At 39.0% G+C, this 283,142-nt stretch overlaps 26 protein-coding genes, 2 long non-coding RNA genes and 2 pseudogenes across 59 annotated transcripts; 22 read left to right on the top strand and 8 right to left on the bottom strand.

Moving 5' to 3' along the window:
- Positions 1–3,340: 3,340 nt before the first annotated feature.
- LOC116197412 lies at positions 3,341–5,872 on the top strand. Its single transcript, XM_031527557.1, has 4 exons — positions 3,341–3,893; positions 4,951–5,061; positions 5,186–5,266; positions 5,372–5,872. Exons 1-4 carry the CDS (start codon positions 3,621–3,623, stop codon positions 5,444–5,446), a joined length of 540 nt encoding a protein of 179 aa, XP_031383417.1. The 5' UTR covers positions 3,341–3,620; the 3' UTR covers positions 5,447–5,872.
- Positions 5,873–18,075: 12,203 nt separating this feature from the next.
- Positions 18,076–21,872, top strand: LOC116197115. Its single transcript, XM_031527143.1, has 3 exons — positions 18,076–19,289; positions 20,056–20,233; positions 20,995–21,872. The coding sequence occupies exons 1-3, from the start codon at positions 18,492–18,494 to the stop codon at positions 21,525–21,527; spliced, it is 1,509 nt and encodes a 502-aa protein (XP_031383003.1). The 5' UTR covers positions 18,076–18,491; the 3' UTR covers positions 21,528–21,872.
- A 12,792-nt stretch (positions 21,873–34,664) lies between these two features.
- On the top strand, positions 34,665–35,596 carry LOC116193975 (ethylene-responsive transcription factor ERF024-like). The gene has a single exon (XM_031522713.1). It carries the CDS (start codon positions 34,677–34,679, stop codon positions 35,385–35,387), a length of 711 nt encoding a protein of 236 aa, XP_031378573.1. The 5' UTR covers positions 34,665–34,676; the 3' UTR covers positions 35,388–35,596.
- A 3,675-nt stretch (positions 35,597–39,271) lies between these two features.
- Positions 39,272–41,073, top strand: LOC116197224 (UPF0481 protein At3g47200). Its single transcript, XM_031527297.1, has 2 exons — positions 39,272–40,051; positions 40,139–41,073. Exons 1-2 carry the CDS (start codon positions 39,434–39,436, stop codon positions 40,889–40,891), a joined length of 1,371 nt encoding a protein of 456 aa, XP_031383157.1. The 5' UTR covers positions 39,272–39,433; the 3' UTR covers positions 40,892–41,073.
- Positions 41,074–49,450: 8,377 nt separating this feature from the next.
- Positions 49,451–51,024, bottom strand: LOC116197118 (ethylene-responsive transcription factor ERF024-like). The gene has a single exon (XM_031527144.1). It carries the CDS (start codon positions 50,530–50,532, stop codon positions 49,870–49,872), a length of 663 nt encoding a protein of 220 aa, XP_031383004.1. The 5' UTR covers positions 50,533–51,024; the 3' UTR covers positions 49,451–49,869.
- A 10,895-nt stretch (positions 51,025–61,919) lies between these two features.
- LOC116196583 (disease resistance protein RPP4-like) lies at positions 61,920–70,261 on the top strand. 5 transcript variants are annotated; one of them, XR_004154855.1, is made up of 6 exons: positions 61,920–62,152; positions 62,287–63,382; positions 64,854–65,141; positions 65,237–69,147; positions 69,239–69,384; positions 69,900–70,261. XR_004154855.1 is itself a non-coding variant. In XM_031526377.1 (4 exons), exons 1-4 carry the CDS (start codon positions 62,058–62,060, stop codon positions 67,883–67,885), a joined length of 4,128 nt encoding a protein of 1,375 aa, XP_031382237.1. In that variant the 5' UTR covers positions 61,920–62,057; the 3' UTR covers positions 67,886–70,261. The 5 variants fall into 5 exon arrangements, 1 of the variants encoding a protein (XP_031382237.1); XR_004154853.1 differs by having other exon boundaries at positions 69,889–70,261; XR_004154854.1 differs by having other exon boundaries at positions 69,239–69,451; positions 69,889–70,261.
- Positions 70,262–72,463: 2,202 nt separating this feature from the next.
- On the top strand, positions 72,464–79,083 carry LOC116193974 (TMV resistance protein N-like). The gene is made up of 5 exons (XM_031522712.1): positions 72,464–72,978; positions 73,527–73,598; positions 75,189–76,284; positions 76,411–76,698; positions 76,813–79,083. Exons 1-5 carry the CDS (start codon positions 72,464–72,466, stop codon positions 79,069–79,071), a joined length of 4,230 nt encoding a protein of 1,409 aa, XP_031378572.1. The 3' UTR covers positions 79,072–79,083.
- A 2,872-nt stretch (positions 79,084–81,955) lies between these two features.
- LOC116194378 (pathogenesis-related protein 1-like) lies at positions 81,956–82,728 on the top strand. The gene has a single exon (XM_031523191.1). The coding sequence runs from the start codon at positions 82,036–82,038 to the stop codon at positions 82,522–82,524; it is 489 nt and encodes a 162-aa protein (XP_031379051.1). The 5' UTR covers positions 81,956–82,035; the 3' UTR covers positions 82,525–82,728.
- A 3,968-nt stretch (positions 82,729–86,696) lies between these two features.
- Positions 86,697–87,507, top strand: LOC116194983 (annotated as a pseudogene).
- A 1,981-nt stretch (positions 87,508–89,488) lies between these two features.
- LOC116197315 (pathogenesis-related protein 1-like) lies at positions 89,489–90,181 on the top strand. Its single transcript, XM_031527411.1, has one exon. The coding sequence runs from the start codon at positions 89,549–89,551 to the stop codon at positions 90,035–90,037; it is 489 nt and encodes a 162-aa protein (XP_031383271.1). The 5' UTR covers positions 89,489–89,548; the 3' UTR covers positions 90,038–90,181.
- A 1,835-nt stretch (positions 90,182–92,016) lies between these two features.
- LOC116194172 lies at positions 92,017–94,360 on the bottom strand. The gene is made up of 6 exons (XM_031522924.1): positions 94,119–94,360; positions 93,433–93,555; positions 93,228–93,329; positions 92,900–92,970; positions 92,696–92,758; positions 92,017–92,577 (listed from the first exon to the last, which is right to left on the bottom strand). Exons 2-6 carry the CDS (start codon positions 93,491–93,493, stop codon positions 92,281–92,283), a joined length of 594 nt encoding a protein of 197 aa, XP_031378784.1. The 5' UTR covers positions 93,494–93,555; positions 94,119–94,360; the 3' UTR covers positions 92,017–92,280.
- Positions 94,361–95,194: 834 nt separating this feature from the next.
- Positions 95,195–97,809, top strand: LOC116193973 (annotated as a pseudogene).
- Positions 97,810–101,055: 3,246 nt separating this feature from the next.
- Positions 101,056–103,575, bottom strand: LOC116197141. The gene is made up of 2 exons (XM_031527179.1): positions 102,714–103,575; positions 101,056–102,183 (listed from the first exon to the last, which is right to left on the bottom strand). Exons 1-2 carry the CDS (start codon positions 103,400–103,402, stop codon positions 101,442–101,444), a joined length of 1,431 nt encoding a protein of 476 aa, XP_031383039.1. The 5' UTR covers positions 103,403–103,575; the 3' UTR covers positions 101,056–101,441.
- Positions 103,576–118,754: 15,179 nt separating this feature from the next.
- On the top strand, positions 118,755–122,853 carry LOC116197620. The gene is made up of 3 exons (XR_004155068.1): positions 118,755–118,850; positions 122,248–122,304; positions 122,555–122,853. It is a non-coding gene; the product is annotated as an uncharacterized LOC116197620 (long non-coding RNA).
- A 2,069-nt stretch (positions 122,854–124,922) lies between these two features.
- On the bottom strand, positions 124,923–126,122 carry LOC116197104. Its single transcript, XR_004154990.1, has 3 exons — positions 125,807–126,122; positions 125,560–125,616; positions 124,923–125,299 (listed from the first exon to the last, which is right to left on the bottom strand). It is a non-coding gene; the product is annotated as an uncharacterized LOC116197104 (long non-coding RNA).
- A 4,997-nt stretch (positions 126,123–131,119) lies between these two features.
- Positions 131,120–132,145, bottom strand: LOC116197442 (agamous-like MADS-box protein AGL62). The gene has a single exon (XM_031527594.1). It carries the CDS (start codon positions 132,072–132,074, stop codon positions 131,346–131,348), a length of 729 nt encoding a protein of 242 aa, XP_031383454.1. The 5' UTR covers positions 132,075–132,145; the 3' UTR covers positions 131,120–131,345.
- A 7,221-nt stretch (positions 132,146–139,366) lies between these two features.
- LOC116198090 lies at positions 139,367–143,230 on the top strand. Its single transcript, XM_031528423.1, has 3 exons — positions 139,367–139,803; positions 140,601–142,789; positions 142,885–143,230. The coding sequence occupies exons 1-3, from the start codon at positions 139,596–139,598 to the stop codon at positions 142,960–142,962; spliced, it is 2,475 nt and encodes an 824-aa protein (XP_031384283.1). The 5' UTR covers positions 139,367–139,595; the 3' UTR covers positions 142,963–143,230.
- Positions 143,231–144,347: 1,117 nt separating this feature from the next.
- LOC116197715 (serine/threonine-protein kinase TOR) lies at positions 144,348–165,906 on the top strand. 3 transcript variants are annotated; one of them, XM_031527944.1, is made up of 57 exons: positions 144,348–144,704; positions 145,746–146,084; positions 146,158–146,232; positions 146,452–146,624; positions 147,051–147,149; positions 147,325–147,484; positions 147,579–147,722; positions 148,382–148,551; positions 148,643–148,847; positions 148,968–149,162; positions 149,246–149,398; positions 149,967–150,088; positions 150,310–150,412; positions 150,508–150,603; positions 150,974–151,104; positions 151,704–151,806; positions 151,917–152,099; positions 152,692–152,784; positions 152,884–152,919; positions 153,547–153,645; positions 153,761–153,859; positions 153,938–154,100; positions 154,633–154,757; positions 154,919–154,971; positions 155,204–155,327; positions 155,417–155,602; positions 155,695–155,847; positions 155,919–156,071; positions 156,335–156,406; positions 156,711–156,845; positions 157,008–157,069; positions 157,180–157,277; positions 157,831–157,940; positions 158,064–158,237; positions 158,318–158,383; positions 158,597–158,665; positions 158,757–158,867; positions 159,307–159,447; positions 159,543–159,671; positions 160,072–160,234; positions 160,650–160,864; positions 161,415–161,621; positions 162,229–162,342; positions 162,421–162,624; positions 162,712–162,792; positions 162,926–163,000; positions 163,088–163,154; positions 163,267–163,427; positions 163,523–163,696; positions 163,827–163,955; positions 164,032–164,115; positions 164,243–164,304; positions 164,383–164,455; positions 164,574–164,708; positions 164,852–165,025; positions 165,229–165,491; positions 165,712–165,730. In XM_031527944.1, the coding sequence occupies exons 1-57, from the start codon at positions 144,588–144,590 to the stop codon at positions 165,728–165,730; spliced, it is 7,419 nt and encodes a 2,472-aa protein (XP_031383804.1). In that variant the 5' UTR covers positions 144,348–144,587. The 3 variants fall into 3 exon arrangements, with proteins under 3 accessions (XP_031383804.1, XP_031383803.1, XP_031383805.1); XM_031527943.1 differs by having other exon boundaries at positions 144,349–144,704; positions 163,803–163,955; positions 165,712–165,906; XM_031527945.1 differs by having other exon boundaries at positions 144,588–144,704; positions 150,313–150,412.
- LOC116197717 (inositol-tetrakisphosphate 1-kinase 3-like) lies at positions 165,856–170,738 on the bottom strand. Of its 2 annotated transcripts, none has more exons than XM_031527947.1 (11): positions 170,193–170,738; positions 169,300–169,381; positions 169,126–169,158; positions 168,514–168,634; positions 168,063–168,155; positions 167,365–167,484; positions 167,076–167,252; positions 166,804–166,859; positions 166,624–166,708; positions 166,337–166,511; positions 165,856–166,253 (listed from the first exon to the last, which is right to left on the bottom strand). In XM_031527947.1, the coding sequence occupies exons 1-10, from the start codon at positions 170,345–170,347 to the stop codon at positions 166,426–166,428; spliced, it is 1,008 nt and encodes a 335-aa protein (XP_031383807.1). In that variant the 5' UTR covers positions 170,348–170,738; the 3' UTR covers positions 165,856–166,253; positions 166,337–166,425. The 2 variants fall into 2 exon arrangements, with proteins under 2 accessions (XP_031383807.1, XP_031383806.1); XM_031527946.1 differs by having other exon boundaries at positions 166,358–166,511; positions 170,193–170,737.
- A 5,159-nt stretch (positions 170,739–175,897) lies between these two features.
- LOC116197793 (pyruvate kinase isozyme A, chloroplastic-like) lies at positions 175,898–179,338 on the top strand. Its single transcript, XM_031528044.1, has 7 exons — positions 175,898–176,803; positions 177,207–177,294; positions 177,403–177,593; positions 177,722–177,840; positions 177,943–178,186; positions 178,421–178,655; positions 178,742–179,338. Exons 1-7 carry the CDS (start codon positions 176,273–176,275, stop codon positions 179,071–179,073), a joined length of 1,740 nt encoding a protein of 579 aa, XP_031383904.1. The 5' UTR covers positions 175,898–176,272; the 3' UTR covers positions 179,074–179,338.
- Positions 179,339–180,176: 838 nt separating this feature from the next.
- LOC116198095 lies at positions 180,177–182,907 on the top strand. Of its 2 annotated transcripts, XM_031528432.1 has the most exons (4): positions 180,186–180,524; positions 181,228–181,448; positions 181,668–181,775; positions 182,480–182,907. In XM_031528432.1, exons 1-4 carry the CDS (start codon positions 180,326–180,328, stop codon positions 182,600–182,602), a joined length of 651 nt encoding a protein of 216 aa, XP_031384292.1. In that variant the 5' UTR covers positions 180,186–180,325; the 3' UTR covers positions 182,603–182,907. The 2 variants fall into 2 exon arrangements, with proteins under 2 accessions (XP_031384293.1, XP_031384292.1); XM_031528433.1 differs by lacking the exon at positions 181,668–181,775 and having other exon boundaries at positions 180,177–180,524.
- Positions 182,908–183,266: 359 nt separating this feature from the next.
- On the top strand, positions 183,267–190,801 carry LOC116198093. 6 transcript variants are annotated; one of them, XM_031528426.1, is made up of 10 exons: positions 183,268–183,452; positions 183,703–183,853; positions 184,717–184,776; positions 185,230–185,699; positions 185,852–186,962; positions 187,153–187,446; positions 187,568–188,256; positions 188,409–189,507; positions 189,698–189,991; positions 190,106–190,801. In XM_031528426.1, the coding sequence occupies exons 1-10, from the start codon at positions 183,439–183,441 to the stop codon at positions 190,424–190,426; spliced, it is 4,503 nt and encodes a 1,500-aa protein (XP_031384286.1). In that variant the 5' UTR covers positions 183,268–183,438; the 3' UTR covers positions 190,427–190,801. The 6 variants fall into 6 exon arrangements, with proteins under 6 accessions (XP_031384287.1, XP_031384286.1, XP_031384291.1 ...); XM_031528427.1 differs by lacking the exon at positions 183,703–183,853 and having other exon boundaries at positions 183,267–183,452; XM_031528431.1 differs by lacking the exon at positions 183,703–183,853 and having other exon boundaries at positions 183,269–183,452; positions 185,336–185,699.
- A 4,028-nt stretch (positions 190,802–194,829) lies between these two features.
- On the top strand, positions 194,830–203,138 carry LOC116194298 (TMV resistance protein N-like). Of its 8 annotated transcripts, XR_004154398.1 has the most exons (7): positions 194,830–194,978; positions 198,254–198,723; positions 198,868–199,981; positions 200,186–200,431; positions 200,551–202,566; positions 202,654–202,720; positions 202,863–203,138. XR_004154398.1 is itself a non-coding variant. In XM_031523078.1 (6 exons), exons 2-6 carry the CDS (start codon positions 195,482–195,484, stop codon positions 201,922–201,924), a joined length of 3,237 nt encoding a protein of 1,078 aa, XP_031378938.1. In that variant the 5' UTR covers positions 194,850–194,978; positions 195,275–195,481; the 3' UTR covers positions 201,925–203,138. The 8 variants fall into 8 exon arrangements, 5 of the variants coding, with proteins under 5 accessions (XP_031378939.1, XP_031378936.1, XP_031378938.1 ...); XR_004154397.1 differs by lacking the exon at positions 202,654–202,720; XR_004154396.1 differs by having other exon boundaries at positions 202,654–203,138.
- Positions 203,139–211,708: 8,570 nt separating this feature from the next.
- LOC116195718 (TMV resistance protein N-like) lies at positions 211,709–222,224 on the top strand. 5 transcript variants are annotated; one of them, XM_031525032.1, is made up of 10 exons: positions 211,709–211,851; positions 214,580–214,784; positions 215,934–216,005; positions 216,454–216,923; positions 217,076–218,183; positions 218,388–218,681; positions 218,812–219,494; positions 219,647–220,757; positions 220,956–221,249; positions 221,371–222,224. In XM_031525032.1, the coding sequence occupies exons 2-8, from the start codon at positions 214,662–214,664 to the stop codon at positions 220,464–220,466; spliced, it is 3,570 nt and encodes a 1,189-aa protein (XP_031380892.1). In that variant the 5' UTR covers positions 211,709–211,851; positions 214,580–214,661; the 3' UTR covers positions 220,467–220,757; positions 220,956–221,249; positions 221,371–222,224. The 5 variants fall into 5 exon arrangements, with proteins under 5 accessions (XP_031380892.1, XP_031380891.1, XP_031380890.1 ...); XM_031525031.1 differs by lacking the exon at positions 211,709–211,851 and adding an exon at positions 215,377–215,595 and having other exon boundaries at positions 214,646–214,784; XM_031525030.1 differs by lacking the exon at positions 211,709–211,851 and adding an exon at positions 214,959–215,595 and having other exon boundaries at positions 214,646–214,784.
- Positions 222,225–234,587: 12,363 nt separating this feature from the next.
- LOC116193970 (TMV resistance protein N-like) lies at positions 234,588–243,557 on the top strand. Its single transcript, XM_031522709.1, has 6 exons — positions 234,588–234,710; positions 240,018–240,089; positions 240,548–241,017; positions 241,166–242,276; positions 242,467–242,760; positions 242,882–243,557. Exons 1-4 carry the CDS (start codon positions 234,588–234,590, stop codon positions 241,695–241,697), a joined length of 1,197 nt encoding a protein of 398 aa, XP_031378569.1. The 3' UTR covers positions 241,698–242,276; positions 242,467–242,760; positions 242,882–243,557.
- A 5,668-nt stretch (positions 243,558–249,225) lies between these two features.
- LOC116195198 lies at positions 249,226–250,675 on the top strand. The gene is made up of 2 exons (XM_031524196.1): positions 249,226–249,674; positions 249,796–250,675. Exons 1-2 carry the CDS (start codon positions 249,258–249,260, stop codon positions 249,922–249,924), a joined length of 546 nt encoding a protein of 181 aa, XP_031380056.1. The 5' UTR covers positions 249,226–249,257; the 3' UTR covers positions 249,925–250,675.
- A 3,897-nt stretch (positions 250,676–254,572) lies between these two features.
- On the top strand, positions 254,573–263,717 carry LOC116195197 (TMV resistance protein N-like). 6 transcript variants are annotated; one of them, XM_031524192.1, is made up of 7 exons: positions 254,573–254,730; positions 257,818–258,287; positions 258,432–259,545; positions 259,750–260,043; positions 260,162–262,682; positions 262,981–263,052; positions 263,318–263,717. In XM_031524192.1, exons 1-5 carry the CDS (start codon positions 254,662–254,664, stop codon positions 261,542–261,544), a joined length of 3,330 nt encoding a protein of 1,109 aa, XP_031380052.1. In that variant the 5' UTR covers positions 254,573–254,661; the 3' UTR covers positions 261,545–262,682; positions 262,981–263,052; positions 263,318–263,717. The 6 variants fall into 6 exon arrangements, with proteins under 6 accessions (XP_031380052.1, XP_031380053.1, XP_031380051.1 ...); XM_031524193.1 differs by lacking the exon at positions 262,981–263,052; XM_031524191.1 differs by having other exon boundaries at positions 262,981–263,717.
- A 2,445-nt stretch (positions 263,718–266,162) lies between these two features.
- Positions 266,163–274,807, top strand: LOC116195196 (TMV resistance protein N-like). 2 transcript variants are annotated; one of them, XM_031524187.1, is made up of 5 exons: positions 266,163–266,310; positions 270,513–270,982; positions 271,127–272,240; positions 272,445–272,738; positions 272,857–274,807. In XM_031524187.1, exons 1-5 carry the CDS (start codon positions 266,242–266,244, stop codon positions 274,234–274,236), a joined length of 3,327 nt encoding a protein of 1,108 aa, XP_031380047.1. In that variant the 5' UTR covers positions 266,163–266,241; the 3' UTR covers positions 274,237–274,807. The 2 variants fall into 2 exon arrangements, with proteins under 2 accessions (XP_031380047.1, XP_031380049.1); XM_031524189.1 differs by having other exon boundaries at positions 266,203–266,363.
- Positions 274,808–277,186: 2,379 nt separating this feature from the next.
- On the bottom strand, positions 277,187–279,068 carry LOC116196968 (F-box protein SKIP22-like). Its single transcript, XM_031526942.1, has one exon. The coding sequence runs from the start codon at positions 278,997–278,999 to the stop codon at positions 277,443–277,445; it is 1,557 nt and encodes a 518-aa protein (XP_031382802.1). The 5' UTR covers positions 279,000–279,068; the 3' UTR covers positions 277,187–277,442.
- A 983-nt stretch (positions 279,069–280,051) lies between these two features.
- Positions 280,052–282,872, bottom strand: LOC116197976 (protein YIF1B-like). Of its 2 annotated transcripts, none has more exons than XM_031528266.1 (5): positions 282,657–282,872; positions 282,014–282,186; positions 281,084–281,182; positions 280,843–280,994; positions 280,052–280,729 (listed from the first exon to the last, which is right to left on the bottom strand). In XM_031528266.1, the coding sequence occupies exons 2-5, from the start codon at positions 282,182–282,184 to the stop codon at positions 280,342–280,344; spliced, it is 810 nt and encodes a 269-aa protein (XP_031384126.1). In that variant the 5' UTR covers positions 282,185–282,186; positions 282,657–282,872; the 3' UTR covers positions 280,052–280,341. The 2 variants fall into 2 exon arrangements, with proteins under 2 accessions (XP_031384126.1, XP_031384124.1); XM_031528264.1 differs by having other exon boundaries at positions 282,630–282,871.
- Positions 282,873–283,142: the final 270 nt, after the last annotated feature.

The raw sequence follows: 283,142 nt of genomic DNA, 5'->3' as shown, positions 1-283,142 counted from the left end.
CACGCCAGAGATGCTATTGCGTGCTGTGAATATTTTTCCACCTGGGTAGGGGCCCAACCACCGTGATTCCTGGGGCCCCTGATCAATTCCACCCTCCCGATCACAGCCGTTGATGAGGCAAAGTCCGTCGTCTTCCGATTCAACCTTGAACGTGTCAATGGTGATTGGAAAGAGAGAGAAAGGGGGGGAAAAGGGCATGAGATGAGAACCCCATCGCGTTGGCGATGCGAGAGAGGGGTAATTAATTATGGCCTTGTTGGAATTATATTAATCACACCCTTGACCCAATCATGCCCATCGATCTTTTCCCCTTCCTTTTATTTTCTTTAATTCTTTAAACTTTCATAGAATGAAAAATGAAAAGATAAAATAATAAATCATTAAGAAGAATATATATTTATAAAAATTGGTGGAAAATGGGAAAATTTTTGTATTAAAGTATGAAAGCTTGCAAATTATCATAAAGAGGAGATTCCTGCATGGAGCATGAGCAAGCAGGTGGTGTTCATAATATGTATTTCGTCAATCAAACAAATGAGTTTTTTTTTTTTTTTTTTTTGTGAATTTGTTGATAAAAAGGGTATGATTAGATGAGCTGCCGCCTCTGTCCATTCCCCTAACTTTATTTTCTTTCTTTATAGAAAAAAAAGAAGCTGAATATATATGTTCACATATACATACGTTATATTTCATGAGAACATGCACAGTATGTCTACCTGCATTGTAAATTCTGTGCAGTTGACCTTTCTGTCCACTCTTCACCAAACCTAAGCTAACTACGACATCGTAACTTAATTAATTAGTGACATTATGGAAAGCTGTATCGAGTTTACTTACCCAACTCCTCTTTAGTTAAGAAGTTTGCTAACGTTAAGACCGAATCTTTTTTGGTAAGTAATTAATCGAGTTTATAACCTGTGTCGACATGGAATCGTTGGGATGGTTGAAATGCATGTGGCTACGATGCCAGAACTGGAATTAATTATAAACTACATATACACATATCCAATCGTCGTGAGTTCGAGTTTCTTACTGATTACTCCATCAGAATCTACACACAGCAATTAGCAAAGCCAGATTTATGTCCTGTTATGAAGAAAGAGGGGAAGGGCTGCTGTTGTATCGTATAGATGGTGGTTGGAAATTCAAGTCCCACAGGAAATCTCGACCGTACCGATTTCCATGTCGTTTTGAATATATAGTTTGTTAATGTGCTGCTAATTAAAAGTAATTAAGGACAAAAATTAATTAAGGGAAAACAAATAAACAGTGTGTTGTGATTTTCAGGTGTGACAGCCTACCAACCATGCATCCCACCCCGATTACATGCATAAAGATTAGCATAAAAGAAGAGCCCACATGAATCAGAGCATCAACATCATATGCTTTAATTTCTTCATCCGCGGTTGTACACAATAGTCCGAACATGGCGTAGGGGGCGACAAGATTGTCATCACTGTTGTACGCCATTTTTATTCAACGAAAAAAATATAGGCTTAATTTCTTGTTTGTATGTTATAGTGCTAGCTAACCTGTGAACTTTTCCAACGACCCCTTGAATTAGTCCATTCAGCTCGATTCCATCTCGGATTGATATAGAATAATATGTATCACAGATTTTCTTATCAAGATTTCAACAGCATTTAATATATCTTACAGAGTAAACTGCACTCAGTCTGATCAAAATTCATGGTAAAACTAACTTTCAACTCGTAATATACCGCTTAAGAGCAAAAATTAGTAGTTGCATGCATGTAAAGGGACAATTACATACCATGTAGAAAATCTTTTACGTGTAACACGACCGTCCCTCATTCCGATGACGTTTCTCGTGAATAGATCACAACGCCTTACCGTTTCTCGAATGTGCATTTGCTTGGACAGTCCTAAATATCATATGCGGAGAAAGCATTATTATCATGACTTACGCATCACAGCATATGCGTGCTCCGATTTAGTTAGCTTTGTTCACAGCCTACTTATGATGATTTTTCGAAGTTTCTTTTGCTCACTTTCAAACTCCTCGTACATGTTTTAGTAGTATTCATTCACTGAGACCATAAAGTTAAATTTTGAAAAAAGAAACTGATAATTATGTAGATAATCCAAGATTTTGTACTGTTAATTGGAATGTTTAGAAGAACGGGCCTTCTATGCAACTTCCACACAACTGACCAAGTTCAAAAGTTTCCAACTAACGACAACCCACTCGCTTTCCTTTCTCAGTCTGCCCAAGTTCTTACTTATTGTAAAAATTGCTTTTCAGCCCCTAAAGTATGAGCGTCAGACAATTTAGCTCGTAAGCTTTTCGTGATGACAATGTACATCCTAATAGTTAATCTTTAGCTAGCTGAGGGGTAATCCCGCCCCCTACACTATCCAATTCCTATAGAAACTAATAATATATAGAATGTAAAACGAAATATCACAGCGAAGTTCCCCAATCTCCTTAACTATATAATCTTCACAATACATCCACGTATGTATACGTTCCTTTACCTTGAACTAATAATCCATCGCCCCACATTTGCTAAACTATGGCATTTGAGCCCAACTCATGGAAGAGGCTTAGCGTCGAAATACATCATTGAGTCCATAACGGTATTGTACAAACTTGATGAAGACGACTGTTGGCCACGTATTTACACCGATGAAAGGCCTCAATAGAGACATATTTGACTGCCCGGTCAGATGGAGTTGACCAAGCCTCGTCCCTATTCAAAATTTTTTATCAGATGATGGTGAAGGTTAGCCCCGGATGGAAATTTAACTTGATAAACTGTCCAAAGATATTGTTTCGGAGTAGATCGCTCTGCTCTCAAGAGTTTAGGGGGCAGTTACGTGAGTCCACCAATGGCAAGTCTAGCAAAGAAAAAGAAAAGAAATGAGAAAGATTTTTTTTTTTTTTTTGTAATGGAAGGGAAGGAGTTTGTGTTGGGGCAGCTAATCGCCGCTGCCCCTTTCTTTCTTACAATTTCTTTTCTTCTTATCCCTTTCCGTTCCAATTCTTTCTTCTTCTTTTTTTTGGGGGGGGGTTTATCACCCATTCCAATTCATTTTACTTTTTCTTTAATAGGAAGATTCATGAGTCCAATTAAATGAAATATAAATTATAATAATTAATAAAAAAATATAGTAATCTCATCATGAGTATTAAATTCAAAACCAATCGAACGAGATTACTCACCACTAGCTTATTATTATTTACTCGGAAAATAAGCTTAATTATCACTTTAATAATTAAAAGAAAAAAAGTGAAGGAAGAAAAGAGAGGAAAGATATTATGTTTGGGGTTGGGTTTCTCACACCTTTATTTAATTAAAATTCAAAACTCCACTTTAAAGCCACTGCCTTTACGCCTTCTCTCTCTCTCTCTCTCTCTCTCTCTATAAGCAGCAACAGCACAGCACGGCACAGCACGGCACTTGCCATAGTTCTCTACAGGCAGGACTCAACAACACCCCCAACCCCTTCGTCTCATCATTCCTAAAGCAAAAAGGAAAAACAGAGCAAAAGAGTAAAAGAACAGAGCAGTTTCTTCGACCCAGATAGCGAAAATTCGAGGACTCCGGTTGAGGTTGAGGTGGAGGAAGAAGAAGAACAACAAGAAGGAGAAGGAGATGAGTACGTGCGAGCAGTCTCCTCCTCCACCTTCTCAGCCTCAGGCACAGCCACAGCAGCAGCAGCAGCTGATGTTGCAACAGAGCTCTGGGAGCCTGAGCTTCAACAGCAACATGTCGAGGGAGGACGAGGAGATGTCGAGGTCTGCCCTGTCCACCTTCAGGGCAAAGGAGGAGGAGATCGAGAAGAGGAAGATGGAGGTCAGGGACAGAGTCCTTTCCCATCTCGGCCGCGTCGAGGAGGAGACCAAGCGTTTAGCCACCATCCGTGAGGTAACGTACGACATCCGGCGACAATTAAAGAAAAAAAATGATCTTTTTTTTCTTTTTCTTACCCAATTTTTCCTTACAGCCAACCAGGAAACTTGTAACATGAGATCTGCTGGTTTGAGCTCTAATTCATTTACTGCAAAGGACGAATTTCTCTTTTTATCCAGAGAAATGTAAATTTTTTTTAAAATAAATAAATAAATAAAAAAAATATATATATATATATATATAAAGAAATTCAAGAAGATATTGAAGAAAATTTTCAATTTTTTCCCTCATTAATTTTGGGCCTCCGGGTTTTTGCAAAATAAAACTGATAGCAGGAAAAAAGAAAAAAGCCAAATTCTTGCATGCCTTATTGCCCATGTTAATCCTTATCTTTATTTTTCTTCATTTTTTCTATTTTATTATACACAAAATTAGTTCATGCATCATAATCGTAGGAAACAGGATGTAGTTTATATATACATATATTCTTGCTTCTCCTAACACATCTTCTTTTGGGTGAAAACCTCTTTCCTACACTCTCCCCAACTTGTCTGATTTTTTGTTCTTTATTTTCCAATCAGATCAGTAATTTCCTTCACCCTTTCCAACAATAATTTGGTCATTAATAAGCCCCTCTGACATGAGAAGATCGGGAAATAAAAATATATACATGAATAGCAGCCAAAGAAAAGACATACAGTGGTTTACTGCATGAAGATCCAAGATTGCAGGATTAATTCTGTCATGGCATGTGTTATAAGAGACTGAATATCTGTTTGATTCCTAATCACAGCTGCAAATGTTGGGGTTCAGCCTTTGCTGTCATTGTCTTAATGACTGTAATGTCAATTGCGGTACTAAAACAAAATAATCGAGTTCGCTGTACATCTAATATGCTCGCAATAATTTATATCCTGTGAATCAGTGGATATTATTAGTTGTCATATCCAACTGCTCATAACATCACTTTCCAATATTGTCAGTTTTCAGCCGAAATTCTTCATTCGTTTTTTTTGATAAGCCAACAAGTATCTTCTAATTTAGACGTTGAAAAATGTATATGAACAATTAGGAGCTGGAAGCATTGGGAGATCCAATGAGGAAGGACGTTTCAAGCGTTAGAAAGAAAATCGATACCGTGAACAAGGATTTGAAGTCATTAGGCCACACCTGCCAGAAGAAGGTGATCATCCCCTCTACCAACTTGAATTCTGTTGCTCGAAATTTGAGTTCATCCTCTATTGATTTGTCGCTGTCATCGTAATTCCGTTGGGTCCAATTAATTTGAACCCGTGAACACATTGCAGGAGAGAGAGTACAAGGAAGCGCTCGAGGCATTCAATGAGAAGAACAAGGAGAAAGTACAGCTCATTAGCAAGCTGATGGAGGTAAAATTACTTCGGCCTTCCAATCTGGCTCTCAGCTAATTCCCAATTCCGGTCATTTCTTAGGAGCCGGTTATCATTTGCTCTGCCCATCCCTTCCTTTGACAGTTGGTCAGCGAAAGCGAGAAGATGAGGCTGAAGAAGCTCGAGGAGCTGAGCAAGAACATCGAGTTGATGCACTGAGAAACCTTCAAAGCCTCCACCTGGTCCCGCCAACTGATTGTGTTCCCGTGAAGATCGTGTATGTAGTAGTAACATCAAACATGACATACAATATTAAATATTCATAGTGTGTTCATTTTCCTTGGGTATGCTGTAGTTTTTTATGGGCATCTGCATTCTCGTTTCATCGTCATTAGCATAATTCTATGGGTAAGCTTGGAGACACTTTAGCCGGTTTTAGGAAAGGAATCTGCACTGAGAAAAACTTGGTTCTGTAGAAGTGAAATGCATAAATTCCTCCTCATTTAATTTGTTTGGGATGTCGAACTCGATTCGGTTTGAAGGTCCTGTATATTTTTTTTCGGTGTGGTTTGAAGAGTAGTTCGATTTTTTCCCGCCTTCGACTTGTAATGTCCATGATTTATTGATTATTCAATGTTTTGTGAATCTTATGCCGAGTCAGTTCCATGTAGTCTCTTCATCTCGTCCAGGAATCGTACAACAAGAAGTTTCTTCTGTATTAAGGCATTCTGATTGACGAGCTTCCATTGACGTTCAATTGCTTTGCGTTTGAACATTTGAAATTACCAGGGGTTCCCCATCCGACATCATAGTAGGCCAGAGCTTGTCTCCGTGATTTGTAACTTTGGGACCAAAGCATCATTCTGTTGTTCTCGAAAGAAACCAAAAGTATTACTGCTTTTACTTTGCACATTATTTACACATTATCATCGAAGTACCATCAGCCATGGATGACACCTTTAAATTGCAGTCGGCATATAACCGAAAGAGAGACTGCAGTCGGCAAAATTGTGTACGTAGATGTGACTGTCGAGTTTGGTCAAAAAAATGCTACCGTCGAGGTGTAAATGGATGAAAAAGCTTCCCACCTATTGTTGACAACACATGCTTATAGTTAGAGGTTGTAGCCTGTGTTGTCGACAACAGGTTTTAGTTGTAAATAACAGTTGAGTGCTGCATTCAACGACTAAGATGCCGAACTGCAGAGAATCTGAATCTCGATGAAATCGGCAGTGTTGTTCATTGACCATATAAGGAAAATAGACTGCCACAACCCAAATTAGATGCAATGAGATCACCAGGTGCTTTCAGCTTATTGACTGAAAATAATTCATACTCTAGAGTCGGCTTGAGACTGTAGGTAAAGTCCGCCCGCGCGGAATCTCTGAGTGGTCGTTGTTGTTCACTCTCATGGAACGAGTATTGGACCAAACGATTCACAAATTGAGCCCAGAAGGTTCTTGGGCCTTGGGCGTGGGCCCCTTCCATTCGGCCCAGCGTCGTCTATAGTACTGTAATCTTCAATAATCTTAGCTGGCGGCCACTTATAAAGATCAATCGGTCCATGAAGTTGGCTCCATGCAACATGTAAGGTTTGGGGCGCATGTTCTCCGAAGCCTCGAACCTTTCGATATTTTCATGTGTTCCGAGCATCAGATAGTAACTACCCAGTAAGCACGTTAACAACGAAAATGAAGAAGGTTCACCTTAAGAAGTGGATAAGATTGAAGAAATATAATCATCGCTATCAAGGTTAGAGATAATAGTCAAAAAGTTAAATTAGGACGGTGAAAATGGAAAAGACTAACCAACATCTAGGAAATGGTACTTTATCAAGAGGGGACCTCTAACATAATTAGTACACAGAGGTCAATCTTTGGCTGCTTAATTTGTAAAATTGTATTAACCGATCCGAACTCTATCCGAAGTTTGTGACACTTGTTTAATTTTTTGTGAGCATGAATTAAACATGCATGTATGTTCATGGACATATATATATATATATATATATATATATATATATAACAAATAAATGTCCAGAAGTGGACAAGCACCGAATTTCATTTTATAAACATATGCAGAGAAGACATATATATACATAATCGGAAAGTGTATAAATTTTGACCAGAGTTGAAACATTAATCCGCCGACATGCTAATTAGCAACATTGTCCCTTCACTAAAGAACATGTACGTGTCTTCCTCCACATCTTCGTCAAGATATGATGTCTAACATATAATTACTAACTAAGGTTATTCCAATTTTTATTGCTTTTATAAATATGACTAGATGAAGCGAATCGTCCCTGCGTATGTATATATATGAAACAGGGAGACATACATGTCTCTTTCACATACATAAAAACAAAAAAAATTTATAGGTTTATGTTTTTATATATAGGTACGGATGCTTATACACCTGCGTGGTATGAGATTATTATATAACATACAAACCTTACAGAAATTATATATATGTCCACGCAATATACGTAATGTATTTATGTTTATGGCACATGCAAGAAGACGTGGGTCGACCTGCTCCCTGTCGCAAGATGTATTGATCGGATTCAACCAGTTTCATCGGATGCCATTGCCTTCCTCTTGGAAGAGATGGAATCCTATGCCTCGTCGACATATATTTATGTTTATATATAGCTTCATTTATATAGACTCGTCTCTGTTAATCTTTTTATTTCTTTAATTAACTGACTCCTGATTTTTAATATACATTTCGTGCATGTTGTGATATATGTTTGCAGCAAAGTGCAAAGATATAATTAATTTCCGTGTTTTGGATTATCCCATCTAGAGATGATAGACATGAACCAACAAAGAAGGTACCAACATAGAGTCAACTTATTATATATGAACTTCAGATCTATGCATAGCTCATACACTAATTAATTAATGATACTATAGTCATATTATATGTACTTACTAACATGTTATTCAGCAAAACACCTAAATTACTATGAGTATAGTAGATTGTAAATTCATTGTTCTCGTATTTTCTACGAAGAGCACTCAAGAAGTCTTGAAAAACCTTAAGGAGCTTTATGGGGAGAATATCAGGACCGCACGATATGAGATATCGAAGGAATGGTTCTGTGCGAAAATGCAGGAAGGGGCTGATGTTGGAGCTCATGTGCAAAGGATGATCAAGCTGATACAACAGCTTGAGAAACTCGAGTTCCAAATGGATAATGAACTTCATGTAGATTTAATCCTTTAGTCTCTCCCGGATTCTTTCTCGGGATTCATTGTGAATTTTCACATGAACAAGTTATCATGTTCGCTGTCTGAGCTACTAAATATGTTGGTCACTGCTTAGAACACTATGATCAACAAGAGGAAGGATAAGGAAGTCGTACTTGTGGTTGTTGCTTCTACTAATAAGACTGGTAAGAAGAAGTCTAAGAAGGGCTATATCCCTCCGCCGTCAGCAGGGGTCGCCAAGAACAAGGGCAAGAACAAGGTTGCTATGGATAACGAAACTTGTTTCCATTGTGACAAAAATGGGCATTGGAAGAGGAATTGTCCTCAGTATCTCGCCTCGCTGAAGGCAAATAAGGAAAAGAAACCTTTAGAAGGTATGTCTATCTCTTGTTATGTAAGTTCCAATTGTTCATTTGGCTCATCTATCGCTCGGGTTCGTGATATTGGTGCGAGCTCTCATGCTTGTACATTTATGCAAGAACTAGCAAGTAGTAGGGTTCTCGAAAGGAATAAGATCTGCCTGAAGATCGACAATGGAGCAAATGTTGTGGCCAAAGTTGTGGGGTCATTATTTAACTATTTTTATTATGATTCAAAATATTGATGTATAATTATTGAGACGAGATAATTAAATTAAACACCCACACGGGCATTTTCTCAGCGTGCGCAAGGTTTCTCTTCTCGAATATCGAAGTAGCATGACACAATCGTTTTTGCAAAGAGGATAAATTGATATGAAATATATTACTTATATGTATACAAAAATAGAGACGTCTATAATAGCTGCTAAATGAATCATTAAAACTAGACATCGCACCAATAAAAGGAAAATTTGGGGAAAAATATTGTCTTTGAGTGGCAAGAGGAGAAAGAAATAAAGGGAAGGATCGGCAGAGATGAACCAGTAAGTGAGCTGAATGCTTGATTGCGAATAATGCTGCCGTGTATATATGACATCTTAGGATTAATCCGTCAAATTAGTCATATAGTTAAATAACTTTAGAGCACTCAATACAATGAACTCAAACTGTCATTCGCTTTGAACTAATTAACAATCGAAAGAAATGACCAGGGCAAGACGATCGAATTAATTAATTGACATTGGCCATGTTTGACATTCTAAATGTATATCCTAATTGCCGGTTTGGATAAAGAATAGTGAAAAGGATTATTTTGTTAGACACCATTAAAACTAATTCATCGGAATATGCATGATGAATATTGTCCCACAAAGGTTCAATAAAATTAAATTACATGACATTAACCTCCTTTCTTCCTAGCGAAATGTACACATAAATCATAAATTATCACTACTTTTAATAAAGGGAACGAATAAGTCATGTATGTCTAGCTGGATTAGTAATCATTGATGAAGAGGGCATCTTGTCCATCGAATATAAATTTTTTGAGTTATCCCTAACTTAATTATGCATAATTGCCCATTCTCAAGTGAGATATCAGTTAAATCATGATATAAAGTTTCGGCAAGGACAATGATGGAATTTCAAAAGAATGATGGTCCAATAATATTTATAACAAGAGATGTCATGTCTAGTATATAGTAAGAGCAAATACATTGAATGATTGACCCCTTTTAAATCTAATTCTTGATGACAAAAACGTATAATATGTGGATTTGTCGATAATGATATGTAATTTATGCCGTTTCGGACACAAAAAAGGAGATTTATACGTAAACAAATGGATAAAACATTCGATTGTCAATTATTAGAGCCACTACCTTATCTTGCAACTTTTCATAATTTCATTTAAAAGAAGTATATTAATTATTATAACTAATAAACTTGAAAACAAAAAAGATTTCCATTTGAAAAAAAAGGAGAGGCACGTCGTCACCAACCCCACAAAAGGACGAACAGAAGGAAATGGCAAAAAAGTGCATATGCCTTTTTTCTCAGTGGCTTCTGGGGCAGGAGGACGGGAGGCTCGAAGCTTAAATTGTGAAAAATTTTAGTGGGCAATTTTATTTTTTATATAATTTTTGCAATCAATATATTAGCTATCGAAAATTCAAATTCAAAAGATATTAAATAATACTCATATATGTATTTTCTTTGAAGTTTGAATGTTCAAGTTAACCTAACTTATGGTGATCCACTTGATGAATTTGTCCAAGCATATTAATTCCTCCTCACCATAAAGATAGCTAAATTTAAAAATGTTCGGGTAGCATAGATAATATAAGTCCCTTATAACTCAGAAACTTTTAGCACGAAAGCTAAAGCGAACATGACGGTAATAAAACCGACTATAAATTTTGCATGCGTGTACTTGCTGAGGATTATTTTATGAGTTATTTGTCTGTATATATGGTATTCGGACAACGATGCACGTATACATGGAGAAGATTCTCAGAATAGTTTAACAATATCAGGCAGATTAATTATTATAGTAAATTTGATTTGGTTGTTCTTGTAATTATGTGAAGTGCATGGACGGTTGGGCTCGTGCCGCTTGTAGAACACATGGATAATTAACTAAAGTGTAGATATAAATAATAAAATGCATAAGGACATTTACCTACACATCTACATACATATATACATATCATATATTTTACATATATAATTTGCAACTAATACATACTTACAAAAAAAAAATTGTAAATAATATAAGGACAAACGCAGAAGACGAAAACAACATTGTCCTCTTACGCTAGCTAAGATCTGCGTTTTTTTTGTTTACATGGGGAAGACATCACTATTCATATACTGCATCGGTACTTCTTTTTTTTCGGTTACAAAAAAACAAGAAGATTCAAGGCTTAAACAATGAAAGAAAAATCATCAATAACTAATAAAAGAGCATGGATAGTCCCACTAAATATCGAATATGTGACCTTTATGTCAACACGCGAAAGCGTGCTTATTGCATTGGTACTTGCTAAGTAGCCTTAATATTTGGCACGTCAAATTGGATCTTTTATTGGCTTTTTATTGAATTTTCTTCATTAATGTAGGTTTTGCGTTGGGGAAGAACCATAATCCAATTTTTTTCCTTTTATTTCTTCTGTTTTTGTACATACAATTGTCATAAAAATATATGTTTCTTTTATATATTGCATATATGATCGATTGGTAGTGAGTATTAGTAATAATCTATTTCATATTACCTGAAATAATATTAAAAATATGTTGCATAAAATTTTATCTTAAATAATTTTTTCTCGATGTGAATTATAATCTCCGAAAATCTAATGAACCCCTATTAATTCAATTCAAATCAGGTCGATAAATTAATTTTTTTCATAGGCTTGGTCAAGTTAATTCCTTTGTCAGTAATGCCCACATGTACATACCCACCAAAAAAAAAATGCCCACATGTACACGAAACACGAACAGTTCAACGTTATTAACTTTTTAACCCAATATATAAAGCTCGGCCTCGATCAATTTCAGGGGCTTAATTACCTTTTATTGACTGTCTTTTTATCTAACGACTCTTTTTAATGTAACTTTCTCATATTCTTTTCTGCTTCTCCAGATAAAAACGGGGAGAAAATCGCCGCATGCGGGGAATTATGTCTTTATATATCAGCTTTCTGAGGGACGGAAAAAAAAAAAACAGAATCTGTCTAATTTTACTTTTTGGCTGCTAATTAGTGCAGAATTAAATGTTAAACTAATTATACACCTCGTGACGGCAATATTTGTGCTCAAAACATGTACACTACCTTCAACCCCGAGTCGCTAGCTAACGAACTAAGCATCTCTTTGGCAAACATATTGCGTGTGATTGTTAAATGGCACGACTAATTAAGAATCTGTGATATCATGACTTTGCTTGTACTTATGGTTCGAGTCTCATTTTGAACCAAAACTAAGAGATACTTCATGCGAAAAAAAGGAAACAATAGCACAAGAATACATGTATATTCAAAAATCTATTCTTGGTCGAACATCCACTATACGTGCAATAGAACCAGAAACTAGAATTTTGTCATATGTCTACATGGGAGCGAAGTGATGTCCAAGAGATATTCCATCGAAAATTATAACGATTTTATGTTTTCAAGTTGACAAGAACATCATAAGATTAGTTATAAAAAGAGAGAGAGAGAGAGAGAGAGAGAGAGAGAGAGAGAGAATATCATAAGATAATAGCTAGAGATATCTAGCTAGGACCAAGACAAAGGTTTGAGAATAGCTATAATAGCTGCCACACAATTAATACATTAATTCAAAAAGATCAGTTATCTCTCAGTTCAAGCTAGCTTCAATAACTTCTAGCTGACTCTAATTTGAAATAGACATATATGATATACGGAAATAAGAAAATTAAGAAAAAAGGGGGATGATAATATGAAAAAGACATTGACAAGCATGCATGCGATGCCTACGAAGAAGTGGGAAGAGGACATTGCTGTCAAACACAAAATCATTCATCCTCCTCTCTGTCAGTGTGTTCAATTTCAGTGAAAGAAAAGTGACCACTGGCCAATCAATACACGGCTACATATATATAGCTCTTAGTGGTCACGCCTTGCCCTTTCTGCGTTAGCACTTAGCAAATAGCGTGGAACGAAAATGCATGAAATTACTTAAAAAAGAAAAAGAGATTGTATGGTTTTTTTCTGCTCTGGTTTAAATTAAAGTTGATTCATGAAATGGACTGCACCACCGCAGCACAGTCAGTGCACGCAAATACAACAGGACGCTCCGCTCCGCTCATCTATTTGTGCATATTTTACGATCACGTGAAGTTAGCTTTTCTTTTTTCCTATCTATCTCAGAGATTTTTCGGAAAACCAAAAGTCAATATTAATCAAGGAATTATTTATATAAAATATGCTATCTCTATATCGGTTTTCAAAGCATGCGATAATATAAGTAAATTATAGGCATTCACGAGCTGTGATATTTTAAGTTGACGTAAGGAGGAGACTTTGATCGGTTGTGTAGATATGGAGAATGAACCACATAAACCTTTCGATCACCAATATCCTTATGCACGAATGGCACGTAGGTCCTGACATTGTATTATATTCCACATATGTTATGAAATGTATTAATTTAAATTATTATAGTTGATGATATATACCAAAAATAAGTTTGGCAAATGATGCAGGGGAATATGACTTATTTGATATCCGAGGTTCACGATCCATGTCAATTCTTCAGTTTTGTGGTGTCTCATATATCATGTGTTTATTAGCAATCACTCAACTAGTTATATAGCTAGAAACTAGGATTGATTAACATGGACATAAATAAAAGTGATGAAAAGCAATATATATGTGGCCCATTCAAGTGTAGCAACAAAGCTGTGGATGGAGTTTTTGTTTTTGTTTTAAGAACTAAGAAAGGAGTTTTAATATAGTGACACAAGACGTCAATTCCGAATTAAAAGATATTGAGTTCGATCTTCATCAGTAGAATTTATATATGTGCTCCTTTTAAGAGTGTAAATGAGACGAGACTATTTATGAATAGTTTGAGTTTGGCTTGACGAAAGTTCGAATTCGTCTCGCTTTTGTTAAATTCAAGCTCGGCTCAAAGCTCGAACTCGCCAGTTAAACGAGCCGAGCCGAGTTTAGTGGTATTCGGCTCGCGAAGTTCGCAAGTCTAAATGAGTTTTTGTATTATTATTATTATTATTATTATTATATGTTTTTTATTTGAATTTGAGTACTATCAAGTTGTACTCGGTATTTTTGGATTTTATATTTTGTATGGTATTGTTATTTTATAATTTATTTTATAGTCTTTTTTTCTTTTGAACCTAAAAGAGCTCGAACTCAAGCCTAAGTCGGAGCCAAGCCTGAGCCCGAGCTCGATTTTTCTACTCGATTTGGCCCGTTGACCAAACCTTACACAAGCTGAGCCTTACACAAGTCGAGACCAAGCCTTTGATTTGTCTGATGAGCCGAACTCAAGCTCGAACTTTCAGGCTCGATCAAGCTCAAATTCAAGCTTGAGCTTAAAAAAAGTTTAACGAGTCCAAATTTGAACCTTATATATTCGGGCTCGGCTCAACTCGTTGACACTCTTAACTCCTTTATTTCGATTTATTTTCTATCTTTATACTAATTCCACGCATGAACCTCCTTAGGATAAAAAAAAAAGTGTAGCAACAAAGCTTCAAGAGTAATTAATTATTCAAACTAACCCAGCTAATTTCTATCGGCCAAATATTATACTAAAAGACAAAATTGTCACTATTCCGATGCTCCTCCCAATGATATTTGTCAAATGTGGACTTCACCTAAGCATATGAGAGTCATCTACTTTATGATAAAATGAAACAATTATAGTGAAAATTTGCTCGTAAAATTTCAGGAAGGCCTCTTCGTGCCTTTTCAATTTATTCGATTTAGCTGAGAAGGGTCAGCAATGAGATTTAATTTTATTTTTTTTACTAGATGATCATGATATATATATATTCTGAATATATATATACATTCATTCATTGGATTAAACTTCACATGGATGTTGACTCATCCAAATTACAAAGTACTCTGCCACTGAATTTTAAAATCTAGCACGATGGATAAAATTTACCCGTTGATAACATATAATTTGTCAAAATGAGATAACCCAGCATCAAGAGGCAATTATCTTGCATAACCTCCGATGATAACATACCTTATTATCTGTCGATACCATACCTTATTTAATCAACTAGGGTAGGGTAGGGTAGGGTAGGGGGAGGGTCAATGTGATGAAGTTAGATCAGACGGCGGGGAAGCGCTGACCGACGTTGGGGATGATTGCAGATGAAAACAGAGAGAACGAAAGGGTGAAGCCTATGGAAAAAGGCTGTCAAACTCAATATTTCCTCGAAAGATAGGGTCAAGATTCGGCCCGCCCATTATGTCGGAACCCTGTACTCCCCCCAGTCGGCATGCTCGATCCCACCCCTCTCTCTCCTCTCTCTCTCTCTCTCTCTCGGACTCTTCCTCCTCCCCCCATTTTTTGTCGTTTTCCTCCCTCGCCCAACCCCCCCTCGTGTCGTCTCCTCTCCTGCGCCGAAAATATCGCCCCCACCCATCCCTGATACGAATGCACGTAAATTAATTCGAATTATTCAACACTTAATTCTCAAGTTAAAGTTTGAATTTATTGTACATAAAAAATCGACGTTGAAAGAGTTTTATCTCTAAAAGATCGATCTGGCACGAATTAAATTAGTTGAAGCTCATTAAGCTTTTAAATATTATGACTCATAAAAAATCACGGGATAGAACTGGGGAGCAAGTATCAGCATGCGAGATTTTTTGACTTGTAATGTAATGGTTTGAATTGAAACTCATCAGTAGCAGGCAATCACCATGCCAACGGACGGTTAAACAAAAATTAACATCGATCGATCAAATGAAACATTACGTGCTTTGAAAAAACATAATAATTTGTATATGCCGCGGTATTTTTGGGCGCTGCTCCCGAGGAATCGTCAACGCTTTTCCGGGGAACGGCGTGTGCGTATCTCTACTCGCCCTCAAACCGAGACACGTGTCAGGGGCTGAGCCATATGCTGTCGGAGCACTGTTCTCTGGTTCTTTTTTTTCTTTTTTGGAGGACACTAACAACTCATCAGGTGAGTGCTGAGTGGAACTGGAAAAAAGGTAGGAGTGGAATTGTTTTTGTTTTGTTGGGCAGGTAAATACTTTGGCAGTCAAAATTCCCATTATTGGTCGAAGATTAAGTCATAAGTGGAGACCAGACCTTTGGATTTGGTTTTAAGCCAGGCTTGTTTAGGTCAATTAGCTGGGCTCAGCTCAACCTGGTTGTTTTTCTCCTTCCTTTTTTTTTTTTTTTAATAATCATGCAAGTATTTTTTTTGGTTTTTTTTCCCTAGAAAGAACTGTAAAAAATTCGCAAGTAGAGGACAATATGTCAGAGAAACAACATTATTTTTTTACCAGAAAGTCCAGCTGTAAAGTTGGCCCTTCGGTAAATAACATAACAGGACAGAAGAGCATCCCACCTTACCTCTGTTTTGGTTATAGATAGCCCAATAGAATGGAACTACTAGTTTTAACCCTTTCCATAACATGTCTGTTTATGCCTACAGGGCTACAATAACCTTAAACAAATTCGGATGAGAAGACGAGTGCGAGAACATGCGCCCATTACGATCTTTGTTCTAGTGCATGGGGCATGCCGCATGACGATTCAGTCTTCAATCACAGATCGCAGCAGAATCTCAATAAATCGGTTGATTATTCTCAGAAAGAGCGATCGCGTTCCTTGTTTACAGTGAAGTTATTTTTCCGATATGCGGCTTGCTCGCCCAAGCAGCCTCGCATAGGATTCTCGACACAACTTCAAGAAAAAGCGCAGTTGGTGTTTTTTCTTCCTTTTTTTAAAGGAACCGGCGTGTTGGTGTTGGGCATCTGAGTTATAGTAGCCCTTAAAAAAATAAATTAGAATTAATGAACAAGCAAAAGCTGAAGCATGCAATAATAATCAAAATAGTAGGCGTACGAAGACGATGGACTCGGGTCAAAGGTTGACCCTCATGGGTGAATGCACCAATCGGAACCGTCGATTGAAATCGAAGCCCACTGTGCACCGTCCGATTGCCCCTGTACCCTCTGGGAAAATCCCCTTCACCATTGCACCCCACCAGTGACTTTCCTGTTCCTTTTTTTCTTTTTTCTTTTTTCTTTTTTTTTTAACCATCTGACATGAAAATTACTCGAAGGAACAGACAAAGAGCACTCCCTATATTAAGAAAGAACATCAAAACTGTCTAATTGATTAATTAATGAATAGGGACATATACGGACGAGATAGAGAAGGGGACGAACGACGGTGAGACAGCACTTTCACTATAAGTAGCCAAGATCACTCGTCCTATTAATTGTTTGTCGCAGGGCTGCTACATTTTTTACATTATTACCACACTTATGCAAACCACATCATTTGTTTAATCATGTAATTTCTGACTAGATCATTTCTTGCAAGGACATTTATCGGGCTGGATAAAATTATAAGCAGCATACGATGTATCGGCCATCGAGTTGCTTCAGTGACTCGCTGTAATGATTGAACTTTTTGTGTTAAGTGATTTCCACCAAAGTAAATTGAACCCAATTGTACAGTAGTACTCATGAGTTGACAAGTATGTGGACCCAATGGATATATGTAAGAAAGAAAATGAGGGAAGTGAGATCATGAGTCCCGTGTGCACACATTTATGGATTCCTAAGATAGTTCGACTTTTACTCTATATGCCAACTGCTTCATACGCGTATAAATTCAATCATATGATATGAAAAGATGTCAAATCATATATATACATGTGTCAATTATTGAATAGATAGTGCCTTGCTCATTTTACAGTCGATTTCAAACGCGGATGCACCATCTATCAGTTGCAACCCTTTGGAATGGACTCCTCGCGACATCTTCTAACCTAAACTGCTTTTATCCAAATAAAAAGACAATGCGAGCAGATCCATTCGCTGATACGGTGAACTTAAACAGTAACTGATTGAACTCAAAGTCAATGTCTTCAGAACAATTATTGATTTACCTGAATGATCACAAGTATAACACATTTCTAGTCTACCAAAATTCACCTAAAGGTTCACCGTCATTCAATTGGAAGGTCAGGCTGTCGATCCTAAATATAGACTCAGTCTATTGCATGCGATGACATTTCTAGGAGTGCCCATGTCATTAAACAATAATAATTCGCTTGTTTACCACCTTGCCTCGATTTTCTCAACCCCCCAAGATTTGAATCAGGAAGCCTCCTACCTCATTCCTGCTCCTCCTCTCTCTCTATATCCATACATATTTCTGCCCGGTTTTCACCTCTCCACTTCCTTCCCCCTTTCGACCCCCACAACCCAACCTTTTCCAGCAGAGTTATATGGACCTCCTTTCCTCATCCAGCCATCCTCCATTCCCATGGCTCTGAATCCCACACCTCCCTCTCCCTCTCCACTTCAAATTTGAAACCTCTGCAAAATTAATCCTCCATCAACCAAGACGACAGACATTTTCTTCACTTCACCCCAGCAGTGACTGGCTGACTGACTGACTGATCATCACCATCACCATCGTCATCATCATACAATGGCACAGAAGCACCTGAGAGACCTGCTCTGCGAAGACCAAGAGCCCTTTCTCCTCACCAGCTACGTCGCCGACCTGAAGTCCCAGCTCACCAGCCCCACCAAAAGCAGGAAGCTCATAAAGCCGGCTGCCCCCACCAAGACACCCGCCAGCTTCGCCGGAACCTTCTGCAAGAACGTCTGCCTCTTCTCCGTCCTCCCCGACTCTCCCGACCCCAGGAAATCCCCGCTCTTCGACTTCGCCGCCTCCCCCCACAAGAGCCCCAACAGGATTTTCCTCCACGTCCCGGCCAAAACCGCCGCCATGCTTCTCGAAGCGGCGGTAAGGATACAGCAGAAGAGCGCCTCCTCCGTTAAGCCGAAGCCCGTGAAGAAGGGGCTTTTCGGGTCGTTACTGAAGCGGCTGACCCATCGGAACCGGGCGGGCCCGGCCAGGGAAATCGAGAGCCACCGGAGGAGATCCTTCGGGGCGAGCAGAGGTGATGCTGCGAAGAACATGGAGATGAAATGTGCGGCGGAGAAGAGCGCGTCCCCGTGCGGCTGCAGAGGCCACAGCAGGCGGAGCAGCGGGCTGTGGTCCGAGAGCAACGGCGAGAGGTCTCTCGACTTGGAGACCTCGACTAGTGGCAGCGACTCGGTGGAATTGGCTGCGGAGGAGGAAGAAGTGTATGCAGCTTTCGATGAGAGCTTCTGCGAGAGTCCTTTCAGATTCGTGCTCCGGAGGAGCCCGTCGTCCTCCGGCGAACGGACGCCGGACTTCGCATCTCCGGCGGCGTCCCCGGCTCGCCACGGCAAACAGGTTTGTCCTTGCAAATTCTCTTATTCAGATTACATATTAAAGGGATAAAAAGATCATTTTCACTTTTATTTTTCCATCTCCATGCAACCGTGAATTGTCGGCAGCTCCTCGCTCTGCAATTTTTGTCGGATTACCGGCCACATATATATAATATTCTTTTCAATCTCTTATGGTCAAAATTATCATAAATTGATAACGATATGGTAAACAGAATCGATCCTTTTATTGAATCCATGGCATCAATCGAATTTCTTATTAAAGGTAATTTGGCGATTCATTTGATTTAAGCCATGTACGAATGAGTCTACTCATGCCTGGCATGAAGATGGCCGGCGTAGATACATTATTAGATGAGATCAACGTATAAGACGGTCGAGTTTGTATGTCATCTTTTTGCACGACCAACACTATACAGCTCCATGACCCGCTTACGAATTGTCACAATCCGACGTTTCCGGGTTGTCATTTCTCGGTCACGTATCATAGTCTCAATTATCAATCAATCAGGTTGACATATTTTCCGAAATAATTTGATCGATTAGGTGCAATTATTTCTTAAGGCAAACCTTTGTACCTGAAGCGTTGTGTGTCAGAAACAGAATTACTTTGGGGCCGAAGGACAAGATTTGTCTCTATCTTCAATCGGATCCGACGAACTATACTTTACATCCGTTTTAGTTAATTTTCCAGATCGATTTGTCCAGTATTAAAATTCCTCCGCAAGAAGAACTGTCAACATCGACCCGGTCGCTTAATTTGTTTGCAGGAAATCAACCGCTACGATCTAGAGAGCTCAAACAAATTGAACACGGAAGAAGAAGAGGAAGAGAAAGAACAGTGCAGCCCTGTATCGGTGCTGGAACCTCCGTTTGAGGATGGCCAAGACCAGGAAGAGGAGGACGATGACGCGCTCGACTACGAATGCGGTTTCGCCAACGTACAGAGTATGTATCACGTTGGACCAATATTTATTTTTACCTTCTTAATTCTCCATATATGTTTGTATGATGTCCTGTGATTGTTAGTGTGAGGTCCTTTTTCAAACGGCCAACTATATTACAAATACATCATACAACATGTTTGTTTTGTTTTATGGTACGTTGTTTTGTCACTATACATCCAACTGATGGCTCAAGTAAGCACCCGTTCGTATCGATACATGGTATCTGCATGGCCCCGCATCGAGATTTCTCTGCTCGTGAAACTTTGTGTGAAGTCGTCATAAATCATTGGCATGTATAGTGAATATAGGGCGTATATCAGGTCTTTCTTTTGATAATACAACAAACATCTCCATTTCGGTCATAAATTCATGTGAGTCCCACGGTTTTTTGCTGCATTATTCGACGCAGTCCTCTTCAGTCTGCTAACAAGTCTTCATTTAGTGTTCTGTCTGGGGATGTTGACGTTGTGTTCGTTCGATCTTGTGGATGCACTAATTTTGGTGGAACCCAGAGGAAAATGCATTCATTGTGACGTAATTTGTTGCGCCTCGAAAGCAAATAATAAAAGTTGCCATATTGCATTCGTCATGATCATAAGTTTCATTAGAACTTCTTCCAGTAACTTACCCTATGTGGATACTGAAAACTGGACATATTGTGTCATTTAACATTGCTCTTCTCATTTAACATAACGAATAATAAAACAAAGATATGTGTTAGATATTATTATTCAAAAGATTGCCTTAATTGTGTATTTTCAGGAGCAAAGCAGCAACTCTTGGAGAAGCTTCATAGATTTGAGAAACTTGCAGAACTGGATCCTGTTGAGCTAGAGAAGAGAATGCTAGACGATGACAATGATGATGAAGAGGAAGAAGGAGATTATGACTATATCTCGAGGGCGGAGGGAAGTGAGGATGGTCAAGAACCAGAACCATCGGATGATGAGCTCAGAACTGACCGTTGTATCACAGAAATCCTTAAATCAAGGTTCGACAACGTGAAGAAAATTCCTAATGATATGAAAAGGTTGGTTTCGGACTTAGTTGCTGAAGAATGGGGTAGGGAAAACGAGCTGGGAGCAACGGTTACGAGAAGGGTTTGTGAGCGGTTCGAGTCGTGGAAGAGGGTGGACTTGAACACCATTGACATGATGGTGGAGAAGGACTTTAGAAGAGAACTTGACGGATGGTGCTGGAAGGAAAATCAAGACCAGGCTGCAGAGATCGTGTCCGGGATAGAAGTCACTATATTCCGGTCACTGGTGGAAGAATTGCTAGAAGATCTATACTAACCAGCCGGGACCCCGGAATGGGAAGTCTTATGATGAGAAAGCTTGAGCGTACATAAAAGCAACCCGGTTTAGTGTAAGATCACTGCTATCTCGAAGGACAACGTTGTTCCTGACAACGATTCGAGAGTGATATGCAGTTCGGTCTGACAGGGGGCACACTGTGCCCGGCACAGTAGAGCACATTGTTCATCTTTCATCGTGGATGTTACCGTTTTTAGGCGACAAAACGCCTCCGCCGTCCAAAAAGAGATTGTAGAATGTAAAATTCCAGCTCCGTAATCAATTTCTCATCTAAACTAGTTGTTCTTTTTCTTTTTCCCCCCTTGAAATAATTGTTTCTCATTCCACGTGTTTTATTTTACCTATTTAATTGATAACGAGATTAACTTAAAATTATCCGTCTTTATCTAATCCATTACTAAGAGATTGAGAATCGAGTAACCATCGAAGACTATAGTTCTATTTAAGGAGATGTCATGTCTTGTGTCCATAGGATTCTTCTTTATCTCCTTTTTTGTGCGATCAACACAGGGTTTAATGGTTAATACTATACGCAAACGGCATTGGCCATCGATCCTTTTTTCGACTTTTGTCGAGGAGCCCGATGGCCAAAATTCCTTTTGCATATGCCTTGCTTGCTAACTAAGGTGTCCTTTTTCTAATGATGACATAAAAGAGAGACAGTATTGAAGGGGAGAGCTTTTTAGTGACAATCCATCAGTTTGCAGGACAGCATTGGGCACGGCCAATGCCATGATGGGACTACCCATCTAACGCTTACATTATTATGGGTATAGATGAAATCCAATTCTCGGGGTTCACATTTCATTCTCTTTATAAGAATTTCCCAATAATAGTGCCCAATGTATATTATTCTATGGGTTTAATTTAATTCTACAACTTGAAAATTGAAAAAAGAAAAAAAACCTAATTTACTTCCTCTATTACAATATTGACAGAGAACTCTAATATCTTGCATTTATCATTTGCTTCAAGCATATATTCGGATGGCATGCTAGATTTTTCCAAAATTTTCTTTCTTACCTGAAATTTCTGAATAATTCAATCTCAAGAGATGTGAATTTCAGTGATTTGTTCGGTATGGCGAGGGATTTTATAGTTTGTGTAGTGTAAAAGCATACCAATAAGAATATATTTTGTAAACGAGTAAATGCATGTAAAGTGTGTGGGATAATGTATAATATGTGTTGGAAAAATACTAGTTTTTCCTTTGTAGAGTTTTTTTTTTTTGAATAGCTTACTAGCTTCATTAGAAAGACCAGATAAAAAAAAAGGAATTAAGTCTATGAAAGGGGAAAATATTAGATGATCCTATCTCATAATGATGTTGTGAAAAAAAATCAAAAAATTTATATTAGTTAATTAAGAATATTTATCACAATTAATCGAGTGATTAGTACTCATTATTCTATTTATTACAGTTTAATTAGTGTTTCCTTACATCACGTGGCGAGCTAGGATCACCGAAAAATCTGTCTTATGTAAGTTACTTTACACCCCATATCCAACGTGCATTAAAAAACAGTTAGATGTGATATTTTATCGGATGAGGAAACAAATATGGAACATATTATATACCATATGTGTTTCATGACCCACAATTAATTAGACGGCCCAGGCCCACCTCTAGAATGGAACTCGTAGATTGTGATTTATTTCATTATTTTCCTTTAGTTTCTGCCAAATTATTTCTTCACTCGTTGATGCAACATATGCATAGCCAATGTCGTCTCCGAACTCCAACTTATCAGAGTTCTGAGAGTCTGAGACAATAAGTAAACTGAAAGTACTTCACTAATAAGTATAATTTTAGAATACGACTCAAATAAGGGGTTAAGATTTCCAGTACCTTTGGTTCGCGCCATCGACGAGGGAAAGGCCATTATGAGGTTTCCGGGGTAGGAAATACTTTTCAAGCTGAACATCGATTATCTATTGTGGAGAGGTCCTCATGGTGATGGCCCCAAAGGGGATTTGTATTGTTACTCAGGTCATCATCTGTCCTCTTTATGTTTCAATCAGAGAGCGAAAAGGGTGGAAGGCAGCTTTCTTCAGCCAATAAAATTGGCGTCTCTCTGGTTTAATTTGGAGTTAGTGAAGGTAAAATCATTATTATTCTTGGTGGGACAAGAAGAGGGCAAAGATGATGATGAAAAGTAAGAAAAAACAGGTAACCAGAGAGATGCCTGTGTCTCGAACAAAAATGTTCTCTAGTTCAAATAAGCATCAACAAGTCCATGCATGACAATATCTCTAGAATGGAACTTATTGAATCTAAACTGAAAGTATTTTGTGGATAAGTTTAATTTTAAAATATAAAGCATAAATGAGGATTTAGGATTCTAGCTTCTTCTTCTTTTTTCCCTGAAGAATGAGGGTGTTAATTGTTCTTGAGAATGAAGTTAAAGTGTCACTTGAGAAAATTTGAAGGGGGGAGTGTCAATTTTTCATAAGAATAAAGTTAAGTGTCATTTGAGAAAATTTTAAGGGTTAATATAATTTACCCCACGAGATTTACTAAAGATAGAGAGGAGAGCAAAACGGGGTACAAAATTAGTTCCACAACAGAAAGATAGTAAGACAATATAATGCAGTAGTACATGTTCTTGCCAGATGATGATGTTGCTAATAATATAGACGAAAAGCGACCAGGGTTTTTGTAGGTGCTAGAGAAGAGAAGCGAGCCATTAGAGAGCCATGGCGTTCATCCCTGATTGTGAAACTCTTTGGTAAGGCTTTCAGACTCTAGTTTTTCACCCAAAGGTTGCACGCTATATGGCGCCTCCAAGGGGATATGGATGTAATTGATCTCGGCAATGGTTTCTTCTTAGTATCCTTCAAACTCAGACAGGATTTTACAAAGATCATAAGGGATGACCTTTAGTTCATAGGTCGACAATTCCTCACGATGCGCCTTTAGGAGCCATGTTTCTACCCATCAAAAGCGATCTTCTCTTTTGTTGCCTTGTGGGTCAGATTCCCCAAACTCCCCATGGAATTATACTCTGAGAGAATACTAAGGAAAGTCGTCGCTCAGATAAGTCCCTCGTCAAGGATCGACACCGAGACATCCTCGGAGTTCAGGGCAAATATGCCAGAATATGTGTCCCAGTAGATCTCACAAAGCCTCTGCCACATGAGGTCTGGATTGGAGATTACGAACAGTTGATTTAGTCTGAAGGCATCCACACTCTGTGTTTCCATTGTGGGAGGATTGATCACCAACAGGCTGACAGTCCTGAACTTCAGCCTGACACACAGTATGAACAGAAGGATAAGAATATATATCTCGGCCTCGGAGAAATCTAAGGATCGCAATCTTGGACCTGGGATGATCGTGGAGGGAAGAAGAAGGAACCCCCAAGCTAGAAGAGGGTAGCAAAACAACAGCAGGGGGGAGAGGGACGCCAAATGACAACCTCTGTAGCTCTTACTCGAAATAGAGGAGTAGCGAACACCGAAAAAGCACCAATGCGTCGGGTCTGGCAGAACCATCCACACCCGAACAGACCTAAGCAAATGTTGGGGTTAGGGATGTACTCAACCAAACAATAACGCAGCGATTAATCTTCCTCCCCTTCTAGTGTAATCGAGATAGGAACTAATCAAATCAACCAACAAGCAGTAAAGTAAAACAACACCAAGAATTTTACGTGGAAAACCCCAATGTGGGGAAAAACCACGGGACCAACTCCGAATCAACGATCCACTATGAAGATTATACAATGTCTTTCATCAAGGGTAAACCCTTGGATCACCAAACTCAAGAGAAACACTCTCTTGGATCACCCAAATACTAAATTCGTCACCCACACCGGGTGGTTCACAAAATCAGCTGAAACAGCACCTACAGAGCTCGAATAGAAATTCTGACCGTTCAGAAGTTAGCCCCACGTGTTGTGAAGCTGCTGTCAAAATTTCGTCCCAATCGGAGTTCGTTTGATGTCCCGATCGAGGTTTGATCTCCAGCTGCGCGCTGCCCCTGTTGAGCAGAATTCGGCTCTGCTCTTCCTTTGTTCTTTGTGCTGTTTTGCTGCTTGCAGCTCCTCTGCCGCTGCTGTCTACACTCTGCTGCTACTGCAGTCTGCTGCTGCTTTTATACCTCAGCTGATTTGCTGAAGAATAAACCCTAACAAAAATGGGTTCTTGGGCCTATTAAAGCCCGATAAAAGTCCAATACAATTTGAGCCCAACTTCCTCCAAATTGGAGGGATACCCAACAAACTCCCCCTCCCGACTATTTGGAGGCTTCAAGCATACCGGCTATACTTCGGCAAACATGAAGTTTCTCCCTAGCGAGAGGTTTTGTCATCATATCAGCTCCATTCTCATCGGTGTGCACTTTGTCTAGCTTCACCAGCTTGGACTCCAACACATCTCTAATCCAATGAAACTTGATATCGATATGTTTCGACCTCGAATGGAAAGTGGGATTCTTGCAAAGATGAATGGCGCTTTGACTATCACAGTGTAGAACATACCTTTCTTGCTTCAAGCTCAACTCCTGCAAAAACTTTTGCAACCACAACATCTCCTTGCAACCTTCGGTCACCGCAATGTATTCGGCTTCCGTTGTAGACAAAGCGATGCACTTTTGAAGCCTTGATTGCCATGAGATAGCTCCCCCTGCAAAAGTCATCAAGTATCCCGAAGTGGATTTCCGGGAATCGATATCTCCTGCCATATCTGCATCCGTGTAGCCCTCTAACTCCGGCTTACCAGTGCCAAAGTGTAAACACACCTTGGATGTTCCTCTGAGATACCTCAGGATCCATTTAACCGCATTCCAATGCTCTTTCCCCGGATTGGAGAGAAAACGACTTACCACACCAACAGAATGAGCAATATCTGGCCTTGTACAGACCATGGCATACATTAAACTTCCTACAGCTGATGAGTAAGGAACTTTCTTCATCTCTTCTTTCTCCTTCTCACTTGTAGGACATTGCTTCGAGCTAAGTTTGAAATGAGAAGCAAGTGGTGATGAAACTGGTTTAGCATTACCCATGTTGAACCGATCCAAAATCTTCTCGATGTACTTCTCTTGAGAAAGCCAAAGTTTTCCACTTGATCTGTCACGAGAAATATGCATCCCAAGGATCTGCTTTGCCGGTCCCAAATCCTTCATGGCAAAGGACTTGTTGAGCTCCTTCTTCAACTCTGTAATCTTGCTCATATCATGACCAACAAGTAGCATATCATCCACATATAACAGTAAAATGATAAAATCACCATTCGAGAATTGTTTCACGAACACACAATGATCTGAAGTTGTCCGTGTGTAGCCATGGCTCAACATGAAAGAGTCAAACTTTTTATACCACTGCCGAGGTGCTTGCTTAAGTCCATACAAGCTCTTTCTCAGCCTGCACACCAAATGCTCCTTACCTTTAACTCGGAATCCTTCAGGCTGCTCCATATATATTTCTTCCTCCAAGTCACCATGTAGGAAAGCTGTTTTTACATCGAGCTGCTCGATCTCCAAATTTAGACTAGCTGCCAGTGCGAGAACAACTCGGATCAATGACATCTTGACAACGGGCGAGAAGATCTCCTCGAAGTCAACTCCTTTCTTCTGGTTGAAACCTTTCACTACCAGCCGAGCTTTGTATCGAGGTCGCGAGTTCTCTGTCTTCAACCTGTAGACCCATTTGTTCTTCAATGCTCTCTTACCTTGCGGTAGCTTCACTAGGTCATACGTGTGATTTTCAGACAAGGAGTTCATCTCCTCATTCATCGCCTTCAACCAGTGCTCCTTGTGCTCATGTGCCACAACTTCATCATAGCACTCAGGTTCTCCCCCGTCAGTCAGTAGCACATACTCATGAGGCGGATATCTTGTAGATGGTCGTCTTATTCTATCAGATTGTCTAGGTAGATCTGCAGGCTCTAACTGTAACCGCGAGCCTGTATCATCCGTAGTCACATCATCATCTACCTGAGGAATCTCACCCCCAGTCGTGGTTTCTTCATACTCACCAGGTACCTCTTCCACTGGATGCTCTACATCAACCGGTACAGGAATAGAGATCTCGTGAGGATTGCCTACTTTGGCCTTCTCTAACTTTTGCAAATCCTCGATTGTCTGGTCCTCAAAGAAGACAACATCCCTGCTCCTGATGATCTTCTTGCTATCAGGGTCCCAAAGCCTGTACCCGAACTCTTCATGTGCATAACCCAAGAAGATGCACTGTTTTGCCTTGGCATCAAGTTTTGATCTTTCATCTCGAGGAATGTGAACAGATGCCCTGCACCCGAAGACTCTGAGATGCTTGTATGATACTTTCTTGCCGGTCCACACCTGCTGGGGTACATCTCCATCAAGTGCAACTGACGGTGTAAGATTAATAAGATCAACCGCTGACCTCATTGCCTCGCCCCAGAAAAGCTTAGACAGTTTCGCCTGAGAAAGCATACAACGAACTCTCTCAACAATTGTGCGGTTCATTCTCTCTGCAAGCCCGTTCTGCTGTGGTGTCTTCGGTACCGTCTTCTCAAGTTTGATACCGTGAGTCCTGCAATAGTTCTCGAAAGGACCCCTATACTCACCACCATTATCAGCTCTGACACATTTCAGTTTCATGCCCGTTTCTCTTTCCACTGCTACATGGAAGTTCTTGAAAATCTCAGTCACCTGATCTTTAGTTTTCATAGGGTAAGCCCAAACCTTCCTGGTGTGATCATCTATAAAGGTCACAAAATAGAGAGCACCACCAAGAGATCTATCCGACATGAAACAAACATCAGTATGCACAAGGTCAAGTATATGATCGCATCTAGAGGGACGACTTCTAACAAAAGAAACTCTCCTCTGCTTACCAGCTAAACAGTGATCACAAGTGCTCAAGTGCATACCTTTAACGGGCAAAGACTGCTTTCTAGCAAGAATTTGAATACCTTTCTCACTGATATGCCCAAGTCTCCTATGCCATAGCTCGATAGGATAATCCTCAACAACATTAACCTGACCGGAGTTGTGTCTGGCACGCAGCCTGTAGAGAGTGTCGGTCTTCTGACCCCGTGCCACAATCAACGAACCCTTGGAGAGCTTCCATCTCCCATTGCTGAATTCATTACTGTAGCCTTCATCATCAAGTTGACCCGTCGAGATTAGGTTAAGGCGAATTTCTGGAACATGCCTCACCTTCTTCAAAAACAACTTGCAGCCAAGCTCGGTCTCTAGACAGACATCACCAATACCGACAATCTTGCATGATTGTCCATTCCCCATTCTCACATAACCATAGTCCCCGGTAGTGTAAGATGAAAAGAAATCCCGATGAGGAGTGACATGAAACGAGGCACCTGTATCTGCAACCCAGGTAGAGTCCTGACATGTGAAATTCACATAAGCTTCATCGCAAATGATGTAGGTCTCTCCATCAGATGCCACTGCTGTAGTGCCTTCTTCCTTCTTGCTCTCACCGTTGCCATTCTGATTTTTCTTCAGAGCTCTACACTCCCTTTTGTAGTGTCCCTCTTTTCCACAGTAATAGCAAGTGACCACTTTCCTCGTCTTCGACTTTGATCTGCCCCTCGATTTGCCACGTGAGTTACTATGCTTGGAAGAGAAATTTCTGCTTTGACTTCTCCCCCGTTGTTCAGTAACCAAAGCTTCAGACTGAATGGAAATTCCCGTGCCTTTCCTTCTAGTCTCCTCATTAAATAAACTGTCTGTCACCGTAGCCAACGATAGCTTCCCGTTTGGCGCAGAATTGCTTAATGCAACCACAAGTGTGTCCCAATTATCCGGTAGAGTCCCTAAAAGTAGACAGGCCTGCAACTCATCGGGTAATATTATCTCCAGGTTCGTCAACTGGTTAATAATATCCTGGAAATTACTCATGTGCGCAGCCATATCACCTCCATCCTGGAAACGAAGATGAACCAGCTTCTTCACGAGGAATGCCTTATTTTGTGGTGTCTTCCTCGCATAGAGATTTGTCAATTTATCCCACAAAGCTTTCGCATTTGTCTCCTGAGCAACATGATGATAAATACTATTGTCTATCCACTGCCGAATCAAACCAATAGTCTTCCGATTTGTGCGTTCCCAAGCCTTGTCATCCTTATCTTTGGGTTTCGCGGAATCCCCTTCAATAGGATCGTACAAATCCCTGCAAAATAGAAGATCCTCCATCCGAGACTTCCATATAGAGTAGTTGGTTGCATTCAACTTGAACATAGATCCTGTAGACTCTTCCATCTCGAAAACACCGAAAAAAACTCAAACTTCTCTAACCCGAAGCTCTGATACCACTTGTTGGGGTTAGGGATGTACTCAACCAAACAATAACGCAGCGATTAATCTTCCTCCCCTTCTAGTGTAATCGAGATAGGAACTAATCAAATCAACCAACAAGCAGTAAAGTAAAACAACACCAAGAATTTTACGTGGAAAACCCCAATGTGGGGAAAAACCACGGGACCAACTCCGAATCAACGATCCACTATGAAGATTATACAATGTCTTTCATCAAGGGTAAACCCTTGGATCACCAAACTCAAGAGAAACACTCTCTTGGATCACCCAAATACTAAATTCGTCACCCACGCCGGGTGGTTCACAAAATCAGCTGAAACAGCACCTACAGAGCTCTAATAGAAATTCTGACCGTTCAGAAGTTAGCCCCACGTGTTGTGAAGCTGCTGTCAAAATTTCGTCCCAATCGGAGTTCGTTTGATGTCCCGATCTAGGTTTGATCTCCAGCTGCGCGCTGCCCCTGTTGAGCAGAATTCGGCTCTGCTCTTCCTTTGTTCTTTGTGCTGTTTTGCTGCTTGCAGCTCCTCTGCCGCTGCTGTCTACACTCTGCTGCTACTGCAGTCTGCTGCTGCTTTTATACCTCAGCTGATTTGCTGAAGAATAAACCCTAACAAAAATGGGTTCTTGGGCCTATTAAAGCCCGATAAAAGCCCAATACAATTTGAGCCCAACTTCCTCCAAATTGGAGGGATACCCAACAGCAAACGATAAGTGCTGACCTCACCAACAAATTTGTCGGGCTGGGATGGAATGGCTCCCTCTCCAAGGATGAATCGTCTTCATCAAGGAATATTCCACCAATGGCCATGGCAAATGGGAGTGGCCAGTATCGAAATCACCTGGAAAAATAATCCTTGACTTGCACTTCCGGGTCTAAAATCCATTTGTCATTTCCGAATAACACTAAAGGCACCAAATTTGGGTCTAGTTGTCCCTCCCCAAAAGACACAGATTTTTGTGCCAATACCCAATAGTACATTACCGGCCGATATGAACGCCGATGCCTGCCCCGCATAATTAAAAATTTCCCCAAAAGAACAAAACTGTACGGACACAGTACCATTACCTTTGTCGTCTCCCTCCCTAAAAGAAAAATTACAGATTAAGAACAACACATTAATACCCCCTCCGCTGAAGCTTCTACTGTTATCACTTCTATTACCTCCACTTCGGCAAACACTAATGAAGAGGTGAACAACACCATGGAGAAGCTACCTAGAGAGGATTCTTCGCAGTCAGACACACATATGGTAAACTGGAGGCCGAGGGGAAGGACTCCTGGTCGAAGAGTTTCTGATTGGGGCAAAGGAATAGAACCCACGCAAGAACGTCAGTGTAACCCCACAAGCCCAAGGCAATGCTTGGATTGTAGTCCACCATCTTGTTCTTGCCGTAGCAGAGGTCGATCAGCCACGATTGTTATAAGAATATCTGGTCTAAGTGACGGCTCTGGTGAGAGGCTTCCTACTCGAAAATGCTCCCAATATGTGTAGGCCACCTTTGAGAGACATGCTTCACTTAACAACCTCCCCCTAGGGGCTCAAAACGTCCAAGGACCTTCCTCCAATCACAGAGGCAGTTAATAAATCAGAAGTTAGTCCCGACAAATGGAGACTAGTAACAGAGGCATTCACTAGTTCCACCATGATATTGGACCCTATTTTAGCTTTGATTCTCCCAACCACTCCGGTTTTAAGGTTGAACATCCTAACAACAACACTATCGCGTGGGCATGGTTTTAGGCCCTCCCCTCCCCCCCTCCCCGCACTAACTTCGGGGTGTTCTATGAGTACATGTGGTTTGGGACCCAATTCAGAATTACTTTGACCGGTAAGTCACCTAAAGTCACCTACGAGGTCATCATACTAACCATCTAAGGATCCTAAGTTTGACTTGGTCTTTCTAAAGGAAAAAATGAGTCCGGTGACTTTGTTACGAGATTAGAGGCCCACAAGAAAATAACTCGCCATTTTGGTGCCTTCCTAGGCTCCTAATAGTTCTTAGACTTTTTAAAACCTAGAAAGTTAATGTGGGGGTCGTTCGCCATTAAAACACGTAACGCAAAGCGGGGGAGGGGGGATTAGTATTAGGGAATTTTGTGCTCTCACACGGACAGGTAGCTTTTCGTGGCGAGATAACCCGAGTTATTTAATCATAGGGTTCAGGCTATATTCGCGAATGTACAAGGAAATTAAATAATGAATTACAAACTTCGCATGGTATATATGCTTGTACAATTATACAGTCCGACTCAAAATAGATTAAACATTCGGGACAAGAAAAAATAAAAAGAGCCATACATTCAAGTTGATCATACATGGGCCAACACCTCACACGAGGGGTTGAGGGTCAGCGAGGGAACTCCCAACATGGTCGGCTCTCCTCTTCCCTAATTTGGAGATTGAAAAGCATGCGAAAAAGGGAGGGGAGCCGACGCAGCTAGGGGCTCCCCCTCCGGCCCTCAACCCCTTAGACGAGGTGGCTGGACTCAAGCCAACTCACCTCAAGGGTGGAGGGTTGACAGGGGAGCCCCCAATTAGTTCGGGGTCCCCATCCCCTCTTCCCATGTTTTCTAAATAGAAAAACGGGGAAAAAAAAGGAAGGGGCCCTTGACCTTGCTGGGGGCTTCCCCTGGCAGCCCTCGACCCCTCGAGAGGTGGCTGGACTCGAGCCACCTCACTCAAGGGGTTGGGCTGGTTGGGGAGCCCCCAGCTGGGTAGGGCCCCTCCATCCATCTTTCCCTATTTTCTATTCGAAAAACGGGGGAAGCGGGGAGGGGAGCCTCGACTCCGATGGGGCTCCCCCGCCTTGCTGCTCTTCAGCTCAGTCTAAAGGCATTTCCCTTGCCCTTCACACCTTCTCGATCACCACTGGCGACCTCCGATTAAAGCTCTCAGCCATCGCGAGTCCTTTTCCTATTGTACGGTAAGACACTCACTCTCTTCTCATCTCCTAGCCTTGACCTCAAGGAGCAAGAGACAAAAATATGGGACCAAATTTGAAAAATGAGAGATATTAGGGTCTTCTTAGAAAATGAGTGTGACCATAAATTCAAGTGTCGTTGTTTTATTGAAGCTTAAAAATTGTTGTGCCACGTCGATAGCCATTAGTTGCCATGTTAAGAACCGTGATGAAATTGGAGATGGATGATGTATTTGATCTAACGTGGGTAACGTGCTACTAGATTTGGGAAATTTGAGAGTTTATGCTAGATTTAGGAATTGAGTGGAAGTTCATGATTTTTTACGTGATTAACCATTATTATTATTATTATTATCATTATTATTTTCCCATGTTCTTGCCCTTTTTTTTTTAATTGAGAGGAGCTCCCAGTAGGTGCCAATGGTACACTTCGATCGATTACAATAGACATTTTCAAACCTATCAATCGATAATAACATCTAATTGTTGATCTTGTGCGTCCAGTCCACCTTATGATGAATTATTTGTAGCCACTTATTATTATTTTGGGAGAGGAGAGAGAGATACCATCATGCATTTTTCACGACGCCTTGGGTGGGAGATTGAGATTCCTCAGTCAAAGAATCAATGTCTGTCGGGACCGCCCTTAAAATTGTCTTTTGGCCTGTGCGACTTATAAGGTAAGAGGTCCCGTCATTTCTTTTCAGCGTTTTGTCCGCAGCAACTATAGTAGGTTTGGGACTGCCATTTTGCGGTTTCTTTGTCCATGGGCGGTTGCCAATTAAGTTTTCAGATAACAGGGCGCACACCGGAAGAATCTAAATAAATAGATAAATGAATAAAATCTAATTAGCTAGGTTGTATCTCTTTGAATGAAAAATGCGGCAAGATTTTGGGGCGTCAAAGTTAATTTCGTTGGATACGTAGTGATTTAGTTATATTATACAACACCCCTTCACATGTCGGTTAGATCAATTTTGAAAGCCCATCGCATGAAATTAATTAAATGGAGGCCAAACACGTGCACAGTGTATTGAGCATGCACTCCCATACCATTTGGGATGATCATAACCATCTAATCTAGGCGGTGCGTTCTAAAATTTAAAAAATACATTCGACTAGCCGGCCTTCTTGTGACTGCTCCATCCGACTTGCGATCAATGTGTATCTCTGGCGTACATCTACTTCCTAAAAGTTGTACCCGGCATCTGAGCATGCACGGAAAAGTTTGGTATGAATTTGCCAGTGTGAATATATGTTTCATTGAAAGGGGTTGTCTTGTTATTACCATACCAAATTTGATGATCAGTTTATTATATAGGGTTAGCAAGAAAGCTTTTCTCTGGAATGGTGATATATATAACTAATCTGCTTTACTTAAATTGTATGTGTAATTTGTGCGCGTGCGGTTTTGTTTGGCTTTCATCATACAGAAAGTTAATGAGTATTTTTTTTTTCAAAAATAGCCAGCGGAAGAAATTTTAATTAAATCTTAGTCATGTGTTCGTTCTCATGCATCTAACATTATCTTTACCCTAAAAAAATGATAATTTTGAAAAATGTCTGCGGAGGGTCGAGAATTTAGTTCTGACAATTATCGCTCTTTTTTTTAATTTTATTTTTAAATTTTGGGTAGAATATTCATCGCTCTGAAGAAGTAAATGCAGGAGAAAAGTATATACATTAATCATTCCGCATCTAAGAATGTAAGACATAGAAATGTATACAATTAAATTTCCACGTGGGGTTTTCCTATGGAACCAATATCTTCCACGTGCGAAATAGAGGAATTTTGGTTTTAAAAAATCAACCACAAGCGAAACACCTCCCTTTGAAATATTCCTAACGGCGCCATGTGCATGAATTCTCTCTCCCATATATATACCTACGTCCCAAATAATTAATCCTCACTACCACTTTTCCATCGGAAAATATCCACACTCATGAAATCAAGAACAGCAAACTCACCGTCGTCGTCCTCATCGTCGTCTTCAAGCTCAAAGGACTTTCAGATCAAGAACTCCCAGCATGATATTGGTAATTTGTCCGACTACTCGGGCATCGATAGCCGAAAGAGGAAGTCGGGCAGGAAGAAATTCCACGAGACACGGCACCCTGTCTACAGAGGGGTCAGGGAGAGGAATGGGAAATGGGTCTGCGAGATGAGAGATCCACACAAGAAGTCCCGAATATGGCTCGGGACGTTCACCTGCCCCGACATGGCTGCTAGGGCTTATGACGTTGCGGCCTTGGCCCTGAAAGGAGACTCAGCAAATCTTAATTTTCCTCAGCCATCGGTCCCATCTCCTAATCTATTCAAACCTAGAGACATGTACTCAACTCATGGAGCATTAGTAGAGGCTCCTGTCAGCGGAGATGATGATCCGGTAAGGATATTGCCGTCTCCTTCATCTTCTTCTCCTTCTCTGTCATCGTTTTCGACATTGAATATTGATGGTGAGATAATGAGTGGTGAAAGGGTTCAACAGAAGAGTGCGAGGGCGTATTATGATGAGGAGGAGATCTTTAATATGCCGGGTTTGATTGTTAGCTTGGCTGAAGGATTGATGATTAGTCCACCGGGAATGGACTATGGATTCAGTTGGCCTGATGATCAAGCGGACATCGAATATTTGAGTCTATGGAGCGACTAAACCCTAACATGATGTTTTACACGACGAAGGAAATCATGTCCTAAAGCTAAATCAAATGTTACCACTTCGTGAGGCAATCCCGTTCCATCTCCGATCTATTCCTCCATGCAAATTAGTGAGGCCTTAGGTCAGGTTGAACTTGTCATGCTATCCAAGACAGGAGTTACTAGAGGCTAGAGCACACTTGTTATTCGGTAAAGTTGCATGAATCTTGAATGCTGAAGTTTTTTTTTTTTTGTTTTTTTTGACAGATTGTCGTGTATGTAGCCTTGTTATCTATTAGTTTTTACTGTGTAATATTTCCATGACTTTGTGAGATCCGATCTCAGCCGTAGGCTGGGCTATGACACATTAAAAAAATTTCATGGTCAGAACTAAAACGACACTTGAACAATTAATCTTTGCCGGCCAAAGGGGATTGCGACAAGGTGACCCCCTATCACCCTATTTGTTTGTTATTGCCATGGAGGTCTTCTCAAAGCTTTTGGACACTGCTGCAGACGAAGGCAGAATCGGCTTCCATCCTAGATGTAAGTCTATCAAGCTCACCCATCTCTGCTTTGCTGATGATCTATTCTTGTTCACAAACGGGTCCAAAGAGTCTCTTGTTGCCATTCTGGAAGTGTTGAACACCTTTTACAACTGGTCTGGGCTCAAGCTGAACCCTGAGAAATCTGAAATCTTCACGGGAGGCATCACTGAGGAAGGCATCTCTATATTGGTGAATAGCTCGGGTTTTAAGAAAGGTACTCTTCCTGTGAGATACTTGGGGCTCCCTCTTGTCTCGGGCAAGCTTTCCACGAAGAACTGCGAGGCTCTTACTGAGAGAATCCTAAAGCGTATAAGGAGTTGGTCTGTGAAACACTTGTCTTACGCGGGACGAGTACAGTTGATCAATTCAGTACTTTTCAGCATGGCCAGCTACTGGTGTATCCACTTCATTCTTCCCAAGAAAGTCATAAAGTTGGTGCAGCAGAAGTGCAGATCCTTCCTCTGGAAAGGCCTTGAGCAGCATATAGGAGGAGGAAAGCTCGGCTGGGAAACTCTATGTCTTCCAAAGTCTGATGGAGGACTCGGTATCAAGGACCTAACCCTGTGGAATAAGGTATGCGTACTCAAAAACCTTTGGTCTCTCCTCGTGCGTTCAGGGTCTCTTTGGGTGGCCTGGGTTGCTAAATATTTAATCAAAGACCGAAGTATTTGGTCTTTAAGGATACCTGGTGATTGTTCTTGGAACTGGAGAAAACTTTTGCAGCTGAGGACTTTGATGTCTCCCTATATCCGCTATTGTGTTGGCCCTGGTACGAATGTATCTTTCTGGTATGACAAGTGGTTACCGGTCGGTTCTTTAATAAACTATTGCACCAGGGGGCTCCAGTGCTTTCCGTCGATTAGGGAGCACGCAACAGTTAGTTCGATTCTGGTTGATGGATGCTGGCATTGGCCTAGAAGCTCGGATCTGCAAGCTGGCCTGCTCCGTGATCTCGCTAATGCAATTCAACTCTCTGATCGTGATAGGGTCACATGGACGGCTCACAAATCCGAGACATTTTCTGTTGCTAGTGCGTGGAAATGCTTTAGTCCCAGAAGCCAGAAGATGGAATGGAGGAACGCAATCTGGTTTGAGGGGCAGTTTCCTCGATCCTCTTTCATTAGCTGGCTTTGTATTCATAATAGATTGAGTACAAAAGATAGGCTTATGAGTTGGAGAATCTCGATTACTGCACCCGAATGCGAATTCTGTAGTTTGGAATTGGAGACCCGAAATCACCTCTTTTTTGAATGCCCTATCACCCAAGGGATTTGGAGAAGTTTATTAGACCGTGTTGGAATGAACAAACACAATGTCGACTGGAATACGGAACTTTGCTGGGTCTCCTCTCTCCGTGGAAAGAAGCTGGATATTATTTGTCTTAAACTTCTCTGGACTCACTACATTTACTGCATCTGGAAGGAGAGGAACGCCAGGCTCTACCGGAATCAAGTCTCGCCTCCAACAATTATAATACGAAGGATCTTCTCGGATGTGAAAGCAAAGTTGTCTGTTCTCCCTCGATTCTCATGCAAAATTGCACACTCTATCATTGCGAGGCATATGTTTCACCATTTTGATACTGCAACTAGTTGACTTGGGAGTAGCTCTTGGGTATTTTTTATTTTACTCCGTATAGAGGAAAATGGTATTGGTTTCTGATGTAAATTCATCTGTTATCAATGAAGTTTCATCATTTATCCAAAAAAAAAAAAAAAAATCTTAGCTAATTGAGAATACTTGTAGGTTCTCACCGAAAAAAAAAATGGTAAGTGAGTTAAGACTCGATTCAAATTCTCAATGCTAATCAATTCTCTCTTGGTACCGGGCTTAGTCCTAGCTCGAGGCTTTGGCCATTAGGGGAGGGTTCCAGTGTTCAATCCTCGAACATGCCCTTCTTTGATACAGTTCTAGCAGTTGACTCTTGTTGAGAGTTGTTGTCCATAAGAGATTGGGCAAACAATTTATTAGCTCGAATTTTCAGAATGGAAATGAATCTAATCACTTATCGTCCTATCAAAATTTTATATGTTATTACAATACATGTTCAGTGCACCACGCATGTGTTTGCTCCTTATTTAATTAATTTCAATCGATAAAATTTAGTATTAAGTAATAAGTACGAGATTGGTTCCGTTCATGGCTTCTCAAATTTGGCATGTCATGCCAGCAGGAAATTGTATCAAATTAAACCAGCGCATAATATAAAAAAGTAAGCTTCAGAACGACCGAGGTCACTATTAAAACTTGTACAAAGTGATACCACAAGGAAGGGAAACTATCAATTTTGGTCCTCAACCCATTTTCTTTTTTTTTTTGGTTTTAATTCTAAACCGATTTTCGAATTGATTTTAACCCTCAACTTTCTATTCATGGTTCAGTTTTTGTCTTATTATTATTTCAGTTGATTAAAAATACTGGCGCGACATATTATTTGATAAAAATGATCAATTAAAAGATAAAAACATCCGATCAGCATTTTTAATGAAATAATAATAATGAAACCAAAAGTGAACCAACTTGGAGAAGGACTATAATAAAAAATAAATAAATAAATTGAGGACCAAAATTGACCTTCACCTTACAAAGAATATTACAACGATGATGCGGGTTCAAATTGTCGGTGAAGAGATATAGTACATTCGTTTATATACGTATACAGAAATTCGATGCCACAGGCAATAAAATTCGATGAAGAAATGGATAGCCGTTGGGATGCATACATTGTCACTGAATTTGGGGTAATGGATCTGCCATTGAGTATGAGCCCAGCCTGCAGGCCGGCTAGAAGTTGGGCCTCGTCTATTTGCACTTACATATAAGCCCCAAATTTAAATTGGTTTGGGTCGGGAGTCGGGACATGTATGACGTAGATATCCAAATTACTTTCCTTTGCTTTTGTTGAAGATGTATAAAGTAAAATTAATCGGCGAAAAAGATGTGTCGATTGATACACGCAACCTTTTCGCCATACCATATTCCACGGCTCGGACTCGGCAATTCATTAGGGTGAGCTGATATTTCAACTATCATTTTGCAGTCCTATGGATCGATTACATGACCATTACCCTTTATCTCATGAATGGGTTCTTCCACGTTCCCTTTTATTGGAGGGTTTTTTTTTTTTTTTTTTTTTTTGCTTTGTCTCGCCCTTTTGTCTCTCTAAAACAGGTGGATCCACTAGCTTTGATTTGGAAGGAAAATAAAAATAAAATAATAATAATAAAAAGATTGACATATCAAAACATGCAACCGCACAAGGCTGAGTGATGAGTTGGAAGACATGTGATGTAGACCCTAATCATAATCATAATCTAATGCATGGGACATACATTTACTTCATTTCGTCCCCACATCTTTACTTCCTTCCCATCCGATCATCTACCATTCTTCTTTGATCTTTCCCAATCTCCCCCACATCATAGAAAAAAAAATCCATTAATTACAAACGGAAAGCAACAACAAGCAATTCTCAAATCAGTTCCAATTCCAAACATAAGATCACTCCTTCCCAATGGATAGCAACTCAATTGAAGGAGGAGATATAGATGAAGAAGCCCAAACACAACACGGCCCGAAGCCATGGGAACCAAAGAGGGAGAGACTGGCCTCCATTCACGAGAAGATCTCCAAGGACCCAAAGCTCCTGAGCCGTGACGCCGGCAAGACATCCTGCTGCATCTTCCGGGTTCCTGCGAGCCTGATCAAGGTCAATGGCAGGTCCTATCAGCCCCACATCGTCTCGATCGGCCCCTACCACTGGGGCAACCCGAACCTTGAGATGATCCAGGAGCACAAATGGAGGTATCTAGGATCGCTCCTCTCTAGAACGGAGACCATAGGAATCTGCTTGGAAGATTACATGAAGGCGATCGAGCCTTTGGTGCCGAGCGCACGGGAATGTTACTCGGAAGTTATCCACCTCGACACCGATGAGTTGATCGAGATGATGATCCTTGACGGGTGTTTCATGATTGAGCTGTTTCGCAAGAACAAGAAGTTAGCCCTCTTTGAGGCCAATGACCCTCTAGTAACCATGGCTTGGATCTTCCCTTTCTTCTATCGGGATTTCCTCCAGCTCGAGAACCAAATCCCATACTTCATCCTCGAGCGCTTGTTCGAGCTGACAAAGGTAATCTGAAATTCCTGACCACACTGTTGTTATGAATTTGATCATGTCAGGTGCTCGAACCGTAATATCTTTATCATTTGATGACAGGTAAGTCCGAAGGAATCGGACCATTCCCTGGCCGAAATCGCGCTCGAGTTCTTCAACAATGCGATGCAAAGGTCTGACAAGGACATAGCCAACTACCATAACATCGGAGGAAGGCATCTTCTGGACCTGGTCCGATCGAGCTTCATGCCACAGGCCACCCCACTGCCAGAGCCGCCACGCAGGTCCGTCCCTACCGACGTGATCCACTGTGTATCCAAGCTGCGGCGGGCAGGAATCAAGCTCCAACGAGCCAAAGACCAACGGAGCTTCCTGGTCGTGAGTTTCCAAAAGGGGGTGCTTGAGATGCCCACGATCACGATCGACGACTTCATGAGCTCTTTCCTCCTCAACTGCGTGGCCTACGAGCAATGTCACCACAGCAGCTCCAAGCACATCACTACCTATGCGACCCTCCTGGACTGCCTGGTGAACACGTACAAAGATGTCGAGTACTTGTGCGACCGGAACATCATCGAGAACTACTTTGGGACAGACACCGATGTCGCCAAGTTCATTAACAACCTAGGGAAGGACGTGGCTTTCGATATAGACCGGTGTTACCTGGCCAAGGTTTTTGATGAAGTGCACTTGTACTACAACAACAGTTGGCACGTCTACTGGGCAAGCTTTAAGTACACTTATTTCGACACGCCGTGGTCATTTATTTCCGCATTGGCTGCCCTCATCTTGCTGCTCTTAACTGTGACTCAGACATTTTATACGGTCTATCAGTTCTATAATCACAAGGAATGAAATAGCCAGGGATGTACACGCATTTTTTGCATTTAGTGTCACGATGAGAAGCCCCTCCCCTGTTTTTCATGTCCCGGTTTCACGACCAAAAAGGGGTTCGATGTTTTGCCTGCTCGAGAAAGAATCAAGCAAAGAGGATAAATTATAGACTGCCTCGTAAGCGACCACTCTTTTCTCTTTTACCATCATCTGTTGGTCCGGTTGGTACACGGCTATGGATTAAAACAGAACGAGAATTCTATCCTTTCACTCCATTTGCTTATATGGTGGCACTTCTGATCATTCCATTTGGAAGACAATTTCCCTTCAACCAGATGGAAGGATGATCAATCTTTCAAAAAAAAAACAATAGTATGCTTATATTTGCTTGTAGTAATATGTATCTAAACATATATCATATAGAATGATATCTTATAAAATAAGTTCATCCAAATAAATACATTCATTTATATTCTTTACTTCAACTTAGAAATCACTCATTTTCTCTTGATATAATCACATTCTTTTACATTCCATTCCCGTTTACCAATTCGGTTGGGTCCGATACAAGAAAGGGTCTTCGATCGGAGTGAATACATATACATATGACGAAAAAGATTCGGCCCTGCTGTAGGAAGGAAGCAAAGTCGGTTCTCCGGCAAATAAATGATAATCAAATCAAAGCTCAATTATTTTAGCACGTACGTTGAGATAGGATTAGTAAGACCAACTGACCAAGTCTGGGCCATTGTTCAAAATAACATGTCACCCATGAACAAACAGTTTGGAGAATCAAATACCAAACGTTCAACTCTGGTAGGGTAGAGCAATCTCTTTGACTGCCGTGGTGCCTCGATTCTATAATCTACAATTCTTTCCTGAAATGGATGCTTGTGTTGTGTCGATGTTCGGTCTCGTTTATTGAAGAGTTGATAAAGGTCACAATTGATCCTACAATTTCATTCGTAAGGCCAGCTACTTCGTTTCAAAGAATTGTTGTTAGTTCATTGGGCTTCTGAGTCTTTATATATATATATATATATATACGCCTTTTTGGTCTTGATGGATTGACTTGCGGCTATACATCCACATCACAGAGCAAGAAAGCAAGCAGCCAAAGGGAAACGGTCATCGGCCCACTTTCCTGGTCAAGTCTCGAACCAAAGCCATTGTAATAATTTTCCTTTTTTTTCCCCCTAAATTTATCTATCACGCGTTAATTGATAAATAAAAGGAAAATCACGATAACGCATGCAGGTGAAGGATAAGAATCTCTTTATTCTGCAGATGAAAACAGCGTGAATTTGATTAAAATTCTTTTGTCATATTAATTTCATGCAGCAGCATGGCCTCCCGTTACGGGTCTTTTATGTAAGGATAAGTGCATATAACTAGCTAATGACCTGCAGTGCAGCTCATGTAATATCATAATAAATCCTAGATGATTGCTTATCTTCCTGCTAATAACCGATATCGGAAATTGCATGGAAAGAGTTCAACAGAGAAATTCCACTTCAAGCATATGCCTTCATCAATTCCAGCTTTTCCAATACCATTGCTCGCGGTTGAGTGCAATACAATTAATCCTGCCCTGACAAGCAAGCCGAACGATGAGATATATATTAATATGCAATGTAATATCCACAAAAAGATTGAACAAGGATATGTTGATTCAACTCTTCAATTTCATAGAATGATTTATTAAGGAAAGTCAGAATAGCAGAGCAAGGGATTTTGGTACAGTGATATCATTCTCGATTGGGACCACAAGATCCTAAGTTTGATTCTCACCAATGAACTCTTCATATCCTTTTATTTCCCCCTCTCCTATCCGTCTCTTTCAGGTTCATGGACCTTTTTCCATATATATATATATATATATATATATATAAAGCCGGAGGAATAGCAAACACTTCGTGCGCCCATCAACCTGGATTCACTTCCAGACAACTTCAAGACTGCGATTTTGAATAGAAATACTCTGGAAGAACAGACTTAGATTAGTCGTTGGGGATCCTATATACCGTCTGTATGTGTCAATATGCTCGTGTCTTGTTATGGCTGCACAATATTTTTCTTCTGAAAGTCTATGACAACCATACCTAACTGAGCCGATGATCTACAATTTTCACGAAATGACCAAATCATATATTTTACGGAACCGTGGAATGTAGTGCGAATGGTTGCGTATTTGATATGATTTTCTCTCATCTCATATCCCGGTGTTGAAAGATACAAATCCCCCAGAAATTTCTGAACAAACAGCATGCCGACCCAGTTGTGCTGTTAGAGCTAGCCTTATGTTCCCAGCTAGCTAGCTATGAGGTCAATGCGCTAAAATTAACGGCAGTATGACATCGCCAGGAACACCTCTTTCCGAATCCTTTGTTAGCGTAAACACTGAGTTAAGCACATACCAAGCATTTTCCATCAGATTATATAGAAGAATATGCAAACCTGGAGCTGAGTGAAGATCGGTCATACTTTATGAAATCGACAGAAGTATAAAGTTACAAATATGAAATGCAACATTTGAATCGTATAACAGTTTATCGATCAGTTCATCATATTGGTCTTCGTTACTGATCCGCTCATATAATCCCAAAAAAAAAAGTGCAAATCCAAAAGTATATTATAAGCACACATGGAGAAATCGTCCGCATTCAATATTTGTTTTCTGGTAGTAATATATTGACGCTTCTTATCGCATATGAAAGAAATAAAAATTCAATTTCGACCGACTAATATTGATCAGCTCCCAAGACTAAGGGAAGAAAAGATAGTTCTCAACATATATAATCGTTCGTCAAAATTCTTGGATGAAAAATGGTTTTGTACAGTCTTTTCCCCTTAATGCATAAGCTTATAAAGAATTTCAGAATGTGCTTGGTTTTAAAGTTGAGTTGAGTTTTGATTTGAATTGGTTTGTAATGATTATATTGTTAAATTATGAGAAAAATATAAAAAAGTAATAGATAGTTGAGAGAAAATAATGATTGTGTTGTTAAATTGTGGAAAAAGTAATGAATAGTTGAGATAATTTAGTATAAAAAATTAAATTGAATAGTTAAAAAAATTGAAGAATAAGAAAAAAGTAATAATTGTTTTGTTGAATTGAAAATAAGTTGAGTTGAGTTAAAAAAAAAATTGAATCCAAACAAGGCCTCAAATTTCAAATTCCCAGTTCCTATCCTGATTTTTCCCCATTTATTGAGCTTTTGAGGAACATGTGCTGTGGTCGATACAAATTCATTTTCAATTATAAAGGAGATTATAAGTGTACTATAAAGAGAAATATACTGTTATATAAAAAAATGTGAGAAGTCACACGATGATAAAAATCGAATACAGAACCTATTGAGTTTTGGAGAAAACATATGTTATTGCACTATAATCCCTTTTTCGCTATTAATATGGATTAGATTAGCTCAACAATGTCGCATAACCTAACAAGTTTGATGTCTCGACTAGCAAAATAGAAAATTAGTATTTTAATTCCAGAAAATCTACTATTCTAGCTATATGACAGATCATAAGATAAATTAGAAATCGGAAAATAGGTAGAAACAGCGGCACGCAGTCAGCGTATACGGGGAAGACTCTAGCACAACGTGCCATCCTAGAATTACAGCTCAATGATTGATTTTCTGCTAATCTCCCCGTGTCCGTGACCCCTCAACCAAAACACACACGTGATTAGAAATTAAAAACGGAAAGCTTCCCAAAAAAAGAAAAACAAAACACACACAAACTAGTGATAATACATAGGAAATCACAATAATATATATATTTTTTGGGCTACAAAGGAAGCCCAACGCTTGGTCAACAGGTGAGGGTATGCGCTATTACACTACACTCTCTTTTGATTAATAATGTATATTTTAATTAGGGTTAACAATTAAAACAGTTGGTAATTATAAAAAAAAGGATATAGTGCAGTAGCGTACATCCTCACCTGTTGACTCAGAGATTGCAGATTCGATACCTGGTAGGACTACCCGTGTCCCTTTATTAGTTATTTATGATTTCTCTATACTAGATCTTAGGCTTTCCTTATAATTTAAAAAAAATGGTAATTACTTATGAATTTGGTCAAATATTAAGATCCCCCCTCCGTACTTTGATTTTGAACCATTTTATAGTCAACGCGCCGCCTTTGTCTCTCCTTCCTATATATATAAACATGCCCTAATCAACTCAAGTTCATCCGTCTATAACAATACATTCTTGCAAATCATTATAATTGAGTTTTCTCTTCTTCAACCTAACTTGATTGCATTTTCTCAATCAAGAACCGAACCATAGCGAAAAACATTTCACGCCCAATAGACAACAATGTGGAATAACTGCACCCATTACTTTCATCAAATCTCTCAGCCCTCAACTCCCAAGTCGCCTTCGCCTTCGTCCTTGTCCCATGAAAACAAAACCCTAAGCCCACGAGTTAGGTTCCCGCACCTCTACCAGAACAACATCAACCTTGACCCCTCCCCTCAGTTCCCCCAGCCGGCGAGCCCTCGGTATGGATACTATGCAAACCACGTCTGTGGCTCGCCTGTCTACGCTTTCCCCCACCGGATGGTCAGCCCGTCGCCCCTCGGCAACAGTTCTTCTCCCAAGTTTCAGCCATCTCCGCGTGGAATGTATCCATGGCCCCTCAACAACAGCCCTTCTCCCAAGCCTCAATTTTCGCCTGGCAGAGCGTACCCTTTCCATCTGAACATCGGCAGACGTTTTGGGCTGGTCCCAGGAACACCGCCAGGGGCAGCGGCAAAGGATCAGGAAGAGGGGCAGCGATGGCAGCCGTCGACGGTGGAGTTAGTTGGGGATTTGAGTGGTAGTTGTAGCAGAGCTGATAGCTCCAACACACGTGGCATTGGACCTGGACCTGCGGATGAGGTAAAGATGGAGCGCTTCAAGATCCGGACCGTTGATATTGGAGGGGTGGTCGTCCAGGAAGATGAACATAAATAAAAGAGATGATTTCATCCGCCAAATTAAACTAATATAAACTGCCGCTTTCGAAGATTATTTATCCGACCCATCGAACCTAAGGTTCAGGTTTCTTTTAACAATATTTTCCAAAAGGGATTCTTTAATTTGTTCATTTGTGTAATGTACATTCTCTTTTATCTTCTGGATGGAATGTTTTGTACATGTTCTGATTCTCCTTGACAATTGTTCATATCAATCGTCTATAAATACTCTTTTTTTTTGGTGAATCGTCTATATATCCTTTTGTTCTCAATATTTGGTCGAGTTTTCTATGATTAACTCGTACTTGAAAAAAAAAAAAACAGAGAGAGAGAGAGATATAGATGATTTGTCCAAATGATGGTCTCATATATATGCACTATGCCCTAGAGTTTTCGCCAAGATTATTCATCGATCATATATATAATGCATATTTATGTATCAACACTTACGCCCGGAAAGGAATCCAGGAGAGATATCTTGACCTAGTTAGTTCACTACTTTTGGTATGGTCGGGCATAGTTGTAATAACTAATAAGGGCACTTATAACAGATGAGGAGCTGAAAAATCAATATGTGATTGAGTAGAGGAAAAGCAAATAATCAAAATGAGAGGGTTATCATAAAATTAGGAGCAGACACTCCATTAAGGTGATGATTAAGTCCCTCTGAAGCACTTAAATCCATTGCTTAATGCATAATTAATTATCATATTCCTTGACTCTGCCCATTAATGCAGCGCCCCCATCCCCACTATAACACCGTACTGTAACTACCAACATGGTTTGGTTCAAGTGATTCGACGCTTATTTTCTCGAGTAAAGTTTGGGGTTTGAGTCTTGTATATGGAGAAAATACATGTTAGGAAAGGTTTACCTCATTAGTGGGCCGACTCGGCTTGAACTGAATTAGTCAGGATCTGTTTGATTTCTGGATACTAGAGTACACACCGAAAAACACCGTTGTGTAGCTTCGCTTTTTTTTTTTTTCAGTAGTAATGAGGATTTCATAGCTTTGATTCTATACTTGATTGGGACCTCCATCGCACAAGTAGATGACGGTCAACTTATAAATATCTATACACATACATAATATATTTGATAAAAATTTCCATAGATTTTGTATATATGTTTTCGGTATGAATTCTGATATTCAGAAACCAAATTGGATCCCGACTAGTCCAGTCGAGCCAAATCGGCCCAATAAGGGGTAAAACTTTCATAGCGTGAATTTTATTCATTCAGAAGACTTAAACTAGAAACCTTATTTAAGGGGAATATAAGTACTAAACCACTTAAACCAATCCATGTTGATATTTTTGTATATATCTTTGGTTCTATATATAATGCCCGAGGGAACGATGAATCGATGATGATGTTGTGATTTATGTTATTTATTAATCGATATATGGAACCTACATATACAGGAGACTTTTTATTGCTAATATATTTTTTTTTTTGGCTAAAGCTTTTATTTCTAATAATTGGTGATTAGAATTCATGTATGAATGAATAAAAAAAAAGTACGTAAGGAGATTTATAACTCACCGGAACGGAAATGAACCAAGAGAGAGAAACATGAGAATGTGTGAAAATATGGGCAACGAGAGTCATGCACTGAGGTAGAAAATCACATAAACTTAAGCCGTGAAATCTTTATGAATATCAAAGTATAAGAAAATTTCAGTCGATCAAGTTGGATTTAGAGTTGGACTCATAACCAAGGATATAACAAAGTTGGATTTCTCGAGATCAATATAAAACCGCGTAAATAAGTGAGTGCGTGCAAAGAAAAAGAGTACGCGAGGTGCTGTTGATGTTAAACTTGGAGATGAGAATAAGGTGCGGAGAGCTTGGTGAGACATACCATGTCGACAGTTCAACTGAATTAACGGAAGATTGAGGAAGCGATCCTTCGAGTTTGGACTTTGGGGCTATACCATCCATCATATATATTATTGCTTACACACGCAAGACCTAGAAGGAACTCTAGCTAAGACATATATATAGTGGGTGAAATGTCAACGTCCTAGTCGACATTACACAGCAAAGATTGCACTTATAATCAAAGATGTAGCACGCGTTAGGATTGATACTCATTGTAAGATTATTTATACCCTTTATTAGTAAATATGATTTTTATTTTATTGTATTAGGTTATGGTCATCCATAGTAATCGGAAAAAAAAAAAGAAGAAAAAAGTTGAACCACTATAGTGATGCACGTGTCTGTTGCTCAACTAATTGATGCTGACACGTCAGCAGAAGAGAGTTACACAGGGTGGCCGTACATTTCCAAGCATGCTCTGAATTAATAATTAGTGACGATATAAGAATAAGCTTTCGAGCCCTAGCAGCCAAGCCATTAGTTCAGCTAATAAGTTCGCTTAATCCTCTAGAGAATGGAGATGGATTTCTTGGATTAGGCCTCCTCATGAATGGCCCAAGCTCAACACTGATGGTGCATCTAAGGGGAGTCCGGGATTTGCAGGTGCGGGAGGTGTGCTTCGAGACTATAATGGCAGATGAATGAATATTTTTGCTCATAACATAGGAGTATCCTCGGCCATGGTGTTCTGAACTATGGGGTGCCCTCATAGGCTTGAAATATGTTTGGGATCTCCAGCATATAAAAACAATTTTGGAAGTTGATTCGGAGACGGTATGCGATCCTTTTAAGTTCAGAGGATAGGTGTGCCCCACACATTGCTCATCTTGTTCAAGCTATTAGAGGCCTAATTAAATAGACCTGATCTGTGGAGATTCAACAAACTTTTAGAGGGGAGAATACATGAGCTGATTGGATGGCTCGTTTGGCAACTCAACTACCCTTAGTTCACACTTCTTCCCTAGCCCACCGGCTGGCATCATGATCCTACTCTTTGGCGACAGTTGCTTTACCCCGCTCTTGCTTGATAAAATTATTTCTTTTCTTATTTTGTTGTAATCCTTTCTGAGCCTTGGCTCCGAGTAGTTTACCCAAAAAAAAAAAAGGCTTCATCATTAGAAAACCATCAAACCCAATTCTCAGTCAACCCTTTAATAATTCCCATAGACTAATTGATTTCCTTCCCCTCAACTTGCTTTACACAAGAAAATCACTTTCAATATTTTCCTAATCAAAATTCTAATACGAAATATATTACCTCCGATCAATTTCTTCAGCGAATTTCACAGTCTATATTTCTCGTTCAACACTTTACTTTGAGGGGAAGGGAAGCATCACCAAGATATGGTTAAGACCGAGTTATATAAGTTTCCGGCGAAGTCATCAATAGTTTCCTATTGTTTCCATGACTTGGCTGCAGATTTTTAAAGCAATGCTGAAACCACGCAATCAAGAAGTCTACTGCTATAAAGATAAATACAATGAACAAAACAGATACCATCCCATGGCAGTTTTGCACTATGGGTCATCATGCATATTTAATTATATAAGGCAAGGCCAAGAGAATGATGCTCCGTTTAGTTTTATAGTAGGATTTTAAAATCAGATTTTGATTTTGAAAAAGAGTGATATAAATTAGACCTACCATTTGACTTTGTATGAATTATTTTGTTTTGTTGTGGAAAAAAGTAGTATAAATGGGATTCACTCTTTGAATTTGTATGAGTTATTTTGTTTTGTTGTGGGTAGAATTAAATTAGAATTGTTATTCTAAAATTTCATCAACAAACCAAACAAGCCCTGAACAACACTATACGTATATATATAGGTATGTCTGTATTGTATGCCTATTGCAATTACAAATTAACTTTGAGCAAGAAAAATAAAACACAACAAACTTTAACTACGAAACATTCTCTTCTAAGCTTCCAAGGTAGACTTCATAGGGTTAACATGGAAGCACAAACTGCAATAAAACCAATGGCCCCTGGACAGAAAAACCCCTGCAAACATAATTAGCTAACACCATATATATATATATATTCTGTATTATACAGACCAGGTTTACAATGATTTATACTTGTATTATATACTTGTATACATATAGCAGCACTTCTATATGATATTTGTATATATGAATCAAGGGAATTTCCAAAGTTCGTCAGTGCTTTCAGCAGCAGAATCATCACCGCCCACATCAAGCCGAGGAGGGCTAAGAAGCATCCCTTCTGCCATATTCATCAAAATATTTGGCATGTCAAATATCAATTCCTCATCGAAAAACTCATTCGCTACTGCATTACTATGTCCCTCAGATGCCACTGGAGCCGGACTAGTCGTACTCTCAGCAGGCAGTTGCACGTCCCGCTCCCCACGTCTAATCAATGCATCTCTGGCAGCCCCAGCAGCAGCCGCTGCACTGGCAGCCGCTGCCTGGATGTCTCTCGGGGAGGTGGAGGCTGGCATCGGCAGGGAAGAGGCTGACCCGGGGAAGTTCAACTCAGCCTCCTTGCCCTTCAGAGCAAGGGCAGCCACGTCATAGGCAGCCGCTGCCATCTCAGCAGTGTTGAACGTCCCAAGCCATATCCTAGTCGGCTTCTTTGGCTCACGGATCTCAGAGACCCACTTACCACTGCTCCTGCGCCTCACTCCTTTGTAAGTAGGGTGGCGGCCAGTCGCCGGTAGCGAGGAGGCATTACTAGTAGTACTACTGCCGCCGCCGCCACTGCAACCACTGCTGCTGTCACCACTGCCACCCTCTGTGTTCGGAGGCGCACTCGAGCTAGGGTTTGAGCTATGCATCGAACGAGAGGATAGATCAGTTCCAACTTAATTAGGATGATTATTAGATGATGATGCAGATGACGATGATGAACCATCGAAGCCATAGTTAAATAATATATGTGTGGAGGTAGAGCTGATTATTGAGAGAAAATCCAGGGAAAGAAGTGCAAACCAGTTGGGATGGAAGAGATGAGCTCTGGGGTGTGGGAAGGAATTGGGTTGTCAGGCAGCTTCGTCGGTAAGTATGAATGGGTTGGACGGCTCTTACATATATTATCTCTCTGGGGGCTGAGAGAAAAAGAGAAAACTGCAGGCAGTGCTCAGTGCCTTGACGTCAAGAACAGTAACTTTGTGGATTAAATCATCAGAAATTTTGCGGATTCTTTTTTTTTTTTTTTCAGTTGAAAGCCACGGGTGTCCTTGACCTATAGTTGTATGCTGAGATTAGTCCCATTCTAATGTCGGCTCGATCCTGGTCACGAGATGCATGTTTTCGGTATGTTTCAGACTTCTGCATACAGATAAAGTTCATATACTATAGAGACTGTGAATCTTTCATCGTGCCGCGTCATCTAGTTAAATTTTCGTGGATTTGGCTAGGCTGTCCTTCGATATCTATATTATAAAGTAGATTTGGTTATAATTAGGAGGGTTACATATGTAATGTCTCTTGATTAGAATGAACGTACGGAGACATCGACATATATGTACCATAGGTCTTTCTAAGATGACATTGTGTCATCATAACTCGTTTCTGTCCTTATCCTATAAAAAACGAATTAAAAAAAAAAACACGTAGAACGATCAAGCAAAGGCGAGGCAGAGGCAGAGGCAGAGTGGGTGGGGCTATCGCCAGTGGCTGGAACTAAACCAGCCGAGGTCCCCGCGGCATGGCACTCCGGCGACTTCGGACAGGTGGTAGTGGCAGCCCTACACCCTAAATGGGTTGGGATCTCAAAGTTTTCAGATCCCCGACCCGGGGTGGGGGTAACGTGTGGCTGGCATCTAGCGAGCCCTGAGGCAGCCGACGACCATGGCTCGACCATCCTGGTTTACCGATCTGGCGATCTCTCCACTTTTTTATTTTTTTATTGATCTGGTGATTTTTTATTTATTTTTTATTATTTTGATCTGTTGAGGGAAGACTGCCCGACCCTCTTGGTGTTACAAGGAGGTTGGCCTTTTTATGTCCAGTGAATTTAATCAACTAAAGCAGAAAAGGTGTGCTTTGAGCTCTAAGAATGTTAACAGGAGTCTGCCTACTACTGATGTGCTGTTAAAGGGAAGGGTCCTTTTGCCTGGGGGGGTGAAAGGGAATTTGAATTATGATGGGACTGGCTCCGTGCAAAGGAAAGAAGTAGAGATCGGTTTGATTTTTGCAGCTACGCCAGAAGTCGGCATACGCCTTGGCAGTTGACAAAGGCTTGAAGCTGATTAAGCATAAGAGGTGGTCCTCTGCTCCTCTGTCACTTTGGAATTGGATTCAAGTGTTGTTTATGATGGAAGAATTGAAGGCTGCCCATAGAGAATTCAAACACTGATCACCAAGTTGAGGAGGGAGCATAGTCTGATGGGTCATATAAAGATAAATTTGATTAGGAGAACAACAAATAGTTGTACTGATTGTAAGTAATTAATTTTCAAGTATTTACTTCTCCTAATTCACGGGCTTAGTTATTTTGCAAATATGCTCGAATACTAACCACCTAGCTGAAAGCACTAAAATTTGAATTATTACTATTTGAAGTACTGCAATTTTCTTGTATTTAGTATTTTCGCTTAATCATTTAATACTTTAAAAGCATATCTGAATACTAACATTCATAACTATAAATACTAAAATCAGATTAACTTTAGTACATTGCTAGTAACTGAACTACCAAAGTTTTCAAATATTTAGTATTTTAGTTACACTTTTAGTATTGTAAACAGAGCATGTAAATATAAAATAATCTTCACAACAAGAATTACTAAAGCAAACCTAATTTCGGCACTTCATTCATTCATGAAGTGCTACAATTTTTAAATATTTAATTTTTTAGCTCAAATATTTATGCTGCGTTTGAATTCAAAATAACATTTTAAAATCAGATTTTAATTTTGAAAAAGAGTGGTACAAATTGTTATGTATGAGATCCACCATTTGATTTTGTATGAGTTATTTTGTTTTGTTGTGGAAAAAAAAAGTGGTATAAATGGGACTCACCTTTTAACTTTGTATGAGTTATTTTTGTTTTGTTGTGAGTAGAATTAAGTTAAAGTTAGATTTTAAAGTCACACTGGAAAACCAAACAAGCTATTAGTATTTCTTAATTTCAAATAACCAAAATTACTAAAGTTAAGTACAGTACATTCTAACATGGCACAATATTATGGTGACATATCTATATTTTAGTTCAATTGTTTAGTATTTTTATCAACGATGTCGTATTTTAGTTCAAGTGTTTAGTATTGAACTAAAATATCAAATATTTCAAAAAATATTAAATATTTGAACTAAAATGCTGAATATGTCACAATGACACCCTACTAAAATCAATCTTATTTTTGTACTTCAATAGTACTTGAAATATTGTAATTTCCAAATATTTAATACTTTAATTTAAACGTTTAATATTTTTAAATACAACTAAATATTAACCTTCATAACTAGAAGTACTACAGTAGATCTAATTTCAACACTTTATTTATACTTGAAGTACTGTAATTTAGAATGTTTATTATTTCGGTTCAAATATATAGTATTTTACAAGTACATGTAAATACCAATCTACATAACTTAAAATACTAAAATCGGTCTAATTTCAATATTTTAGTACTCATGGTACTAAAAATACTAAAATTTTCGAACATTCAATATTATAGTTTGAATGTTTAGAATTTTTATCCAGAAACTTGATGTAATTGCAATAATACTTATGTTGGTATTTAATGGTACTTGAGTATGTAGCGCAATTTTCAAATATTTAATATTTTAGTTTAAAATGTTGAAAATTTTGGATGTACTCATAAGTACTGACATCAATAACTAACAGTAGTTAGATCGGAGAAAATTCTAACATGACATCGAGTCATGATGACATGTTTGATATTTCAATTTAAGTGTTTAATAACTTTGCTATTGTGATGGAGAATTCAAAATATTAATTATTTGAATGGAAAGTAGAAGTAAAGAGCAATTGTACTAATCATGACTACCGGAAATACTAAACATTTGAATTGAAATACTAAACATATAAATTGAAAGTATCACGTGAATTAAACATTTTTTCGCTTTTGTATTTCAGTTTGTTGAATGACTCTTTGTTAATGAAAAGGAAATTCATGTGCCGCAGCGCCATGCACACGTCTCCTTTTTTTTTTGGATGGAAAAGATATATTTTATTAATCAACATACATAATATACATTAAACGACCACATGATACTGCCGGCACCTAACCCAGCCACCATACTGTCAAAATCTATCTCGGCCATGACACTGCCAGTGTTTATCCCGGCCATAGATCTACTGGGTAACAACATATCCTTTACTACAAAATCAACATGGAAACCAAAGCGCACATCGTACAGAAACCGATCATAATCATATAATGCCGGGCAGATCAGACTCGATAACAAATCTTCCAAGACTAACCAATCACATACACAAGTTAAACAAATCAAAAGCTCCTCTAAACAGACACCAAGGAAAAACAGAATCAAACACGACATCGGCATCGGATTATGCCAGTAAATCATCGATGGTACGTCCAAGAGGCCAAAGTTTTTAACTTGGGGCGGAGAACAAAAAGAAGTGACCATGAAGGGCTCCAAAAGAGTCGCGCTTGAACATGCCTGGTCCATCAAGGCGTAAACTGAATTGATGCTAAGCTGCGGGTGAATCAAATGGCAGAAGATCGGGGTGGCCTGCACCATTGCGCGGTGGTAGATCGATGGTGGGTTGGTGAGATGATCGGGATTGGGTCAATGGGATGCGACAATCGCAAAGAGAGAAGAAAGAAAAGAGTCTTTAGTGGTATGAAAAAGATGTTGTTAGCCGTCGGGCTGGGCACGGCAGCGGCAGCGAAATAGGGGAGTGGGTTACTAGTTCTAGAGTTTAGGGGGAGAGAGCAGAGAAGAATAGAGAGAACAGTGCCATACACGTCTCATTTGATAGGAAAATCACCATAGAATAGTAGATATTTATTTTGGAAGGAGGTTGGGGGCCTGACGCTTATTTTATGTAATTCTCATTTGTTGTATTTTTAAATATTTATTTTGTAATTTTTGTTTGTTTAAAGTTTTTCTTATTTTGTTATAAATTCAGACAAAATTAAAATGAATATATTTTTTTAACATCCATGAAATTTATTTTTTAAAATTTTTATTTGCTAGTTTTCTAATTCTCTTAAGATTAAGATAAATGTAAACATTATGTAATTTTTATACATTTATAAACAGAATAAAAGTTCAAATTAAAACTAAAAGTAATCTTCTTCTTTTTTTTATATTAAAGATAATAAGAAAGGGTCCGGCATGGAAATGAAATGGGAAAGAAGGGGTTGGGGTGGGCCCAACCCCTTTGCTACTGAGACCCCCTTTCGCCCGAAGATTTAAAAAATAAATAAAAAGGGTAGACGCTTTTACGGCCGGTCTCCATTGTGAGCTGTTGGATCTCTTGGTGAGGAGATCCAATGGCTAGAGACTCTGTGTCAGCATGATATAAAGTCATTTTAAAAATTTTTATGTATCATATATATGTGGCTGGTGAACCACGATCCATCATATACATTTCTTCTTTCCACTGGGGATGTCAAATCATGCGCCACCAATTCCCATATGGTTTCTCTTCTTCCCTTTCTATATATATATATATATATATATATATCCAATCCATATCTATGTACGGAATGTTTGATCAATTTTGATGGAATTTATTAATGTACGGACATCTGACGTACTATTGAGAACATCCATAGACGGAGAAGTAAACAACTCGTGTAGGGTTATATAAACCTGTAAGATTTGTATTCTTTATGAAATTTGGGTTGGATTAGTTCACTTGATATTTATGGGCGAAAGGCACAGTTCAAAAGTTTTTCTTATGGGTTAAAAAAAAACCTTTATCGTGCTATATGTGCCCGTTAACGTATTGTAACAATTCATATGGCAACTCCAAATATGAGTAGTCGACTATTAATGATTTGTGATTGATTGTTCCCTTGTACTTCGGAAAACGGCTTTCACTTCTAGAATACCCAGCAGTTCCATCTCTTTTCCTATCTCAATCATCCACCATCTATGATCCCCGCTCATATCGATAAAGTCCTGCATGCACTAGTTATCACCTGATAATTATTAGTACAATTGAATTAAACCTAGTAAACTAATGGAAGAGAGACGGACATCAAAATCCAGCACACCACGCGAGTATATAGGATTCATGAAGTGAAGGCACAGGGCCAATCTTCATTGTCTAATTGTACGCATTATGTGAATTATATATATATATATATGTATATGTATGTATTCGCGAATTCTCTCACATCTTTTTGGTTCATAGCTGGAATTACTATATACTTTCTCCAAGACTTGCCATGACATGAATGAATTTATTTGAATAACGCTTTTTCTGAACTTTAATTTGTCATGTATGACAAAGTACAGAGAAACATGAGATCTTGTCTCAAAAAAAAAAAATCATACATTACATGCCATATTAATTCGGCCAGAGACGTGTTCACAAGCTAAGGGTTCTTACCGAGTTCAATCCGTGTCGATAATTTTGCTGTTGAACTGTTGTGATATATAAAGGGGATTGATGATTGCTTCTTGGAATGGAATTATGAATCAATGGGTCATGTCCCAATCTTCCACCTACTCACACAGCTTCAGATACGTCTATAGTACAAGAGGGAGCTTTGTTTGCTGGGTCGAGTGCATGAATTCACCATGATCAAGCCCTTGACCCGATGGGCATTGCCAAGTGATTAACCAACTAGCAAGCAAAACCAAACCAATTCCTCTTCTTAATTAGCCAATTTCATAATAAACTAATGAATTGTAAGGCATCAAGGTGGGCACTGTTTGGTTTATCTCTTTCCCTTTTTGCCATAACTGAGGCAGACAAACAAAGATCGATTTCTAAAGCATGGTCGGCTCCCCATTATCATGTTAACATTAATATAAAGTTTTCTACTAATAAATAATGACTATCCCAGCTGAGCTTGGAATAGTGAAAAGATGTTTCTCCTAATTATACTTGAGCCTTTTAAGATAATTAATCGATGGACTTACGATACATATGCTTTTGGCGATATCTTTTTTTTTTTTTCCGATGCAAAAGGGGCTAAACGCCCGGTACAAAGAAAGAAATTAAATTATATAAAGGTGGGGTAAGGAGACCCAAGATAGATCTCATAATAGGAGTAAATGAATTCCTGGCGACGGGACGGCATGAAGATGAGAGATCAAGGGATTGTGTAAACTCCACCGGACCATCTAGTCTGCGCACATGTTGCCTTCCCTGTAGGTGTGACTGACCTTAACTTACCATTCTCGCAAGAGAAACTCCCGAATTCCTCGATGAGCGGGTCAAACTGTAAGTTTGCCGTGGTCGGGCTCTGAATGAATCGCACGACAACCTCCGAGTCAAGTTCCAAGATGATCCTTTGTAATCTGAGATCCCAAACGTATTGCAGCCCTTCCAGCACACCCCAAAGCTCCACTACTATGGACGATGCATAGTCGATATTCCGCACGTAACCGCCCAGCCAAAATCCATCTGCATCACGAACAATTCCTCCGGCACCAGACAGTCCTGGATTTCCCCTTGAAGCGCCATCAGTATTTAATTTGGCCCACCCAGAAGGAGGACGGTGCTACCCAATACACTTTCAGCATTTTCGCAGCTTTGCAAACCCCCGTTCATTGTCGCCCGTCGCCTTCTAACTCTCTACCACCCTTGATATGGCTTGGCATTCGTCAGACGGTCGCACAAAGCCTTCCTTGAATAAATTCTTGTTCTGTCAATTCCATAGGAACCAACAGGCTATTCCGAATGTCGCAGCCCAATGATCATCACTACTTGACAGATTGCATTCGAGCCATCGTTGCAGCGGCATGACGAAAAAATCATGTTGGTTGCTTTGCGGGACAATTCTCCACCAAACCGCCTGCGCCCTCGAGCAATCTCGGAGTGCGTGTAAGGTCGTCTCTTGTCCACGGGAGCATCCCTCACAGAGGGCTGAGCTAGTCAGGTGGCGACGTGCCCGATGCTCGTTAGTTAGAAGGCGCGCATGGGCAACTAACCGTAGGAAGGTTCGTACCCCGCTGCGGTCCCCTCCAACTCCAAATTGATTTCCACACATGATCTTCCTCAGCCCAACCAGCCTGTGCGAGAAAGCAATACGCTGTCTTGACAGAGAAATTGTCGGTGGGTTCAAATGTCCAATAAAGGGAGTCTTCACCCTGATCCCTTGCTGGAGGTCGGTGCGATGCAATGCAAAGCAGCTTTGTGTGACTGTGGTAGCCCTCCATCAAACTATAGTACCAAGTCCCCGCGTCTGTCACAAATTCACATATCATACGTCCCCGGACAGTCGATTCTACTGCTCGGGCTGCATCATCTATCAAGGGCCCGCATCCTCGAACCCATCTATCCTCCAAGAATCGAACCTTTGTCCCATCACGGATGGCCCAAGCTGCCTCACTTGCCACACGATTCCAGGCTCGAGCTATTCCTTTTCCACTGCCAAGAATCGATCGTCGAAACTCTAAGTTGCAAGGAGGCATCGAGTATATCCATGTAATTGCTTGCGAATACCCTCACCCATAAAGAGCCTTGATTCGTAATTACACTCCATCCCTTCTTAGCAAGTATGGCGTCATTGAACAAAGACAAATCCCGCAAGCCTAGTCCCCCTCGAGCAAGCGATTGCGTTACTATCTACCAGTTCACAAGTACTCATATTTTATTAAGACAACTTATCGCTTAGTTTAGGCATTCCTAAAAGGGAACTTGCTAGGCTTTGCTAGACATATTGCATTCTAAGTGCATCAAATTTATAATTGAATTCAAGTGCACATATAATCGATTTTAGAAATTGAATTCACCCGTTTCTTCGACATTGTTGTGTCGGCCTAGAGGCATCTCAATTTCAGTCGGGGTTACTTCATGGTGACTCGCAAATTGCTATCTTAGGAGTTGGCTCAATTTCATGATTTGTTTGAATAGAGGTAAGCAAAAAGAGAAGGAGAAGATGAGAAACATGGTATGAGGTCTGAATCTTATTATGGGATTATGCGTGCTCATTTATTAGTTATTAAAACTTTTTATCTCATGAGAAAGAGGGTGTAGTGCAGTGACTAACACCCTCACCTAATAATCTAGAGGTTCCAGGTTCGATTTTCATCGGTGGGGCTACCTGTGCTCCTTTATTTAGATTTCCTTTTCCATTTCCTTGTATTCGGCCATGAGTCTCCTATTGCAATCAAAATTTTTATTTCATTTTATTAGGTTCATAAATGTGACCAACAAAATAAAAGGAAAGGATTTACATGGGAACATGCATGGGAAATTTTTTTAATATGATAATGGGATTTTTGTTTTTTTTGGGTAATTTTTTAGGAGGGGTACAACATAAGAACTTCTCAGGATTTTCGTTTTTTTGCATTTGGACATTCCATATATGATCGAAGGTTTTCTTAATGAATAATGTTCTTCCTCCAAATTTTATTCTTCCATTTGAACATTTCCATTCAACTCTCAATCTCTCGGAAGGTCTATTGTTGAATCAATTGTACCATACAATCTAGGGGTGTGCACGGATACCGAGTATATTCGAAACCGGTCGGAACCTACCTGTTAAGGTGGGGGTCCGGTAGCTCGTATTGAAAATAGAGTAGGGTCCATGTATTAAAATAAGGAATCGGTGAAAATCGATTTTAATTCTTGCATATACGGTACCCAAAATCGGAATTGAAATCGGAATCGATACCTCGACCTGGATAATAATTTCTCTCATTATATATATAGTTATATTTAGATATTCTTATATTTTATTTAGATTTCCTTTTCCATTTCCTTGTATTGGGCCATGAGCGTCCTATTGTAACCAAAATTTTTATTTCATTGTATTAGGTTCATAAATGTAACCAACAAAATAGAAGGAAAGGATTTACATGGGAACATGCATGGGAAATTTTGTTAATATGATAATGGGATTTTTGTTTTTTTGGGTAATTTTTTAAGGAGGGGTACAACGTAAGGACTTCTCAGGATTTTCGTTTTTTTGCATTTGGACATTCCATATATGATCGAAGGTTTTCTTAATGAATAATGTTCTTCCTCCAAATTTTATTCTTCCATTTGAACATTTCCATTCAACTCTCATTCTCTCGGAAGGTCTATTGTTGAATCAATTGTACCATACAATCTAAGGGTGTGCACGGATACTGAGTATATTCGAAACCGGTCGGAACCTACCTGTTAAGGTGAGGTTCGGTAGCTCGTATTGAAAATAAAGTAGGGTCCGGGTATTAAAATAAGGAATTGGTAAAAATCGATTCTAGTTCTTGCATATAGGGTATCCAAAATCGGAATTGGAATCGGAATCGGAACCGATATCCGGACCTGGAGAATAATTTCTCTCATTATATATATATATATATATATAGTTATATTTAGATATTCTTATATTTAAAAAATATAATCACTAATTTTAAAAAAATATATAAATTTATGTCGACATTCTATTTTGTGTGATCACTGATTATGGATGAGATATTTTCAGTTTTATTTAGCAAGACAAAAAAATTTACAGATTTCAACATGGTACCAATAACCTATGGTATAATATAGGTTTCGGTTCCAAGACTCAACATGGTAAGGTCCAATTTCAAATCTTAGAACCTGTCCCTTATAGGATAGGGTCCGGATATCGTGAAAGTGAAGGGGTACTCGGACCCCCACACTCCTAATACAATCAAAATAAATTACCCCAATTTGTAGTAAGTTACTTGAATTTCTAGTAAATGAAGTAAATTACTACCAAAAGAAATAAATTTACTCAGATTCCAAAGTAAATTACACATCTTGAAATAAATTATAAATGAATGTGAAATAAAATACACGGATTTCGGAAACTTTACTTAACTTTTTAGTAAAATACTTAACTTTTACTCATATATTTAGTAATTTAAGTAATTGTATGGTGCAACCAATTTTATCGATTACATCATAAAATTTCCCCATTCTCTAATGTATTAATTGAACTATACCCACGCTAAGCATGAAGTTACACAAACATTTATGATATTCATTTTTTTTTAAAGTATCTAGTAAAGCCCAAACCCGTCGTTAATTAATTACCAATTAGTGAAATTGAAAAAAAGAAAAATAGAAGGGGAATGATGTGAATTGGCGAGAGAGGAGGCGGAGAGAGAGAGAACGAGAGGAGTTGTGAACTGTGAATTAACAAAATATTTAAAAATTATCAATTTATCTTTAACTTCCTTATAATCTTATCATTGTTAAGGTTTTTCACCGAAAAATGATTGTTGATAAACTTTATGTTTTTTTAACAATTGTTATTTTTGACAGAATGAAAGTTAACCAGCTACTTACTTTTTTTCAATTTGTAATATAGATATAGAGGTAAATATAAATAATCAAGTGGATTGGTTGATTTGTTAATTCTAAAGACAGCAAAAGGTAGCCCTTGGGTTGGGAAGATAAGAGCTTACACCTGAATATTAACAAAATAGGCCCAACTTCTCGGTCTCAGCAATTCGGCCCAATGGGCTTCATCCGTAAACAGCTTCATTTTCGTGTCTGAGCCCAACGGGCATGAGATTGCACCAACTCGCTCGACTTTCTCTGTCCTCTTTCCATTTTTTAGTTCTGGTCAAGCAGTTCTGAAAGACTTTTGATTTATTCTCAGCATGATTTTTTTTTTTTTTTAATTCTCCGCATGATGACATTGACCACGACTTTATGCACTAACCATGGAAGGACTTTATGCAAGAACCAGAAAGCCCATCATCAGTGGTTCAATAATCCTGGTGACTGGTGAGAAGCCATAGGATATCTTTCTGCTGCCTTTCGTGATTCCCTGCTTCATCTACAAGAGAATACAATGGCCGATCGTCGCGCTCCTAGCAGCTCCTCATCCTCTTCCTCCATCCCAGTTCCGGCAGGATACGAATACGAAGTTTTCTTGAGCTTCAGGGGACCGGATACACGCACGACATTCACCGATCACTTGTACCATGCTCTCAACACTGCAGGCGTCCGTGTCTTCAGGGACGATGAAGAGCTCCGCAAAGGTGAGGAGATTGGCCCCGAGCTTCTCAAAGCTATCACACAGTCGAAAATCTCCATTCCCATCTTCTCCAGAGGTTATGCTCGGAGCAAGTGGTGCCTCAAGGAGGCTGCACAGATGATCAAATGCATGGAAGCAACAAAGCAAACGGTACTGCCAGTTTTCCATGATGTCACGCCGAATGAAGTTCGGCACCAGACGGGAGATGTAATGATTACGCTCTGGCCTTCACTGACCATATGAAGAATCATTCCTCGGATACCGTGGAAGAGTGGAGGACTGCTCTTTCGGTGCTCGGGAATTTGAAGGGATGGGATCTAACAGTTCCCAACAGGTAATCCTTTATATCGGGACTTCTCTAGCATACCTCTTTCTATGGGCTAGTTTTATCAAAACTTGACAACATTTTGCCGTTAATTCTTTACTCGAGGAGAGTCTCTGACAAGAAAATGGCTCCGTGTTTTCCAGATATCAAGGGCAGTCAGTACAAGAGAGAGTTTCAGAAGTCTGGAAACAATTGAATAAACCCCGTCTTGGTGTGTCTGACCATTTGGTTGGAGTCGATGATCACGTGGACGAAGTTATGGACTTGCTAAACATGGGAACAGAAGATGTAAGAATTGTCGGGATTTGTGGAATGGGTGGTGTTGGGAAGACCACAATTGCGAAGTTGGTCTATAACCAACTCATGGATCAATTTGAACATTGTAGCTTCCTTGGTAATATCAGAGAGAAATCATTGCCACCCAATGGCATGGAGTCCTTGCAAAGACAGCTTGTCCTAGACATACTAAGGCATAAGCATGAAGAAATTGCCAATGTCGATAGAGGAAAAGGCGTGCTCAAAGACAGGCTTCGCTACAGAAAGGTGCTCATTGTTTATGACGATGTCGATCGGAGCGAACAACTCAGCAACCTCTTACCAGATCTTCATTTCTGTGCTCCGGGAAGTTGGATCCTTGTTACAACCAGAAACATAAGTGTTCTGGACGAATCTCGAGGAGATCAAATCTATAGAGTCACAGAACTGAATCAGGAGGATGCTTTCCTACTATTTTGCAAGCATGCATTCAGGCAGAATTTTCCAATTGCTGAGTTTGCTGATCTGTCTTGGCAAATTGCAAAGGCAACTGGAGGACTTCCTCTAGCTATTGAGGTCTTAGGTTCTTATCTATCTTCCAAATTACAGGAAGATATTTGGCGAGAGGCATTAGACCGGTTGAGAAAAGAACAAAGCGTCCAAGATAGATTGAGGATCAGCTTTGATGCATTAAATCACGACGAACGGGAAATATTTCTGGACATTGCATGTCTTTACGCTGGTATGGATAACAGGGTTCTCATTCACATGTTTAAAGCTTGTGGATTTTCACCAGAAAGTGCACTTCAGGACTTATGTCTGAGGTCACTGATTAAAATTGGAGATGATAAGGAGGTGTGGATGCATGATCAAGTTAAGGATCTTGGTAGGGAAATCGTCCGTCAAGAAAACTATGGTGAACCAGAAGAGCGGAGCAGGCTATGGCGCTATGAAGATGCAATCGAAGTACTGGAATGCGGAGAGGTAAAGCTTAACTAAGCATATCTTGCTCACCAATAAGTATTATATTCAGCAAGAAGGACTGCGCTTCTTAGTTTTTTTCCCCCTTATTTTTTTTGGGAACCATGTTGAAACCTTACATTGCTCAACTCAAAAAATATGTAAAAAAGATGTTTACCAAATACACCACAGAACCAGAGCTCAACAACTGAGCAAACAACAAAATAACAACTATAAAAACTCAAAATTGTAACATAGAAGCTTCAATTCCTAGATTTCCAGCCAAGGATGACCTCAAAAGCTTAAACTGAGGCTTTGGTAGTCTCATGATCTTCATCTTGACAGCAAAAACAACTTGATTAACCATCTCTGCTACTGTCTTGGATTTATTTTGAAAGATCCGGTTATTCCTCTCTAGCCACAGATAATAGACATAGTAACTCCAACGCAACTTTTTAATAATAACATCAAGAGTCCTACCCTTTTGAGAGATGATCCATGTTGATTCCGAGGCCCAGTCAACTACATTCCTATGAATACCAGCTCTGCCAAGCACACTCCTCGATATTCCTTTAGTGACATCTCAGGAAAAGAAAAGGTGCTCTCGCGTCTCCAGCTGTCACTTACAAAATTCGCAATGACTTGCTTGGACTGAAGTATTCCATTTGAGTAACCAATCCCTTGTGACAAGTTTGTTCATCCAAGCTAGCCCACAAATAAAAGACACCCGAGGTACATGACCTGTGAACCATACCACTCAACACTACAGCTTCTCTCACGAGTGTGCTCCCAGGCACTTTTAGAGGTGAAGCTTCCCTTTTATCCGGTCTCCATATGACTGCATCCCTGTGAGAGGTGGATATTCTTGCTGCCATGTCCATAATATAAGCTCTTTGAGAGTTCGAAGTCCTAGGCCAATGCCATTGCCCCCTTCTATACACTGCAACTACCTTAGAATCCCGAGGAATTGAGGGGAAACAAGCAAAGATCATTCGTACAATATCTAATCGGAGGGCCAACGGGAAGCCATGCATCATGCCAAAAGAATACATTACTACCTGCCCCAAGCTTGTAACTGATCAAAGGCCTCATGTGATCCCTGAGCTGAAGTATCTTCCTCCAACTCCAAGAGCAGTCACTAGGGACCTTAACTGTCCAAAAATATTGACCTCTCAAAAGGTAACAGTGCACCCAGGCCACCCATAAGTATCCTGCACAAGTAAGAATAAGCCATATATTCCTCATTATACCCACCTTATTCCATTGTGAGAGGGGGACTCTTTCCCCCCGAACTTCCTTCTATTTTTCCTCGACTTCCTATTCCCTGAACCATTTGAACAGCTCTTTGAACCCCTAAAGCTGAAGCTCTCACATGCCTTGGTTCATGGAAAACTTCCACTTTGTCATCTTTGTCAGCTATGCGGACATTTTTTTTTTTTTACTTCAATTATCATGATTATTTCTCTTTGTTTCATTGCAATTGCTTATTGAGCAGGGAACATCAAAGGTGAAAGCCATCTGCGTACATCACGGGTTGAAGGAGGCAGAGACACGTTTCAGGGGTGAGGCATTTGAGAAGTTAACGAGGCTTCTTTTCCTTGAACTAGGCAACTCTAATTTCCAGGAACACTTTCAAGGGCGCCTACAGAGATTAAAATGGCTAAGTTGGCACGGGCATACGCTGTTGAATATACCCTCTGATTTACATTTAAAGAACTTGGTTGTCCTTGACCTGTCGAAAAGCGCCATTAGAAGGGACTGGATTGGATGGAGCTCAGTTCAGGTCTCACAAATTGTATTGACCATTTCTTTTCTTACTTCACGTACTGGACTGCAAGTTTTTATTGCTTCATCCATTCATGGTCTCTTTTGCATCAGGTTCTCAAGAAGCTGGAAGTTGTTAATCTCACGGGTTGCCAAGAATTAACAGGAACTCCTCATTTTTTCTCATTTCCACCTATCAGAAAATTAATACTTGACGGTTGCCATGCATTAGTTGCGGTTCACCAATCAATTGGGCATCTTACCAGTCTTGAGTCCCTGAGTCTGAAGAACTGCTGCAGCCTCGAGCAGCTGCCTGAAGAGTTGGGTTCTCTGTCATCATTGGCTGAGCTTGTCGTTGATGGAACACTAGTACAAGAAATACCTATGTCAGCAGGTATGGCATCTCTTAAAATTCTCAGTGCCAAATGGTGCAGGTCACTTACTTTGATCCCTGCTTCGATAGAATGCTTGAAGGAATTGCAGCACTTGTTTTTGAATCATTGTGGGTCACTAAGAGAAATCCCATCGTCCATTGGAGAGTTGCAGTCGCTAGAAGAGCTGAACTTATCACACACAAGTGTTCGGCACTTGCCTGATTCTGTTGGATACTTGAGCAAGTTGCGAGTGCTCGATATAAGTCACAGTTCAGTGAGGAGTTTCCCTCATTCTCTCTGGAAGTTACAAAAGCTAGAAGTACTAAATGCCTCCCACTGCCGAAGGTTGGCTGGAGCAGTTCCGTTCGAACTCAAATGCCCAACCTTTCTAAGAGTCTTGGGGTTAGGCTATACGAATGTAGATGAACTCCCGTTGAGTATCCATGGGCTCTCTCATCTCCAAACTCTTGATTTCAAGAGGTGCACCAAACTGCGGACTCTCCCTGAGCTTCCTTTCAGCCTGGTCAATCTCAAAGTCACATGTCCAACTCCAGTGACTGTACTCGCGAATTTAGCAGGTTTGGTTAACCTAAATCAGTTGGAGATTGTTCAATGTTATAATGTCACCCAAATTCCACAAGAGATTGGTGCCCTTTCTCAGCTTAAAGGACTTTCAATTGGAGATTATCCAGGACTTAAATTACTCCCTCAACTTCCATCAAGTCTCCGTGGTTTGCAGCTCTCACACCTTTCTTCGCTTGTAAGATTACCGAATTTATCAAAGTTGAAAAAGCTGTCCACATTCTTACTATGGGATTGCCGCAGGATTGTAAAAATTCCAGGGTTGAAAAAAATGATATCACTGAAAAAGTTAACGGTCAAGAGTCCTTTAGCTAATTTGGATGGCCTTGGGAGTCTATCGGCTTTATCTTACTTGTGGGTGGAAGGCTGGGAGTGCAAAAGATTGCCAAATTTGTCGGAATTGAAGTGGATTCGAGACATAACAGTGAGAAGCTGTGATAATCTGGTAGAAATTCAGGCCCTGAGTAGCTTGCACACATTGAGAACTTTATCGATCAGGGACTGCAAATTGTTAAAAGAACTTCTGCTGGCTCGCTGCGGACGACTTGGCCAGGGACATATCTTCGAGATACTTGAACTTACGGGATTGACATCATTGGAGACGCTTGAGGTTCATGGTTGCGACACGATAGAGATGTTACGAGAACTATCATCGCTGCAAAAGTTAAAAAAACTTGTGCTGGCTCGCTGCGAACGACTTCAGATATCTGAACTTACGGGATTGACATCATTGGAGACGCTTAAGGTTCATTGTTGCGACGCGATAGAGATGTTACCAGAACTATCATCGTTGCAAAAGTTAAAAGAACTTGCGCTGGCTGGCTGCGGACGACTTGGCCAGATACCTGAACTTACGGGATTAACATCGTTGGAGACGCTTAAGGTTCGTGGTTGCGGTGCGATAGAGATGTTACCAGAACTATCATCGTGTCAAAAGTTAAAAGAACTTGTGCTGGTTTACTGCAGAGGACTTGGCCGGATACCTGAACTTACGAGATTGACATCATTGGAGACGCTTAGGGTTCAGAGTTGCAATGCGATAGAGATGTTACCAAAACTATCATCGTTGCAAAAGTTAAAAAACCTTGAGCTGGCTTGCTGCGGACAACTTGGCCAGATACTTGAACTTACGGGATTGACATCATTGGAGACGCTTGTGGTTCAGGATTGCTACGCGATAGAGATGTTACCAGAACTATCATCCTTGCAAAAGTTAAAAAAACTTGCGCTGGCCGGCTGCGAACGACTTGGCCAGATACCTGAACTGACGGGATTGACGTCATTGGAGATGCTTGAGGTTCATGGTTGCAACGCGATAGAGATGTTACCAGAACTATCATCGTTGCAAAAGTTAAAAAAACTTGCTCTGGCTAGCTGCGGACGACTTGGCCAGATACCTGAACTCACTGGATTGAGATCATTGGAGATACTAGAGATTCGTAAGTGTGTAGGGATAGAGATGTTGCCGGATCTATCCTCATTGCGTAAGTTAGAACAACTAAGTCTGGCTAACAACGAACGACTTGGACGAATACCTGAGCTCACAGGATTGGCATCATTGAAGATACTTGACATTTCCGGATGTGGGGCCATAGAGATGTTACCAGATATATCATCGTTGTGTAAGTTAGACAAACTGAATCTGGCTTGCTGCAAGCGACTTCGACAAATCCCTGAACTCACAGGATTGGCATTGTTGAAGTTATTAATCATTCATGGGTGTGAGGCGATAGAGATTTTACCAGAAGTATCATCTAGATGTGAGGTCATTGGGGGGGCCGACCGGGGCAGACTACAGACCTATTAGTATTGGAACCAAGGGATATACTAGGCGTGCAATGGACAATTTTGGTTCACAGGCTTCTGTGAAACCAAACTGTGGATGGCCAATAGAAGAGTGTTGGTCCCTCCAAAAAGCTTGTGCCCAAAAGTAGGGGAAGTGGCACGGCATGTCAATTTGGGAACAATGACATGGCGTGAGAGGGTCAGAGGACAATCGGCATATTACTTTCAGAGGGAGGGAAAAGTACATATCCAATGGAAGTACTCCATGTCCTGTGGTGCGGAGCAATGAAAGAGCTGGCATTTTTGCCAAATCTGCAGAAGTTAAGAGAATCAAGACAGCATGGTTGCCAAAGTCCTGTAGAGATTTCAGGACCCGTGAAGCTGGCTGCGAAGAAAGTAATCAATGGCTCCCCAGTGTGAAGCAATAGAGGAGCTATCAGATCTTTCTACACTAACAGAAGCTAAGAAACTGCAACTCTCAATTGCCAACGTCTTGCTTGAGTTCAAAGACTAGGGGAGTTGGTTTCTTGGACGTATTCTATCTTTCCTGGTCTGAAGCAATAATGGGGCCACCAAAATCTGTGATGCTGCAGAGATTTAAGAGAACTGAGATTGTGTAACTGTCAACTTCTTTTAGACTCCTGCAATTGGCAACATCGGAATCACTCGGCGTTGCTTGGTGTGCTGCAATGAAAATACATGCCTGACAGTGGGTAGGCATTACTCTCCACCATTGTCAGCTCTTCTTATCACACAGCTGAAAATTCACCCTTCTTGCTATGAGTACACGAGTTCAAATTGTTCTTGCCCACCCTAAATTTGTTAGTTTTTCCCGTATAAATAAATAAGGCTCCTTTCATGAGTGAGTTATTTAGGCAGGAGCAATATGATTGATTTTATTTAGACAAAGATTGTGTTAACTTCACGTTGCAGGGCTATATATAGATACTCAATTTTCAGCAACAATCTCTATAAGTAAAACGAAAAAGTCACACGTGATTATGAGGGGATGTTTTTTCTACATTATGTGGAAATTCAAATTCTATTGCATCTGCTCAGATGTCTAGCCAGATCATTTTCTACAAGAAGCGTTGAGATAATTATTTCTGATTAAGTAGATAAGATTAGCGAGATCAATCAAAGATAAATATTGTATGTAATTCCTTGGGTTATGGGCTGGCCTCAGAAGGGGCGAGGCATCCTGTGTCTATTGATGAGGGCACTTCTCTTTATCATCCATTTTCAGATCTCACGATGAGTTGTGTATGATCGCCATTATCACAGGTTAGTATTACCTTAACGAAAACGACAGTCTGATCTGGAAAGAAGTTTTTGATATTTTTCACTGTTTAGTAAATAACCATGTCTCTTACAGAAACTATGTTGTCCCCTGCCAAATGGATGCCAGTATATTGTGAGGTCTCAACTCTCGACTTTATAACATAGCAAGGCCTAAGCAGAAACAGAATGGCGTCTGAGTGAAGCAGGAGCTGAAACGAGGCATCCCGTGTCTATTGATGAGTTCAGTTCTCTCTTTCATCCATTTTCACATCTCACGATAAGTTGTACATTATCACCATTCTCACAGGTTAGTCTTAGCATAAAGAAAAAAGCAACCTGATCTGGAAAGAAGTTTTTGATAGCTTCATTGTTTAGTATCTGACTATGTTACAGTCACCACAGGAAATGTGTTGTTCACTGCCTAATGGAAGTTTGATGAAGGAACAAATTTAGAAAATTTAGGTTACACGTAAGAGAACGCAAATACCGTTTTTCATTATTGCAGCATAGTTCAGGTCCTCAGCAGTCCTGAATACATGTATCATTTTCGTGAATGGTTCTCACCACCACTCTGAAAATCAAATCTGAGTGAAAGCTGTTTTAGGTATCAGCTGCTAGCCTACTTCTACCAAAAGCACTGCTTGATGTAAATTCACGTCCGTTGCTTGTTAGCAAGCCTTAGGTCTAGCTAGCTCTTTTGGTCGACTGGCTTCTTATTTGCATAGTTGTTCTAAATCGATGCAGGGAATTTGCAGATAGCCAGCAGATGTTGATGCTGGCCAAAACAGGCCAGTCAGAGTTATAATTGCTCGTGCTAAAACTGGCAATCTGCCGGAGAGGAAGCAGGGATCGCTTTGGTGCTGCTCTGATAACAGTCAGAGTCGTGAAGCGTATTCTATGTAAGCAATTGTGAAATAGCAGGACAGTGGAATCAACATATTCTTTATCCTAGCAAATGTAAAAGCCAAATGAACCAGAATTCACAAAGGCAACTGGAAATAAACAGGACAACTTGTACCTGTATCTGGTTTGTTCCAGACACCTCTCGTCAACAACAGGTCCTAAAATCATCCATACGCTTATACTACACTATAGAAGATCCGTATTTTCTGTTCAAGATCAATCTTACTTGTCTGCTATCTATCCTGCTTGCATTCTTAAGGCTTCCTCCGTAACTCCTTATCTGAGACCTTTGTCTTTCGAATCCACCTTGATGACACTAGTCCAGCACGGGGCCATGGCATCTCAGTGAAGACCATTCTCCATGTCTTCAACTATAGAAAGCACAGCTTTCTCTCAAAATCCGAGTTACTGCCCTCTTGAAGCAAATCTCTCACCATCAAGAAATATAACTTCGTCGGCTGCAGATTATGTATGACTTTTCACCAATTTGAAATTCTGCTCCATGGTGAATTCTCCAAATTATGTTCGTCGGTTTTAATAGAGACTGCATTCTACTGTTCATTAATTTGACATTCAAGTGTTGTATTCACATACAACAGCTTTCATATCTATATTTTTGCCTTACAGATTACGGAGTGGAAGTGGCAAAGCACATTGTGGAAATTGACCTATCGGTTGCTCTCCGAGGCGTTCAAATGATATTGCCTAAGAGTCCCAAGCTGAGGACATGTCTATTCCCCGGAAGAAAGGAATTACAAGAATGTGATCTACAGAAGGTCCTGCACCCGGGCAAACTGTTTTTCGTGAAAAGCTTTTTTTTTTTTTCTCCTCTCAAATTTTGCCTGATCTGACGAGAATTCTCTTCTGTGGAAGGTTGGAGAGCGGATAGCATCGCAGTCACAGGCTCACAGCAAAGGAAGGAGTGCAAGTAGTGCTGATTGCTTCCTCCTTGTGCTCGTGCTAATGACTTGTTTGTTCAGCAGATAGATACCACAGCCACGGCGGTTTCTTGTGGACATGGACATACCAGAGGAATATGCTCATCGTACTGGGGATAGGTCTTTAAATCTCCTGGAGGGCAACAGATTTACCTTGCAGCCAAAGAAACCCGACAAATTATGTTTTATTATTGCATTAAGCCACTGGACCTACAATGCCAAGACCTCAACCCGTTCAACCTGAAGAGCTAGCAGTAAATGGCACGGCGAGGAATAATGACCGTCTTATTTTTCTCTTTTGCTGAGAGGAAATGGAGAGCATATTGGCTCGGCTATTGACGGTCGGGTTGTAAGTGACATATCTGATTATACTCCCATGATGATTCGATCCATATAATACCTGCCCGTGGTTGTTTCCCTCTGTTCTAGAGGGTTTTTCCACGTAAATCCATGTGTTCACTTTTACTTCCGCTATTTATTTCTTGTTCAATCAGCGTCTTGTCGCAGCATATTAAAATTAGCCCGTCAAATCTAAAGATACAATAATGACAAAACGCACCAACATTATTAGGAGATCAAAAAAATCTGTTTCTGCCAATAGTTTCTTGATGGGGGACCTTTCTTCTCCGATTATTCAACAATCTCATCCTTCAAGATAACACCTTTAATTCCTTGATCAATATTTTCATGAATTTCAAAGTTCCATTCAATCTTTTTTTTTTTTTTTTATGCAGAGACCACGCGTGCCGTATCAACGGCGGTGTGTATGAATTTTGGAAAAACTTTAAGGCACTAGCGGAATTACGATGAAATTGATGAAGTAAATTAATCAATTTGCTTATAGAGAGATAAAGGTGGGCCGGGGAGAACTGAGTTTGCACGTGAACAAGTTCCATTATAGGCACACACAGCTTCTCAGCTTTCGCAGTTAGGCCCAATGGGCTTTAGCCAATACAGCTGTATTTTCGTGTCTAAGCCCAATGGGCTTCCCAGCCTTGCACGAACCGGCTCGACTTTCTCTCTCCTCCTCTTTCCATTTGCTATTTCTGGTCGAGCAGCTTCGTGTCATCGTCCAGCATAATGAATTGGAATTCTATTCAATTGACATTTTTGCCAAATGAAGTCAACAAGGCCGCCGGTAATTCCCGGATGCGCGGCCCGACGTGCTTCAACCGGCAGATTGACTGGTTCAACCGGGAAAAGTAGAAAGCGACTGACAAGTTCCTAGGATTCTAAACCCGAGCGGCAACCACTTTATGATTGACTCCAAAAGTAAGCAGGTAAAATTTATTGACATTGGAATGCTTTATCTGATATCGCTTTCGTCTATTGGCGTATTTGATTTCACTTGATTGTCTACGGCTCCATTGCGTGTGCTTGGGGTTGTAGAACTCAAAAAGTTTTATAGAAATTTTATGGTCATGCTATTATTAAGTATTTTGATTTGAGTTTCCCTGCTTCATCCACGAGAGGATACAATGGCCTATTATCGCGCTCCCAGTAGCTCCTCATCCTCTGCCTCCATCCCAGTTCCTACAGGATACGACTACGAAGTATTCTTAAGCTTCAGGGGACCGGATACGCGAGCAACATTCACTGATCACCTGTACAATGTTCTCAAAAATGCAGGCATCCGTGTCTTCAGGGACGATGAAGAGCTCCGCAAAGGGGAAGCGATTGGCTCCAAGCTCCTCAAAGCAATGACGCAGTCGAAAATCTCCATTCCTATCTTCTCTAGAGGTTATGCTCGTAGCAAATGGTGCCTTGAGGAGGCCGTGCAGATGGTCAAGTGCATGGAAGCAACAGAGCAGGTGATACTGCCGGTTTTCTACGATGTCACGCCGAATCAAGTGCAGTACCAGACGGGAGATGATTATGGTCTGGCCTTCTCGGACCATACGAAGAATTATTCCTCAGATACCGTGAAAGAGTGGAGAAGCGCTCTTTCGGCTCTCGGGAAGTTGAAGGGATGGGATCTAACAGTTCCCAACTGGTAATCCTTCTTATCTGGACTTTCCTTCCCATGCTTCTTTTCTTTCTGCGGACTACTTTTTATATCAACTTGGTCTTAAATTTTTGGGGCGGCTAAACATTTTGGTCCCAGATGTTTAAAAGCCGATAAGTCAATCCTCGTACTTCAATTCCGTTACTCAAATCAGTCCAAACGATAAAACTCGGAGATTCTAAAGAGACTTAAAATATCCTTATAATTCAATAAATCCATAAAATATACAAATAATACAATAAGACACGATTTTTTACAGGACATCAATGATAAAACAGAAGAAATCAGCTGCGCACTGAGATCTTCAATACTAGCCCCCGAAGAGAACTTAACTTGAAAAATATGAAATTTGGAATGGATTGAGCTCGACTGTCCAGTGACTAATATACGCCTAAACTAGCTGAGTCCACACATGTTTTTAATCTCTCAAAGAAACAATAAACATATATACATTTGGATCTTAGATCCTGCCTAACCCCTTCTCAACTTCCTAATAACAATAACGGCTCCACACCTGGCGACCTCTTTTGACCCAGTGTAGTCCTTTCCCCTTACAGATCAATACTGACTAAGGGCGTCATATGGTTCATTATTCTCCCGAAAACTCGGTCAATACATTCACATATCATAATCATAATATCCAAAATCAACTCATATCATATCAAAACTGCATTGCTTGACTCGAAAATTGACATGGCCATGACAATTGATTTTATAAAATATCAGATATAAGCATTACAAAAATACTAGATTAGGATAGAATACTCATCTTGCAAGAATTGCCTGAATATCCCGTGCTTAAACAAATCAAACAGACTCGACCGAAGCTTTCTTAAACATCCTCTCAAACTCTCTCTCTCTCTCTCTCTCTCTCTCTGTTTTCTATGGAAGAATAAAGAAGAAGACCAGATAATGAAATGGATTAAATGAGACGCTCCGGTGTAAGAGGAAAACGCATTAATAGGAATAGATTTTCTTACCCAAATCAGATAAATTGAAATGGATTAATTGTTCGGTAATTAATGAGAGAGATAATTGGAGGAACTTAGGATATTTATTTTATTCTAATCTCCTTTGACCGAAGCAATAGTAAGCAGAATCCATTTAAAAGAGACTAATTGCAATTGGCAGTTACAAGGAGAATTATATTAGGAGAAAAACAAATCTCAATTGAGATTTTTATGGAAATTAATGACTTGATAATTATGCAACAAGTTTATTCCAATTTCAGTAAATCCCAAATATATGCACGGGAAGTTTTCCAAACATTTATGACCATTTATGATACTTAAAACAAAATGAGAAACAATAAATCAATTAGGAATAAATTTTGACAGTAAATGTCCTCTTAATAACCCAAAATATTAAATGGCAATAAATACTTTTAAAATCTGAAAACATATTCTTATTTCATTTACCGTCCAAAATAGAAATTCGGGGCATTACATGACTGCTTAGATGGACTATCACCATTACTGAAAAAGTTGAAAAAAAAAAATTGAAAACGAGCGTCCGTTTGTTTTCAAATTAGGGAAAAAGTTAAAATTCATTTTTTTGGAACAGAAAGAGATGGAAGACCATATTGAAGGCTAGCAAGCCCTCCCAGCAAGGCTGTCGGAGGCCCTTCGTAGCCTCCGGCAACCTATCCTGGGAGGGCAGTGGTCCGAGTGGAACCCTCGATCTAAACTCCGCTCTCTCCTTCTCGTTCTGTTTTTTTAGAACGAGACGGGGAGAGGGGACCAGATTGAGGGGTCTATTTCAGTATGTCTTCATTCCTTAGAAAAATTGTGCCGGGCCATGTTGCCCGACGAGGTAATTCTCTCGATTACGGAGGGAGCTTTGTCGAGTCCCCTGAAATCAAGATGGGAGCTCGCCGCAGCTGTGGGGAGGAATTCTCAGCTGTTTCCTGCCCGTGGCATCGTTTTTATTTTTTTTTAATGCTTTTCATTAATGGGGTTTGTCGACGTAAGTAGCCACATCAGGCTACCGTCACGAAGTGCTGACGTCTAGACTATATTGAGTAAGGAAAGTACCAGGATTGACTTGTTGGTTTTGAAACATTGAGGATCAAATTGTCGGCCACCCTAAATATTTGGGATCAAATTGACAGTTTTCTCTTTATTTAAACTTGAAAACACTCTGCCATTACTTCTTGAACTCGAGCAATCTCCGACAAGAACATCATCCTTGTTTTCCAGATCTCAAGGGGAGTTAGTACAAGAGATAGTTTCAGAGGTCTGGAAACAATTGAATAAACCCCGTCTTGATGTGGCTGACCATTTAGTTGGACTCGATGATCACGTGGACGAAGTTATGGACTTGTTAGACATGGGAATAGAAGATGTAAGAATTGTCGGGATTTGCGGAATGGGTGGAGTTGGGAAGACAGCAGTTGCAAAGTTTGTTTGTAACCAACTCATGGATCAATTTGAACATTGTAGCTTCCTCAGTGATATCAGAGAAAAATCATTGCAACCGAATGGCACGGAGTCCTTGCAGAGACAGTTAGTCTTTGATATATTAAGGCAAAAACACAAAGAAATTCCCAATGTCGATAGAGGAAAAAGCATGCTCAAAGGCAGGCTTCACAACAAAAAGGTGCTCATTCTTCTAGACGATGTCGATCGGAGCGAACAACTCAGCAACCTGTTATCAGATCTTTATTACTACGCTCCAGGAAGTAGGATCATTGTTACAACCAGAAATTTAAATGTTCTGGACGAATCTCGAGGAGATCGAATCTATAGAGTCACAGAACTGAATCAGGACGATGCTTTCCTACTATTTTGCAAGCATGCATTCAGGCAGAATTTTCCAATTTCTGAGTTTGCTGATCTGTCTTGGCAAATTGCAAAGGCAACTGGAGGACTTCCTCTAGCTATTGAGGTCATAGGTTCTTATCTATCTGCCAAATTACAGGAAGATGTTTGGCGAGAGGCATTAGACCGGTTGAGAAAAGAACCAAGCGTCCAAGATAGATTGAGGATCAGCTTTGACGCATTAAATCACGATGAACGGGAAATATTTCTTGACATTGCATGTCTTTATGCTGGAACGGATTATAGGGTACTTGTTCTCATGTGGAAAGCGTGTGGATTTTCACCAGCAAGTACACTTCAAGACTTATGTCAGAAGTCCATGGTTAAAATTGGAGATGATAAGGAGGTGTGGATGCATGATCAAATTAAGGATCTCGGCAGGGAAATTGTCCATCAGGAAAACTATGGCGAACCAGGAGAGCGGAGCAGGCTATGGCGCCATGAAGATGCTATCGAAGTACTGGAATATGAAGAGGTAAGATATAACTTCGGCTCACCAATAAATATTATATTCAGCAAGAAGGACTGCGCTTCTTGGTTTCTTTGACTTCAATACTCATATTCGTTTCTCTTTGTTTCATTCCAATTGCTTATTGAGCAGGGAACATCAAAGGTGAAAGCCATCCGCATAGATCATGGGTTGGAGGAGGCAGAGACACGTTTCAGGGGTCAGACGTTTGAGAAGTTAACAAAGCTTCTTTGCCTTGAGCTAGGTGACTGTAATCTCGAGGGGAACTTTCAAAGACGCTTACATCGATTAAAATGGCTAAGTTGGCACGGGCATACCCCGTTAAATATACCCTCTGATTTACATCTAAGGAACTTGGTTGTCCTCAACCTGTCAAAAAGCGTCGTTACTACTGACTGGAGTGGATGGAGCTCAGTTCAGGTCTCAGAAATTGCGCTTTCCTCTTTTGTTCCTTTTTTTTTTTTTTAGCGTTACTTCATTTACTGGACTGCAAGTTCAACATGTTCGTCCCATTCCTGCTTTCTTTTTCATTAGGTTCTCAAGAAGCTGGAAGTTGTTAATCTCACGGGTTGCCGTCAACTAACAGGAACTCCTCAGTTTTCCTCATTCCCACCTATCAAGAGATTAATACTTGACGATTGCTATGCATTAGCTGTGGTTCACCACTCAGTCGGGTATCTTACAACTCTTGAGTCCCTAAGTCTGAAGAATTGCTGCAGCCTTGAGAGGTTGCCTGAAGAATTGGGTTCTTTGACATCATTGACCGAGCTTGTCGTCGATGGAACACTTATCCAAGAAATACCAGCATCTACAGGTATGGCATGTCTTAAAACTCTCAGTGCCAAATGGTGCAAATCGCTTACTCGAATTCCTGAGTCAATAGAATGCTTGAAGAAACTGCAGCGGTTGTTGCTGAATCATTGTCGGTCATTGAGAGATATTCCATCATCCATTGGAGAGTTGCAGTCACTGGAAGAGCTGAACTTATCACATACAAGTGTTTGGCACTTACCTTATTCCGTTGGAAACTTGATCAATTTGCGAATGCTTGATATAAGTCACAGTCCAGTGAGGACTCTCCCTTGTTTTCTCGGGAAGTTACATAAGCTAGAAGTACTAAATGCCTCTCATTGTCAAAGCTTGGCTGGATCAATTCCATTCGAACTCGATAGCCTGCCTTCTCTAAGAATTTTAAGGCTAGACCACACTGGTGTTACTGAAATCCCATCAAGCATCCATGGGCTCTTTCATCTCCAAACACTTGATTTGAGAAGTTGCGTGCTCCTAAGGACTCTCCCTGAGCTTCCTTTCAGCTTAGTCAATCTCAAAGTCACTTGCCGATCTCCTGGGAGTGCATTCCTGACTTTATCAAGCTTCATTAATTTGAAGCAATTGGAGATTTTAGGATGTATTAGGCTCACCGAAATTCCTGAGAATATTGGTGGCCTTTCTCGGCTTAAAGAACTTTCTATTGGAGACTGTCCAGGTATTCAGTCCCATCCTCTACTCCCATCAAGCCTTCGTTGCTTGCGACTTTCAGGCCTTTCTTCACTTGAAAGTCTACCAAATCTATCAAACTTGGGAAAGTTGTCGAGCTTATCTCTAACGAACTGCCCCAGGATCGTGGAAATTCCAGGACTGAAGGATATAGTATCTCTGAGAACATTGCGGGTAAGCGGTCCATTAGCTAACCTGAATGCCCTCAAGAATCTAACATCTTTATCTTACTTGTCGGTGGATGGGTGTAAGTTCAAAAGACTGCCAGATTTGTCAGAGTTGAAGGGGATTCTACACATAACAGTTAGGCAATGTAGAAATCTGATTGAAATTCAAGGCTTCAGTAGCTTGCGTATGCTGAGAAGTTTATCGATCAGTGATTGTACATCGTTGCCAATGTTAACTGATCTCTCAGGCCTAAAATTGTTGGAGATGTTGAACATTTCAGGGTACAAAGGAATGGAGACATTACCAGATTTGTCTTCACTCAGGAAGTTAAAGTCACTAAAGCTGGGGGGAATGGAACCTACTGCATTTATTCATGCAATAAGGGAATTGGCATCGCTAGAGATAATAGACATTTCTAGCTCCAGAATACAGATGTTGCCGGATCTATCACCATTGCTCGAGTTAAAACAACTAAAGTTGCATGAATGCCAGCAACTTAAACAGATTCCTGAACTCACAGGATTGTCATCAATGGAGATACTAGACATTTATAAGTGCGAGGCAGTAGTGATGTTACCGAATCTATCATCGTTGAGTAAGTTGGAACAATTGAAGCTGCACTGTTGCAAGAAAATTCTACAGATCCCTCGACTTATTGGACTGGCATCGCTGCAGATACTGCATATTCAAGGGTGTGGGAAAATAAAGTTGTTACCAAATTTGTCCTCATTGAGTAAGTTAGAACAACTGAAGGTGCGAGACTGCAAACAACTTAAAAAGATCCCTCCATTGACGGGAATGGCATCGTTGGAATTACTAGACATTTATCGATGTGGGGCAATAGAAGTGCTACCTGATCTATCGTCGTTGCGTAAGTTACAACAACTGAAGTTGCGCTATTGTGAACAACTTCAACATATTCCTGGTCTCACAGGATTGACATCACTAGAGATACTTGAAGTTTCTATGTGCCAGGCGCTAGTGATGCCTGAGTGGACAAATCGTGGACGGGAAGAAAATATTCCGGGACTCTCTGAATTGGCATCATTGAAGGTTCTAATCATATCTTTTTGCCCAGGAATTGTGCAGTTGCCTAATCTGTCATCACTATGCAACTTAATGAGTTAAAAGTAGCAGGTTGCAAAGACCTTTTGGAGATTCAAGGACTTGGTAACTTGTCATCTCTGGAGGTACTCAACATCTCCCGATGCAAAGCAATGAAAGAGGTAGCAGGTCTGTCAAATCTGCAGAAGTTAAGAGAATTAAGACTGCGTGGTTGCCAACATCTTGTAGAGATTCCAGGACTTACAAAGTTGGTATTGTTGGAAGTACTTGATGCTTCCTGGTGTGGAGCAATGAAGGAGCCAGATCTTTCTAAGCTGCAGAATTTAAGAGAATTGAAACTCTCTGGTTGCCGATGCCTTGTAGGAATTCCGGGACTCGGGGAGCTGGTATGTTTGGAGGCACTCGACCTTTCTTTGTGTGAAGCACTGGAGGAGCTGCCAGATCTGTCAAAGTTACAGAGATTAAGAGAACTAAACTTATCTGGTTGTCAGCTACTTGTAGAGATTCCAGGGCTCATAAGATTGGCATCATTGGAATCACTTAGTATTGTTCGGTGTGCAGCAATGACAGAGTTGCCGGATTTATCGAATCTACATTATTTGGAAGAACTTCAAATGCACGACAGTTATTTCCTAGAACTATAGGTGGACGATTAGTTCTAGTGTGTCCGCACAGACATCCAGTCAGATTGTTCTCACGGGGAAGCATTAACAGAGTTATTTAGATCCAAGAAAGGTAATGCTTCATGTAAGGCACTATCTTGCTGTGACAGAACTTTTCTGTTTTTCCTCTGTTGTCGTTCTCATAACTTCTTTTTTAAAACAGATCTTCTTGGAAATGCATTTCCCTCATGGACATATAACACGAAGCATGTGCGGATTGCACAAGGATAAATTGGCAGGAACATATTGAATGTTCAAGAAGGTATTCAATTATACCGCCATTCAAAATTTCATCTTCATCACTGTATTAATTTCCTTTATCTGCAATCAACAGGAAATCTATTATTGGCTCTAGTGATGATCAGCTGAGTCGCCTGCTGAGTCTCCTCTGCTACAAGTGATACGGTAAGACTTGAATTATAAGTATTTTACTCGCAGTTCACAGCTTTCAGATCTTGATCAGCATGACAGCTAAGGGAAGTGGAAGCACCGCTTTTGCATTGTAGGATATAATCTTCCGGTTTTGCTTTCTCCCTGATGCCTTAAAATGGTATTACTGCAGTAGTTGTTGGCATAATGATGGAACTGTGAGCATGTCTATTTCCCGGAGAAAAAAAAATCGAGGATTTAATCTTCCGGTTTTGCATTGTAGGATATAATCTTCTGGTTTTGCTTTCTCTCTGATGCCTTAAAATGGTATTACGTCAGTAGTTGTTGGCATAATGATGAAACTGTGAGCATGTCTATTTCCCGGGGAACTATAAAATTCGAGGATTTAATACCCAGGAGGGTTTTGCACACTGACAAGTTTTTTGAGAGAAATTTTTTTCCCTCAAGTTCCTGGTCTGATTGAAATTCTTCTCCAGAAGGTGGGAGAGAAGATAGAATCAAGTTCGCAGCAAAGCAAGGAGTTAAATTAGCAAGACACCGGTTTTCTCAGGAAATTTCCTCTTATCTGTAAGGAATCTGGATCCTTTCACTCAGAAGCATTATTTGACAGCAGAATTCACTAGCAAATGATCTTGTGAATTTTCTCTTGGGTCATGACATCTTTGTTCGACAGATGCCACAACTTCCATATCGAAGTGTAAATGGCAGTTCTCCTTGTGGACATGACATAAAAGAGGAATCTTCTCACCATACAGCAAGAGATAGGCCTTCAAGTCTCCTGAGCTGCTGCAGATTTGCCTTGGAGCAAAGGCAACCCAATTAATCATGTCTCAAACGTTTTGCACTAGGCCTGCTGACCAATATACCCAAGAACTTGACCCACTGATTACGGCATATATTTTCTATGTCTGAGAGCAAACGAAAAGCGCATTGGCTTGTCTAATCTTGGGGTCATGTCTATGAGTAACATTTTTAGGTTATACTCTCACGGTTTAACTCATATAGTGAATTCTCAGCTGCCCTGCCGGCCGTTGTTTCCCTCTGTTCCTGAGTGTCCATGTAAATTTACGTATACATTTTTACTTTTGCCAGTCATTCCACGTTAGTTCAGCGTCTTGTCACAGCATTTTATAGTTAATCAGCTCATCAATCAAGATCAAAGCACGAACAACGCCCTGACATTATTATCCGGAAGCTCTGGAAGGCCAAAAATTTTGTTCCCTAGTAACATGGGAATATCATCTATGGACAAGGTTACACGATGGTAGAACTTTCTTCTCTGATTTTTCAACAATCTTATCCTTTTAGATAACACAATTAGCTCCTCAATCAACGTTTGATGAATTCAAATTTCCAGTCAATCATATAACCGAAAAAAAAATTCCAGTCAATCATATCGTCTATGGTGGTGGCTATGGAATTTGGAACAGTTTCAAGCCACTAGCCATCTAGCGGAACTAGGATGAATGTAGCATGGAAATTCTACTTGTACGTCCATTAGATTTCAAAATCCATACACTGCAAGAAAATCTCTCGGTTTTTTTTCCCTTTTATATTTCTCTTGCAAAAAGACATTCCTTATCATATAATAATCTTGTTTAGGAACGAGCCTTGGACGAAATTAAATTTAAATCCTGATTCAAAAAAGTTTACTAAAAAGATATTGAAAAAATATCTACTTTCTCACACGAGTTGAAACCACATACAAAAGATTGTTTCAAAGGATTTCATGTGATTTTGAGCCGTTAAAGCCTCACCACATTGTTTTAGAATAGTCTTTTTCTAAATGTCAATTTCACTATCATTATAATCCTTGGAAAATCAATAGCTTATGCCTCCTCAGACCAAAGAAAATTCAACCCCTCAAACCCTATATGAATACCCCATTGAGCATCAACCTTACTTGCATCAAAATCAAATTCCATACTTCATCTTATCCTTTGCATTCGTAGAAGAAAAAGAGAAGACAACAACAATGGGAGTCTCTCACTTCCTTTGTTTTGCCATTGCTTCTTTGCTATGTTTGGCCCTGGTCTGCCCCTCCCACGCCCAGAACTCACCACAGGACTATCTCAATGCCCACAACGCGGCACGGAGGCAGGTCGGGGTCAGGCCGATGGCGTGGGACGACAAGCTCGCCACCTACGCCCGTAACTACGCCAACAAGCACATTGGGGACTGCAAGATGGTCCACTCTGGTGGGCCCTATGGCGAGAATCTGGCCTGGAGCAGCGGCGACATGTCGGGCACGGCTGCAGTGAAAATGTGGGTGGACGAGAAGGCCAACTACAACTACAACTCCAACACCTGCGCTCCGGGCAAGGTCTGCGGGCACTACACCCAGGTGGTTTGGGGCAAGTCTGTCCGGCTGGGCTGTGCCAAGGTCAGGTGCAACAGCGGAGGAACGTTCATCGTCTGCAGTTATGACCCTCGTGGAAACATCGTCGGGCAGAAACCTTACTAAGAATGCTCGGCGCCATTTGTCGTGGCCTTTTGATACTAAATAACGTCGCACGTACATTCATATTACATATACGATGTAACTATATGTATGTGCAATGTAATAAGTTCTATGAAACAATAGAATTGTCTTAAGCAAGAGAAATTCCGCCATACAGCAGAATTTGTCAGATTCCTATAATTTCAAGTAGAAATTAATGCCGGGGAAGGGAACTTGAGTCGGAACTAGCATTGATTTGCCCAAGTTCAAGTCATGGATTAATGAAATCGGAAATGAGAGAACTTAAGGGCATGTTTACTTTAAAAAAAAAATCTTCTTTTGTTTTTGTTTTTCATTTTTCTTCTCCTTTTCTAAATTTATTTCTTTAAAGAAAATTGAGAACCAATATAAGTTAGTTCAAATGGTTTGGTGCTTGTTCTCCTTAAGCAATGTCTCGAGTTCGAGTCTTGTGAATGAAAAAAATCCACGCTATGAGAGCCTTACTACTTACTGGGCCGACTCGGCTCTACTGGATTAATCAGGATCCAATTGGGCTTGCAAACACCAAGGTTAATACTAAAAAAAAAATAGAAGAATCATGTCGAATTTGAAGGTAAATTTGGATGGCCTTGAGCATCTACTATCTTTATCTTACTTGTCAGTGGAAGGTAAGTTCAAAACACTGCCCATGTCGAATTTGAAGGGGATTCTACACATAAACAGTGAAAGATTGTACATCTCTGATTGAGATTCAAGGCTTGAGTAGCTTGCGTACATTGAGAAGTTAATCAATCAATGGTTGCATGTCGTTGGCAATGCTATGTGATCTCTCGGGCCTAAAATTGATGAGAAGGCTTTCCATTGAGGTGGACCCACGAAACATTACCGGGATTGACAAATTGGTATTGTTGGAAATGTTGAACTTTTCATGGTCCAGAGGAATATAGGCATTGCCAGATTTATCTTCACTCCGGGATTTAAAGTCACTAAAGCTGGAAACAAGGGGACCTATTGCAGATATTCATGCAATTAGTAAATTAGCATTGCTAGAGATGCTAGACATTTACAGCCCCTGAATACAGATGTTGCCAGATCTATTGCCATTGCTTGAGTTACAGCAACTAAAGTTGCACAACTGCGATCTCCTTGAACAGATTCCCGAACTCACATGATTGTCATCACTAAAGATACTTGACATTCGTTGCTGTGAGGCAATCGCGATGTTACCAGATCTATCATCATTGATTAAGTTGGAACAGCTGAAGCTGCTTATTGCAAATGACTTCGAGAGATTCGTGCACTCACAGGATTGGCATTGTTGGAGATACTAGACATTTCCAACTGCGGGGCAGTAAGCAAGTTGCCGGCACTATCTTCATTGTGTATTTTAAAACAACTGAAGTTAGCATATTGCCAACAACTTCGGAGATTCCTGCACTCATGGGATTGGCATCTGTAGAGATGATACACATTTATCAATGTGGGGCGGTAGAGGTCTTACCGGATCTATCATCATTGCTTAAGTTACAACAACGGAAGCTGTGGTATTGTGAACAACTTCAAGAGATTCCTGCCCTCTCGGGATTGGAATCACTAAACATACCAGAAATTTCTGGGTGCAAGGCACTAGTGATGCCTACATTGGCGAATTGTGAATGGCCAGAAAATATTCCTGGACTCTCTGGATTGGCATTATTGAAGGTTCTGGTCTTATCGCTTTGCCCAGGTATAGCAGAATTACCTTATCTGTCATCGCTATACAACTTAATGGAATTACACGTAGCAGGTCGCAAAGACCTTTTGGAGATTCGAGGACTTGTAACTTGGCATCTTTTGAGATACTAAACTGTCTCCCAGTGCAAGGACCTGTCTGGTCTGTCGAATCTGCAGAAGTTGAGAGAGTTAAGACTGGATGGTTGCCAGGCCTTATGGACTTGAGTTCATTGGAAGTACTTGATGCTTCCTGGTGGGAAGCAATGAAGGAACCAGATCTTTCTATGCTGCAGAAATTAAGAGAGTTGGTACTCTCTGGTTGCCGACGTCTTGTAGGAATTCCAGGACTCGGGGCCTGCTGTCTTTGGAGGTACTCAACCTTTTCTGGTGTGAAAAACTGAAGGAGCTGCGTGATCTGTCAAAGCTACAGAGATTAAGAGAATTGAACCTATCTGGTTGTCGGCTACTTGTAGAGATTCCAGGACTCACAAGATTGGTATCATTGGAAATCCTTAGTACTGTTCAGTGTCCAGCAATGAAGGAGTTGCCTCATCTATCCAATCTACATTATTTGAAACAACTGAACTGAAGAGGCTTTAAAGAACTACTGATGGATGATTAGTACTAGCGCCTCTGCTCTGACATCCGGTCAGATTGTTTTCACAATGAAGCAATAAAAGAATCATTTAGATCAAACAAAGGTAACGCTTCATGCAAAGCACTAGCTTGCTGCGATGGACCTTTTTTGGTTTCCCTCGAGTCTTTCTCATTACTTCTTTTATCGAACAGATTCTCTTGGAAATGCGTTTACCTCAAGGACATATGACATGAAGCACATGCAGGTTACAAAATATAAATTGGCCGGATCACATAGGATGTTCGTGAAGGTATTCAGTTGTACTGCCATTCACAATTCGTGTTCATCATTATATATTCATTTCCTCGGCTCGGTCTTAAGGCTTGTATCCACAATCAACAGGATAGGACGAAAAGGATATTCCAAGTAAGGAGTTAAATCCCTGTAGAAGGTGGGAGAGAAGATAGCATCAAATTCGCTGCAAAGCAAGGAGTTAAATCAGCAAGATACCGGTTTTGTTAGGAAATTTCCTCCTATGATCCTATCTGTAAGTGATCTGGATCTTTTCACTCAAAAGCATTATTTGACAGATTTGAACAAACTTGACAGCAGAATTCACTGGCAAATGATCTTGTGAATTTTCTCTTGGGTCATGACATCTCTGTTCAACAGATGCCACAACTTCCACATGGAAATGTAAATGGCGGTTCTCCTCGGGGACATGACATGGAAGAGAAATCTTCTCACCTTACAGCAAGAGATAGACCTTCAAGTCTCCTGAGCTGCTGCAGATTTTCAGTGGAGCAAAGGCAACCCATTAATCATGTCTCAACCGTTTTGCACTAGGCCTGCTGACCCATATACCCAAGAACGTGACCCCCTGATTACGGCGTATTTTTTCTATTGCTGAGAGCAAACGAAAAGCGCATTGGCTTGTCTAATCTTGGGGTCGTGTCTATGAGTAACATTTTTAGGTTATACTCTCACGGTTTAACTCATATAGTGAATTCTCAGCTGCCCTGCCGGCCGTTGTTTCCCTCTGTTCCTGAGTGTCCATGTAAATTTACGTATACATTTTTACTTTTGCCAGTCATTCCTCGTTAGTTCAGCGTCCTGTCACAGCATTTTATAGTTAATCAGCTCATCAATCAAGATCAAAGCACGAACAACGCCCTGACATTATTATCCGGAAGCTCTGGAAGGCCAAAAATTTTGTTCCCTAGTAACATGGGAATATCATCTATGGACAAGGTTACACGATGGTAGAACTTTCTTCTCTGATTTTTCAACAATCTCATCCTTTTAGATAACACAATTAGCTCCTCAATCAACGTTTGATGAATTCAAATTTCCAGTCAATCATATAACCGAAAAAAAATTTCCAGTCAATCATATCGTCTTTCATAGGCCACATACCGAAATCTGTGGTGGCTATGGAATTTGGAACGGTTCAAGCCACTAGCCATCTAGCGGAACTAGGATGAATGTAGCATGGAAATTCTACTTGTACTTCCATTAGATTTCAAAATCCATACACTGCAAGTAAAATCTCTCGGTTTCTTTTTTTTTTTTCCTTTTATATTTCTCTTGCAAAAAGACATTCCTTATCATATAATAATCTTATTTAGGAATGAGCCTTGGATGAAATTAAATTTAAATCCTGATTCAAAAAAGTTTACTAATCTCCCGTTCTCTATGGTTTCTTGAAGAAACCGCCACTACCACTACTTTCTCGCACGAGTTGAAACCGCATACAAAAGATTGTTTCAAAGGATTTCATGTGATTTTGAACCGTTAAAGCCTTATCACGTTATTTTAGAGTAGTCTTTTTCTAAATGTCAATTTCACTATCATTATAATCCTTGGAAAATCAATTGCTTATGCCTCCTCAGACCAAAGAAAATTCAACCCCTCAAACCCTATATGAATACCCCATAAAGCATCAACCTTATTTGCATCAAAATCAAATTCCATACTTCATCTTATCCTTTGCATTCCTAGAAGAAAAGGAGAAAACAACAATGGGCGTCTCTCACTTCCTTTGTTTTGCCATTGCTTCTTTGCTATGTTTGGCCCTGGTCTGCCCCTCCCACGCCCAGGACTCACCACAGGACTATCTCAATGCCCACAACGCGGCACGGAGGCAGGTCGGGGTCGGGCAGATGGCGTGGGACGTCAATCTCGCCACCTACGCCCGTAACTACGCCAACAAGCACATTGGGGACTGCAAGATGGTCCGGAGCCCTACGGCGAGAATCTGGCCTGGAGCAGCGGCGATATGTCGGGCACGGCTGCAGTGAAAATGTGGGTGGATGAGAAGGCCAACTACAACTACGACTCCAACACCTGCGCTCCGGGCAAGGTCTGCGGGCACTACACCCAGGTGGTTTGGGGCAAGTCTGTCCGGCTGGGCTGTGCCAAGGTGAGGTGCAACAGCGGAGGAACGTTCATCGTCTGCAGTTACGACCCTCGCGGAAACATCGTCGGGCAGAAACCTTACTAAGTACTAGACACCGATGCAATATATATAGGTTACCTAAGAATGCCCGGCGCCATTTTTCATGGCCTTTTGATACTAAATAAGGTCGCACGTACATTCAGATTACTTATACGATGTAACGATATGTATGTGCAATGTAATAAGTTCTATGAAACAATAGAATTGTCTTAAGCAAGAGAAATTCCGCCATACAGCAGAATTTGTCAGATTCCTATAATTTCAAGTAGAAAGTAATGCCGGGGAAGGGAACTTGAGTCGGAGCTAACCTTGACTTGCCCAAGTCCAAGTCATGGATTAATGAAATCGGAAATAAGACAACTTAAGGGCATGTTTACTTTTCAAAAAGTCTTTTTTCGTTTTTCTTTTTCATTTTTCTTCTCCTTTTCTAAATTTATTTCTTTATAGAAAATTGATAATTATTATGAGTTAGTTCAAATGGTTCGGCATTTGTTCTCCTTAAGCAATGTCTCGAGTTCAAGTCTTGTGAATGAAGAAAATCCAAGCTATGAGAGCCTTACCCCTTACCGAGCCGACTCGGCTCTACTGAATTAGTCAAGATCCAATTGAACTTGCAAATACCATGATTCAGATTGAAAAAAAAAAAAAAGGAATCATGTTGAATTTGAAGGTAAGTTTGGATGGCCTTGAGCATCTACTATCTTTATCTTCCTTGTTAGGGGAAGGTAAGTTCAAAACACTGCCCTTGTCGAATTTGAAGGGGATTCTACACATAAACAGTGAAAGACTGTTGAATTAGTCGGAATACAATTTAGCTTCTGGATACCAGGGTTCGGACAGAAAATAAAAAAAAATGAGAAATCATGTTTACAAACTCAAAATTTAAAAATTTTAACTTTATATTTCATATCTAACAATCACTAGAGACTTTCCAATTAAAGGGAGAATAATTGTATAATTAAAAAGGACAAAAGTAATTGATAAAGAACCTTCCTATTAAAGAAAAGAAAATTGAAAAATTATTAAAAGTATTTCTCTAAATTACTTTGAATTTGAGAAATTAAAACAATTTCTTTTCCTAAAAAATTGTTCTTCATTTTAAATAGGTGAACACATATTTTTATGCTTTTCTATTTTTTATAAAAAAAAATTCAAAAAATTTTTCTCAGAGTAAACGGAGCCTAAAATTTCCAGTCAATCTAATCATGTTTCAGAAGCCACGTACCAAAATCTTCGGTGGTGGCTATGAAATTTGGAAAAGGCACTTGTGGAATTAGGATACTACTTGTACTTCTATTAGGATTTCAAGCTCATATACTACCAATAAAATCTTTTTATTTTGTTAAAATTTGTTTCCTAAAAGATGTACGTTCAATTATCTTAATAACAATAAGCCTTGGACAAATTAAATTTATATCATGATTAATTAAGGTTGTCTAATCTCCCATTCTCTAAGGTTGCTTGAAGAAGATCCCCAGTATTACTTTCTTTATTCTCTTAGACAAGTTGAAACATGAGATTGTTTTAGAAGTTTTTGTGTGATTTTGAACTGTTAAACTGTGTTTTTAGTAGTCCTTCTAATTGTCAGGTAAAATTACAGTGGAAGTCTTAAAAACATGTAAAAATTTAAATTTTAGTTCTAAATATATTGATTTGGCTCAAATAATCTTAAACATTTATAAAATGAGACACTTATGGTCCAATTCTGCAATTGAAGGCAGCAGGACCTTAACGGTTAGTTACTAAATAGACCATCCGTTTGAAATTTGGGTTTGATTTTAGAATCGTGATTTTGATTTTAACTCTCCCCATAACAAAACAAATTACACTCATCAAAGTCAAAATAATGGGCCCCACCCATAAATATTTACACCACTTCATTTTAATATAACTCCATAATTACAATATTCTCAAATGAATATGGGCCCGTAAGTTTTACCAAATACTCCGTAAAATCACAATCAAAGTCAAGTTAAAATCAAACCTAAATTTCAAATGCCACCTAAGTGTCTCATTTAGCAAACGTTTAAGACTACTTGATCTGAACTAATACATTTAGAAGTGAAGTTTAATTTTTTGGATAGCTGTAGGACTTCGCCCTAATTCGTAATTTTACTTTCATTATAATCCTTTTAAAATCAATAGCTTATGCCTCCTAGACCAAAGAAAAAAATCATCATCTTGAACCCCATAAATATCCCATTAAGCATCAAACTTATTTGCATCAAAATCAGATCCCATACATAAATTTTTCTTCTTTGCATAATATATTCCTAGAAGAAAGAGAGAGGACAACAACAATGGGAGTTTCTCACTTCCTTTGTTTTGCCATTGCTTCTTTGCTATGTTTTGCACTGGTCTCCCCCTCCCATGCCCAAAACTCCCCACAGGACTACCTCGACGCCCACAACGCGGCAAGGAGGCAGGTCGGCGTGGGGCCGATGGTGTGGGATGACAAGCTCGCCACCTACGCCCGTGACTACGCCAACAAGCGCATTGGGGACTGCAAGCTGGTCCATTCCGGTGGGCCCTACGGTGAGAACCTGGCCTGGAGCAGCGGCGACATGTCAGGTACAACCGCCGTGAAATTGTGGGTGGACGAGAAGGCGTACTACAACTACAACTCCAACACCTGCGCTCAGGGCAAGGTCTGCGGGCACTACACCCAGGTGGTGTGGCGCAACTCCGTCCGGCTGGGTTGTGCCAAAGTGAGGTGCAACTCTGGAGGAACGTCCATCATATGCAGTTATGATCCTCGTGGAAACATCGTTGGACAGAAACCTTACTAAGGATTAAACACCGATGTAAAAGTTACCTAAGAATGCCCTAACGCCACCATTTGTCGTGGCTGTTTGATACTAAATAAAGTCACGCACATTCATATTACATACGAAGTAACAATGTGTATGTGGATTGTAATAAGTTATATGAAACAATAGAATTGTCTTAAGCACGTGAAATTCCGCCATGCAGCAGAATTTCTGATATTCCCAAGTTCAAATTTATGCTTTTCACCCAAAAAAAAAAAGTAGAAATTTATGCAGGGGAACTAACATCCACTTGCCCAAGTCCGAGCTTTAGATTAAAATAAAGTGAAATAAGTAAAACTTAAAATTGACTAATCTTGAGTTGACGGTAATATGCATATTGCCAAAGACGATTTAGATAGACACCATATGTTAATCATAAAATATATATATATATATATATATATGTTATTTTTCAACCAAAAAGATACTATATGTAATACCCTTCAGGATCTTTATTTGTCAATTGGACCAGAAAGAAACATTAATTTTGCCAATTTATCATGTTGATGCTTGCCTCGGCCTAGGAATCATAATTTGATTCTTTTCGGTGGAATCGTAATTTGATTTTATTTTCTCCCCTCTGTAGTTGCGATTTCCTTCCATTTCTTGATTCATGTACTAACATGCACCAGTGTGGTCCACGTATACTGTACACGAAGAAAAAGGACAAAATAAAACTCGAATTTCAACAACGTATTCTTCAAAACAACGATTTTATAGTAATCGAACGAGATGATATTCGTGTTTATTTTCACTCAGATGGTCTAATATTTAGCAGAAGATTCAACTGAAAATATGGTCTCCATTAGTTAATGAGTGAACGTAGAGTAGGGTTTGGCGGAGAAGATATATAGACGGTGGCGCTAAACAATTATTAATCGTGAAAGGGCAACCAGCTGACCGACTCTAATTATAGGTTTGAAAATCAATAATTCAGGCTACTAAGTTTGCGTTTGGTTTTCGAGTTGGATAATATGATCAAACTTAACTTGATTTTGTACAATGATTGCAAGCGTGACAATTATATTGATGCGTAATAATATATATATGTGTATATATAGATATAAAAGTATATGGAAAATTTATTATTAAAAAATTAATATGTATATATAGATGTGAAAATAGATGAAGAATTTATTATTAAAAATTTAATTATAAAAATTATTAGAAAAAAAAGTATGAGAGAGAATTTATGATTTAATTAGAGAAAAAGATAAAAATATAATGATTGTGTTATTGAATTAAAGGGAAAATAAAGTTAAATTGATTATAAAAATGATCATAAAAAAAAGTATGCGAGATAACTTATTATTTAATTAAAGAAAAATATAAAAATGTAATGATTATGTTGTTGAATTGAGGGAAAAATAAAATTAAGTTGAGTTGAGTAAGATTTATTAAGATTTAAAAACCAAATGAAGCCTAATCTTTCTCGTGATCTCTGAAGACAAACCATGGATAATTTCCAAACCTCACGGCAAGGCTATCCCACTGCCCACAACGATGGACAAAGACAAGTCAGGATCGATGGTCCAATGGATGTTGGAAGGGACCCTTGCGAGCTATGCCAGTGATTACTCCCCTGAACACATATAATCTGATACCATCCATTGAGGTATCAGCACCCCATTTTGGCTCACCGAGAGTCCACATTCGGGTCCGTACAGGCGGCCCACTACCGAGGACCGTATGGCGAGAACCTCGCTTGCTTGGAGTGGCGCCAATCTCTGTTGAGCCTTTATCTGTCCATGTAGGATGAGTAAGTTATAGTTATTGTCGAAATATACGGAGCTCAATAAGTACCGTCTCGCGTCCTCTGGCAGACTAGTAAATTGCTTTAAACTCATTTCGCCTAAATAGTTTCTCACTCTCTTATGTTTCGAAATATCATGTTATTTAGTTGCCTATCAAGCCAATCCGATATTCCATTTGAAGGGCACTTTGACCTTTCTGGGAGATTCATAGAGAAGACAGTGTATGGGCTAAGCAGAGCTGCAGAAGTACATCCATCGTCAAAGTCAAAATAGTTTGGGAAGTGGATGGAATTTCGTACATTCAAATATATTACTTTATAAAAGAAGAACAGTAAAAGGGAGAGGGGGGGGGGGGGGGGGGGGGGGGGGGGGGGGGTGGTTGGCCGCACTGCCCTCGTCCCACTCACGTCTACGAAATCCTTCCATAATGTAGATTCTCCCGCCAACCAAAGAGGGCAGAAATTTTTCTCATGAAAGTTCAATGATCCTCGGCCTCTTTTTTGAGCCCTTCTTTATGATTTCACCGGAATCATCTTCACCCGACTTTGACCTCTGGGGTTGTGATGGCAAATCCTTTTTCTTCTCACCATCATTTTCCTCATTTTCATTGTCGTTGTCACCATCCTCATCACTACTACTACTGTCCGAGTCTGTTTCACTGTCGTTGCCAAACAGAGGAACAGGGGGCTGATAGCCGGAAACTGAAGCTTCTGCAGCAGCAACTGCCTCGGGGGTGTGAAGATCAGCAATACCCAGCATTAAATCCTGTCAAGAGAGACCAGGATTTCGTATTCATTTATGGAAAACATTTTACAGAGTCCCAAGACATTCTTTGCCTTATATGTCTTCCAACAAAGTGAAACCAGAGACTCAACAAATTTACCAATTCTATCACTTCAGACTCATTCCCGTTAAGCGCTTCTATGTCAAACTCTTCTGGATTATCCTATGTCAAAAACAACAAAATATGCACGTCAGAAAAGAGAAATAGGTTTCGTTAGACAACGCAGTCGATAAATAAGAATTGGGTTTTCATATAAAAATCCAGTATGATTCTGAGGAGATCCGGTCAGACGATCATTCATACCTTCGCTTCAAGTTGCAGTTTTTTATTGGCTTCAGATAAGACTCCCAGAAAATCTTGCACTTTACCGAGAACTGCATCCATAAAAACAAAAAACAAATTGACTTCCAAAGGAACAATTTTTCCTATTTTCATAAATTAATTAATTTCCCTTTAGTTTTGAACTGTTGGTCTTTCAGTAAGTTTATAATTATAAAGACGGGAACTTGGAAAGAGTTTCCACTTCCCATTACGAATTTCAAATACTATGACATACAACATGAAGATGAAACCAAGAAATTAATTGCAATTTTGGATTAAGCAGAGTCTCTATTCTACATTGTGCCACTACCTTGGCTTTTAGGAACTTGACCAATCGCAGGCTTTCTGTCGGGATGAGCCTGTTTTTTTTGAGAGGCTGAACTCTTTTCATCACATATTCGCAAAGACGACTCTGCACAAGCAAAATTGGAGTGTTAGGACCCTCAAGCAGTCATGAGGATACAGATGAGACTATACATTTCTCACTGTGGGCAAGTGACATATAAAAGGTGTACCTATGGATGAGATAGTATCTTTCTCCTCTAGTTGAAGAAGTTCTTTGCTTGTAGGCTGCATCTCGTCGTTCGATAACAGTCGGTGCAGAAGTCACGCAGATGCTTGGAACCTACAGAGGGTTTCTGCCCACAAAACACAATAGCAGTTATTGGACAGAAAAGGAAACACGCAGCCTTAAAGCGCGAGCCTTTGCGAAACTTTATGCCAGTATTATACGCAAAACCATGTCAATTCAGTTTGAAAGAGGTACCGAGGTTCCGACATAGTAAAAGATCCCCCGCAAATGAACAGCAACCAAACCCAGAAATGCGAACACAACACTACACTAAAACTCAAACAACGAACTGCGATATCCTAATTTCAATTTTGCTGCTTATCTCAGGCTGAATTCTAAGACTACATCGACTCTGCTTCTCATGATCTTACACGTTAAGCGTGCATATCAGTATTAACTCCACCGCCACAATCAAAGAGCTAATAGGGAAAAATCACCAGCACAGCAGAAGCAAGCAAATCGATATACAGTAGAAGTTTTTCTTAAATTCTCCACTAAAAATTGAAACTTTTTCTCCTGCCTGCCATCGCCATGGAGAGCAAATAAATTGCAAAATAAACCATTCGTTCGCTAATCAGCACGGCCAGTGAAATCTACAGAGTCAACAATCCCACAGACGAAAGCCCTCACCTCACTAGCTCGGCAGGGCGGCGATGTCGGTGCGAGCGAATACAGAATCTAACAAACCATCGGATGAAAGCTCCCCTGCAGAAGCGGAGAAGAAAGGGAGAGCGGAAACTAGCGGGGGTGAGCTCAGAAGGGACAGGAGGGATCAGCTATCACACCGAAGGAGCTGAACCGCGCACGAAGAAGAGGAGCGGAGCAGAGCAGGGGAGCGGGGGAGACGGACGATTCAGAGGGTTTACGGATACGAATATGGGCCATGGGGGCCTTTAACATGGGTCAGATGGGCCTTCAATGAGGCAGCCCCATAAATAATGCACATGGGTTATAAATCAGTCAATCTTTCCCTTTTCCTTCAAATTATATAATATATATACATTGGGTAGTAAAACTCTATACTGTTACGGTGTTATCAACAAAACAAAATATTAATTGAGTAATAAGCAATTTCAACTATCGTAAAAAGGAAAACACAAATTCAAGTTCTAAAAGGCATAGTTATTGGGACGAAAATAACTTTTAATAATCAATATCCCGCGATTACGAGAGCAATATCTCCCGTAACTTTATTACCCGAAGAAAAAAACTCTATCATTTTAGTCCATCCCATCATATGCATCATTGATGTGGTATATAATATTTAGTGTTGTAGAAGAAAAGGAAGTGCAAGGGAAAGATTTGACATTCTAATTATAATCTGGCGAGAGAACTATGAGAACCATCAACCTTTTTAACTAAAGGAAAACAGAAATTCTTAGAAGTCAAAACCAGCAGACTGTCTCACAACGAGATCTCAGTGCGAGTATCATCCCAATTGAGCAACTAACAAAGTGCAGATGCACATCATAACTTGTCATACCAGATGACATTTCATGTACTCATCTGTAGGACGGCAGTTTTGTTGGTAGGGGTTCAGTCATTTCATTGCATATATAATTCAATCATTAGCATATGTACCGGAGAAGGGTAAACTATCATAGCAAGGTTTATAGGCTCTGTGTCTAGCTTTTTCATCTTGAATTTGGGATTTATTCATCCATTTGTTTACGTATTGAAGTAAATAATCTCTCCTTTTTTTAATGATGGCAGGTTCACTTTGTGAAGGGACGTGTCCCTCAGTCTGTTTCAGATTTACGCTGGTATAATACTTTATCATTGAAGCAAATACTATCACTATTTGTTTTGCCGGAATAAGATATGATAATGTGTACTTTATTGTTTCCAAAAGCTTGGTATGTCCGGATATAACAGGTGGTCAAGAAAATTATGCTATACCAGCTACCAACTTAGTTAACGAACCACCTGTTCCACCATCAGGTGAGTAATTACGATATCATGCTGTTGTTTTTATATGTTCTGAACGCAAACTACATCAATTTTCTGAGATTAACAATAAAATTTCGCCATTCTCGTTAGTGCTAGGCCATGTATTTGAGGAAAGGGTTTCATGTTCTTAACAGTAGCTTATCCAACGCTGTCGTGTTGAAGTTGGCTTATGCAGAGTTCGTTGCTAAAATTTCAGGTTTCAAATATATCGACTCAATTCAAGTGCAAGGGGAAGTGCATGGATCCTAGAATCTGTGCATGTGCTAAATTGAATGGCTCTGACTTCCCCTATGCTAAGCGAGACGGAGGCAGGTGAGAATTGCATTTAAGGAGCATGATAAATTTAGCTAGAATTGATATTAAATCTCAATTTGGCATAAAATTTAGTTATGTTCCAACAGTAAGAACATAAGTTCTTTGAACCTGTTCACTTGCATAACATATTGGATATTTCTAGGTTTTTTGTTCTTTCTACGAAAAGCATGGATTTTTTTTGCTTCTTTGAAAACTTGAAAATTAAGTTTTGGAAAAATTTTCATGATGGAGGGATCTTCCCCCCCTTCTCTCATAGATTAACACAACCGAAGGATGTTGTCTATGAATGCGGTCCAAACTGTGGCTGTGGACCTGATTGTATAAATCGTGTATCTCAAAAAGGACTCAAACATCATCTTGAGGTTGTTATGAGTACCTAAACTGTTTTTGTTAAATAATTTGCTGCTCTTGCTACTTATTGATTCATTGCTAATGACGTGTCTTAGGTTTTTCGAGCTCCACGTTAAGGATGGGCTGTTAGATCATGGGATTTTATACCTTCTGGAGCACCTGTATGTGAGTACATTGGAATCTTGAGGAGGTCAGAAGATTTGGAGAGTGCCTTGGAGAACAGCTATATCTTTGACATTGATTGCATTCAGACCATGAAAGGGGCTCGGAGGGAGGGAGGTATGTACATATACCTATCCTTGTAGTTATTGGCTTCTTTATATCCGGCTTTTCTTCCAAAATAGTACATTGAGAGTGCGGTTAGGTTTTAACTTTCTATTTTCTTATAAAAAGAAAAAGAAAAATCATCTTTTGCATTGAAAGCAAGTCTTTCATTTTTTGATGGGTAAATTCCATTGATATCTCCTATAGTTTCACTGAAAGAGAATAGGGTTCTGACACCCCCATTTTTAGGACATTAACACCGTCCATAAGTTTCCAAAAGTACCCGACACTCCTCTATGCAAGGTTTATACTGTCTTTAAAATTTATTGTAGTGTCTGTGTCCTTGAAGAAGGGGGTTTCGGTATCCCATTATGAAACAGGAGGTGTAATTGTTAATTTTTATTTCATTATAGGAGGTGTCAGTTGAATTTATCTTTTCTGGAACTGATTGCCGTCACCTGCCATTTTTTTACAGTTTTGACATTGTAAAATGCTTTCAAATGTCATATTACACACAAAACAGTTGCCAAGTAATTTTTTTTAGATAATTAATTCAGTTAAGCTGTTGCATTTTAACTTGACCACTTTTACATTTTAGTCTGATCTAGTGCAGTGAAATCCAAGTATTGTCGTCGAGATTTTTCAAGAGATTGCTTTCTGATTCAGTACACGTTTTAGGGTGTTGTCATGAATGTTTCTCTTCATTATCCAGAGTTCCTCATGAAAAGCATATTGATCTGCTATATTTTGCTTTTCGTTCCATTTAAATTTCATTTTGCGGTGTCTCAAGCTGTTTTGGACCACCACTTATTGATTATATTAGTTGCCAGAGGAGGTCCTGTGATTCATCTAGTCAGTCGGTCGATCAAGTGGATTGTTGTGATGATCAGAGAGATGAACCAGAGTTCTGCATCGATGCAGGCTCCTCTGGAAACATTGCCCGGTTTATAAACCATAGCTGTGAGCCTAACCTCTACGTTCAGTGCGTTTTAAGCTCACACCTTGACATGAGGCTTGCTAGAGTGGTGTTATTTTCTTCAGAGAACATTCAACCGATGCAGGTTTTTCTCACTGACTCTCATGTGTCTCTTCAAGTAGTTTCGACAAGTTCTTCTGGTCAAGTAATCCAAACATATGTATTGGTGCATGGGCCTGATGAGTTTCATCTTGATTCGAATGCATGACATTATAAAATGTATTGATGGATATTATTTGTATTTTTTTTATTGGACCTCTTATTTGCATGATAATTGATTAAATATCCTCCGGGTGGCAGTAGTTTGAGTTTGTCCCTCAGCTGATTGCTTTTGCTCTTTTCCAATTGCAGGAGCTCACATACGATTAAGGTTTTGCCCTCGACGTTATCATCGGTCCTGATGGCAAGGTAAAGGAGATGCCATGCTACTGCAGGGCAGCAAGCTGCCGGAAGCGCTTGTTTTAGGTGCTTGAATATTTGCTGCTCCTTTGTCCATCGTCAACTGTAATTTGGCATTTGATTTGAGGCTCTGGGCTCTTGTTTTTGTCAGTCTATTGATCTGTAATCTGTACAGTGCTAGGCATTACTGTGACTGCATGTTACTTGAATAAGCGGATTTCATACAAGAAAATTTGGATATGACCCTTTTGTATCGATAAAGCCGCTTCGAGCTGACTCTATGTAATGAAATGAAATGGAAGAGCTTTCCATGAAGATTGGAGAGGGGTCATTCGCTCTTTGGATACGACCGGAAATTTCTAGCTATTCCGGTGTATGATATGAAGATGATCGCAATCGAGTGCTCGATTGGGTTGCGTTTCACTCCAATGTCCGTATAATTCTATGATTAAACTGGCAAAAGTAAATCAAACCCAAAATTCGCAGTTAGTTTCAACGAAAACAGATGAATAGATGCCTTGGATCATCCCTCGTGGTGTGAACCTCCAGAAGGGATCAAGTGAGCACGGAATTCATCATCGGATAATTTCCGATACATCCGATTGATTTGTGAGTTGATACATCCAGCATGTAGGATATCGTGCATCAAGTATCTACATGAACGGTTTCAAAGCACGAGCTCCAGGCTCGGCTGCCTTAGCTCTGTCTGTCTCCTCTGCTCCAATTGTCTTCTCTCTCTCTCTCTCTTTTTTTTTTAACTTTTTTTCCTTTTTGCCTTTCTGTTTTTTCTTTGTTTAGGGGGAAGGTCCTAACGGAGTTTGTTCTCCAATACGTAGCCCAACATAAAATTTTCATTAGGTTCTAAAATCTTAAAATTCCAAGTTAGATATATTATCTAGGTACTTTAAAGTACAATCGGAAAAGACAGTAATATGTCTATGCAACTTTTATCAAGGAAATTATATAATCAAATGTTATAATCAGTTAATTATTTACAAAAAAATTGTAATTTAATTAAAATCTTCAGGTAATATCAATATAATAAAATAATTCTGTGAATATTTGAAGTGCCTTAGAAAACAATTTATGAAACTAGAATTATATTTAAGAAAAAATTTCACGATTGAATTTTACATTTTAGTATAAGATACGAATAGAGACGGAGTCAGAATTTTCTTTCAGCAAGGAAAAATCTTTAAAAATTTGTAATTTATGGGGTAAAATCTAAAAAAAATGTAGTTTATGGGAACAAATTAAATGAGCCACGAATTTCAGGGGGCAAGTGCCCCCTTAAGATACTGTGGCCCCGATATATTAATATGTTGCAGAGCGTGTAACGCACTGGGTGAAAATTAGTTTATAAGTACAGATAGAGAAGGAAGCGCGCTTTGTTTAAAATTAAATTTTTATAAAAAAATTATGCCCCGGTTAAGTGTGATACTTTTTACAAATACATTTTAAAGTAATTTAATTCCGCTTAAAATGGTTCGTGGCATCCTTTGTTTTTATAGTGTTAGTTTTTCATTAATAGTTGGAGATAGTTTATTTTTCAATTAAGGATATATATAAGCAATGAAATTAACAAAGAAAGAAAAAGAAAAATGATTGCTTTCCTTCTCTCAATTGTAATGCTAGAGCGTTGTACTTGCTCTACGAACGGAAAGTTATAATTAAAACATCAAATAGATATCAAAAGATTTTCCTGAAACTTAATTGAGGCGGGAACGGATATTTTTAGTAAAAAAATAAAACAATTACTAAGCGAGGAGATGAAGAGATTACGAACCACAAGTGGTTATAATGTACCTAATAAAAATAAAAGTCATGTGGCTATAACATTGAAAAAAAGCTGGGACGGATAGTGGAAATAGAAAATGGGGGATTCGTGAGAGAAAAGTCTAAATTTACTTTTACAACCATGATATGGTTGTTCTTATTAATTAAAAAAATAGATTAAATCTAGACGACAATCCTTATAGTTTGTGAAATGATTAGTAACACTTTATTCTTTCAAAATTAACCACACACTACCCATCTTTTTGCTGATGTGACATGGAAAGAACATTCATTTTACCACATGAATCTTATGTCACGAAACTGTACAAATCGACCTAGTAGCTGATTTCTTTACCTGAACAAAATTTGACCCTATTTAAGGAAAAAAAAGTAAAAACCAGCTAAAGGAAATGTAATGTGTGGCTAATTTTAAAAGGAATGGATTACTGATCATTTTATAAATTATAGGAGGTGTCTTTAAAATTTATCAAAAAAATATGCAATATGGATGGTTTTGGAAATGGAAAGTGAGATAAAAGGTGTTTTTGACGTTTCGAGGGGAAATAGCAGAGAAGAGATAGATAAACCTTGAATTATTTATACCAATTATAGTAATGATGCGACCCACGCACGAAGTAATTTGCTACTTTTAAATAATAATAAAATCTTAAATCAATAACTTAACTAGACCTATTAATTTCAATCCAAATTTGAGGAGATGTATACACGTCTTTATTGGTAATTAAGAAGTTCTAATTCGATTCTTATATTGAAACTAATTGTGTCTCCTTATTAATGATATATTTTTTTATATCTTTTACTATATTCATATCAGAAAAATCGTACCCTATTATTTATTTAGTTCTCAATACCAAAGGAAACTTATTTGATGAGTCAACATCTGCTCTCACGCGTCTTAAAGCGGTGACCTCTCTTTGAAGTTTGACACCTCTCCTCTTATTCTCTAATAAAATCTTTTCTATTTAGTTCTCAATACCAAAGAACACTTATTTCAATTAAGGAGAATATACAATAGTACATATTCTCACTTTAAAACGATGAAATACTATATTCGATTATCGTCCGTGAGATTAAATATGCATTTTTATTTAGTCATATCTCTTTTATAATAATTAAAAAAAACTCTCTTGTCGTGCATACATATATATTATATTCATGGTTGAAGGAATACAGCTATTGCACTTTGGATTCTTTGCCTGGAAGATTTCTCTAACATTATACGAAGTTCCAGCACAGAAACATAGGATTCCAAGTCTTCCCCAACTCCAGACATAGGAAACTCAGAGAAGTACACATTTAATAAATGAATGAACCAAAAAATAGTGTATTCAACGGTGATAATACGTAATAATATCACAAATTAATCAAGTCTGTCATTTTAATTTTTGATATGTAAATAAAAAATTATTGATAAAAATAATTCATTGTTGTAAGAAATAATATTTTATATATATATTGTGATATAATCTTATGTGGTACTACCGTTAAATACAATACTTTCTTGTGAATGAACACTCCAATTTAACAATAATTCAATTCAATGGAGAACAACATAATTAACAATCACAAAAATATCCTTACCGAAAAAACAATCACAAAAATATGTACATAAGCATTAAATATAAATTTAAATATATTTCAGGAAAAAAAAAATTGCCCGTCTCAAACTCTCACTCATCTGTACAATTCTACAATCGATCCGGCAAAAGAATCCCACCAAAAATTTGCTGTTAGTTCAATGAAAACAGATGAATAGACGCCTTGGATCGTTCCTTGTGGACCACCAAAAAGGGATCAAGTCAGAACTAAGTTCCTCCATGAAATTACCCGACAGATCCGATGGATTCATAAACTGGTTTGTCTAGCATGTCGGATATTGTGCACGGCGAACTGGACCGGCTTCAAAGTACGGACTCCTGACTCGGTTGCCTCAGCTCTCTCCTCAGCTTCTGAGAAAACAATCTGCATGCGTCCATGCTCAGATCCATTGCTGCTGCAAGCGCCACAAATGCAGCGGCATCCTCCGTGCACGTTACGTGCTGCACCCCGACTTCGACCTCGGGCCTGCTGGCCTTGTCCACCCCCTGCATGGTTGAGGACATCACGAATCCTCCCGGGAGAAAGCTCGGCCAGGGCGACCCGATACCTGATCCGAAGTCTGTGGATCCGGAACCCGACCAATTCCCCGACCCGAAATCTATGCTGCTACTAGGGCTTGCCACGGGGGACAGGTTCACAGTCGTGTCGATAACAAACTTCCCTCCATTCTTGATGCCGATGGTGGACCCTGCAGCAACGGGGGTGGCTGTGCTGGGGCTGGCAGCAGTGTCGGAGACCAGCTCAAAGCGGTAGGAGAGGGCGTCGGAGCCAGCCTTCTCCCTCCAGGCCTCGAGGCGGCCCCAGGGCTTCCATGTGTTGTGTCCGGGACGCAGGATGAGCCAAGCACCAGGGTTGGACCGGCTCACGCGGTCTGTCCCTGGGGACGGGACGAAAGGAGTCACCATGGAGGCAGCCGCGACTGGGGAGCCTGAGAGGTCGTGGATGGTGATCGACCAACCCTTCCGCTCCTTCGCTTGCTGATCCTTTTCGCCGCTTCCTAAGGACGACAACCAACTCCTCGACGTACTAGGTTCCAAGGACGATCTGCACGATAGAAAAACAACATAGAATTAGACCAAAATCATAAGAATTATAAAAAATTGGAGATTTATTCTTTCATATTCAGCAGTCCAAACTCAGCAATTGTTAGAAAACATAAATATAGATGTAAAATGTATGAATTAGATACCAAATTTTTAGGTCAAATTCATTTCAATTTTTTTTTCCCTTTTTTAACCTTTGACCCAGAGAGACACTTTCTTTTTTCAACTTTTTCATCAAATTGACCTCTCAGAATCCCAGTAATTCACATTCCGTATCAGGAAATATGATGAGGATCGAACCACCAACCCTTTGACTCCAGTCAAAAAAAAAAAAGAAAAGAAAAGAAAGAACCTCCTACTCCTTGCCTAGTAATTCATAATAGAGCATCGACAACCGGAGCAAGCTCCGATATTACAGTTGTTCGAGACGAATCTTTAGCATCACGAAGCAAAGAATATAGCGTACTAAATAATTAGAACTTCTCGGAAAGAAATGGTGCAAAAGATTGGAGATTGATAAAAATTACTCACATTGATCTCAAGTTCCTGTCGGTGGCAGAGTTCCTGCAGCTGAACTTGCAAGTGAAGACGGGCTGCTTCACATTCCCTTGGACCTGGAACACCTGAGGGCTGCACTCGGGCTCCTTCTCGAACTCGAACACGAACCGCGGGTCAGACTCCACCCTCACCGTCACGAACACCTCCTCCGACTGAACCGCCGCTCCCATCTTTACCCACCCATTGTGAATCACAACCCCCCTCGGCTCCCCCCTCCTCAGGTACTCCATCAGCTCCGGTATTGGAACCGGAACCGGAACCGTCACCTTCCCCAGGAACTTCCCGTTCCCCCCTCCTCTGCCTCCCAACAGCCCGCACACGCCACCGCTTCCCGCGGACCCGTGGCGGCGAGCGCGGTAGATGGAGATCTCCAGGGAGGGGTTGTTCTTGGGCTGCTTCTCTTGTAGAAGCTTATCGATCTGGGACTTGTTGAGGTTGAAGCAAGCGGCGAGGGACTTCGGGGTGGAGGAGGTATCGGGCGCGACGGAGCTCTCGGAGATGACGAGGGGGATCGTGGAGGTCTGAGTCGGGTACGAGGACGACCTCGCGGCGAGCTTGACATCGCAGGTGAACGAGGAATTGGAACTTGACGAGGACAGGCGGTTGGGGAGCCTCAGTGCCAAGTTCCCGACAAGGATCCGAGCGAACGGGCACGGATCCATTCCGATACGAGTCGATGCAGTCCGGTAATCGTATCGGGTCAGGCCAATCCAATCCTGTTCCGTCTGGGGTCAGTGAGCAGAGCTGAGCTTGGAGCTATGGGGGAGCAAAGAAGTGAGTTTGAAGGGATGAGGAGGAAGGGGGAGGGAATAAAAAGGGGAATAGGTGGGGGTGGGAATAGGAACAAATGGGGAATGGGAGCGGGGAAAGGAATAATGAGAGAGAGAGAGGTTAGAGAGAGAAACACAGGCTGGAATCTTAGCTGGGGTAACGGAGGAATGAGCAGCGATACAACAAGAAGAAAGGGGCTTGGCTTGGCTTGGCCTGGCCTGGCCCCACCTGAGATCATCACACACACACTCTCTCTCTCTCTCTGTCTTGCATTTGATTCCAATCTTTAAAGTTGGTTATTGATCTGATGGGCCATAATTCATTAGGATTTATTAAGTTGATGCCACTAAGCTGATTTTTGTTGTGTTGTTAATAGAACATTCCATGCACTAAGAAAACACTTCATAATTTACCCAAACGTTTGTGCATGATCCCTCCAATGGAGAAACCTTTGCCATCGAATCCCGGTTTTCCGATATCACGTATTCTTCATTATACGTTATTTTCTCTACGGAACATTATGTTAAAAGTCTTTCCATTTAACGAAATGTTGCATTAAGATCAACGGATTTAACTTATGTAAGGAATAGTCTTGGTAGTGCATACTCCAGTTCTCTTATCTGCGACCACTCTATCCCAATTGTATAATATCATCAAGCGCGTATTCAAAACGTCTTCTTTAATGGTTTAGACATGGCTAATTCTATTTTTCTTTTTTCCGCTGAGTAAGTAAGTCGTATTTATTATCAAAACTCATGACCTAGGACGAATAGGGGCATTGAGAATAGAATCCGTTGGCTTTTGTTTGTATTTATGAATTCGTAGTCTTTTTATGAAAATTTTGGTATAAACTTTTATACGTTTGCCGCGGAGGTAGGAAAGACATTTTTGGAATAAAAGCCAGATATTCGGAGGTGTGGAAAGAGCAGCTGTGAAAAGCAGAAAAACCATAAAAAAAAACGTAGAACTTGTGTCTGATCGGGATTTCGATTGAAAGGGGATTGGATAAGATATGGTATTCGAAAACGAAATGGTATAAGTTAGGAGGATTTTCCGACTTTGTCCAATATTCTGTCTAGCGATATCTTCTTCTACAGTTCGGCAATTGCAAATGTTGTCCTATGATTTTTTGCCCCAACAATAAGACAGCAGAGCAACAGCTTGACAGGATAGAAATGGACATTTCAACATTTGTGAATTAATTCCTCTTGATTCTTCGACTTTCCTTTTTCGTTAATTACAGCGCCAGATAATGATTAATTCTTGATTTTTACCCATTTGTCCTAATAATTTCGGGCACCGACCCAACCTAATTATGGAAAATTTTCAAACCCGAAATTGTTGCGCACCTTTTGCCTTGCCCCCTCCCCCTAATTGGCAACATTAACTGTGAACCCTTCATTTAAAAAAAAAAATTCTTTCATGCCCTTTTTTAATTATATAATATAATAATTTGCACCTTTTCTTGAAATAGAAAGGATGATTTCAGTTGGCAATTGGATTGGAAAAGAATTTTATGCATGTCGGAACTTTTTGCTATAAAACGACACGTGGCACTCAGCGATCGCTCTGCCCACTGCATGTGAGCGGGGAGAATATGGAACTATCACGCATCGTTCGTCGGATCTCCAAAATTTTCTATTATTTCGACCACCGGACGACATATTACTCCAAGAAAAATAAGATAACAATAAATTTTATGAAATATATATATATATATAAATATAAAGTTATATCTCATGTAATTAATAGGATTAGAAAGATAATTATTTATTTATATAGCAGTAGAAAAATTATTATATAGGTAATAAATAGGATTAAATAAAAAATTTATTGATATAAAATTATATTAGTCAATATCTAAATAATATTTACTTCTAGATCTAATGCAGATTAAATTAAATTTAAAAATAATAAAATAAGAAAAAAAACTTTACTTAAGTTAATTTATCTAAGTATCTTTTGCCCTCAGTCTTGAAAATTTTATTTGTATTTAAAAATAAAAAAGATAGAGAAGAAACTTTATTTGAATTAATTTATATAGGTATTTTTTCCCCATTTGAAAAATTTTATTTGTAAAAAATTAATTTTCAAGCGATAAGTTAATTATACAATCTATGAAAGAACTAAAACTTACAAATACAAAGTTCAATATATTATTAGATTATTACAGTACAAATATTCTAAGATTTTAAAATTATTCTGAAAATTTTACTATAGCAAATACAATTTATATTATATATTGATTATTCATTTAATTTCATAAAATGATGACATAATTATTTGTACCTTGGATCTTGCTTAATTTATTAAAACTACTTTATTCAAATTGAAATTCTAATTTAAAATTTTCCATTGAGAAAAAAAAAAGAATTATAATCTTACAGAGATTAAAAAAAAATTATATGCAGAAAAACTACCCGTGCAACGCAGGATTAAAAATTCTAGTATTTCTATATATGAGTGGTAAACGGTAATGGAAAATCATTAATGACTTCGATGACGAGTTAAATCAAATCTAGAAGTGGGCGTACCGTAGGGATGGCGCAGGGAATGGTAATTTACCTGAATGCGGACAGGAGAATGCATGCAGGGGAAACCGTGCAGCTGAAAAGGCTGAGCTGTCGCACAACACCCCGCACACGCACACGCACACAAACACAAACACACACGTACACCAGGATCCAGCAAAGAGCATCTCCCCCTGTATTCTTCTTTTTTCAGATTAAGATTTAATTTTTAAAAAAAAATTAAAAAAGGACAATGTTTGCACCTTAGAGTCCCCTCAGTTTTGTTTATCTTGAACTATCACCTAACACAACTTTAGACTTTGTAGCATCTACAAGGGCGACGTCAGAAGCACCGAGATGTTCGGCTCTTCGTTTCTGCTGCCATCTTGAATGTCAATAGGATGATCTCATGATATGAATCTTTTGACATTCGAAAGATTCATTTCCAAATTGATATTGTTTTACATGCATCAACAAATAACGTATCGAAGTGAGCTCTTGTCGATGTACATTTCATTTCAGGAGCCACCCTTCAACGCTGAAATTATTTAGATATTACTTTCGATACTGAGTAGGAACCCCCATACATGTTTAATAGTTTGATGTGGTTAAAGTACATTAAATTAAACTTTATGGGGTAATTTGTATCGTACTTTTCCTTTGAATATAAATAAATAAAAAGAAATAATTTTTTGGTATAAATTCAAGTATTAGGAAGTTCAATGTTCGACGAATCCAGTCGAGCATGATCGGTATATTAATGGATAAAATTTTTTCAGCGTGAATTTTCTCCATTTACAATATCGAAATTCAGTATCTTATTAAAAAAAAAAATATTGAACCGTTTAAATTAATATAAATAAAAAAAAATAATTTATATCTTTAACTTTTTGTCTTCACCTCATTAATCCAAGTAAAAACCCAAGTACGGATGATCTATCTTATCTTTGGCCAGCTAGTCGGTAGCTTGCTCTTTCCCGTTTCTATTTATTTATTATTAAATTTAAAATTGGGGTCAGCCGAATAAGGGATGGAAGGGGCGGTGTGCGACAACCATTGGACAGCTACGACGAGCACTACCTGTTGAGTGGACCCCAGATCAGTGCAGCCCGGTGGTCCCCACCTCTTAACGACCCCTCTCTGTCCAATCTCCATGCCGCCGATTGCTTAATAGTGTGCCCGCCGCCTCATCGTATCTCCAATCAATTCTCGGCTTACGGCCATGTCTGGCAGAGACGAGGAAAGCAACTTGAATTGAAACACTGCTGCTCTGCTGTGCTGTGGAAGGTGAACATATAAAGCAATCGATTTCCGCCTCCGAGGTCTCTAGTAGCGTTGGGGGTAAATCGCCTGAAATAGTTGCCTTGACGTTCCAAATTTAAGTCGCCTATCAATCTCGCATGTAATCGGAAAAAATTTATAGAGAAGTCCATTAAAATGTGAATGGAGTTCAATTAAGCTGCCTTTCGCTCATTGTTAGTGCCTTTTTGAAATCTCCGATCTGTGAGGATAATTATGGCCTATCAAATATCGAAGTTCGAGGGGGTCTTACTCCCCGCCACGTCAAAACCCCTATATTCTTTTCTCCAAAAAAAAGATTAATTTCCTTTTTTTTCTTGGGTCATATCAAATGACTAATCAACTAATATGTTTACATTTATAATAATTTTGGCTTACTACGATACTTTAAGATAGTTGGATTGTCCACCTATCGATGTTTAAAATGTATTAGCTAGGATACATAGTTTTAATATCGATGTTTATGTTTCATCGGTCTGATGTTCATATATATGCTTATTACGATAACCCTATAGTATACGTATTATCCGATTGTGAAAAGATAAAGAGATGCACATTGCGTTCGGATAAGAGTTTGCATCGGCAATAAAAATGGGCGTGGCTTTCTTCGAACTTTCCTATGATGGCTGGACAACTGCTTCCTAGAGCCCATTTTGACAGTGATGTCAATCACATTGATAAGCTGAGACGAATTATAATTTCTTGGAGCTTTGTAAAATTATTATTTTTTATCTGTTCCTAAATTTCTCGAAAATGCAATTAATCCCATATAAAGACAAGACAATGAATTTCTTATTACAGATCGACATAGTACGTCTAAATTTCAGGTAACCTGCTGGAGGGATTCCTGCACATGTCCGCACCTACACGTGCAGTCACCTCTCTTTTAGGCTGTCTTTGCTTTGTTAGATTTTCGTCTCTATCCTTCCCTAATCTTCTTGTTTATTTCTTATAATAAAATAGCATTATCCGGAGGAAAACTTATCCTGATATATCACGCAAGAATGGACGAGAAAAAACTAATAAGAATCTAAGATATTACAATTAAAAACGATAAAGGTCATTACTTGAGTGCGTAACACCCATTCTATTACTTGTTGCAATCCGAGGAGGATCGTCGAAGAATTTCTTCATTATTTGCAAATAAAAATTATAAAGCATGAAAGATATATTTTTGTTGTCAGCACCTATACAATCTCCTAAATTGTTTTCTCAGCCTATTCATTGAGAGACATGAGTTTCTTGTTTTTTTTTTGTGCGAACCTTAATATCTGGAAGTTCAATGGGATCCGCTAATCCAGTCTAGCCGGGTCGGTTCACTAAGGAATAGAATTCTCTCAGCGTGGATTTTATTCATTCGCAAAAATCGAGTGCGAGACTTGTTTAAGGAGAAGAAGCGCCTAACCGCTTGAACCAACCCACATCTACTAACAAATGATCTTGACCCTAGCATAAATTAAAAATGACCTCTCTCTGTTATGATGTCGTGAAGAGAACTTAGAGAGTCCTGATTTCTCAGTAGCCCATTCGCACGTTTACTGGTAGCATGTAGGGGTGTGCACGGATACCGGGTATACCCGGAACCGGTCAGAACCTACCCGGTAGGGTAGGGTCCGGATAGCTCGTATTGAAAATAGGGTAGGGTCCGGGTATCAAAATAAGGAACCGGTGAAATCCGGTTCCGGTTCCGGTTCCAGTCTATGGGGTATCCAAAACCGGAACCGGAACCGGAATCCGGAACCGGATGGTAATTACTTAAAAAAAAAAAGGGTAAAGTTACCCTCAATATCAGTCAGATCGGGAAGACATGAAGGAAGAAGAAGGTAAAGCTCAGCTTTCGTCTCAGCCTCTTCAACCCTAAATCGACTCTGTACTCCCTCTCCCTACAGTTCCTCTCCGTCGCTCGCCTTTCATCTCCGACTCTCCGGCTTCGACTCTCCTTGAATCTCTCTTTACCGGTAAGATTTTGCGTCATCTCGTCTCCGAATCTCTCTAGACTCCTCTGCTGAGATCTGACCAGAGACATATATCAGTCGACTGGAATTTTTATGTTCCTTTTTGGGTTGAAAAATCGATATTTGTATTCAACCGCGAATTGGGCAATTGTTTTGTCGCTCTTTATATGTTTCTCGGCCTTTCGACTTAGGTCAGATACTCAGATGTTCTTGGTTCCTTAATTATGATGATCAAAAGGATGTTCAAATGTCTAACATCTTCCTTATGTGTCCGCTGATCTGCTGAATTTGGAAGAAAATAGAGAATGCGAAATTATGTATAATCAAGTTTCCGACGATTGTAACCAGCAAGATGCAACATATAACAACATATAGAAAGGACCAGATCAAGATTCATGGTTTCTGAGCTTCTGGTGTTCTTGCAGTAGTATTGTCGCGTCCACGTGTAGGGGATTTGGGCATTGAATAATTCGGTGTTTCGTGTTCGAAACTTGCCCTGGTTGGGACCGTCGAGTGTTATGCTGTTTTTTGCTGCTTCTCTTGCGTTTTTGTTTCTGTATAAGTACCTGGACTTCTAATGGATTGTAATGAGATTACATTTTGCATCAATGGTATTTTTGGTTTATTAATTTGTGTGAAATTCCAAGAGCTGTTTAGGGAAGTACTTGGGTCCATACTCAAAAGCATTCATCAGTAAAAATGACGGGGAAAAGTTATGGTACTGTGATACAAGCTTTTTCGATCTTATTCTTGGAATTTCTTATACTTTTTTGCTTTTCATTTATCTTTATCAGATCTATGAGTCTTCCCTAGACCAAAAGAAAAATGTAGGGCGATCAAATCGAACATGATAAAACAATTGCTATGTATTTCAATAGAATCATGTAAAACGTTGAAGTTAGGCGATGAAAAGCTTAGATTAAATGGGATGAGATAGCCTTTTATATAACAGAGGGAAATTGTACCGTTCAGCCATCAGATTCAGATAATCTTGAGGGTGTTCTTTGGGGCATTATTAGATGATTTAGATCAGCACTTCCCAGGACGCTGATCTGAAGGACAAAGGGCCAAGGGACCGTCCGGTGGTACGGCGGGAGACGGGTTTATGACATTCATCTTCATTCATTGGTTTAATGTGATGGGAAATTGGATAATTAGAGAAGTCATTGTCGCTAACAAAGTTTGAGGATTCATTTTCCGGTCATCGTACTAATCCAAACAGCATAATTATTACTTTTTTTTCTTTTTTAAAATTTTTTTAACCATTCAATTCAATTTATTGCAGATGGAAAATTCGACTAACAAGACAACTGCTGATAATGAGTCTACATGCGGGGTATCATCGACCAAAGTGGGCTCTAAGAAGTCAAGGTCCGAGGTTTGGGATCATTTTCATAAAGGCAAAGATGAGAAAAATGGAAAGGATGTTTCCATTTGTAATTACTGCAATTCACTTCTTGCTTATTGTGTTGATTGGGGTACTTCATCAATGTGGAAACATTTGAAAACTTGCTCAAAATATCCCCAAAATCTTGACAAAAAGCAAGAGTTGATATCATCATTTTCTCAATCTGGAGTAGATGGAGTAAGTGTCAAATCAATGACTACTTGGAAATTTGATGAAGAATACTGTAGGCACGTGTTAGCTCGAATGGTTATTGTTGATGAGCAACCATTTTCTGTTGTCGAGAAACAAGGTTTTAGGGGTTTTGTGACAGCATTGCAGCCTTTGTTTAAACATATTTCGAGGTTTACAGTTGCAAGAGATTGCATGAAGCTCTATATTTGTGAGAGAATGAGTCTAAAAGATAAGTTAAAATCTCTAAAATCAAGGATTGCTCTCACTACGGATATTTGGATTTCTATTCAGAATTTGAGTTACTTGTGTCTCACTGCTCATTTTATTGATGGTGATTGGAAGTTGCACAAGAGAGTTATTAACTTTGTTGTTATGCCTAGCCATAAGGGTAAGGAGATTGGTAAGATGGTTGAGAAATGCATCAATGAGTGGGGCTAGGGGTGTGCACGGATACCGGGTATACCCGGAACCGGTCAGAACCTACCCGGTAGGGTAGGGTCCGGGTATCAAAATAAGGAACCGGTGAAATCCGGTTCCGGTTCCGGTTCCAGTCTATGGGGTATCCAAAACCGGAACCGGAACCGGATGGTAATTACTTAAAAAAAAAAAAGGGTAAAGTTACCATCAATATCAGTCAGATCGGGAAGACATGAAGGAAGAAGAAGGTAAAGCTCAGCTTTCGTCTCAGCCTCTTCAACCCTAAATCGACTCTGTACTACCTCTCCCTACAGTTCCTCTCCGTCGCTCGCCTTTTATCTCCGACTCTTCGGCTTCGACTCTCCTTGAATCTCTCTTTACCGGTAAGATTTTGCGTCATCTCGTCTCCGAATCTCTCTAGACTCCTCTGCTGAGATCTGACCAGAGACATATATCAGTCGACTGGAATTTTTATGTTCCTTTTTGGGTTGAAAAATCGATATTTGTATTCAACCGCGAATTGGGCAATTGTTTTGTCGCTCTTTATATGTTTCTCGGCCTTTCGACTTAGGTCAGATACTCAGATGTTCTTGGTTCCTTAATTATGATGATCAAAAGGATGTTCAAATGTCTAACATCTTCCTTATGTGTCCGCTGATCTGCTGAATTTGGAAGAAAATAGAGAATGCGAAATTATGTATAATCAAGTTTCCGACGATTGTAACTGGCAAGATGCAACATATAACAACATATAGAAAGGACCAGATCAAGATTCATGGTTTCTGAGCTTCTGGTGTTCTTGCCGTAGTATTGTCGCGTCCACGTGTAGGGGATTTGGGCATTGAATAATTCGGTGTTTCGTGTTCGAAACTTGCCCTGGTTGGGACCGTCGAGTGTTATGCTGTTTTTTGCTGCTTCTCTTGCGTTTTTGTTTCTGTATAAGTACCTGGACTTCTAATGGATTGTAATGAGATTACATTTTGCATCAATGGTATTTTTGGTTTATTAATTTGTGTGAAATTCCAAGAGCTGTTTAGGGAAGTACTTGGGTCCATACTCAAAAGCATTCATCAGTAAAAATGACGGGGAAAAGTTATGGTACTGTGATACAAGCTTTTTCGATCTTATTCTTGGAATTTCTTATACTTTTTTGCTTCTCATTTATCTTTATCAGATCTATGAGTCTTCCCTATACCAAAAGAAAAATGTAGGGCGATCAAATCGAACATGATAAAACAATTGCTATGTATTTCAATAGAATCATGTAAAACGTTGAAGTTAGGCGATGAAAAGCTTAGATTAAATGGGATGAGATAGCCTTTTATATAACAGAGGGAAATTGTACCGTTCAGCCAACAGATTCAGATAATCTTGAGGGTTCTTTGGGGCATTATTAGATGATTTAGATCAGCACTTCCCAGGACGCTGATCTGAAGGACAAAGGGCCAAGGGACCGTCCGGTGGTACGGCGGGAGACGGGTTTATGACATTCATCTTCATTCATTGGTTTAATGTGATGGGAAATTGGATAATTAGAGAAGTCATTGTCGCTAACAAAGTTTGAGGATTCATTTTCCGGTCATCGTACTAATCCAAACAGCATAATTATTACTTTTTTTTTCTTTTTTAAAATTTTTTTAACCATTCAATTCAATTTATTGCAGATGGAAAATTCGACTAACAAGACAACTGCTGATAATGAGTCTACATGCGGGGTATCATCGACCAAAGTGGGCTCTAAGAAGTCAAGGTCCGAGGTTTGGGGTCATTTTCATAAAGGCAAAGATGAGAAAAATGGAAAGGATGTTTCAATTTGTAATTACTGCAATTCACTTCTTGCTTATTATGTTGATTGGGGTACTTCATCAATGTGGAAACATTTGAAAACTTGCTCAAAATATCCCCAAAATCTTGACAAAAAGCAAGAGTTGATATCATCATTTTCTCAATCTGGAGTAGATGGAGTAAGTGTCAAATCAATGACTACTTGGAAATTTGATGAAGAATACTGTAGGCACGTGTTAGCTCGAATGGTTATTGTTGATGAGCAACCATTTTCTGTTGTCGAGAAATAAGGTTTTAGGGGTTTTGTGTCAGCATTGCAGCCTTTGTTTAAACATATTTCGAGGTTTACAGTTGCAAGAGATTGCATGAAGCTCTATATTTGTGAGAGAATGAGTCTAAAAGATAAGTTAAAATCTCTAAAATCAAGGATTGCTCTCACTACGGATATTTGGATTTCTATTCAGAATTTGAGTTACTTGTGTCTCACTGCTCATTTTATTGATGGTGATTGGAAGTTGCACAAGAGAGTTATTAACTTTGTTGTTATGCCTAGCCATAAGGGTAAGGAGATTGGTAAGATGGTTGAGAAATGCATCAATGAGTGGGGCTAGGGGTGTGCACGGATACCGGGTATACCCGGAACCGGTCAGAACCTACCCGGTAGGGTAGGGTCCGGGTAGCTCGTATTGAAAATAGGGTAGGGTCCGGGTATCAAAATAAGGAACCGGTGAAATCCGGTTCCGGTTCCGGTTCCAGTCTATGGGGTATCCAAAACCGGAACCGGAACCGGATGGTAATTACTTAAAAAAAAAAAAAAAGAGGGTAAAGTTACCCTCAATATCAGTCAGATCGGGAAGACATGAAGGAAGAAGAAGGTAAAGCTCAGCTTTCGTCTCAGCCTCTTCAACCCTAAATCGACTCTGTACTCCCTCTCCCTACAGTTCCTCTCCGTCGCTCGCCTTTTATCTCCGACTCTCTGGCTTCGACTCTCCTTGAATCTCTCTTTACCGGTATGATTTTGCGTCATCTCGTCTCCGAATCTCTCTAGACTCCTCTGCTGAGATCTGACCAGAGACATATATCAGTCGACTGGAATTTTTCTGTTCCTTTTTGGGTTGAAAAATCGATATTTGTATTCAACCGCGAATTGGGCAATTGTTTTGTCGCTCTTTATATGTTTCTCGGCCTTTCGACTTAGGTCAAATACTCAGATGTTCTTGGTTCCTTAATTATGATGATCAAAAGGATGTTCAAATGTCTAACATCTTCCTTATGTGTCCGCTGATCTGCTGAATTTGGAAGAAAATAGAGAATGCGAAATTATGTATAATCAAGTTTCCGACGATTGTAACTGGCAAGATGCAACATATAACAACATATAGAAAGGACCAGATCAAGATTCATGGTTTCTGAGCTTCTGGTGTTCTTGCCGTAGTATTGTCGCGTCCACGTGTAGGGGATTTGGGGATTGAATAATTCGGTGTTTCGTGTTCGAAACTTGCCCTGGTTGGGACCGTCGAGTGTTATGCTGTTTTTTGCTACTTCTCTTGCGTTTTTGTTTCTGTATAAGTACCTGGACTTCTAATGGATTGTAATGAGATTACATTTTGCATCAATGGTATTTTTGGTTTATTAATTTGTGTGAAATTCCAAGAGCTGTTTAGGGAAGTACTTGGGTCCATACTCAAAAGCATTCATCAGTAAAAATGACGGGGAAAAGTTATGGTACTGTGATACAAGCTTTTTCGATCTTATTCTTGGAATTTCTTATACTTTTTTGCTTTTCATTTATCTTTATCAGATCTATGAGTCTTCCCTATACCAAAAGAAAAATGTAGGGCGATCAAATCGAACATGATAAAACAATTGCTATGTATTTCAATAGAATCATGTAAAACGTTGAAGTTAGGCGATGAAAAGCTTAGATTAAATGGGATGAGATAGCCTTTTATATAACAGAGGGAAATTGTACCGTTCAGCCATCAGATTCAGATAATCTTGAGGGTGTTCTTTGGGGCATTATTAGATGATTTAGATCAGCACTTCCCAGGACGCTGATCTGAAGGACAAAGGGCCAAGGGACCGTCCGGTGGTACGGCGGGAGACGGGTTTATGACATTCATCTTCATTCATTGGTTTAATGTGATGGGAAATTGGATAATTAGAGAAGTCATTGTCGCTAACAAAGTTTGAGGATTCATTTTCCGGTCATCGTACTAATCCAAACAGCATAATTATTACTTTTTTTTTCTTTTTTAAAATTTTTTTAACCATTCAATTCAATTTATTGCAGATGGAAAATTCGACTAACAAGACAACTGCTGATAATGAGTCTACATGCGGGGTATCATCGACCAAAGTGGGCTCTAAGAAGTCAAGGTCCGAGGTTTGGGATCATTTTCATAAAGGCAAAGATGAGAAAAATGGAAAGGATGTTTCCATTTGTAATTACTGCAATTCACTTCTTGCTTATTGTGTTGATTGGGGTACTTCATCAATGTGGAAACATTTGAAAACTTGCTCAAAATATCCCCAAAATCTTGACAAAAAGCAAGAGTTGATATCATCATTTTCTCAATCTGGAGTAGATGGAGTAAGTGTCAAATCAATGACTACTTGGAAATTTGATGAAGAATACTGTAGGCACGTGTTAGCTCGAATGGTTATTGTTGATGAGCAACCATTTTCTGTTGTCGAGAAACAAGGTTTTAGGGGTTTTGTGACAGCATTGCAGCCTTTGTTTAAACATATTTCGAGGTTTACAGTTGCAAGAGATTGCATGAAGCTCTATATTTGTGAGAGAATGAGTCTAAAAGATAAGTTAAAATCTCTAAAATCAAGGATTGCTCTCACTACGGATATTTGGATTTCTATTCAGAATTTGAGTTACTTGTGTCTCACTGCTCATTTTATTGATGGTGATTGGAAGTTGCACAAGAGAGTTATTAACTTTGTTGTTATGCCTAGCCATAAGGGTAAGGAGATTGGTAAGATGGTTGAGAAATGCATCAATGAGTGGGGCTAGGGGTGTGCACGGATACCGGGTATACCCGGAACCGGTCAGAACCTACCCGGTAGGGTAGGGTCCGGGTATCAAAATAAGGAACCGGTGAAATCCGGTTCCGGTTCCGGTTCCAGTCTATGGGGTATCCAAAACCGGAACCGGAACCGGATGGTAATTACTTAAAAAAAAAAGGGTAAAGTTACCCTCAATATCAGTCAGATCGGGAAGACATGAAGGAAGAAGAAGGTAAAGCTCAGCTTTCGTCTCAGCCTCTTCAACCCTAAATCGACTCTGTACTACCTCTCCCTACAGTTCCTCTCCGTCGCTCGCCTTTTATCTCCGACTCTCCGGCTTCGACTCTCCTTGAATCTCTCTTTACCGGTAAGATTTTGCGTCATCTCGTCTCCGAATCTCTCTAGACTCCTCTGCTGAGATCTGACCAGAGACATATATCAGTCGACTGGAATTTTTATGTTCCTTTTTGGGTTGAAAAATCGATATTTGTATTCAACCGCGAATTGGGCAATTGTTTTGTCGCTCTTTATATGTTTCTCGGCCTTTCGACTTAGGTCAGATACTCAGATGTTCTTGGTTCCTTAATTATGATGATCAAAAGGATGTTCAAATGTCTAACATCTTCCTTATGTGTCCGCTGATCTGCTGAATTTGGAAGAAAATAGAGAATGCGAAATTATGTATAATCAAGTTTCCGACGATTGTAACTGGCAAGATGCAACATATAACAACATATAGAAAGGACCAGATCAAGATTCATGGTTTCTGAGCTTCTAGTGTTCTTGCCGTAGTATTGTCGCGTCCACGTGTAGGGGATTTGGGCATTGAATAATTCGGTGTTTCGTGTTCGAAACTTGCCCTGGTTGGGACCGTCGAGTGTTATGCTGTTTTTTGCTGCTTCTCTTGCGTTTTTGTTTCTGTATAAGTACCTGGACTTCTAATGGATTGTAATGAGATTACATTTTGCATCAATGGTATTTTTGGTTTATTAATTTGTGTGAAATTCCAAGAGCTGTTTAGGGAAGTACTTGGGTCCATACTCAAAAGCATTCATCAGTAAAAATGACGGGGAAAAGTTATGGTACTGTGATACAAGCTTTTTCGATCTTATTCTTGGAATTTCTTATACTTTTTTGCTTTTCATTTATCTTTATCAGATCTATGAGTCTTCCCTATACCAAAAGAAAAATGTAGGGCGATCAAATCGAACATGATAAAACAATTGCTATGTATTTCAATAGAATCATGTAAAACGTTGAAGTTAGGCGATGAAAAGCTTAGATTAAATGGGATGAGATAGCCTTTTATATAACAGAGGGAAATTGTACCGTTCAGCCAACAGATTCAGATAATCTTGAGGGTTCTTTGGGGCATTATTAGATGATTTAGATCAGCACTTCCCAGGACGCTGATCTGAAGGACAAAGGGCCAAGGGACCGTCCGGTGGTACGGCGGGAGACGGGTTTATGACATTCATCTTCATTCATTGGTTTAATGTGATGGGAAATTGGATAATTAGAGAAGTCATTGTCGCTAACAAAGTTTGAGGATTCATTTTCCGGTCATCGTACTAATCCAAACAGCATAATTATTACTTTTTTTTTCTTTTTTAAAATTTTTTTAACCATTCAATTCAATTTATTGCAGATGGAAAATTCGACTAACAAGACAACTGCTGATAATGAGTCTACATGCGGGGTATCATCGACCAAAGTGGGCTCTAAGAAGTCAAGGTCCGAGGTTTGGGGTCATTTTCATAAAGGCAAAGATGAGAAAAATGGAAAGGATGTTTCAATTTGTAATTACTGCAATTCACTTCTTGCTTATTATGTTGATTGGGGTACTTCATCAATGTGGAAACATTTGAAAACTTGCTCAAAATATCCCCAAAATCTTGACAAAAAGCAAGAGTTGATATCATCATTTTCTCAATCTGGAGTAGATGGAGTAAGTGTCAAATCAATGACTACTTGGAAATTTGATGAAGAATACTGTAGGCACGTGTTAGCTCGAATGGTTATTGTTGATGAGCAACCATTTTCTGTTGTCGAGAAATAAGGTTTTAGGGGTTTTGTGTCAGCATTGCAGCCTTTGTTTAAACATATTTCGAGGTTTACAGTTGCAAGAGATTGCATGAAGCTCTATATTTGTGAGAGAATGAGTCTAAAAGATAAGTTAAAATCTCTAAAATCAAGGATTGCTCTCACTACGGATATTTGGATTTCTATTCAGAATTTGAGTTACTTGTGTCTCACTGCTCATTTTATTGATGGTGATTGGAAGTTGCACAAGAGAGTTATTAACTTTGTTGTTATGCCTAGCCATAAGGGTAAGGAGATTGGTAAGATGGTTGAGAAATGCATCAATGAGTGGGGCTAGGGGTGTGCACGGATACCGGGTATACCCGGAACCGGTCAGAACCTACCCGGTAGGGTAGGGTCCGGGTAGCTCGTATTGAAAATAGGGTAGGGTCCGGGTATCAAAATAAGGAACCGGTGAAATCCGGTTCCGGTTCCGGTTCCAGTCTATGGGGTATCCAAAACCGGAACCGGAACCGGATGGTAATTACTTAAAAAAAAAAAAAAGGGTAAAGTTACCCTCAATATCAGTCAGATCGGGAAGACATGAAGGAAGAAGAAGGTAAAGCTCAGCTTTCGTCTCAGCCTCTTCAACCCTAAATCGACTCTGTACTCCCTCTCCCTACAGTTCCTCTCCGTCGCTCGCCTTTTATCTCCGACTCTCTGGCTTCGACTCTCCTTGAATCTCTCTTTACCGGTATGATTTTGCGTCATCTCGTCTCCGAATCTCTCTAGACTCCTCTGCTGAGATCTGACCAGAGACATATATCAGTCGACTGGAATTTTTCTGTTCCTTTTTGGGTTGAAAAATCGATATTTGTATTCAACCGCGAATTGGGCAATTGTTTTGTCGCTCTTTATATGTTTCTCGGCCTTTCGACTTAGGTCAAATACTCAGATGTTCTTGGTTCCTTAATTATGATGATCAAAAGGATGTTCAAATGTCTAACATCTTCCTTATGTGTCCGCTGATCTGCTGAATTTGGAAGAAAATAGAGAATGCGAAATTATGTATAATCAAGTTTCCGACGATTGTAACTGGCAAGATGCAACATATAACAACATATAGAAAGGACCAGATCAAGATTCATGGTTTCTGAGCTTCTGGTGTTCTTGCCGTAGTATTGTCGCGTCCACGTGTAGGGGATTTGGGGATTGAATAATTCGGTGTTTCGTGTTCGAAACTTGCCCTGGTTGGGACCGTCGAGTGTTATGCTGTTTTTTGCTACTTCTCTTGCGTTTTTGTTTCTGTATAAGTACCTGGACTTCTAATGGATTGTAATGAGATTACATTTTGCATCAATGGTATTTTTGGTTTATTAATTTGTGTGAAATTCCAAGAGCTGTTTAGGGAAGTACTTGGGTCCATACTCAAAAGCATTCATCAGTAAAAATGACGGGGAAAAGTTATGGTACTGTGATACAAGCTTTTTCGATCTTATTCTTGGAATTTCTTATACTTTTTTGCTTTTCATTTATCTTTATCAGATCTATGAGTCTTCCCTATACCAAAAGAAAAATGTAGGGCGATCAAATCGAACATGATAAAACAATTGCTATGTATTTCAATAGAATCATGTAAAACGTTGAAGTTAGGCGATGAAAAGCTTAGATTAAATGGGATGAGATAGCCTTTTATATAACAAAGGGAAATTGTACCGTTCAGCCAACAGATTCAGATAATCTTGAGGGTATTCTTTGGGGCATTATTAGATGATTTAGATCAGCACTTCCCAGGACGCTGATCTGAAGGACAAAGGGCCAAGGGACCGTCCGGTGGTACGGCGGGAGACGGGTTTATGACATTCATCTTCATTCATTGGTTTAATGTGATGGGAAATTGGATAATTAGAGAAGTCATTGTCGCTAACAAAGTTTGAGGATTCATTTTCCGGTCATCGTACTAATCCAAACAGCATAATTATTACTTTTTTTTTCTTTTTTAAAATTTTTTTAACCATTCAATTCAATTTATTGCAGATGGAAAATTCGACTAACAAGACAACTGCTGATAATGAGTCTACATGCGGGGTATCATCGACCAAAGTGGGCTCTAAGAAGTCAAGGTCCGAGGTTTGGGATCATTTTCATAAAGGCAAAGATGAGAAAAATGGAAAGGATGTTTCCATTTGTAATTACTGCAATTCACTTCTTGCTTATTGTGTTGATTGGGGTACTTCATCAATGTGGAAACATTTGAAAACTTGCTCAAAATATCCCCAAAATCTTGACAAAAAGCAAGAGTTGATATCATCATTTTCTCAATCTGGAGTAGATGGAGTAAGTGTCAAATCAATGACTACTTGGAAATTTGATGAAGAATACTGTAGGCACGTGTTAGCTCGAATGGTTATTGTTGATGAGCAACCATTTTCTGTTGTCGAGAAACAAGGTTTTAGGGGTTTTGTGACAGCATTGCAGCCTTTGTTTAAACATATTTCGAGGTTTACAGTTGCAAGAGATTGCATGAAGCTCTATATTTGTGAGAGAATGAGTCTAAAAGATAAGTTAAAATCTCTAAAATCAAGGATTGCTCTCACTACGGATATTTGGACTTCTATTCAGAATTTGAGTTACTTGTGTCTCACTGCTCATTTTATTGATGGTGATTGGAAGTTGCACAAGAGAGTTATTAACTTTGTTGTTATGCCAAGCCATACGGGTAAGGAGATTGGTAAGATGGTTGAGAAATGCATCAATGAGTGGGGCATTAGAGATTGTATTTCGTCTATTACAGTAGATAATGCTAGCTCCAATGATGTTGCTGTGAATTATTTGAAGGATAAGTGGAAGAATGTGCTTGTCTTAGATGGAAGGTTTTTTCATATGAGGTGTGCAGCTCACATATTGAATTTGATTGTGAAAGATGGGTTGACTGAGATTCGTGATTCTATTAATCGAATTCGAGCTGCAGTAAAATATGTGAGAAGCTCTCCAGCTAGAGCTCAATTATTTCAGCGGTGTATTGTTGAGGAGGGAATAACTTATAAGGGCTCTGTTTGTCTTGATATCTCAACTCGGTGGAATTCTACTTATCTGATGTTGGAAACTGCACTTAAGTTTAGATAGGCCTTTATTAGACTTGAAGATGATGATGTTGCTTTTATTAGTGAACTTGATGGTGGAGTTCCAACTAGTGAAGATTGGGATAATGCATCTATGATGTGTTTGTTCTTGGGAAACTTCTATGAAGCTACCAAGAGAATGTCTGGGAGTCTCTATGTGACGTCTAATAGTTACTTTCTTGAAATTGTTAGCATGCTTTCTACTTTGACTGAGTGTGCGAGAGATTCAAATCCTGGTCTTCGATCTATGGCTAGAAAAATGAGAGAGAAATTTGACAAATACTATGGAAGTGTGGATCGAACAAATATGATGGTATTGATAGCTGCGGTATTGGATCCTCAGTATAAATTGAGGTTTTTGAAGTATTGTTGTCGGAGAATTTGTGATGATTCTGGTAGAGCAGAAGAGATGATTCAGCATATAACGGATGTCTTGGCGGGTCTTTTTTCATTCTATGAGAATATTCATTCTTCTTCAGTGAGTGAACATTGTACTTCAACTGCTGAGTCTATCACTCCTTCACTTCTTGAGTCTAGTAGTTGTGCCAAGATTGTGAATCCGAAAAAACTAGTGAAAGGTTGGCGTGAAGATGATGAAAATATTCAAGAAATGGGATCTAAGTCTGAATTGGAGCAATACCTTGATAGTCCTACCGAGCCGGAAAGTGATTCTTTTGATGTATTGAGATGGTGGAATGATAAGAAATCAACCTATAAGGTATTAAGTTCTATGGCAAAAGATATCTTAGCCATTCCGGTGTCCACAGTAGCCTCGGAGTCGGCTTTCAGCACATCTGGTCGAGTTCTTGATCAGTTTCGTAGCTCGCTCACTCCAAAATTTGTGGAAGCTTTGATATGCGCACAAGATTGGTTGCGCTCTTCTCTAACTCCGATCACCATCGAGCAATATTTGGAGGATGCAGAAAAGTATGAGGAAGGTAATTTTAATTTTATTTCGGGGTTATTCTTTTCATCTATTTTTCACTTGCTCTTTTAACTTTTTATTTTCATGTGATTTTCTTTTTATAGAACTCAGCGGCACCACGACGGAGATTATGATGGATTAATGTGTGGAGCAACTACAAGGTAATATTAGCGAAATAAACATGAATCGCCATCAAAGAAATGATTTGTGCATCTTTTCATCCAAGATGGTTCGTCATGCTCTTGACAGTGGCTGCAGTGTTCTTTCTTCTTTTATGTTTGCTTGGTTGGGTTGGGCTCAATAGATTTGCTGAGACAAGATATGCTCTATTTGTTCTCCATACACTTGTTGTTCCCCGTCCGATTTTATTGAGAATGGACGAGTCTCATTCAGTTTTCTATTGGTTTGCAGCGATGAGGAAGATGAGAATGGCAGTGCCAGTGAAGAAGCCACTCCAGTGGAAGCATAAAAGCACACCATGCTGGAGTGCTGGAATTAAATTACAAAATTTTGGCACGTTCGAGTGGGAGATCAAGTGAGGATATTGGGAGTGTGATTTGTCTGCTTTTGGATAGATAAATTTTTTAGTTCGTGGACCGTATTAGTCCATTATGGACGTATTGTGAGGGAATATTACATTTTATTATGTGAGATCGTATTATGGATTGATTGATGAGACATTATTTTTTATTGTTGTGGATTAATCTAAATTTATGTTGATATTATATTTGTCGTGATTACTGATTATGGGTGTGATATTTTCTATTTTATTTACGAGATAAAAAAATTTACAGGTTCCAACAGGGTACCCGGAACCTGTGGTATAATACAGGTTCCGGGTAGGTTCCGGTTCCAGGATTCAACAGGGTAGGGTCCGGTTCCAAAATCTTGGAACCGGTCCCTTACAGGGTAGGGTCCGGGTATCGTGGAAAAAACAGGGTACCCGGAACCGATCACCCCTAGTAGCATGTTTGGTGTTTTATCACATCTGACTGACGAGATAGAATCATCTAAAGGGTTATCGTCGGAACAAGAGGATTCAATTTTCAATCAACGTAATTGGGCTTTTCCTATGAGAAGAGTGTTTTTCTGGACCTGGCCAATTAATTAATTAATAACAAGTGAAACTGATTTAGCCCAATGGGCCTCGAATATATGATTTAGAAACAGTATCTCCTTCCAAAAACATGTTTTCTTCCCCCCCTTTTACCACTCTAATTAGGGGAGGGATCTAAGAGTTCGGTCCACGGGAGCAACACTCAAGAGAAGCTGGAAGGTACATAAATAATAATATCATAAAGTCAAGGAGATTGAAGAGATAATTTAATGAAGAAAATGACAATTTCGACATAAAATATAGTAACAATTTATAACTTTTTTGCTGGGGGTGGGATTAAAAAAAAAATCCATCCGTGACTGCCATACAATGTTTTCTTTTCGTGCGAATGGATGAAATATGAAAATTTCATAAGCCAAAAATCCATCCGCGACTGCCATACAAATAACTCTTTAATAAAGTTGCATAGTGAAACGGTATCATCTTATATTCTTGTGTGTTCAATTTTCGTAAGCAGAAAAATATTATGTAAGAATGTATTGGAAAATGGAAAATTCTACCATTATAGAATCTACTATTAAAAATAGTTTATTCCTTATGTCAAATTTGTCACAATAATTGGAACTCTCCATTTTTAAATATTATGTTATTGGTGGCCATCAACTAATCATGAACATAATGGCAATAACGTGCTTTTGCGTCTAATGGCAATAGTAATTGGATTTTTGGTTCGATTATTGGATTATTGCTGGCGATTTTTTGGAATATTCCTCGTCAAGAGATTGTTAAGAGGTTGATATTGATAAAAGGGTATAATTAGCCATAGCAGGGACAAAAGATCTTTTTTCTTTGTTTTTTTTTTTGGGGGTGGAAGGGACAAAAGAATCTATGAGGGTAAATCTGCTGATTTGATTTTTTTAATGAATTGAAGCTTCTGATTGGGTCCACTGGACCTTCGACGTCCTCCCCCGAATGTCCCCTCCTCTCGGCACTTGTAGGTTCAATCAAAACTAGGTCCAAAAGGGAAAAGGAAAAAAAAAAGAAAAAAGAAAAAAAGAGATGAACATGCTCAAAATTTTCTTGGTTTTTTTACTTGTAGACGTTGGAAATGGAAATGTAAACATCACAACAGAATATTCACTACAACAAAAAGGGCCTACGATGACATTTTTTAGGACTTTAGGCGACCTTTACAAGCATTGTCAAAAATCTCGTGACGTTTGTGATGACCCATAACTATGAGTCACCTAAGGTTCGGTCGAGATAGGGCATCGCGACGTTCATGACAAGCATCGCCATAGGTATGTTGACTCATAATAGTAGTCACCACAACCCCCAGTAGGTGGAGGACCACCTAGGGTGACATTTGTATGGGTAGTCCTAGACCAGACTACGATGACGTTTGGTCAACATCGGGCATGACCACCCTATGACTACCCATGCTAACGTTGGCCTCGAATAACTTACGCCAACATTTAGCAGACATCGCCTAACATCAACATGGGATGACCCATGATTTTGTCGGTCTAGAATCACCTTAACGAAGCAACCCGATACTCAGATGGTGGGTTTTCTGTCAACAAGTGGTAAGCTTATTAATAGATGACTGGCAATATTTCTTTTTTGGTCAATAAATTGTGAGCTTGTTATCAAGATACTATTGTGAAATTTATTTTAATCAAACACAAATAATTAGTACAAATATGCATGTAAACTCAAGAATTACATCACATAATTATGTCTATTGCATCAAACCTAATGTTACAATCTCCGACCAAATGTCATAAGTTCAACAACAGAAAAGCTGTCATACTCATACAACACGACCTTATTACTTAGTAGATAAGCTTGAGCAACATCCCCTCCAGAGCCTTCTCTCATGCCATAGTCTCCTCTTGCATTTGTCTTTGTTGAGCTCGTAGTTCTTCTCTAAATTGTTCTTCCTGATGTTTTAGGGCCTCCGCCTCCTTCAAAGTTTTTTTTGTAGAGCTCATTGTTCGGCTCTATATTCTTCTCCCATTTTTGCTTGAGCCTCTGCCTCATCATAGAGTTTTTATTGTAAACCTTCTTGTTCGGCTCCATCCTCCTCCTCCTCGATCCTTCAAAGAGATGAAGACACATATACTAAGTGAGGAAGCTTGTAGCCAAAAAGATACAACAGAGGTTGTGTTCGCAAAATAGATCATGTAAATAGATGTTGAAATTGAAATGCCATTGACATTATCAATTGGAGAAGCATAATTATGAGCATTCCGTAAATACAGTGAGATTATTAGCAGCAGACATTCAAAGGACAAGACTCAAGACAACCCACAATCAAAACAAGAGATTTGTCCCAACGAAGTGAAGAAATCTTGACCTTAAACACTGATTTCTTGAGGGATGATGGGTTGCTGCTCACAGGAATCGAAACAACCTGCGAAAAAATACCCATAAAAAACTCTTTAAACCCTCCGACCAAATGCATCGAAAGCTGCTAAAAGACAAAGCCTATATTCCTTTATGCACTTAATCAATTCAAACAAAGCTCAATTTCCAATTTTCTTTCATGGAAATCTAACATAAAAAGACCCAGACTGGGACCATGGGTTAGTGGTTTGACAGACCCAAGAGACGGTTGAATGAGCCATTGCACATCGTTAATTTTTCCACCATATCATTGCCCACCGTCAATTTCCTAGGCTTCCCGACGACCATCGTGTTGGTGTCGATGCTGGCCATGACGGATGGGGCCTCAGATGAGGACGAGTCCCAAGTATCCTCATGCTCAGTGTCGATGGTGGTGTGTACATCACCCTCGTGTCTATCCTACGGACGACTGTAGCTCCGATGAAGCTGACCTTTCCTTTCCTTTTCCTTTAACCTGATCGGATAAAAAGAAAGGAGTATAGAGAAATGATAGAAGGGAAGTGAGAGAGATAAAGGATAGAATGGAAAGTGAGAGAAATAAAGGAAAGAGAAGACTTAATTTGATTTTGAATTTTAGCTGGCGGGCAAGCAAAAGCTTTCCCGCCTTGGGTTTTAATTTTTTTTAATAATTCAAGATTTTGGCGATTCTTTTATGGGTTGTCCAAAGTACCCCATGAGCCGACAACAAGTTGTGAATAAGTTATCAGATTGGTGATAGTTGAAAGTTCTGATCAATTCGCACGCCATCAACTAGCGGGCAACGGCCTTACCGACTTGTAATTGGTGAACTTCTTGAAAGTTGCCTTGTTTGAATTGATAGCCTCTCAATCGTTTCTCCATGGAAAATCCAATGCTTGTAATCTTATAAATATTCCATGGATGTATAGACATAATGTTGCATCGACGACACATATAATATAAATCTTTCAATTAAGTGTAGAGTTCTCAATCGCGAACGCAATAAATCTATCGAGACGGTCGTAAACGGCTTGATAAATCTCGGATGATCAACGCAACTTTTATCCATGTAATTATATGAAAAAGTTCAACATATGATAATGTTAAACATTTGATTACAAAATTAATAGGCTTATTGCATACACTACATGCGGGAAGTAATTAATAGTTGTTTTCTTTTTAATAAGAATTAAGTACCTGCAAGTACAAGCATATATGTTCTTTCAATAATTTTTCAAAGTGGTAGGGAAGGACATACGGTGTTTATGGGCAATTTTATTAATTTATCGATCTAATGCTTAAACAAATATGATTCCAGACCGTTCAATAAATATATCAAGTCCGGCCATAAAAGGCTTAGTAAATCTCGAATGATCGACCCAACTTTTATCCATTACCTACAAACATAATCAATGACATCACTTATAATGATAATGAGACAATAATAAAATGGAAACGTGAACCAAAAAATACTAGTACATTTCATCGAACATTTATCGGGCATATTGAACAAATATTACATTTAACCTACATACCACCATACCAAGTCCAAAAAAAAATATGTATATAGTATGCACAACACAGACATATATATATATTGAGAGACGATCTATACAATACGTTCTTAATAAGTACTGTAAGTACAAGCATGTACTTTCTTTCGATGAGTTTTTGAAGTAGGGGAGAGGGAGAGACAATGTTTATGAGCAAAAAGTTAATCTATTGGATGCTTAAATAATAGGGATTCTCAACCGTCCAATTCCTAGCTCGACATATGAATTACCTTCGGTCAACAAGCTGACAAGTTGTTGACAGTAGGCTCAAAAAAATAAATAAAATAATTGGCTTTGACGACCTATAGAAGCGTCGCCATAGGCATGAGGGGGCGACGTTACGGTATGGGTTGGCAAAAGATTAACTTTAGGGTTTTACGTTAGGGTTTTGGGTTTTAGGCGACAAGAAATTCCCGACCAATATATAACAAGTCATCTCATGGTAAGCCTATTGCAACGTTTACTCAAAAGTCGGGATAGAATGACCTTTGACCTCTTTTTCTCCGATGTTAAAGTAGAGTCGTTTAAAGAGGAATCTGAGGCGACGTTTCGGCTTGGAGTCACGATAAACCAGTTTTTTCACGACTATTATGGTTGACGCTTCTCTATGGGTTGTCTAAAGCTCATTTTAGGCGACGTTTACTTATGGATCGCCCCAGATACCACCGAATTGAACTTTTGGCGATGTTTATCTATGGGTCACCTAAAAAAAGTCGTCATAGACCCTTATCCTTTTTGTTGTAGTGAATCCACGTACGTATATTAAATTTTTTCGCTCATTCAATCGTATGGATCCCCTCGTTCTGAAATACTCATAAAATATTTACAATTAGAGTGTGACCTGCACCAAGTGCAAAATCAACCGTAATTTCAGTTTAAAAAATTTATCTGCACTAAGTTTGATGTTTTATATAATTTACGTTTAAAATTTTAAAATTTTAGATTATTATTTAATACAATATATATTGACTTTATCTAAATCATATATTTTGAAGGATTATGATAAAAATATATATTTAATAAAAAAAAATTATGGTATATTGGTGTGGTGAGGTTAGGGAAAGAAGCGAGTAGGTGGGAGAAAGAAAGAATCATAGGACGAGTTGAGAACATGGTAAAAAAATGAGTTAAAAATAACACTTTCTTTTAATAGTTAACACTAATATATTTGTCTACGCCAAGGAGTTCCAACGTGCACATGAAATGTAGAGATGGCTTCTTCTACTCCTGGGTGGATTTGGCGCAATATTCATTAGGAGAAGCCTGTGGAGTGTGAAGAGTTGGATTAGATTTAATACGTATGGCTCATCTAAAGGTAATCCAAGAATCGCAGGGTCGGGTGGTGGATTCATTCGAGATGCAGATCGTAACATGATTAGTGGTTTTTCGCATAATATGGAGGTTGTTACTAAGTCTCGGCTTAACTCTGGTGCGTCGGTTCGGGCTTGGAGTTGGTCTAGTCGTAAGGTTTTAGGAAGGTCGTTTTGGAAGTTGACTCTGAGATTGTTAAGAAGATGCTTGATCAGATTAGATGGACTGCTCTATCGCTTTGAGGTCTGGTGGTGCACATTCGAGATTACCTTGCACGTGATCGGGAAGCTGAAGTTCACTCACACTTATAGGGATGGAAATTATTGTATGGATCGGCTCGCTGGAAGGGCTTCTAATGGTTTTTTAGATTTTCTTATTCTTGATTTTATTTCTAACTGTTTAGGCCACCTTATATTAGAAGATTTTGTTGGAGTGTCTACCCACGGTCACGACTTTTAATTAATTTATTTATTTTAGATTTCGCCCCCTCGTTCACCGAGAATAGAAAATCATATTTGTCCTTAGCTAAATAGATGGTTCACTAATCATGTTATTTTATCAACGGGCATTTTGGGAATCAAAAAGTTATACAAACTTTTTTTTTCCCTCTTTTGTAATAGTATAGATCTAGATTTTACGGTTACTTTGATGCTTCGTAAATCTATAACCTTGATACCATAATCTTGTCAAGCCACTACAGTTTACCCAAATTTATCTCTAATAATAAAGGACCTACAAACAAGTGGTAATTTGATGGTCTGGTTCAAGTACGGACTAATCCTCCGAATTTACTAGTTTATAGTGCCTCCATCGACTGACTAATGCATACTGCTTCAAACTATCAAAACGCATGGAAAGTAATGGGTCGATAAATATCAAAATCAGGCTATTGGCGAAAAAGAAAATGAAGAGAAAAAACTATAAATGGAGTTCAGCATGCTCACGCCGCTATTCTCGCATGAATTACGAGATCCCAACTTTAATTTTTATTGAGTAAGCTAGCCAAATTTCTTTATTTTTATTTTCATGTATTATACTAGGTTGATGAGCTTTTCTCGATTTAGGGGAAAATGACTTTTTTTTTGGTGTGCGAAAGTAACACTTTTTTGGGTTAATTGAAATTTTCACTTTTTTCAATTACAAATAAAACTCATAAATATAGTACAATAAAATAACAAAATTCTAAAAATTAATAAAGAAGTAGGAACAGTCTCACAACGAGTATTAAATCCAAAACTTTTTTATTATCAAGTGAAAGTATACAACAATGCACTATAAAAATAATCCCTTTAATTTTTTCGGTTATACATAATGCTCATTACCTAGTACAATGAAAGAAAAATATTAAATAAACTAATAAAATGGTACGAGTAGTCTCACTAAATATTAAACCTGCTACCTTTAGGTCAACAGGCCCGGCGTGGACGTGCGCTGTTACGATGCAATCTCTTTGATAAACCCCTTTAATTTGTTGAGCCATGGTAGGCTAACCGTATTGGAGTTACCTTATTTATTAAGGTCGTTGGGTTGGTGTCACATGTTAATTAGACCCACACTTGTTGGAAGGGTAAAATCTATGTCCTAAGTCAACTATCAGCTGACTATCACTTTGTCTCTCATGATGATAAAGACAATGTCGGCACTTAATTGCCTTTCATTTTGACATATTAGATGCAACTAATGGCCTGGTTGGCTGTAATTTAATTAGAGAATCCAGGACTCCATGCATTAATTAATACAGGAAAATCTGTTTCAGCTTTACCCCTGAACAGTGGGCAAAGCGGTTTTCATGAATGGGGTAAAGCTGATGTCCGAATTAAAATGAGTCTCGATTAATATGTAGGGAATTTCTGTAGTCTTATCAAATAGAAAAGCTTTCGCTTAGAATATTTAATTAGGAAGAATGAAATTGATGGTAGAGGAACAACAGACGACGTTCGAACCCATCTCGTATCGAGGTTGCGAAAGATCGCTTATATAATATATATGACTTTATGAAATGATCAAAATCCCTCCAGTTTTTATCATATTGTATTAGTATTCAGCGACGTATAATATCGAGATCACAATTTCCTCAAGGTAATTAAAATTGCCCTAATTTCTTTGGCCTTAATTATTTATTGTCTTCACCGCACACAATGTATATCTCTTGAGAATGAATGTTTCATTTTACGCGCTTATGCCTGCGCTTATCGTATATGACTCAATGCCAATGATGTTCCAGGTCCTCCTTGTGGTGGCTGCATGGAACTACATTTATGGATTGATAATGCCTCTTCAAATCTATTGTTGGCTCTCCGTTAGCAAGTCGATAGAACCGATTTGGAAAAATAGCATGTGTATCTAGAATACGAGGTCGAGAAACCAAGACTACATGGAATGCAGATCAAGCCACGTATTTAATGTAGGATATGATCAATCTATATACTGAAATATCCGTTACCATTATTATGATATGAGACATGGTACTTGTTTGTTCAATCACTCTTTCTGTCTTTTTAGTAGAAAATATGCCCATAACTACACTAGAGACGTGATTGATTAACTCGCTTGCTATGACATTATGTATCTAATCATCGATCTCGTATAAAAAAAATGCATAATATGAAAAAATACAGATATTGATTAGAAATTTCTCTAACATCAATAAAGTCATGAAACATCACATATATTGAATTACACTGATTACATAATAAGGCCCACACGTAAAATAACTGGAACGATCCAGAAACAACATTTTTATCAATCAATCCAACATGAACTAGATTAAAGACATAAAACATACGACAAACACACAAACTAAATGGAGAGACATACACATTGGACAAACATAACAAAAAGAGACACAGACACTAAACTGTTTGCATTGGGGCCTGTACATAAACAAACCATAGCTAGCTAGTCAGCTAGGGTTTCAATAATATCGTCCAAAAGGATAGTTATATGGGATGTTGGGGATCAATGCACCATTAAACCCTCCACCTGCACTGAACCCTCCACCGATGTTGAAAACTCCAATATTATTGTTCATGTCATAGGGAATGACGGCCGCACTTGGCCCGGCGACATTTGGGCCAGCTGCACCGAAGAACGGTGGTGGGTTGGCAGCCTGGGCGAGAACCCTCTCAGCCTGCCTACTGACGTTCTTCTTGAGCTCCTCAAGGGAGGCCTTCAGCTGCTCCAGCTCTGAGGGGCTGAGATCATCGATCGTGCCCTTGCAGCGGCTTTGCACTTGGGTCACCCTCATCATCTGCTTGAGCTCCTCGCTGCGCTTCTTCTCAACCTCCAGCTGGGCGAGCAGCTGCCCCAGCTGATGGTTCAGCTCGCGCAGGGTGGTGTTCCTCTGCATCTCCATGAACTGGAGGGTGCCCGCGGAGATCTGTTGGTCGGAATTAGGGTTATAGTTATTGTCCCCATTGAGGAAACGCTCCAGGACCCTCTCCACGCAAGGGTGGCCGAACGAGTAGGCCTTATCACCGGGGGAGAAGACGATGATCGCGATGTCCGCACCACAGAGAGTGCAGAGCTCGCTGGCTTTCTTGAAGAGGCCAGAACGGCGCTTTGAGAAGGTGACTTGGAGGTTACTGTCGTTGTCCATCTTGACCATCTGGATCTTTTGGCGGCCCTTGCTTGTTTTCGCCATGCCTCGGTTTAGGCAAGAACCCCGGGGAGCCGATAAGGGAAAAGGGAGAGGGAGAGCTTATCGAATATAGGATTGGGGGCACAGATAGAAAGGAGACTTTGGGATGTATTTTTATAGGGTGTTTTGGGTTACTGAGATTAATGTGAAGGGGCTGGCAGATTTACTGTAATTTTACGACGCATTCAATGTGTTACTACTTAGGGAGGCTGTAAAATCTGGTTTTCACACGAATATATGGTAAGCGTTTCACAATAATTTGTGGGGAAATTCCAATTATTTCATGAAATTTAGTTTAGCTGCCTTATGAATGATGGCCACGTCGTGCTTCTCTAGAGAAAGGGTTTTATTAGGCAGTTTATATCTATTGAGTGATTGGCATAAATCCACCATTAAGGATGTAGATTTTATGTGGTTGAACGCGTCTTTGGAGATGTCTGTGTTTTAGATATTTTACAAAGAACATTTTCATAAGATCGATCGATAACCACGTGTTTCAAAGTTTTGTCAATGCATGCATGAACTACGTACGTACTTCGGTTAAAGTTTTTGGATTCAATTATATGATTGAGGTGCTTTGCCACATCTCATGCGTGCTTGATCTATGTGATGTCTTAACCCAACTCAATTTACGTTGATTTAAATTGCTGAACAAAGCCAAAGTTCGGATTCGGCAATTTCGACCTATTATTTATATTAATTAGCAGTAAAATAGGACTAAGCACGATCTGCAGAATTCACGTGGGCTTCTTGCACTTTTTGTGTCTGCATTTTGAGCATTAACATAGACTGAATCAAAGTAATTATTATTTTTAATTATAAAGGAGACTTGTGAAATTTACGAGGAAATTAGAAAAAGTGAAAATAAAGGATACCGATAATAAAAATTGAATCTATAACCCTCCTGGCTTTAACAGCGAGTACCATACCGAAACCCATCTCAAAGTGATTATTGATTAATTAAATAGAAGAGTTTCATAATTAATTTCATATATAGTTGGCCCTGCTTCATTCACTCTCATCACACCCATTGATTTATGTTATCTACATGTAATGAGATAACGACGCGATGATAAATTTAATTACTCTAAAGTTGCATAAAAAAACAAAAACTGCTTTAAGAGTTTTTTTTCGGTATGAATATTTGTATTCGGAAGCCCAATTGTCCCGACTAATCCAATGGAGCTAGGTCGACTCCGACTATGAATCCCCTTTTACTTGCAACAAGTTTTGTAGTTGTGGTATCATCTTCTTTTGTGCTTGTTGGCTGTTCACTTTTTCTGATATTTACGCATGGCTTCGCTTTAATTAGTTTTTATAATATCTAGAAACATTAGTTTTCCATGAATTACACTTAGACAGGAAGCAAGTTAATATATCTTTTTAATTATATGTTTTTGGGTTCAAAAAATGTTATAATTATATATCTTTTTACGATATTTTTGTGAGTAGTTCACAAGGTCGTAGGTTCGAATCTCCCATTGCGCGCGTAACCCTTGATGAGGCCACCTACATATGTGCTTGCACATGGATTTACCTATCCATAGACTTATGGGGTATTCATGGGTACGGGGAGAATAAACTCTTTTTTATAAAAAAAAAATGATTTAATATTTTTTTTGCCATGAATTATACGTAGTTCTTGGTGTGTTTTCAACAATAATTAGTCGGTGGAGTTCACAATTCGTACTTATTAATGTAGCTATGGATGCATGGAACCATTCCTATATGCTTCCCCCACTCATATGATATGGGACTGCTAAAGATGCTAAGAAGCTTAGATTTTATCATATACGTTCATTAATCTCAAAAACCATGACGGAATGGTAAAAGATTTGATCTAATCGAGTTGACATGTAAAGAATGATTCACAGAATGCCACTTTTTACCGAAGATCTGCTCACGTAAACAAATTAAATTGATCAATGATGTCTTTCCATATCGGATTCCCGGGTGTAACAAGTAAGTTCATTTTCCTCATTGATTTTATGGGTCCTCCTTTTTATATTGCTTGTTAAATTGGGTGTTATAAATTTATAATATGTAAAATATGTTTCTCCATATATATATAGAGAGAGACAATTAGCTTGATTATGTAGCTTGCTGAAGCTGAAACAACAGAAGCGTAATATGTATAAAAATCCTTCAAAGATGTTTATATTTTTCGGTGGACGAAGATGTTTGTATTTTCATATACAACGATTATGAAGTTTCCTATGAATGTGTACTGTATCGTATGTCTCATGCGTGAATATCTTAAGCCGACTTAAATTGTTGAGATAAATTGTTGGACAGAGTCAATCACTCTCTCTTTTTTATCTTTTTATTCTTTTTATGCCCAGGTTATCAATCGGTAGCTTGAACTTAATTATACACGAGGAGCGGTAAATTAATAAAACTAATCACAATCTACAAGATTCACGTGGGTTTCATGTACTTTTTATGTCTGTGTTTTGCATATTAATATGAAGTATATTGAAGAGATTATACTCATTTAAAGGATGGGTATATGGTAAGTAATTTCTTAATTGGCTCATTTAATTCGCCCAATTCACACCATTAATTTCCGTTATCTTAAACGCACCTAGCTATAATGATGGAACACAGTAATATTATTACTATAAAATTGAAAAAGAAAAAAAAAGTTTTTAATTTTAGTGAAATATTTTGCCATTCATATTGTTGGACCCTTAATCTAATTCTAACGTCAAGACACTTTGATATTTACCCTGCAACTCTTGAAATAATTTAATCCAAGAAAATATATAACTATCATACGTTGGACAATTTTTTTTTTCAATTACAAATGAGGCATATGGCCTAAGTACATTAAAATATAAATTTTAAATACCTAATGAATGGGCACAGATAGTCCCCGTTAGGTATCAAACCTGTGACCTCTAAGTCAACATGCGAGTGCGTGCGTCACTACGTTACACATTCTTTTGATTATATAGGACAGTTATGCTAGCTATGAATTTCACCTGGAAAAAAAAAGTTTCTATCAAGAAGTTTGTCCTTGAATTTGATTAATTTTCTTGTTTGGTTTGTAAACCTATCGCTTGCTAATACTCCGCATTGAATCTCATTTAAAATTGCTTATAAGAAAAACCTCATTTACGATTACAAGTTATTAGGGACGAACCTAGGGTTTGGACTTGGGGGCGAGGTTCTTGAGGCGGCGAACTATATAATAATTTTCCCGAGTTAGAGGTGAATATAAGAAATTTCATTAAAATTTAAAGGATTATATGTAAATTTCTTTAAGGCACCCAGCTCCTTTCGGTCCATCCCTGCAAGTCATAATTTTTCTATTATTATATCAAATTTCATAAGTACAAACTAATTATTGCTTTAAAATATAATTTTCCAGAATGAATGTTGCGCTTTAAGAAAATAATTATATATCTTCTTTTCTTTTCTCTCTTCTTCTCTACTATTATTATAAAAGTCAAAAATTTCCTTTCGCCTCATTTTTTGTTTTACTTTTACCTATATTTTCATAAATTTGATCCATAACTCACCGTCAGTCCTCGGATTAAGTACATAAATCATAAAATTTTACAAAAGTAACCATTAAGACCATCTACAATGGTCGTCTCCTCTGCTAACGTATCAATAGTGGGGACGACCCATTAAATTTCCTCCCATTGTTGAGGAAATTTAATCAGCAACCATCCCTACTGGAAACAAGTTCCAATTAGAGCTTGTTGCGTTATCTGCCACCACTGTTGTTTACTTTTTATTTTTTTTAAATTTTTTTAAGGCAATGGCTCTTAAAATATATTATTTTTTATTTAATTTTTTAAATAATTCGAAATTTTAAAATATATTTTTCAATCCAAAAATAAAAATTAATTAATTCAATTTTAGTTGAACTCGAAATATAAAAAAAATATTTTTAATATACAAGTACCTTACGGAGCCTATTTGGAATGGGGAGGGTGAGTCCCCTTTAGTTTTGGGTCCCCCGTTTTGCTTGGGGGAAACCAAGGTGGGGTCCCCCAAAATGGAGATAGCAACCCATGCGACATGCATTGTGGATGCTCTGAGATCAGGAGGTACTCCCAAGTTAATTTTCAAACATATATTTATCACCATACCAATTACTAGGTTGTACAGATTTATTAACACGAAAAACAATTTCACAACATCATATTTAGGGTGAGTACGATTTTCAGTCTCAAATTACCTTAAATCCCATGCATAGCTTGAATCATGCTCTAATTTTATTTAACATTCAAGGCTTGTTGTTTTGGTCCAAGAAATTCTTTTGTAATAATCAATCCATAGGGTACATACCTGCGCTTCGCCGTGGAGCCAAAACTTCTCTATAATGATTTGTTATATAGATGTAATATTAAGAAATTATTATTTCTTGTACCTACTTATTTTTAATTGGTCATAATATTTTAAGACAATAAATGTGGAGTATTCATGGGTCTTTGAAGAATAAACTCCTCGATATAAAGTAACTATCATTATTATCTTCAACTAATCTTATTATATAAATTCAAATATTTGGAACAATAGATATAAAAATGATTAAAACATAATGTGGTACTTTTTAGCACAAAAACAGCCCATACTTCATTGTGAGTCCTTTTCTTTCTCACAGTTACAAAATCTTTTACAAATTATATATTTAGGCAATACAAAAAAATAAAATTATATCTATACTTCTATATTATTTTTAAATGCGTTCTTTTTATATAAATCATTCAAATTTACGAAACTTTTTTGATATATTAATGTCATGGTCGTTATTTAGTCATTCTCTTTATTGCCTTTTTTTTAATTGAACGGAACTTGAATGTAAGATCCTTCTATTTGTTGAAATTTATTACAATTGATCACGCCAATTCAATTAATTTTTTTCTATATGCTTTTATATAAGGGATTTAATGAGGGATAGATCTTTTGACACATGATCGATCTAAAATTTTAAGTTAATATTTGGTGGAACTCAAATCCTCTTATGTGCCAATATTTTCTTCTTAATTTTTAAATGCGAGTTTTAGCTTATAGCTCAATTGCATATGTTTAATTCATATTATCGTATATGATATTACTATTTTTATTTCATGGAGTGTGTCTTGGATGCGTTAAATGGTGTTGACACAATATTAAGTAAAATAGAACATGCCGTACTTTAAGAGAATGAAAACACGTACATTTTATAAATTTATGAAAAATAAATTAATAGCGAAATTAGTTTTCTTCTTTGGGTATTCTCATATGGATAAAAGAAGAAAATGTACTCTTTGTAATTCAAAAAAGTATGTGTATAATTATTATACCTTCTTAAGAAAGATACAATAAAAAGAAAGAAAGTCTGTCTATTAATGAAAATTTGTAAAGGAAAACAAAGTATAATGTCTACATATAACCCTTTTAGAAAGGTAAAATAGATAAGTAGAATAATGTAAAAGCATGGTGTCTAAGGTTGCGTTTGGTTTCATAGTAGGATTTTAAAATCAGATTTTGATTTTGATTTTGAGTGGTATAAATGGAGCACACCTTTGACTTTGTATGTGTTATGTTGTTTTATTGTGGAAAAAAGTGGTATAAATGGGGCCCACTCTTTGACTTTGTATGAGTTATTTTGTTTTGTAGTTGATAGAGTTAAGTTAAAATTGTGATTATAAAATACCATCTTAAAACCAAACAGGCCCTAATCCTATTCTAGTGATCAAGAAAATGGGAGAAATGCTTGCACATTATATCGACAAAAAATATGACGTTATATTTACTTGTGAATGCTAAATGTTTCGTTCCATAAGTGACATTATTTCTATATATAGTAATCATAAAAAAGAGGAAAAAATTGCACATAATAAAGAAAATATACATAAAAGGGACTTTAAAAAATGGTCTAAACATGACAGGTCAATCGATTACATCGTTGCATTATCATAAAGCTTAAAAACACTGGACAAACGAAAAAAAATATGAAAAGAGAGAGAGAGACACACACACCTGAGAGATAAAAAGTTCCCCACTCATAGCTTAAAATTTTTAAAAAGAAAATATTGCATCTATCTTAATTTATATATATATATATATATATCTAGTACTTTGATACTAATTTTATTCTAAGTTCTAAATAAAAATTGGGGAATAAATTTTTTTTTGGAAATAAGTATTCAGACTATAACGACTAGATCAATTGACCTAATGGGTCGACCGGATTATCTGGTACTTTATTTGGGTCAAATTTGAAAACACTAAAGAAAGAGAGAAACTTACAAAAATGGAAATTAAAAGAATATATATTTTAAAAAATGAAAATAATTTATCCGACTATACCGATCAATTTATTTGGCCTAATATGTCGACCGGATTACCAACAAAAATGGGTCGGTCGGATTACCTAGTACTTTTCTTAGGCCAAATTGAAATATAATAAAGAAACTGTAAAATTAAAAGAAGAAGAAATTTTTAAAAAAAATCTAAAAGAAAAGTGGCAGTCCCAGAATAGAACTTGGTTTATTGTCGATCGAATTACTCTATCTAAAAAATCAAAAAGAAAAGGTGGAGAGTGGAGAATTTTTCTCCACTCGCCCCTAGGTCCCAGAATGAGATCTGAATTATTGTCGATCGGATTATCAAGTACTTACTCGTGTCAAATTGAAATATAATAAAGAAAATGTAAAATTAAAAGAAAAAGAAAATTTTAAAAAAATCTATAAAAAAAAGTGGCGAGCGGAGAATTTTTCTTCACTCGCTGGTCCTGTTCTATTCTCCACGTACCTCTAGGTCCAAGAACGAGACGTGGTTTATTGTCGATCGGATTACCTAGTACTTTACTCGTGCCACATTGAAAAATAATAAGAAAAATGTAAAATTAAAATAAAAAGAAAAATCTAAAAAAAAAAAAAGTGGGGAGTGGAGAATATTTCTCCACTCGCCCGCAGGTCCAGTTTGGACCTGTTTTCATTTCTCGTATATAATAAAATTGTATTCTCATCCATTTAGGCAAATTCTGGAAATTCCAATTAAGCAGAAGCAGGTTTCTGATTTCCAGCACCGTTGTGATGATATACACTTAATGGGAAATTGGAATTAACAAAAAATTATTTATCATAAAAAAAATCTCAAGATATATGAAACTCCCGCAGCCGTCGATCAACGGAACAAGGCCACGGATCTAACGGCTCTTTGACGACTTATAACTTTTGCCCGGTAGTACACTTCCTACCTGATTGCATCTCTTCCAACGGTCATGGGGACTGACCCCTCTTTCATTCAAAAAATTTGCAAAAGTCTTTCGGTTTACTTTTGCAATAACTAGCCGTTACACATCGAACGAACGAACAAATCTCTCCCCCTCCCTCTCTCCAAATCAAAATCAAAATCCTCTGAAAGCAAGAATCACTCTCTTTCTTTTTGAAATCTCTCTTGCCCTCTCAGTCTCTCATTCCATCCCTCTCTGTGTCTTTGATTTCATTCCTCGCTGCCCGATATCACCCCAATCATTTCCAGAGAAACTCGGCCAATCAAGGATCGGCCTGGGCGACCCCTATGGCTCTTCCCTCGAGCAAGTCTTCCTCGACGGCCGCTCCCCTGACGGCAAACCCGAACTCGGGTCGGCCCCAGAACCCTAGTCCAAGATCCTCAGAGATAGCGAATCCTATGAGGAGGAGCTTCAGCGGGAACCCATTCGTGAAGCCCTCTATCGTTGCGAACCCGAGAGGTTTTAACCCCGTCACTCCTGCTAACAGCCCTTCAGGTTGTTTCTTGTCTCGACTTTCAACTTTTGTAAAGTCGTTTATTTGTGATTAGTGATGATGTTCAGTCGGAAAGGGGAAGGGGGAAGGACAAGAAACGCGATGAATTTGATTCTTTGTTCATCTTTAAGTGATTTGTGATGGTTCTCTCTAACGGGTTTGACAGCGAGAGAGGGGTAGAATAGGAAAAGGGCAAATTCTGAGCTTTACTTATGTTAACAAGCTTGAAGAAATGTGTTCTGTTGAGCTAACAACGATGGATAAAATTATCTCTTTGTGGTTTGTTTCATGATAATAAATTTCCTGGTATTATTCGAAAATGGTCAGTAGGAATTTCTCTATCTATAATTCATTGCAAGTCAGTCAGATTTGTTCACCCGACATATTTCAAACCAGGGGCGGAGCCAATGTAATACCAGGGGGCAATTGCCCCCCCGAACTTTGGCTTTTTTATAATTTTGCCCAAAAATTATGTTAATTTATGAATTTTTCTATGTAAAATTTGCACTTTGCCCCCCCTGAAAAAAAAATTTATGTACTATTTATATCAAACAATAATTTTGCCCCCCGAACGAAAATCCTGGATTCGCCCCTGTTTCAAACAATGCCATAAGGTCCCTTTTTGAGAATTTATTGTAGTTTATGGTAAATTAGAGCCATGAAACTTTATCCTTTGAGTCTTCTTATCTCGTGAATTCGGTTATTTTGATGGATAACCTTTGATCTGGCAAGTGATAGGATATGATTTGGAAGCTTTTGTAATTTTTGGTGTTGATTTTTGTACAAATTTGTACTCCAGAGTTCCCGCGAAGAAGGGAGAGCATACCGTGCTTGCGAGAGCACGAGGAGAAAGAGAACGGGAAGGACCTGAATCCGAACATGAGACAAGCCCGGGTCAGGTCTCCGAGCATCGGGAAGGGAACCAAGAACTTCATGTCCCCAACAATATCTGCTGCCTCCAAGTTCAATGCCTCTCCAAGGAAGAAGATACTTTCTGAGAGGAACAATGACCCAATTCATTCTTCTTGTACCTCGCTTTCTGACCTCAGAAGCTCATGTAGCTCAGTGAATGTCTCCGAAAATTTAGAAGAGCCTGGCACGAAAGTGACCGTGGAAGCTTCTCATGACTCCACGGTTACCGATTCGGGGGCGGCCCAAGAGGTTTCTTCTCTTGGTTCAAAAGGGTCGAGGAAAAAGGTTGCTTTTGACTCGATAGTTCACGAAATTCCTCCAGTGGAGAGTCCTAATGTGGGAACTGAAGCTGATCTGGTCAATATGGATGAAGAGTTTGCAAACCTGAAACCATCGAGTCCTTCTCTGCTGGGAACTGAAGCTGATCTGGTAAATATGGATGAAGAGTTTGCAGACCCGAAATCATCGAGTCCTTCTCTGCTGGCTCCACTTGATGCAGACCCCCTTGTGCCTTTGTTGCCGTATGATCCCAAGACGAATTACCTCTCTCCAAGACCGCAGTTTCTTCACTACAGACCAAGCCCAAGAATCAAGCATTACCTTGGAGAAGAAGGAAACTTCAACTTTGATTCCCTCCCGGATGGATTTGACCTCGACGGCCTGTCGGATACTGATGTGACTACTGAGGAAACAACCCAATCTGAGAAGGAATCGGATGATGCCTCCTCCAATGAGACAATAAAAGATGAAACAGGGCTGGAGTTGGAACCTGATGGTGTCAAGATAGCCGAGGATGAGGCGGTTGAAACAGAGGAGGCAGTTGGAGCAGAGAAGCGCTCCAACCGAAGCTTCTTTACGAGATCAAAGTTCATCGTGTCGATTTTTATTGCCTTAGTTGCTTGTTTAGCAATAGCTGGAACTCATTACTCTCCAAGCTACCTTACGATCCAAGGCTCGAGCTTTCCCATGGAAGCTGAACAACTGAGGGACAACATTGCGGAAAATATGAGGCTCTGGTATGCGAATTCACTCTCTTATTTTTCCGCACTGATGTCAGAATTTAGAGGCAAAGGATACGAGTGGGATAAGTTGCAATTCTACAACCTGACAGAACTGGATGAGAACCCGTGGCTCGGCAAGAGCGATATACTTGGAAATCCGATACAGGTTGATAACTTCGAAAATGTCGAAATTGGAAGCAAAGAGAAGGAGCAGATCGAGTACTCGGAGACTGAGGAAGATGTTGTAGCCGAGGATACAGCTGATGAAAAAGCCGAGGTTCCTGATGATGGACTTGAGGAGCCGGATGAGGAGGAGGAGGAGATCATGGACAAATCCTTTAAATTTGAATCTGAGCAAGAACCTGAGATCTTAGATGCCGACAAGGAGGTGCAAATGGAGATGGAATTAGAAGTGGAGAACCACGAAGCCCCACAAGGTGCTGAAACCGAAAGTGACCAGTTCGAGCTTTCGAAGGTCGAAGTTGAAAACCAGCCCCAGCTTCAAATGGTTGAAGTTAATGATCAGCCCAAGCTTCCAAGGGTTGAAGTCGAGATCAGGCCTAACGATCCTGGGGCAGAGAAAGGGAGCATGGAATTGGAGGACCACGACACTGCTGCCTTCGCCGTCAACTCTGAAAGTGTCCACTCAACGGCAATTAGTGCACCGGTGGCGGGGGTTCTCGTTGCTTTACTTGTCGCCGTTGCCTGCCTTTTCTACCTGAGGAAAAGGACAACTTCAGCTACACTGAAAGAATTTCAAACCTTACAACCTGTGGAGAAGGCGAAGAAGTTCGATATCAGCCCGGTTGCTGCAACTCGGGCAACAGAGTTTGATGTGGTTGGAGTGGACTCTTGCCCATCGGGGATGAGCAGTTTCCAGAAGAATGCTGCTTCCTCTCGTGGTACGAAGAGCGTGGTTAGAAAGAACAATGAAGCTCAGAGCAGCGAGAGGAAGACTGCTACCGGGAAGAGCCTCAGAAGAGAGTCCACGGCTTCTTCCTTCTCAGATCTTTCACTGGGCTCATCTCCCTCCTTTGGAAGCTTCACCACTTATGAGATGATCCCCAGCAAGCATGTAAGCAACCTTTGGAAAACTACTTCACCTTTTTATGTTTCTGCAAAAAGAATAGGTTGACGTGATTCATGTTCTTCTTCATGTTTTGGCTGCAGAGGAATGGGGACGAAGAACTGGTGATTACTCCGATAAGGAGATCGAGCAGGCTGAGGAAGCCAGTCACCTCTACATGACGAGGGAAACTTCCCGATGATCTTCCGGCATTTGATCAGTGCGAAGTAGAGAATTTGTGCTGTCAGGATGTGATTCGCTGACATGGTTTAGTAGAGGATTATGCTGACGAGATGGTCTGTAATCTGAACAACTTTGTGATTTGTGGGAGTGTTAAGAGTGCTCTTTGCTTTCTGATTAAAAGGACGAATGATTTCCACTATCCTTTCCTCTAAGGAGCCAACTAATTTTTAACTATCTCAGTAATCCGAATGTCCGGATTCACGTTTAATACTCGATACATGGTATGACACTATGGATATGTACAAACTTCCTTTCTCTCGGCCTCTTGGTTCAATCTGCAGGTACTTCTCACATAACCTTTCACGCATAGCATATTATGTGTAAAATCCTTTACGAACGCTGATGGATCGAACCTAAATGCATCTCATCTCACTGTTGATGTCCAATTCCATTCCCAAGGAATAATAATTTTGATAAGTAAAAGACTGAAATGGGCCGACATGATCAACGGTAGGGATTAAATGGGCCGACAAGCCCATCTAATTTTCGAAAATGGGTCGAAACATCAAAGCCCAATTCTAGCAACCACCGGTTACGGTCACGAAGGCCTATTAGGAAACGCACAGTTTGTCTTCGAACTGACGGGAAAAAGAAACCCGAAAACAGATGACGCAGGAAAGGGAGCCGCGAGAAAGACATGTCCTCATATTTGTGGTTCAACTGCATTTCGGTCCCAATACTTTCAATTGATTCCATTTTGGCCCATGCATTGATTTGTAACTGCATTTTGGTTGCTGAGCTCAAATTGTTCGAAAGCTCCGTTTCTCCTAATCACCAGCACTACTGACTCATCAAGCTAATCGAAATAATGTCTCTCAATTTTCTGAATTAATAGTTCATATTTTCACCTTGCAATAAACTACTTATTGCTGATAATATTAATATATTTAGTGATAAAATAAATAAAAAGATATCACGTAGTGTCACATTTTTTTTCCACAATAAAATTAAATTAAACAAAATGTATAAGCATGTAAAAGTATCCGCCTTGGCCAATTTTTTTTCTTGGATCAATAGTATCATTTTTAATAAATTAATTATGATATGAATGACAAGTTTAAATTGGATTTTTTTTCAAAAATCAAAATCTAATAAATAATTGAAAATTCCATGAGTAAGACAAACGGAAATTAATACATAAATTAACGTCTAATTGCATCTTAAAGTTAATCCAACTAGAAAATAGTAAATAGACGAGGACCAAATTGCATTACATTACAAGCTTAAGGATCATTAAGATTGTCCTCAGAAGTTGAGGGAAGAAAGACATACATGTATGTGTCGCGAAAGCCATAAAGCTCGTAACCACCGTTAAAGGAGCTCACTCAGCTCGCGCAGTCCACGCGCCAGTTGCTGCTGGGGAGCCTATTCTCGTCCTGCCCCTGCTCTGCCTCTGCACCCTTTCAGCCAACCAGAGAATCGAGACGACAGGGAACCGCGAGCTGCCCCTCGATGTCTTGAACGAATTCTTTTCCTCGTATATATTGGGTGATTCATACACAAAGGAGAGGGGAAGGTGGGGTTGGGTTTAGGGTTTGCTTGGTGGCGGTGTTGGGACCATTTAATGGCAGCTGCGTCGCAGGCGCTGCGTTTCTGTGCTCCCGGATCCACCGCCGGCGGCGGCAGCAGCTTCGACACCTTCAATCGGATCATCGCGGACCTCTCCCGCCCTAACCCTAAGGTACACCGAAAATCTCCCTTCATTCAAGCGCTTTATATGCATTAAGATAAGGAACTGCGACCCGGACGGCAATAGGTTTTAACTAGCTGATAGCTCTGAGCTTGTTTTTAAAATTTTTCTTTTAATGTTTTCATTAATTAGAAGTTGAGCTTATAGCTGACTCGAGGCCGAAAAGGTTTCTTAGCAGTATGTCTGTGCTGTGACACGAATCGTTGCCGTGATGTGCTTCCAATGTGAAAGATGTCAAAACTGCTTGTGAGTTGTGCGGAGAAGTACGACGATAAGAAAAGAATTATGCTGCAGTTCTCTCTTAGAGAATCATGGACCGAACTGGGCCAAACTGTGCACCATTTAATTTGCTAATATCATTAGAAAGATAGGGCAAAATGTGATACGGTTAGATATGGGGGAGGGGAAGCTCAAATAGGTGGGATGCACTTGGGCGTGCTGAGTTGCTCTTCCTTTTCAAATTGCCTTCATATTTAATCTAATGTGAAAGGGAGTAAAGAGAAACTGTCTTCTCCATGTTGACTCCTCTTAGCCAAGTTTTGACCATAAATAGCCACTTATTGCTTCCTCAACTGGCCATCATTTAGTACTATCTCAAAGGGGAAAATGGGAGAAAGAAAAATGATTCTTTTGTGATATAATCAGTTGGTGGATGGAATTTTGGCTATTGAGTTTCGTAATTTTAGTTTGCTATATATGTTTCTAATCGCTCCCTTCACTTTACGGCCGATGCTTATATATCAGGAATCCCGGAAAATTTTGTTGCCTGTTGGGACTGCCAATTAAAAAGTTTAAATTCTGAATAGTAAACAATTTGGCTTGGTTAGTTGAATAATACTGAATGGGAAATTTGGAATATTATCTGGTGGTGGTTGTTTTTGTGATTAAAAATTGTTAAATGAATTGAGTTTACAGGACGGCATTAGAAAAGCCAAATTTGTCAGGAGATCATTCTAGGTTCATACAGCAATCGGTGATTATTAGATGTCAACTATTACTCATAACATCTTCTCTTTTGTCTTGCTGAATCAGGAAGGTGCTTCCTTAGCTTTAAGGAAGTATATAGAGGAAGAAGCTCATGATCTTAGCGGGGAAGCTTTTTCACGTTTTATGGATCAGTTGTATGATCGTATCTCGAGTCTTCTGGAAATCAACAATGTTGCGGATAACTTGGGAGCACTAAGAGTTATTGATGAGCTTATAGATGTGAACCTTGGTGAAAATGCTTCCAAAGTTTCAAAATTCTCGTACTATATGCGTATGGTCTTTGATGTAAAACGCGATGAGGCAGTTTTGGTTCCTGCTAGTAGAGTTCTGGGACATCTAGCTAGGGTCGGTGGAGCAATGACTGCAGATGAAGTGGAATACCAGGTTTGTTTGTGGATTACTTTAATGTTTTACACTTTCAGAAAAGTAAGATAACGTAATCTTTTTGTTTCTCTAGTTGAAAAAAGCACTCGATTGGCTTCGTGGGGATCGAGTCGAGTATCGTCGTTTGGCTGCTGTGCTGATCTTGAAAGTAAGAGCCCTATCGATGTTGTTTGATATTTGTATTACTTATGTAAAGGAGTTACGCCATTAAAGAATATATCTTAAGAGCGGAACATGTTTTTCTTACCTAAAATTCTTTCTCTAGAGAATATCACAATTCAAAAAAAAAAAAAAAAAGTCCGCGCTGCTTTGAAATAACAGGCTTTCTTCTTCAAGGATGTACTGGCTTTATGTCTTTTATTTGTAGGAAATGGCTGAAAATGCATCAACGGTTTTCAATGTTCATGTCCAAGAATTTGTTGATGCTATTTGGGTTGCCCTAAGGGATCCAAGATTGGAGATCCGAGAGAAGGCTGTGGAGGCATTGCGTGCTTGTCTTCGTGTTATTGAAAAGCGCGAGACACGTTGGCGTGTTCAATGGTGAGTTCGGATTTTTTAGAGTTGAATCAAGTAGAAATCATAATCGGCATTATTCGCCTTTCCTTTGCCATCTTGATACGGTGGCATACTTATTTTTTCTGATATAGGAAGTGAGAGTTTGCATGTCAAAATACCAAGTAGGTGCATATCATAAAGATGCTATTTTTCTTTAAACTTCTCATTTTATTTTTGATGCAGATACAACTTTCAGTTGCAGCAGCTTAAATAATGGTTTGATGCATTTTGTGCTCTCTAAGACAGTAGAATGTGTAATATGTTTAGCGGACGGGCTTGTGAGGCTCAGCTGCTGCATTGCTGTCTGTGCGAACCTTTTCTTGAGGCGCAACTAGAAAATTTGATCAGTGTACCTGTAAACCTGCCTTACCATATCAAAAAGTAAAAATATGTTAATTGTGCGTTTTACAGGTATTATCGCATGTTTGAGGCCACACAAGAAGGGTTGGCTAAAAATGCTCCTGTTCATAGTGTGCACGGTTCTTTGCTCGCTGTAGGAGAGCTTTTGAGGTGATTATTCATAGGCCTTCCTATAGAGGTGTTTACTTTTTATCAGTAGGTAAATAGAATAATTTCATGTGCTGCTATCTGATTGATCAGCTCAAGAAAGCTGTAGGAGGATTTCTTATTTCTTAGTTAAAATGCAGCCTCTGCTGGTAATGATAATTGAATTTAAAATATGCAGGAATACAGGTGAATTCATGATGTCTAGGTATAGAGAAGTTGCTGACATCGTCGTTAGATACCTGGAGCACAGGGACCGGCTAGTTCGCCTCAGCATAACATCACTGCTGCCTCGTATTGCTCATTTCCTGCGGGACCGATTCAAGACACACTATCTAACGGTTTGTGAACAATGACTTAATTCTATCCTTATTGCTTTGAGGAAGGATATTTGCCAAGAAATAATTGATTATTTATGGCTTCTTTCTCTTTCAGATATGCATGAAGCATATTCTTGCAGTTCTACAAATACCAGCTGAACGTGCAAGTGGTTTTGCTGCTCTAGGGGAGATGGCTGGTGCTTTGGATGGGGAACTTGTGGACTATTTGCCGACAATTACATCTCACTTGCGTGATGCTGTAAGTCTCTTGGCTTTCCAGCAATAAGGGTACTACTGAGTCAATTTGAGGCGAGCTGAGGCATTTATTGCTCGGCTCAAGCTTGATTTAACATGCAAAATTCAAATACGAATTCAGGTTGAGCTGGATCAAGTTTCTACTTGGGCTTGAGCTTGCTTGGTCATACCCGACAGCTTGATACTTGATAACTTGGAGTGCAATTCAGCTTGGTTTTCATTTCTCCTTCAATGACTCCTAAGTAACCTCGGGTCCAACTGCTCGTAAAGCTCGAGATGAGTCTTCTTGACTCGGGCTTGGGATGGAGCTCGAGATTCGTAATTTGAAAATGTAATTGCAATGTTGAACTTGAAATTGTTTGAAAATTGTATAGGAGAAGCTTGGGTGGGCTCTTGTGAGCCTCTTGGCTGACTATTGTTGAGTTCAAACATAGTCTACAGTCAAAAGCTAGGTTTGACCTTGATTGAGCTCGGAAAAATTAATTCAAATTCGAGTACTCGTTTATAGCGCCATAAGCTTGCTTGTAGTGCTAGCTTGCAGAAATTGTTTCTGCTTATACTAATATGATCCTGTTTGCTGCATTCTATCTTCTCTACACTTGGTTTTGTTTTGACTAGAACTGCCTGGGGACCATGATTTTGATTTTACTATTGATATTGTAGATTGCTCCGCGTCGAGGGAGACCTTTACCAGAGGCTTTGACTTGTGTTGGGAACATAGCAAAAGCAATGGGCCCAAAAATGGAACCTCATGTCTCTAGTCTTTTGGATGTTATGTTTTCTGCTGGCCTTTCCATTACACTTGTAGAAGCTCTGGAGCAAATAACTATCAGGTAGATTATGATCTTAAAAATATTTTCTAGATTTGTTTTGGTAAATAGCATGATTGTAATTGTTTTTTGTCTGTTTTTCACTTTATTGCAGTATTCCGTCGCTGCTGCCCACTGTACAAGCCCAATTACTGCGCTGCATATCAAACGTTCTTTCTAGATCCCATCATCCTCAAATAAGGCCTGCTGCTGCAATAACTCGAGGGGGGGTGATAAATCAACCGCAGCAATTATCAGACCATAGCAGCTCAGCCCTCATGCAACTTGCTTTGCAGACACTCGCTCAATTTAACTTTAAGGTCGTCTAATTATGCAAAGAAATAATAGGAAAAGAAAAGAAAATTTTGTGGTCATATACATTTAAAGTTTTTGTAGTTACCTGTAGATGAACCTGTAATTGGACGCTGATTATCTTTCAGGGTCATGACCTTCTTGAGTTTGCAAGAGAGTCAGTCGTAGTATACTTGGATGATGAAGATGGACCAACAAGAAGAGATGCTGCTCTCTGCTGTTGCCGACTGGTTGCAAGCTCCTTCTCAGATGCTTCATCGACACAATTCGGTTCTGGTAGATCAAATCGTGCGGGGGGAAAGCGAAGGAGACTTATTGAGGAGGTATGCTTTCTTTCTTCCTTGATTGTTGGATAATCATTAACATGAGTCCTACGTGTTAACAACTCTAAAATGGGTTTCTGCAGCTTGTTGAAAAAATTCTTGTTTCAGCTGTTGTGGATGCTGATGTTACAGTTCGATGTTCCATCTTTTGTTCCCTGCATGGAAATAGAGGTTTTGATGAATATTTAGTTCAGGCAGATAATCTGAGTGCAGTTTTTGCTGCTTTGAATGATGAGGTACGTTCACCATATTTACCTTCAGTAAAATTTTTCTTTCAGATCATATGGTAGTTCTAAATCTCCAATAATGAAATGGTTATTATTTTGTGGCTTGCTTGCCGTGTTAGTGCTGAAAATTTCACTCCATGAAAATGAGTGCACTCCACAAAACATTGTTACTATATGTTATTCGGTAATAGGAAGGGGAACTTCAATCTTCAGCTTGACTTATTGAAAAAGACATTTTTTTTCTTTTTATCCTGGAAAAACGACAAACAGTAATAGAACAGAGTTTCCTCTGTAAAAGCTGATTTTTATTTTATTTATTCTTGAACTCAATTCTGTTTTCTTTTGAATCTCTTTTTCAATTGTTCTACCTCAAGTAGTGGTAAATTGTCGAACAATCTAGTCATAAGCATAGGATTTGTAGTCATTCTAAATCATGCTTGGTTTTAGTTTAGCAAGAATTAGTTAAGTGCCTCTTTATGAATGTGGTAGACTGTGGTTCAATAATGTTGCTTTCTCCTTATAGTTCCAACTTGTTTTATGTATCGATTAACTGGTTTTGTAAATTTTTTGAACATAGGATTTTGATGTCCGCGAGTATGCAATCTCAGTGGCTGGAAGGTTATCTGAGAAAAATCCTGCATATGTCCTTCCTGCTCTTCGTCGCCATCTTATTCAGTTGCTGACCTATTTAGAGCAAAGGTGATGTGAAACTCTTGCATTACTCTTCTATGCAATTGTTCTAAATCTCTGCATATATGTGTTACTGATCCAAACAATAAAGGAACAGAAAAGAATGAAAGAAGGGATCTCCACATATCGTAAATGGATGTTGTCGAGAAAGTAATCTCAGTTGATCATTCTTGTGGAGTTTTAATTCTTTCAACATTAAGAGTGATTGTTGGTTTCTCTGGCTTTGTCAGCAGTGCAGATAGCAAAGGCAGAGAAGAAAGTGCCAAGTTACTTGGCTGCTTGATTCGCAATTGTGAACGACTGATACACCCTTATGTGGCCCCAATCCACAAGGTTTTAGTAGCTTGCAGTGCTTTTCCAAATGATTACAACTTCAAATCTTCATTTCCTCCATTTGCCTACCAAGTTCTAATTTTTAAATATTTTAGGCACTTGTTGCAAGACTTACAGAGGGCCCCTCCGGCAATGCCAATACTGGCATCATTAGTGGAGTTCTTTTAACAATTGGGGATCTTGCTAGAGTGGTGGGTAATGTTCATGCATTTAATTTGTATATTAATTCAAATTATTCTGTATATTGTTCTGTCTTTCTACAATTATTATATCCCTCCTCTAGTTGTTTTCTCCGGTGAGGAATAGGAGTCGCTGCTTTGTGAATGAACAAGTATACAAGGGTGTACTTGGGTTTTGGTAGGTTTGCGGACCTTCAAAAAGTGAGTTGACCAGAAAAAAGTTATCATAAGGTCACATATATAAGGCCAATCCTACCGGGAAATTTAATAATTTTATGATTCATTATAATTTGTACAAAATTTATTTGTGTTTAATTTTGCCTTATAATTAAATTGTTGTGTTCTTTTCTCATGTGCACTCTCTTGATTTTGGTTTTTTTAGGGAGGTTTTGCAATGAGACAATATATCCCTGAACTCATGCCGTTGATTGTTGATGTTCTAATGGATGGAGCTGCTGTTACAAGACGGGAAGTGGCCGTGTCAACGCTGGGTCAAGTTGTTCGGAGCACTGGGTATGCATGCTACTTTTTCTATCCCAACTGATCACCTCTATCTGCTTTAAGAAGTTGTGTACCTTTTAACACTCTCCTTTCGGAGCACTGGGTATGCATGCTGCTTTTTCTATCCCAACTGATCACCTCTATCTGCTTTAAGAAGTTGTGTACCTTTTAACACTCTCCTTTCAGATGATGTAAAACAGATATCTCAAAAGTAATATGTTGGATGTCTGAATATTTTATGTACGAGTTGCACATTTCTGCTCAAGTTGTGTATTCCTAGTATAAGATTTGGGAGGAAATTGTTTTCTGGGACTTTTGTTTCTAACATTTTGGTCGAGTTATTGGAAGCATGATAAACTCTTCTCTGAAAAGGAAAGAATGAAAAATGGTCTCAGAGTATGATACTTCTTCTCATTCTAGTATAAGATGTTTTGAATGAAAAGGTCCGAGCATAAATTAGTTCTACCCGTGAACTACCTAAATGAAAGCAGTTACAGCCACTTATCTGCTTCCTGTTGAAGATTGTTAATTTATGGCTTAGTAAACTCCTGTTCAAGTGTATCCACTGTGACATTTTAGTTTAGACATAGTTTTCTTTGGTACTTCCACAGATACGTCATAACTCCATATAATGAGTATCCTCAACTTCTTGGCTTGCTCTTGAAATTACTCGACGGGGAGTTAGCATGGTCTACGAGGCGTGAAGTACTTAAGGTAGTTAAACCGATGAATGTCAATCGCTTGTCCACTTCTCTAGTTCTCTAGTTCTCGACATATTCAATTCATATGCTTTCATTGTCCAATTGGTGTTGGGCTTCAACCAGGTTCTTGGGATTATGGGCGCTCTAGATCCCCATGTTCATAAGAAGAATCAACTCAGCTTGCCTGGTTCACATGGAGATGTTACTCGTGCTGCCAGTGATTCTGGTCAGCACATTCAATCAGTGGATGAACTACCAATGGATCTATGGCCATCGTTTGCAACATCGGAAGACTATTACTCAACGGTAGGCTGTGATCTGATATACATAAATCACTTCTCTTTTTTTTTTTTAGTATGTGTATTATATTATATATCTATTTGTCTGAAACTAAACGAGGTACTCTTATGGAGTTCCTGCATACGAACACCTACCAGCTCCACATGCCCATGGACCTCATTGGGCTTATGCAAATTGATTGAACTATATGTCAGTGGGTTTGACCAGTGCTTCAACATCCACTTCATTCTATTAGATAAAATAATCCATTAAATAGAGATTATTGAAGTTAAAAAATTATGGGACAGACTAAAGCCGGTCAGTTCAGTGGAATTAACTCAGAACATTTTGAAAATGAACATGGTGCAAGTGGACTGTCTAGAACGATTATGGAACTATGGGTGCAGATGTCTTCCAAAAACTCATTGACTGGGAGCTTTGGGACTTGATACTCAGTTTTCATCAGACTGTCTTCTGCTCCTTTAATCTTTATGGGAATTGTTGGTTTATCATGCCTAAATCTTTGTGATGTCTATGATTTAACTTGCTTGATTATTCTCCTTGTGTCTGATACCATTAATTAAAGGAACTGCATAATATTCTTTGATGAATGACCCAGGTTGCAATAAATTCTCTCATGCGAATTCTTAGGGATCCCTCGTTGGCCAGTTACCACAACAAAGTGGTTGGATCTCTTATGTTCATCTTTAAGGTATCAGGAATATATATCTCTTCATTTGAAAATAGACTATTTTTCACCTTCCTCTGGTGATATTGCATACTGACAAGTTTCTTGTTCCGGGGAGATCAGTCGATGGGTCTTGGATGCGTTCCATATCTGCCAAAGGTAACTTATCCAATTTATTTTAGGCCACTAGTGACTGTGCTTTACCTTCTATCTAGCATTATATTCATTCTGTTGTATTCTGGAAAAAACTCATTTTGTTGTATACTGAACTCTGTTTACTCTCTTGCCGTGCATGCATCAGCCTCAGTTTTCTCGGTACCTCCACATGCTTCTAATTTGCTGGAAAATATATTTTCAGAAGGAATAAGAGTCAAAGAAATTTGTTGATTCCTGTCTAACTGGTTTAATGGGGGTTATATAACTGCTTTTTTTTTCCTTAATTTTTTTTGGCCACATAGAACAGCTTTCAAAAAGATGCTTTTTGATATTAATGGTCTCTAAAAGGCTGAGTGATATATCTATCATTCACATTTGTCAGGGAGCACCACCAACCATATGTTTTTATCTGACACAGTATCCTCTTAGTTTACTTAATCCCCCACTAGATTCCAAAGCTGCCCGATCATGGTTACTGTTTACTTTGACTGAACTTTGAATTGTTAGATGAGGAGTGCTCTATTTATCTCTTTTTGAAAGACTGAAGTAAACTTCATTTTTTGAATTCTACTAATTCTATTGGTCAGACTTCTAATTATTGAATCCTGAGTTTCTTGCATTTGTTGACAGGTTTTGCCAGATCTCTTTCACACAGTTAGGACTTGTGATGATACTCTGAAGGACTTTATAACGTGGAAGCTTGGAACTCTAGTTTCCATTGTCCGTCAGGTATATTTCTGGACTAAATTATTTATACATACCGTTTCATCTTATGTGCAGACTTTTGTTGCAAAAGGTAATAAACTTGGAGATAATATATAGAACATTCATATGGTGTATGCAGCATATCCGTAAATACCGAGGAGATCTGCTATCCCTAATTTCTGAACTATGGTGTTCACTGAGCTTGCCAGCTTCTAATCATCCTACTCGGGGCTTTCCGGTGTGTATCTCTATTTTCTGGCTTCCTCTCTATGTTGCAGCCCAGTTCAGGGTGTCTGATAGCTGCGAATAATGGCAGGTCCTGCATCTAGTGGAGCAGCTTTGCTTGGCCCTGAATGATGAATTTAGGACATATCTTCCAGATATCCTCCCATGTTGCATTCAAGTCCTTAGTGATGCTGAACGGTGCAATGATTACACCTATGTCCTTGATATTCTCCATACTCTCGAGGTCTTTGGTGGTTAGTCATTTCTTTCTATTTCGATTTTTGTATTCAAATTATAAACCTGGCCTAAAAATGAGATTCAATTCAAAGCAATGAATCTGGTTTGGGAAGCGTATGATATATGTGGAACCACTTTTTGATATTGCAGTCTGCATAAATTCATCTTAATGCTGTCTATGCAAGTTACAATTACCTGTTAAATTCATGTTAGACCTAAAAATTAGCGGACAAATTTGGGTTTAAGTTTTTTCTTAAAGAGATATTCTTCTTCGAAGCAGCTATCATAATTTTTTGAACTCCAGAACTAGCCCAAGAACTAGGGAACTAATGACCTAAGGAATTTTGACAGAGGGATGTCGGAGTTGCAATTTGAAGCTGCCGAAGAAATCTCAAGTGTACTGATAATTGAAGGGGGGTTGGGGGAGGAAGAAAAAAAATTGGGTGCATATTAATTGCTTTATACATGTTTCATTGACGAATGATTTCTCTCAAACTCTTATAGTTAGATCTATGTGGAGATATTCTCATCATGTTTATCCCAGTGCAGGGACCTTGGACGAGCATATGCATCTGCTTCTTCCGGCGCTCATTCGCTTGTTTAAAGAGGATGCTCCTGTGGATATAAGGCGTGCTGCAATCAAAACTTTGACTAGATTAATCCCTCTTGTTCAGGTTAGCCGCTGGTCTTATCTGAGAAGTAAAGTGTTCAGTCAGTATATCCCGTGCTTTCTGGGTCATAATGCCCAATGTTTGACTTCTAACAGAACTCTTCTACTGCTAGATTTCTTTCCTGTACTTGTTTCACGTTATCTGCAAATTATGTATATTGGCAGGTTACGGGTCATATATCTTCTCTAGTGCATCATCTGAAGCTGGTTTTGGATGGGTAAGTAGTCCTGATATCAAAGGAAAATAACTTCTCTCTATTGGTGCTCAATATTAGTCCTTTCATTCTATTTATAGTCCTTTTATGTTATCGGTGATCTTGGGTCAGATCATCTGTGGTTTACTTTCTTAAGTTTTGAGTTGGCATTTGAAAGATCTCTCATAGGATCAACGAGTTGCCACTCCATTTCCTGATACCTGAAATTGTTCATCTTGGATGATTTCCATTGCAGGAAAATTGATGAGCTCCGAAAGGACGCTGTTGATGCACTTTGTTGTCTCGCTCATGCCCTTGGGGAGGATTTCACCATCTTCATCCCATCAATACACAAACTTATAATAAAACACAGATTACGGGTATCTATCAGCTCTTAGTTTCCTACATTGTATTTTCCTTGTTACTTCTCTTTCAATTTTTAATGTTGCTTGTATTGACATATTTGCAGCATAAGGATTTTGGGGAAATTCAAAGCCGTTTGCAGAGATGTGAACCACTAATTTCTGGGAGTACAGCTGCTCAAAGACTAAGTCGTCGAATTCCAGCTGAAGTTATCAGTGATCCCTTAAATGATGTGGAGAATGATCCATTTGAAGAGGGCAGTGATGTGCAAAGACAGCATAGAGTTCGTTCGGTAAAGTCTCAGTGACCACATCTAGTAAATTAATGCTTTGAGCCCATGTCCACCTTGACAGTTAATAACACATTCCTAAAATCTTAATTAAGGTCAATGTCGGTCGGCTTCTTGCTGCTGGCGAAGCTTCTCAACGCAGCACTAAGGAAGATTGGGCTGAGTGGATGAGGCACTTTAGCATTGAGCTTCTAAAAGAATCTCCTTCTCCCGCTTTACAAACATGTGCAAGATTGGCACAGTTGCAGGTGAGGTTAGCAGTTGCCTTTTGCTCCATCATGATGACTGTTGTGCCTGATCAAATTGTTTCCTGCTGCAGCCTTTTGTTGGAAGGGAATTATTTCCGGCTAGTTTTGTGAGCTGCTGGACACAACTGACAGAACCTAGCCAGAAACAATTAGTTCGGAGTCTAGAGATGGCATTTTCCGCTCAGAATATTCCTCCTGAAATTTTAGCAACTCTTCTTAACCTGGTATACCATTCTGTTTATGATGTTCTAGTCCTGATCTAAGTTTCAGATCCTAAGCAGGAACATTATTTATTTATTTATTTAATGATTGAAAAAATGCCGTTGTCTTCTTGTGAATTTTGAACCAAAAAAGAAATGCGTGATAAAATTGTCAGAAAGAGGATATCAAAAGAGAGGATTGTAGGGTGGAAAATATTGTTGTTATGTCTCTGAATGCAATGCCACTCTGTCATGTTGATAGGGCTATGAATTTATTGATTCTGCAGGCTGAGTTCATGGAACATGATGAGAAGCCTCTTCCAATAGATATCCGTCTCCTTGGCGCTCTTGCAGAAAAGGTATGGTTGCTACAGCCTTGTTAATTTTAATTTATGGGTTTAAATGATGTCTGATCTAATAAGTGATACCCGTGCAAGTTATCCTTTCTCTTCTCTTTAGTGTAAGAGTACACATTGAAACTTATCATGGGAACTGTTTAATAACTTAGCTCCATCAATCATATAAAATCCTATCCGGAGCATTATAAGCTATGATATGATCCCACACTGTCACTCTCTGAGGTCTTGGTCCCACTTTCGATATTCACCATTAGAGAACTATTTACCTATTTCCTTGTCTTCTATCTTCTGTTTGGGTGGGCAGTTTCGGGCATTTGCGAAGGCATTGCATTACAAAGAAATGGAATTTGAAGGTGCACGCTCTAAGAAGATGGATGCTAACCCTGTTGCTGTGGTCGAAGCTCTTATACACATAAATAATCAGCTACACCAACATGAGGTATTCTTTGCTTCACATTTTTTGTTTACTGCTGGTCGAAGCTCTTATACACAAATAATCAGCTACACCAACATGAGGTATTCTTTGCTTCACATTTTTGTTTACTGCTGATATCTTAGATACAGCACGTAACTGTAACTCCTATTCTGTTTCTTTCTGAAGGCTGCAGTAGGAATATTGACCTATGCCCAGCAAAACCTTGATGTCCAATTGAAAGAATCATGGTGAGTCAAGAACCTGCAACCGCTTTTCACATTCCATTCTCCTAAAAACTTTAATGCGACCGGTTGTATTTATAGGTGCAAGCTACTCATTGGTGCTTGTGCCTTGATAGGTATGAGAAATTACAGCGGTGGGATGATGCTCTGAGGGCATACACTCTCAAGGCATCCCAAGCAACTAGTCCGAGTGAGGTTTTGGATGCTACACTAGGTAATCTCTCTGTGTAAATTTATTGAACAACAGTTCTTTGGTGATAGTAAGATTTGGTGACAAGAAATTATTATTGGATGGGGCAATACATAAAGAATATTAGTGGATTAATGCTCGGAAGTCACTTTGAATATCACATCTGGAACAACTTTGCTGGGAAATTTTCTGGCCTGGCAATTATTCTGTATCTTCTTTGAATGTGCTCTTCCATTGATCAGATGAAAGCTACCATGTTCCTCAGATGAAATTGTATTACACTCCTGTGTTTTCTACAATTCTAGCCCATGGTTCCTCTTTTAGCCGACACACTATTAGGTTTCAGCCTTTTCTTCTCTTAGACAACTGGACCGTGTATGAGTTGTCTACTTGATGATTATGTTGTAGGTACTACAGAACAAATTGTTTACTTCCATTGCTGTTCTTAGTCATCCTTAAACATAGCAAAGCATCCTCAGTTCGCCCTGCTTAATTTTTTGGTTAAAATTGACTCTCTTTTGCAAAAATTTGCTCGTATCATTTCTAAATTTCTTCTGCTTGGTTCAAATCTTGTTAGGGCGGATGAGGTGTCTCGCGGCACTGGCTCGATGGGAAGAACTGAACAACCTGTGCAAAGAATACTGGATCCCAGCAGAGCCTGCTGCTCGACTGGAAATGGCACCAATGGTTAGCTTATTGTTTCTATGCTATCAGCTTTGCATCTTCATGCCCCTTCAGTATCTATCTTGTTTCTGTTATCTTTTCTTGGGTTTTGGAGAGTTACATGCTTATGTTTGTATCGCTGATCAGGCTGCTAATGCTGCTTGGAACATGGGAGAGTGGGATCAAATGGCAGAATATGTGAATCGACTGGATGATGGTGATGATACTAAACTTAGAGGTTTAGGAAATAATGCTGCTGGTGGTGATGGAAGCAGTAATGGTACATTCTTTAGGGCAGTTCTCTTAGTCCGCATGAGGAAGGTAATGTACATTTTGGAGATGCTCACGAATTTGCGATGCTCATTGTGGATTTATGTCTATGACTTGTAACTTTGTTTCAGTATGATGAAGCACGTGAATATGTTGAACGAGCTAGGAAATGCTTGGCAACTGAACTTGCTGCTCTGGTGAGTCTGCTTGACTTTTTACAATTGTTTCTCTTATGATTACTGGTCTTTCATACATAAGGTTTCTGGATAAAATTCTGGTTTTCTTAGTGGAGAACTTCTACACTTCTAAGGAGACACTGCAGACCTAGGAAGCAGACCTAGGAATAGTTGAATGATTCCTCAAACTAGTTCTTCCCCCTTTCTTTGATTGACTAATCTGCTCCTGATTAGGTTTTGGAGAGCTATGAAAGAGCTTACATCAATATGGTCCGCGTCCAGCAGCTGTTGGAGTTAGAAGAGGTTTCAGCTCATTATTGGTTTGAATGACATAGTTTCAAATACTCTCCTTAGCATCATATCCTCTACTTACATTATGACTATATTATGACAGGTAATTGATTACTGTACTCTTCCAGTGGCGAACCCTGTTGCTGAGGGGAGGCGGGCCCTTATTCGCAATATGTGGTATGACCGCATTAAAGGAGCAAAAAGGAATGTTGAGGTAGTTGACTGCAAAACCACTTAAATTTTCACTTGAGTTCTTCTTAAGCCATACGACCATTCTACCCAGACACAACCCATCTTCTGCAAAGATAACTTATTGAATAGTTCTTTTTCACAGATGTTAAATATATAAAAAAAATAAAAAATGAAAGCATCCAGACTTGTGTGGGAGAGATGAGGACATTACAGTGCAGGATGATACTTAAGCATGTCAACGATTTTATCATATATGTTTAATGAGAGAATGGCAGTGGTCATATAATGTATATATCTTTTTACATATGATACATGCCTTCTGTATTAAATCCATGCAATGAGATTTCCTATGAGCAAGTAAATGTTTATCAGTGTTTTTCCCTGTTATGTTTAACGTTCTCTTACAATGATTACCGGGTATAAAATTTGTTTAAATTTATTCATGGTGCTTAAACTTGTAGGTCTGGCAAGGCCTTTTGGCTGTCAGAGCACTGGTTCTTCCCCCTACAGAAGATGTTGAGACTTGGCTTAAGTTTTCTTCTCTTTGTCGAAAAAATGGCCGGATTAGTCAGGCTAAATCGACCATGATTAAACTTTTGCAGGTAAATGGTGCTAATTTATAGAAACCGCCAAGCATAATTTTGTGTTTGGGTAAAAGGATCTCATTTTTCTATCTTTTGTGTTAAAATCTCGTCAGTTTGACCCCGAAACATGCCATGAGAATGTCCACTACCATGGACCTCCACAAGTAATGCTGGCATACTTGAAATATCAGTGGTCCCTTGGTGAAGATCTTAAGCGAAAGGAAGCCTTTACTCGGTTGCGGGTAAAAATGAATTTACATGAATAATCCTTCTGGCTAAATGTATCTATAGATTTATCGGGGAATTTACCTAAAATGACCCATGGTTTAACCGTTCTGTCAAATCTATCATATACTTTTTTTTTGTCAAATCTATCCCATGGTTTACTTTTTGCATCAAATTTATCCCGATGTTATCCCTCCACTTGCCACGTCAGCACGGCCGTTAGATGTTGACGGAAAAGATAACGTCGTGATAGATTTGATGCAAAAAGTAAACCATGGGATAGATTTGACAAAAAAAAACATATGATAGATTTGACAAAACGGTTAAATCATGGGTCATTTTAGGTAAAAACCCCTAGATTTATCTGTGTCCACAGAGGCTGATCTTAACTTTGCTTGATGGAAAAATCTGTTGTAGAATCTGGCTATGGAGCTCTCAAATGTACCGACTCAGTCAGTTTCTCCTACTGGTCTAATGAGCAGTAAAAATCCTAGTGTTCCCCTTGTCGCACGTGTATATCTCGAGCTTGGGAATTGGCAGTGGGCACTTTCTCCTGGATTAGATGAAGAATCTATTAAAGGTTTTTCCTTTTTTTCTTTGCTTAATATCATTATTAGCTGAGCTACAAAACTGGGAAATGAAGCTCTCTTCTCCTCATAAAAATTGCAGCTTGCCATTATGGTTGTAAACCTTATGTCTCATGGCTATTCCAATACACAACCCCAACACCTAATTACGCTACTCCCATCCACTTTACAACTTCCAGGCCAAAATAAATAAATAAATAAATATAAATCTAATAGTAGTTATTTTGAGGGAGAAGTGAACGACGTTGGCTACAGATTCCCCTTTTCTTGGTCCCTCTCTCCCCCAGTGTAAACATCATTGATAGGGGGTTGTATCCTCTGTCGGTGTTCTTCATTATCTTGTAGGTTCTTTTATTGTTATTAACACGTCCTTTTTGTTTTTTTGGGCAACTATTTTCAATTTGGCAGAAATCCTTAGTGCTTTCGGAGCTGCCTCCAGTTGTGCGCCGCGTTGGACAAAAGCATGGCATGCATGGGCATTGTTCAACACAGCTGTGATGTCACATTATACACTGAGAGGATATTCCAGTATTGCTGCACAGTATGTCGTTCAAGCAGTCACTGGATACTTCCATTCTATCTCATGTGCAGCAAATGCCAAAGGCGCTGATGATAGTTTACAGGTGAAAAATGATTATCTGATGGTACAAATTACGGCTTATTTGCACTGTCAAGTGCGAACTGCGTGTTGATAGGGATTGATCTGAATCATACCGCGAAGTTCCACAAACAATTCTACTGCTAAGATATATTCCATAAACAAACCTCCTGCTGATATTCTGAGTGAAGAGTTTTACTTATGAATTGTGTGAAACTTTATTTCTGGTGCTTATCTATTATTAGTTAGCAAAGTGGCAGCCCTTCTCTCCCTTTAGCAGCACTTTACACCGGTTCAACTCCCTCTGATTGCAAAAAGCCCTGCCTCCATGCTTTCAGTTCTCCTGTTGCATGGATTGGGAAAAAAGTGAATAAATTTACCCATTGAGTGAATAAACCTTGAGTGACTTACTACCAAAAATAAAAGTAACACGTAGCATTGTGACAAAAGGAGTAAAGAAAACCAAGTATGAAGTTGGTCATGAATGTATTTGGCATCCTGAAACATGATAAATTTTACTGCGTAAAGTATATTACCTTACACATTACTAAGAAGCTACTTTCAAATTTCTTCAGGATATACTTCGTCTGCTTACATTGTGGTTCAACCATGGATCTACTGTGGAAGTTCAAAGGGCATTGCAGGAAGGATTCTTACTTGTAAATATCAACACGTGGCTTGTTGTATTGCCCCAAATAATTGCCAGAATTCATTCCAACAATCGTGCTGTTAGAGCGCTCATTCAGTCACTTTTGGTTCGGATTGGACAAAGCCATCCACAGGTCTGATTTACTATGTTGTGGTTTTCTGAATGTTCTAATGTGGAGTATTTTCTTCCCCAAGGAATGGGCCATTTTGTTCCACAACTTCTTCATATTATTTATTTATTTTTTGAAATCTTTTCTATCTGTAGAGGGTTTAATTATATTAAAGAAAGCTTCAAGGGGGAGAATCTACAGAAACAAGAGAGAGAAAGTTCCTCTGCTCCTGAGATTTTTTCTTCTTTCTGACCTCTGTAGTAGGACGGGTAGTTTGCTCAGTATTTTATATTTGTTAGGGGAATTCATCGTGAGAAATTTGGGCTTGGCTAGATTTGTAGGCTCTATATAATGTCTTCCATTAAGACCTACGAATATTCTGGGTTGACTGACAATGTTGAGGATGTACTTGTACTAGAACCGTTTGTAAAAATGAGTGAAGATACTGGAAAGATGGAGCAAGTCAAACAAAATCATATAGATTCGTAATATGGTAGAGATAGTTGAGAGCTTAATTTTAGTCCACTGGAAAGTGCAGTTTCTGCTGGAGCTATGAGACACATTTCCCACTGTCAGTTATCTTCAAAATATCTCCAAGTGTACTGAAGATCTTCAATTAATTTTCTTATAGGCCCTTATGTACCCTCTTCTCGTGGCATGTAAATCAATTAGCAATTTACGCAAAGCTGCAGCTCTAGAAGTGGTTGACAAAGTGCGGCGGCATAGTGGTGATCTTGTCGAGCAGGTGAAACTCACTTCTATTGATTAAAAAGGAAGTATCCACTTTGGTATGCAGATCTTATATGTAGTCACGTCTTTGCAGGCACAGCTCGTGTCAAAGGAGCTAATCAGAGTTGCCATACTTTGGCACGAAATGTGGCACGAGGGATTGGAAGAAGCTAGTCGCTTGTATTTTGGGGAACATAACATTGAGGCGATGTTGAAGGTGTTGGAACCACTGCACGAGATGCTCGAGGAAGGGGCTATGAGGCAGAATATATCTATAAAAGAGAGAGCATTTATTGAGGTTCTGATTCTTTCCTGTTTTAGTAATCAAATTGTTTATCCTTGAGGCATCATCCTGCTCAGTGTCATTTACCATTTCCAATTTCAGGCTTACCATGTTGAATTATTGGAGGCCTATGAATGTTGCATGAAATACAAGAGAACTGGAAAAGATGCTGAGCTTACACAGGTACTAATTCCAAGTGCTTCGTTTCATGAAGAAGAAAGTAGTGTGTGCTTCTGGTGTAAGATGCAGTGGGGTCCAGATCATGTAACATAATGTCTAAATGTGACCTTAAGCTTTTGCATTACATCTTGGGCAGGCATGGGATCTCTATTATCATGTATTTAGACGCATCGACAAGCAGCTTTCAAGTCTTACAACACTAGACCTTCAGGCAAGAATAATATGATTTATCTATCTTTACTTATTCTCTCAAAAACTATAACTCATAGTTGACGTGATATTCATTTGGCAAGAACAGTCTGTTTCTCCTGAGCTCTTGGATTGCCGCGACTTGGAGCTTGCTGTGCCCGGAACATATCGTGCAGGTGAAGTGAAAATCATTTCGGAGCGAATCCTTTGTTTTATTACAATAATTAGAATAATTAAGACTGATATAAAGCATATTTCTGGTCCTCTTATTTTTTTTGTGCCCCCCAGATTTACCGGTGGTAACAATTGCATCATTTGCACCCCAACTTGTCGTCATAACTTCTAAACAACGGCCTCGGAAATTAACAATTCACGGGAGCGATGGTAAGGATTACACCTTCTTGCTGAAGGGACATGAAGATCTACGCCAAGATGAACGTGTCATGCAGGTTCAATCTCCTTAATTTTCTGGAGTTTTCCCTTCATAGTTGAGGATTACGTACGTAATAGTGTTGAAATGTAAATTGACTTTTATTCTTGTCAGCTTTTTGGATTGGTCAACACTCTTCTGGAGAATTCCAGAAGAACTGCTGAAAAAGATCTGTCTATTCAAAGATATTCTGTGATCCCATTATCACCAAATAGTGGGCTGATTGAGTGGGTTCCAAATTGTGACACATTACACCAGCTGATCCGTGAGTATAGAGAGAACAGAAAGGTAATTCTATCCAATTCATGACTCATTACACCCCACCCCCCCCCCCCCCCCCCCCCCCCCCCCCCTCTTTTTTTTTCCACTTTCTTAGAGAAACCTGTTTTACTAGGTCCTAATTGGTGCATCTTCTCAGATTACCCTTAATCAAGAGCATAAGTATATGCTAAGTTTTGCTCCAGACTACGACCATCTGCCCTTGATAGCGAAAGTCGAGGTGTTTGAGTACGCTCTGCAAAATACAGAGGGCAACGACCTTGCAAGGGTATGCTATTCAAATTATGCTTGCCGTTTATGCATTCGGGTTGCATCTCTGTTTATTACATTATGGCTTTTCTTAGGTTCTTTGGTTGAAGAGCCGCACGTCTGAAATCTGGTTAGAGAGGAGGACAAACTATACAAGAAGTTTAGCAGTCATGAGCATGGTAACTTTTTGCCTTTTCATTAATAAATTTGTCTTCAGATTCTTCCACATGAAATATTGCATGAAAATACTGGTTTACTATGACAAAATATTACATGACTAACATTTTGGAGTAATTTTTATTGCAGGTAGGATACCTACTTGGCTTGGGTGATCGACACCCAAGCAATCTTATGCTGCACCGCTTCAGGTAAATCATCTTTAATGAAGCATTTTTGCATTGGTGGTTAATTTTATTATTTATCATACTAAACTTGCTATCTTACAGTGGGAAGATCCTACATATTGATTTTGGCGACTGCTTCGAAGCTGCAATGAGTCGAGAGAAGTTTCCTGAAAAGGTAGGTTTGACTTGCGGCAGTCTTGGCTAGACCTGGTCATGATTATCTTCCATGCGATAGTTACCTGACGCACTTACAACTTGAAATAGTTTGTGAAATAATTTAATCGATGGCACAGGTGCCTTTCCGCTTAACAAGAATGCTCGTGAAGGCAATGGAGGTCAGTGGGATCGAGGGGAACTTCCGCTCTACATGTGAAAATGTTATGCAAGTGCTTCGAGCAAATAAAGAATGTGTCATGGCTATGATGGAGGTACAGCTTCCTCGGAAGAGAAAATACTACATGAGATTTTTCCTTGAGCATGCTGAAGTTTTCCAGCCAAACAGGAAAGAAATAAATAAATGAATAAAGGAAATGACAAAAACTGATTGTCTTGCTACTTTGTCCTAATTCAGGCCTTTGTCCATGATCCCCTCATAAATTGGCGTCTCTTCAACTTCACTGAAGTCCCTCAAATGGCAACTTTCGCAAACACCCATGCCCCACCTGTCGTTAATGCAGAGGAATCTGCTCAAAATAAGGAACTTCCTCAGCCTCAACGAGGTGCCAGGGAAAGGGAGCTTCTTCAGGTATTGAATACTTCTCTGGTTTTTCTATTTCTATTTCATGTGCTGAAAATGCATTTAGTCTCTTGCCTTGTTCAGATGGAAAGAGGCTACGGCTCTCGCTTCATTTTCTAATTTCTGACAAACGTTGGAATACTAAGGACTTCCAAGACGTTACTTAACCAAAGCAACTGCCTTTTGTTTTTCTTCTTCTCCTATTGATCTAGGCCGTTAATCAACTCGGTGATGCAAATGAGTTCTTAAATGAGCGAGCTGTGGTAGTGATGGCTCGAATGAGCAATAAACTCACTGGCCGCGATTTCTCCACATCCTCTGTCTCCGCCTCATCTCCTCAACATCACATGGATCATAGCAACTTGATCTCAGGGGATTCTCGTGAAGTCGAGCATGGTTTATCTGTTAAATTGCAAGTTCAGAAGTTGATTATCCAAGCTAGATCACATGAAAATTTGTGCCAGAACTATGTTGGGTATGATGTTTCTTCTCGTCACTCATTTCTGTTGGTTTTTTGAGTTTTAACATTTAAAAGAAGAGTAATCCTTTTGCACAAGTCATGGGAAAATTACAGCCGGTTCAACTGGACTAACTTAAGGTTGGGGGATCTGTATTCCTAAATTAGAACCAGGAACTAATGTAATGCTCTTGATTTCTCCGAGCTTCAAATGACTCTGGGTATCTGCTCATTTCAGGTGGTGTCCCTTCTGGTGAGCTGAAGACACAATGGAATGCTGTATATCTGCTGTAAATACGCTAAAGTGTAGTTTTTGTAATTCATTATGTACAGATGCACTTATGACCAGTTACAAGAACATGATTGTACAAAGTGTGAGCAGTTGAATCAATAAAACCCCCTGTGGCTGCAGTTTGAACTGCCACTTTATTTACAAGCGTCGTCTTTGTTCAGTTCATCTAATTGATCGACCATATTTGCCAAGCCTGCAGAACACTCACTAACAAATCTACCCAGCCAACACTGACCGAGCACCCAATGCACTTCCATCACTTCAAGGTTTAAATTGACAATGAGATCGCAACTTCCCAGGTTACAAACAAGAAGAGATTTATCCGTTCAGGTCAACAGAGATTCAGGAGTTGCAAGGTCCTGATGGAAACAAAGAAAAGAGAGACACTAACAGAGGCAAAGCTACGCGAATCTGTGTATGGTTAGAAACTTGGGCCTGCTGCCTTTCCAATTGCAAAAACAAAGGCCACCAGAAATGAGCTCATGTACCTACAGAAACAAGTAAACCGAAACCATAAGTGGATGACAATTTAAACAAAGACCATACACCGAACCCGTATTATTGCCTCTACCTCAGAAAATGAATCTTATACCAGTCAGTTATTGGTAGCTAAATTAGATTTAGTTCTTCAGTATGCTATGCAGATGAAATGGGGACTGGTTAAGTAGTAGGCCTCTTCTTATGTCTCCCGAGGCTCAGCAAAAAATCAGTGAAAATGTTCTCGTAATCAGGCATCTTCCCATAACCTGCATCGGGGAAAAGAATGAAAAATAGACTTTAGTTTTATGACTCGTTAGTGTAGAGATTTCTACAAAGATCTCGCAGTAAGTAATCATCCCATTCTGGAGTTTCACTTGCCTGGAAAGTAATTGATGTCAATGACATAGTATGTATCTCGGGTCCCATGCTCCCGAATCATATCTATGTTGAACAGCCGAAGGCCCTAAGATATTTCAAGGGACAACCATATGAGAAATAGAGAAAGGAACATTAAGCAAATGACAGAAAAGGAAAAAGGAGAATCATAATCAAAATTACCAGACGGGAACGGAGTTCCTTCGCAAGCTTTTCCAGCAAAGGTCTTGGAGGAAGTTCTGCAATGATAAATGGCAGATTTACTGGTGTTAGGACAGATCTCTGTATCTCCATCAAAGAATCGTCACTAGTGCAAAACATGACTTGAGAAAGAAAATGATGATCTACAAAATTTGTGCTTTATGATCGACTTGGACAGAGAACCAATAGGTAAACAAGCCACAGATTCAAGGATCCGATTCAAGAACACAATCAGAGAGTTAAATTTTGCTCACCAGCAATTCCTGGGTCCAGTTCTGCATCTTCAGCTGAAGCTGCAGCACAAGAAACCCTAGGGAACCGCAAAAAACCACCAACTTTCAAGAGCTCCTGCTCACTGACGTTTGGTAGAGAGAAACGCCTGACAACTTTTATAGCCTCCCCAACGATGTAAATTTTAAAGAGAAGACCACCTACAATGACGAAAACACGAAATGTTCCAATAAGTTTATGGAACACTTTTCATTCATATCACTGGGGGTGAGAGCAGGTTTGGGGGGACCGAGGAACTTTGACTTGGCATACCATGATTGATGAACTCTTGTAAAACCAAAGGAGGTTCAAGCTCTGACAGAGAGTTCTGATCGTAAGCCAGAAATAGTTCATGCGACTTTGCACTTCCATCCACCACTAGCGGTTTAGCCACTGAAATGAAAATCATTAGGTCTGCCCTCAAAAAAAACTTCATAGGCATATGTCCAAATGTACATTATCAAGTAGGTGATAAAAACAGCAAATGTGCATACCCTCAGTTATGACATATTACAATGAATAACGACAGTGTCTTGTTAAAAGACTGTTTATCCTAAGCATAAATTTACAAAGATGTGCAGCACTGAAGTGTTACAAGTTGATATTCCAACAGTCCCCGTATGTAGGTTGGGCTTTACAGGTGCCACTGAACTGAATTTATTACATCACAAAAGCAAAAGCAACAATTAGAGTAACTGCTAATAGGACTGCCATTTGTCAAAACTCAAAGGCAGAAACCATATCAAGTAAATCAACCATATTTCCTCAAAGCTCTAGCTGGTAAATTCTCAGCTAATAAATAATATACAGATATTATATCTTAAACAACCCGAGAGAAATTGTAATTTTCTAGTTATACTTAATGCATCAACAGGCAATAACCATGCTATAATCACATGTACCTCTCATATGTGTGTATACCTAGATAATATAACCGTACTCTTCATGATAATATGCTCAATAACACGTACCTAGTGGCAACTTCAGGCCAGCCACCTCAACAGCATGTGCAATTGATTGTGGATCCTTCTCGATAACCAGTTGCTTCGGAGTCCCAACTTTTCCTAAGACATGATTTGAAAACAAAAGACAATCAGTACTCTTTAGTGAACTAAATCTTTTGAGAATTCAAAGGCAATTAACTCATCTAGAAAACTCTTCAAACAAACAATTCATGAAATAGAATTACCGTTGCCGTTAACCCCAAAGGGTTCGCGCAAGTGGTTAGGATGTGCTTACACTTTTGTGAGTAGCTCACAAGGTCATAGGTTCGAAACCCCCCTGCGCGCGTAGCCCTTGGTAAGGCCACCCCACACATGTGCTAGCACATGGACTTATCTGGATCCATGTGCTTGTGGGGTGTTCATGGGCCCGGGGAGAATAAACTCCTCGTTATAAAAAAAAAAAAAAAAAAAAAAAAACCATTGCCGTCACAAAAGTTTAGCTCTGCCACATCTTCTAGCATGGATTGGCGATTTTGTAAATGTTCTATAGCATCAGGTGGATCGAGCACAGTTACTTCAGGGTGCTTTTGCCGGTACTCCTACAAGGCAAAGGAGATCGTTTGGACTTCAGGGAGCACGATTACCTCACATCTCATTCACTAAGCTTAGGGATAGGGTGACAGATCAGTATAAGCTAATTGCTAAAATATTCACAGAACCAACAGAGATTAAAAAAGTGATGACTCAAAAATAAAAAGGATAAAAATTGCCAACTCAAAAAATAAAGAAGCTCGTGCGAGAAGTTTCTTCTGACCAACAAATACCAAGGCAAGTTATTCCTAATGCCCAAGTAAATTTGTCAATTAACCAGGTTCTCGATGACCCAATTTCAAATATCTAGTGGTATTTCATGATTAGATATCAACAATTCTGCACATGATTATAAAGGGAGGTAAGTTTAAAATTGGTGGTCGCCATCAACATCAATTGGTTTCCAGTATTAATGCAGATATCATACTCCCATAAGCTAACTTAGGGATTAAGTGGCAAAACAAATGGTCTGAGGCTCTAAGCGTTTAAAGAGACAAACCTCAATGATCTCAGTCCACTCTTTTCCCAATAGCTGGAATGATGGAAGAAGTAATTAGATAAGGAAGTGATATTGCCTCCATTAAAATAATAAGGTCAAAGAAAAGGCATAATAAATTGGAATACTCAGAAAGAAAGTTTTCTTTCATGTCTTCCTTAAACTCCTGGTACTAACCTTGTGTAGGACAACATCAAAAGGACCTTGATCTGCTAAGGGCTTGTTACTGTCAATAGCAACAAAAAATATCCCCTTGTTTCTGCACCAAAAACAACATCAATTGATACAAGTCATTTTATATCTACAACACATTAAAGATACTTCTTCAAGCCAAAAAGATTAAACCACTGGAACAGCAACCGAGTGGCAACCGTAATACGGTCAAATTAAGGACACTTCAGAGTAATTACGAAGAACTTCAGGGCAGTTGGGAAAATAAATAGACAAAATCTAGCTATTCAACTTTTTGAAAAGCAAAGGTTGGCAGGTTTCAATTTAAAAACAACAGAACAAAAGACCAAAAATTGACTTTAACGTCCCCAAGTGGGGGACTAATTCCAAAGGCATATTGACAGAGAATATTCCCATGCATATATTAGGCCAAGAATTCCAAAGATTCCCAGATACCACTTGAGTGCAATGCTGATGAAAAAAGTCAAGCTAAAATAGTTGTATCCTTTGCCCGAAAGCGACTTTTTGATACGCAACGAAATCTTTGCCCTGATGGACAGAAAGTAGCTAACATATCGTATCCACACTTCAAAACAACTTTTGTCAAATGACAATCTCGGGTCAAATTCGGTTCAATCTTTCACCAATCCTGAAGACGTTAAAATTTCGATACTCATATACTATCCCACCGATTCATATTTCAAAGGGGCAGAATTGTATCCATTTGCTGATACAATGCAAAATGTCACATTTGATTTCGAGCTGGCGTAAATTCTATACTTTCACCAAACTCAGAGATAAAGAAATCACTCAAAGACACTCAAGAACCGATGCCCATCAAGCTCCAAGAATAAGACTTGCATACACAAATAAATATATGGAGCTAAAGATTTACAGACCTCGCAAGAGCTTCAAATTTTGGCTGCAAGAAGCTATTTTTCTTCTTGGAAGTCAAAGCGTACCCAACCACCATCTTCTGCAAACCTACATCCTTGCCCTTCTTTGTCTCCTCCTCTTCTTCTCCTTCGCTAAGAATCTCGGCGTTCACCCTCATGGCTGATTCCCACAAAATAGAACAACCCCAGAATTTTTCGGAACCGCTCTCCTGGGCCTTTCCCGAGTGTGCCCGTAAACCATGAACCACAGACGATGAGCTTCCAACACTCTTTAAGTGTTTCACACCCAATGCCCAGAATGGAGTGTGCCCAGATGAATCTTTCCCAAGTCCTCTGATTTTCTTCGTCGCCTGCTCCCAAGAAACTCAGTGATTCTTATTTGGAGCCCTCTGATCTCTCTTCGGAGAAGTGAAGAGGGAGACTTTCCGGGTGTGGGGGAGTGACGAATGAATATATATATATATATATACAGGCGCGCAGAGAAGGGAGGCAGGCAGAGGAGCACAGAGAGAGAGAGAGAGAGAGAGAGAGAGGATTTTGCAGAAGAATAGTTATTTTTAGCAGAGGGAGGGAGGAAATTGCCATTTTGACTGATATTTGGGGTCAAAGTGGAAGAAGCTTTGGAAGCTTCTCTACAGTAAACAAATTCCCCCCAAATCTATTATAATATAATATATATATATACACACAATATTTTTTTTCAGTTATATTGAAAAGTTTATGAGTTTAATATAATAAGTATAAATATTAATATTTAATAAAAGAACTCGAGTAATCACACAAAATATTGAATCTAAAACTTTTAGGTTTATTGGACGAGGGCATGCGTTATTGCGTTACTCCCATTTGAAAAACGAGGGCCAAGCTCTCCCCGAGGTGCAAGTGAAAACGAGGGCAGCTCGATATGATTATTATTATTTAGAATGTGATAAAATTCATACGGGATCACGTTTTGAAATGTTTGTGAGCGAATCGTCCGACAAGCATATGATTAACATGCCAGTCCGACCTCTATGACTACTGAACTAAAAAACTCGATTGTTTCTTGCATGTTTGAAATATAAAATATCTTATATTTAGTAGAGAAGAGATTGAGATAATTTCCCGTCACGCTACTGAAAATGTACATAGAAAGGGTGATGCATACGGAAATGTTAATATAAGTTACTTCTGCCATAAACAATTATACAATTTTTGAGTTTCATGTATAAATTTTTAATAAATTTTGTTCTTTTTATATAAACAGAACAGGGCAAAGTTGATTTTTCTTTTTCAAATTTTCCCTAAACATATGGATGCTTATAAGATGGTCTTGCTTTTGGTGTACTTGCTAAACTATATATATATATATATATATATATGTTGATTAAATAATTAAGCATGGTTACATGGATGGTTTTATTTTTGGTGTACTTGCCCAACTATCCATGGTTCAAAGGCCAACAAGAAAGAGAAATAAAGTATAATGCAATGACACCCGTCTTTATTTGGATTTTGATCGACTTTTGTAATGATACTATTTATGTCTCTTTGTTAATTAGGTTTGTGATTTCTTTATATTGTATCAATGCCTCCTTTGTAAGAAAAAAACCGCAAAGAAAAAGCAAAATTGATATGGCTGAGGTTAGATTGGTCACCTAAATCTATATTGCAATCTATAAATCCAGTAAAAAAATCTCATGTACTATCCTCTCGGCTTTTAAGAGGCCTATCGGGTTAACTATAGTGTTTTGGATCGCTCAAAAGTAATGATATATTATAATCGAGGATTTAACATTATTATCCAATGAAAGTTGGGTTAAAATTATCCCATTACACCGGTCGGAGATGATTCTTCATGTCCTTTTTTTTTTCTTTTTTTAGTATTATCATCTATATGATTGGCAAAAATTCCATCAATTTTTTGCCGACAAAAAACACTATCAATTAAGTTGGATAATGCTGGATGACTTTACCAAAAAAGGAAAGTTGGACAAAGGATATACTTTCTCTTAGCAAGAAGGAAGAATATTCTTCTGGATGATGCCAGATAAATTACTCTTAATAGTGTTGATTGTTTATTTATGACAATGTCAACACTATATAGATCAGAAGCAGTTATTAAATTTCATAGTAATATACACATCGAAAAAATTTCATAGTAATATTAGATCACAAATGCTCATGCGCGGGAGAGGAATTATATGTCTCTATTGTACCATATGGCGGTGCACTACCAATGCTGAATTGCCTAATCAACGTATCCTAAACTTGGCACAATAAGAAAATTTACATATTATTTTTGTAGTGTTTAATTAAATTACTGATATTGGTCTCTTAATATGAAAATTCTACTTTCATATTCGCCCCTCAAATATTCCCCTCTCCTCTTATACAACTATTAGGTACGTGGCATGATGATTGTGGAGATAATAATATTTTTTTTTTCTGAGAATACAAAATTTCCTTTCAAAAGAAACTAGTGAGCAAGATGATTTTTTTTATTATATGTAATCATATATAATATTAATTTCCTCAATAATGACCAAAAAAACTCATGATAATAAATTTCAATTCATATAATACTCAACAATTAAATCTGAAACAATATATATATATATATATATATATATTAATTCGGCATACTCTCACGAAATTATTTCACTCGCACAGTGAGTATTCCACATAAACATATAGGACAAACCCATAGCTTTTGGCTGTTCGTTTGTTTGAGCTCCACATTAATATCTACTTAAATTTTTCTTTTAGATTTTCATTATGTTTTTGTATTTTTGGTGGTTTCCAATAAGACTTTTACAGTTTATTTAAAGATATTATTAATAGATAAAATAATTCCCAATATATTTTATATATTTCTTATCCTTTGCATTATAAATTTCATAAATTCATCGATATCAACAAAAAAAAATACAAACGCCCGCATTATGCGTGGGAATAGTAGTTAACGAAGTTGTAGATAAATTAATATAAGTTTTTTTTCAATGTGTATCTAGATATTCAGAAGAGCAACATGACCTAACTAATCCAGTTAAAAGCGGATCAGTTCGCTAAGAGGTAAAAAACTCTCACAGTTAAGAATTTTCTCCATTTATAAGACATGAGCACGAAACCTTATTAAAGTGGAATAAGCTGCGAACCGCTTGAACCAACATTTGTTGGTGAAATTTAATATAATTTGAAATATCATGATATATAGAAAATGTTGTTTTAATTATTATTTCAAATATCCTAATAAAATCCTAATTTAGATACATTTATATATACTAACAAAAAAGTGAATATTAAATTAATTTCTTTAGTTTTTTTTGTTCACGTGATTTAATCTATCAAATAATTAAATATAAATAAATTTATTTTGTAATATGAAATTCTTCTTGTTGACATTTTAAAAGGCGACAATGATTAAAAAAGGGAAAAACGACAGTTTTGATCCTCAACCTTTGGCGCTTTTGTTTTTTTAGTCATAAACCTTTACTTTTGCCATTCTCATCCTTAATCTCTTGATTTTTTCCAGTTTTAGTCTTATCGTCCATTTTTCCGTTAAAGAACTCATTTTCAGTCCAAAAAATAATTTTAAAAATAATAAAATTTTAAATTATAAAACATCTGGAAATTAAAGAAAAATGGGGGCGCCCTCTTTGGTAACCACTCCTGCTACGGAGGTCCTCGGCAAGGTCCTGCAGGGCCCCCCCAGCCCCTCGATTTCCCCTTAATCTTAGAGATCGAGGACCTCGATAAGGTTGGACCTCGGCGGGGGTGCCCCCAACCCCCCGATTGCCCCTTGATCTTAAAGATCGAGGACCCTAAGAGGGTCGGACCTTGCAACTTAGCATCCTGAATTTCCCCATGATCTAAAAAATCAGGGCAAAATTGAGGGGGCTGGGGACTCCCCGCCGGCCACCACCCCCCCAATGGAGGTTGCCCGCAAGGTCCAACCCTGTCGGCGATCGACATCGGGGAAGTGGTGACCAGCAGGGGCGCCCCCAACCGCCACCGCCCTCTCTTTCTTTTATTTTTTTATTTTTCAATTCTTTTTTTTATTTTCAGAGATTTTATAATTTTATCTATTTTTTTAAAATTATTTTTTGGAGGGAAAATGAGGTTCTTAAAGGAAAAATGGACGGTAGGACAAAAACGATAAAAAATCAAAAGGTTTAAGATGAGAATGGCAAAAAATGAAGGTTTAGGGCTACAACAACAAAAGCGCCAAAGGTTGCTAACTAAAACTGCATTTTTCCCATTAAAAAAGTAACTTGTTTGAAAGTAAGACTAATTTTATAATTTTTTTAAAAAGTAAATTCTAAATTAGAAACTCATTAGTTATTGCTAATTTGACATATTAAAATTCCAACACCTAATCCTTATTTTTTAATATATATATATATATATATATATATTTATATTTTATGAATACCACGTGAAAGGCTTAGGAGAGTTCCCTCTTTTCTATGGTTTTAAGTGGCTCTAACTGTGTAAATAACTGTTCTAAACAGACCATTAGCATTATTTCAAAATAACCCTGATATATGAGAACCAAATTGGAGGAAGTAATTAAATAAAAAAAGTTTTCTTTACTAAACTAAAATTGACTAGAAATTGGATAATATAAAAAAAATAATCGACGATTTATTAAAATGGGTATCCAATATATATTATCTATTTATCTATCTATCTATCTATTAGGCTAAAATAGAGTTCCAAAATAGAATTATTGAGGAGAGTAGAGATTATTCTTTACTCTAAAAAATGTTTTTGTTTTCTTCTTCATTTTTTTAATTAAAAATAAGAATTAGGTGGTGGGATTTTAACAATTTAATATTTCATATTTATGTAGTCTTTTAAAATTAGATTTTGATATTTTTTTTAGATAAATTATATTTTTTTTCAATGGTACTCTTGGCCAATCAAAAGAATTTCACTTTCAACAATAGATTTATTTATATATAATATTTTAGAAATTTAACCACGTGAAGCGAAACAATACGCTCATGAGATGTTGAAAATTAATTTAATAATCAATTTCTTTCGTTACTATGTATAATCTATCTAAATTAGTAAATTCGAAATGATAATTCACACAACATTTTCTAAAAGATGTCATATTGCCTATCATGTTAGTTGCCCTATAAACTTTGTTAATTATTATTTTACGCTTGATTTTTATACTGTTAGTCTAGGCTTAATTACTAATGCATAAACTGAAAGTTATACATCATGGCGTAATTGTTTTTGTGATTATTAAATCGTAGATATCCTAATATAATAGACAAAATCGATTTTCGCTGTCAAGCACGGACAATTCCACTAGTATTCCACAAAAATGCAGTGCCAGCCAAAAGACAAGATAACACGAAAATCTACGCGGAGAGGGAGAGCTGTCACAGTTGGGAGCTTTTTTTTTTTTTTTGATGGTTTACAGTTGGGAGCTTTTGCTTGGACCATCTGACACCCCCCCGGTGTCAGCAGGAACGACGTCGGCGGCGCGTGACTCTCACTCGCTGGAGCTCAAAGAAAATTCAAGAATGATATATTCACAATCACATTGCCTTGCAGCTTTGACCAGGGAGAACTGAGAAACGAATAGAGTCAATGGTGGTGGATGCCAAGACCTGAAAGATGGTTGTGGTTGATAGCTTAAACCCTAATACGCAAAATCAGAAGCTCAGCTTGCTGAATCGAATTCTCGTCATTGGACATTTGCTCGTTTGAGAGACCGATTTCGTGAAAAACATGGAGCTACATGTTCGTTTATGTATAGATAGATATGTCCCCACTATATATGGCATCTTTCCCTTTCTTTATAGGCTCATTTAAAGGGCAGATCAATAGTTGTTAAAAGTTGGTTCCTTGCTTGACCTTCTCCCTCTTGTCACCCTCCTCCTCTGCCTGCCATTGTACCCTCCAAGGGCAAGAACCATAATAAATAATAGAAACCTTCCTCGTAATCTTCGACTCTCTTCACAGAAAAATCCAAACTTTGAGCTGATTTTACAACCCAATTGCGCCCTTTTGCTCCTCATAGTCCCAAGTCCCGACCTTTGATTCCCAAGACTGAAGATCCCCACGTGCACTTTCTCAAGGACATGGCAGTGGCTGGAGATTTGGCCGTTGCCTTCACCAGAGCCATTGCTGGGAACTCAACAACTCTTGATTCCAAGAACTGGGTCTGTGGGGCACCATTGGGAAGCCTCTGCAACAATGGGGTGAAGGTGAAGAGGAAGGCTTCTGGCGGTGGGGTCAGAGCGACGCTGCAAGTTGGTTTTGAGCCAAAGGAGGGTCTGAGGAAGAATGTGGAGGGGGCTCTAGGGTTTGATGTGGTGTCAGAGTCTGAGCTGAGGGAGAAGGGGTTCTTGGGGATGAGTAAGACGAAGCTCGTGTGCACTATTGGCCCTGCCTGCTCCTCGATGGAGGATTTGGAGAAGTTGGCCTTGGGAGGGATGAATGTGGCAAGGCTTAATATGTGCCATAACACCAGGGATTGGCACCTAGATGTGATTAGGAAGATCAAGAAGTTGAACGAGGAGAAGGGGTTCTGCGTGTCTGTCATGATGGACACCGAAGGGAGTCAGATTCATGTGGTTGATCATGGGGCCCCTTCATCTGTCAAAGTCGAGGTGAGTCAGCTAAAGCTCCCAGTTCGCGTCTCCGTCTCGGTTCATTTTATGCTACTCTGTCGAGTATTTGGCTTGTTCGTTCAATGATCACTATGTTTCAAGAATAGATTAAAACAGGTTATTGCGATTTGTGTTAAGCTTGGAACTAGGTAACCCAGACTAGTAAGTTACCGTGAGTAAGTTCGATGGTATCTGTTTGAGCTAGTATGTCTTGATAACGGCTCTGCTATGATCTTTCGGGGAGGATTTTGATGCATATCAAATCAAGCTGTATATTAGTATGTGATGCATCCTCAACTTCAACTCTAGAAAGATCAGATTTGCAGTCATATACTCTGCTTAATAATTTAATTGACTTCAAGTAGTGATCTGCGATGGTGTTCTCTTTGCTTTGGAGTATTAGGAAGGTTCGATCTGGCTGTTTACAGCAAACAAGTTTGAGGGTACTCGCCCTCGCACGGTTCAAGCGAACTATTCAGGCTTTTCTGAAGGTAAATGATATACAATAGCATAATTTTCGTTGAACATCTTTTTTAGTTTGTATGTACAGCATTATCTCCACCTTCACTTTTCCTCTCATAGTCAAATGTCGTTTGCAGGTATCAAGGTAGGAGATGAACTTGTGATCGATGGTGGAATGGCAAGTTTTGAAGTAATAGAAAAGATTGGGAATGATTTGAAATGCAAGTGCACAGACCCTGGTCTGTTCCTTCCTCGAGCTAAGTTCAGCTTTTGGCGAGATGGGAGGATTGTGGAGAGGAATTACGAGTTGCCGACTCTATCAACCAAGGTATATCTTCTGTTTATTGCTAAATGATAGGTCAATTTCGATGAGCTACTTAATGATGGCTCACTGAAGTTCACTAAGTATAAAGGTCAATATAAATTCTTGTTCACTTGGTCATTCGGTATCTGCAGGATTGGGCAGACATTGACTTTGGTATATCAGAAGGTGTTGATTTCATCTCTCTATCATTTGTAAATGATTCCGATGCAATAAGTAATCTAAAGGATTACATCTCCACTAAATCACCAAAGTAAGTACCAAGTCATGAATTGATTCTTTATAATTACCTTTTTTCATCTGAATGTTGGGATGAAAAGCTTGAAAATAAGAGTTCAATACTTGTTTGTTTCAGGCCAATTAGAGTACTGGCGAAGATTGAGTGCCTTCAGGCTCTTCATAAACTGGAAAAAATTGTGGAGGCTTCTGATGGGATTATGATCGCTCGGGGTGATCTTGGAGTAGACATCCCTCTCGAACAGATACCAACAGTCCAAGAGGGAATCACTTGTTTCTGCCGCCAAATGAACAAGCCTGTGATTGTGGCTTCTCAGCTTCTCGAGTCCATGGTTGAATATCCTACTCCAACCCGTGCCGAGGTATCATGGAGTTTTTCCTCAGACTTGGCTGATTCTTGCTTTGAATTAGTGCACTCTTCCCTGCATATAATTTGAATCAGTGCCGTGACAATAGATGCATGCCTCAAGTTCTGAGAACTCGATTTTGGAATTTAGCGTATCCTATTTTATTTTGTATGGAGATGAAATTTTAAAGCTAGGGCATGCTTCAATGCCTAAATCTGTATGCTGACAGAGGCATTTGTGCATGATAAGGTTGCAGATGTCTCGGAAGCAGTTAGACAATATGCGGATGCTTTGATGCTGTCTGGTGAGTCTGCAATTGGATCTTACGGACAGAAAGCTCTCTCTGTCTTGCGAATGACAAGCAATCGAATGGAGTCGTGGAGCCGCGAGGAAAATCAGGAAAGTCTCCCAGTGCAGCATCAGCTTGGAGTGTCGCTGTCCGAGCGGATTGCTGAGCAAATCTGCAACTGTGCTGCTGAAATGGGTCAGTTCTCTCTTTCCATGAGCTTGCTCTGCATTTTACTTTGTTTTATTCCATTTACCAATTTACGCTTGTTCCTCGAACTGCAGCTGACAAACTTGGGGTTGACGCAATCTTCGTGTACACAAAGCATGGGCACATGGCATCCCTGCTCTCACGGAACAGACCAAACTCTCCCATATTCGCATTCACGGATGAAGAGAGCACACGAATGGCCCTAACCCTGCAATGGGGAGTCATTCCACTCTCCATCGACCTCACGGACGACATGGAAGTCAACATTGCAAAGTCAGTCGATCTGCTGAAAGCTAAGGGGATGGTTCGACAGGAAGATGCTGTCCTGGTGGTATCTGATGTGACCCCGACTTGCTCGGCCTCCTCGACTGCTTTCCAGTTGATCCAGGTGAAGACCATTTCCTAGAAGGGGCAAAACTCAAGCCTGATATACGACACACTCATTTCGAAGCAATAATGAGATCACTAGTATCACCTCTATCGAACGATAATTTTGATCGATTTATATTCTATGTCGGTGTAGTCGGAAGTTTTGTATGTGCTTTATCATTATCGTTTATCAGGACTGCTCAATACGACAGAAAACAACCTTCTGTTCACCATTTTAGTATCTTCTCCTACTCGTTTGCGACTTCATGAGGGGGTAATCAAATGTTCAAGATTCAGCTCGAGATTGGATTCAAATCCGGACACTTGATCGAATAGAATACGATTGCTACATTTTGACTAGTACTAGCTTGCCCCATGCAGTTAGTTTCGGAAACGACTCCCTCGGGGCATAGCAAAGTTCCAAATCTGGAGAATTTGCTTGCACGCCTCATGTTATGAGATTGCCCCACCAACCTTTTCCCGACCCCAACAGGGCCAATTTCATCTCTTCTACTCATTCCTTCACGTTACGAAAAGCTGTGAATACGAAGTGCATGCTAAATACGAGCGTCGAGGATATTAATTTTTTATGGAAAAGATGAATTAATATTTATTAGTTTATATGAGACATGATACTAACACTTATGAGTTTGAATTTTTAAATTGAAATGGGTCCAAGACCATATAAGGTCAATAGAAATACAATATGCCATCAGAGCTTAGTTCATGCGTATGCACGTCTCTGTGCTTGTGCGCACCCACACTATGCTAAGTCTAATATATCCGAGTGTAATCAAGAGTGCACCTCGTGCTTAATTAATATTATTTAATTAATACGAATCGAACATATGGATCGTACAAACGGTTCCGGTGAATGTTTAGAACAGCTGAGCTCTAAACTGAGTGTTGTATACAATCGTTCATTCCTTCACTCATCCACGAAAATTGGAAATTAAGAGAAAAATAAAAATAGATAAATAAATAAATGGAAGGGAGAAAATAACAACCACGTCACCGCATCTCTCTCTAACGGCAAACTTCTAGTCTCAGCCACAGAACAAGACGTCACACGAAACATCTCTGCGCACTTTAGTCGTCCCTCGCCAATATAGCTAACATGCGCCGAAGAAGCGTCACTAAATGGAGCCGACCCTCCAATAGTCGCCCCTTTGCCTCCAACTCCTCGCTTGCTTCTTCCTCCTCCTCTCTTGCACTCATCAAATTTTCTACGGTTTCGCTCCCCATAAATATGAAATCTTCCCCCCTGTGAGGCGGAATTGCGGACCCAGATGGCTTCTTCGTTTCAGGTCGTCAAGTCCACCCTGACGGCAGTCTCTGCTTCGGTACCCAGAACGAAATTCGGCGCTCCGGGGCTGAGGAGCGGCGGCGGCTGTTGCTGCTGGAGCCCCCCGCCGCGGGTCGTGAGGGAAGGAACGTTGAGGGTGTCGTGTAAAGCTCAGGAAGGGGACAAGCAGAGTAGCGGAGCCGGCAAGTTTGCTTTTTTAACCGTTTTTTTTTTCTTGCTTTCTCCCGGGATACAGGGGGCTATGCTTTGTCGTTCTTCCTAGACATATTCTTTCAGCTGAAATCTGTGATTTTGGAGATGACTGAGCTGGACGTGGTGAAAATTCATGCGTCATCATTCTGAATTTTCGTGGGTGTTGTTCAAGTTGATTAGGATTGCATCATTATCAGTCGTATCAGCTGCCCTTCAATGAGTAGGATGTTTTCTTGGATTGCTATAATTGAAAATGTCTCTTTTTGAGCTCATATATCTCTTTGAAGTTTGAATTTAAACTCAGGGCACTGCCTTTTAGTTTGAATGTCACTCATGGAATCGCTCGTATAAATTGGGGCGGACATGATTTTGTTGTGATATTTCATTTCGTTCTGTTCCATTTCGGTTCCTTGTGCCTGCATGGAGAACTAACTCAAAATGGGAGAAGGCAGTCGCATAATGAGTTTCTAAGACCGATGCAAATTGTAGATGGATGGAATTGCCGAAAATCAAAATACCATAAGCAAGAGGTGTAGCATGTAAACATAGACGGAATTGTTCATTTTTTTGCCGAGTATCTGTGTGCTTTTCTTGGTGTGTTGCACCAGTGTGGTTCATTTTTAGTAAAATCAGTGTCCCTGAAGGCTTTCAGAAGTATTTGTGACCTGACTATGCATTTGCAAATGTTTTCAGGTGAAGAACCTCCGGAATCATTGTTTATCAAAGAATTACGGAGGAGAGGCATGACTCCTACTTCAATCCTTGAAGAAAGTAAGAGGATAAATGAGGGTTCAGATGATGGGTTCCAAGGAGAGAGGGATTTCTCGAGAAGCAATGCAGTGTCTACAGACCCTGGAACCAATTTAACCAATCAAAGGGAGCAGTCCATGGCATTGAACAGTGAGGGCCTCGAGGTTCACAAACTCTTCCTCTCTTAATCAACTGTTACAGCGATAATGGCTATCCAGTTTCATGTAAACAGTCGTCAAGGAATATTTTCTTGAGTTTTACCGAAAACTACAATCTGTTCAGTATCTTCTTTTTTGGTCATGGAAGAACCTTCAATGAATATGTCACATTTGTAATGCACCCTTTGTACTCAACGGCTGCACTTTCGTTTTATCTCTTTCCAGGGCCTAATTCCTCGGGCTAAACTATTGCTGACCATAGGGAGCACGTTCTTTCTGGGATTTGGCCCATTGATTCTTATAACCGTGGCATTTTTTTCTGTTCTGTATCTTGTAAGCAACCTTTCTCCATTGCTTTTCCAATTCTTTATCTATCAAGTTTGCTTCATTCCATGGCTTTGGGAATAAATGATTATGATAGAGTACCTTTCATATTTAAAATTAATCTATGATGTTTACAAGCTGTACGATCATATGCTAGCATCCTAGAGAAGCCATACCCTTAGGTAGGAACATTCTATAATGACCTTAATTTGCATCCCTCAAATGAGGCTTGCCTTTTCTCTCTATCGAGGAAGGGTTAGACTATAATTTTGTTCAGTTGTGGATAGAGTTGAATAAGGTAATGACTGATCATGTTTGTAAGATATGATTGGATGGAGTCTCTATACAAACTAGTCCACAATCCACATTTATATGGCTGTTCTATTTAGAGATAGAAGCTTCCACCCTTTCTGTATAGAGCATGACCTTAGAGGTATTTCTGTCGAATCAGTTGTGGGAATCTAGAAATTGGGCTGCTCTAAAACTTATGTGCTTCATAGATTCATACTTTGCTGCTCTAAAACCTATATTCTTTATAGATTCACGCTTGGTCGTTTGTGAACTGTTGACAGAATTATGTTGTTTCGATCCATTTCCAGAACTGATATGTTCATAACCCCCCATGTCTTCTTCATTGTTTACATTTATATTATATTTTACTTGTAGTTTCTTGCTTGCTTCTCACATGCTCTGTCTTTTTTTTTTTTTGGCAGTACTTTGGACCAACGTTCATCCATGATGCAAGTAAGATGCAAATGTCGCCTCCGCAGTACATCGACCCATATGAACTGTTGGAAGATGAAAGGATATCCCAAATGGCTCCTCCTGTCAAGTGAAAAGGGATGCACATGTTTGTGGTTGCTCCTTCTAGGCTTACAGATCTCTGGAGCCTATTCGATGCCCATGTTTATTCTCACCCACATTCTCTTTGTAAATCCTCCGTATCGAGAAAGAACCTGGAGCATGAACAGATTTACACCCTGTTGGTGGTTACTTTACTGTACACTTCACAAGCTGTTGGATATTTTTCGATTTCCTGCAATGTTTTGCAAAGATGATGTAATTATTTGACACTCGATTCTATGCTCAGTGGCTAAAATCCCGAGAAGCTGCGTCTATGCTCCCGGGGCCTGCCTTTGAACTGTGTGTTTCAATGGTCAAATGCGATTGCTAACAGTCATATCAGCATATCGTATGCACCAAAATGACAGTGACTGTCGGTAGCCCACCTCCGGGAAATTATGTACATCAACCTCTCCTTTGCTTTTTACCCTCTGCTAAAACCGGACGGGCAAGTCTCTCTGCTAAAAGTCATATGCAATTGGCAAAATCTACAAGTCATGTATAAGTACCTTGCGAAATCTACAAGTGAAGTATAAGTACCTTCTGAGAACCCTGCCTCATCCCTTTTTGTCCTATTAATTAATTATTGCACCAGTTCTTTTTTATTCATTTTATATTATTGAATAGGGCCTTTTCCAATTTAATATACCGAATTGCTGCCTTAGCCTGCATCCATTAGGAGTCATATATCGGCGCACATGTAGAGATTCTATAGCAGCTTGAGAGGCAAAGGGAAATAAGCAGCTTGATCTGCGGTTTCTTTGGGCAGTCGCGTTTATCTCAGTTTGGTTAGGCATGAGTTTCTCAAAGAAGCGACTGACTGAACTGGATGCAGATCCACAGGTATATATGCATATCCTCGTCTACTCTGATATACTGTGTTTCATTTCAATTTTATGCTGCTGCATACACTGTGATATCTATTCTGATATAGCGTGTTTCATTTCAATCTTATGCGGCATACACTGTGATTCTTGCTATCTTTCTGCTTTTCTTCTGTCACCATTTGGCTGTGGAGACTGGAGATGCATTACTTCTTGCATTTTCAATTACCCTAACTCGTCTGATTCTTCACCAAAAAAAAAAAAAAAAGGATTCAAAACCAAACTCACTACCAGCACCTAGGTGGCTTGTTCCTGGCACCCCGGTTGCACACGAGGTCGTGGATGAACCCTCGAGCCACCACAGATCTGGCTCTGCCCTGGGGGTCAAGCGGGCTCTGTTCCAGCTACTTGGACCTTGCAGTAAGTTGGCGGAGAGGTCTCTCCTCCCATTGACCTTGTCTGCGATAACATTGGGTCACTAGGGTGCTTGAGCCGCAGACTAGGTAGCCGGATAGGTATGAACTCTGCTGCGGGATCTTCCATGAACAAGGTGGGAAGGATGTGAGCCACCATGGCCCAGATCCAATCAGGGTAGATCGAGAAAGACGATCCTCTTTCACATAGAAATTTACACCCCGATGATTGTTACAGTGCTGCACTGCTCTCAAGCTGCTGCTTATTGTTCATTAATTACCTTCAATGTTTTGCAAGATGATGCGATTATTTATCACTTGAATTGATGCTCAATGGCTAAAATCCCAAGAAGCTGCATCTATGCTCTTGGGGCCTTTCTTTGAAGGGTTTCGATGGTCGACTGTTATTGTTATCAATCAGATCAGCATACTGTATGTACCTAAAACATAGTAGCCCATCTTCAGGAAATAACTGTCTGAAGATAGACCCACCTCGAGACAGTTATGCTTCTTCCAAAGAGTAGGAAACTATCTCTCCTTTCTCCTAACCTTCGACTAGTTGTATCCTCAAAATTGTGAACTTAGGCAGCTCGAGGAATTCAACACAATGTTCTTAAATTCTACAAAAATCATGCCAGACTAAGTCATGCGAGTGGAAAAATTTACAAGTCAACTTGATGCAGCTTCCTAGAACGATGCCTAATCCCTTTTTGTCCCTTTATGTCCTATTAATTATTGTCATATTAATTTTTCTATTCATTTATTTTATGTTAGTGCCTTCTCCAATTTAATATCCGAATTGCTGCCTTATAGCTTGCATACATTGAATCATATATTGGCTTACATCTAATACAAGACATTCTGTATCAGCTTGGGAGGCAAGGAGGAAGTAAGCAGCAAATGGAAATGGCTCCTACAAAACATGATCAGGCATGTATATATCGTCATCTATTCTGATATAATTTCAATCTTATGACGCATACTCTGTGATTCTTGCTCTATATTTGCTTGCCTTCTGCCACCATTTGGCTGGGAGACTGGAGGATAGTTCCACCACTCTGAAAAGAAACTATGCATAAAAATTTGTAAGGGAAATTACATAGGAAAGGACTATTTAATGGATTAGTTAGTGAGCAATTTCCTGCCAAAATTCAGTGAGAGAGCATTTTCTCTATTTAAAGAGTGAAGAAAGAGATTCATATGTACATCACTATGATATTGATACCTCCTTTGGACCCCAAAAGCCCTGTAAAACAGTGTAAAGCATTATCGTATGCATCGGAATGACCATTCAATGAATTAATGCATGGTGATTAGCAATCATATATCACAATTATCCCCATGAGGTGTGGAATATCTACTAATTCATCACACTCTTTTCAGGTCAATGCTGAAGCTGGACATGAGTATGAAGTTTTTTTGAGCTTCAGGGGACCGGACACTCGCTTAGAATTCACTGACAACCTATACCATCGCCTGAAAGATGCAGGTGTCCAAACCTTCAGGGACGATGAAGAGCTCCGAGTTGGAGAAAAGATCGGACCTGAGCTCATGAGGGCAATCAAGCAGTCAAAAATCTCCATACCCATCTTCTCAAAGGGCTACGCTTCGAGTAAGTGGTGTCTCCTGGAGGTGGCGGAGATGGTGAAGCTCAAGGATGAGACGAAGCACATGATCATGCCCATTTTCTTAGACGTCACGCCGGATGAAGTTAAGTACCAGACAGGGAGTTATGCTGAAGCCTTTACCCAGCACGGGGAAAACTACGACTTCGAGACTGTTCAGGAGTGGAGAAATGCTCTCCAAGAGGTTGTGAAACTGAAAGGGTTGGAACTCAAGAAAGAGGCAAACGGGTAATACCCTTGTCTTGTTTTCATTTCATTTCAGTTTTTCTAATTTATTTTTCAGTTTTCAATCGGTTAAAAATAGTTTATAGTTTCCAGTTTTTGTATGAATTAATGTACTGACTTGATTTTATGCTTCATGAATTTATCATACCTTTCAGGAAACATGGAGAGTTCATCAAAAAGGTGCTTGCAATGGTTCTTAACTGTCTGAAGAAAGCTTATCTAAATGTCAATGATCTCTTAGTTGGAATCGATGATCATGTCGAAGCTGTCAAGAAATTGCTGGAGCTTGGAAAGGAAGGTGTTCAAATTGTTGGAATATGGGGCATGGGAGGAATTGGGAAAACGACTCTTGCAAAAGTTGTCTACAACCAACTGTTGAAGAAATTTGAATCCTCTGGCTTCCTCAATGACATTAGAGAAACATCCTCACAACACAAGGGTCTTCCGTACTTGCAAAGCAAGCTACTTTCTGACATCTTAAACCGTGAGCGTGAAGACTTTGCAAATACGAATGAAGGAACCCAGGAGCTCAAGAACAGGCTCCGTGACAGGAAAGCAATCATTCTTTTGGATGATGTTGATCAAGTTGATCAACTCAAGGCTCTAGCTGGGGATCTTGCTTGGTTTAGTCCAGAAAGCAGGATTATAGTTACAACCAGAGAAAAGACAGTTCTAGATCAATTTCGAATAAAGAATATCTATGAACTCACACTACTGAGTGCAGAGCAAGCTTTTGAACTCTTCTGCAGGCATGCATTTATAAAAGGCTCGCCGACACCTGACTTTATTGACTTGTCCTGGGATATCGTGAGGACTACTGGAAGGCTCCCTCTGGCTCTTGAGGTAATAGGTTCTTCTTTATCTACAAGCAGCGGGCGCAAGGACTTATGGCAAGGTACACTGAAGAAGTTGGAGAAGAAACCCCCTAAGGAGGTCCAAGATACATTGAGGATAAGTTATAATGGACTGGATCATGAGGAGCGGGAGATATTTCTCGATATCGCATGTTTCTTCATCGGAATAGATGCTAGAATTGCAAAACCCATGTGGGATGATTGTGAGTTTTTCCCAGGAGTTGGAATCGAGATCCTTCTTTTGAAGTCACTAATCAAAATCAAAAAGGACCATAGGCTATGGATGCATGACCAACTTAGAGACCTTGGCAGGGTAATTGTGGAAGAGGAAAACTATAAAGAGTCGCGGTTACGGAGTAGACTGTGGCACAGCAAAGTGGTGATGCATGTATTAGAGAGGCAGCCTGAGGAGGTAATGAAAGCTCAAAAGCATTAGACCTACTTCGCTAATTTGTCTCCTAGATATATGTATGTTTGTTTGTACTTCAATCCATTTATCGAAGTTGAAACTTTGTCACAGCTGTAGCCAGTATTGTCTTTGGTGCAAGAATATAGCGTTGTCTAGCATAGTGCTATTGATTTCGTTTCTTTTCTTGGAGCAGGGGATGACAAATGTTGAAGCTATCAGTTTAGAAGGATATCAGTTCCGCTCGGAAGATCTCTGCTTTAAGGATGATCAGTTTAGGAATCTACCGAACTTGAGGATCCTTCTGTTAGATAAAGCTAGTCTCAGTGGAAATTTTGAGCGTATTATCCCAAACCTGCGGTGGCTGAGTTGGCACCTCTGCAACTTCAATGCTATGCTGCCGACCAATCTAAATCTGAAGAACCTAGTTGTCCTTGATCTGTCGAGGAGCATGGTCAGTGAGGATTGGGCTGGCTGGAGCTTGATGAAGGTATCAACAGTTGTCTTTTGCCCGGTTCTGTGTTGGCCTTGTGATTCAAGCTGAATAATCATCTGATGAGAATATTATCTCTCTTTCTTCCCCATCTTTTAAATCGTTTTCATTCCTGCAGGTAGCCGCGAAGCTAAAAGTTCTTGATCTTACAGAGTGCAGGCATCTAACAAAAACACCCAGTTTCTCAGCATTTTCTGCTTTAGAGAAACTCATTCTTCGATCTTGTCGCAACTTGGTCTCTGTTGATCCATCAATAGAGCAACTTAGTGCTCTGGTCTCCTTAGACATAAGGGACTGCACGAAACTCGAATATTTGCCTCGGCTGGGTTCTATGGATGCGCTGACTGAGCTTCTGGTTGATTATGAAGTTTTTTTGAGCTTTGGGGGATTAGATGATAGCGAAGGATTCACTGACCAGCTGTACCATCACCTGAAAGATGTAGGAGTACACACTGTGAGGGACAATGGAAAGCTCCGTGTAGCAGAAGAGATTGGGCCTGAGCTCATGATGGCAATCAAGCAGTCAAAGATCTATATACCCATCTTATCAAAGGGCTATGCTTTGAGTACCTGGTGTTTGACGGAGGTGGCGGAGATGATGAAGCTCGAGGAGGAAACGAAGCATAGGATCATGCCCATTTTCTTAGACGTTACGCCAAATGAGGTTCAGCACCAGACTGGGAGTTATGCTGAAGCCTTTGCCCAGCATGAGGGAAACTACGACTCTGAGACAGTGCAGGAGTGGAGGGATGCTCTTCAAAAGGTTGTGAAACTGGGAGGGCTGGAATTCAAAAAGGAGGCAAACGGGTAACACCCTTATCTTGTTTTCATTTCATATCTGTTTTTCTTATTTATTTTTCAGTTTTCAATCGGTTAAAAATAGTTTATAGTTTCCAGTTTTTGTATGAATTGATGTACTGACTTGATTTTATGCTTCATGAATATATCATACCTTTCAGGAAACATGAAGAGTTCATTAAAAAGGTGCTTGCAAGGGTTGTTATGGCTTATCTAGAAGTCAATGATATGGTGGTTGGAATCATTGATCATTTCAAAGTTGTCAAGACATTGCTGGAGCTTGGAAAGGAAGGTGTTCAAATTGTTGGAATATGGGGCATGGGTGGAATTGGGAAAACGACTCTTGCAAAAGTTGTCTACAGCCAACTGTTGGGGAAATTTGAATCCTCTTGCTTCCTCAATAACATTAGAGGCACATCCTCACAGCCCAAGGGTCTTGAGTACTTGCAAAGCAAGCTACTCTCCGACATCTTAAATTGTGAGCGTGAAGACTTTGCAAATACGAATGAAGGAATCCAGCAGCTCAAGAACAGGCTCCGTGACAAGAAAGCAATCATTCTTTTGGATGATGTTGATCAAGTTGATCAACTCAAGGCTCTAGCTGGGGATCTTGCTTGGTTTAGTCCAGAAAGCAGGATTATTGTTACAACCAGAGATAGGGCAGTGCTAAATCTATTTCGAATAAATAATACATATGAACTCACACTACTGAGTGAATATCAAGCTTTCGAACTCTTCTGCGAGCATGCATTTAAAGAGGTCCCACCGACGCCTGATTTTGCTGACTTGTCTTGGGATATTGTGAGGGCAATTGGAAGGCTACCTCTGGCTCTTAAGGTAACAGGTTCTTTTTTATCTACAAGCACTGGGCGCAAGGAGATATGGCAAGATACACTGAAGCAGTTGAAGATGGAACCCCATAGGAAGGTCCAAGAGAGGTTGGCGATAATTTATAATGTTTTGGATCGTGAGCAGCAGGAGATATTTCTCGATATCGCATGTTTCTTCATCGGAAAAGATGCTAGAATAGCAAAATCCATGTGGGATGATTGTGATTTTTTCCCAGAAATTGCAATCGAGATCCTTCTCTCGAAGTCACTAATCAAAATCACAGATGACAGTAGGCTATGGATGCACGACCAACTCAGAGACCTTGGCAGGTTAATCGTGGAAAAGGAAAACTATAAAGAGCCGCGGTTACGGAGTAGACTGTGGCAAGGTGAAGTGGCGATGCGTGTATTAGAGAGGCAGCCTGAGGAGGTAATGAAAGCTCAAAAGCATTAGACCTACTTCGCTAATCTGTCTCCTAGATATATGTATGTTTGTTTGTACTTCAATCCATTTATCGAAGTTGAAACTTTGTCACAGCAGTAGACGGTATTGTCTTTGGTGCAAGAATATAGCGTTGTATAGCATAGTGCTATTAATTTCGTTTCTTTTCTTGGAGCAGGGGAGGACAACAGTTGAAGCCATCAGTCTAGAAGGATATCAGTTCCGCTCAGAAGATCTCTGCTTTAAGGATGATCAGTTTAAGAATCTACCGAACTTGAGGATCCTTCTGTTAGATAAAGCTAGTCTCAGTGGAAATTTTGAGGGCATTCTCCCGAACCTGCGGTGGCTGAGTTGGCACTTCTGCAACTTCAGTCCTACGCTACCGACCAATCTAAATCTGAAGAACCTAGTTGTCCTCGATCTATCGAAGAGCATGGTCAGTGAGGATTGGGCTGGCTGGAGCTTGATGAAGGTATCAACAGTATCCGGTTCTGTTTCGGTCATGCGATTCAAGCTGAATAATCATCTGATGAGAATATTATCTCTCTTTCTTCCCCATCTTTTAAATCATTTTTCGTTCCTGCAGGTAGCTGCGAAGCTAAAAGTTCTTGATCTTACAGAATGCGGGCATCTAACAAGAACACCCGGTTTCTCAGCATTTCCAGCTTTAGAGAGACTGATTCTTCGATCTTGTTGCAACTTGGTCTCCGTTGATCCATCGATAGAGCAACTTAGCGCTCTACTCTCCTTAGACATAAGGGACTGCACGAAACTCGAATATTTGCCTCAGTTGGGTTCAATGGACGCACTGACCGAACTTCTGGTTGATGGAACCTCTATACAGGAATTACCTGTACTGAGAGGTACAGACAAGCTCGGGAATCTGGAGGCCCTCGGCTCCAACTGACTGCGGATTGCTTGCTCACTGTTAGGATACGAACTTCTGCTACTATCACCATAATTCGCTCCATCCTTCTTATCACAATTCGTCCGCATCAAGCCTATAGTCGAAGCAAACCTGGACTCATCCAGACAGATCCTATACAGCCCCGACTTCCCCTTGGCTAGAGACCCATAGAACAGTCAGGTTGTAACGTCCCAAAATTTTCACGTGCTTATTCACATGTGCTTTCCCATTTTTCCAATCTTCACTGCATTTGTTTACTGAATGATCATTATAATTTTTATTTGATTATTTAATTATAAAGATAATCTTCCTGAGGCTTACCTACATAATTCTGATGTGCGTCTCTCTTCCACGTGGGCCACTAATTTTCCTTGACTTTCACCGCCTTCTTTTATGCTTGCTTTATGTATTGCCTTCTCTATTCATCCCTTCCATTCAGATTTCAAAATAGAGAGAGAAGTGAAGAATGGAGAGGAGCTGGGAGTGATTTGAATGAAAAAAAAGAAAAGAAAAGAAATCGATTGTTGTTCGATGTTTCAGGATTGGACGGCTTATCAATGTAAGTAGCCTATTCTTAATCTAGTATTTTTATCGTGATTATTATCAATTTATTATGATTGTATTTTTATGGCCATATCAATATTTCGGATCGTGTATATATATATTTTTTACGATCAATTACGATATTTGTGAATGAATTAGTGATGAAAATTGGTGAATCCCGTGTCTTGTGATGCCCTGAGCCAATCGTAAGTCGAGCAGTAGAAAATGGTTGCCTCAAGCAGAGAGGTTAGTGTGGAGCCGTTATTGCGATCAAGAGCTTGGAAGAGGCATAGGGATAATTTGAGTTTTGAAGGTCTCGATAATATTTTTGCAATATTGCTCAACCTGTATCATGATCCTTCTAGTTAGGTTGTGGTTATTCACTGAACGTCAAGTTCACCCTCAAAATATTTCTCAATTGTTTTACAGATAAAAATGGCAGTGAATTTTTACTCGTTCGGTCGAATTTATAATTTTTTGAATATTCTTTATATGTATGAAAATTCTTTATGTATTAATTGATTTGTCATCGAATAATTTTTCGGATTTTACACAGGTAATGGCCGATACTATGAAATCTTCAGATTCATACTCTCAACCTCATTCCCACCCATCAGCAACGAGCTCAAGCAGAGCGTACGTCAACGAGATGGAAAAACCTGCAGAGGGCCTCTGATGATAGAGGTGGAATTTTTAAAATGAGAAAAATTCGTATTTCTTTGAGCAATTAACCATATAAATATGATTTGATTTGCTTGTGGATGGACATTGCCCGAAATAGCGCCGGGCCATTCAAAAACAAAGTGAGAGCTCGAGAGAGGCCACTTCAAAAGATTAATTACTTCTTCTTTGGCGACTAATATATTATCATAAAATATGAGTATTTCCCTTTTTTGCCCTTTCCTGTACATGAATTTATACAAGAATAAAAAAAAAGTAAAATAAAGAAGTACGAATATTTCACTCATGAAAATTGAATCCCAACGTCTTGATTTCCGAGTTGGTGACCTATGCAACTTACTAGCTTCCCTGCTTAATAGGATCATAGTCAAATTTAGCCAAGTAGAGAGATTTTTAGTTGCGTATTACTAATATCTATCGAAAAAACGAAGCACGTATTTGTTTCAATTTAATTATAAGTTTTGAAAATTAATTGTTGAATTTTTATGTGCTAATTGAAATAAGTGCTTACTTAATTAAGTCAATTTTTTTTTTGGTGGGATAAATATTGAAATTAAAAGTCAAGTTTATTTGCATTCAAATTATCGCATCAAAGTTAGGCTGGGGAGCTCAATCGGTACGTTTGGGATGCGGTTGTGAACCCCACATCACATTAGGGACGACCCGAGCTCTGATGCGTTTGGCTTGCTCAGTTAAGCAGCCTCTGCCATTGTTCGGTCTGTCACACTCCGGTTTTTTAAAATGAATTTAAGTTTGACTGGTCTACTTTGCCAATGGACAAAAGAGAATTGAACATGTCGAGCAAATTTTATAAATTTTCCACATATCAAGTTGCTTTCCAGAATTGTCGTGACCATATATGCTATACTAGCCAAAATATACCATTTTTTTCAAAAAAAATAATTAGAGCATGATCTGCGGTACATACGGAATAAAAAAATAATTAACGTTTAATTCCGTGTGTTGCACAAATTTATATTCATATATTTATATTTTGCACTAATAATAATGGTCACGGTTTATACTTTCGTACCACGAGTTTACCATATATTTTTGAGTTTCAAGATGAATTTGATTAGACGGTTCGCTACTGCTGCAGGTTTGTTGGCACGGTTTGGATGGACCACAGGGACCCACTCTCCGGGACTTGTTATTATCTCAAGGGGGAAGCTTTTTTATATGGGACGTTAGTCCAAAATGGTAAGCCAATGGAAACTGTCCAACATGATAGCACGATCCACTCATGATGACCCCATCAATAACGTTGAGGGTCCCATCGACTGACTTGTTTTGTCGCACTCACATCAATGTATCTTAAAGCCTTATACTGAAATATGTCGGTCCAACAGTCTTAAAATCGAAAGTAGACATTAAAAGGATCCTTCAGAAACATATATTACATTACAGCTACTTGTTAGTGATTGGAATGCTATCCGTTGATTTCAAATTAGGTACGTACGACCCGATGGACCTCAAGGAAGTTTTTGGCGGGTCCGATGAGTTCATTAAAACGTCTGCAGCAAATGAAGAGGCCATGTGAAAACCGGGGCAGCTAATGATACTTTAGCTGCCTTGGAGGTAGATGATCTTGTCTTATACTGAAACCAAGATCTAGAGATTATACCATGGAAACATGCTGCTCTGTATCCATGTTGATGCATAAAATATGATTTTCTAATTTTTATTATCTATATTGCTCATAAGCACGATAAGGATAATACACTTTCATTTGTGGAGTACGGGGAAGTCATGAATATTCTTACATTCCTCCTCTCTCTTGTATGATCCACTGCCCTCATATTTCTCACTCTCTTCCTCCCCCCTGTTGCCGTGAGCCCTCTCTCCTTTCATAGGCTAATTTGCCTCGTGCAACAAGTGGGTGGCGGGGCCCCAATCAAGTTGACCCACTCGTGTAACTTGCTTCTTTGGTCAGCCATGATATCACTTCTTCTCCAATCATGAATAACGGTAGCAAGATTATCATCAATCCAATGTAGTGCACCCTTCGGACTTAACTACTGCCGACAACAGGGAGCACATTCTTTCTGGGATTTCTAGTTCTTCGCTTATCAAGTTTGCTTCATTCCATGACCGTTTGGGGGTAAATGATCGTGACATAGAGATTGCTTTATATTTAATGTGTGTCTACATCGTTTGCAATGGAACTGAGTTGTTCATGACCCATCAAGAAAGTAATATGATATTAGTTGTTTGACGTGGCACGTTATATGATATTGTTTTAGTAATAATTTCTTTGCTGTGCTTGTCATATGTTCTGTCTTTTGTTTTGCAGTACTTTGGACTGATGTTCATCCAAGATGCAACTCGGATGCAAATTTTTCCCCCGCGGTACATCGACCAACTGTTGGAAGATGAAACGATATCCCAAATGGTCCCTCATGTCAAGTGAAAAGGGACGCATATGTTTCCAGTTGCTCCCCTTGGCTTGCAGATCTCTGGTGCCTATTTGATGCTCTCGTTTATTCTCACCCGCAGCCTCTTTGTAAATCCTCCATATCAAGAAAGAAGAACCTCTTGCATAAAGAAATTTACACCCTGATGGTTGTTACAGTACTGCAATGCTCTCTAGCTGCTGGAATTTTTTGATTTCCGGCAATGTTTAGCAAGATGATGTAGTTATTAATGACTCGATTCTATGCTCAATGGCTAAAATACCGAGAAGCTGCGTCTACACTCCCGGGGCCTTTCTTTGAAGTGTTTCAATGATCGATTGTGATTGTTACATGTCAGATCAGCAAATTGTATGTACCGCAATGACAGTAGCCTATTGTCGGGAAATTAAATCCGAAGACAGACTCTCCTCGAGAAACATATACATCTTCCATAAATCTTTTTCATTCAGCAAAAACTTGCTTTATGTTGCAAATGTTTCATGCGGACCCAGCAGGGGGGGCTTCTACAATCACGCCTAACTTTCGATGGCTAAAACTGGACGGGCAACTCCGCGCTGCATAGTCAAATGCTATTGTCGAGATCCAAGTCAACTTAAGGCAGCTTCCTAACGCCCTACCTAATCCCTTGTTGTCCTATTAATTATTGTCATAGTTGTTTTTATATTCATTTAATTTTATTGAATAATGCCTTGTCCATTTTACTTTTTGAGCCATGTGCCTCCTCAAATTAAATATACCGAATTGCTGCCTTAGCTTGCATCCAGTAAGAGTATTATATTGGCTGGCGGACATCTAATACCAGGCATGCTATAGCAGCTTGAGAGGCAAAGGGAAATAAGCAGCTAATGGATTCAGTTACACTTGGTGGGCTTGATCTGCGTGTTCTATTGGCAGTCGCACTTATCCTGGTTTTGGTAAGTAAGCGTATACTAGAGAAGGGATGAAAGAGCAAGATTCATAGTAAGGATGCAAATCCATGTATGCATATGTATATCTGGTCATCTATTCTGATATAGTGTGTTTTATTTTCAATCTTATGCTGCATACACTGTGATTCTTGCTATCTTTCTGCTTGTCTTCTCTCACCGTTTGGTTGTTGAGACTGGAGATTAATTCTTACATTTTCAAATTTCAGAACTTGTTTGATTCTTCAAAAAACGCCCCGATCCATAATCAAACTTATTAGCAACCCCTATGTGGCCCGTTCCAGGCACCCTGGCCGTACACAAGGTTGTGGGATCAACCCACAAGCCATGACAGATCTGGCTGTGGCCTGGGGGTCAAGCTGGCTGGGTCCCAGCTACTTGGACCCTAGAGGAAATTGCCGGAGAGGTCACTCCCTCCCAATGGCCTCGTCTGCAGTCACATATAGGTCAGTAGGGTGCTCGAGCCGCAGACTAGTTAGCCGGATATAGGTATGATCGCTCCTGTGGAATCTTCCACGAACAAGGTGAGAGGGATGTGAGCCCCCTTGACCCAGATCCAATCAGGGTCGTTGTATGGGGGGTTAGAGGTGGCTCGTCTCCAGCCACCTCAACTTAAGCCTTGATAATAATATCTTCTTTGAAAAGAGTTTTCAATTTTTTATTTTTATTAAATATTTTAAAACAATTTAAATATAAATGTGTGGGACAAGTAATTATTTTCTCAATTTTTGAGATTTTTCTTCTAGAAAAGGAACTTTTAAATTAAATTTAAGGTTTTTTAAACATATCAATACAGATTCAGGGGGTCACCATTATTTTTTCAATTTTGGGCTCTTCTCTAGGAAACAAATTTTAATTTTTTGTAACACATAGATATAGATTTGTGGGACTAGTAATTATTTTCCTATTCTTTTGAAAATAAAAATTTTAATGTAAATGGCCTCAGAACGGCAAGATTGCTTAATTTTATTCAATTTTTTGAGCTTTTTTATAAGTAATTTTTATGTTTCTTAGCATGCATATAATTTGTGGGACCGATCATTATTTTTTCTACTTTTTCAGCTTTCTTAAAAAAGAACATTTTAATTTTTAATTTTTAAAAAATATATAAATTAGATTTGTGGATGGTTGTTACTCTTTCAGTTTTTTAAGTTTTTCTAGAAAACGAAATTTCTAATTTTTATTTTTTTAATTCTTTGAATCATATAAATATAGATTCATGGGATGACTATTATTCTATGAGAATTTTTTAGGAAACAAATTCTTTTGAATTTGCAAAACATATAGATATAGATTTATTGAGCAATCTCTAGTTTCTGGATTTTTTTAACTTTTTAAAAGTAAAAATATTTTATGAAAAGATCCAAGTAAAAACAATGAGGTACAATCATATTTACTTTTCAAAAAATAAATTATATCATATTTTAATGATGTGTTATATATTTGCTTTCCAAAAAGCAAATAATGCCATATTATATATATATATATATATATATATAGATGTGATGTATTATTTTTATTATATTTCGTATGGCACGTTACAATTAGTGAAAATACCAAAAATAAACTGTAATTGATCCGGACTTAAAAAATATTGCTACCTTTAGATGCGTGTTCCTTCAATTTTTGCGCACATGGAAGTTTATTTTAATATGTCTACCATTAAATGTGAAAATGAGTTTTTCAACTTTTTTACATTTTCTTCACCCATAAACTTTGCAGAAATTTTGGATTCTCTAATTTTATGTTGGATCACCCTCTAATCGGTGAACTGTACTGGTTCCAAAACTAGTACAATATAAAGTGGACCTGAAGTACGCCTGACCTCAAAATACTTGGTTGTTAAATAGACTTTTCTCAATTTTTGAGATTTTTTACGCAAAATTTTAATTTTAAAAAAATATAAATAAATTTGTGCATTGGTCATTATTTTCTCAATTTTTTCAACTTTCCTTAAAAATAATGTTTTATTTTTATATTTCAAATGCTTTAAGGATGTTTATTTTTATATTTTAAATGCTTTAAAACACAATAATAAAATTGTGAGAGTATTTGTTCTTTTCTTGGTTTTTTTGGCTTTTCTCAAAAACGAAATTTCTAATTTTTAATTTTTTAAAGCATATAAATATAGATTTGTGAGATCGGTTGTTATTTTTATTTTTTATTTTTCTAAGTTTTTTTATGTGGAATTTTTTATATTTCATAATATATATTTTGATGGTATTAGTTATTTTCTCAATTTTTAAAATTTTAAAAGTAAGAATATTTTGTGTGGATTGTCTCTGAATGCCCGGATTGAAAAATGAAAGTTTCACGATTTTTTGAGAGTTTAAAAACCAAATGTTTAATTTTAAATTTTAAAATTTTTTAAATATATAAATATAGATTTATGAGAATGATTTTTATTTTCTCAGTTTTTTTAAGTTTATTCTAGAAAAGTAATTTTTAAATTTTTTATGACATGTGAGTATAGATTTGTAGGAACAACGGTAAATTTTTTGGTTTTTAAGCTTTTTTTTTTAAATGGACATTTAGTTTTTCAAAACTTATAGATACAGATTTATAAGACATGTCGTTATTTTCTGATTTTTTTGAACTTTTTCTTAATATAAATATATTTTGAATAAGATCCTAAAAAACAAATCATGTAAGAAGATATTTGCTTTTCAAAAAATAAATCTGATATTATTTCTCATAGATATAATGTGTTATACGTTTGCTTTTCAGAAAAAGCAAATCTATATTGAAAGAGCTTTACCCCTTAGTCGGAGCCCAATTAAACTTCTGGATACTAGAGTTCACTCTGAAAAAAAGCAAATCAAATCCTAGTTTTATCGATAGAGATAGATATGATGTGCTATTTATATTATTATATTTCTTATGATATGTTATAAATAGTAGGAGTACTACATGACCGGTCAAATTCCAAAAAAGAATATCATTACCACAAGTTCTTCAATTTTACCCACACATGAGTTTATTTTAGTGTCTCTACCATTAAATGTGAAGGCGAACTCTTCAACTTTTTGCTTTTTTTTCACGCGTAAGTTTTTATAAATTTTTTTTGTGTTTTATGTAGAATCACGTTCTAATATGATATCTCCCTTGAACCTTGAAAGCCGTGTAAAACAGGTGAAGGCACTATTCTATGCGTCGGAACGACCATTCAGTGGATTAGTGCATGACAATTAGCACTCATATATATCACCATTAGCCCCGTGAGGCGGCATGGAATGTCTACTAATTCATCACACACTTTTCAGGTCAATGCTGAAGCTGGACATGAGTATGAAGTGTTTTTGAGCTTCAGGGGACCAGACAGTCTCGAAGAGTTCACTGACAACCTATATCATCGTCTGAAAGATGCAGGAGTCCAAACCTTCAGGGATGATGAAGAGCTCCGTGTCGGAGAAGAGATCGGGCCTGAGCTCATGAGGGCAATCAAGCAGTCAAAAATCTCCATACCTCTCTTCTCAAAGGGCTATGCTTCCAGTAAGTGGTGTCTCAAGGAGGTGGCGGAGATGGTGAAGCACAAGGATGAGACGAAGCACATGATCCTGCCCATTTTCTTAGACGTTACGCCAGATGAAGTTCAGCACCAAACTGGGAGTTATGCTGAAGCCTTTGCCCAGCACGAGGAAAACTACGACTTCGAGACTGTTCAGGTGTGGAGGGATGCTCTCCAAAAGGTTGTGAAACTGAAAGGGTTGGAACTCAAGAAAGAGGCAAATGGGTAACACCCTTCTCTTGTTTTCATTTCAAATCTGTTTTTCTAATTAGTTTTACAGCTTTCATAGGTTAAAATAATTTATGAGATTTCTGCTTTTAAATGAATTTGTATACTGACTTTGGTTCATAAATTAATCATACCTTTTAGGAAACATGGCGAATTCATTAAAAAGGTGCTTGCAAGGGTTCTCATCAGTTTGAGGAATGCTTATCTGGATGTCAATGACATCCTGGTTGGAATCAATCACCATGTCGAAGCTATTAAGACGACATTGCTGGAGGTTAATGAAACAGGTGTTCAAATTGTTGGAATATGGGGCATGGGCGGAATTGGGAAAACAACTCTTGCAAAAGTTGTCTTCAACCAACTGTTGGATCAATTTGAATCTTCTTGCTTCCTTAATGACATTCGAGAAACATCCTCACAACATAAAGGTCTTGAGTACTTGCAAAGCAAGCTAGTTGCTGACATCTTAAATAGTGAGCGCAAAGACTTTGCAAATACGGATGAAGGAACCAAGCAACTCAAGTACAGGCTCCGTCACAAGAAAGCGATCATTCTTTTGGATGAAGTCGATCGAGTCGACCAACTCAAGGCTCTAGCTGGGGACCTTGCTTGGTTTGGTCCAGGAAGCAGGATCATTATTACAACCCGAGAAAAGAATGTTCTAGATCTATTTCAAGTAAGTGATATTTATGAACTCACACTACTGAGTGCAGATCAAGCTTTTGAACTCTTCTGCAAGCATGCATTTATAAAAGGCTTGCCGACACTTGACTTTATTGACTTGTCCTGGGATATCGTGAGCACAACTGGAAGGCTACCTCTGGCTCTTGAGGTAATAGGTGCTTCTTTATCTACAAGCAGTGGGCGCAAGGAGATATGGCAAGGTACACTGAAGCAGTTGAAGAAGAAACCCCATATGAAGGTCCGAGATACGTTGAAGATAAGTTATGATGGCTTGGATCATGAGCAGCGGGAGATATTTCTCGATATTGCATGTTTCTTCATTGGAACAGATGCTAGAGTAGTAAAACCCATGTGGGATGATTGTGATTTTTTCCCGGAAGTTGGAATTGAGATCCTTCTCTTGAAGTCACTGATAAGAATCACAGATGACAGTAAGCTATGGATGCACGACCAACTCAGAGACCTTGGCAGGGAAATTGTGGAACGGGAAAACTATAAAGAGCCGTGGTTGCGTTGTAGATTGTGGCACAGTGAAGTGGCGATGCGTGCATTAGAGAGACATCCGCGGGAGGTAACTAAAGGCTCACGAGCATTAGACCTGCTTAATAAATTTTCCGCCTATAATATATGTATATAGGTGACTGTGTGTGTTTATACATTTATCCATTTATCAAAGTTAAGAACTTTGCTGTTGTTAAATATCTTCTTTGGCACAAGAATATGGAATCATCTAGCTAGTATAGCGCAGCTAATTTCATTTCTTTTCTTGGAGCAGGGGATGACAAAAGTTGAGGCCATCAGTCTAGAAGGATATCAGTTCCGCTCGGAAGACCACTGCATTGAGGATGATCGGTTCCTGCATCTAACAAATTTGAGAATCCTTCAGCTAGAAAAGGCAAGTCTTTGTGGAAATTTTGAGCTTCTTCTACCGGATCTGCAGTGGCTAAGCAACTCCAATCCTACGCCACCAACCAATTTAGATCTGAAGAGCCTAATTGTTTTGGACCTGTCAAGGAGCATGGTCAGTGAGGATTGGGCTGGCTGGAGTTCATTTGTTTTTGTCTTGTGATTCAAGCTGAATGTTTATTCAATTATTCTCTTTCTCCCTTCCCCTCATTAAAATCCTTTTCATTCCTGCAGGTGGCCAGGAAGCTAAAAGTTCTTGATCTTACAGGTTGCCTGCAACTAAGAAAAACTCCTGATTTCTCAGCATCTCCAGCTTTGGAGAGACTGATTCTTAGATCATGTCACAACTTGGTCAGCATAGATCCATCTATAGAGAAACTCAGTGCTCTCGTCTCTTTAGACATAAGGAACTGCACGAGCCTCAAGAATTTGCCTCAGTTGGGTTCTATGGAAGCACTGACTGAGCTTCTAGTTGATGGAACCTCTATACGGGAACTACCTGTATTGAGAGATACGGACAAGCTTGAAAATCTGGAAACCCTCAGCGCCAACAACTGCAAATTGCTTGCTCAAATTCCAGACTCATTAAAATGTTTAAAGAAACTAAAGCTACTCTCGTTGGACAACTGCCAGTCACTGGGAGCAGTTCCAGACTTCATTGGGCAGCTGACCTCATTGGTCGAGCTGAGCTTGTCAGGCACACAAATCAGGAGATTGCCCGACTCCATAGGCAATTTAACTCTCTTGACTGTGCCCAAGATTGATCATAGTCATATGACTTGCTTGCCGAGCACTCTTGCAACTTTGGAGAATCTACAAGTGCTAAATGCCAGTGGTTGTGTAGACTTGGAAGGAGACATTCCAATTAACATTGGAAGCAAATCCTCTATGAGGATCTTACAGTTAGCTGATACAAAGGTTAGTAGCCTTCCGACAAGTATTAGTTGCCTCCGCCAACTCGAGATTCTTGATTTAGGAGGGTGCCAGAGGCTCCAGGCTCTGCCTAATCTGCCCTCTAGCTTAATCAGTCTAAGGCTCGGTGGTGAGTTGATCCACATTTTTCCGAATCTGGAGCACCTGATCAACTTGAAGGAATTGATATTCTCGGGGTGCCGCCAGCTTGTGGAAGTGCCTATGGGTATCAGGAACCTATCCAAGTTGGAGAAGTTGGAATTATCCAATACGGGCATAACCACCTTGCCTGGCGCCCTCCCTCATCTCAGAGAGCTCCGCATTCAGAAGTGTTTGAAACTAAAATGCCTCCCGAGGCTTCCATCGAGCCTGTATGAGCTGGAGATTTCGTTCTGTTCTTCACTCGCGAGGTTGCCAAATCTTTCGAACTTGAACAACTTGTCTCTGTTACGTGTGTACAACAGCTGCAAAATAACCGAGATTCCAGGCCTGCAGGGTTTAACATCTCTCAAAAGATTGGATACATCATTATGCCCGATAACTCACCTTGATGGTCTTGAAAGGCTAGACTTTTTACGTTCTTTACATATTCAGTTGAGCCAAATGGAAAAGCTACCTAACCCGTCAAAGTTGTGGAGATTGTTTCAGATGAATGCTTCCTACCATAGAAAGCTTGGACCTCGACCGGTTGCATGACTTAAGAAATCTCTACTTGGTCAGTTGCAATTCAATGGAAAAGTTACCAAAATTGTCAAAGTTGAAATTGTTGAAATTATTGTATTTGGACAACTGCATGAAGCTAAGTCAAGTTGAAGGGCTTGGAGAATTGCAATCAATGGAGGATCTGGACGTTTTGGAGTGCAGAGCGCTTGAAAAGTTGCCGCATGTATCAAAATTGCATAACTTACAGAAGCTGGCAATGAGCGGATGTGAAAAAATAACTGAGATTCCGGGACCTGGGCATTTGGAATCTGTAGAATTCTCAGACATTTCTGAATGTAAAGCAGCTGAGAAGTTGCCAAATCTGTCGACGCCTTGAAGGTTAAGAACTTTGGTAACGTGAGGGTGTAGAAATCTCAGAGAGAATCCGGGACTGGAGGAGCTGGAAGATCTCAAGTCTTAATATATCCCGTTGCAAAGCAATTGAGAAGTTACCGAACTTATTGAAACTGCAGAAGCTGACTGTTCTACAGATGCAAGGATGCAACAATCTTACTGGGACTGAAGGAGTAGAGGAGCTAAAATCACTGAAATCATCGACTATCTCAGGATGCAACAAACTCATCAACGTATGCATCTGCCAAGTTCCCAAAAGATTAGAAGAAGCGGCTAGATAAGGTTTGCTCTCACCCTCATACTTTCATTTGATCTCGTTTTTCAGGAAAACGATTATAAGATTCTGTTCATTTTGTTGAAAATGTAAAGTCTGCCGAAAGAGGATTGCACTCATGCCGCGAACCGGAAACCTGATCAAGAAATTCTCTTCCTATCTGTGAGTGTGATACATTAGTTTGTTAGGACCTCTTATGGTTCCATTCTGTGAGGACTTGTAGCTATAATATCTTACCAAATGGGAAGCTCCACCTACAGAAAACAATAAATTCTGCTAATACAGAATGTGCTCTGAGTGCCAGGTTTGTGCGGTTCAAAGGAAAGGGAAAGGAGGACTCATGGAACTGTCAGGAAAGATTATTTGGGGATGTCGTAGGGGGGCACCATGCATTGCTTTTGTAATGTTTAATATATTTGGGCTTCAGCCCCCAAATTCACGAAGAAAAAAAAAAGGCGATTACATCCCATGCAATTTCTATTTCGATACAAGTCTTGAGCTTTAACAGTGATGTTGGCTTAGTTGTTTGGTAATCTGCACGCAACTTTGACCAACTACGTGCTAGCATCGTTCCTCCAAACATCATCGTGATTTAATTTTCTTGCAATTCAAGCTTACATCATTCTAACTAGTCGTGAAGCCCATGTATTGCACATAATAAAATGCGATCTCTTTCTTTACTAATTTTATTATATAAAATATTTGTAATGGATTGTTGAAAATAGTAATTAACAAGTGCACACCGAAAAAGATAATGATATGCAATCACTAATAATACATTATTAGATATGTAATACTAATGGTAATTTAATTTCACAAATAAGATAAAGGACAAATTATATAAAACAAGATAATTTAATAAGACTTGGAAAATTCAATATTGTCAAGATTATACATAAAAATTAAAGAGAGAAATTCCAATCACAGCAAGATAATTAATCTTTAATATTGTCACGATTCATATGGTGTTACATCCTGTCTTAAGTAAATACATACATAGAATTGAAGAACCTATTACGGAAAAAATTATCTGTAAGAAAAAAATAAAAAGTTGAAGAACTCATTTTTATAAGTCTCATTATAGGCGTACTAAAATAAACTCATGCGCGGGACAAATTGAAGAACTCTAATAATAGCATTATTTTCCAGAGGTGGATTAGTGACCACTATTCATAAGTATCATATAAAATATAGGCTGCTTTTTCAGTGCAGATTTTTAAATTTTCTATACCATATAAAGCCAATATGAGCTCTTATATTCCCTCTATTTAATATGGACCGTCCATTGTACATATATATATATTTTTTAAGTATTTCCATTCTTTACTTTCCTATTTTCCTCCCTCAAACTTTCAACGATGTTATCGAAATCCACCAACCTGCATGTGTTCGTATCAATCTGTACTGAAACATCAAATGGTGTCATTCCATTTCAAAAGATATAAACCACAATGTCTCGAAAAGATTTTCCTCGATCATAACAAGAATGATTTAGAATAAAAAGAGAAGACGAAGCTTACCGCTTGGAGAATTTCTAAGACACAAGATTCTTTCAACTTCCAGGGAAGATTCTTAGCAAAGCCTGCACAAAAACTATCAAAGTATGCCACCAAGAAGAAGCTTTAATGAGAAAGAATCAGCATTGCAAGTTTGGAGTAAAAATTCACCTGCAAGTGCTAAATAATGCCTCTGATTGCGAAGACTGGGAGGGAGAAATTCCAATCAACATTGGAAGCAAATCCTCTCTGAGGATCTTACAGTTAAGCTGATGCAAAAGGTTAGTAGCCTTCCTACAAGTATTAGTTGCCTCTGCCAACTTGAGATTCTTGATGTAGAAGGGTGCCAGGGGCTTGAGGCTCTGCCTAATCGTCCCCTCTAGCATAGTCAGTCTAAGGCTCAGCGGTGAGTCGATCCAGATTTTTCCGAATCTAAAGCACCTGATCAAAGTTGGAGGAGTTGACACTCTCGGACTGTTGCCAGCTTGTGGAAGTGCCTCCGGCTATCAAGAACCTATCCAAATTGGAGAAGTTGGAATTATGCAATACGGGCATAACCACCTTGCCAAAAGTTTTACCAAAACCCGGAAATGATTGCCAAGATTTACCAGCGAGTGGTTGGTATGACTCGAGAGTTCTCAGCTTTCATCGCAATTTAATGGAAAAGTTACCAAATTTGTGAAAATCATTGAAATCATTGCGTTTGGAGAACTAAAATCACATCAAGTTCTGAACATCTCGGAGCGTAGAGCGCTTGAGAAGTTGTCAGATCTGTCAGAATTGCGTAAGTTGCAGCAGCTGGTAGTGGACATACGCGAAAAAAATAACTAAGATCCCAAGGACTTGGGGATTTGGATATATTTAGAATCTTTTAGGCATTTCTTAATGTAAAGTAGTTGATAACTTGCCAAATCTGTCGAAGCTCTGGAGAAATAAGAATTTTGGTGATGGGCGGGTGTAGAGATCTCGCAGACATTCCGGGGACTGGAGGAGCTGGAAAATCTCGAGATTCTGAATATTTCTCCCTGCAATGCAATCGTGAAGTTACCAAACCTGTCAAAACTGCAGCAGCTGACAGGTCTTCATAAGGAAGGATGTGATAATCCAACTGAGATTGAAGGAGTCAAGGAGCTAACATCTCTGAGGTTTTTGAATATCTCAGGATGCAAGAAACTGGCCGACACATCGCATCTGCCAAACATACAAATCACGCTCTGGATTGGCAACAATTTTTCGGGAAAACGCTTATAAGAAAGATACGGATTAATTTGTTGAAGGTGTGAAAATCTGCTGAAAGAGGATTGCATCCATGCAGCAAACGGACACACAACGCTATGTTTTCCAATTATTTAGAACTAGTCTGATCCATCTAAATCTTTGTCCAAAATTGTTATTTGTAACCGATCTTAATATATTTTTTTTATCATTTAATTTGATTACAAAATCTTAATTGGTTTACCAGTAATTCTGAATGCAACCATGACCAAACTACGTGCGAGTATTGTTCCTCCCTCCAAACATCATTGTAAGTTATGGCTCTTGCAATCCAAGCTTGGAAAGAACATCGGGTTATGAAATTCAAACAAGACTAAAGGTCATGGTTCTATTATGTGCCATTAGTTAGTTTCGAGGCATCAAGATAGATAATTTCTGGGTTGACATGTTTCGGTTTCTACCATATAGGAAGAAGCCAGGTTCAGTCAGTATTAGCGTGAACTGATTCTCATGAATAATCATAAAAGCGAAACTAATCACTGAATGATGCATGGGGAAAGAATATGCAAAACGAGCTCGACTTTATTTGAGCATATACTGTCGCAACTACCGGTAAGGTAGGAGCACCTACTGCACTGTACCTACCACCCCTTTCTTTTCAAGTGACTTTTAGCCACAATACTGATTGTCATCTATTGCTGAAAGATAAACCAAAAGGTCCAAAAATCGAACCTTTTATATGCAAAGAACATAACTAACATGTTCTTCTGATATGTCTCCTGTGAAGAATCCTGAACCGAGAACTACCGATCCAATCATCCAAGATTGCAGTTGCAGTCAGGCCCAGCATTTCGACAGATCGAAAACCGAGGAAAGCCACTGTGCCAATTGAGATAAGGCAGCCCCAGCCAATCATGATCTCCCCCGATTACGCGACGAACACCTGGAGGGTCCGGGTCCCTTCACATCCTTGGAAATGGAACAGGCCTGATCCATTGGGATTGCCTCTCCCCTCGCACAAACTGATTTTTGTCTCCCTTCCTCTTCAAGTACTCCAGTTTCCAGTTCGACACACCTTGCATATCCTTCACATCTCCAAAATCGCTGAGAAACTTCTGCTTCTAGAAATCATCATGTGATAACAAGTAACCGACCTCTTTGTTTGTGAGAGCCACTAAGGTCACTTACATCAAACAGCTCCAGAAAGCTCCAGCTCAGTCGGAAGTCGCATGAGACAAGATGGGAGCGAAAAAGTAGCCCTCTCGCAGAGGTCTACTAAGAGAGGCAATGCCAACCCATCCTTCCAAAATTCGAAAACTTCACTGTTAGGATACGAACTTCTGCTACTACCCCCATAATTTGCTCCATCCTTCTTATCACAATTCGTCCGCATTAAGTCTATAGTCTGGACTCATCCAGACAGATCCTATACAGCCCCGACTTCCCCTCGGTTAGAGACCCATAGACAGTCAGGTAGCCGATATTCTGAATCTTCAGATTCACACTCTCAACCTCATTTCACTCATCAGCAACGAGCTCAGGCAGAGTGTATGTGAACGAGATGGAAAAACTTGCAGAGGGCCTCTGATTGGGGAGGTGGAAACCATCCGCTTGTGTCTGAGTCACCGAGATGAACACAACAAAGCCATATTCTAATGATACTTAGCTGCCTTGGAGTTAGATGATCTTGTCTTATACTGAAACCAAGATCTAGATATTGCACCCTTCGGACTTAACTACTGCTGACAGTAGAGAGCACATTCTTTCTGGGATTTGGCCCATTGATTCTTATAACCGTGGCATTCTTCTCTATTCTCTTACCTTGTAAGTTGCCTTTCTCAACTGCTTTTCCAGTTCTTCGCTTATCAGGTTTGCTTCATTCCATGACCATATGGGGGTAAATGATCATGACACAGAGTTTGCTTCATATTTAATGTGTCCCTACATCGTTTGCAAGGGAACTGAGCTGTTCATAACCCATCGAGAATGTAATATGATATTACTTGTTTGATGTGGCACATTATATGATATTGTTTTAGTAATAATTTCTTTGCTGTGCTTGTCGGATGTTTAGCCTTTTGTTTTGCAGTACTTTGGATAGACGTTCATCCACGATGCAAGTAGGATGCAAATTTCGCCCCTGCAGTACATCGACGAACTGTTGGAAGATGAAACGATATCCCAAATGGTCCCTCATGTCAAGTGAAAAGGGATGCATATGTTTCCAGTTGCTCCCCCTAGCTTGCAGATCTCTGGTGTCTATTCGATGCGGCAGAAGACCTGGCAAGTCGGTACTTGAAGGAAAATAGGTTCTGACGATCCTATTTCAAAGGAAACGGCCTCATGAGCAAAACTCACGGCCTTGGATTTGTTCGAGTTGGATGCCAATTTCCTAGGAGTTCGAAGAATCAATAGGGATTGAAGGTCGTAGTTTCGGTATTCGTGTGCAAATCAACGGGTCTGCGACAGGTTACTCGCATGTACGCTGCGTTTGTTGATATCAGAGCCTACGGTTTGATCTTGATTGACCATGCCGCCCAGGAGGAGGGATCGTGTGGAAGATGTTCATGACCATGAAGATCTGCGACATCTGGAGCAGAGGCTGGATCAGAGGGATCAGATGATGGATTGTATGTTGGTGCAGCTAACACAGCAGATGGCTGCACTTATGGAGAATCAGAATCGGAGAAACTCTAATCCGAATTCTGACCCTGATTGAGAGGAAATCGAGTATGATTCCAATTATGAAGGGGAGGCGACTTTGTTTTCCGAATAGGGTCCATCTAATGACGCATTTTTTTTAGCGAGAGGCGATGGAGAGCCTGAGTTCGACGAGGATGATGAGAGAGATGACAAGGGTTATGACGAGAACTGAAAATTCAATGAATTTGAGGGGAATGATGTGGGTGTCTTTACTTTTGCGAAGTATGATGAAGACGACAAGGAGACTGATACGGTCTGGGAGGCCATCGACAAGAGGATGGACTCGCAAAGAAAAGATAGGAGGGAGGCGAGGCTAAAGCAGGAAATTGAGAAGTACCGTGCCTCGAATCAACAGTTGAAGACGAGGATGTCAGATGTCTCTATCGAACCAATCATTGCGATAGAGTATTTTGAGTCAGAATTTTTTCCAATCATCCGTTCTGAAGCATGGGCTAACATTGGTTTTTGGTCAAGTACGGAAGATGTGTGTGTTTGTGTGGATAATTTTATCTCTGGACTCTTAGGGCGAATTCTCTCCACCCAGGGGAGAATGATGCGGCTGAAGACCTGGCAAGTCGGTACCTGGACAAAAATAGGATCTGATGATCCTATTTCGAAGGAAACGGTCTCAGGAGCAAAACTCACGGCCTTTTGATGAGTTTTAATATTTTTGGACTACCTAATATGTTATACTGAGTTGTCTTGACGAAATAATTGATGTTGGTTTGAGCAAGTTCTATTGATGACATCCTTTTAATATATTCTTGAAAGTTTGTGAGCTGCCCATGAAATTTAACCCTTGAGCATTATGTTCAATCTTTATTTAGACGGATGTTTGGTGAGATATGAAAGCCTTATTAGAATATAGTTTTTATCTATCGTTGACCTTCAGCTTTTCTTGATTGAATCTCAAGTGGTGGTGAATTGTTGTTCTTGGCTTTATTCTGCTTGGTTTAATTGATTTGGTGTATTAATGTACATGGCTGAGTGTGGAGATACTGAAAAAGGTTTAGATCCTGTTTGGGTTGGATTTTTTTTTCCTAACCATGCTCGATGGTGTCTCTGTTTGTGGGTTTATTTTTAGGGGCAAATTGATAGTGCTCATATCTTTTTGTAATGTTCACTAAAATCACAAAGAGAAGTCGGAAATGATGTTTGAACCTTTTCTTCGAGGTATTTATATTTTCGCACGTTAGGTAATATTGATAGGAGAAACATCAAGGAAGAGTTATTGTATTGTATTGATTTTATGAGAGTCCTTCCTTTGACTTGTTTTACTTTGCTTGAGGATAAGTTCTTCGAATTCCATTTTCAGCCTATTGACTAACTAGGGGACAGGAAAGCATCTTTGAAAAACTGATTTTTGTTGGGTCTCGAAATATTGGTGAGATATTTCAATTTGGGTAAATTTATTAGAATTTCAACATGATAACTTATGGAATAAGGTTAGTTATTGATAAGAAAAAGTTAGCTACTGCCCCAAGATTATTTTTAGCTTGAATAACTTATTTATTGCATATTAATTTGAAGCTAGTTAGGTTCCGAGGCTCTCCGAGGCAATTAAGTCTGAATGAATTACTTCCGGTCGGGTTTAAATGCAATATTATTTGTCAAAAGGAATATATGAAGAAAATGAATATATTTTATAATTGTTTCTTGCTATGCTTGTTACTTGTAGGAGCTGAAGAGACTGAAACTTTGTGTTCTAAAAGATCGGCTTCACTAAATAATTTGAGTGTTCGGTGAGTACTTCATTCCATTATAAAATAATATATATATATATGTTATGTGAGTACTCTATTCCCTTATAAAATAATGTATTATAATTATATAAATTATTTAGGAAAAATATTGTGATAGTTAGAGATTAAGAAATCGGTCTTGTTATGTTATGTGAATTGATTTGAGAGATATTGTCCTTTTATGTTTCATTTTGATTTGAGATATACAGTGTGATTGTGTATGCTGATTGTGTATGAGATATGTTATGATAACATGCTGTCATTGTAATGTGATTGGGTTTGTATATGATGATATATGAGGTGAGATTGCATTATTGCAATTGATTATGCTTGTGTTGTTGTTTAACTATAGCTATGGGACCGCTGGACCCGGTGGATTATAAAATGGGTTCGATCGGCTGCTGAACCCGGCAGAATATAAATATGGACCAGATTGGCCTCTGGACCGCGACGGAATTGAAAAAGGGACTCGATCAGCCACTGGACACGACAAAATATAAATTGAGGTCAACTCTTACCGCCAGAGGTTAATAGGCGGTTCTCGCTTATGAGACATGGATATTGGGAGTTGAAGATGATATGAATGAGATGTGCGGGGTCACGGTACCGTCATAATTCTGTTGCGAGGAAATACAACCCTATGGCTATATTGATTGGTTGTGTCGGATATTGCGCGTCTGGTATGTTTGTTGGTGATGTGATGATTAGGTAGTCCATCTTCTGATCCATCTACTCCAGCCTCTGCTCCAGATGTCGCAGATTGTCACGGTCATGAACATCTTTCACATGATCCCTCCTCCTGGGCGGCATCGTTGATCCAAGAATGAACGCAGCTTTGATACCAACTGACGTAGCGTACACGTGAATAACCTGTCACAAACCCGTTGATTCGTGCACGAATATCGAAATTACGACCTTCAACTCCCTATTGATTCTTCAAATACCTAGGTAATTGGCATCCAACTCAAACAAATCCGAGAATTGGACAAAGAGCACGAAAGCACCAATTTTTATTGATAATCCAAAAATAACTCTTTTAGCCTTAGGGCTTATACAAAACTTAAATAGGGTTTAAGAAAATCTAAATTGCAAAAAAAGAAATAACTTTTCTAAAATTGTAAAAACACCTTAATTAACATAAAATTGCTTGTTTGAAACCCTAAATGTTGAAATTTGCCTAAAATATCGAAATTGCATGGCCACAGGCCATGAGTTTTGCTCCGGAGGTCGTTTCTTTCAAAATAGGGTCGTCAGAACCTATTTTTCTCCAAGTACCGACTTGCCAGGTCGTCTGCCGCATCATTAAAATCCCGAGAAGCTGCGTCTACACTCCCGGGGCCTTTCTTTGAAGTGTTTCAACGATCGACCGTGATTGTTACAGGTAAGATCAGCAACTTGTATGTACCTCAATGACAGTTGCCTATTGTCGGGAAATTAAATTCGCAAACAGACCCTCCTCAAGAAACATATACGTCTTCCAGAAATCTTTTTCATTCTGCAAAAACTTGCTTTTATGTTGCAAATGTTTCATGCGGACCCAGCAGGGGGTGCTTCTACAATCATGCCAGACTTTCGATGGCTAAAACAGGACGGGCAATTCTGCGCTGCTAAGTCATATGCGATTGTCGAGATACAAGTCAAGTTAAAGCAGCTTCCTAACGCAACGGGGCTGGTTACTGTTCCCAATCATGGATTAGATTAGATTAGATTTCAAGGAAGCAACTTAAAAAGAGATGTGGTGTGGCTCCACAACAATATATTGTACAAGAAATGGTGGATTTTGGCATGATTTTCACGGATGCTTTATAGATCTCCCTGTACCTTTTTAATGAGGAAGACAATTCACTTGTTCGATAATTAACCGGATAACTTAAGGCCCTTTTTTATTCATTTAATTTTATTGGATAATGCCTTGTCCATTTTACTTTTTGGGCCATGTGCCTTCTCAAATTAAATATACCGAAGTGCTGCCTTAGCTTGCATCCATTAAGAGTCATATATTGGCAGGCAGACATCTAATTCCAGGCATGCTATAGCAGCTTGAGAGGCAAAGGGAAATAAGCAGCTAATGGCTTCAGTTATACTTGGTGGGCTTCATCTGCGTGTTCTTTTGGCTGTCGCACGTATCCCGGTTTTGGTAAGTAGGCGTATCTTAAAGAAGTGACGAACAGAACAAGATTCATAGTAAGGATGCAAATCCATGTATGTTTATGTATATCTGGTCATCTATTCTGATATAGTGTGTTTTGTTTTCAATCTTATGCTGCATACACCGTGATTCTTGCTATCCTTCTGCTTGTCTTCTGTCGCTGTTTGGTTGTTGAGACTGGAGATTAATTCTTACATTTTCAAATATCAGAACTTGTTTGATTCTTCAAAAAATGCCCCGATCCATAACCAAACTTGTTAGCAGCACCTATGTGGCTCGTTCCAGGCACCCTGGTCGCACACGAGGTCGTGGGATCAACCCACAAGCCATGACAGATCTGGCTGTGGCCTGGGGGTCAAGCTGCTAGGTCCCAGCTACTTGGACCCGAGAGGAAATTGCTGTAGAGGTCACTCCCTCCCAGTGGCCTCGTCTGCGGTCACATGTAGGTCAGTAGGGTATTCGAGCCGCAGACTAGTTAGCCGGACATAGGTATGACTGCTCCTGTGGAATCTTCCATGAACAAGGTGGGAGGGATGTGGGCCACTTGACCCAGATCCGATCAGTGTTGATGTATGGGGGGTTAGAGGTGGCTCGTCTCCAGCCACCTCAACTGAAGCCTTAATGATAATTTCTCCGTCGAAAGCAATTGAATCGCTGTAATATTTGGTGTAAGGTGTAACGCCTTTAAAAAGTCCTAATTGGATGTATATCGATGTATGCTTCAGCATCCTTGCGTTATTCTATTAGGCAGTAAAATATAGATTAATACAAGAAACAAAGTTTGACTGCCAATGAGTATATAATGCATGGGTACTTCGATGTGTTACTAAACCAAATTCTATATCTATATATATATATATATTATGATATAATATAAAGTGGAGCTAAGTGGGCTTGCCTGGCCCGTCGATTTTAGAGTGCTCAGTCATTATTGAATGAAACTTTCTCGATTTTTTGAGTTTTTGAAAAAAACTTCTTTTTAAAAATTTTAAAATATTTTGATATAAATTTGGAGGACAAATTATTATTTTCTTGAACTTTTAAGCTCTTTGAAAAGGAGTTTTCAATTTTCAATTTTTATTAAATATTTTGAAACAATTTAAATATAAATGTGTGGGACAATTTATTATTTTCTCAATTTTTGAGTTTTTTCTATAGAAAAGGAACTTTTAAAATTAAATTTAAGTTTTTAAAAATATATCAATACAGATTCATGGGGGCGGTCATTATTTTTTCAATTTTGGGCTTTTCTCTAGGAAACAAATTTTTAATGTATTATAACACATAGATATAGATTTGTGGCACTAGTAATTAATTTCCTATTCTTTTCAAAATAAAAATTTTTAATGTAAATGGCCTCAGAATGACCGAGTTGTTTTTTTTTTCAATTTTTGAGCTTTTCTTTGTAAATATTGTAATATTTCTTTGCTTGTATATGATTTTTGGGACCGATCATTATTTTCTCTACTTTTTGAGCTTTCTTATAAAAAAACATTTCAATTTTTAATTTTTAAAAAATAAATAAATTAGATTTGTGGATGTTGTTATTCTATCAGTTTAAGTTTTTCTAGAAAACAAAACTTTTAATTTATAATTTTTTTTAATTCTTTGAATCATAAAAATGTAGATTCGTGGGATGACCATTATTTTTTAAGATTTTTTTAGGAAACAAATTCTTTTGAATTTGCAAAACATATAGATATAAAATTATTGGAGCGATTTCTAGTTTCTTGATTTTTTGAATATTTTTAAAGTAAAAATATTTTAATAAAAGATCCAAGTAAAACAAATGAGGTACGATCATATTTACTTTTCAAAAAATAAAGCATATCATATTTTAATAAATATGTGATGTGTTATATATTTGCTTTCCAAAAAGCAAATAATGCCATATTATATATATATATATATATGTGATTTGTTATTTTTATTATATTTCGTATGGCAAGTTACAATTAGGGAAAATACTAAAAATAAACTGTGATCGATGCAGATTTGAAAAATATTGGTACCTTTAGATGTGCGTTCCTTCAATTTTTTGCACGCATGGAAGTTTATTTTAATATGTTTACCATTAGATGTGAGATAAGTTTTTCAACTTTTTTTTTCACACATAAACTTTGTAGAATTTTTGGATTCTCTAATTTTACGTTGGATCACGCTCTCACGCTCTCTCTGGTGAACTGCATTGGTTCCAAGATTAGTACAATATAAAGCAGAGCTGAAGTAAGCCCGGCCTTAGAATACATGATTGTTGAATAGATTTTTCTCAGTTTTTGAGATATTTTATGCAAAATTTTAATTTTGGAAATATATAAATAAATTTGTGCATTGGTCATTATTTTCTCGATTTTTTTCAGTTTTTCTTAAAAAAGAATGGTTTATTTTTATCTTTTAAATGCTTTAAAACACTATAATAAATTTGTGAGACCGTTTGTTCTTTTCTCGATTTTTTTTTTGCTTTTCTCAAAAACAAAAATTTTAATTTTTAATTTTTTTAAAGCATGTAAATGTACGCTCAAAACCAGACGGGCAAGTCTCTCTGCTAAGTCATATGCAATTGGCAAAATCTACAAGTCAACTAAAGTACCTTCCTAGAACCCTGCCTAATCCCTTTTTGTCCTATTAATTAATTTATTGGACTAGTTCTTTTTTACTCATTTTATTTTATTGAATAGCGCCTTCTCCAATTTAATATACCGAATTTCTTCCTTAGCCTGCATCCATTAGGAGTCATATACCGGCATACATGTAGAGATTCTATGGCAGCTTGAGAGGCGAAGGGAAATAAGCAGCTGATGGCTCCAGTTAAACTTGGTGGGCTTGATCTGCGGTTTCTTTCGGCAGTCGCGTTTATCTCAGTTTGGTTAGGCAGGCGTTTCTTAAGGAAGCGACGGACCGAACCGGATGCAGATCCACAGGTATATATACATATCCTCATTTACTCTGATAATAGTTGTGTTTCATTTCAATCTTATGCTGCATACACGGTAATATCTATTCTGATATAGCGTGTTTCAATCTTATGCGCATACACTGTGATTCTTGCTATCCTTTTGCTTTTCTTCTGTCACCATATGCTATCTATTGAATAGCACCTAGGTGGCTTGTTCCTGGCACCCCGGTTGCCCATGAGGTCGTGGATGAACCCACGAGCCACCACAGATCTGGCTCTGCCCTGGGGGTCAAGCTGGCTCTGTCCCAGCTACTTGGACTTTGGAGGAAGTTGGCGAAGAGGTCTCTCCTCCCAATGACCTCGTCTGCGATCACATATGGGTCACTAGGGTGCTCGAGCGGCAGACTCGGTAGTGAGATAGGCATAAACTCTGCTGCGGGATCTTCCATGAACAAGGGGGGGAAGATGTGAGCCACCATGACCCAGATCCGATCAGGGTAGATCGAGAAAGACGATCCTCTTTCATATAGAAATTTACACCCTGATGATTGTTACAGTACTACACTGCTCTCAAGCTGCTGCCTATTGTTCATTAATTACCTTCAATATTTTGCAAGATGATGTGATTATTTATGACTTGAATCGATGCTCAACGGCTAAAGTCCCGAGAAGCTGCATCTATGCTTTTGGGGCCCTTCTTAGGGTTTCGATGGTCAACTGTTATTGTTACCGGTCAGATCAGCATACTGTATGTACCTAAAAGACAGAAGCCCATCTTCAGGAAATTATTGTCTCAAGATGGGCCCACCTCGAGACAGTTATGCTTCTTCCGAAGAGTAGGAAACTCTCTCTCCCTTCTCCTGACCTTCAACTAGTTGTATCCCCAAAATTGTGAACTTAGGCAGCTCGAGGGATTCAACAAAATGTTCTTAAATTCTACAAAAGTCATGCCAGACTAAGTCATACCAGCGGCAAAATTTACAAGTCAACTTGAGTCAGCTTCCTAGAACCCTGCCTAATCCCTTTTTGTCCTATTATTTGTCATATTAATTTTTCTATTCATTTTATTTTATGTTAGTGCCTTCTCCAATGTAATATCCGAATTGCTTTCTTATAGCTTGCATACATTGAATCATATGTCGGCATGCATCTAATACAAGACATTCTGTATCAGCTTGGGAGGCAAGGGGGAAGTAAGCAGCAAATGGAAATGGCTCCTTCAAAACTTGATCGGCTTTATCCACAGGCATGCATATATCGTCATCTATTCTGATATAATTTCAATCTTAGGATGCATACTCTGAGATTCTTGCCATATTTCTGCTTGCCTTCTGCCACCATTTGGCTGTGGAGTCTGGAGGATAGTTCCGCCAATCTGAAAAGAAACTATGCATTAAAATTGTAAGAGACATTACATAGGAAACGACTATTCAATGGATTAGTTAATGAGCAATTTCCTGCCAAAATTCAGTTAGAGAGCATTTTCTCTCTTTAAAGAGTGAAGAAAGAGATTCATATATACATCACTGTGATATCTTCTTTGGACCCACAGAGCCCTGTAAAACATTATAAAAAGCATTATTGTATCATCGGAACGACCATTCAATGAATTAATGCATGGTGATTAGAAATCATATATCACAATTATCCCCATGAGGCGTGGAATATCTACTAATTCATCACACTCTTTTCAGGTCAATGCTGAAGCTGGACATGAGTATGAAGTTTTTTTGAGCTTCAGGGGACCGGACACTCGCTTAGAATTCACTGACAACCTATACCATCGCCTGGAAGATGCAGGAGTCCAAACCTTCAGGGATGATGAAGATCTCCGAGTTGGAGAAGAGATCGGGCCTGAGCTCATGAGGGCAATCAAGCAGTCAAAAATCTCCATACCCATCTTCTCAAAGGGCTACGCATCTAGTAAGTGGTGTCTCAAGGAGGTGGCAGAGATGGTGAAGCTCAAGGGTGAGACGAAGCACGTGATCATGCCCATTTTCTTAGACGTCACGCCAGATGAAGTTAAGCACCTGACAGGGAGTTATGCTAAAGCCTTTACCCAGCACAAGAAAGACTACGACTTTGAGACTATTCAGGAGTGGAGGAATGCTCTCCAAGAGGTTGTGAAACTGAAAGGGTTGGAACTAAAGAAAGAGGCAAACGGGTAATACCCTTGTCTTGTTTTCATTTCATTTCTGTTTTTCTAATGTATTTTTCAGTTTTCAACCAGTTAAAAATAGTTTATAGTTTCCAGTTTTTGTATGAATTAATGTACTGACTTGATTTTATGCTTCATAAATTAATTATACCTTTCAGGAAACATGGAGAGTTCATTAAAAAGGTGCTTGCAAGGGTTCTTAACTGTCTGAAGAAAGCTTATCTAGGTGTCACTGATATCTTGGTAGGAATCGATGATCATGTCGAAGCTGTCAAGACATTGCTGGAGCCTGGAAAGGAAGGTGTTCAAATTGTTGGAATATGGGGCATGGGTGGAATTGGGAAAACGACTCTTGCAAAAGTTGTCTACAACCAACTGTTGGAGAAATTTGAATCCTCTTGCTTCCTCAATGACATTAGAGAAACATCCTCACAGCACAAGGGTCTTCAGTACTTGCAAAGCAAGCTACTATCCGACATCTTAAATTGTGAGCGTGAAGACTTTGCAAATACAGATGAAGGAACCCAGGAGCTCAAGAACAGGCTCCATGGCAAGAAAGCAATCATTCTTTTGGATGATGTTGATCAAGTTGATCAACTCAAGGCTCTAGCTGGGGATCTTGCTTGGTTTAGTCCAGAAAGCAGGATTATAGTTACAACCAGAGAAAAGACAGTTCTAGATCTATTTCGAATAAAGGACTATGAACTCACACTGCTGAGTGACTATCAAGCTTTTGAACTCTTCTGCAGGCATGCATTTATAAAAGGCTCACCGACACCTGACTTTATTGACTTGTCCCGGGATATCGTGAGGACAACTGGAAGGCTCCCTCTGGCTCTTGAGGTAATAGGCTCTTCTTTATCTACAAGCAGTGGGCGCAAGGAGATATGGCGAGGTACACTGAAGCAGTTGAAGAAGAAACCGCATATGAAGGTCCGAGATGCGTTGAGGATAAGTTATGATGGCTTGGATCGTGAGCAGCAGGAGATATTTCTCAATATTGCTTGTTTCTTCATTGGAACAGATGCTAGAATAGTAAAACCCATGTGGGATGATTGTGATTTTTTCCCGGAAGTTGGAACTGAGATCCTTCTCTTGAAGTCACTGATAAGAATCACAGATAACAGTAAGCTATGGATGCACGACCAAATCAGAGACCTTGGCAGGGAAATTGTGGAACAGGAAAACTATAGAGAGCCGTGGTTGCGTAGTAGATTGTGGCACAGTGAAGTGGCGATGCGTGTATTAGAGAGACAGCCAGGGGAGGTAACTAAAGGCTCACGAGCATTAGACCTGCTTAATAAATTTTCCGCCTATAATATATGTATATAGGTGTCTCTGTGTGTTTATACTTTTATCCATTTATCAAAGTTTAGAACTTTGTTGTTGCTAAATATCTTCTTTGGCACAAGAATATGTAATCATCTAGCTGGTATAGCGCAGCCAATTTCATTTCTTTTCTTGGAGCAGGGGATGACAAAAGTTGAGGCCATCAGTCTAGAAGGATATAAGTTCCGCTCGGGAGATCACTGCATTAAGGATGATCAGTTCATGCATCTAACAAATTTGAGGATCCTTCAGCTAGAAAAGGCAATTCTTTGTGGAAATTTCGAGCATCTTCTACTGGATCTGCAGTGGCTAAGTTGGCAATTCTGCAACTCCAATCCTACGCCACCAACCAATTTAGATCTGAAGAACCTAATTGTCCTCGATCTATCGAGGAGCATGGTCAGTGAGGATTGGGCCGGCTGGAGCTTGATGAAGGTATCAACAGTTGTCTTTTGCACGGTTCTGTTTCGGTCATGCGATTCAAGCTGAATAGTCATCTGATGAGAATATTATCTCTCTCTCTTTCCCATATTCCCCATCTTTTAAATCATTTTCATTCCCGCAGGTAGCCGCGAAGCTTAAAGTTCTTGATCTTACAGAATGCAGGCATCTAACAAAAACACCCGATTTCTCAGCATTCCCAGCTTTAGAGAGACTGATTCTTCGATCTTGTCACAACTTGGTCTCTGTTGATCCATCAATAGAGCAACTTAGTGCTCTAGTCTCCTTAGACATAAGGGGCTGCACGAAACTCAAATATTTTCCTCAGCTGGGTTCTGCACTGACTGAGCTTCTGGTTGATACTGAAGTTTTTTTGAGCTTCAGGGGGCCAGACATTCGCGAAGGGTTCATTGACAACCTATATCATCGTCTGAAAGATGCAGGAGTCCAAACCTTCAGGGATGATGAAGAGCTTCGTGTCGGAGAAGAGATCGGGCCTGAGCTCACGAGGGCAATCAAGCAGTCAAAAATCTTCATACCCATCTTCTCAAAGGGCTACGTATCTAGTAAGTGGTGTCTCAAGGAGGTGGCAGAGATGGTGAAGCTCAAGGATGAGACGAAGCACGTGATCATGCCCATTTTCTTAGACGTCACGCCAGATGAAGTTAAGCACCTGACAGGGAGTTATGCTAAAGCCTTTACCCAGCACGAGAAAGACTACGACTTTGAGACTATTCAGGAGTGGAGGAATGCTCTCCAAGAGGTTGTGAAACTGAAAGGGTTGGAAATAAAGAAAGAGGCAAACGGGTAATACCCTTGTCTTGTTTTCATTTCATTTCTGTTTTTCTAATGTATTTTTCAGTTTTCAACCAGTTAAAAATAGTTTATAGTTTCCAGTTTTTGTATGAATTAATGTACTGACTTGATTTTATGCTTCATAAATTAATTATACCTTTCAGGAAACATGGAGAGTTCATTAAAAAGGTGCTTGCAAGGGTTCTTAACTGTCTGAAGAAAGCTTATCTAGGTGTCACTGATATCTTGGTAGGAATCGATGATCATGTCGAAGCTGTCAAGACATTGCTGGAGCCTGGAAAGGAAGGTGTTCAAATTGTTGGAATATGGGGCATGGGTGGAATTGGGAAAACGACTCTTGCAAAAGTTGTCTACAACCAACTGTTGGAGAAATTTGAATCCTCTTGCTTCCTCAATGACATTAGAGAAACATCCTCACAGCACAAGGGTCTTCAGTACTTGCAAAGCAAGCTACTATCCGACATCTTAAATTGTGAGCGTGAAGACTTTGCAAATGCGAATGAAGGAACCCAGGAGCTCAAGAACAGGCTCCGTGACAAGAAAGCAATCATCATTTTGGATGATGTTGATCAAGTTGATCAACTCAGTGCTCTAGCTGGGGATCTTGCTTGGTTTAGTCCAGAAAGCAGGATTATAGTTACAACCAGAGAAAAGACAGTTCTAGATCTATTTCGAATAAAGAATATCTATGAACACACTCTGCTGAGTGAATATCAAGCTTTTAAACTCTTCTGCAAGCATGCATTTTTAAGATTCCTGCCGACACCTGATTTTGTTGACTTTTCTCGGGATATTGTGAGGACAACTGGAGGTCACCCCTTGACTCTTGAGGTAATAGGTTCTAGTTTATATTTGAACAGCGGGCGCAAGGAGATATGGCAAGGAACATTGGAGAAATTGAAGAAGATACTCCCTAGCGATGTCCAAGAAAAGTTGAGGTTAAGTTATAATGGCTTAGATTAGGAGCAGCGGGAGATATTTCTTGATATAGCATGTTTCTTCATCGGCACAGATGCTAGAATTGCAATCTCCATGTGGGATGATTGTGAATTTTCCCCAAAAGCTGGAATTGAGATCCTTCTCTTGAAGTCATTGATTAGAATAACAGATAACGATAAGTTATGGATGCACGACCTACTCAGAGACCTTGGTAGGGAAATTGTAAGAGAGGAAAACTATGAAGAGCCACGGTTGCGGAGTAGATTGTGGCGCAGTGAAGATGTGATGTATCTATTAGAGAGGCAGCCACAGGAGGTAATGAAAGCTCATGAACATCAGATCTGCTTTGCTAATTTATTGCCTCAGATATGTGTATACATGTCCGTGTGTGTGCGTGTGTGCTTCTATCCATTTATCGAAGTTGATGCTTTGTCATAGCAGTATTGTCTTTGGTACGAGAATACAGGTTTGTCTAGCATAGCACTATTAATTTCGTTTCCTTTCTTGGAGCAGGGTATGACAAAAGTTGAAGCCATCAGTCTAGAAGGATATCAGTTCCACTCGGAAGATCTCTGCTTTAAGGATGATCAGTTTAAGAATCTACCGAACTTGAGGATCCTTCTGTTAGATAAAGCTAGTCTCAGTGGAAATTTTGAGCGTATTCTCCCGAACCTGCGGTGGCTGAGTTGGCACTTTTGCAACTTCAGTCCTACGCTGCCGATCAATCTAAATCTGAAGAACCTAATTGTCCTCGATCTATCGAGGAGCTTGGTCAGTGATGATTGGGCCGGCTGGAGCTTGATGAAGGTGTTAACAGTTGTCTTTTGCCCGGTTCTGTTTCGGCCATGCTATTCAAGCTGAATAATCATCTGATGAGGATATTATCTCTTTTTCTTCCCCATCTTTTAAATCATTTTCGTTCTTGCAGGTAGCCGTGAAGCTAAAAGTTCTTGATCTTACAGAATGCAGGCATCTAACAAGAACACCCTGTTTCTCAGCATTTCCAGCTTTAGAGAGAGTGATTCTTCGATCTTGTAACAACTTGGTCTCCGTTGATCCATCGATAGAGCAACTTAGCGCTCTAGTCTCCTTAGACATAAGGGATTGCACGAAACTCAAATATTTTCCTCAGTTGGGTTCAATGAACACACTGACCGAACTTCTGGTTGATGGAACCTCTATACAGGAATTACCTATACTGAGAGGTACAGACAAGCTTGGAAATCCATTGGCGCCAACTGACTGCGGAAATCCATCTCCTTAGACTTTGCTTCATTTGATATTAAAGAAAGATTGCCACTTCCACACTCTCTCTCCTCTACTCTCTCTTCTGCAACCCCTCTTTGCTCGTCTCTGCTCTCCCCTGGTGATCTCCATGGACATCGTCCTCAATTCCATCTCATCCTCATCACTTGGAAACGGATCTGCAGTGGAATCAGAACCCCGCTTCCTTCAATTCCTATCTCAGCGGGGCAATCCAAAGCGCAGTTGCTGGAATGGCAGCTTCTTCTTCGACAACCAGCACCGCCGCCTACCTCCACTTCATCGAGGATGTCATCAACGGAATCCGTGATGAGTTTGTTAACAACAGTGGCCCCGGCGAGGATGTCCTCAGTGAACTGACTGCAAGAACTAATCTTTCCGCTACCAATTTGAGGGTTTTTATTTATTTATTTATTTATTTTGTGTTTGATCGAATTCTGTAGTCGAGATTCATCTATCTCATCTCCCAGCGAAGATTTTGTGTTTGAAGTGAATTTCTAAAATAATTTTTTTAGCTCACTTTTGTATTTCGTAAATACGTAATGGAAATGGAGTGAAATGAATGTGCTCAAGATTGAGGATAGTCGTATGACTTGCTTGCCGGGCACTCTTGCAACTTTGGAGAATCTGCAAGTGCTAAATAATGCCTCTGATTGCGAAGATTTGAAGGGAGAAATTCCAATCAACATTGGAAGCAAATCCTCTCTGTGGATCTTACAGTTAGCTGATGCAAAAGGTTAGTAGCCTTCCTACAAGTATTAGTTGCCTCCGCCAACTTGAGATTCTTGATGTGGTAGAAGCGTGCCAGAGGCTTGAGGCTCTGCCTAATCGTCCCCTCTAGCATAGTCAGGATAAGGCTCAGCGGTGAGTCAATCCAGATTTTTCCGAATCTTTCTGAATATAAAGTAGTTGATAACTTGCCGAATCTGTCGAAGCTCCGGAGACTGAAGAATTTTGTTGATGGGCGGGGGTAGAAATCTCGCAGACATTCCGGGGACTGGAGGAGCTGGAAGATCTCGAGATTCCGAATATTTCTCCCTGCAATGGAATCGTGAAGTTACCAAACCTATCGAAATTGCAGCAGCTGACAGGTCTTCATATGGAAGGATGTGATACTCCTACTGAGATTGAAGGAGTCGAGGAGCTAACATCTCTGGGCAACACATCGCATCTGCCAAACATACGAGTCACGCTCTGATTGGCAACAATTTTTCGGGAAAACGCTTATAAGAAAAATACTGATTAATTTGATTGTTGAAGGTGTAAAAGTCTGCCGAAAGAGGATTGCATCCATGCCGCAAAAGGACACACAATGGTATGTTTTCCAATTATCTAGAACTAGTCTGATCCATCTAAAGCTTTGTCCGAAATTGTTATTTGTAACCGATCTCAATATATTTTCTATCATTTAATCTGATTACAAAATTTTGATGGGTTTATGATAATATGATTATATAGAATTTATTTTTCTGATAACTTTTAAGTTGACATCGAAACATAAAATACTTATTAAATTCTGGGCACTTACTGCGTGCGCATATAAAAGTAAGACAATAATTAATCATTGTCGGTACACACTGAGCGTTAGGTAGGCGCGGTTCAAAGGAAAGGAAAAAAGGTGATTACATCCCACTCAATTTCCGTTCTTCAATACAAGTCTCGACCTTGAACAGTGATGTCGGCACGTATAGTTCAGTAATTCTGAATGCAACCGTGACGAAACTACGTGCGAGTATTGTTCCTCCCTCCAAACATCATTGCGAGTTAGGGTTCTTGCGATCCAAGCTTGGAAAGAACATCGGGTTATGAAATTCAAACACGACCAAAGGTCATGGTTCTATTCTGCGGAATTAGTTAGTTTCGAGGCATCAAGATAGATAATTTCTGGGTCCACGTGCTTCAGTTTCTACCATATAGGAAGAGCCCAGATTCTCATGAATAATCATAAAAGCGAAACTAACCACTGAATGATGCACGGGGAGAGCTCGACTTCTATTTAAGCATATACTGTCGCGACTACAGGTAAGGTAGGAGCACCTGCTTCACGTTACCTACCACCCCTTCCTTTTCAAGCGACTAAGCTTGCGTTTGGTTTTCGAATTGGATCATGATCCAACTTAACTTGATTTTATATGATGATCGCAAGTGATGAAAAATATATGGATGAGCGAGAATATATATATGTATGTATATATAAGTGTAAAAATAGATAAGGAATTTATTACTAAAAAATTATTATAAAATGGTTGGAAAATGTATAAGTGGAAAATTGTCATTAAATCTTATCAAAAAAATTGTTATTAAATGAAAAAAAAAATGACAAAACAGTAATGATTGTAACGTTGAATTTGGAGAAAAATATAGTTAAGTTGGATAGGTTAAAATTTTTTATTTAAAAACCAAAACAAATCCATTTAGCCATAATACCGATTATCATCTATTGCTGAAAGATAAACCGAAAGGTCCAAAAATCGAACCTTTTATATGCAAAAAAACCTAACTAACATGTCCTTCTGATATGTCTCCTGTGAAGAATCCTCAACCGAGAACTACTGATCCATTGGGATTGCCTCTCCCCCCGCACAAACTGATTTTTGTCTCCCTTCCTCTTCAAGTACTCTCAGTTTCCAGTTCGACCACCTTGCATGTCCTTCACATCTCCAAAATCGCTGAGAAGCTTCTGCTTCTAGAAATCATCACGTGTTAACAAGTAACCGAACTCTTTGTTCATGAGAGCTACTAAGGTCACTTACATCAAACAGCTCCAGAAAGCTCCATCTCAGTTGGAAGTCCGCATGAGACAAGCTGGGAGCGAAAAAGTAGCCCTCTCGCAGAGGTCTACTAAGAGAGGCAATGCCAACCTATCCTTCCAAAATACGAAAACTTCACTGTTAGGATACGATCTTCTGCCACTATCCCCATAATTCGCCCCATCCTCCTCATCACAATTCGTCCGCATTAAGCCTATAGTCGAAGCAAACCCGGACTCATCCGGACAGATCCTATACAGCCCCAACTTCCCCTTGGCTAGAGACCCATAGTCAGTCAGGTTGTAACGTCCCAAATTTTTGCACGTTCTTAATCACATGTGCTTTCCCATTTTACCAATCTTCACTGCATTTGTTTACTGAATGATCATTATAATTTTTATTTTATTATTTAATTATAAAGTTCAGGTTAAGAAATCAACTTTCCATGTGTCCTTTCTTCCTGAGGCTTACTCACATGATTATGATGTTTGTGTCTCTTCCACGCGGGCCACTAATTTTCCTTGACTTTCACCGCCTTCTTTTTTGCGTCCTTTATGCATTGTCTTCTCTATTCATCCTTCCATTCAGATTTCAAAATAGAGAGAGAAGTCAAGAATGGAGAGGAATTGGGACTGATTTGAGTGAAAAAAAGAAGAAGAAGAAATCAATTGTTGTCCGATATTTTATCAACGTGAGTAACCTATTCCTAACCTAATATTTTTATCGTGATTACAATCAGTTTATTATAATCGTATTGTCATGACCTGTTAATGTTTTGGATCATACATGTATTTTTTTTTACAACCAATTACGATATTTGTAAATGAATTAGTGAGGTTTTGAGATATGAACTGAGATTGATGAAAATTGGTGAATCTTGTGTCTTGTGACGCCCTGAACTAGTCGTAAGTCGAGCAGTAGGAAATGGTTGCCTCAAGTAGAGAGGCTACCAGGATGAAGCCGCTATTGCGGTCGAGAGCTGAAAAGAGACATGGGGATAATCTGAATTTTGGAGGTTTTGATGATATTTTTACAATATTACTGAATCTGTGTCATGACCCTGCTAATTTAGATTGTGATTATTCACTGAGCGTCAAGTTTACCCCTTAAATGTTCTCTCAGTTGTTTTGCAGGTCAAAATGGCGGTGGATTTTTACTCGTTCGGTTGAATTTATTTTTTCTGAATATTCTTTATATGTATGAAAATTCTTATGTATTAATCAAATTGTCATCGAAAATTTTTTCGGATTACGCAGGTAATGGCCAATACTCTGAAATCTTCAGATTCACACTCTCAACCTCATTCCACCCATCAGCAACGAGCTCAGACAGAGCGTACTTCAAAGAGATGAAAAAACTTGCAGAGGGCCTCTGATAAGGGAGGTAGAATTGATAAAATATGAAAAGTTTGTATTTTTTTGAGCAATTAATCATATTATGATTTGGGTGGACATTGCCCGGAACAGCGCCAGGCCATTCAAAAACAAAGTGAGAGCTCGAAAGAGACCACTTCAAAATGGCTACTAATATATTATCATAAAATAGTATTTCCCTTTTTTTTTCCCTTTCCTGTACATGAATTTATACAAGAATAAAAAAAGTAAAATTAAAAAGTACAAATGGTCTCACATATAAAGATTGAATCCCAATATCTTGATTTCCAAGTTGGTGACCTATGCAACTTACTAGCTTCCCTCCTCAATAGGATCATAGTCAAATTTAGCCAAGTAGAGCGATTCTCAGTTGCGTATTAATAATATCTATTAGAAAAATGAAGCACGTGTTTGTTTCAATTTAATTGTAAGTTTTGAAAATTAATTGTTGAATTTTTATGTGCTAACTGAAATAATTGCTTACTTAATTAAGTCAATTTTTTTTGGTTGGGATAAATATTGAAATTAAAAGTCAAGTTTATTTGCATTCAAATTATTGCATCAAAGTTAGGGTGGGGAGCTCAATCGGTACGTTTGGGATGCGGTTGTGAGCCCCACATTAGAGACGACCCGAGCTCTGATGTTATGAAAGTCTTCTTTCTAATTTCCATCACGTAGATAGGCTTGCTCAGTTAAGCGGACTCTGTCATTGTTCGGCCTGTCACACCCCGGTTTTTAAAAATGAATTTAAGTTTGACTGGTCTACTTTGCCCATGGACAAAAGAGAATTGAACATGTCGAGAAAATTTTATAAATTTTCCACATATCAAGTTGCCTTCCAGAATTGTCGCGAGCATATGCGCGAAACTCGCCAAAATATACCATTTTTTTTCGAAAAATAACTAGAACATGATCTGTCCTACGCACGGAGTAAAAAATAACTAGGGTTCAATCCCGTGTGTTATACGGATTTGTGTTCATATATTTGTATTTTGTACTAATAATAATTGTCACAGTTTACTATATTAATTTATTTATTAATATTATTTTATTGAAAATAAAAGTTCTGAACAATTAATTTTCAATAGAATTACATGAATGCTTTTAAATAATTTAATTATAATTTTATAATCAACATTCTTCTTATATCTTGTAAATTTATTTAATTTCTTTCACAATTTTAATTTGTATTATATATAATTATATATTTTTATTTTTATATTATTTTCAAATTTATAAAATCTTTCTTTTGGATAAATATTATTATTATTCTATATAATATTATTTTTTCAATTTATATAATAAAATGCAGTCAATTGTTGTTTTCCTTGAAAGAGCACAACATGTTTTTAAGATCCACCCCGATCATTGATGGTGTATTCCATTTTTATACACTCGTATCACGAGTTTACCATATATTTTTGAGTTTCAATATGAATTTGATTAGACCGCTCGCTACCGCAGCAGGTTTGTTGGCACGGTTTGGATGGACTACAGGGACCCTTACTCTCCGGGACTTGTTATTATCTCAAGGGGGAAGCTTTTTTATATGGGACGTTAGTCCAAAATGGTAAGCCAATAGAAACTGTCCAACATGATATCACGATCCACTATGATGACCCATCAATAATGTTAGCGGTCCCATCGAGGGACTTTGTTTTGTCACACTCACATCAATGTATCTAAAAGCCTTGTACGGCAATATGTAGGTCCAACAGTCGAAGTAAACAGTCGGTTTAAAATTGAGAGTAGACATGAAAAGGATCCCTCATAAACATATATTATATATATTATATTACAGCTACTTGTTAGTGATGGGAATGCTATCCGTTGATTTCATTAAACGTCTGCAGCAAATGAAGAGGCCATATGAAAACCGGGGCAATGACTGTGTCTGAATCACCGAGCTGAACACGACAAAGCCAGATTCTAATGATACTTTAGCTGCCTTGGAGGTAGATGATCTTGTCTTATACTGAAACCAAGATCTAGATATTATACCATGGAAACATACTGCTCTGTATCCATGTTGATGCATAAATTATGATTTTCTAATTTTTATTAACTATATTGCTCATAAGCACGATAGGGATAATACACTGTCATTTGTGGAGTAAGGGGAAGTCATAAACATTCCTACATTCCTCCTCTCTCTTGTATGCTCAACTGCCCTTGCATTTCTCATTCTCTTCCTCCCCCCGGTTGCCTTGAGCCCTCTCTCCTTTCATAGGATAATTTGCGTCATGCAAGCAAGTGGGTGGTGGGGCCCCAGTCAACTTGGCCCCCTTCTGTTACTTGCTTCTTTGGTCAGCCATGATGTCACTTCTCCTCCAATCATGAATAACGGTAGCAAGATTATCATCAATCCAATTTGATGTAAATATACGTCACATTTATACTATAGTGCACCCTTCGGACTTAACTTCGCTGACAATTTCTGGGATTCGGCCATTGATTCTTATAACCGTTGCATTCTTCTCTATTCTCTTACCTTGTCAGTTGCCTTTCTCAATTGCTTTTCCAGTTCTTCGCTTTATCAAGTTTGCTCATTCCATGACTGTTTGGGGGTAAATGATCGTGACATAGAGTTTGCTTCATATTTAATGTGTCTCTACATCATTTGCAAGGGAATTGAATTGTTCATAACTCATAAGGAAAGTAATATGATATTTACTTGTTTGACGTGACACTGATATTGTTCTAGTAATAATTTATTTGCTGTGCTTGTCATATGTTCTGTCTTTTGTTTTGCAGTACTTTGGACCGACGTTCGGAAGATGAAACGATATCCCAAATGGTCCCTCATGTCAAGTGAAAAGGGACGCATATGTTTCCAGTTGCTCCCCCTGGCTTGCAGATCTCTGGTGCCTATTCGATGCTCTCGTTTATTCTCACCCGCAGCCTCTTTGTAAATCCTCCATATCAAGAAAGAAGAACCTCTTGCATAAAGAAATTTACACCCTGATGGTTGTTACAGTACTGCAATGCTCTCTAACTGTTGGAAATTTTTTATATCCGGCGATGTTTAGCAAGATGATGTAGTTATTAATGACTCGATTCTATGCTCAATGGCTAAAAATCCCGAGAAGCTGCGTCTACACTCCCGGGGTCTTTCTTTGAAGTGTTACAATGATCGACTGTGATTGTTATGGGTCAGATCAGCAAATCGTATGTACCTAAATGACAGTAGCCTATTGTCGGGAAATTAAATCCGAAGACAGACCCTCCTCAAGAAACATATACGTTTTCCATAAATCTTTTTCATTCTGCAAAAACTTGCTTTACGTTGCAATTGTTTCATGCGGACACAGCAGGGGGTACTTCTACAATCATGCCAAAACTTTCGATGGCTAAAACAGGACGGACAATTCCGTGCTGCTAAGTCATATGCGTGTCACGAACTGAAATTTCAACAGAATTTTCCCTGAATGTCATCTATATTTATTACTACATAAAGTATTCATATATAAGCATTCTTTGATTAACTCCCAAATACATGTCACCAATCTAACAAGCTCTAATATCTATATACATCTCTTGAGTACTCTTCTTACTAACATCCGTAAACCAACTAAACAAAAGTTTTAGGTCGTAACATATTTATAGTATTCTACATGAACTTACTATTTATATTACGAGTGTGTCTAGCTATAAAATCCTTCACGGTGATCCCCAATGTCCAAAAAGATTCTTTCGTGCTGCTAATCTAGCTCCTAGTTCATCTGAAAAATATGCAGGTTGCATGTATTAAATTCTACAATAAAATGAAGTATCAAACTTATTTATGCATTCGCATCAACAATTACAAAACTACAATTTATAAATTCTACAGTACTATTTACTTCAAAATTACTAGTGATATATATACTAGTCTGGGACATTTCTCTTACCAACCAATTCAATATCACATAACTCAAGCAATCATTCTTAAGCAACAAATAATAGCCATAGGATCCCAATCCTCGCAACAGAGTTTCAACGGTACAGTGACCTCGTACTCATATCCACAAATTACTCATTTTTTATTTCTCATAAGCGGGGCTACTCATTATCCTCTGGCAGTAGGAGTCTACACGTCCATTTTATATTTCGCTGAATTAGTGGTCTAGACGTCCCTTTTTGTATCCCACCTGATCAGCGGTCTAGGCATCCTATTTATATATCGTCAAATCAACGGTCCCATGGCGATAACAACAATATCACAACATCGCAATTAACCGAATTCATTTACAATAATTCCTCAAAGTCCTCATACTATCTTCATTCAACTTATCTCGTTCAAACAAGCATTGATATAATTAATTTAAGATTTAATTTCAGTCTATAGTGGAATAAAAATACTCACAAAGACCCCCAAAATGATAACTCAACAAGTTGAGCCTTCCGGGTATATAGTTTGAGTCTCCTCGGCTCCTATAAATTATAAACATAGTTAGAAAATCAAGTATAAATATGTATGTATGCTTATATATTTTCAACTTAATCTATCCATGGATTTTTCATAATGAATTTCAACTCGATGAAGATCATTCACGCCAAATTCACAAATACCAGTTATGAAGTACGCCCCCCTTTAAAATTAAAAAAAAAAAAAAAACTCTGTTAACAACACTTGAAGGTAACAGAGCAATTCTTTGCAAAATTTTCACGATAACCAACTCCAAACAAAACAACACAAGTCAAGAGACTCAAACTAACAGCATGGAGTAACCCCACTCATTATAAGTGAAATCTCATATCAGTTATTTTACATGATCTAACAGGAAATAAAACCAACATCGATAACTATGAGCATATGAAAAGCTTGCCTAATGGCTTGACGAACCCATCTCATGCCTTAAGCAAGTTTATATCTTACAATTCACCCAAACGATAATTGAAGTGGTTCAATGAAAAAAAAATCGAATATAGGCTACTCAAACAGTAAGAATAAATCTAGAACTTAAACACTAGAAAAGTCAGCTTCCATTAATTCCATCTCACAATTAAACCAAGCATATAAGGGCAGCGACTTCAATGGAAAACTAATTCTCAGTACAACAACTAAATCATCAAGAACAACAATGGGTCATATCTAAACGGGTTCGTGTCAGAAAATTTTAAATCTGAACATGACACGCCTAATAAACTTGTCAAGATTTTCGAACACAAACACAACATGTTTAATTACTGATTGACACGGACACGACATGTTAAACCCATTTAACTAAGCGTGTCTAAATATGTATGTATACTTACCCGATATGATACTATTACCTTTAGGTACATATGATACCTACATGATATGACAATTTTAACTTTAATTACAGATTTTACTATACGATTGACATGATAAAAGCACCATAAACCGGTGATTTATATAAATAAATTTCGATATTTTAGTGTATTTTCTTCTATAAATTAATACGATACGTGAAACAAATTTATTAACACGATAACACATAATATAAATGGGTCTAACCGTGTCTAAACGGATTACAAGGGTTGAATCCGTTTAAACATAATTATTTATCATATACATGTCGTGTTATCGTATCGTGTCAAATACTACCTGCCCTATAGTCATTAAATATATTTCATCACCATCAACTTATCCTAGCTTAGTTCGCTAAACATTTGATGGTGCTAGTCTAAGCTATTCCATCAATTTCTTTGATTTAGTCATCCAACTAATGCGTTGCTTCTTATTCCATAGCAAAAGGGATAATCGAATAAATGGAGCTCAATCAAGAAGAATCAATAATATACCTAACAATTGCAATATAAACTCATCCCTGTTCTATTCACCCCTCTTTATTAAGTCTCGTTCTCTTCTGCCCCCTCATCCGTGAGCTCCATCTCGAGCTCTCGAACTCTCTGTCGTTCTATCTTGCTCTCTCCTCTCTCTATTTTTCTCTCTCTCTCTCTCTCTCTCTCACTCACTCTCTCTCCCCTTCTCCTCCTCTTGAACCGTTTCGTTCTCTTCTCTCTAGTGCTCTGTTCTCCTTTTCAGACAACAAGCAAAAACGAAAAATAAAAATAAAAATAAAAAAAGAGAAGAAGGGAAGGGATAAGGACAGCTGTGGCGGTGGAAGGGTTGACTTGGGTGGAATTAATAAGTCATACTTGATAAATGATTACATGGCTGGGCCCATGGTCCAAATTAACAAAAAGGCCGTACATACATATAGTCACACACACACATATATATGCACGTTAATTGCGTATAATGTAGATGAAGGTGTATAAGATGCATGATGTTCACAATGCGATTGTCAAGATCCAAGGCAACTTAAGGCAGCTTCCCAACACCCTACCTAATCCCTTGTTGTCCTATTAATTACTGTCATAGTTGTTTTTTTATTCATTTAATTTTATTGAATAATGCGTTGTCAATTTTATTTTTTGGGCCTTGTGCCTTCTCAAATTAAATATACCGAATTGCTGCCTTAGCCTGCATATATTAAGAGTCATATATTGGCAGACATCTAATACCAGGCATGATATAGCAGCTTGAGAGGCAAAGGGAAATGAGCAGCTTATGGCTTCAGTTATACTTGGTGGGCTTGATCTGCGTGTTCTTTTGGCAGTCGCCCTTATGTTGGTTTTGGTAAGTAGGCGTATCTTAAAGAAGGGACAAACAGAACAAGATTCATAGTAAGGATGCGAATCCATGTATGAATATGTATATATGGTAAGTCATATGCGATGGTCAAAATCCAAGTCAACTTAAGGCAGCTTCCTAACACCCTGCCAAATCTCTTATTGTCCTATTAATTATTGTCATTTAGTTTTTTTTATTCATTTAATTTTATTGAATAATGCCTTGTCCATTTTAGCCATCGAAAGTTAGCCGCAGAGGAAATTGCCGTAGAGGTCACGCCCACCCAATGGCCTCATCTGCTGTCACATATAGGTCAGTAGGGTATTCGAGCCGCAGACTAGTTAGCCGGATATAGGTATGACTGCTCCTGTGGAATCTTCCATGAACAAGTTGGGAGGGATGTGAGCAACCTTGACCCGGATCCGATCGGGGTCGATGTATGGGGGTTAGAGGTGGCTCGTCTCCAGCCACCTCAACTTAAGCCTTGATAATAATTTCTCCGTTGAAAGCAATTGAATCACTATAATATTTGGTGTAAGGTGTAAGGCCTTTAAAAAGTCCTAATTGGATGTACATCGATGTATGTTTCAGCCCCCTTGCATTATTCTATTAGGCAGTAAAATATATAGATTAATACGAGTAACAAAATTTGACGGCCAATGAATATATATAATGCATGCGTTAGGTACTTGTATGTGTTACTAAACCAAATTCTATATCTATATTATGATTTTTATTATGATATAATATAAAGTGGAGATAAGGTGGGCTTGACTTGATGGTTTTAGAATACTCGGTCATTATTCAATGAAACTTTCTCGATTTTTTGAGTTTGTTTAAAAACAATTTCTTCTTAATTTTTTTTTATTTTTTGATATATATTTGTAGGACCAATTATTATTTTCTCAAACTTTTGAGCTCTTTGAAAAAGAGTTTTCAATTTTAATTTTTATTAAATATATTAAAACAATTTAAATATAAATGTGTGGGGTCAATTATTATTTTCTCTGAGTTTTTTTTCTAAAGAAGGAACTTTTAAATTAAATTTAAGTTTTCCAAAACATATCAATACATATTCATGGGGCCGTCATTATTTTTTCGATTTTGGCGTTTCTCTAGGAAACAAATTTTAAATTTTTTAGATTTGTGGATTGTTGTTACTCTATCAGTTTTTTTTTTAAATCTAGAAAACGAAATTTCTAATTTCTATTTTTTAATTCTCTAAATCATATAAATATAGATTTGTGGGATGACCATTATTTTTTGAGATTTTTTTAGGAAACAAATTCTTTTAAATTTGCAAAACATATAGATATAGATTTATTGGAGCGATATCTAGTTTCTTGATTTTTTGAACTTTTTAAAAATAAAATTATTTTATGAAAAGATCCAAGTAAAACAAATGAGGTAAGATCATATTTATTTTTCAAAAAATTAATTATATCAATTTTTGATATATTTTACACAAAATTTTAATTTTAAAAATATATACATAAATTTGTGCATCGGTCATTATTTCTCGATTTTTTCAGCTTTTCTCAAAAAAGAATGTTTTATTTTTATATTTTAAATGCTTTAAAACACTATAATAAATTTGTGAGACCATTTGTTCTTTTCTCGATTTTTTTTGCTTTTCTCAAAAATGAAAATTTAAATTTTTAAAATTTTTAAAGCATATAAATATACGCTCAAAACCGGACGGGCAAGTCTCTCTGCTTTGTTTTTTTTTTGGTTAAACCGAGGTTAGCGGGCATCACCCGACTAAACCCCGGAGCTCCGTGAACCCCCGGCGGCACATGGAGCTGGTAAATATGTCAAAAGCGCTCCGGTAGCCCCAAAAGGATTCGAACTCGGGTCTCGATACAAATTTGAATACACATTAATTACTATGCCGAATCCCTTGGGTTGGGCAAGTCTCTCTGCTAAGTCATATGCAATTGGCAAAATCTGCAAGTCAACTTAAGTCGCTTCCTAGAACCTTGCCTAATCCCTTTTTGTCCTATTAATTAATTTATTGTACTAGTTCTTTTTTATTAATTTTATTTTATTGAATAGCGCCCTTCACCAATTTAATATACCGAACTGCTGCCTTAGTTTGCATCCATTAGGAGTCATATATCCGCATACATCTAGAGATTCTATAGCAGCTTGAGAGGCAAAGGGAAATAAGCAGCTGATGGCTCCTGTTAAACTTTGTGGGCTTGATCTGCGGTTACTTTCAGCGGTCGCATTTATCTCAGTTTGGTTAGGCAGGCGTTTCTTAAGGAAGCGACGGACTGAACTGGATGCAGATCCACAGGTATATATGTGTCAGCACTCAATTTTGGTTCACCAACTCCAGAGGGGCAAAATCGTCATTTTGACGCCCCTGAGAGAAGTATTTTCAATTAATTACTTGAGTATTCACGACTTTTTGAAAATGATATTTTCCTAATTTAACACTAATTTTATAATTTTTTTTAAAAAATAATACCATTTGGAACGTTTTCGAATTTCGCGTACATCGACGTCAATTTTTAAAATTCGGGACAAAATTCGAGATTAAAAATAATTTTATTGCATAATATCGATCATCAAATTTTTCGGAGCGTGATGGCGGTCTTGAATTATTATTCCGACATTCGATCAAGAAGACGAGATTTTAAATTTGTACGCACGTCGATTTTGAAATTCGAAAAAAAAAAAGTCAGCAATGACTGCTGCTTCCTCTTTCATCATCTCTTTTCCTGTTCTTCTTCTTACTCTTTTCTTCTTTTCTTTTTCTTTTCTTTTCTTCTCCTCGGCTGCCGATCGAACCGAGCCCGTGACCGCACGGCGTCAGAGGCCTGCCACACGCCAATCCCTCTGTACACGCCAACGATTTTCGACACGCCATCTCTCTCTCTCTCTCTCTCTCTCTCGGTTTGTCAGAAAACCGGAACTTACGGACACGGGGGGGAGCTAGTTCGAAACAAAAACCCGCAGCTCACAGAGTTCGGGGGGAGGAAGATCTCAGAGCTGGCGGAAGAAAAAAAACCCGGAAGCTCACCGATTCACTGAAAAAAGAAAAAGAAAACCCGGAGCTCATCGATTCTCCCCGAAAAAATTCCCACAGCTCACGACTCCCTCAGCTCGACGATCCACGCTCACGAACGGAAGCCCTCAGCTCGCGGTACCCCAGCTCAAACTCCGAAAAATTGTTTGCCTTCCCCTGGTTCGGACCCCGGATAGAATCACGGGATCCGACTCCTCGTCCCGGTCCCCCGTCACGCGAACGGATCCGAGCGTTCCCCGTCGCACGAGCCTCCTCTAGCGAGCCGCCGAGCGCCCCCCCCCCCCGGAGTCGGAAGTCGCCGCGACTCGTCAACACATCCGCCCGGACCACCCCTCTCCTTCTCTATATTTTTTCGATTTCTTTCCTAATCGGGTCTACCGTGATTTTCCGGGTTGAGCAGACACGAACCGCCTAGCATCCGGCGTCCGACGGCCCAGCCCGCGTCCAGCAGTGCAGCCCGTGTCCAGCGGCAGCCCAGCCCGGTCCAGCGGTAGCTCAGTCGGCCCAGCTCGCGTCGGCCCAGCTCGGCCCAGTTCGCAATCCGTCCGCTCGGCCCAACAGCAGCCCGTTCGGCCCACTCGGCCCAGTTCATTTGTCACGGCCCAGCCCAATTCGTCCGGCAGGGATTTTAATTTTTTTCTTCATTTTTTTCTTTTTTACAGAACCACCCATCAACTTCCCAAACTAGGTAAATCCTTCACTTAGTGGCATGATTAGGGCTCCATTTCTGAATTTTTATGTTTGCTTGGATGAATATGATGTGGAATGAACGTTATTGGGTCGTGTGGGTGATCGGATTCGTCCCGAACTCGATTTTACGAACTTTTCATTTTGTCTCATTTCAGTCCAGAGGACGTATTTTATTTTTTTTCAGATCTGCCCCGAATTTCAAAGTTATTTTCAGTCAAGTTCTGGTCATTTTAATATTCCCAGATCAGTCCCTGAAATCTCCAAATTTTTCAAGCACTCCAAGGAACTTTTCAAGTTGTTTCAGTTTAGTCCCGGGGCCATTTTCGCTCTTTTTCAGATCTTCCCCGATTTTTAAAGTTATTTCCAGTCAAGTCCTGGTCATTTTAACATTCCCAGATCAATCCTCGAAATTTTCAGAAGTTTCAAATCAGTCCCCAAAACTTTATCCGAATTTTCAAATCAGTCCCTGTTCTTTTAAAATTATTCGAATCAGTCCCTGGACATTTTTAAGATATCCACCCCTTTCCTACTTGGATCACCGACCGACAACGTATGTGCCCTGTTTAAATATTTTATTCCTGTAATTATATGTATACGGAATGACAACGTGTGTGCTTTGCATGATTTTCCGCTTTCCATAAACCGATGCTGTTTTATCGATTTCGTTGATATTATGTCTGCATGTTTGTTTGTATGTGTTTATCATGATCATGGCGGCACCGGTTATGTAAATTTGTATGTTTGTCGTGCTTGATGTGGTAATATGCTCTTGATCCGTGCTTAAATGCTTTATTCTCGTTTTAATTGAAACCTCACATGAATCGGATTAATCATGCAAACTCGACCTAAAATCAATTTTTAAATTCTAAGGTGGTCGGGAATTAGGATTCGCATCGGACGGTCCATCAATGATCGGCTCGACGGTCCAAAACCCGAATATTTAGAGCATTTGACAAAACATTAATTAATTTAATCAATAATTTCACTAATGGGGTAATTGGACGTTCATGCGATTAATTAATTCACTTGGCCCTAATAATTTTGTACGAATTGGTAATAAATCGGTAACACGCGTCGATAGGTTGCAAACATGCGTTGGTGCCCTTCTCAAAACTTGCAAATTTTATAAAACTCGAGACACGTAGTTCGATGTGACATGGATGTCTAGGAAAGACTTGCGCGTCTTGACTCGAGGCCTCACCTGATTTCAGGAAACTCAGGTCGGGACGTGGAAGTTCTTCTTATAGATCACTTCCGGATAGATTAACCGATCTTTTGGTTTTCTGGGGTCCTTGACAACCCTGGAAGGTCCAGGGGATCGGTTAGCGCCAGTCACAGGCCGAGGCGGCCCGCACCGCGTTATCTCTTTTCCGAAAATAATTTCCGCCTCAAGGGCAAAATCATCTATTTGCAACTTAGCGATACCCCTAGGTTTAAAATAATAGAAACACTACGGTATTAGGGTAGGGATGGGCTACCTGTCTAGGCGCAGCTTCATCTGCATAGCCCGCTCTATCCGATCGATGAGTTTTTGTTATTTTAGCATAGTCTTGGGTAGTTAGTCCGAGTGGATTGGCTCAAAATACAAATACCGGACTAATTATATACTTGGTTAAGACAAAAATGGGCAATAACGGGATAGGTATTAGGTTCTAGGACTCACGAGCGGAATCCGTATTCGGTAATAACTTGTAATAACCGTAATGTCACAACATAGAATAATCCTAAAAGCAATCCACAAACACAAGACTTGACAACAGACGTCACGTACGTCAAGTTCTCGGAAAATAATGCCAAATGCAAAATACCTTCCCGAGGCGATCCTGGATCGACTCATACCTTGTACCCACTTTGTTTGCTTTAGGATAGAATTTGTGTGCCAAGATACCCCGGTTAATAATTGGTTAATTCACGTAAATTCGGCAATAATAAAATCCCATTGTTTGTTTATTTATGCCCGTTTTGTTACATTCTTGCACTTGTTTTGTTATGCGGATCGAGCTCGATCCCTTAGGACACGATCCATAGGGGTTCAACGCCCCAATCGTAGATCACGGGGTCTAACCCCCTAACACTGAGCGCGCATCTTAGTTTCAATTCCAGTCTTTTTAAACCACACGGTGAACACGAGTGGAATAATAACCGAACGCGATTCGACCGAGATTCAGTTGTTGTAATTTGTATTTTATTTATTTGAGAGGACAATGTAAGGATTCATGTTGTACATTTATTCATGTAAGAATCCCGGTCGGAGAGTGGACGGTCGGAGTGTTGCTTCGAATTTACGGTGTCAAAACGCGTAAGATGAGTGGAACTTAATTAAGCGGTAATTAAACTAAAATGACTAGCCTAGACAAGCCAGAGTACCGATAGGGCGTGCGAGATATAGGCTCGCATGTAACAAAACCCTTGAACTCGGAACCTCGGGTTTCGCAGACTATATGCCTTAGTAATTAGGTGTACCCCGTACCCTTAGACCCGGGTAACTTGCCGGCCCTCGACCTTCGGGTTGTAAAATGGCAAGTGGCGACTCCTTCTCACGTGCGTCCGTCGCGCGTCCCCGGGAAGGTGGACACTTCCAAGCCGCGTTGCATAGACGCGCGCACGCGTGCCCCGACGAGATGAAATTCGGGTGCGCACAATATGCATATCCTCATTTAATCTGATATAGTGTGTTTTCAATCTTATGCAGCTGCATACACTAATATCTATTCTGATATAGCGCGTTTCAATCTTATGCGGAATACACTGTGATTCTTGCTATCTTTCTGTTTTTCTTCCGTCACCATTTGGCTGTGGAGACTGGGAATTACTTGTTGCATTTTCAATTACCCTAACTTGTCTAATTCTTCAAAAAAAACACCCCGATCCAAAACCAAACTCACTGCCAGCACCTAGGTGGCTTGTTCCTGGCACCCCTGCTGCACACGAGGTTGTGGATGAACCCACGAGCCACCACAGATCTGGCTCTGCCCTGGGGGTCAAGCTGGCTCTGTCCCAGCTACTTGGACCTTGGAGGAAGTTGGCGGAGAGGTCTCTCCTCCCAATGACCTCGTCTGCGATCACATATGCGTCACTAGGGTGCTCGAGCTGCAGACTAGGTAGCCGGATAGGTATGAACTCTGCTGCGGGATCTTCCATGAACAAGGTGGGAAGGATTTGAGCCACCATGACCCAGATCCAATCAGTGTAGATCGAGAAAGACGATCCTCTTTCATATAGATAATTACACCCTGATGATTGTTGCAGTACTGCACTGCTCTCAAGCTGCTGCCTATTGTTCATTAATTACCTTCGATGTTTTGCAAGATGATGTGTATATTCATGACTTGAATCGATGCTCAATGGCTAAAATCCCGAGAAGCTTCATCTATGCTCTTGGGGCCTTTCTTTGAAGTGTTTCAATGGTCAACTGTTGTTGTTACCGATCAGATCAGCATACTGTATGTACCTAAAAGACAGTAGCCCATCTTCAGGAAATAATTGTTTGAAGATAGACCCACCTCCAGACAGTTATGCTTCTTCCGAAGAGTAGGAAACTATCTCTCCCTTCTCCTAACCTTCAACTAGTTGCATCCCCAAAATTGTGAACTTAGGCAGCTCAAGGAATTCAACGCAATGTTCTTAAATTCTACAAAAATCATGCCAGACTAAGTCATACGAGTGGCAAAATTTACAAGTCGACTTGAGTCAGCTTCCTAGAACCCTACCTAATCCCTTTTTGTCCCTTTTTGTCCTATTAATTATTGTCATATTAATTTTTCTATTCATTTTATTTTATGTTAGCGCCTTCTCCAATTCAATATCTGAATTGCTGCCTTATAGCTTGCATACATTGAATCATATATCGGCATGCATCTAATTCAAGACATTCTGTATCAGCTTGGGAGGCAAGGGGGAAGTAAGCAGCAAATGGAAATGGCTCCTACAAAACTTGATCGGCTTTATCCACAGGCATGTATATATCGTCATCTATTCCGATATAATTTCAATCTTATGATGCATACTCTGTGATTCTTGCCATATTTCTGCTCGCCTTCCACCACCATTTGGCTGTGGAGACTGGGGGATAATTCCACCAGTCTGAAAAGAAACTATGCATAAAAAATTGTAAGAGAAATTACATAGGAAACGACTGTTTAATGGATTAGTTAGTGAGCAATTTCCTGCCAAAATTCAATTAGAGAGCATTTTCTCTCTTTAAAGAGTGAAGAAAGAGATTCATATGTACATCATTATGATATCTCCTTGGGACCCAAAAATCCCAGTAAAGCAGGATAAAGCATTATAAAGCATTATCGTATGCATCAGAACGACCATTCAATGATTTAATGCATGGTGATTAGCAATCATATATCACAATTATCCCCATGAGGCGTGGGATATCTACTAATTCATCACACTCTTTTCAGGTCAATGCTGAAGCTGGACATGAGTATGAAGTTTTTTTGAGCTTCAGGGGACCGGACACTCGCGAAGAATTCACTGACAACCTATACCATCGCCTGAAAGATGCAGGAGTCCAAACCTTCAGGGACGATGAAGAGCTCCAAGTTGGAGAAAAGATCGGGCCTGAGCTCATGAGGGCAATCAAGCAGTCAAAAATCTCCATACCCATCTTCTCAAAGGGCTACACTTCGAGTAAGTGGTGTCTCAAGGAGGTGGCGGAGATGGTGAAGCTCAAGGATGAGACGAAGCACATGATCATGCCCATTTTCTTAGACGTCACGCCAGATGAAGTTAAGTACCAGACAGGGAGTTATGCTAAAGCCTTTACCCAGCACGAGGAAAACTATGACTTTGAGACTGTTCAGGAGTGGAGGAATGCTCTCCAAGAGGTTGTGAAACTGAAAGGGTTGGAACTCAAGAAAGAGGCAAACGGGTAATACCCTGTCTTGTTCTCATTTCATTTCTGTTTTTCTAATTTATTTTTCAGTTTTCAATTGGTTAAAAAGAGTTTATAGTTTCCAGTTTTTGTATGAATTAATGTACTGACTTGATTTTATGTTTCAATTTATCATACCTTTCAGGAAACATGGAGAGTTCATTAAAAAGGTGCTTGCAAGGGTTCTTAACTGTCTGAAGAAAGCTTATCTAGATGTCAATGATATCTTGGTTGGAATCGATGACCATGTCGAAGCTGTCAAGACATTGCTGGATCTTGGAAAGGAAGGTGTTCAAATTGTTGGAATATGGGGCATGGGTGGAATTGGGAACACGACTCTTGCAAAAGTTGTCTACAACCAACTGTTGGAGAAATTTGAATCCTCTTGCTTCCTCAATGACATTAGAGAAACATCCCCACAGCACAAGGGTCTTGAGTCCTTGCAAAGCAAGTTACTCTCCGACATCTTAAATTGTGAGCGTGAAGACTTTGCAAATACGAAAGAAGGAACCCAGGAGCTCAAGAACAGGCTCCGTGACAAGAAAGCAATCATTCTTTTGGATGATGCTTATCGAGTTGATCAACTCAAGGCTCTGGCTGGGGATCTTGCTTGGTTTAGTCCAGAAAGCAGGATTATAGTTACAACCAGAGAAAAGGGAGCTCTAGATCTATTTTGAATAACGAATATCTATGAACTCACAATACTGAGTGAATATCAAGCTTTTAAACTCTTCTGCAAGCATGCATTTATAAAAGGCTCACCGACACCTGACTTTGTTGACTTGTCTTGGGATATTGTGAGGACAAATGGAAGGCTCCCTTTGGCTCTTGAAGTAATAGGTTCTTCTTTATCTACAAGCAGTGGGCGCAAGGACTTATGGCAAGGTACACTGAAGAAGTTGAAGAAGGAACCCCCTACGGAAGTCCAAGACACGTTGAGGATAAGTTATAATGGCTTGGATCGTGAGCTGCGGGAGATATTTCTCGATATCGCATGTCTCTTCATCGGAAAAGATGCCAGAATTGCAATCCCTATGTGGGATGATTGTGAGTTTTTCCCAGAAGTTGGAATCGAGATCCTTCTCTTGAAGTCACTAATCAAAATCACAGGTGACAGTAGGCTATGGATGCATGACCAACTTAGAGACCTTGGCAGGGCAATCGTGGAACAGGAAAACTATAAAGAGCCGCGGTTGCATAGTATATTGTGGCACAGCACAGTGGCGATGCGTGTATTAGAGGGGCAGCCACAGGAGGTAATGAAAGCTCACAAGCATTAGACCTACTTCGCTAATTTGTCTCCTAGATATATGTATGTTTGTTCTTACTTCAATCCATTTCTCGAAGTTGAAACTTTGTCACAGCAGTAGCCAGTATTGTCTTTTGTGCAAGAATATAGCGTTGTCTAGCATAGTGCTATTAATTTCGTTTCTTTTCTTGGAGCAGGGGATGACAAAAGTTGAAGCCATTAGTCTAGAAGGATATCAGTTCCGCTTGGGACATCACTGCTTTAAGGATGATCAGTTTAAGAATATACCGAACTTGAGGATCCTTATGTTAGATAAAGCTAGTCTCAGTGGAAATTTTGAGCGTATGCTCCCGAACCTGCGGTGGCTGAGTTGGCACTTCTGCAACATCAGTCCTACGCTGCCAACCAATCTCAATCTGAAGAACCTAGTTGTCCTCGATCTATCGAGGAGCATGGTCAGTGAGGATTGGGCCGGCTGGAGCTTGATGAAGGTATCAACAGTTGTCTTTTGCCCAGTTCTGTTTCGGTCATGCCATTCAAGCTGAATAATCATCTGATGAGAATATTCTCTCTCTTTCTTCCCCATCTTTTAAATCATTTTCGTTCCTGCAGGTAGCCGCAAAGCTAAAAGTTCTTGATCTTACAGAATGCAGGCATCTAACAAGAACACCCGGTTTGTCGCAACTTGGTCTCCGTTGATCCATCAATAGAGCAACTTAGCGCTCTAGTTTCCTTAGACTTAAGGGACTGCACGAGCCTCAAAGATTTGCCTCAGCTGGGTTCAATGGACGCACTGACCGAGCTTCTGGTTGATGGAACCTCTATACAGGAATTACCTATACTGAGAGGTACAGACAAGCTTGGGAATCTGGAGGCTCTCTTCTGCAACCCCTCTTCGCTCGTCTCTGCTCTCTCCCCTGGTGATCTCCATGGACATCGTCCTCAATTCCATCTCATCCTCATCTCTTGAAAACGAATCTGCAGTGGAATCAGAACCCCACTTCCTTCAATTCCCATCTCAGCGCGGCAATCTGAAGTGCAATTGCTGGAATGGCGGCTTCTTCTTCGACAACCAGCACCACCGCCTGCCTCCACTTCATCGAGGATGGCATCAACAGAATTCGCAATGAGTTTGTTAACAACAGTGGCCCCGCGAGGATGTCCTCAGTGGACTAACTGCAAGGACTAATCATTCCGCTACCCCTTTGATGGTCCCTTTTTTTTTTTGATCGAATTCTGTAATCGAGATTCATCCATCTCATCTCCCGGCGATGCCGAAATTGGCTGATTTCGGGCACACTCTGCTGCACATGTATTGAATCTAACTGATGCATAACTACGTGGATTCACCCAATCTGTAAATAAACCACCATCGAGATGGCCGTGGACATGAGAAGGTGTGGGCAGGGGCGGGGAAAGGAAGAAAACAATGGAGAGAAGTTGTGGAGAGAGAGAGAGAGAGAGAGAGAGAGAGAGTGGGGTGAAGTGAATTTCTAAAAATAAAAGTTTTTTTTAGCTCACTTTTTGTATTTTGTAAATACGTAATGGAAATGGAGTGAAATGAATGTGCTCAAGATTGAGGATAGTCATATGACTTGCTTGCCGGGCACTCTCGCAACTTTGGAGAATCTGCAAGTGCTAAATAATGCCTCTGGTTGCGAAGACTTGGAGGGAGAAATGAAATTCCAATCAACATTGGAAGCAAATCCTCTCTGATGTAGGAGAAGGGTGCCAGAGGCTTGAGGCTCTGCCTAATCGTCCCCTCTAGCATAGTCAGTCTAAGCCTCAGTGGTGAGTCGATCCAGATTTTTTCGAATCTAAAGCACCTGATCAAGTCGAAGGAGTTGATACTCTCGGACTGTTGCCAGCTTGTGGAAGTGCCTCCGGCTATCAGGAACCTATCCAAATTGGAGAAGTTGGAATTATGCAATACGGGCATAACCACCTTGCCAAAAGTTTTACCATAACCCAGAAATCATTGCCAAGATTTACCAGCGAGTGGTTGGTATGACTTGCGAGTTCTCAGCTTTCGTCGCAATTCAATGGAAAAGTCACCAAATTCGTGAAATTCATCAAAATCATTGCGTTTGGAGAACTAAAATCACTGCAATTTTTGAACATCTCGGAGTGTAGAGCGCTCGAAAAGTTGTCAAATCTGTCAGAACTGCATAAGTTACAGCAGCTGGTAGTGGCCATACCTGAAAAAATAACGGAGATCCCAAGGACTAGGGGATTTGGATATATTTAGAATCTTTTAGGCATTTCTGAATGTAAAGTAGTTGATAACTTGCCGAATCTGTCGAAGCTCCGGAGACTTAAGAATTTTGGTGATGGGTGGGTGGAGAAATCTCGCAGACATTCCGAGGACTGGAGGAGCTGGAAGATCTCGAGATTCTGAATATTTCTCCCTGCAATGGAGAAATCTCGCAGACATTCATATGGAAGGATGTGGTAATCCTACTGAGATTGAAGGAGTCGAGGAGCTAACATCTCTGAGGTTTTTGAATATCTCAGGATGCAAGAAACTGGGCGACACATCGCATCTGCCAAACATACGAGTCACGCTCTGATTGGCAACAATTTTTCGGGAAAATGCTTATAAGAAAGATACTGATTAATTTGTTGAAGGTGTAAAAATCTGCCGAAAGAGGATGGCATCCATGCAGCAAACGGTATGTTTTCAAATTATCTAGAATTAGTCTGATCCATCTAAAGCTTTGTCCGAAATTGTTATTTGTAACCGATCTTAATATATTCATTCTATCATTTAATTTGATTACAATATCTTAATTGGTTTATGATAATATGATTATATAGAATTTACTTTTTCTGATCACTTTTAAGTTAACATTGAAACATAAAAATATTTATTAAATACTAGGCACTTACTACGTGCGCATATAAAAGTAGAACAATAATTAATCATTGTTGGTACACACTGAGTGTTAGGTAGGCGTGGTTCAAAGGAAAGGAAAGGGAGGACTAATGGAACTGTCCTGGAGATTAAAGGTGATTACATCCCCCTCAATTTCCCTTCTTCACTCTCGACCTTGAACAGTGATGTTGGCACGTACTAGTTCAGTAATTCTGAATGCAACCGTGACCAAACTATGTGCAAGTATTGTTCCTCTCTCCAAACGTCATTGTAAGTTATGGTTCTCGCAATCCAAGCTTGGAAAGTACATCGGGTTATGAAATTCAAACAAGACCAAAGGTCATGGTTCTATTCTGCGGCATTAGTTAGTTTCGAGGCACCAAGATAGATAATTTCTGGGTAGACATGCTTCAGTTTCTACCATATAGGAAGGGCTCAGATTCAGTTAGTATTAGCGTGAACTGATTCTCATGAATAATCATAAAAGTGAATCTAACCACTGAATGATGCACGGGGAAAGAATATGCAAAACAACGAGCTTGGCTTTACTTCAGCATATACGGTCGCGACTACAGGTAAGGTAGGAGCACCTGCTTCACTGTGCCTACCACTCCTTTCTTTTCAAGTGACTAGTTAGCCATAATACCGATTATCATCTATTGCTGAAAGATAAACCAAAAAGGTCCAAAAATCAAGCCTTTTTTATGCAAATGTCCTTCCGATATGTCTCTTGTGAAGAATCCTGAACCGAGAACTCCCGATCCAATCATCAAAGATTGCAGTTGCAGTTGGGCCCAGCATTTCGACAGATCGAAAACCGAGGAAAGCCACAGTGCTGATTGAGATAAGGCGGCCCCAGCCAATCATGATCTCCCCGGATTATGCGAGGAACACCTCGCATGAGACAAGATGGGTGCAAAAAAGTAGCCCTCTCGCAGAGGTCTACTAAGAGAGTCACTGCCAACCCATCCTTCCAAATTTCGAATACTTCACTGTTAGGATACGAACTTCTGCTACTATCCCCATAATTCGCTCCATCCTTCTTATCACAATTCGTCTGCATTAAGCCTATAGTCAGAGTAAACCTGGAATCATGTAGACAGATTGATTTCACTCAAATAGGCTGCATGTGTCGGGCATGTAGCTAATTCAGCTTCTTCATGTACTTGATTTTGATTGCTAGAATTCGGATTCGATTTATGGACTGAGTTACATGCCTACTCTTTGTTCGATTTATGAAGAATTTGACTGGTTTTGATGATAGGAAGTCGTGTGGGGAAAAAATAGCTGAGTTGCAGGATAGTTCTTGGATCGGATTAGGGAGGTTTTGCTTAATTTCGATTACTCACTGCTGCATTTAAGTATGTGGCTGAGCTGTGTGGTGATTCCTTGACCGGTTTAAGGAGATTTTGTTTGTCTACGACAATAGGAGACGTGCTTAGGATGTGAGATAAGTTAAATGGTCTTTTCGTACTCAATTTAGGATGGTTTTGATGGCTTAAGGCTAAGTTTGGGATGTGGCTGAGTTGTATCCGATTTTTCAAGCGATTTAAAGTACTTTAACATGATTTTTTTTTTGAATTTAAGTCGAGCTTACAATGTGGGCTGGATAGGATGAAGATTTTTGATCAATTCGAGTATGCTTAGCTTAGTTTGGTGATTTGGAGATGGGTTCATGTTGTGGACGAATTGCCTGGTAATTTTTGTTTGATTTGGGATGTTTGAACCCGATCTTGATGACTTGTATTGATGCCTGAATATGTGGCTGAATTGACTAGTAGAGGAAGGATGATATTTGCTTAGTCTCAGATTGAGTTTTGGGTGCTTGTTTAGTTGATTGATCCTCTGTTTGGTTGATTTCGATTTGGAGTATAGACTATAATAAATTATAGATACTTTTGGATGCCTGATTACTTATATTTGGGTCTCTATAAGATCGATCTAAATAACATTGCATGTTGTCCAGTCATGAGTGAGGCTTATAGAGGCTCGTTTCTGTCACCTTCATGGCATATGGTAAGTTGTCTTCGTTCCTATATGCTTTAAGGTCATTCTCCCCAGCTTTTCATGTCATTTTGGGTATTCCAGAGTTGAATTAAAGGACATTTGAATCAGGTCATAGTTGATTTGAGGATCTTGGAACTCACTTTTATTAAGTTTATCTTAAACTCGTTCCATTGTTCTCATATTTGTATTTGCCTCGATTCTTTTGTTTCTCTTTCTTTATTTTGCATGTCTCTTGAGCAAGAGGAGAAGAAATGAGGAGACAATAGTTGTATAATTTTGATGAAGAGTTGAGTTTATATATTTAGTTGTATTCTTCCTTATATGATTTGGGTTAGTTGGTTGAAGTAAGTGGGTTTTTCATCATTTAAGCACGGGTGTCTAATGAGTTTAGTGAAGCTAGAGTTTCTCTTGTTAGATTGAATTCGGTCTTGTCTTGAGCTGAAGGAATCTGATTAGAAGAATTTGATTGAGTTTTTGGAGTTCTGACAAAGGATTCGAATTTACATGCTGAATTTATACTTGACAATTTCTATTGATTCCGATTATTCGGGTGAAAGTTTGATCATGGGGTAGAGGAAGTTTTATTTTTAATGTTCTCATTAGTAGATTAATGGATGACTTGTTCATTAAAGTATTCCTTTGCTTTATGAAAAGTGGGAACAGTAGTTTGACAGAAATAACATGTATATTAATATATTATTTTGCATATTAAGAGATATTTTATGATTGTAATGGATAGGGATCGAGGAGACTGAATATTTGGATTTTAAAGGCACGAGCCAATGAACTATACTTTTCGGAATTGTCGGTAAGTACTTTATTCATTTATGAAATGATATATATATATATATATATACACGCACATATATTATATGAATACAAATTTTACGGAGTATTATTTAAGGAGATATTGTGATAATTTGAGAATAAAAATTCGATATGGATATATGAGGTGAGATGACATGGTTGCAATTGAGTATGCTTGTGTTATTATTGTTTATAGCTATGAGACCATTGATCCCGCAGTATATAAAGAGAGACGCCTAGGCCGCTAATCCGACGAAATAAAAAAAGTGACGCCTAGACTGTTGATCCCGCGGGATACAAAAAGGGACGCCTAGACCACTGATCCGACGGAATATAAAATAGACGTCTAGACTCCTACTGCCGAAGGATAATGGACAGCCTTCGCTTATGAGATATGATGATGATGATATGTGTATAAATTATTTGAGATGTGCTGGGTCATGGTACCATCACAACTCTGTTGCAAGGAAATGCAACTCTATGGCTATATTGATTGGTTGTGATGTATATTATTTGTCTGATCCGATTACTATAGATGTGATGATTGTTGATGTTGTCTGAAGATATTTTGTGAAAGCCATGTTGTTGCTAGAGTATAAATATTAAGTGGTGCTGAATTAATGGTTAAATTCGACTATTATTATATGGGTATAAAGATGATTGATTGTTTAAGAATCAATTTAGTAATTATTTGCGTATAATGTATATCATGATGTGTTAGGGAATTAAATGATAGACTTGGGTATGCTAATAGTATCTCTGTTCATTTAAAATTATATTTTTAGTTAATAATAGTTTATTTCACTTTGAAATTTTGTGTTCACTGGGATGCAGCTCACATCCTGCATATATTTTTTAGATGAGCTAGGAGCTAGACTAGCAGCACAAGAGATTTTTTTTTGGAAATCAGGGATCGGTTCGGAGAATTAGATAGAGACCTTAGTTATTTGATAAATATTCTTTTTGTATAGAATATATTTAAATATGTTACGACCTAAAACTTTTATTTAGTTGGTTTAGTGATGTGGTTGAGAAAAATTACTCTCTTTGAGAAGTACATATACAAATTAGATATTGCTGGATTTGTTATATATTTTTGGAGTTCTGGAAAGTAGGTTTTATAGGAATAATTTATGTGATAATGGATATCGATGAAACTTAGGGAAAACTTCGCCGAAATTTGGAGTCGTAACAGATACGTTGAGGATAAGTTATGATGGCTTGGATCGTGAGGAGCGGAAGATATTTCTCAATGTTGCATGTTTCTTCATTGGAAAAGATGCTAGAATTGCAATCCCCATGTGGGATGATCGGGTGTTTTCCCCATATGTTGGAATCGAGATCCTTCTCTCGAAGTCACTAATCAAAATCACAGGTTTGTCTAGCATAGAGCTATTAATTTCTTTTCCTTTCTTGGAGCAGGGGATGACAAAAGTTGAAGCCATCAGTCTAGAAGGATATCAGTTCCGCTCAGAAAATCTCTGCTTTAAGGATGATCAGTTTAAGAATCCACCGATCTTGAGGATCCTTCTGTTAGATAAAGCTAGTCTCAGTGGAAATTTTGAGGGCATTCTCCCGAACCTGCGGGGGCTGAGTTGGCACCTCTGCAACATCAGTCCTATGCTGCCGACCAATCTAAATCTGAAGAACCTAATTGTCCTTGATCTATCGAGGAGCATGGTCATTGAGGATTGGGCTGGCTGGAGGTTGATGAAGGTATCGACAGTTGTGTTTTGCCCGGTTCTGTTTCGGTCATGCGATTCAAACTGAATGATCATCTGATGAGAATATTATCTCTCTTTCTTCCCCATCTGTTAAATCATTTTCGTTCCTGCAGGTAGCCGCGAAGCTAAAAGTTCTTGATCTTACAGAATGCGCGCATCTAACAGGAACACCCGGTTTCTCAGCATTTCCAGCTTTAGAGGAGACTGATTCTTCGATCTTGTCGCAACTTGGTCTCGGTTGATCCATCAGTAGAGCAACTTTGCGCTCTAGTCTCTTTAGGCATAAGGGGCTGCACGAAACTCAAATATTTGCCTCAGCTGGGTGACGCACTGACTCAGCTGGGTCGGCCCAATTTGTGTAATTATTGGATATGGCCTCTCATGGATGTAAGAAGGCCCTTTCGAGTATTATTAGATGGGGCCGCGGTGCTGCCTATAAGAAAAAAAGGAAGGTTATTTATTCTACGAAACTTCCAAAAAGACGTGGATGGATGGATGGATCACTCTCTTTCTCTTTGGTATGTTCTAAATTCAATCAAAAGGGGCATAATAAATAAATAAATAAATAAAGTGATGTTTAATCTTAATCTTAATCTATTCCCACATGCACCGCATGTTGCTCTGCCTAATCATTGTGCACCAACACGAAACTCAGGCACCTGTCTGTCCCCGCTTGGCCCTCCGCTTTTCTGACAAACCGGAGAAAAGCAGAAACTCGGGAGGAAGAAAAGAAAAGCCTGTGCCCTTTTGCACCCATTTCATGCGATTCACCACTCTCTGCCCAAAATTTCCGCAAAGTCTAGAATTCAGAATTGGATCCACTCCCAATGATTGATCGAAGCTGTAGCTGTCCGCCATACACGAAGCTTCATTAGTTCTGCTAGACGGGAATTTAGGGGATTTTCTTGGCGGGGAAGGAATGCTCTGTTTCTCCGGTTGACTGTGCTTTGCTTTGTGCATTTATTGAGGTAATATAAATCCGAGATTCTGATATTAATCTTCGGAGGGCAAGTTTGGATATGGTGGAAAATCCAAAAGGGTCTGCGCTGATTTTGAATTTAGGAAGTAAATAGAGGATTTGAATAGTCGTCGGAGTCGGTATTCCAGAAAGATTATATTAATTAACGAGTAAATCCAATAATACATATTGTAGAGACCCATAGACAGTCAGGATGTACCGTCCCAAATTTTTCACGCGCTTATTCACATGCGCTTTCCCATTTTTCCTATCTTCACTGCATTTGTTTACTGAATGATCATTATAATTTTTATTTGATTATTTAATTATAAAGATAAGATTAAGAAATCAACTTTCCATGTGTCCTTTCTTCCCGAGGCTTACTCGCATAATTATGATGTTTCTCTAGTCCACGCGGGCCACTAGTTTTCCTCGACTGTCACCGCCTTCTTTAATGCTTCCTTTATGTGTTGTCTTCTCTATTCATCCTTCCATTCAGATTTCAAAATATAGAGAGAGGTCAAGAATGGCGAGGAACTGGGGTGATTTGAGTGAAAAAAAAAGGAAAAAAAATAGAAATCAATTGTTGTTCGATGTTTTAGGATTTGAGGGCTTATTATCAATGTGAATAAGCTATTCCTAACCTAGTATTTTTGTCGTGATTATAACCAGTTTATTATAATTGTATTGTCATGGGCCAGGTCAATGTTTCTAATTATGCATGTATTTTTCTACGATCGATTACGATATTCGTGAATGAGTTAGTGAGGTTTTAAGATGTGGACTGAGATTGATGAAAATTGATGAGATGTGGCGCACTGAACCAGTCGTAAGCCCAGCAATAGAGGATTACTTATAGCAGAGATTGCCAGTGTGAAGCTGCCACTGCGATTGGGAGCTGGGAAGAGGCACATTGATAATTTGAGTTCTGGAGGTCTCGACAATATTATTACGATATTATTGAATCCGTGTTATGATTCGACTAGTTTAGGTTGTGATTATTCACTTGGAGAAGTGAAATTGATAAAATGTGAAAAATTTGTATTTTTTTAGCGATTAATCATATGAATATGATTTGGTTTGCCAGTGGATGGACATTGCCCGGAACAGCACCGGGCTATTCAAAAACAAAGTTAGAGCTCGAAAGAGGCCACTTCAAAAGATTAATTACTTCTCCCTTGGCTACTAATACATTATCATAAAATATGAGTATTTCCCTTTCTTTTCTTTTCTTTTTTCCTTTCGTGTACATGAATTTATACCAGAATAAAAAAAAAGTAAAATAAAGAATTATAAATGGTCTCACTTATAAAGATTGAATCCCAATGTCTTGATTTCCAAGTTGGTGACTCATGTGACTTACTAGCTTCCTTCCTTAATAGGATCGTAGTCAAATTTAGCCAAGTAGAGCGATTCTCAATTACGTATACTAATATTTATTGGAAAGAGGAAGCACGTGTTTGTTTCAATTTAATAGTAAGTTTTGAAAATTAATTGTTGAATTTTTATGTGCTAACTGAAATAAGTGCTTACTTAATTAAGTCAATTTTTTTTTGGTGGGATAAATATTGAAATTAATAGTCAAGTTTATTTGCATTCAAATTATTGCATCAAAGTTAGGCTAGTGAGCTCAATCGGTACGTTTGGGATGCGGTTGTGAGCCCCACATTAGAGACGACCCGAGCTCTGATGTTATGAAACTCTTCTTTCTAATTTTCATCACGTAGATAGGCTTGCTCAGTTAAGCGGATTTAGTCATTGTTTCGTCTGTCACCCCCCTGTTTTTTAAAATGAATATAAGTTTGACTGGTCTACTTTGTCCATGGACAAAAGAGAATTGAACACGTCGAGTAAATTTTATAAATTTTCCACATATCAAGTTGCTTTCCAGAATTGTCGCGACCATATATGCTAAACTTGCCAAAATATACCATTTTTTTCAACAAAATAACTAGAGCATGATCCGCAGTACGGAGTAAAAAATAACTAGGGTTCAATCCCGTGTGTTACACGGATTTATTTTGTATTAATAATAATTGTCACAGTTTAATATATTAATTTACTTATTCGTATTATTATAATTATTGAAAATAAAAATTCTCAACGATCAATTTTCAATAGAATTGTATGAATGCTTTTAAATAGTTCAATTATAATTTTATAATCAACATTATTATTATTTCTTGTAAATTTATTTAATTTCTTTTGTAATTTTAGTTTGTATTATATATAATTACTTTATTTTATTTTTAAATTTATGAAATCTTTTTTCTAGATAAAAATTATTATTATTCTAAATAATATTATTTTTTCAATTTATAAAATAAAAAGGCAGTCAATTGTTGTTTTCCTTAAAAAGCACCACATGTTTTTATTTTCTTTAAAATTTCTTTCTTACATGTATTAAGATCCCCCTTGTCACTGATGGTGCATTACCATTTTTATACTTTCGCATGACGAGTTTTACCATATATTTTCGCATGATCTCACTTCTCCTCCAATCATGAATAACAGTAGCAAAACTATCATCAATCCAATTTGATGTAAATATATATGTCACGTATACTATAGTGCACCCTTCGGACTTAACTACTGCTGACCATGGGGAGCACATTCTTTCTGGGATTTGGCCCATTGATTCTTATAACTGTGGCATTCTTCTCTATCCTCTTACCTTTGTAAGTTGCCTTACTCAATTGCTTTTCCAGTTCTTCGCTTATCAAATTTGCTTCATTCCATGACCGTTTGGGGGTAAATGATCGTGACATAGAGTTTGCTACATATTTAATGCGTCTCTACATCGTTTCCAAGGGAGCTGAGTAGTTCATAACCCATCAAGAAAGTAATATGATATTACTTGTTTGACGTGGCATGTTATATGATATTGTTTTACTAATAATTTCGTTGTTGTGCTTGTCATATGTTCTGTCTTTTGTTTTGCAGTACGTTGGACCGACGTTCATCCACGATGCAAGTCGGATGTAAATTTTGCCCCTGCAGTACATCGACCAACTGTTGGAAGATGAAACGATATCCCAAATGGTCCCTCGTGTCAAGTGAAAAGGGACGCATCTTGCAGATCTCTGGTGCCTATTCGATGCTCTCGTTTATTCTCACCCGCAACCTCTTTGTAAATCCTCCATATCAAGAAAGAAGAACCTCTTGCATAAAGAAATTTACCCCCTGATGGTTGTTACAGTACTGCAATGCTCTCTAGCCGTTGGAAATTTTTTATTTCCGGCAATGTTTAGCAAGATGATATAGTTATTAATGACTCGATTCAATGCTCAATGGCTAAAATCCCCGAGAAGCATCAAAAGATGGTATAGCGCACTGACGCACTTCTCTCCCGTTGATTAAGAAGTTCCATGATCGATATCCAATGGAACTATTCGTACTCCTTTATTAGATATTTATGATTTCTATTTCAATGCACTAGGCCCATAGGCCTCTTTTATAATTGAAAAAATCCCGAGAAGCTGCGTCTACACTCCTGGGGCTTTTCTTTGAAGTGTTTCGACGATCAACTGTGATTGTTACAGGTCAGATCAGCAAATTGTAAGTACCTCAATGACACTAGCCTATTGTCGGGAAATTAAATCCGAAGACAGACCCCCCTCAAGAAACATATACGTCTTCCATAAATCTTTTTCATTCTGCAAAAACTTGCTTTATGTTGCAAATGTTTCATGCGGACCCAGCCGGGGGGTACTTCTAGAATCACGCCAAACTTTCGGTGGCTAAAACTGGACGGGCAGTTCCCTACCTAATCCCTTGTTGTCCTATTAATTTTTGTCATAGTTGTTTTTTTATTCACTTAATTTTATTGACTAATGCCTGGTCCTTTTTACTTTTTGAGCCCCGTGCGTTTTACTTTTTTCGGGCCACGTGCCTTCTCAAATTATACCGAATTGCTGTCTTAGCTTGCGTCCATTAAGAGTCATATATGGGCAGGCAAAGGGAAGTAACCCTTGATGCTATAGCTATAGCAGCTTGAGAGGCGAAGGGAAGTAAGCCGCTAATGGCTTCAGTTATGCTTCGTGGGCTAGATCTGCTTGTTCTTTTGGCAGTCGCACTTATCCTGGTTTTGGTAAGTAGGCGTATCTTAAAGAAGTGACGAACAGAGCAAGATTCATAGTACGATGCGAATCCATGTATGTATATGTATATCTGGTCATCTATTCTGATATAGTGTGTTTTGTTTTCAATCTTATGCTGCATACACTGTGATTCTTGCTATCTTACTGCTTGTCTTCTGTCACCGTTTGGTTGTCGACACTGGAGATTAATTCTTATATTTTCAAGTATCAGAACTTGTTTGATTCTTCAAAAAACGCCCCGATCCATAACCAAACTTTTTAGTAGCACCTATGTGGCTCGTTCCAGGCACCCTGGCCGCACACGAGGTCGTGGGATTAACCCACAAGCCATGACAGATCTGGCTGTGGCCTGGGGGTCAAGCTGGCTAGGTCCCAGCTACTTGGACCCTAGAGGAAATTGCCGTAGAGGTCACTCCCCCCCAATGGCCTCGTCTGCGGTCACATATAGGTCAGTAGGGTGTTCGATCCGAAGACTAGTTAGCCGGATATAGGTATGACCACTCCTGTGGAATCTTCCATGAAAAGGAGTTTTCAAATTTTATTTTTTTAAAAATATTTTAAAACAATTCAAATATAAATGTGTGGGACAAGTTATTATTTTCTCAATTTTTGAGTTTTTTTTCTAGAAAAAGGAGCTTTTAAATTAAATTTAACTTTTTTAAAACATATCAATACAGATTCATGGGGGCCATCATTATTTTTTCGATTTTGGGCTTTTCTCTAGGAAACAAATTTTTAGTTTTTTATAACACATTGATATAGATTTGTGGTGCTGGTAATTTTTCCTATTCTTTTCAAAATAAAAATTTTAATATAGCTAGCCTTAAAACGGCCAGATTGCTTAATTTTTTTTCAATTTTTTGAGCTTTTTTATAAATAATTTTTATATTTCTTAGCATGTATAAAATTTGTGGGATCGATCATTATTTTCTCTACTTTTTGAGCTTTCTTAAAAAAGAACATTTTAATTTTTAATTTTTAAAAATATATAAATTAGATTTGTGGATGGTTGTTACTCTATCAGGTTTTTAAGTTTTTCTAGAAAATGAAATTTCTAATTTTAATTTTTTTTAATTCTTTGAATCATATTAATATAGATTCGTGGGATGGACATCATATTTTGAGATTTTTTAGGAAACAAATTCTTTTGAATTTGCAAAACAAATAGATATAGATTTATTGGAGTGATCTCTAGTTTCTCTATTTTTTGAACTTTTTAAAAGTAAAAATATTTTATGAAAAGATCCAAGTAAAACAAATGAGGTAAGATGATATTTACTTTTCCAAAATTAAATTATACCAGATTTTCATAAATACATGATGTGTTATATATTTGCTTTCCAAAAAGCAAATCATGCCATAATATATATATATATATATAGATGTGATATATTATTTTTATAATATTTCGTATGGCACATTACAATTAGTGAAAATACCAAAAATAAATTGTAATTAATCTGATATTACTACCTTTAAATGCGTGTTCCTTCAATTTTTTGCACACATGGAAGTTTATTTTAGTATGTCTACCATTAGATGTGAAGATGAGTTTTTCAATTTTTACTTTTTTTTCACACATAAACTTTGTAGAATTTTTAAATTCTCTAATTTTATGTTGGATCACGCTCTATCCGGTGAACTACACTGGTTCCAAGACTAGTACAACATAAAATGGAGCCCGGCCTTAGAATACTAGGTTACTGAATAGATTTTTCTCAGTTTTTGAGATTTTTACAGAAAATTTTAATTTTAAAAAATTATAAATAAATTTGTTCATCAGTCATTATTCTCTCGATTTTTTCAGCTTTCCTTAAAAATGAATGTTTTATTTTTATATTTTAAATGCTTAAAAATACTATAATAAATTTGATAGACCATTTGTTCTTTTCTCGATTTTTTGGCTTTTCTCAAAAACAAAGATTTTAATTTTTAATTTTTTAAAGCATATAAATATAGATTTGTGAGATTGGTTGTTATTTTTTAGTTTTCTAAGCTTTTTTATATGTAATTTTTTTAATTTTCATAAAATATATATTTTTGTGGTATTAGTTATTTTCTCAATTTTTAAAATTTTAAAAGTAAAAATATTTCGTGTAGATTGTCTCTGAATGCTCGGATTGACGAATGAAATTTTCACAATTTCTTGAGATTTTTCTAAAATCAAATGTTTTAATTTTTAAACTTTTTAATTATATAAATATAGATTTATGAGAATGATTGTTATTTTCTCAGTTTTTTAAGTTTATTCTAGAAAAATAATTTTAAAAGTTTTAGGAATATTAGTGTAGATTTGTAGGACTGGCGGTAAAAATCTTGGTTTTTAAGCTTTTCTTTTTTAAATGGACATTTAGTTTTTCAAAACTTATAGATATAGATTTATAAGAAATGTCATTATTTTCTGATTTTTTGAACTTTTTCTTAAAATAAATATATTTTATAATAAGATCTTAATAAACAAATCATGTACGATGATATTTGCTTCTCAAAAAATAATTCTGATATTATTTTTCATATATATATTGTGTTATATATTTGTATTCTAGAAAAAACAAATCCAGGCTGGGAGAGCTTTTATCTAACCCGGCTCGATTGTATTAGTCGGTACTCAATTGGACTTCCAGGTTCACACTGAGAAAAAGCAAATCAAATCCTAGTTTTATAGATAGAGATAGATAGGATGCATTATTTATAATATTATATTTCGTATGATATGTTATTAATAGCAGGAGTACTACATGCCCGATCAAATTCCAAAAAAAATATTACTACCGTAAGTTCTTCAATTTTACTCACACTAGAGTTTATTTTGGTGTCTCTTCCATTGAATGTGAAGCCGAACTCTTCAATTTTTTGCTTTTTTTTAACGCGTAAGTTTCTATAAAATTTTTTGTGTTCTCCAACTTTATGTAGAATCACGTTCTCATATGATATCTCCTCCGAACCTTGAAAGCCGCGTAAAACAGGAGAAGGTAAATGCATCGGAACGGCCATTCAGTGGATTAGTACTCATATATATCACCATAAGCCCCGGGAGGCGGCATGGAATATCTACTAATTCATCACACACTTTTCAGGTCAATACTGAAGCTGGACATGAGTATGAAGTGTTTTTGAGCTTCAGGGGGCCGGACAGTCGGGAAGAGTTCACTGACAACTTATATCATCGTCTGAAAGATGCAGGAGTACAAACCTTCAGGGATGATGAAGAGCTCCGTGTCGGAGAAGAGATCGGGCCTGAGCTCATGAGGGCAATCAAGCAGTCAAAAATCTCCATACCCATCTTCTCAAAGGGCTACGCTTCGAGTAAGTGGTGTCTCAAGGAGGTGGCGGAGATGGTGAAGCACAAGGATGAGACGAAGCACATGATCCTGCCCATTTTCTTAGACGTTACGCCAAATGAAGTTCAGCACCAAACTGGGAGTTATACTGAAGCCTTTGCCCGGCAAGAGGAAAAGTACAACTTCAAGACTGTTCAGGAGTGGAGGGATGCTCTCCAAAAGGTTGTGAAACTGAAAGGGTTGGAACTCAAGAAAGAGGCAAATGGGTAACACCCTTCTCTTGTTTTAATTTCACCTCTGTTTTTCTAATTAGTTTTACAGCTGTCATAGATTAAAATAGTTTATGAGATTTCTGCTTTTAAATGAATTTGTATACTAACTTTGGTTCACGAATTAATCATACCTTTCAGGAGACATGGAGAATTCATTAAAAAGGTGCTTGCAAGGGTTCTCATCAGTTTGAAGAAGGCTTATCTGGATGTCAATGACATCTTGGTTGGAATCGATCACCATGTCGAAGCTATCAAGATGACATTGCTGGAGGTTGATGAAACAGGTGTTCAAATTGTTGGAATATGGGGCATGGGCGGAATTGGGAAAACAACTCTTGCAAAAGTTGTCTACAACCAACTGTTGGATCAATTTGAATCTTCTTGCTTCCTTAATGACATTCGAGAAACATCCTCACAACATAAAGGTCTTGAGTACTTGCAAAGCAAGCTAGTCGCTGACATCTTAAATTGTGAGCGCGACGATTTTGCGAATACGGATGAAGGAACCAAGCAACTCAAGTACAGGCTCCGTCACAAGAAAGCGATCATTCTTTTGGATGACGTCGATCGAGTCGACCAACTCAAGGCTCTAGCTGGGGATCTTGCTTGGTTTGGTCCAGGAAGCAGGATCATTATTACAACCCGAGAAAAGAAAGTTCTAGATCTATTTCAAGTAAGTGATATTTATGAACTCACGCTACTGAGTGCAGATCAAGCTTTTGAACTCTTCTGCAGGCATGCATTTATAAAAGGCTTGCCGACACCTGACTTATATGGCTTGTCCTGGGATATCGTGAGGACAACCGGAAGGCTCCCTCTGGCTCTTGAGGTAATAGGCTCTTCTTTATCTACAAGCAGTGGGCGCAAAGAGATATGGCAAGGTACACTCAAGCAGTTGAAGAAGAAGCCCCATATGATGGTCCGAGATACGTTGAGGATAAGTTATGATGGCTTGGATCATGAGCAGCAGGAGATATTTCTCGATATTGCATGTTTCTTCATTGGAACAGATGCTAGAATAGTAAAGCCCATGTGGGATGATCGTGATTTTTTCCCAGAAGTTGAAATTGAGATCCTTCTCTTGAAGTCACTGATAAGAATCACAGGTGATGGTAAGCTATGGATGCACGACCAACTCAGAGACCTTGGCAGGGAAATTGTGGAACAGGAAAACTACAAAGAGCCGTGGTTGCGTAGTAGATTGTGGCACAGTGAAGTGGCGATGCGTGTATTAGAGAGACAGCCATGGGAGGTAACTAAAGGCTCACGAGCATTAGACCTGCTTAATAAATTTTCCGCCTATAATATATGTATATAGGTGTCTGCGTGTGTTTGTACTTTTATCCATTTATCCAAGTTAAGAACTTTGTTATTGCTAAATATCTTCTTTGGCACAAGAATATGGAATCATCTAGATAGTATAGCGCACCTAATTTCATTTCTTTTCTTGGAGCAGGGGAAGACAAAAGTTGAGGCCATCAGTCTAGAAGGTTATCAGTTCCGCTTGGAAGATCACTGCATTGAGGATGATCAGTTCATGCATCTAACAAATTTGAGGATCCTTCAGCTAGAAAAGGCAAGTCTTTGTGGAAATTTCGAGCGTCTTCTACCGGATCTGCAGTGGCTAAGCTGGCGATTCTGCAACTCCAATCCTACGCCGCCAACCAATTTAGATCTGAAGAACCTAATTGTTTTGGACCTGTCAAGGAGCATGGTCAGTGAGGATTGGGCTGGCTGGAGCTTGATGAAGGTATCAACAGTTCCTTTAAGTCCATCCATTTTTATCTTGTGATTCAAGCTGAATGTTTATTCGATGAGAATATTCTCTCTCTCCCTTCCCCTTGTTAAAATCCTTTTCATTCCTGCAGGTGGCCAGGAAGCTAAAAGTTCTTGATCTTAAAGGTTGCCTGCAACTAAGAAAAACTCCTGATTTCTCAGCATTTCCAGCTTTGGAGAGACTGATTCTTAGATCATGTCACAACTTGGCCAGCATAGATCCATCTATAGAGAAACTCAGTGCTCTCGTCTCTTTAGACATAAGGAACTGCACGAACCTCAAGGATTTGCCTCGGTTGGGTTCTATGGAAGCACTGACTGAGCTTCTAGTTGATGGAACCTCTATACGGGAACTACATGTATTGAGAGATACGGACAAGCTTGGAAATCTGGAAACCCTCAGCGCCAACAACTGCAAATTGCTTGCTCAAATTCCAGACTCATTAAAATGCTTAAAGAAACTGAAGCTGCTCTCGTTGGACAACTGCCAGTCACTTGGAGCCCTTCCAGACTCCATTGGGCAGCTGACCTCATTGGTTGAGCTGAGCTTGTCAGGCACACAAATCAGGAGATTGCCCGACTCCATAGGCAATTTAACTCTCTTGACTGTGCTCAAGATTGATCATAGTCGTATGACTTGCTTGCCCAGCACTCTTGCAAATTTGGAGAATCTACAAGTGCTAAATGCCAGTGGTTGTGTAGACTTGGAGGGAGAAATTCCAATTAACATTGGAAGCAAATCCTCTATGAGGATCTTACGGTTAGCTGATACAAAGATTAGCAGCCTTCCGACAAGTATTATTTGCCTCCACCAACTCAAGATTCTTGATTTAGGAGGGTGCCAGAGGCTCGAGGCTCTGCCTAATCTGCCCTCTAGCTTAATCAGTCTAAGGCTCGGTGGTGAGTCGATCCGGATTTTTCCGAATCTAGAGAACCTGATCAACTTGAAGGAATTGATATTCCTGGGGTGCCGCCAGCTTGTGGAAGTGCCTCCGGGTATCTGGAATCTATCCAAGTTGGAGAAGTTGGAATTATCCAATACGGGCATAACCACCTTGCCAGAACAGGTTGGCACTCTACCTCATCTCAGAGAGCTCCGCATTCGGAAGTGTTTGAAACTAAAATGCCTCCTGAAGCTTCCACCAAGCTCGTATGAGCTGGAGATTTCGTTCTGTTCTTCACTCACGAGGTTGCCAAATCCTTCAAACTTGAACAACTTGTTTCTGTTACGTATGTACAAAAGCAGCAAGATAACGGTGATTCCAGGCCTGCGGGGTTTAACATCTCTCAAAAGATTGGATACATCATTATGCCCGATAACTCGCCTTGATGGTCTTGAAAGGCTAGACTTTTTAAGTTATTTACATATTGAATTGAGCCAAATGGAAAAGCTTCCTTACTTGTCGAAATGGAGGAGGTTGTCTGGGATGAATGCTTCCTACCGTAGAAAGCTTCGACCTCGACCGGTTGCATGACTTGAGAAATCTCTACTTGATCAGTTGCAATTCAATGGAAAAGTTACCAAAATTTTCAAAGTTGAAATTGTTGAAAAATTATTGTATTTGGACAGCTGCATGAAGCTAAGTCAAGTTGAAGGGCTTGGAGAATTGCAATCAATGGAGGTTCTGGACGTTTCGGAGTGCAGAGCACTTGAAAAGTTACCGCTTCTATCAAAATTGCGTAACTTACAAAGCTGGCAATGAGCGGCTGAGAAAAAATAACTGAGATTCCAAGACCTGGGCATTTGGAATCCGTAGAATTCTTAGACATTTCTTGATGTAAAGCAGTTGAGAAGTCTGTCGAAAGAGGATTGCACTCGTGCCGCAAACCAGAAACCTGATTAAGAAATTCTCTTCCAATCTGTAAGTTTGATACATTGGTTCATTAGCATCTCTTATGGTTCCATTCTGTGAGGACTTGTAGCTGTAATATCTTGCCAAAAGTGGAAAGCTTCACCTACAGAAGGCGGCAAATTCTGCTAATACAGAATTTATGTGGTCCAAAGGAAAGGGAAAGGACTCATGGAAGTGTCAGGAAAGATCATTTGGGGTTGGGGAAGTCATAGAGGTTACCATATCTCGTTTTTGCATGTCCTTCCCATCTCCAAAATCGCTGAGAAAACTTCTGCTTCTAGAAATCATCATGTGATAACAAGTAACCGAACTCTGTTCATGAGAGCCACTAAGGTCACTTACATCAAACAGCTCCAGCTCAGTTGGAAGTCGCATGAGACAAGATGGGAACGAAAAAGTAGCCCTCTCGCAGAGGTCTACTAAGAGAGGCAATGCCAACCCATCCTTTACAACCTTCCAAAATTCGAAACTGTTGATATGAACTTCTGCTACTATCTCCATTAGCTCCATCCTTCTTATCACAATTCGTCCGCATTAAGCCAATTGTCTGGACTCATCCAGACTGATCTTATACAGCCCCGACATCCCCCTGGCTAGAGACCCATAGACAGTCAGGTAATGGCCAATACCCTGAATCTTCAGTTTCAAACTCGCAACCTCATTCCACCCATCAGCAACAAGCTCAGGCAGAGTATACGTCAATGAGATGGAAAAACCTGCAGAGGGCCTCTGATCGGGGAGGTGGTTAGCTGCCTTGAAGGTAGATGATCTTGTCTTATACTGAAACCAAGATCTAGATATTATACCATGGAAATATATTGCTCTGTATCCATGTTGATGCATAAAATATGATGTCTAATTTTTATTATCTATATTGCTCATAAGCACGATAAGGACGATACACTTTCATTTGTGGAGTACGGTGAGTCATAAAACATTCTTACATTCCTCCTCTCTCTTGTATGCTCTACTGCCCTCATATTTACAATTTGATGTAAATATATATGTTACGTTTATACTATAGTGCAACCTTCGGACTTAACTACTGCTGACAATAGGGAGCACATTCTTTCTGGGATTTGGCCCAGTGATTCTTATAACCGTGGCATTCTTCTCTATTCTCTTGCCTTGTAAGTTGACTTTCTCAATTGCTTTTCCAGTTCTTCGCTTATCAAGTTTGCTTCATTCCATGACCGTTTGGGGGGAAATGATCGTGACATAGAGTTTAGTTCATATTTAATGTGTCTCTACATAGTTTGCGAGGGAACTGAGTTGTTCATAACCCATCAAGAAAGCTATATGACATTACTTGTTTGACGTGGCACTTTATATGATATTGTTTTAATAATAATTTATTTGCTGTGCTTGTCATATGTTCTGTCTTTTGTTTTGCAGTACTTTGGACCAACGTTTGTCCACGATGCTAGTCGGATGCAAATATTGCCCCCACAGCACATCGACCAACTGTTGGAAGATGAACGATATCCCAAATGGTCCCTCATGTCAACTGAAAAGGGACGCATATGTTTCCAGTTGCTCCCCCTGGCTTGCAGATCTCTGGCGCCCATTCGATGCTCTCGTTTATTCTCTCACCAGCAGCCTCTTTGTAAATCCTCCATATCAAGAAAGAAGAACCTCTTGCATAAGGAAATTTACACCCTGATGGTTGTTACAATACTGCAATGCTCTCTAGCTGTTGGAAATTTTTGATTTCCGGTAATGTTTAGCAAGATGATGTAGTTATTAATGACTCGATTCTATGCTCAATGGCTAAAATCCTGAGAAGCTGCGTCTACACTCCCGGGACTTTTCTTTGAAGTGTTTTAACGATCGACTGTGATCGTTACATGTCAGATCAGCAAATTGTATGTACCTCAATGACAGTAGCCTATTGTTGGGAAATTAAACCCGAAGACAGACCATCCTCAAGAAACATATACGTCTTCCATAAATCTTTTTGATTATACAAAAACTTGCTTTATGTTGCAATTGTTTCATGCGGACCCAGCAGGGGGGTACTTTTACAAACAGGACAGGCAATTCTGTGCTGTTAAGTCATATGCATGTCACGACCCGAAATTTTAATAAAGTTTTTCTTAAATTTCCTCGATATCCATTATCACATAAACTATTCATATATAAGCATGATTTCTATAAACTCTCAAATATATATAACCAATCCAGCAAGCTCTAATATCTATATACATCTCAAGAGAGTACTCTTCTCACTAACATCCATAAACTAACTAAATAAAAGTTTTAAGTCGTAAACATATTTATAGTATATGAACTTACTACTTATACTACGAGGTGTCTAGCTACAAAATCCTTCACGGTGATCCTCGATGTCCAAAACGATTCTCACATGCTGCTAGTCTTGCTCCTAGCTAATCTAAAAAATATATGCAGAGGATGGACTGCATTTCAGTAAGTATTAAATTTTACAGTAAAATGAAGTATCAAACTTGTTTATGCATTCAAATCAGCAATTACAGTCATACCACTTACTTCAAAATTACTAGTAATATATACATATATATACCTACTTTCCAGCCTTGAGCCTTTCTCTTACCAACCAATTTAATATTACACAAGTCAAGCAATATTCTTAAGCAACAAATAATAGCCATAGGGTCGCAATCCTCGCGACAGAGTTTTGACAGTACCGTGACCCGAACTCATATCCACAAATTCCTCATTTTATTTCTAATAAGCGGGGCTGTCCATTATCATCCGGCAGTAGGAGTCTAGATGTCCATTTTATATTCCGTCGGATCAGCGGTCTGAGCGTCCTATTTATATACTGCCGGATCAGCGGTCCCATGGCTATAACAATAATATCGCCACATCGCAATTAACCGAATTCATTTATAATAATTCCTCAAAATCCTCATACTATCTTCATTCAACTTATCTCATTCAAACAAACATTGATAAAATTAATTTAAGATTTAATTTCATTCCATAGTGGAATAAAAATATGAACGAAATTTCAGATTAGTTATTTTATAAGATCTAATAGGAAATAAAACCAACATTGATAACTATGAGCATATGACAAGCTTGTCTAATGGCTTTACGAACCCATCTCATGCGTTAAGCAAGTGTATATCTTACAATTCACCCAAAAGATAATTGAAGTGGTTCGATGAAAAATAAATCGAATATAGGCTACTCAAACAGTACGAATAAATCTAGAACTTAAACACTAGAAAAGTCAGTTCCATTAATTCCATCTCACAATTAAACCAAGCACATAAGGGCAGCGACTTCAATGGAAAATTAATTCTTTGTACAACAACGAAATCATCAAGACTAGAGTAATCATTAAGTATATTTCAGCACCATCAATTTGTCCTAGCTTAGTTTACTAAACATTTGATTGTGCTAGTCTAAGCTATTCCATCAATTTCTCTAATTTAATCATCCAACTAACCCATTGCTTCTTATTCCATAGCAAAAGACATAATCAAATAAATGGAGCTCAATCAAGAAGAATCAATAACATACCTAACAATTGCAATATAAACTCATCCCCTCAAATGGCTTCCTACTTCCGGCCCACTACACTCTCCACCAGCCCTGTTCTATTCACCCCCTTCATCAAGTCTCATTCTCTTCTGCGCCCCTCATCCGTGAGCTCCATCTCGAGCTCTCGAACTCTCTGTCATTCTACTCGCTCTCTCCTCTCTTCATTGCTCTCTCTCTCTCTCCCCTCCTCTTGAACCGGTTCGTTCTCTTCTCTCTAGGGCTCTGCTCTCCTTTTCAGACAGCAAGCAAAAACGAAAAATAAAAATAAAAATAAAAATAAAAATAAGAGAAGAAAGGAAGGGATAAGTGGACAGCTGTGGCGGTGGAAAGGTTGACTGGGGGGAATTAACAAGTATAAGTCGTCCTTGATAAATGGTTACGTGGCTGGGCCCATGGTCCAAATTAACAAGAGGGCCATACATATATATGCAGTCACACACACATATATATATATGCACGTTAATTGCGTATAATGTAGATGAAGGTGTATTGGATGCATGATGCTCGCAATGCGATTGTCAAGGTCCAAGTCAACTTAAGGCAGCTTCCTAACACCCTACCTAATCCCTTGTTGTCCTATTAATCACTGTCATAGTTGTTTTTTTTACTCATTTAATTTTATTGAATAACGCCTTGTCCATTTTATTTTTTGGGCCATGTGCCTTCTCAAATTAAATATACCGATTGCTACCTTAGCTTGCATATATTAAGAGTCATATATTGGCAGACAGATATCTAATACCAGGCATGCTGTAGCAGCTTGAGAGGCAAAGGGAAATAAGCAGCTGATGGCTTCAGTTATACTTGGTGGGCTTGATCTGAGTGTTCTTTTGGCAGTCGCACTTATCTTGGTTTTGGTAAGTAGGTGTATCTTAAAGAAGGGACGAACAGAACAATATTCATACTAAGGGTGCGTATCCATGTATGTATATGTATATCTGGTCATCTATTCTGATATAATGTGTTTTGTTTTCAATCTTATGCTGCATACACTCTGATTCTTGCTATCTTTCTGCTTGTCTTCTATCACCGTTTGGTTGTAGAGACTGGAGATTAATTCTTACATCTAACTTGTTTGATTCTTCAAAAAACGCCCCGATCCATAACCAAACTTGTTAGCAGCACCTATGTGGCTCGCTCCAGGCACCCTGCCTGCACACAAGGTCGTGGGATCAACCCACAAGCCATGACAGATCTGGCCGTGGCCTGGGGGTCAAGCTGGCTAGGTCCCAGCTAATTGGACCCTAGAGGAAATTGCCGTAGAGGTCACTCCCTCCCACTGGCCTCGTTTGCAGTCACATAGAGGTCAGTAGGGTGTTCTAGCCGAAGACTAGTTAGCCGGATATAGGTATGACCACTCCTGTGGAATCTTCCATGAGCAAGGTGGGAGGAATGTGAGCCACATTGACCCAGATCCGATCAGGGTCGATGTGTGGGGGGTTAGAGGTGGCTCGTCTCCAGCCACCTCAACTTAAGCCTTGATAATAATTTCTCCGTCGAAAGCAATTGAATCACTATTATATTTGGTGTAAGGTGTAAGGCCTTTAAAAAGTCCTACTTGGATGTATATCGATGTATGTTTCAGCACATTTGCATTATTCTACTAGGCAGTAAAACATAGATTAATACAAGTAACAAAATTTGACTGCCAATGAATATATAATGCATGTGTTAGGTACTTCGATGTGTTACTAAACCAAATTCTATATATATATATATATATATATATATATTATTTTGATCATGATATAATATAAAATGGAGCTAAGTGGGTTTGGCCTGATGGTTTTAGAATGCTCGGTCATTATTGAATGAAACTTTCGATTTTTTGAATTTTCCGTAAAACAATTTCTTTTTAAAAATTTTAAAATATTTTGATATAGATTTGTAGGACCAATTATTATTTTCTCAAACTTTTGAACTCTTTGAAAAGAATTTTTCAATTTTAAATTTTTATTAAATGTTTTAAAACAATTTAAATATAAATGTGTCAGACAAGTTATCATTTTCTCAATTTTTGAGTTTTTTTCTAGAAAAGGAACTTTTAAATTAAATTTAAGTTCTTTAAAATATTTCAATACTGATTCATGGGGACCATCATTATTTTTTCAATTTTGGGCTTTTCTCTAGGAAACAAATTTTTAATTTTTAATAACACATAGATAACTAGTAATTATTTTCCTATTCTTTTCAAAATAAAAATTTTAATGTAAATGGCCCCAAAATGACCAAATTGTTGATTTTCTTTTCAATTTTTTAAGCATTTTTATAAATAATTTTTATATTTCTTAGCATGTATATAATTTGTGAGATCAATCATTATTTTCTCTACTTTTTGAGCTTTCTTAAAAAGAACATTTTAATTTTTAATTTTTAAAAAATATATAAGTTAGATTTGTGGATGGTTGTTACTCTATTAGTTTTTTAAGACTTTCTAGAAAACGAAATTTCTATTTTTTTTATTTTTTTAATTCTTTGAATCACATAAATATAGATTTGTGGGATGACCATTATTTTTTTAGTTTTTTTTAGGAAACAAGTTCTTTTAAATTTGCAAAACATATAGATATAGATTTATTGGAGCGATCTCTAGTTTCTCCATTTTCTAAATTGTTTAGTAGTAGAAATATTTTATGAAAAGATCCAAGTAAAATAAATGAGGTAAGATTACATTTACTTTTCAAAAAATAAATTATATTATATTTTCATAAATATATGATGTGTTAAATATTTACTTTCCAAAAAGCAAATCATGCCATATTTTATATATATAGATGTGATGTATTATTTTTATTACATTTCGCATGGCACGTTACAATTAGTGAAAATACCAAAAATAAACTGTGATAGATCCAGATTTGAAAAATATTGCTACCTTTAGATGTGTGTTCCTTCAATTTTTTGCGCACAAGGAAAATTTATTTTAATATGTCTACTATTAGATGTGAAGATGAGTTTTTCAACTTTTTACTTTTTTTCACACATATTTGTAGAATTTTTTTATTCTCTAATTTTATGTTGGATCACGCTCTATCCGATGAACTTCACTGTTTCCAAGACAAGTACAATGTAAAGCGGAGCTGAAGTACACCAGGCCATAGAATAATTGGTTGCTGAATAGATTATTTTCAGTTTTTAAGATATTTTAAACAAAATTTTAATTTTGAAAGTGTATAAATAAATTTGTGCATTGGTTATTATTTTCTCGATTTTTTCAGCTTTCCTTAAAAAAGATTTTTTGTTTTTATATTTTAAATACTTTAAAACACTATAATAAATTTGGAGACTGTTTTTTCTTTTCTCGATTTTTTTTAGCTTTTCTCAAAAACGAAATTTTTAATTTTTAATTGGTAAAGCATATGAATATAGATTTTTGAGATCGATTGTTATTTTTTATTTTTCTAAGCTTTTTTATATGGAATTTTTTAAAATTTTCATAATATATATATATATATTTATGGTATTGGTTATTTTCTCAATTTTTAAAATTTTAAAAGTAAAAGCATTTTTTTGTGTAGATTGCAGTGTTATCAGAACCGAACATGATGATGAACCGGAAGGGGTATGGGTTCATGGGTTTATGGGTCCAACCGAGGGTTCGATGGGTCGGACCGCACGTTTAATTAAAATAAAATAAATATTCATATTATTAAAAAAATTATGATAATTAATATAGAAGTATGATGATTTCAAAGATATATGAGAATAGTGTAAGAAAATATAAATATATTTAATATTTCTTACTTCAAAATAAATATTGAATTTTAATAAGTACTTAAAAGTAGAGTTAAAAGTACAAGAAATTAGTGGTTGTTTGGTTGGTAGTATATTAGTATAAAAAGATGTCACGAGTTCAAATCTTTACACAACCAAACAATTTTTACAATAAATAGTAAACCCATAAAACCGGTCGGTTCAATGGAATTTTGCGGCGGTTCAAATGTGCATTTTGGGTTTTCAGGCGAACCGGACCGGACATGGTGCTCGTTCCCAGTCCGACCGGTCGAACCGGCCGGTCCGATCCGATTCTAATAACAATGGTAGATTGCCTCTAAATGTCTGGATTAAGGAATGAAATATTCATGATTTTTTGAGATTTTTCTAACACCAAATTTTTAATTATTAATTATTAAAATTTTTAAATATATAAATATAGATTTGCGAGAATGGTTGTTATTTTTTCAATATTTTAAGTTTTTTTTGGAAAAATAATTTTTAAATGTTTTAGGACATATTAGTATAGATTTGTAGGACCGGTGGTAAAATTTTTTGTTTTTAAGCTTTTTTTTAAATGGACATTTAGTTTTTCAAAACTTATAAATATAGTTTATAAGACATGTCATTATTTTCTGACTTTTTTTGAACTTTTTCTTAAAATAAATATATTTTATAATAAGATCCTAATAAACAAATCATGAAAGATGATATTTGCTTTTCAAAAAATAAATATGATATTATTTTTCATAGATATAATGTGTTGTGTATTTGCTTTTCAGAAAAAGTAAATTCATGTTGGAAAAATTTTATCCCTTAGTGGGCCGACTCTAGTCGACTGGATTTGTCGAGGTCTTTTTGGGATTCTAGATATCAGGTTTTACATCGAGAAAATGTAAATCAAATCCTAGTTTTATATATAGAGATCGTGTTATTTCTATTATTATATTTCATATGATACGTTATGAATACCAGGAGTACTACATGACCGATCAAATTCCAAAAAAAAAATATTAGTACCACAAGTTCTTCAATTTTACTCACACATGAGTTTATTTTAGTGTCTCTGCCATTAAATATTAGTACCACAAGTTCACTTTAACATTTTGCTTTTTTTCTCGCGTAAGTTTTTATGAAAAATTTTGTGTTCTCCATTTATGTAGAATCACTTTCTAATATGATATCTCCTCCGAACCTTGAAAGCCGCATAAAACAGGAGAAGGCACTATTCTATGCGTCGGAACGACCATTCAGTGGATTATTGCATGACGATTAGCACTCATATATATCACCATTAGCCCCGTGAGGCGGCATGGAATATCTACTAATTCATCGCACTTTTCAGGTCAATGCTGAAGCTGGACATGAGTATGAAGTGTTTTTGAGCTTCCGGGGGCCGGACAGTCGCTTAGAGTTCACTGACAATCTATATCATCGTCTGAAAGATGCAGGAGTCCAAACCTTCAGGGATGATGAAGAGCTCCGTGTCGGAGAAGAGATCGGGCCTGAGCTCATGAGGGCAATCAAGCAGTCAAAAATCTCCATACCCATCTTCTCAAAGGGCTATGCTTTGAGTAAGTGGTGTCTCAAGGAGGTGGCGGAGATGGTGAAGCACAAGGATGAGACGAAGCACATGATCCTGCCCATTTTCTTAGACGTAACGACAGATGAAGTTCAGCACCAAACTGGGAGTTATGCTGAAGCCTTTGCCCAGCACGAGGAAAAATACAACTTCAAGACTGTTCAGGAGTGGAGGGATGCTCTCCAAAAGGTTGTGAAACTGAAAGGGTTGGAACTCAAGAAAGAGGCAAATGGGTAACACCCTTCTCTTGTTTTCTTTTCACTTCTGTTTTTCTAATTAGTTTTGCAGCTTTCATAGGTTCAAATAGTTTATGAGATTTCTGCTTTTAAATGAATTTGTATACTAACTTTGGTTCATGAATTAATCATACCTTTCAGGAGACATGGAGAATTCATTAAAAAGGTGCTTGCAAGGGTTCTCATCAGTTTGAAGAAGGCTTATCTGGATGTCAATGACATCTTGATTGGAATCGATCACCATGTCGAAGCTATCAAGACGACATTGCTGGAGGTTGATGAAACAGGTGTTCAAATTGTTGGAATATGGGGCATGGGCGGAATTGGGAAAACAACTCTTGCAAAAGTTGTCTACAACCAACTTTTGGATCAATTTGAATCTTCTTGCTTCCTTAATGACATTCGAGAAACATCCTCACAGCATAAAGGTCTTGAGTACTTGCAAAGCAAGCTAGTCGCTGACATCTTAAATTGTGAGCGCAAAGATTTTGCTAATACGGATGAAGGAACCAAGCAACTCAAGTACAGGCTCCGTCACAAGAAAGCGATCATTCTTTTGGATGACGTCGATGGAGTCGACCAACTCAAGGCTTTAGCTGGGGATCTTGCTTGGTTTGGTCCAGGAAGCAGGATCATTATTACAACCCGAGAAAAGAAAGTTCTAGATCTATTTCAAGTAAGTGATATTTATGAACTCACACTGCTGAGCGCAGATCAAGCTTTTGAACTCTTCTGCAGGCATGCATTTATAAAAGGCTTGCCGACACCTGACTTATATGGCTTGTCCTGGGATATCGTGAGGACAACTGGAAGCCTCCCTCTGGCTCTTGAGGTAATAGGCTCTTCTTTATCTACAAGCAGTGGGCGCAAGGAGATATGGCAAGGTACACTGAAGCAGTTGAAGAAGAAACCCCATATGAAGGTTCAAGATACGTTGAGGATAAGTTATGATGGTTTGGATCGTAAGCAGCAGGAGATATTTCTCGATATTTCATGTTTCTTCATTGGAACGGATGCTAGAACAGTAAAACCCATGTGGGATGATCGTGATTTTTTCCCGGAAGTTGAAATTGAAATCCTTCTCTTGAAGTCACTGATAAGAATCACAGATGACAGTAAGCTATGGATGCACGACCAACTCAGAGACCTTGGCAGGGAAATTGTGGAACAGGAAAACTACAAAGAGCCATGGTTGCGTAGTAGATTGTGGCACAGTGAAGTGGCGATGCGTGTATTAGAGAGACAGCCATGGGAGGTAACTAAAGGCTCACGAGCAATAGACCTGCTTAATAAATTTTTCCCCTATAATATATGTATATAGGTGTCTGCAGGTGTTTATACATTTATCCATTTATCATAGTTAAGAACTTTGCTGTTGCTAAATATCTTCTTTGGCACAAGAATATGGAATCATCTAGATAGTATAGCGCAGCTAATTTCATTTCTTTTCTTGGAGCAGGGGAAGACAAAAGTTGAGGCCATCAGTCTAGAAGGATATCAGTTCCGCTTGGAAGATCACTGCATTGAGGATGATCAGTTCATGCATCTAACAAATTTGAGGATCCTTCAGCTAGAAAAGGCAAGTCTTTGTGGAAATTTCGAGCGTCTTCTACCGGATCTGCAGTGGCTAAGCTGGCGATTCTGCAACTCCAATCCTACGCCGCCAACCAATTTAGATCTGAAGAACCTAATTGTTTTGGACCTGTCAAGGAGCATGGTCAGTGAGGATTGGGCTGGCTGGAGCTTGATGAAGGTATCAACAGTTCCTTTAAGTCCATCCATTTTTATCTTGTGATTCAAGCTGAATGTTTATTCGATGAGAATATTCTCTTTCTCCCTTCTCCTCGTTAAAATCCTTTTCATTCCTGCAGGTGGCCAGGAAGCTAAAAGTTCTTGATCTTACAGGTTGCCTGCAACTAAGAAAAACTCCTGATTTCTCAGCATTTCCAGCTTTGGAGAGACTGATTCTTAGATCATGTCACAACTTGATCAGCATAGATCCATCTATAGAGAAACTCAGTGCTCTCGTCTCTTTAGACATAAGGAACTGCACGACCCTCAAGGATTTGCCTCAGTTGGGTTCTATGGAAGCACTGACTGAGCTTCTAGTTGATGGAACCTCTATACGGGAACTACCTGTATTGAGAGATACGGACAAGCTTGAAAATCTGGAAACCCTCAGCGCCAACAACTGCAAATTGCTTGCTCAAATTCCAGACTCATTAAAATGCTTAAAGAAACTAAAGCTACTCTCGTTGGACAACTGCCAGTCACTGGGAGCAGTTCCAGACTCCATTGGCCAGCTGACCTCATTGGTCGAGCTGAGCTTGTCTGGCACACAAATCAGGAGATTGCCTGACTCCGTAGGCAATTTAACTCTCTTGACGGTGCTCAAGATTGATCATAGTCGTATGACTTGCTTGCCGAGCACTCTTTCAACTTTGGAGAATCTACAAGTGCTAAATGCCAGTGGTTGTGTAGACTTGGAGGGAGAAATTCCAATTAACATTGGAAGCAAATCCTCTATGAGGATCTTACAGTTAGCTGATACAAAGATTAGTAGCCTTCCGACAAGTATTAGTTGCCTCCGCCAACTCGAGATTCTTGATTTAGGAGGGTGCCAGTGGCTCGAGGCTCTGCCTAATCTGCCCTCTAGCTTAATCAGTCTAAGGCTCGGTGGTGAGTCGATCCGGATTTTTCCGAATCTAAAGCACCTGATCAACTTGAAGGAATTGATATGCTCGGGGTGCCACCAGCTTGTGGAAGTGCCTCCGGGTATCAGGAACCTATCCAAGTTGGAGAAGTTGGAATTATCCAATACTGGCATAACTACCTTGCCAGAACAGGTTGGCGCCCTCCCTCGTCTCAGAGAGCTCCGCATTCGGAAGTGTTTGAAACTAAAATGCCTCCCGAGGCTTCCACCAAGCTTGTATGAGCTGGAGATTTCGTTCTGTTCTTCACTCGCGAGGTTGCCAAATCTTTCAAACTTGAACAAGTTGTCCGTGTTACGTGTGTACAGCAGCTGCAAAATAACCGAGATTCCAGGCCTGCAGGGTTTAACATCTCTCAAAAGATTGGATACATCATTATGCCCGATAACTCACCTTGATGGTCTTGAAAGGCTATACTTTGTAAGTTCTTTACACGTTCAATGGAGCCAAATGGTAAAGCTACCTAACTTGCCGAGGTTGAGGAGGTTGTCTGAGATGACTGCTTCCTACCGTAGAAAGCATGGACCTAAGGTTGCATGACTTAAGAAATCTCTACTTGGTCAGTTGCAATTCAATGGAAAAGTTACCAAAATTGTCAAAGTTGAAATTGTTGAATTATTGTATTTGGACAGCTGCATGAAGCTAAGTTAAGTTGAAGGGCTTGGAAAATTGGAATCAAGAAATTCTCTTCCTATCTGTAATATCTTACCGAAAGTGGAAAGATTCACCTACAGAAAACAGTAAATTCTGCTAATACAGAATGTGCTCTGAGTGCCAGGTTTGTGCGGTTCAAAGGAAAGGGAAAGGAGACTCATGGAACTGTCAGGGAAGATTATTTGGGGATGTCGTAAGGGTTATCATGCCTCGCTTTTGTAATGTTTAATATATTTTAGTATTGAACTTGGTCTTCAGCCCCCAAATTCACGAAGGAAAAAAAAAGGCGATTACATCCCATGCAATTTCTATTTCGATACAGGTCTTAGCTTTAACAGTGATGTTGGCTTAGTTGTTTGGTAATCTGCACGCAACTGTGACCAACTACGTGCTAGCATCGTTCCTCCAAACATCATTGTAATTTCTAGTTTTCTTGCAATTCAAGCTTACATCATTCTAACTAGTCGTGAAGTCCATTTATTGCACATAATAAAATGTGATCTCTTTCTTTACTAATTTTATTATATAAAATATTTGTGATGGATTGTTGAAAATAGTAATTTACAATTGCACACCGAAAAAGATAATAATATGCAATCACTAATTATACACTATTAGATACGTAATACTAATGGTAATTTAATTTCACAAATAAGATAAAGGACAAATTCTATAATAAAAAAAGAGAATTTAATAAGTATTGGAAATTCAATATTGTCAAGATTATACATAAAAATTAAAAAGAGAAATTCCAATCACAGGAAGATGATTAATCTTTAATATTGTCACGATCCATATGGTGTTACATCCTCTCTTATGTAAACACATACATAAAATTGGAGAACCTAAAATTTACGCAAAAATATATCTATAAGAAAAAAAAAGTTGAAGAACTCATTTTTATAAGTCCAATTATAGATGTACTAAAATAAACTCATGCACGCAAAAAAAAATTGAAGAACTCTAATAATAACATTATTTCCGGGTAGTTTAGTCACCAATATTCATAATCATATAAAATATAGGCTGCTTCTTCAGTACAGATTTTTAAATCTTACGTATTGTACGAAATCAATATGTGCGCTTAGATCCCCCTTCATTTAATATGGACCATCCATTGTACATATTTTTTTTAAGTATTTCCATTATTTGCTTTCCTATTTTCCTTCCACAAACTTTCAACAATGTTACCGAAATCCACCGACTTATATGTGTTCATATCAATATGTACTGAAACATCAAATGGTGTCATTCCGTTTCAAAAGATATAAACCATAATGTCTCGAAAAGATTTTCCTCGATCATAACAAGAATGATTTAGAATAAAAGAGAAGAGGAAGGTTACCACTTGGAGAATTTTTAAGACACGATATTCTTTCAACTTTCAGGGAAGATCCTTAGCAAGTCCTGTAGAAAACTATCAAAGTATGCCACCAAGAAGAAGCTTTAATGAGAAAGAATCAGCATTGTAATTTTGGAGTAAAAATTCACATGTTTCATTTTCTCGAGACTAATATAACCATTTTTGTCCACATCAATACCATCAACTCATCCTTTAGATCAACCATCTTCGTCAAGAGTGCTCGCAAGTGCCTAAGAGGAGTAACAAAAGTTCACGTGCCTGTGGGACATGCCTTTCCTCCGTTCTTCTACTAGTCATCCTTTTCTCGGTTCTCTTCTCTGGTAATTCTCTCCGATATGGAATATATCTCATATATTTCATTGTATATATTTGGTTCGTCTATTTATCATATGTAAGCTGAACAAAATATATCTATATATATATATATATATAAATGTTTATGTGTATATATGTTAATAAGGAGCAATAAGTGTTGGAATAATAAAGGGATGTCCCCATCTCAGGCTTCCTGTTATTATGCCGGGGAGTGTTAGTATGAGCTATGCAAGGACCACTGCTTAGGCGTAGGATGGGATTATGGCTATTGCAGCCTAGACGGCCAAACGTGTTGTTGCGGTGAAAATCAATAAATTAATTCTTGGCATAAATAAATCATACATATGTGTTACAAAATCCTCAATCACATCTTATAGAATACAATGGCCAAATAGTAATTTTTTAGTGGTGGTTTGAAATTTTAAAACTTCCAAAAATGACCGGTCTAGAGTAGATTGGAGGGGATTTGAAAACTCAAATTAGTTATATATAGTGTGAAAAATCCAAAATGTGTACTATAGATTTTGGGTAAAATATAATATAAATAAAATATGATAACTATATCCATAAAAAGTATGATCTCATTTACTTTTTGAAAAGCAAATATATAACACATCATATCTAAAAAACTATAATCTAATTTATTTTTTGAAAAACAAATTACATGATTTTCTCTGGATCTTATCATAAAACTATTCTCTCTCCAGACGAAAGAGAGGGGGAGACGATTTCCCAGCATAGGCGACCTCGCCTGGGCTGTTGCGGTCGGCTTCGAACCAGCACCGCCCCTTTACGTTGTGCTCTGTGTCTCCGACTCTTTTTTCTTTTTTTGAAATTTTTTATTTTAAGAATTAATTAAAAAAATTAAAGTATAGGGCATGTTGGTCATTTCCTTTCTTACCCCTATCCCAATCTCTAGATTCTCTACCATGTACCAAATACTTGATTGTATTACAAGTATCGTTGGGATTTTACTTCCCATCCAATCCTCGCGACCGAACATAGCGATAAAGCATCAGGACCGATAATTTCTGGGCAGACATGTTTCAATTTCTACCATATATGAAGAGCCAAAGATTCAGTTGATTAGCAGCATGTATTGATTCTCATGAATAATCATAAAACCGAAACTTAACTACCGAACGATGCACGGGGAAAGAATATGCAAAACGAGCTCGACTTTATTTAAGCATATGATGTCGCGACTAGAGGTAGGAGCACTTGCTTTACTATACCTACCACCCCTTTCTTTTCAAGAGACTAATTTAGTCATGCCTATTATCTGTTGCTGAAAGATAAACCAAAGAAAAGGTCCAAAACTCAACCTTTTTACATGCAAAAACATAACTCACATGCCCTTCTGATATGCCCCCTGTGGAGAAGGTGAATAAGGAAGCTGATCCTGAATCAAGAACTACCGATTTAATCGTCCAAGATTGCAGGTGCAGCTGCGCCCAGCAGTTCGAAGGATTGAAAGCCGAGGAAAGCCACCATGCCTATTGAGAGAAGGGGGCCCCAGCCCTGGCAACCAATCGTGATCTCCCCCAATTATGCGAGGAAAACCTAAAGGGACCGGGTCCCTCAACATCCTTTGAAATGGAACAGGCCTGATCCATCGGGATTGCCTCTCCCCAAGGAAAGAGGTGCACAAACTGATTTTGTCCCTCTTCCTCTTCAAATACTCCAGTTTCCAGTTCGACACATCTTGCATGTCTTTCACATCTCCAAACTCGCTCAGAAATTTCTGCTTCCAGAAATCATCATGTGATAACAAGTAGCCAAAGTCTTTGCTCACGAGAGCCATTTGTAGAAGGTCATGTATATCAAGCAACTCCAGAATCTGCAGCTTCAGCTCAGTTGGAAGTCGCATGAGACAAGATGGGAGCGGTAAATTAGCCCTCTCGCAGAGGTCTATTAAGAGAGGCAATGTCAACCCGTCCTTCACAACCTTCCAAAATTCAAAAACTTCACTATTAGGATATGAACTTCGGCTACTATCCCCATAATTCGCTCCATCCTTCTTATCACAATTAGCCCACATTAAGTCTATAGTTGGAGCAAACCTGTACTCATCCAGACAGATCCTATACAACCCCGACTTCCCCTTGGCTAGAGACCCATAGACAGTCAGGTAATGGCCGATACTCTGAATCTTCAGATTCACACTCTCAACCTCATTCGACCCATCAGCAAGAAGCTCAGGCAGACTGTACAACAACGAGACGGAAAAACCCGGAGAGGGCCACTGATCAGGGAGGTGGAAACCATCCGCACGTGTCTGAGTCACCGAGTTGAACCCGACAAAGCCAGATTCTAACATAACCGCATGAATCGCAATGACTAGAAGTCTATGTTCAACCTCATCTTTACCCAGCTCTTCTCTCAACACCCTCCTAAGGAAGTAAGGCACAGAGTGCTTACACACATCGAATTCCACATCCATAGCATCAGATCCAGCACCGTGAAGCTCAGATAAACCCTTACCTTCACTACTCTGCGACTGCTCCTCCGCGTCGCCCTGGCCGCCCACATCTTCCATGTCAAAATCCACGCCCCGATGACCCAAGTTCTCTCCTTTCGCAGAACTGTCGCTTGCCATGGGGTTCAAACCGACGGTAAGGGTGTCACCTGCTTCAGATTCCACAGCAATGGCGCCAGCACACGGCACTGTAGCCGACGAACTGGGGGCTGGGGTTGGAATTGCTTCTTGCTGCTGCTGCGCAGGGAAAGCGAAGGCGTTCGGGTTAAGGGAGTAATAAATTAGATCCCCGGAGGTAACGCCTAGGGCTTTGAGCGAATCGCCATCGCCGGGGGCGGAGGAGCCGAGCTCGTCCCTGCGATTGAGAGAGAGGTGGACGGAGGAGGAGGAGGTGGAAATCAGGATTTGCTTGAGGAGCCGGAGAGGGCATTCATCGTGGACTTCGAGTTTTAGGGTTTCTTTGGATTCGAGAGATCGGAGACGGAGCTTCATGATTGTCTTCTCTCACGATTTGGGGAAGATTTTCCGTTTGCTCAGTCTGTTCGCAAAAGGGATATACAATGGACTCTATATATTATCTGCAATTTATATTTTTCCCTTTTCTTTTTTCCACCTAATTTTCCTTTTATTTATTTATCCTTATTTATTTAAAATTATTTTCAAGGGATGGCAGAGTACGGTTATGGCGCGGAAATCTCGAGAACTGTAACCGCACTGTGATCTAAAATCGTGCACCATATCCGCACCACATTCACCGCAATTTTGAAAATTCAAGACCATAGCCAAAAACCGTTGTTATCCACAACGTACCGCACCACAAAATTAAATTAAATAAAAATAAGGAAACAAAGCAATTAAAGAAATAAACAATATAAAAATCTAATAAATAAAAATTATCAGTATTCTATCTCTATAATTTTATTAATTTTTATTAAATTAATTAAGAAACCATTGAGATTCGCATTGGAAAATAAGTTAAAATATTCCTCTAAACATAAAGGTTGCGGTGCAATTTTTATCCGCGATATTTTATCAAAACCACATCTGCACCGCATCGCTGTGATTCTTGAAATTAAAAATCATATCAACACCATAACCATTTGGTACAATTATATGGTGTAAAAAGTGATGCCGTTATATGTGGATATGGTTTTTTTGCCAACACCATTGTCATCCCTAACCATTGCCTTGTTTTGGAGTGACACGTGTCAAAACAAACTTCGGAATTACGAAACAGCTCCTAGGTTTTTCTTTCTTTCCATTAACTCTCTTTTCTTTTGGGTTCAATATAGAATCTCATGGCTTAGGAAGGACGAAGGATTGGAAAGCAAAGCACAATGAACAACCCGACGAGAACCTCTACATTTTTTAGATTAAAGTTCCCAGACCGCATATCATTACTCCATTATGAGAGCCATCATCCATGACTGAGTAGTTACAAAAGAATATATGAACTCTTTGGGATTGAGAAGGAAGTCGATTTCAGAAGAAGACGCCTTCGCCGTGCCATCAGAGCATATTTGGACCCACACAAGTGTCTTACATAGGAAGGCTAAAAGACGAAACATGCACATTGCTCGGTTTTATATCACAGCCAAGTTTCAATTCGCGATCCAAGTATGCATGGAAGGAGACGCATGGCTGCAAATTAGCTCGATCTGCATAGCAGTAGGCGGTCATATCTTCAAATCTAAAGTTTATGGTTGGATATCTATCTATAATACCATAAAATGGGAGGGCAATCGAAAGTGCATAAGCTTATGTACCACAAAATTTTGCTACATAACAGGTCTCATTCACCAGTACTAAATATCACTGGTTGCAACCAACAGCATCAAAAGAGCCAATTGACAGTAATGTTGCCCAGCCACGAGAAGATCGGGAACTGGGCAAGAGCAATGAACAATAGGAGGTAATGGTGCCTGCTTGAGTCGTAGCTCCTCACCTCAGCGAACAGGACCCTCTTCATGGTCTTCACAAGGAAGATCCCCATGCACAGGCAGGTCCACGGCATCAGGACATAGTACATGTACCTGATTAGGATTTTCCCCAGTACCGCGATGGCCAGGCCTGTGAAGGTGTAGCCTGCGTAGGCCACGATGTCCAGTAAGGGAGCCTCCCCACTCCCAAGCGAGAGGAGAGTCACCTTGAGGAGAGCCACTTGTAAGAACCACCCCAGCAGTCCCTTCGCAAATAGCCAGTTGAGAGCTTCGGGGCTGAACCTGGAATTAATAGTATTCATATTTTAAGGTTTATTCACATACTTGGTCTCTTTCGTTCATGTGATTTAAAGAAATCCAGATGTATCCAAACAGAAAAAGTGAATTACACTTACTTCCCCTGAAGCCCCAAAGAGAAGCCAGCAAGAACAACATAGGTGCCGAATGCCATAAACGGGATGTACAAGTCAGGGGCATTGATGTCGTAAATTGGGGGTTTATAAGAAAGCCTGCCCCCAACAGGCTCCGTTATCCTTGTCCAGTGACCCTGAGTAAAGTAAAATACAAAGATTATCAACAGGGCAAGAAAACCTTCCTTATGGATGTCTGAAGTTAAGATCAAGATATGGAGCTCACCCTGTGAAGGAATGGAAATAAAACCACCTTCAATTTGTTCCTCACGTATTGATCATTCACTTGGAAATAATACTGAGGATCGGAGAAGTATCTGCTTATCTGTATCGAAAGAGAGTAAACACCTTCATCACAGAGCTAACAGCAACAATCAAACTAGAACATCCATAGAAGTTATATGCATCAGCAGGATATATGGTTTTTGAATTTCAAGTATTACTATGTGTCAATAATTTGCCCTTTTCTTGGAGTGGATGGTAGTCAAGCTAGGAAATGATATTGGGAACCATATAAACAGAAAATGTGCTTATGGGAGTCTTTGCAGTTTTACATGTTAATTAAACTCAAAATGGGTAAAAATACTTTAGGAAGATGAAGGACCTCAAAGCGAAGCTCATGAAACTACCTTTTGAATCTCAATCTCAACACATAAAAATGATGGGGCTCCTTCAAATGACCTAAGTTATTACCAAAAAGAGTATTGCAGGAGAAAACTTCACGTACATATTATTTACTGAATGCATCACACTGGAAAGTAATTTCCTTTATCATTTTTGTTTATATCGTCAAACTTATGCAGCCAATTGGAATAATTTTCCATACAGAATAAAATACATCTACTTTTTGACATACATCATCCCTTGAGGTTTTGCCTTGACTGCTAAGACGCTAGTAAGCCTCAGAACTAATCAAAGCTAAAACTCATTGTCAACAGTAAATACTACTCAGACTCGTCCAAGAAGGAAGTTTTTTGTGATTGGATAGACCCCAAAGAAAAACGCAATAGATACCAGTACTTTAAGATTGATTTTCAGTCAAGACGAGAAAAGTTTTAACACCCAAGCTCTGCTGTTGAAATCTACTCTACATGAAATTTACTTTCCATAAAGCAAAAAACAGCATGATCATTTAGAGTATCGATATCGTACTTACATTGCTTTGCACGTATTCAGAGCTAGAACCCAAAATTTTCTCTCCATATGCTCCAAGACCACCTTTTATAAGTCCTGAACTAGCTCCATAGAACGCATTTCCAAATGGATTAGGCTGAGCAGCAGCCTGCGGATGAGGAACCCCTTGCTGCAGACCTGCAGTGTTATACATGGCTGGAACAAAAATGCCATAAAATAGATGAGCTTTGAGATAAAATCATTGGCATCAACAACCATGCACACTCACACTAATTACGCCGAAATATGCCTATTTGCAAATCCGACAAATCATTTGTATACTCGGCTATGAATAACACAAGGATGTCTGCCGACTCTCCTTCAAGATTCTTTTTTTATATGGGAATCATGAAGGAAGATCCATTTCCCCTATTGGGACAAAAAAATTTCTCCTATAGGAAATCCGACGAGCAACTCGAATCAACCTCAGGACAATCAAGCCCTATGCGACGTTAATGAACATAGAGAACAACCTTAACTGACAAGAAAGCAGCATGTGATCCCTACACCAGCTGAATTTTCAGCTTAATTACGCATCATCTTCTGCAGATGCATAAAGCTAGAGATTTATTACAGATCAATGGATTATAGTTACGCACGAGAAGAGAGAATCAGTGCGGCTGGACCTCGAGCTCCGGCGAGCTTGAGTGGCGGAGAGAGATGAGCAGACGGGTGATCCGATCGGTTATTGGCGGAGTTGAGGCCGAGTCGGAGCTTAGAGTGGCGAGCAGCGGTGGCGGGACCGGCGGTGCTGGGTGTCCCAAGGGGAAGCGTTGAGCGGAGAACGGAGGAGAGGATGGAATGGGTCTTCTTCTTCCATCACAAGGAAGATGGAGAGTGGGGAGATGGAGGACGACGGTGGCCGCACGTGTTCTGCACGTGCGTTCGGTCTTGATGGCTTTCGGCGTTGTCGGCCCATTGGACTCTGTCAGATGCATAAGCGTCCAATGGCTTCAATTGTCTTAATAAGGTAAGGAGGTCCAAGCTCAATTTAAAGTTTAGTTTAGCCCAGCTCGACTTTAATGTCGAAGATTTTACGGTTTTAGGATTTTAGGGTTTTTTATACGGACCTTATCTAAAGTCTTAACGATAGTTTTACAGATCACTGATCA

This window comes from Punica granatum, chromosome 2 (genome assembly GCF_007655135.1).
Source record: "Punica granatum isolate Tunisia-2019 chromosome 2, ASM765513v2, whole genome shotgun sequence".
NCBI classification, from domain to species: domain Eukaryota; kingdom Viridiplantae; phylum Streptophyta; class Magnoliopsida; order Myrtales; family Lythraceae; genus Punica; species Punica granatum.
This window is presented reverse-complemented; position numbering and strand designations above follow the sequence as displayed.

Bases quoted from the DNA above. Each gene is read 5' to 3' on its own strand.
- LOC116197412 (XM_031527557.1), top strand. From the start codon at position 3,621: ATGAGTACGTGCGAGCAGTCTCCTCCTCCACCTTCTCAGCCTCAGGCA. The intron at 3,894-4,950 runs GTAACGTACGAC...ATGAACAATTAG, and splicing joins GTTTAGCCACCATCCGTGAG to GAGCTGGAAGCATTGGGAGA. The intron at 5,062-5,185 runs GTGATCATCCCC...AACACATTGCAG, and splicing joins GCCACACCTGCCAGAAGAAG to GAGAGAGAGTACAAGGAAGC.
- LOC116197115 (XM_031527143.1), top strand. From the start codon at position 18,492: ATGGCACAGAAGCACCTGAGAGACCTGCTCTGCGAAGACCAAGAGCCC. The intron at 19,290-20,055 runs GTTTGTCCTTGC...ATTTGTTTGCAG, and splicing joins CGGCTCGCCACGGCAAACAG to GAAATCAACCGCTACGATCT. The intron at 20,234-20,994 runs GTATGTATCACG...GTGTATTTTCAG, and splicing joins CGGTTTCGCCAACGTACAGA to GAGCAAAGCAGCAACTCTTG.
- LOC116193975 (XM_031522713.1), top strand. From the start codon at position 34,677: ATGAAATCAAGAACAGCAAACTCACCGTCGTCGTCCTCATCGTCGTCT.
- LOC116197224 (XM_031527297.1), top strand. From the start codon at position 39,434: ATGGATAGCAACTCAATTGAAGGAGGAGATATAGATGAAGAAGCCCAA. The intron at 40,052-40,138 runs GTAATCTGAAAT...ATTTGATGACAG, and splicing joins GCTTGTTCGAGCTGACAAAG to GTAAGTCCGAAGGAATCGGA.
- LOC116197118 (XM_031527144.1), bottom strand. From the start codon at position 50,532: ATGCATAGCTCAAACCCTAGCTCGAGTGCGCCTCCGAACACAGAGGGT.
- LOC116196583 (XM_031526377.1), top strand. From the start codon at position 62,058: ATGAAGAATCATTCCTCGGATACCGTGGAAGAGTGGAGGACTGCTCTT. The intron at 63,383-64,853 runs GTAAAGCTTAAC...CTTATTGAGCAG, and splicing joins AAGTACTGGAATGCGGAGAG to GGAACATCAAAGGTGAAAGC. The intron at 65,142-65,236 runs GTCTCACAAATT...CTTTTGCATCAG, and splicing joins TTGGATGGAGCTCAGTTCAG to GTTCTCAAGAAGCTGGAAGT.
- LOC116193974 (XM_031522712.1), top strand. From the start codon at position 72,464: ATGGCCTATTATCGCGCTCCCAGTAGCTCCTCATCCTCTGCCTCCATC. The intron at 72,979-73,526 runs GTAATCCTTCTT...CTTTTGACCCAG, and splicing joins GATCTAACAGTTCCCAACTG to TGTAGTCCTTTCCCCTTACA. The intron at 76,699-76,812 runs GTCTCAGAAATT...CTTTTTCATTAG, and splicing joins GTGGATGGAGCTCAGTTCAG to GTTCTCAAGAAGCTGGAAGT.
- LOC116194378 (XM_031523191.1), top strand. From the start codon at position 82,036: ATGGGAGTCTCTCACTTCCTTTGTTTTGCCATTGCTTCTTTGCTATGT.
- LOC116197315 (XM_031527411.1), top strand. From the start codon at position 89,549: ATGGGAGTTTCTCACTTCCTTTGTTTTGCCATTGCTTCTTTGCTATGT.
- LOC116194172 (XM_031522924.1), bottom strand. From the start codon at position 93,493: ATGCAGCCTACAAGCAAAGAACTTCTTCAACTAGAGGAGAAAGATACT. The intron at 92,971-93,227 runs GTAGTGGCACAA...TTATGGATGCAG, and splicing joins TCAAGTTCCTAAAAGCCAAG to TTCTCGGTAAAGTGCAAGAT. The intron at 92,759-92,899 runs GTATGAATGATC...TTTTTGACATAG, and splicing joins AACTGCAACTTGAAGCGAAG to GATAATCCAGAAGAGTTTGA.
- LOC116197141 (XM_031527179.1), bottom strand. From the start codon at position 103,402: ATGGATCCGTGCCCGTTCGCTCGGATCCTTGTCGGGAACTTGGCACTG. The intron at 102,184-102,713 runs GTGAGTAATTTT...TCTATCGTGCAG, and splicing joins GACAGGAACTTGAGATCAAT to ATCGTCCTTGGAACCTAGTA.
- LOC116197442 (XM_031527594.1), bottom strand. From the start codon at position 132,074: ATGGCGAAAACAAGCAAGGGCCGCCAAAAGATCCAGATGGTCAAGATG.
- LOC116198090 (XM_031528423.1), top strand. From the start codon at position 139,596: ATGGCTCTTCCCTCGAGCAAGTCTTCCTCGACGGCCGCTCCCCTGACG. The intron at 139,804-140,600 runs GTTGTTTCTTGT...TTTGTACTCCAG, and splicing joins TCCTGCTAACAGCCCTTCAG to AGTTCCCGCGAAGAAGGGAG. The intron at 142,790-142,884 runs GTAAGCAACCTT...TTTTGGCTGCAG, and splicing joins AGATGATCCCCAGCAAGCAT to AGGAATGGGGACGAAGAACT.
- LOC116197715 (XM_031527943.1), top strand. From the start codon at position 144,588: ATGGCAGCTGCGTCGCAGGCGCTGCGTTTCTGTGCTCCCGGATCCACC. The intron at 150,413-150,507 runs GTTTTAGTAGCT...TAAATATTTTAG, and splicing joins ATGTGGCCCCAATCCACAAG to GCACTTGTTGCAAGACTTAC. The intron at 154,972-155,203 runs GTAAGTAGTCCT...TTTCCATTGCAG, and splicing joins CTGAAGCTGGTTTTGGATGG to GAAAATTGATGAGCTCCGAA.
- LOC116197717 (XM_031527947.1), bottom strand. From the start codon at position 170,347: ATGAGGGTGAACGCCGAGATTCTTAGCGAAGGAGAAGAAGAGGAGGAG. The intron at 169,159-169,299 runs GTTAGTACCAGG...CCATCATTCCAG, and splicing joins TTGATGTTGTCCTACACAAG to CTATTGGGAAAAGAGTGGAC. The intron at 166,709-166,803 runs GTAATTTTGATT...GAAATATCTTAG, and splicing joins AGGAACTCCGTTCCCGTCTG to GGCCTTCGGCTGTTCAACAT.
- LOC116197793 (XM_031528044.1), top strand. From the start codon at position 176,273: ATGGCAGTGGCTGGAGATTTGGCCGTTGCCTTCACCAGAGCCATTGCT. The intron at 177,295-177,402 runs GTAAATGATATA...TGTCGTTTGCAG, and splicing joins CTATTCAGGCTTTTCTGAAG to GTATCAAGGTAGGAGATGAA. The intron at 177,594-177,721 runs GTATATCTTCTG...CGGTATCTGCAG, and splicing joins TGCCGACTCTATCAACCAAG to GATTGGGCAGACATTGACTT.
- LOC116198095 (XM_031528432.1), top strand. From the start codon at position 180,326: ATGGCTTCTTCGTTTCAGGTCGTCAAGTCCACCCTGACGGCAGTCTCT. The intron at 181,449-181,667 runs GTTCACAAACTC...ATCTCTTTCCAG, and splicing joins TGAACAGTGAGGGCCTCGAG to GGCCTAATTCCTCGGGCTAA. The intron at 181,776-182,479 runs GTAAGCAACCTT...TTTTTTTGGCAG, and splicing joins TTTTTTCTGTTCTGTATCTT to TACTTTGGACCAACGTTCAT.
- LOC116198093 (XM_031528426.1), top strand. The intron at 185,700-185,851 runs GTAATACCCTTG...CATACCTTTCAG, and splicing joins CTCAAGAAAGAGGCAAACGG to GAAACATGGAGAGTTCATCA. The intron at 186,963-187,152 runs GTAATGAAAGCT...TTCTTGGAGCAG, and splicing joins TAGAGAGGCAGCCTGAGGAG to GGGATGACAAATGTTGAAGC.
- LOC116194298 (XM_031523076.1), top strand. From the start codon at position 194,910: ATGGATTCAGTTACACTTGGTGGGCTTGATCTGCGTGTTCTATTGGCA. The intron at 198,724-198,867 runs GTAACACCCTTC...CATACCTTTTAG, and splicing joins CTCAAGAAAGAGGCAAATGG to GAAACATGGCGAATTCATTA. The intron at 199,982-200,185 runs GTAACTAAAGGC...TTCTTGGAGCAG, and splicing joins TAGAGAGACATCCGCGGGAG to GGGATGACAAAAGTTGAGGC.
- LOC116195718 (XM_031525031.1), top strand. From the start codon at position 215,440: ATGCTTTTGGGGCCCTTCTTAGGGTTTCGATGGTCAACTGTTATTGTT. The intron at 218,184-218,387 runs GTAACTAAAGGC...TTCTTGGAGCAG, and splicing joins TAGAGAGACAGCCAGGGGAG to GGGATGACAAAAGTTGAGGC. The intron at 218,682-218,811 runs GTATCAACAGTT...TCATTCCCGCAG, and splicing joins CCGGCTGGAGCTTGATGAAG to GTAGCCGCGAAGCTTAAAGT.
- LOC116193970 (XM_031522709.1), top strand. From the start codon at position 234,588: ATGGCTCCTGTTAAACTTTGTGGGCTTGATCTGCGGTTACTTTCAGCG. The intron at 240,090-240,547 runs GCATGTATATAT...CACTCTTTTCAG, and splicing joins TTGATCGGCTTTATCCACAG to GTCAATGCTGAAGCTGGACA. The intron at 241,018-241,165 runs GTAATACCCTGT...CATACCTTTCAG, and splicing joins CTCAAGAAAGAGGCAAACGG to GAAACATGGAGAGTTCATTA.
- LOC116195198 (XM_031524196.1), top strand. From the start codon at position 249,258: ATGTGGGATGATCGGGTGTTTTCCCCATATGTTGGAATCGAGATCCTT. The intron at 249,675-249,795 runs GTATCGACAGTT...TCGTTCCTGCAG, and splicing joins CTGGCTGGAGGTTGATGAAG to GTAGCCGCGAAGCTAAAAGT.
- LOC116195197 (XM_031524193.1), top strand. From the start codon at position 254,662: ATGGCTTCAGTTATGCTTCGTGGGCTAGATCTGCTTGTTCTTTTGGCA. The intron at 254,731-257,817 runs GTAAGTAGGCGT...CACACTTTTCAG, and splicing joins TCGCACTTATCCTGGTTTTG to GTCAATACTGAAGCTGGACA. The intron at 260,044-260,161 runs GTATCAACAGTT...TCATTCCTGCAG, and splicing joins CTGGCTGGAGCTTGATGAAG to GTGGCCAGGAAGCTAAAAGT.
- LOC116195196 (XM_031524187.1), top strand. From the start codon at position 266,242: ATGGCTTCAGTTATACTTGGTGGGCTTGATCTGAGTGTTCTTTTGGCA. The intron at 266,311-270,512 runs GTAAGTAGGTGT...CGCACTTTTCAG, and splicing joins TCGCACTTATCTTGGTTTTG to GTCAATGCTGAAGCTGGACA. The intron at 272,739-272,856 runs GTATCAACAGTT...TCATTCCTGCAG, and splicing joins CTGGCTGGAGCTTGATGAAG to GTGGCCAGGAAGCTAAAAGT.
- LOC116196968 (XM_031526942.1), bottom strand. From the start codon at position 278,999: ATGAAGCTCCGTCTCCGATCTCTCGAATCCAAAGAAACCCTAAAACTC.
- LOC116197976 (XM_031528266.1), bottom strand. From the start codon at position 282,184: ATGTATAACACTGCAGGTCTGCAGCAAGGGGTTCCTCATCCGCAGGCT. The intron at 281,183-282,013 runs GTAAGTACGATA...CTTTCGATACAG, and splicing joins CTGAATACGTGCAAAGCAAT to ATAAGCAGATACTTCTCCGA. The intron at 280,730-280,842 runs GTAAGTGTAATT...TATTAATTCCAG, and splicing joins TCTTTGGGGCTTCAGGGGAA to GTTCAGCCCCGAAGCTCTCA.